Raw genomic sequence first — 250445 nt, 5'->3', positions numbered from 1 at the left:
TGAGTGGGTATGAGATTTAACTCAAAAGGCATCTTACAAAAAAAAAAGAAACATGTTTTCTTATAAAATCCAATTTATGTAAATGTTTTCTCTGTAGTTCATACTACCTACTTTTTATTCATTCTTTCCTTAATACTGTATAACCTTTTAAGTGTTTTGACTTGTCCAGAGGTTTGTTAGTGTTGCTGTGCATGTGTCTTGAGGTCTCATCTCAAGTAAGTTTGTGTATGATCCAAGATTTCAGTGGATATTGCAAGGCAACTAATGAACCGATTTCATAAGTTTTCCTTTTGCCAAACTAACGATTATCAATTAAGAATTTCCTCTGGTTGATGTTATACAGGAAAGCACAATATTTTTTGCCTTTTGGTCTTCTTTGTAAAAGTCTTCAGATACTTGTGGGTTAAAAATTGAATGTAATGTTAAGTGACAGATGCCTGGAATACATTTACAATTTTTATTTTTCCTTCCTAATCATCCATTAACTAGTCCGCCATCAGTGGAGAGTCATGAGGATGCTGAAAAAGTATGACTAGCTTCCTGTTACCTTCTGACGTTTTGAAACTTAAATATGTCTTTTCATTGATACTGTGGGATTTTCTTTATTTACTTGAAAGTCATGGAGGATTTGGTATGACTTGACCACAGGTTTAGACCAAGGCTGAGAAGAACAGAAGGGAGAAATTAATGGCAAAACAAAAAAATACACAAATCTGCAGTTTTGGAATTAATGAAACAAGATTGATCTATTTAAAGAAATGTTGGTGTTCTAATACAAAGCATTATTTTCACTTAGAGAAAATTATTTACAACGTGCTCTCTTCTGTATTGTAATATTTTGTATTAAGACATGATTTAAAATGTCTTTCTACCCTTCTTATCTCCTCTGAACTGCAACTGAAGTTGCAATTCTTCATCATTAGTATTTTAACCTTGGCAAAGGTTATAGAAAGAAAAATGGGAAAATGGTAGGCCTTTGGTATTCTTAAAAGCTAAGTCATTAGAACTATGCAGATCCCCAAGTTTAGAAGTACAAATGTAGCACTAGTAGTTAGCTTTCTAGCTGGGGGAGAAGACAGGAGATTTTCCTTCCACAGATGTTTATTTTGCTTCCTGATACGTACCGCAGCAAAGCCATGTTGATGTGTAGATGCGGGACTTCCTCACTAAGCTGCTGCACACCAGCTTTGCCTGCATGATTCAAATTTGTGCCTCAGTAAAATTATAAATTATTGCATGTCATACTCTGAATAATTGAAAAGGCAAACATTAAACCTGTGATTGCCCACAGTGTACTTTAATAATAAAAAACATGGCAGCCAGGTGTACTCCAGTGCAGTGTAGTCAGGAGGCTGAAGTGGGAAGATTGCTTGAACCTAGGAGTTTGAGTCCTGCCTGGTCAACGGTGAGACCACGTCTCTCTCTCTCTCTCTCTCCCTCTCCCTCCTTTTTTTTTTTTTTTTTAAAGAAAGGACAAAGGCTGACCTGTAAGATTAGCATGATTTTACCTGTGCTTTACTTCTGTTCTTCTCTACTTTTGTCTTTAGTAGGTGTCCAAAAAATGTCTTTTTGTGCTGCTTAATTTTTGGATTCTGGATGCAATTCAGTGCATGTAAAGAAACTACTTGCTTGTCAGTATTTTAATTCTGTAGTACATTTGTGTGAATATCAACCAGCACTTACAGTAGGAGAATGAAAAGAAAAACTGAGAAAGCCTCTCTTTCAAAGGATGGGATAATCCACTTTTTGAGGGAGAAAGTGACAGTTTGGAGTGGGATTTGAAAAGTGTAAATGGTGGAAAAATTTGAGCTGTTGAAGTCCCACATATAACCAGATTTGATAAAGTTTCACATGTGGATTAGCGTCGTGTGTGTAGAAGGTGCTTTTATAGCAGGTCCTTAAATACTGCTTTTGAAATTCCTTTTTTTAAAAAATCATACCATTACTTCTTTGGATATGAATGTCCCAAGTGGTATCTCATACTGTAGTATGAGGAAGAATGGATGTTAATGTATTGTTTTGAATTTTGGTCTTCTCTTGTCCTGGATCATATCCAGTCACCACTATGCAACAAATGATGTGCACTGGGCAAGGATATGATGGGTTATTCAAACTGTATCTTGCTTGTTTTTTCTTTTGCAGTACTCCAAGTGGTCTAAACAGTAATGTCTTGTAAACCTCAAGACTCCCTATTGATTATTCCCTACATATTTATTTACAATTTATCAGGGTAATTGGTGGTGCCTTATGAAAAGCATAACTTGATTTCTTGATCTTTGAGCATGTTTTGTGTTTCTTCTGTTTTCTGAAAGAATATTAGATATGGTTGATTGCATTACATCTAAAAGATTTAAAAATTATGTGTATGCTCAGGTTCCCCACACCCACACCCACCCCTACCCCCTGTCATTTACATTGGTGGCAACTTTAAATGGTAACTAAGTAAAAGTACATTTTGGTAAGGAGTATTGATAATCCTGAGGAAAACTAGTGAGTACATGGGAGCCACCTTTAACCTGTGCCAAAGCAGTTTCTAATTTCATTTGCTCTCTAACTGCAAAATAAAGAACTGAGCTGAAATAATTTGATCAGTGGTGTGATTAGCCTATTATCATTGCTGAGAATAGTGTTTTTGGAGTGTGAAGTGATTCCTGAAGATTTCACCTGCCTTCTGTTTCCAGCAAGAATCCAGTGATGACCAACACATTTCCTCACCTTTGGTTCTTGAGAAGTTTATCCCTTTGCAACAAACCATTAATAGGGAAGACAAGGAAATGCTTTCCTTTTCTCTTTGGCTTCTTAACCAATTCAGACCCCAAGTTACTTCAGAGAAGCAAATGGCACCTTTTCCCCATTGCCAAGGATCCTAGCTTATGCAGATATGAAGGACAGATCATTTCTGAAAATGTTAAGACTCTGCTTGCTGTGAACTTGGCCTCAAAACAGTTTCATGAAATGTGTAACTCTCTATGTGTATGTTAGGAGGAGGGTTGGTGGAAAGAGCAGGGGCGGGGAGGGAAATCTGATTACCTCCTGGGAAATAATTTTCTTGCCAACAAAAAGATACACTTGAAGTTTCTGAAGGTGGCAAATCCATTAAAAAAAAAATTGTGTTGGACTCTCCCAGTTTAGATCAAGTATTTCTTGGGGGTCTTGACATTGTGGTTGATACCAGTAAATGAAAGATCCAGAACATTTTCATTTAAAGCTCTACCATTAATTGGAACATGGTGAAACATTTTACACATTATAAAAGTAGGGAACAGTACAAAAGAATGCAATCAAATACTATATTATGTAAATAAACTAGAGTGATTTTGGAATTTCACTCTTCACTCCTTCTCACTTGTTTGTTCTTTGAAGTGTATTTCTACCTTGGTAGGAAGAAAGACTTGATTTAATCTTTCCTTAAAGATCCATGAAATTTCTTTATTAGGCAGAACTTCTCCCTAGCCTTATCTCTGGAGCTAGGTTGTGTATCTTGTCCGTGGGGGGAAGAAGGCACCACCAGAAGCAGCTTTAGAAATGGCTTGGTGGTCCCACCTTGTGTTAAGGAGCCTTTTTGAAGGTGTCAGGGACATAGGAATTTTCTTTAGTTTCAAAAAAGGTTTTCAGAAGCCCAGATGAGAACCTTAGAATTACAGAATGTAAAGAACACTGGATTTGGGAATAAAATAATCTGGGTTTTAGCTCTATGTTTGGCCCCTTATGTGAGTTGCTTATCTATTGTGGCCCTTGGTTTCCTACCATATGCAAGTTAGTCACAAAGAAACAAGTTATAGCCCCTCCCCTTGACAGGGTAAGACGTAGATGATTTCTAAGGATGTTTCTTCCTTAAAAAGGTTATAGAATTTAAAGATGACAACAGAGGCTGTATAGTCCAAATCCCCATTTAATGAGAGAAAAATTGATTGGGCACTCCTGAGGACAGAACATACAGTGTCTGTCCTATCTTGGAAAAATCTAAGTATTGGTCACTAACATGTATCGGAGCTTGCCTATAGTCTTCCCTCTGCTGGGGTCTGAATTTTGCGGCATTTTCGAGCACTTTCCCTTTTGCCGTGGGACTAGCATATCTGCATCTCTCTATTCCATTCAGTGCTGAACTCCTGGGAGGTAAGGCGAGAGTGTTAGACACATTTTGACAAACCTAGCCTAACCGTTCCATCATCTGTGGGCCCCTTCCCTCTGCAAATTCTGCTGCTCTGTTGAGACCAGCAGCTTTAGTCTTTCTGACCTAGCCCTGCCATGTCTAACTGGGGCTAAACTTCACTGAGACACAAAACAGCATATCATTCGTGTTCTCTTTCGTACCTTGAGTAACAATTCAAACTCATGTCACCTTGGTCACTTCCCAGGACTTGTTTTGTCATAGAAGCATCTCGTTCCAGAGTTCAGTTGAAACACTGAGAGACTGGTTTGATTCCCTTTGCTTCTCATCCGGATAATGCATTGCTGCCATCTGAAATAAGCCCATCCAGTCATCAGGCCTCAAATTGCTACCTGTTTTCCTCAATTCGTTTTACCGTTGCTGCCGTCCTTGCCAGTTCTTTGCATTATAGAGATTTTCATTCCCTATTCCTTTGTAAATATGCTTTTCTGCTTTTTCATTAACTGGAAACGGACTCTCCCTCAGCCGTACTTGCCTTAGGACTCTTTCAAGTGGAGAGTGTTCGTCTTCTCACTTTTCTGCCGGTGAATGGATGGACTACAGGGTCTGCTGCCCCTGTGTTCTTGATTCCACTGCTACACCGTTGTTCTTCTGTCCCGAGGCTTCTGCTGTTCAGCTGCACCGTCTGTCCTCCTCACCGCCATCTCTGGTCACTCCCCTTCATTTATGGAAGGGACTTTGATGATTGATGGGCATCTCTTTCCCCAGTGCTGCCATCATTCTGGGCAGTTTCATTAGTCATGGATGACCTTAATTTCTGGACCTCCATCTCCACTAGTCATTTTCACTCCATTTAGCAAACCAGTTTTAAGTCAACACTTTGGACTCATCAGAAATTTATTTTCTGAAATGTAGAATCGATAATTCTATGATTTTAGTGTCCTTTAATTTCTTCCTCTCAGTATACAGTATACTTATTCTTTGACCTCAAGAAGCCTCCAGTTCCTTAACCAACCTTCCCCACCCCCCCCCCACCCCCGTTTGTCAGTTTACTCTGGCTTTACCGCTTCCCCGTTTAGCATCGACTGTGGCCTGTCGCTCTGGCTCTGCAGAAACTTATCGCTGGATCAGTTTGGCTGTCTGACTTCTTTGCTTTCATGGGCTGCTGCGTACTACTGAGTATGTACCAGTGGTTGGTGGCACCACAGATTCTGACTTCTTTGCTTTCATGGGCGGCTGCGTACTACTGAGTGTGTACCAGTGGTTGGTGGCACCACAGATGGACTCGAGTAGGCAGGTGCTTGAAGCAGTTCAGCAGCCCTGGCCGTCCAGCAACCTCTTCCATTCTTAAAGACTATTTCAGATTTTCACCTCTTGTCAAATAGCCTGTCACCTCTGCTGCCTCTGCAGAGGCCTACCCTCCTAATGGGTAAATTGAAGCTAACAGGAGAGCTGCTAAGCTTCTTCCTCAGTTATCTATATCATCATCCTCATCTGTCCCAGAGGAGGGGTCTGTCCTGTGGTCAACACTATGAAAGTATAGGTGAATGAGCTAATCAGTGAATCCTATCCCATTGTAACTCCTTAGAGACCTTGTTCTGTCAGTCAGCCCTTTATCTTCCGCATCTTTCATTTAGCATATAATTTCAAGCTCTGTATTGAACAGGAGAGCTCAACTCCTATATGTTTTCCCTTGAACCTGTCTCTTTTCCTGTTCTCTTCTTCTTATTGAAATGCTACCTCTTCAGAGGCCCCCATGTTTTCTCTTGCAATGGCCTGTTCTATTCCGTTAGGGGACTTTGCCATATATGGCATATTTGTGTAAAAGTTCCACGAGAGCCTAGGTTTTGTTTCCTTTCTCCATATGCAGCAACTAGAACAATACTATGCATAAACATTCAACAGATAACTTGAAGGAATGCTGTTTCATGCCTTCGTTCCTTCCTGTACATTATTGCTCCCCTGTTGTTCTCTGTTTGGACTGCCATAACCTCATCTGCCTTTTCTCCTTACTACTTTCTCATTCTTCAAAATTCAGCTTATCCCCAAATTCCTCTGAGAAGTTCTTCAGGTTACTCCTCTCCATCTAATCTGACTTAGATGTCCTTTCTTGGAGCTCTAATAGCGTTTAGACTAGACACCGGTCCTCAGAGTGAGGCTTCTGCATGGACAGCATCACCGTCATCTGGGAATTCATTAGAAATGCAAACTATGAGGCCCTACCCTAGACTTTCTAAATCAGAAACTCTGGGAATGGGGCCAGCAACCTGCATTTTAACAAGCCCTGAAGGTGACTGTGATGCATGCAAAGTTTGAGGACCACTAGAACATAGTCCCTGTAGAATATATCTCCAGGATCTGACACAACACACAGAACAGGATTATTGTGAAGATCTTCCTTATAAAGACCTGAAGTCTATCTTCCTGTAGCCTCATCCATCCTAGTTGAGCATATGAAAAACTAGTTCAGTTGCATCTCTGTTCGGCAGCCTTATAGCATTTGAGGATAGCGGTCATCTCTGCTTCTGCACCTCTCGTCCCCAACTCCTCTGGTTTAATATCTTTTTTTTTTCTCATGTGCTCTAACTTTGAATCCCTTCACTTTCCTCATTGGGCTTCTCTGGACAATTCCAACTTACTTCATATCCATCTTAAATACATATTCAAAATACCCTTTTAGCTTTTAACCTACAGCTCTGAAAGGTGGAACTATACATGTCTATAATCACCCCAGCAAGACAGAGTTCACAATGAACATAGAATTCCACTTGTACAGTTGGAGGTGTTCCCAGGTGGGCGGATTGCTTGAGGTCAGGAGTTCAAGACCAGCCTGGCCAACATGGCGAAACCTCGTCTCTACTAAAAATACAAAATTTAGCCGGGCGTGGTAGCGCCTGCCTGTAATCCTAGCTACTCGGGAGGCTGAGGCACAAGAATCAATTGAACCCAATAGAGGCGGAGGTTACAATGAGCCGAGGTCACGCCACTGCACTCCAGCCTAGGTTTCGGAGGGAGACTCTGCCTCAAAAACAAACCGAACCTGTCGCTCCCATCCTAGACCAATCTAATTGCAAGTATCTCACAGGGAGCCCAAGTATCAATGTTTTTTTGTACAGCTTTATGGAGGCATAATCTACATACCATAAAATCCACTTATTTTAATACATGATTTTAGCAAATTTAAAAGAATTGTGCAACCCTTACCACGTCATAGAAACTTCAGAATGTTTCCATCACCCACAAAGAAACTTCATGTCTCTTTGGTCAATCCCTGTTTCTACTCCCAGCCCTAGGTGACCATTAATCTGAGTCTCTCTAGAGTTGCCTTTTCTAGACCTAAACATCAGGATTTTGTTTTCTGCAGCCAGAATTGAGAACCATAGTTCTAAATGCATTATGAGAGACAATGATTTTTAAGGATTATGTATAATAAGTATGTTTTACATATTTTCATATTTATGACTCCCATCCATACAGTGAATGCATCTATCACCAGTAAGACAAAGATCATTAATTTGATAATGGAACTTAATAGACGATTCTATTATTTTCCTTTTCTACATTTTAGTATCATATTCAAAACGGCCTCCCATTCTCTCCCCAGGTTATTTTAAAACATCTCCAGTCTGCTTTTTTCCCCTTTAGCTCATAAATGAATAGTGCTGGATGATATCTTAGGAGCATTTTCCCTGAGATAATGTCTTCGGTAATGATTGCACGTATTGGTGTTGATTCCATCCTTGAAGTTATTTTCCTTTATCTTTCTCATTGGTGTTTCTTCACTAGAGGTTTTGCTGTCTGATTAACTTATCTGCCAAATAAATGGATTTTTGCTTCATAGATACACAAACATTTCTAAAACTTTTTTTGGAAAATATATTTCTTTTTTTAAAAAACAAATAACGCATGCACATTTAAAAAAAAAAAATATCCCAAAATGACCAGTTAAGATTTACTTTCAGACAACTCCGTGCATATTTACATATGCTTCTATACAACCATGTACACCTTTGCGTAAATGAGACCACACTCTACGTACTGCTTTGTAATTTGCTTCTTTCACTTAATACTGAGAACATTTGTACGTGACCATAGATATAGATTTGTATTGTTTTTAATGGCTGTATAGTTTTGCATTATACTGAATCTTAATGATGTTTAAGAGCTATGTATATTGAGGACATTATTTCTTTGTTTTGTGTTGCAAATTTTTGACCATGTTGTTATTAGTCTTTTAACCTTATTTATAGTTTTTTTTTGTTATAAAAGTTAAGTTTTATGATGTAAACTTAATCTTTTTGATTTTATAATTCCTGGTTTTCCTGATGTGCTTAGAATGACCTTCCCTACTACAAGATAATAAAAATACCTCCATGATTTTGCTTAAAACTTTTATTCTTTATATTAAATCTTTGTTACATCTTGAATTGATTGGTGTGAAGAATGCCAAGTTTCTTTATTGCTCTGTTGACTACATTTCTTAAGTTTCTTAAATGGTTTGCGTGTCTATGCATGTGTACATATAGTCATTCCAAAACCTCTAATATGCAAACACACTTTACAAATGTGTATACGTTCAGTATTTTCTCTATTTGTTATCTACTGCTGCATAACAGTATTACCACAGACTTAGCAGCTGAAAGCAACACACATGTATTGCCTCACAATTGCTGTGTCAGAAGTCAGGGCACAACTTTGCTGGTACCCTGCTTCAGGGTCTCACGAGGCTGTCATCACAGTGGTGGTCAAGGCTGTGTCATATCTGAAGTGTGAGGAAGAATCTACTTCTAAGCTCATGTGGTTGTTGGCAGCCTTTAGTTCCTTTTGGGTCATCGGAATAAGGGCCTTAGATTTTGGTTGGCCACTGGCCAGAGGTCAGCTTCAGTCCCTCGGCCTCTGCGCTTTCCCAACATGGCCACTTGCTTTCTCGAAGCTAGCAAGATCAGCTTATAATCTTACGTAACGTAAACGTGTATGTATAATCACATACATCCTGCCACCATTGCCCTATTCCATTGGCGAGAAGCAAGTCCCAGGTCCTTCCCATGCCAAGAGACAATCAGAAGGATGTGAGCACCTGGGGAGGCAGGGATCGCGGAGGCCACCTCTGATTGTGTCTGCTGTCCTCACACAGAATGTGCTGCGTCATACAAAGACTGAAGTGCCTGAGAGCATAAGCGAACTTCCTTAGGCTTAATATAGGCTGGTGCAAAAGTAATCGCAGTCAATCGCAAAGACCACAGTTAGTTTTGCATCAACCTATAAAAGTCGCTCTATCCATACTTTCCTATTCAAGTTAGATCAAAAAAGGTAAGTGTAATGTCTTTCTTTTTTAATGCTCATGAGAAGAAATGCAGTAACTTTTTACACTTGGGCTAACATTTTATAAGACTGCTGCAGTTTGAAGTATTTATAACTGCCCTTTGGCCAATATCCTGCATTCAGTAGAACAAATTTACTTCTTAGGAAAATAGAAATCTCCAAATCTTGTCAACCATGTTCTGGGTTCCTTAACTACTGATTCTCCTCTGAACACCCTCCAAATGGTTCATATCCCTTTTAATATCTATGCAAAGCATTCTCTTAGTCTTCAAATTACAATTCTGTCTGAAAGAATCAGATCTTGAATTTTAAAATTTATAGTATCCACAGTGTTAAGTATCTTTATGAATTTGTTTCCTCTCCATACATTTTTCTTCTACAGCCTGTGCTCTTGGAAGCTGTCAGCAAAAATTGGTGTAATTTCCATCCAGAAATGGAAACGTGAGGATTTCCTCATCATTGAAATTTGTCTTTTCCTGTGCATCACAAGAATCTCCGTTTTGTTCCTAGGGATGGATGCATTGGGGTTTTGTAAATTGGTAGTACGTGTGGTATGACAACATAGGAGCCAAGAGAAGAAACTGAAAGCGGAATTCAGAGTTTTAAAGTATTTCATCCCAAGTTTGTCAACTAGGAAGCAATGATTTCTTTCCAAGGTAATGATATTGCCATCGCTGCTATTGACAGGTGACTCTTCAGACTCGTTTACAACGTGGGAAGGGCGTGGATCCGTGCTGGTTCTGTGTGTTTGTTTCGCAGTTCTTGTTTGGAAGATGTTTAATATTCTAATTGCTGTAGGTTCTGTGGATTAATACATACACATCTTAAGTCATGTCTAGAATTACATAGCCCTAAGATTCTCAGGTATCCTAACGTCAACTTTTCTGTGCTTCTGTTACCACTAGGATAGTGTCTACACATTTCTAAAAGATGGCCTGCACACACACACAAAAATGTATTTTGGAAATATGTATAGATTGCCTAGTTCTATCCTGGTTTTTCTAATATTATGAATTCAGTTACCATTGTATGGCAAATTGTGACTGAGTAAAGATTTTTCTCATTTTTCAGATGGTTATAGCAGGAGGTATTAAAGCTCTAGGAGATGACAAGTGGACAGGACAGAGCGAGAAAGAAATGGTGTGCTGAGTTCACCTGAAAGCCTCAGTTCCCAAGCTATTTCTTTACTAAACTGTGTTTTTCCAAAGTTGTATCTGCACCCTCTCTGGTTTGCAAAGAGGGGACAAAAGAGGGAAATTTTATACATATAAAGTCTAAAGAAGAGAGATCTGATACCTAAGGTCAAGGTATAGGGAAGGAATAGTATATAGTGTTAGAATATTTTGATGGGTAAATATGAGAGGTTATAGAAGTTGGAATGAAATGTGAATGTCAGTGTTAGAGCCTGCCTAACAGAAATTGAAGTAGACAACAATCCCCTTTCTTCCCCCCTTTTCAAGTCACAACAGCCCTGCTTTTTTGGCTACAGAAAGCAGCTGAGGCTCAATCCCAAAGCAGCAGTAGGTTCTGGTCCAAAGTGCAAACCAAAAGAAGCAGCAGGAGGGGTGGAACAGAGTCATTACCAAAGATTGAGTACAGAATAAAGTGATCTACGAAAACGAGCATGGAAGGGCATGCTACAGGCTAAAGCCAGACTCAGGAAGGCCTGCTGTGAGGGAGAGGAAATCTACAGCCCGGCGTGGGAGAAGAGAACCATGGGGGCAGAGTAAGTGGGAAGACGGAACAGTGAGTGACCCCGGCCACATGACTCAAGGCAAAGCCATACTTTACCATTTCTTTAAAGAACCAGCGTAGGTTCCTAGCGCAGAAGCTGGCAAGGATTCCTCTTGAATTCGTGTTTGAAAAATACCCTCAGATTGAAATTACTAAACAAGATGGTAGTGTTTCTGGTTACATGGAAAGCTGAGTTCAGGGACGGATCTAGATTTTTGTAGGTACTGAAGCTTAGACAATTCGCGGAGGGTCCTCTTTATGGAAAATGGCACAAAATTAATAATTCAAAACTAGGTACAGGGGATTGGAAGGCACCCATGCAAGGGAGGGGCCCCAAAGCTTATGTTGTATTAACTGCAAGGTAAATCTGCTTGAGTGGAACAGAAGGAGGCCGGGCAGACAGATGTCCAGATCCTACGTGTGTCACTTCGTAGCTTTGGAATCTTGGGCAATTTAGTTTTCCTGTCTGTGAAACTCAATTTCTTACCTATAAAATAGGGATAATGCCAGTCTTTCTGGCTTGTCAATAAAGACTAAATGAGAGATGTATGTGAAGGTGCCTAGGGTGTGCCATAACTGCTAATATGGATGACTTCATGTGGTGCTAAGTTTTGGAAGGATGATTGTTGATGAAAAGTGAGTATTGGCCGGGCGTGGTGGTTCACACCTGTAATCCCAACACTTTGGGAGGCTGAGGCGGGTGGATCACCAGGTCAGGAGTTCGAGACCAACCTGGCCAACATGGTGAAACCTCGTCTCTACTAAAAATACAAAAATTAGCCGAGTGTGGTGGTAGGCTCCTGTAATGCCAGCTACTTGGGAAGCTGAGGCAGGAGAATCACTTGAACCCGGGAGGCAGACATTGCAGTGAGCCAAGATCGTGCCACTGCACTCCAGCCTGGGCAACAAAGAGCGAAACTTCATCTCAAAAAAAAAAAAAAAAAAGGAAAAAGAAAAGTGAATATCGGTTATTCTGGTCATTATTGTTTGGAACTCTGATTCCTGGAGGTTAAGGAAATGTTTAAAGTATCTGCTGAGAGAGCTAAGCACTCCTAGGCTTTTATCTGTATTCAGGAGATGGCAGATGGCACTCTACTGTCTTCAAGAAGCTTACAGACTAGAGGTGCGAGTCTGGGCTATCCTTATTGGCTGTTGGAATCGGGAATATAAGAACTCTTGGAATAACTGGAGTTGCTGAAGAAAGAGCTGTGGCCAGAGCAGTTAGAAGAGGGGTGATCAGACCAGCAGTCTCTTTCCTTCCAAGCCTGAGATCAGCTGTGGAAGACTCAGAGCTGACGTGAGGCCTGGGGATGGCCCAGTCTTACTCTCTTGTTTTATGCATGAAAAACAGAGTCCTAGAAAGGCAACATGGATTGCCCCAGATTATGTGGCTGATTCAGGTCATATCCAGGACTAGAATTTTGGAGTTCTTCCTACCAGGTGATACATTTTTTTCATCACACTGAACTTGGCTCTAACTCATTCTCCTTTTATGCCCCTTCTTTAGTTTTCCTTCTGCATTGTCCATGTAGCAGAACTCTATGGAAGGCCACCCTGGTCCAACAGTCAGGCTGTGGGACCTTCTTCAGGCTGCTTCTGCCTCTTAGTCTGACATGTAGGTAGAGCTCTCTCTGTTGCTGATTTCTCCATTGGTGGAAACTGCAGAGCTGAAGCGAGCGGTACTAGCAGCCAGCAGGCAGGCAGCAGAAAGGGCCCGCGAGGGAGCTTTGGACACCAGTGCTTGACAGGGATGTTTAGAACCTGGAGAGCTTCCAAAGGAGAGCAATGAAAACAGTGGGTGGGGGTGAGAAGGAAGAACTCTTAGGAAAGATAAAAGGGTTTCAGATTATTTATCTTGGAGAAGAGAAGGCTGAGAGTGGCTTTGAAAAGGAGTTTCAGAGATAAGACCAGCTGTACTACATCTTCCCTGAGGATAGACTAAGAAATTAGCTAACAGCAGCAATTAGGCTACAGAGCTTTTCAAATTTAGCTGCCTCTTAGAGACTTCCAGAGAGCTTTTTAAAAAATCTCGATGTTCCAGCTTCACCTCAGAACAATTAGAATCTTCTCTTCAGGAGTGGGCATTAAACATCGGTAATTTCTTTAATGTTTCCCGGGGTAGCCAACATGTATTTCTGATTCAGAAAATTTTAAATTTTAATCTTATGGAATAATTGGGAGGAAAATTGCCCAATGATGTCAAACTATGCTAGGAAAAAAATGCATTTTTTTTTTTTTAATGGAGGGAATAGGGGTAAGATATAACAAGAGTGGGAAAAGTTGGGATTGGGCTTAGTGTGAAGGAGGAGAATATAGGTGAGAGGTGGTGAAAACCCACGGCCAAGGCCTTGAGAACAGGTACAGGTGCCTTCCGCCCACTACAGTCACCACTTTCTGTTATGTCAGTTCACTTCTCTGAGTGTGTGTGGCTATCATGGCTGAGAAAGAGAAAAGAAGCCCCTGACAGCTGGGAATCGGACTGACATTGTCGATTAGGCTTTGTATTGCTAGGAGCTGCCCTGGTGTTCGTTCTCACATACCAGTGTCAGGCAGGGCCACTCTGTGATCATGGTGGATCCAGACACAAATAAGATCACTCTATGATGATATCTGAACAAAGACAACAACGTGAACATCGTCCAACCCACACAAATGATCAAACATCCGATGCTGGCTAACACAAGTGACTGCTCCTTCCTTAACAATCACAGCTTTTCGCTTCACTTCGTTTTTCCTGCTTTCTAGATAAAATCCATTAAGAAACCCAATTATAAAATTACTCCTACTTCCGCACAGCATCCGATCCAAAGCAAAGCCTGGCTTCCTGAAGCCTCCTCAAAATCACCTAATACGAATTCATCCAATAACAAGTCCTCAGTGACACCCTGTGACTGAGACACCTCACAGTTTACATTGTGTGCACGCTCCCTTGTTGCCATGAGTAACGAACCCAGCTTGTTTAACTGTAGGTGTGTTCCTCATGGTCTTTGGCTCACAGGCATTGACGCCACACAGTTTGAGCAGGCCCTGTCTGTTGTTTGGGGAAACCAGGACGGATGAGAGCTGTCATGTTTCTCACTCATGGGAAACAGTCGCGTTTTCCTTCTGGGTTCCCTCCCTCTCTCTGGGCTGAGACAGAGATGAGATTCCGGCCACACTTTGCATTCCACATCAGTCAGTCGCATGACCAGTGCATCAGTAGATTTTGCTCATCACAAATAACGTCCTGCAGTGGTGTTTAAAAATGTTTAGGATAAAAGACTGTCCAGAGATTGAAGTTGCTTTTTTTAAATGTTGCCACTCTGCCCTCACCCCTCACCACAGCTTGATGGTGTCAGGGCGTCTCCGTTCCCTCAGAACCCCTGCTCAGTAACTGTTCATCAGGAACTTCCCACTGAGACTAGTTACATAAGGGTTGCAAACTCTGTGTACTCTGAGAGTCGGACAAGAAATCAGGGAAACAGGGATTGGAAGAAACTGGATAAAATTGGAAAATAACTGCAACTACTTTTTGTAGAGTTAAAGACAAAAGGTATGATTTTCCTTAATAGGGAGGGCAGACTAGTAGAATTGTGGAACACATTGGGATGGGAAGAGAGCCTTCTGATTAGATTTTTTAAGTATTCTTCAGGTCTGATGAGATTTTCAGTGAAAGCAACCTTTTTCTTGTCATTTTCATTGTTCACCTCTTTCCTGAGAAAGTTATATTTAATCCCACGGGCCAACAATAGCCAAAATAAACAGTACTAGAGTTGTGCTTTTTAGTGTTTCTCTTGTCTTTTTTCCTCTACCTCTAGACTTAAAGTATAGATAGCATGGTAGCTATAAGTAAATAATGGACTTTAGAATTCTACAAACCTGAGTTCAAATCCTGGGTCTACCATTTACTAGTTATGTGGCCTAGCAAGTAATTTAATTATCTTTAAGGCTTTGTTTTCCTATCTTTAAAATGATCTTGTCAGTAATACTTGTATCATAGGTTTGTTCTGAGGATAAAATGAAATGGTGCCTGTATAGCACTTAGCGCCATGCCTGGCACGTTTGAAATGCGCAGCAAACGTTAGTAATGGTAATGGTTGGTGTTATTAATATTCTTTGTCGTAAGTCTTGTTTCTTTCGGACGTTGGGTCTGATGTGGTGGCTCACGCCTCTAATCCCAGTGCTTTGGGAGGCTGAGGCAGGATTGCTTGAGGCTAGGAGTTTAAGACCAGCCTGGGCAACATAGCAAGACCCTATCCCTATAAAAGATTAAAAAATAATTAGCTGGGCATGGTGGTAGTCCACGCTACTGGGGAGACTGAGTTGAGCGGATCCTTTGAGCCTGGGAGGTTGAGGCTGCAGTGACCTATGATTGTGCCGTTGCTCTCCAGCTTGGGCAATAGAGTGAGACCCTCATCTCAAAAACAACGAAAAAAGAAAACAAATTGGAGCTTATAGAATTTAGGTAAATTATCCCATCTGGGATCAAACAGAAAGGTCTTCAGAGTTTTTAGTGACCTCTCTGGTTTCTGCATGTAACATCCGAGAACTTTTCACAGCAGGGTCAAGTACTTGGGCTGTAATAGAGTATAAACAAAACAAAACAAAACAAAAAAAGAAAAAACTTTATTTTAGACTTACAGAAAAATTGCAAAAATAGTACAGAGAGCTTCCATCTTTCACTCAGCTTCCTCTAATGTTAGCATCTTTCACAACCATGGCACAGTTGTTGGAACGAGGGAATTAACGTTGGTAGGGTACTAGTAAACTAAAGACCTTATGCAACTTTCACCAGTTTTTACATTCATGTCCTTTTCTATTCCAGGATCCTATCTAGGATCCCATTCAGGACCCCACATTGCATTTGGTGGTTGTCATTTTCCCTTAGTCTCCTGCAGCCTAAAACACTTCCTCAGTCTTTCTTGTCTGTCTTGTCTTTGGTGACACTTTTGACACTTTTGAAGAGTAGTGATCAGTAATTTTGTCAAATGCCCCTCACTTTGGGTTTGCCTTATGATTCTTGTGATTGAACCACACTTTTGGCAAAAGAATATCACAAAAATGTTGTGTCCCGCTTAGTACATCATATCCATGCTTCATGATACAGATAGATATTGATGTCTTATTACTGGTGGTGTTGACCTTGGTCATTTGGTTAAGGTGGTTTCTGCCTGGCTTCTCTACTTCAAAATTACTATTTTTCCCTTTGTAATTAATGCATATCTTGGGGGAGACACTTTGGAATTGTAAAAATTCTGTTCCTCCTTGAACTTTCACCACCAATGTTAGCGTTCATTGGTAGATCTTGTCTGCAACAATTACTATAGTGGTGTTTGTCTAGTGGTGATTTCCTAGTTTTCTCTTTCCTTCTACATTTATTAAGATTTCTTTTTCTTTTTTTTTTGAGATGGAGTCTTGTTCTGTCGCCCAGGCTGGAGTGCAGTGGCCGGATCTCAGCTCACTGCAAGCTCCGCCTCCCAGGTTTACGCCATTCTCCTGCCTCAGCCTCCCGAGTAGCTGGGACTACAGGCGCCCGACACCTCGCCCGGCTAGTTTTTTTGTATTTTTTAGTAGAGATGGGGTTTCACCGTGTTAGCCAGGATGGTCTCGATCTCCTGACCTTGTGATCCACCCGTCTCGGCCTCCCAAAGTGCTGGGATTACAGGCTTGAGCCACCGCGCCCGGCCAAGATTTTTTCTTTCTTTTTTTTTTTTTTTTTGAGACGGAGTCTCGCTCTGTCGCCCAGGCTGGAGTGCAGTGGCCGGATCTCAGCTCACTGCAAGCTCCGCCTCCCGGGTTCACGCCATTCTCCGGCCTCAGCCTCCCGAGTAGCTGGGACTACAGGCGCCCGACACCTCGCCCGGCTAGTTTTTTTGTATTTTTTAGTAGAGATGGGGTTTCACCGTGTTAGCCAGGATGGTCTCGATCTCCTGACCTCGTGATCCACCCTTCTCGGCCTCCCAAAGTGCTGGGATTACAGGCTTGAGCCACCGCGCCCGGCCTTCTTTTTCTTTGAGTTGGGGTCTTGCTGTGTTGCCTCAAACTCCTGAGCTTAGGTAATCCTCCCACCTCAGCCTCCCTGAGTAGCTGAGATTACAGGTGCACGCCACCATGCTCGGCATCCTTCTATATTTATTTATTGGAATTCAACTGCAAGGAAGAATGATCCTTTCATTCCTACTTACTAACGCATTGGTTATATGTATCAGCATGAACTTCTTAATGAATTTTGTTCTTTGGGCTACAATACCGTACTATCATTATTCATTTTGTTGTTCAAATGATTTCAGTTATAGCAAGCCATAATTTGTTTAGTCTGTTCTACTTGCTGTTTTCTTTTCTTTCAGTGTGATATTCGAAAAGGGATCCAAAAGGTCAGCAGGTTCCTGGCTCCTGCAGTTAAACAGAACTACATCTCTTAATTTCAAAGTCTGCAGAGGAGAACCCACCACTTCCTTTGCCACCTTGATGTTGCTCAGAAATGTTTATTCCACTCCTTGTAGAGTCAAACAATTTTTGGGAGAGCATATCATGGCGTACTGTCATTTAAACATACCTGGGATGAACTTGGTACGAACCAGACCTCCTAGGCCTGCTTTTTGCGTGGCTCACTTCATTTTACACAGTCCTGTTGTGGGAAGTGCAGCCTTCAGTATCCTCACTAACAATCTCTAGTGAGTCTTAAAACTTATGCAGTCTCTTGAGTAAGAACTCTTGAATACTAATTCTGGTGTTACTTGTTTTCAGGTTTCTTGACTTTGCACCCAGCAGACCAAAGGATGATGGCAACGTGAGGTAGATGCAAGGCTAGTCACGCCTGTTTTGTGTGGAACCCCAGCCAGGAAGTTGTGAGGGACTGTCACCAACATTTATCTACCAGTGGTTCTCAAGCTTTTTGTTGTTGTTGTTTAACTTTTGTCAACCTAAGCAGGACAAAAAACCTACCATAGCCATTCCCACTTTATAAGGGAAAAAGAAATTGGGGATAACAAAGATTTGGAGAGGAATAAAATAGGAGTCAATATGTGGTAACATGGCAGCAGTTATGTAAAAACAAAAGAGTTGGTAAGTAAAGCCAACATTCCTTAATACAAGAGCAGCAACTTACAGCCAACTCAGGATAAGCCTGATGATGTCCTTATCACTGACAGTCTTTCCTGGAAACTGGAAATTGCAACCGTTTGCATATATGAGGACACAGAAGGGGCTGTGCAACATGGCCAAAGGCCGAATGGTATCTGAGAAAAACCGAGTTATCTGGTAATTTTAGATTACAGATGCCAAAGTTTATGATGCGTAGTAGGCCATTGGCAAGTACCACTCAAGGATGAGTCAAAATGGAAGTCAAGAGCCCTGCTTTGAAGATGGTCTTTTTTTACGCGAGTTTGTAGGCTGTCTCAGGACCCTTTTGGTTTATGGCTTTAGATGGCTCAATCTAACAGATGAAAGCTTGAAAGGGGAGAGGAACAGGGTAGCTGAAACATAAGAAGAATAATTTCCAAGAAGCTTCTGGGAGGCTCTCCAGGTATTGCCACGCAGTGTTTCCTGCCCCTGCCCCATGCCCTTAAGTCAGATGAGGGATGCAGGAAATGGAAACTACCTTAGACTCTTCGATTCATCTTTCTTTCCACACCTCTCTGTCATCTCAAGATGTCTGTGTCACCTCACTCACCCATTGCCCCATCCCCCCCTAACTCATTCTCACCGTCTGGCCAGAGCCCAGCTTAGCTCAGGGGTTCCCCAGTCCTGTCTCCCTCAAGAAGACTTCCCTGCTCACTGTGAATAATCCCTTAAGGATGAATAACAGCTACCATTTACAGTGAGTCACCGTCTCCTGAAATCTCAAGCTGGACAGTCACCTATGTAGGACTCAGACCCCACACTCTCCGGTGTCAAAGTCTAAGCAGGTTCCCTGCATCATGCACTGTGCTTCAGCACGTGGCTGAGGTGGGACTCTGCCCTGTCCTAGACTCCAGGCTGAAGGAACTGCTCTCACAGCCGCCTCTGTGGGCTGTTCCTGCAGAAGAACGAAGCTCCCTGGATGACCTGTGCCTCGTGCTCACTGCCAGCTCCTTCACTGATGACAGCTTTAGGGCTTTGCTTTATTTTAAACGTTGGCACTTCCTTTTCTCTACTGATTTAAAAAATATTTTAAAATTATAGCATATTATTTAAAAATCCAAACAATATTGATAAAGTGGGGGAAAAAACTCCCTTACTGCCATCTCCTGATGTCAGTTCCACTCTACAAAAGTAACTACTATTAACCATTTAGTGAAAATTTTTTCAGACGACTTCTGTGTGTATAAATGTCTGTGTATGTTTGGGAAGTTTTTCTGACATCTCCAAGTTCTTTATCTATGTATCTTTGTTCTAAATCATCGTCCATTCCACATTGCAAGCTGCAAAACGGTAAGATAAATGTATTTTTAAATTAATCTACACAGCACCTGACCAAAGGAACCCCTATTCTTGATGGATTTATAGGAGCACTTGTGTTGGAGACAGGGGTGGGAGGCAGGATCCCTCCAGAGAGACCCTGAGCTCACCAGGTGGGAAGGCGCACATGAGCTCTGGGGAAGAGACCATGCTTCATAAGCTCACCAGCAACTGGCCCGACCTGCCAGGGTGTGCACACTCCCCAGACTGCGGAATCACTCGTGTGCGGGTTGCCCGGTGGCCGAGGGAGGGGAGGGGAGAAAAGTGGAGGGGGAGGCACAAGGGTGGAATGTGGGCTGGGCCAAGTTTAGAATTACGAGTGCCACAGAGGCTCCTGGAACCACACTTTAAATAGCCGGCACCTTCCCCTTCCCCCTCAGATAATTCTCCTCCCCGACTGGACCTCTGGCGGCAACTTCAGTAAGGTTCGAAATGTTTTCTCTTTTTTTTTTCTGTTTCTGGGTCTGAGTCTGCAGGTTGGTGGGATCCATGGGACTTACAACCAAAGGACTTTTTTCTTACCCTCTCCTAGAAAATATGCTTCTGACATTTATGTGTGCAAATGCCAAGATTATATGCTACTTTCTTGACTTTCTGCAACTTGGGTGGCTGTTGACTTAAGTGACAATGTGATTTGGAAATAGAGCGCCCTAGATTGAGAGGAAAGACAGTTGGATTTAGCTCCAAGAAAAATCAGATTTAACTCTGAGAAAAGAGAACAATGATCAACTCTTTGACAGGACTGAAAGAAGACAAAAATTTGAGTACCTGTTATTCTATTAAGTGCGTATATATATGTATATTTCCTCTTTTAATTCTTATAGCTAAGTATATCCTATCAATCATCCCCAATTTTACAGATGAACAAACTAAGACTCAGAGTCATTCATTAACTTCTCTGAAGTCAGACACTGGTATGAGAAAAAATGAACCTGGTCTCATCTGACTCTACAGCTCATGGCCTTTCAGACACAACACGCTACGTCTGAGAAGCAGCTCTAATGGGGCTAAGGGAGCCAGGAAAGTGCTACTGTTTCCCCCAGAGTCTGGGAGGTGGAGAAGGGAAGGTTTTCCATCACCAGGAGGGATCCATCCGCTGGTAAAGGGAGGGGAGGCCTCCAGCAGAGTCAGTACCTTGACAACCTTCCCAAAAGGACCCGGGAGCCCTCTTGGGACCAGTTACTTGGGTTTCTCCTTTGTAGAAAGGAGCTCATTCCCTAATTTATCAAATAAAAATAGATACCTGCTGTTCCCTGACTTTCTTTTTTCTTTTCTTTTCTTTTCTTTCTTTTCTTTTTTTTTTTTTCGAGACGGAGTCTCGCTTTGTTGCCCAGGCTGGAGTGCAGTGGCGCGATCCCGGCTCACTGCACCTGGTTTCATCCACCTCCTGGTTTCAAGCGATTCTCCTGCCTCAGCCTCCTGAGTAGCTTGGGTTACAGGTGCCAGCCACCACACCTGGCTAATTTTTGTGCTTTTAGTAGAGACGGGGTTTCACCATGTTGGCCAGGCTGGTCTCAAACTCCTGACCTCAGGTGATCCGCCTGCCTCAGCCTCCCAAGTGCTGGGATTACAGGCGTGAGCCACTGTGCCCGACTGTTCCCTCACTTTCTGACTTCCTGGGTCAGAGCCAAAGGAGAGTCTGTGGCCAGAAGAGGTTACTGCTGAGAAAGTTCTGTTAACATGAACTTTGCTTGAGGGTTAGAAAAAAGTCCGTCTGCCTACTTCTCCAGAAAAGAAGCCACTCTGCAAAATCAAGGCAGAGTCACTAGAAGATGCTTTTAGTAGACATGCCAGTGAACCCAGGCAGCCATTGTAATCAAAGGGCTGGGACTGAAAGAGCAGGGGCAGATGGGTTGAAGTCCTGGCTGTGCAGTTTACTAGCTACATGGCAGCAGCAGTCACATCATTGAACCTCTCTGAGCTGCAACTTCCTTATTTATAAAGTGGAGGTAGTAATGCTTACATCTCAGGGTTGCTGTGAGAACTAAATGAAATGAATGCATATGAAGTGCCTAGTCTGTAGTAGTTGCTGACTAAATGGGAGCCACACCCAGTCATCCTCAATCCCAGTAGTCTGGAATGGGCCACTTCTGACAGTGAATGGTTAAAACTGTGGCTTTTTAGTTTATGTCATCTTCTCTACTGTCACAGACTCCACTTGTCACCAGAAAAGAAAAAGCACATAGCTCATCTCTCCCTTCTGCTGATTTCAGAGAGACACACAATTCCTGGTCCCCTCAACTCTCCCCGTCCTTTGACAGGATTTTTTTTTAAACTGGCTTTTATTTTTATATTACAAAAGTAAAACATTTTTTGTTGTAAATGTAGAAAATATAGATAAGGAAATATTCCTATAACCCAGCTGCTGAAAGAAAAACATTTTGGGCCGGGCGCGGTGGCTCATGCCTGTAATCCCAGCACTTTGGGAGGCCGAGGCGGGTGGATCACAAGGTCAGGAGATCGAGACCATCCTGGCTAACACGGTGAAAGCCCGTCTCTACTAAAAATACAAAAAATTAGCCGGGCGCGTGGCGGGCGCCTGTAGTCCCAGCTACTTGGGAGGCTGAGGCAGGAGAATGGCAGGAACCTGGGAGGCGGAGCTTGCAGTGAGCCGAGATAGCACCACTGCACTCCAGCCTGGGGGACAGAGCGAGACTCCGTCTCAAAAAAAAAAAAACAAAAAACATTTTGGTGGCTATCCTAATCTTTCAATGCCTATAAATACTTTCTAAGATATTTGTCAAGCATGATCATATTGTACGTACTGGGTTTTACTATATATCGTGAGCATCCTTTTGTGCCGATACACTTGTTTCTGTAACACAGGTTTTAATGATTATATATAGTAATTCATTATGTGAATGTGCCATAATTTATCAACATATCTAGCATTTTTGACAATTTATGTACTTTCTGATTTTTCGCTGTTATAAACAATAAATATCCTATGCTACACCTTTCACTCACAATCACAATTATTTCCTCAGGGTAAATTCCTGCAAGGGCAATTGGTGGCTTTGAGGACATGTGAAATCCCATCCTTTCCACGTGTCCCAGCATAGAGAGTAAAGAGATGGAAGCACGTGCTAATCCCGGCGAGGCTGACTGTAGGGCGGCAGGGAGAATTTAGACAGCACAGCGGCCCGTGAACTCCTCCATGTCTACAAGCCTCAACCCAAGAGGGCCTTATAGTGGAAGCAAAGGCCGTCCTTCAGCACCAGCACTTTCCTCCTGAAACAGGAAAGGGATATATACGCTCAGTAGCTGTCACCCAGCTTCCACCACTGAGAAGTGCTAAGGAGGACACGGTCTGCAGGGAAGGGCATAGCATTCGCCTCTTCCAGGGCACTCATCCCCTTATGGATTTGTTGGAAAAGGAGGAGGAGGAGGGGTTTCCTTCTGGGGTTCCCAACAGTAACAGGGCATCCCACTTGTTTTCCAGGTGGGATGGATAGCAGGGCCTCAGGCACAGCCAGTAATGGAGAGACAAAGCCAGTGTATCCAGTCATGGAAAAGGAGGAGGAAGAAGGCACCCTGGAGCGGGGGCACTGGAACAACAAGATGGAGTTTGTGCTGTCAGTGGCCGGGGAGATCATCGGGCTGGGCAACGTCTGGAGGTTTCCCTATCTCTGCTACAAAAATGGGGGAGGTGAGAGCCCTTGTGCCGCCCCACCCACTCCTGGAAGGACGATGCTTCCATCTCCTGCGCTTACGGCCCCTCCGGGGAGTCCCATAGATACATAGGATTCTGGAGTTGGAAGGACGCTTAGAGGTCATCCAGGACTCTCTGTAAGAAACTAAGACCTAGAAAGATGCGTGACTATCCCGTGACTATCCCAGGGCTTTTTCTATTGTAATGTGGCATCGTAGAAATGTGAGCACAAGCTGGAACCAGGTGGAGGAGAGTTTGGATCCTGGCCCCGCTGCTCACCCTCTGTGTGATCTTGGACAAGTTACTTAAGCTCTCAGAGCATCAGTTACCGCTCCTGCAAATCGAGATAATAATGCCTGCCTTTCAAGGTCGTTGTAAGGATTAGAGATAATGTGTGTAAAGAACTTAATAAATAGTAGCTTTGTTGATGATGATGGCAATACCAAACTGTTCTGTGGTCTTGAGATTCCCCAGCCTTGGCCTGGTGTCTTTTTCTGACTCTGCTGGCAGGGGGAGGTTCCCTAAGCCATCCCTTACCCAACCCCTTCTAGTATAGGCTCTCTTTTTAAAAATTTCCCAGTACAAATGTGTGTGTGTTGTAGGGAGAGCATTACCTCCAGCTCTTCACTGTGTCATCACTGGCTTCTCATTCACCTCTCTTCCAGCTGCCTGGGGTAATTCTGCTATCCCCGCAGCAGTGACAGAAATTTTGCAACCACTAACCCACATTCAGGGAATTTTGTATTTCTGTGGGAAGCCCCAGAGGGATTTTCCCAAGTACTGGAGCGTTCTGGGTGACCAGTGGGCTAGGAATAGCTCCTTGCTTATGGGTAAAGCTGATAGGGCTGGGGTTCCCAGGTCTGATTTGGTAGTGAGACTGCAGCCAGGCCTGGAGGAACGTGGAATACAGAGGTGGGCCATCAGGGAAAATGATGAGAGGAGTGTCAAGTTCATGGGCCACAGGATTTGAGGTTCTTTAAAGCAATACCTACCCTTTTGCAGGTGAGTAAGAGCTGCCAAAGGCATCCAGCTTGAGTCTCACAAGGATTTTAGAGAAAGAAAGCCTTCAATACAGAGTGGAGGTGTGGGAACTGGAGGAGAACACGAGAGATGCTCTGGGCCCATGGAGTCTGGTTCCCAGGTCTGCGGCAACTGGGGATTGTCCCTGGGTTGGAGGTTAACTTGTGTTTCCAGAGGGATGAAAATGGGCTGGTGTGTCCCTTCTTCCTGGGAATTTCTGGCCAGTGGCCTGAAATCCTAGGAATTTGCTCAGTTTGCGCTGTGAGGGAAGAGGGAAGGTCTACCCACTTTTTACCTGGTGCTGAGTGCTCCACGTGCTTGTCCAGGAATTTAGGCCTGAGTACCCTCCCTCTGGAGAATCAGGGGAGACGGAGCTGGCCCAGGGCGAAAGCTGGAGGCTTGGGGACTAAGCTGGCGTTGGGACTCTGGGTCTGGAACCTGGTAACCAGCTCAGCTCCTCACATGGCAGAGATTAGGAGGTGAGCAGCTTTCCGCAAGCCTCTCTGGAATTGGGTAAAGGTTGGCCTGGGAATTAGCAGGAATGGCACGAAGAGGTAGGAGAGATTGCCTTCCAGGTCTAATGCAAACCACTGGGCTGACAGGGGCAAGTGGAGGGGAGCAGTGACAGGAACGCGGGGGATGAGGGGCTCTCCCTGGTCCTTTCTCTGGCAATGTTTGGGTCCCAGGGCTCTGTGGTGAGTCTGTGTGGGCCTGGGAATGTGTTGACTGTGTCTTGTGTGGGAACAGAGGCCTGAGGCGAAAAGAGCACCCACAGCCCTTGGTTGGTCACGTGGCTCCTGTGTGGGGAGGTGGAGGCAGCAGGGCGGCGGCTGTGGTCTCCTTCTCCCTGGATAGAGCCTGCCTTCCAGCACGCTGATTCCCTGGAGAGTCCTGACATGTGTGGGAATCCTGCCATCCAGTCGAGTTCTCTGTTTAACCCTTACACTGCCTACCCATAACTTCTTCCCTTCCCAAGCGCGGGGCCTGAGCACTCCTCTTCCCCGTTCGCTGGTGGATGGCTTCAGCTGGAGGGGAGTGTTCTGAGGGACTGGGGAGCTGCAGGCAGGGCCCAGGTTTGCTCTGGAGGGCATGAGTCACCCAGGGCCTCGGGCTGGGTTAGTGAAATGGCTCCTTTACCACGGTAAGCGGGCTGATCAAGGATGTGTGTGGTCAGTAGAGGAACCTGGACCTGCCTATTTTTCTGTTGTTTTGGTGTTCTCAGCAGTTTAACCTTTCTGTCATCAGTTAACTCCTCTCGCCTCCCAGGCAAAGCAAACTCCTACAGAGAACGGGCCCTTAAGCTTCATCTCGTCATCTCCCTGTCCCTTTGCCGAAGAAGAGACTGCTGTCGCTTCCCGAAAGGACCCTTTGCTGCTGCTGTGGGCAGGAGGCTGGGAGATGGAGACCCTTAGATTGGTTTGACCCCTTTCCTCCTGGTTTAGTGCTTTTATCAGAGCTCACCATTCTCAGATTGGGGCCTGGGCTCCTGGCATGGGAAGAGTGTTCTGAGCAAGCCCTGGAGAGGATGCTGGGGTACTCCAGGGTGTGCCATCCTCCCGTAATGCACCCTATCAGCCTGCTTCTGGGCCCTTTCTTGAAATTCACAGCTCCAAGTAGCCACTCTTGTGCTTGGCGGGAGGGGAGGGCAATCAAGGAGTTTGATTCGTTGTAGTATTTGTTTAGTGAGAAGCTCAGGGATGAAGACGTCCTCAAAGCATAATTTTACTTCCAAACTAAAAATATAAGTGACATCTTTGGTTTCTTCCAGCGTCAACATTTGGTAGATCTAATTTGAAATGAGTTCCAGAGCAGGGAAAGGTCTGAGGCAAGGCTATGATAGAACACAAGGCAAACAGCTGAAAACTGTAGTCAAAAGGCAGGCAAGCTGAGAAAGTGATACAAAGAAGCCCATCAGAAGTCAGAAGCAACAGGGAGGCTTTTAGGGAGGCGAGTGAGAGGGATGTCCACCTCCACCGTCTCCTAGGTAAATAATCTCCCTGCTGTCCAGGACCTATGGCTGATCCACCCCCAAGCACCTGCTTCATCCTAATGGCTTTAGAATTTCCAGGCTCTGTCCGTTGCCTCGGCGCACACCCAGCTAAGCCCTGAGCCTGACTGTGTCATTCACCAGCAAGTACTTACCGAGCACGTGGCATAAGCCAGGAATTGTTCTAGGTGGTTGGGATACATCTATAAACAAAACGGACCAATTCCCTGTCCTCACAGGGCACACATTCTAGAGGAGGGAGACAGACAATGCACAATAAATGGGATAAATGTGTAAATTAAATAGCATTCCCGAATGAATGAGTGCTATAGGAAAAGAACGAGGGGAGCTGGGTAAAGGGGATCAGGAGTGTGGGTGTGGGTGGTGGCAATTTTTAAAACGGTGGTCATTGAGAGCATTTGAGCAAAGTCTTGCTAGGAGTGACAGAATTGGCCTTGTGGATATTATGGGGTGGGGTGAAAGTGCTTTGCTCCAGGCACAGGAAACAAAGGTTGAAACAAAGCAAGAGCCTGGCTGGCTTGTTTGAGGGGGACTTGAGCCTGGAGCTGGGCAAGTGAATAGAAGGTAAGGTCAGGGAAGAAAATGGGCTGGGACAGGGAGGCGGGCAGATGAGGTATGCCAGGTTGGCCACTCTCAGACTTCAGCGTTTGCTCTAGTGACATTCAGATGCAGGCAGGGTTTTGAGCAGCAGTAATCTTACATTATTTCCCCCCCGCTCCTCGAGATGGAGTCTCGCTCTGTCACCCAGGCTGGAGTGCAGTGGTGTGATCTCAGCTCACTCAGCCCACCTCCTGGGTTCAAGTGATTCTCCTGCCTCAGCCTCCCCAGTAGCTGGGACTACAGGTGCGCACCACCATGCCCGGCCAATTTTTGTATTTTTAGTAGAGACGAGGTTTCTCCATGTTGGCCAGGCTGGTCTCGAACTCCTGACTTCAGGTGATCCACCCACCTTGGCCTCCCAAAGTGCTGGGATTACCGGCGTGAGCCACTGTGTCTGGCCAGTCATCTTACATTTTAAAATAATCTCTAGCTGCTATGTTAGAACTGAGTATAGGGGAGTGAGGGCAGAAGCTGACCAGTTATAAGGCAAAAATCTTGGAGTCATCCTTAATTCTCTCATAACTGTTGACTGTACCCAATCACGCGGGTCCTGGGAGCTTCAGGACCTCTCCGGCTCCCTGGACCCTGGTTGCTGGCAGAATGAGTAACTCAGCATCCAGAATGCCTGGGACTGGATCCCCCCCACCCATGAGATGTGCAGGACCAGACCACTTCTCATCCCCTCCACTGCTAGCACCCATCTAAGCAATCCAAGAGTTTTCACCTGAGTGACTGGAAGGAAGGAGCTGCCGTTCACTGAGATGTGGAAGGCCATGAAGGGAGCAAGGTTTTGTTGTGGGTTTTTGTTTTGTTTTGTTTTTTAATAGAGATGGGGTTTTGCCATGTTGGCCAGGCTGGTCTCAAACTCCTGGCCTCAAGTGATCCGCCTACCTCGGCCTCCCAAAGTGCTGGGATTACAGGCATGAGCCACTGTGCCTCACCCCAGAGGAGCAGGTTTTGAAGGGAAAGTAAGGGGGTGAATTTTGGGAAAGTTGAGTTGAGGTATCTATTGGATGTGCAAGTGGAAATGGCAACTGGGCAATAGAATGTGAGTTTGGAGTTGGTGAGAGAGATCTGGCTGGAGGTGTGTATTTGGGGACCATTAGCATTTTGATGGTATAAGAAAAGAAAGTAAGGACCTTTAGTGGGTCTGGGAGAAGATGAGAAACCAGCAGAGGAGACAGAAAATGAGAAACTGGTAAAGCAGGATGAAAACCGAGAGAATGAAGTGTTTTGGAAAGCCAAGTGAAGGAATCCCATCAGGGAGGAGGGAGAGATTAACTGTAGCAAAGGCTGCGGATAGGTTTAAAAAATGAGGAGAGGAAATTGATTGTTGGTTTTAGCAGCTGGGAAGTTACTGATGACCTTGGTAAGAGCGGTTACAGTGGAGGGCTGGGGGCAATGACTGATTGAAATGGATTTAAGATAATGGGGGAGATGGGGAGAAAATAATTGGAGATAGTAAGTGTGGGTTATTGGGGCAAAATGTGGGAGCAGGTAAAATCCACCCTTCGTTGTATATTTCCCTTCTGGGCAGAAGGAGGCCGTGTGAGTCCTGCGTAGCAGCCACAGTGTGCCAGTGACCAGGCAGCCTTAGTGATGGGGCCCTGAGCTGGCGAGGCGGCTGAGGAAGCTGTACATCTGAACTATTCCTCCAACCCTCCACCCTCAGCTGCCAGGAGGGAAAGCAAATATGATTTTCTACTAGGGCCTGCCCAGCCAAAGTTCCAGTCATGGGACGAGGAGATGCTGGATAACGCAGGAGGCGTGATGCGGGAAGAAGGCAGCGGGAGAGGGTTCTGGTAACAGGACTGTCCATAGCCAGCAGGGAATTTAAACCACCTTCCTGCCTATCTCAGCCCAGATGAAAAAACCGTCTGCCAACATTTTCACTTAATTTCTAAGTCCAGGTTGCTGAAATTTCACTAGGGGCAGAAGTTACCCATGCCAAGAACCTTTAATTTTTCCACTGGTCTCAGGACACCAGCTGGAGACGACCTTTTGTGAGGACTTCCTCCCTGTCCCCTCCAGCTCCTCTTCAGAGCCTCAGTCTTCCAGTACCCAGGTCCTGGGTGCTTCAGAACACGGGCCTTCAGCTGAGACCTCTCCAGCTGCCTGGACCCTGGCCGAGTTGCTCAACACCCAGAATTAACTTGGGACTGGAGTCCCCATGTGAGGCCACGGCAGCAGGACCTCTCGGAAGGGCCTGGAGGGGAAAGACCCCGCAGCTCCAGCCTGTAAAGAAGGTGCACGGGGATGGCCACACACAGAGGATTCCCTTGGCAGGAAGGAAAACCATTAGCCCTTTGCTGTTTCTAGATAGCGGAGAATAAAGAGAAATAAGAAGCGTTTTTCGTATGTTCCTATAAAAGTAATGGTTATCTAGCAGTGCGTGACAGTGTGTTATCAAGTGCAGTTAATGACTCAGGGCCCGCTGTTGGTCAGGCTCAGGCCGAGGACAGCACATAATGCCTCTTGGAAGCTCCTCACTCTTCTGTTGCTCGAGTGGACGATCGTCCGTTTATGCCTTAAGAAATCAGCTGGTGACACCACAGAGCTGCTGCTTTTGAGAAGGGGGGCCAAGAGAGTGATTCCTTTCTGGGATGGTATGTAGCCTCTCCCATCTCACGGAGACAATGCCAGCACGTTTTAGAATTTTTGAGGAGACTAGTACACATGATACGGGGTGCAGGGAACTGTGAACTCCGCCCGCCATCCCCAGGACTAACTTCATCTTGTGACGGTGGTGCCTGCGGAGGGGAAGAGGCGGAATGCCCTTCAGGACTCCTCAGTCTGCACCTGGCCCCCCTTGGCCTCCTCCTGCCCCGACCCCTCTCACACTTCTAGGGCCTGTAGCTCCCCCCTGCAGCTATGGACTTTGTCCCTCTTGGCAGGCTGCCAAGCAGCAGAGGTGGGAGCAGCTGACCACGGGGCCCAGTGCAGTTAAACGTTGGCTTGGTTTGTAGAGAAAGAGCAGGCAACGTGAATATGGGGAGGGGCTTGGGCTGGGCCCATCGCTGTTGCTTTCTGGACTGGGCTCTCCACAGTGACTGTTCCTGTCAGCTGCTGGGTTCTCTCTTTCCTGTTTTCCCTCCTGCTCAGCAAACCTTGGATTGATTTATGGACTTCTCAGGCTGAATTATTTGCTGCCTTTCTTTCTTTGTCCTCATCATCAAGTCTCCCTTAGTGCCTGAATTATGGTTGTGTAGATTACAACCTTGAGAAGTGGAAGGTGAAGACCTGGAGAACTGGGTTCCTCATTAACTTACAATAAACCACACATATTTAAAGTGTACAATCTGATAAATTTTGAGATACGTATATACCCATGAAACCACTGCCACAATTGAGATAATAAACATGTCCATCACCTCCAAAACAGTTTCTTCTGTCTCTAATTCCTTCCTCCCAACTTCACTCCTGCCATCGTATCCCAGTGCAATCAGTAATTATGCTAAATGCAAACTAAACGAGTTTGCTTTTCTTAGAATATTATATAGATGGAATCATACAGTGTGTTGATAATTATGATAATTTGATACCACCATATGTTAGTTTGCATTTCTTAGAACATTATATAAATGGAATCATACATATTTTGATAATTATGATACAACATAATTATTTTGAGATTCATTTACAGTTTTCACATATCAGTAGTTTATCCTTTGTTATTGAGGTGTCTTCATATATTCTAACACACAAGTCCTTTAACAGAAATGCATTTTACGAATACTTTTTTTTTCATTCTGTGTTTTGTAATTTTCCTTTTCTTTTTTTGAGATGGATCTCACTGTCGCCCAGGCTGAAGTTCAGTGGTGCAGTCACAGCTCACTGCATCCTTGACCTTCTGAGCTCAAATGATCTTCCCACCACAGCCTCCCAAGAAGTAGCTGCAACTATAGGCGTGTTTCACCATGCCCAGAAAATTAAAAACTTTTTTTTTTTTTTTTTTTTTTTGTAGAGACGAGGTCTCACTATGTTGCCTAGTCTGATCTCAAACTCCTGGGCTCAAGAGATCCTCCTGCCTTGGCCTCCCAAAGTGCTGGGATTACAGGCATGAGCCACTGCACCTGGACTGTTTTCCTTTTCCTAACAGTGTCTTTTGAAGAGAAGGCATTTTAAATAAATAAATAAATAAAGATGAGGTCTGGTTTATCACTTAGTTATTTTACAAACCATACTTTTGATGTCATATAAAGAGATCTTTGCCTAACCCAAGGCCTCATGTTTTCTTCTAGAAGATTTATAGTTTCAGGTTTTACATTTAGGTCTATGTTTCATTCTGGGTTAATTTTTGTATGCAGTGAAGGGATGGGTTGAAGTTCATTTCTCAGAGGTTGTGTAGGTATTCACTTATGCAACACCATTTGTGGAAAAGACTATCCTATTTCCAGTGAACGGCCTTTATTCCTTCATCAAAAATTAGTTGTTTGTGTGTATGTGGGTCTGTTGATGAATTCTACTCTGTTCCATTGATCTGTTTATTTTGACACCAGTACTGTCTTCATTACTGTGCTTGAGGATAATATAAATACCAGGTGGAATTAAGCCTACAATTTTACTTCAGTTCTTCTTTTTCAAAGGTAGGTTTGTTTGTTTGTTTGTTTGTTTGTTTTGTTCTGTTTTGTTTTTGAGACGGAGTCTTGCTCTGTTGCCCAGGCTGGAGTGCAGTGGCGTGGTCTCGGCTCACTGCAAGCCCCACCTCCCGGGTTTATGCCATTCTCCTGCCTCAGCCTCCCGAGTAGCTGGGTCTACAGGCGTCCGCCACTTCGCCCGGCTAATTTTTTTTTTGTATTTTTAGTAGAGACGGGGTTTTACCGTGTTAGCCAGGATGGTCTCGATCTCCTGACCTTGTGATCCGCTCACTTCGGCCTCCCAAAGTGCTGGGATTACAGGCGTGAGCCACCGCGCCCAGCCCTTTTCTTTGTTTTTTTGTTTTTGTTTTTGTTTTTGTTTTGGCTATTTTGGGTCCTTAGCATTTTCAGATGAATTTTAGAAATAATTTGTGAATTTCTACAAGAAAGTCTGTTGTGCTTTTGATTAGGATTGTATTAAATCTATAGATCAATTTGGAAAGAATTGAGATTTTAATGATATTAAGTCTTCTGATCCTGAATATGGTATGACTCTCCATTTATTTAGCTCTTTGTTAATTTCCCTCAGCAATGTTTTGTAGTTGTGAGTGTATATATATCTTTCACAACTTTTGTCAGATTTATTCCTAAGTATTTCATATTTTTGATGCTATTGTAAATGGTATTATTTCCTACATTTTATTTATGGTTGTTTGTTCCTAATACATATACAATTGATTTGTATATGCCCATCCTGTATCCTGCAAACTTACTAAACTCACTGATTGGTTCTAGTAGGGTTTTTTTGTGTGTGTATTCCAAAGGATTTTCTATGTAGAATATCATGTCTTCTGAGAATAAAACAGTGTTATTATTTTCCTTTTAAATTGGAATAACCTTTAATTCCTTATCTTGCCTTATTGCTTTGGCTAGAATCTCCAGTACAATGTTGAATAGAAGTAGTAAGAATAGACACTTGTTTTATTCTCAGTCTTAGCAGTCTTTCACTATTAAGTATGATGTTAGCTGCAGGGTTTTTTGTAGATGCCCTCTATCAAGTTGAGGAAGTTCTCTTCTCATCATCATTGCTGGCAGTTTTCATTAGGAATGATTGTTGGATTCAGTCAAATACTTTACCTATGAAATGATCATATAGCTTTTCTTTTGTTAACAGGATGAGTCACATTATTTATTTGTTTATCCATTTATTTTAGGAGCTGGAGACTACAGCACTATGTTGATTTTTAAAACTGCTAAACCCACTTTGTATCCCTGGGATAAACATTGCTATATAATATGTTGTCCTATTAACATATTGTTAGGTTTGATTTCCTAAAATTGTTTAGAATTTTGGCATTTATGTTCATGACATATATTGATCTTTAACTTTCTTTTCTTATAATGTATTTGTCTGCTTTTATTATCAGGGTAATGCTCACTTTATAAAATTGGTTGGGTAAGCATTCCATCTTTTCAATTTTTTGGAAGAGTTTGTGTAGAATTGTTGTTATTTCTTCCTTAAATATTTGGAGGATTCACTACTGAAGTCATTTGAGCCTGGAAATTTTTGTGGGATGGGTTTAAACCAAAAACGAATTTTCCTTAGTAGTTATAGGGCTATTCAGACTATTTCTTTTTGAGTGGGCTTTGGTAGTTGTGTTTTTTGAGAAAATTTTTTATTTTACCTATATATATGTTGCACTTACTGGCATAAAGTTCTTCATATATTTTCTTATTATTGTTTTAATATATATATAGAACCTTTACTGATGATACCTCTCATTCGTCATGCTGATAATTTGTATCTTCTAAAATTTTATCAATTTTATTATCTCAAAGAACCAGCTTTTGGTTCATGGATTTTCTCTATTTTCCTGTTTTCCATTTTATTGATTTCCACTTTGATTTTTATTTCCTTTGACTTACTTTGGCTTTCATTTGCTCTTATCCTTCTCCTTCCTTCCTTCCTTCCTTCCTCCCTCCCTCCCTCCCTCCCTCCCTCCTCTCTCCCTCCTCCCTCCCTTCCTTCCTTCCCTCCCTACACCCTCATTTCAGCAATAATTTCTCATTTCTTAAGGTGGAAGCTGAGGTAATTGATTTGAAACTTTTCTTCTTTTATCATTTAGTAAATCTCCTAAGTACTGCTTTAGCAGCATGCCACACATTTTGATACTGGATTTCATTTCATTCCATTCAAGATACTTTCTAGGCCGGGCGCGGTGGCTCAAGCCTATAATCCCAGCACTTTGGGAGGCCGAGGCGGGCGGATCACGAGGTCAGGAGATCGAGACCATCCTGGCGAACACGGTGAAACCCCGTCTCTACTAAAAAAAATAGAAAAAAACTAGCCGGGCGCGGTGGCGGCGCCTGTAGTCCCAGCTACTGGGGAGGCTGAGGCAGGAGAATGGCATGAACCCGGGAGGCGGAGCTTGCAGTGAGCTGAGATCCGGCCACTGCACTCCAGCCTGGGCAACAGAGCGAGACTCCGTCTCAAAAAAAAAAAAAAAAAAAAAAAAGATACTTTATAATTTCTCTTTTGATTACTTCAATAGAGCCATAGGCTATTTAGAAATGTGTTACCTAATTTCCAAATAGGTGGAAATTTTCCAAATGTCTTTCTCTGATAGATTTCTAATTTAGTCAGAGAACCGATTTTATGTTACTTGGATCCTTTTACACTTACTGAGATTTGTTCTCTGGTCTAGGATATGGGCCTATCTTGTTAGAATATTTCGTGCTCACTTGAAACTAATGTATATTCTGCTGTTGGACTGCTGGATAGAATATTCAATAAATGTCAACTAAGTTGAGTTGGTTGACATAATTTTCAAATCTTTTATGTCTGTACTGATTTTCTGTATACTTATTCTATAAATTATTGAGAGAGGGCTATTAAAATTTTTAACATTTATCAGGAATTAGTTTATATATTTCTCTTGGTAGTTCTGTCAGTTTTTGCTTCATGTATTTTAAAGCTCTGTTATTAGGTGAATATGCACTTGAAATACTGATTGGTTAATGGACCCTCGAGTAATTGACCCTTTAGTCATTATGAAATGACCTTCTTCACCCTTGGTCATATTCTTTGCTCTGAAATTTACTTTGTGTAACATTAAGATAAACTTTACAGATTTATTTTGAGTAGTATTAGCATGGTATATCTTTCTATCCTTTTACTTTTCACCTCTTCGTGTCTTTTTTATTCAAAGTCATTTTTTTTAAGGCAGCATATAGTTGAGTCTTGTCAGTTTTTTAAAAGCCAATCTAACAATCTCTGTCTTTTATTTGGGATACCTAGACCATTTGCATTTAATACAATTATCCATATAATTAGGTTTAACTCTATCATCTTATTATTTGTTTTCTATTTGTACTATCAGTTATTTGTTTCCCCTTTCCCTCTCCTCCTGCTTTCTTTTGGAATAATTGAATATTTTTTATTATTCCATTGTTAGCTTTCTTGTTTTTGTTAGCTTATTAGCTGTAACTTTGTTGTGTTATTTTAGTGGTTGTTTTAAACTTTGTGGTATACATCTTTAACTTATCACAGTTTATCTTCAAGTGATAACGTACCACTTTGTATATATAAGAACCTTAAAATGTTACAGTTTCATTTCTTTCCTCCTGATCTTTGTGCTATTGTTATACATTTTTATATGTTACAAAATCCATATTACATTGTTTTTATTTTTGTTTACCAATTATCATTTAAAAATATTTGAATAACAAGAAAAACATTCTATGTGTTTATCTATGTAATTACTATTTCTAAAGTTCTTTATTACTTTGTGTAGATTCATATTTCTATCTGGTGATATCATTTCACTCTCCCTGAAGGAGTTTCTTCAACATTTCTTATAGTTCAGTTCTGCTTGTGATAGATCGTTTCAGGTTCTGCATGTCTTAAGGAACAGTTATTTCACTTTCATTTTTGAACAGTATTATTGCGGGGTATAGAATTCCAGGTTGACAGCTTTTTTTTCCCGCCCCCCTCCTTTATTACTTTAACAAATGTGCCTCGTCATCACTGTCTTCTCTTTTGCATTGTTTTAAATGAGAAATTTGATGTTATCTTTGTCTGTACATATGTGTCCTTTATCTCTGGTGACTTTTAAGGTTTTCCCTTAAAAGCTCCATATTCTGGTTTAAGTAATGTGATTATGATGCACCTTGGACTAGTTTAAAAAAAATTTTTTTTTTGTCTTGGTGTTTGTTGAACTTTTTGGATCTATAGGTTTATAGTTTTCATAAAATTTGTAAAAATTTCAGTTATTATTTCTGTAAGCTTTTTCTCACCCTTTTATTTCTTTCATTGACTCCCATTACATTAAGCTGTTTGAAACTGTCTCAGCACTTAGGCACACCTGTTCTTTTTAAAAATTTTCTTTATTTTTTTTTTCTGAGATGGAGTCTCGCTCTGTCACCCAGGCTGGAGTGCGGTGGCACAATCTCGGCTCACTGCAAGCTCTGCTTCCCAGGTTCAAGAATTATCCTGCCTCAGCCTCCCAAGTAGCCACTATGCCAGGCTAATTTTTGTATTTTTAGTAGACACAGGGTTTCACTGTGTTGGCCAGGCTGGTCTTGAACTCCTGACCTCATGATCTGCCTGCCTTGGCCTCCCAAAGTGCTAGGATTACAGGCGTGAGCCACTGCGCCTGGCCAATTTCGTATTTCTATAAATATTCTTGAGCTCTGTTCTGGGACCAGTGAAGTTACTTGCTCTTTTTACGTCTTGCTTTTAAGATTTGTTAGGTAGGACTAGAAGTGTGCTCAGTCTAGGGATAAATATTCCCCATTACTGAGGAAATGTCCTTGTGCATACTCTGCCTAATGCCTGGTGAATCTTGAGATGATCTACTCTGGCAGCATGTGAGCACCATTACCTTTAATCATTTTGAATGGTTCTTTCCCTCACCTCAGTTTTCTCACACGTATGCACTGACTAGTACTCAGTTGAAAGCTTGAGGGGACCCTCTGCCGATAAGCAGCTTTTCCTCTCTGTGCAGCTGTCTCTTCTCTGGTATTCTGTGTCCCATGAATTCTCCCGTCCACTTTGCCAGCAGATGACAGGTCCACGGTAGAGGAAATATCAGTATATCTGGCACCAGTAGTCTTGTCTCCGCCAATGCTCATAGAAGCAGAAGGAGACAGATTACTAGCTTAGTTCATTTCATGTTGCTACAACAGAACACCTGAGATGGGTCATTTATAAGGAACAGATATTTATTTCTTATCGTTTTGGAGGTTGGGAAGTCCAGGGCAGGAGTCCACCTCTGGTGAGGGCCTTCTTTTTCGTGTCATCCCATGGCAGAAGGCAGAAAGGCAAGAGAATATTCATGCAAAAGACAGAGAGCCAAATAAACCTTTTTTTTTTCTTTGACAGGGTCTTGCTCTGTCACCCAAGCTGGAGGGAGGGCAGTGGCACACTCACAGCTCGCTGCAGCCTCGAACTCCCAGGTTTAATCAGTCCTCCCACCGCAGCCTCCCGAGTAGCTGGGATTGCAGGCACAGACAGCCATGCCCAGATAATTTTTTTGTATTTCTTTTAGAGACAGAGTTTTCCCATGTTGCCCAGGCTGGTCTTGAACTCCTGGGCTCAAGTGATCCTCCTACCTCAGCCCCCCAAAGTGCTGGGATTACAGGTGTGAACCACCATGCCTGGCCCAAACTCACTTTTATAACAAACACATTCTCACAGTAATAACATTAATCCATTCATGAGGGCAGAGCCCTCATGACTTACATCTTACTAGGCTCCACGTCCCAACACTGTTGCAGAGGGAATTAGGTTTCCAACACACACACTTTAGGGGATACATTCAAACCACAACAATGACTGAAAGGGCTTCTGATTTCAACCTACTAAAAGACTACCTGACATTAAGAGCAATGATTTCTTTGAAAAGAATTATAGACTGTGGGCTTTGCCAATGCTCCTAGACATCTGTTTTTTAATAAGCTCCTTGTTATTGCCAAAAGTTATGTGTTAGGCAGTAATTGTTCAGTGGGAAACAAACTTTAATTTTTTTTTTTTTTTTTTTTTTTTGAGACGGAGTCTCGCTCTGTCGCCCAGGCTGAAGTGTAGTGGCCGGATCTCGGCTCACTGCAAGCTCCGCCTCCCGGGTTCACGCCATTCTCCAGCCTCAGCCTCCTGAGTAGCTGGGACCACAGGCGCCCGCCACCTCGCCCGGCTAGTTTTTTGTATTTTTTAGTAGAGACGGGGTTTCACCGTGTTAGCCAGGATGGTCTCGATCTCCTGACCTCGTGATCCGCCCGTCTCGGCCTCCCAAAGTGCTGGGATTACAGGCTTGAGCCACCGCGCCCGGCCTGGGAACAAACTTTAATAGGTATAGACTGAAACTTTGCAGTGAAAAAAGGCAAGAGACCGTGTAGTAACACAGTGACTCTTGATCTCTGCTGTGGTTCCAAACATCTAGGCAGCTGTCTCCTGCGGCTTAGCATGTTCCCTACCTCCGAGATTCTGACTGGCAGTATGGGTTGGTCATGGGAGGAGCTGAGTGCAGACCAGGAGGAGAACAGACCCAGGAAATGAACAGCCTGTTTTCTAACCACAGGTGCCTTCTTCATCCCCTACCTCGTCTTCCTCTTTACCTGTGGCGTTCCTGTCTTCCTTCTGGAGACAGCACTAGGCCAGTACACCAGTCAGGGAGGCGTTACAGCCTGGAGGAAGATCTGCCCCATCTTTGAGGGTGAGTAGCTCTGTACCTGATTCCAAAGCATTTTCATTCATGGTTATGAGCCTTATTTGGAATGACTTGAGTGATTAGTAGCAGTTCTGAGGTTAAGACTGCGAGTCTCTAGGCTAAACCCTTGGTTTGTGGGCTGCATGCTAAGCTAGTCAGCTGATCCATCAGAGAATGGGCGAGAAACAGCAGCGAGGATGGGGCTAAGGTTTTAGGTTAAGTAAGTAGAGTGCAAAGCTACTTTAGCTATATGTTTTAAATACATAGCTATGTTGTTGTATTTTAAGACATATTTAAATCAATTATAAAAATTTTAAAAGAGAACTTTAAATGAGAAAAAATTATTTCATTAATAGTTCTATCTTGGCTGGGCGTGGTGGCTCATGCCTGTAATCCCAGCACTTTGGGAGGCCGAGGCGGGTGGATCACCTGAGGTCAGGAGTTTGAGACCAGCCCGGCCAACATGGTGAAATTAAAATACAAAAATACAAAAAATACAAAAAATTAGCTGGGTGTGGTGGTGGGCACCTGTAATCCTAGCTACTCAGGAGGCTGAGGCAGGAGAATCTCTTGAACCTGGGAGGCGGAGGTTGCAGTGAGCTGAGATTGCACCACTGCACTCCAGCCTGGGTGACAAGAGCGAAACTCTGCCTCTTAAAAAAAAAAAAAATTCTATCTTGACACAAGTATTTAAAATTTACAGTATTTAATTTCATTATTTCTCCATATATAGGATTTTCTTTAAGTTTTTATTTTGAAATAATTATAGATTGACAGAGAGTTACAAAAATAGCAGTTTTGCTCAATGATAAATTGAACTCCCAGCCTCAGATAATCCTCTCACCTCAGCGTCCCGCATAGCTGAGATGACAGGTGCATGCCACCACCGTCCACCTTCCCTAGCCCAATTCTGCAGTTTCCCCGCAGGCATTGGCTACGCCTCCCAGATGATCGTCATCCTCCTCAACGTCTACTACATCATTGTGTTGGCCTGGGCCCTGTTCTACCTCTTCAGCAGCTTCACCATCGACCTGCCCTGGGGCGGCTGCCACCATGAGTGGAACACAGGTACGGTCATCTCCCGAGGTTCTGCTTCCTCCTCCCGTTCTGCCACGTTCACCGGAAGTGGGATTGTCCCTGTATCCCAGCTTAACACGGACACACCAGAAATCACCCAAGCAGATCATGGAGAGCTTATGTCAAGAATAAGATCGACAATTCACCAGCCTCACAGGCAAAATGTCAGGAACTTTTTAAAGAAAAAATTAACATCTTCAATGAGAACTGACCACTTTTATGTTGTTTAGCCATTTACTTAAATCAACTTGGAATATAGTTAGTTTGATATATGGATACGTGTCTTGTTCCTTCATTTGTTTCTCATATCTTCTTTCTGATACATTTTGGGTCTTTCAAACTTGCAATTCATCCGGACTTGCCTGTCGGGGTGGCAGAGGCGGGAGAAAATCCGCATACAAGTGGACCCGCACAGTTCGGATCCATGTTGTTCAAGGGTCCGCCGTGATTTATAATAGCAATTGCAGTCGTGTGTCACTGAATGACAGGGGTACACTCTGAGAAATGCACTGTTGGCATTTTGTCCTGTATGAACATCACAGAGTGCACACACACACCCCTACATGGCACAGCCCATCACACACCTGGGCTGCGTGCTGTAATACTGTACTGAACACTGTAGGCATGTGTAGCACAGTGGTAGGTGTTTGTGTATCTAAACATAGTGAAACCTAGAAAAGGTACAGTGAAGATGCAGTATTTTATAATCACATGGGAACACTGTCATATAGGTGATCCGCTGTTGACTGAAATGTTGCTGTGTGCTGCATATCTGTAATTTCTCCTGTGCTTGTAAGACTACCTGAGCCACCCGTGGTAATAGAACTACTGACTCTAATGTGTAGAAAGTAACGACAACAGGCTGGGCGCGGTGGCTCACGCCTGTAATCCCAGCACTTTGGGAGGCCAAGGCAGGAGGATCACGAGGTCAGGAGATCAAGGCCATCCTGGCTAACACGTGAAACCCCGTCTCTACTAAAAATACAAAAAACTAGCCAGGCGTGGTGGCGGGTGCCTGTGGTCCCAGCTACTCGGGAGGCTGAGGCAGGAGAATGGCGTGAACCCGGGAGGCGGAGCTTGCAGTGAGCTGAGATCCGGCCACTGCACTCCAGCCTGGGCGACAGAGCGAGACTGTGTCTCAAAAAAAAAAAAAAAAAAAGAAAGTAACAACAACAACAAAAATATCTAGAGCAATGCTGTCCAAAAGAACTGTCTGTAATGATGAAAATGTTCTTTGCACTGTCCAATACGGTAGCTATTAATACCAGCTACATGTGGTTATCTATTGATTTACCTTTTCTGGGCAGTCGCAGTGAACCAGTGTAGGTTTGGCGTGACTCCTACATGTGGTTATTGAGCATCTGAAATGTGGCAAGTGGTCGGAGGAACAGAACTTTGACATGTGCATTGAATGTTAACTTAAACAGCCACAGGTGGCTCGTGGCTGCCCCAGTGGACAGCGTGGCTGGAGAGCACAGGGGACACTCTTCAGCTTGGATTCTTGGCACATCCCTCCTTGTCCAAGTATCTTCCAGTGCCAGTCAGCGAGGCCCTACCCCTTTGAAGTGAGCTAGCCGTGATTAACTCTTTCTTTCTTTTTTATCTTTTTGTTTGTTCGAGATGGAGTCTTGCTCTGTCGCCCAGGCTGGAGTGCAGTGGTGTGATCTCGGCTCACTGCAAGCTCCACCTCCCGGGTTTAAGCAGTTCTCTGCTTCAGCCTCCTGAGTAGCTGGGATTACAGGTGCCCACCACCACGCCCAGCTAATTTTTTGTATTTTTAGTAGAGATGGGGTTTCACCATTTTGGTCAGGCTGGTCTTGAACTCCTGACCTTGTGATCCCCCTGCCTAAGCCTCCCAAAGTGCTGGGATTGCAGGTGTGAGCCACCGCACCTGGCCCAATTCTTTCTTGCTCAGATAAGTTACTCAATTCTGAACTGGAGTTTGAATCCTTTACTTACCCAGAAAAGCATTTTGCGTGGTTAGCATGATATTCTTTATCCCTTCATGACCTGACGCCTGTCTATGTCACCACCTCACCGTTACCTCCCTCGCCTTGTACTTGCTGCTCCCCTTCCAGGCACGTCTTTGTGCATCACTACCACCGCCTCCATTCCACCCTGATTTTTCAAAGGGAAAGTAAACCTTGGGGGTACCTCCTCTGATACCCCAAGACCGCATGAGGCTCTTCTTAAATGTGTCTGGTGGCACCTGCACTGGCCCCGGCCCTACTGCTGCACTTCCCTCACTTTTCTTCTGCTTGTTGACTTGATTTTCCCACTAGTCATCAGATCGTGAGAGCAGAAAAGGTGTCTTTATCTCCACAGCTTCTCTGCCTAGCACGGTGCTGGCTCTATCATAAGCACTCAAAACTATTGACTGAATGAATCGAGGTTTGAAGATCTGTTTTGTTATAATTAGTCTGGGGGCAGTGGCTCACGCCTGTAATCCCAGCACTTTGGGAGGCTGAAGCCAGTGGATCCCTTCAGCTCAGGGGTTTGAGACCAGCCTGGGCAAGATGCTGAAACCCCATCTCTACTAAAAATACACAAATTGTGCCGGGGTGGTGGCTCACACCCATGGCCCTCGCTACGTGGGAGGCTGAAACAGGACCGCTTGAGCCTGGGAGGTGGAGGTTGCAGTGAGCCGAGACTGTGCCACTGCGCTCCAGCCTGGGTAGTAGAGAGAGACTTGGTCTCCAAAAAAAATCTGTTTTATTGTAATTCTTTAGCTTTATGTATATATTTCTTTTCTTCGTTTTTATTTTATTTTTAAAAATATCTTTGTGTACTGAAACTAGCCTTGACAACCAGCTCGTCAGAGAGTAAAGATTTTATCCAGATCTCAGTGGAGGCCGTCTTAAAACGATTTTGTCAATTTTTGGTGGCCTAGAGTGTTTGCTTCAGGGCATCGTTAGGCCTATCTTCCTTTGGATCGACTGGCGGTCTCTGGGACAATTCTGAGGCAAATTGAATACCTGAGTGTTATTTTTTGACATTGTTGACATCTCTCCCGGTGAGCCTGGTTTTACTCAGAGCCCAGCATTTGAACAGCACAAGACACGCCGTCCTGCCAAGATGAAATAATGCTTTTCTGGGTGTGCTGCGGTGTCAAGGAAGTGAATGGTTTAGTGGACAGAGCTCCCAGCTAGCCTTGTTGAGCTCCTGCTATATGATACCAGGCTCTGTTCTGAGCACTGGGAACATGGTAATAAACAAAAACAAAGACCTCATCCTCCTGGCCACCCTCATTCTAGCGGCGGGAGGTAGAGACGTAAACAAAACAAGTGGACGAGACGCGTCCGGGAGGTAGAGACGTAAACAAAACAAGTGGACGAGACGCGTCCGGGAGGTAGAGACGTAAACAAAACAAGTGGGTGAGACGCGTCCGGGAGGTAGAGACGTAAACAAAACAAGTGGGTGAGACGCGTCCGGGAGGTAGAGACGTAAACAAAACAAGTGGACGAGACGCGTCCGGGAGGTAGAGACGTAAACAAAACAAGTGGACGAGACGCGTCCGGGAGGTAGAGACGTAAACAAAACAAGTGGACGAGACGCGTCCGGGAGGTAGAGACGTAAACAAAACAAGTGGACGAGACGCGTCCGGGAGGTAGAGACGTAAACAAAACAAGTGGACGAGACGCGTGCGGGAGGTAGAGACGTAAACGAAACAAGTGGACGAGACGTGTCCGGGAGGTAGAGACGTAAACGAAACAAGTGGGCGAGACGCGTGCGGGAGGTAGAGACGTAAACAAAACAAGTGGGTGAGACGCGTCCGGGAGGTAGAGACGTAAACAAAACAAGTGGACGAGCCGCGTCCGGGAGGTAGAGACGTAAACAAAACAAGTGGGTGAGACGTGTCCGGGAGGTAGAGACGTAGACAAAACAAGTGGACGAGACGTGTCCGGGAGGTAGAGACGTAAACAAAACAAGTGGACGAGACGTGTCCGGGAGGTAGAGACGTAAACAAAACAAGTGGACGAGACGCGTCCGGGAGGTAGAGACGTAAACAAAACAAGTGGCTGAGACGCGTCCGGGAGGTAGAGATGTAAACAAAACAAGTGGACGAGACGTGTCCGGGAGGTAGAGACGTAAACAAAACAAGTGGACGAGACGCGTGCGGGAGGTAGAGACGTAAACGAAACAAGTGGACGAGACGTGTCCGGGAGGTAGAGACGTAAACGAAACAAGTGGGCGAGACGCGTGCGGGAGGTAGAGACGTAAACAAAACAAGTGGGTGAGACGCGTCCGGGAGGTAGAGACGTAAACAAAACAAGTGGGTGAGACGTGTCCGGGAGGTAGAGACGTAAACAAAACAAGTGGGTGAGATGTGTCCGGGAGGTAGAGACGTAAACAAAACAAGTGGGTGAGACGTGTCCGGTTAGAAAGCAGCAGGACATGTCATGTTAGAAGACGGGCTATGGAGGAAAATAAGACAGAGACTGTGAGTTTTATGGGTGGGGCTGCAATTTTCAGTGGCATGGTCAGGAATGGCCTTACTGAGATGCCCCTTCAGCACTGGTCTCAAGGAGGAGGGGAACGAGGCATTGAGCTGGGGGACAAGAACTCTAGGAGGAAGGAGCTGGGGCGGCACCTAACACGCCCCGTGTGCGCAGGGAACAGGGTGGATGTGGGAAGGCAGGTGGCTGAGGGAACGGTGCGGGAATGGATCCAGTAGGGCCTTGAAGGCAACTAAAGGGGTTGCGGCTTCTTCCTTTGAGTGGGATGGGAAACCGATTGGAGGCCTTGACCTGGGGTGTGACATAGAGTGATCTAAGGTTTAACAAAATGGAGATTTCACGAGGGGAGCAAGGGTGAAAACTGAAGGCCAAGTAGGAGCCGGGAGCGGATGGTGCCTACCCTCTACCAGGGTGGTGGTAGTAGAGGTGACAAGAAGGATCCGTCTAGGTATTTTGAAGGTGGAACCCAGACAACTTGCTGACCTGGGTTCCGGCCTGCGCTTGCTCATTCATGAGCAGATACAGGCCATTTCTAAGGCGATCCACTGTCTTCATGGGCACAATGGGGAAAACAGTATCTGTTTTAATATTTCCCAGGATTAGGATTATTGTATTTATCAAACATAAAAAAGTCAATACTCTTTGTAAAACTCCAAAGTCACATACAAATAATGAGACCATTTATTGAGCACTCTACATCCATGTTTTCATTTAATTTCTTATCAATCCTACGTAATGGATCTCACTATCTGCATTTTAGAGACGAGGGAAGCCAAACACAGAGAACTGAGTTATAACTTACGCCCAGATGCACAGTTCATACCCGGGGGGTCAGCATTCAGGCCAGAGCCTTCCAGCCTGTGCTCTTGGCCATTCTGACACGTCACTTCCCCAGAAACCGTTCTTATTATTCCTCAAAGGCGGTGACTTTGCACAGCGTGCCTACCTAGAAATGTTAGTGTGCTTTGAAGCAGCTGGTCTGGAGAGCATCTTTCCTGTTGCCATCTGATCATGCTTAAGGAGAATATATACCCAAGCATCTATGTACCCACATGTCCAAGTGTGCAGTAGAGAGTCAGCTGCGTTTGTTGAGGTTACCGTGTGTGGGAGGATGTTTTGTGCAGATAACCTTAGCCTGGCTTCTGCCAAACACCTTCCTTCCCATTCTCCTAGAATTTCACCCCGCTCTCTAGTTGTGTCATATGCTGGCTGGTGATTTTTCTCTTTTTTCCCTCCTCGTGACCCATGGCTAGAACACTGTGTGGAGTTCCAGAAGACCAACGGCTCCCTGAATGGCACCTCTGAGAACGCCACCTCTCCCGTCATCGAGTTCTGGGAGTAAGTGAGACCCTTCCCCACCCAGTGTGGGCCATGTGTTCAGAAGAAGGGTATGGGGAGGAGGTCACACCAAGGTCACTCTCAATAGACAGCAAGGGAAGAATTTCCACTAAGTGGCTTTTTTCTGTGGTGCCCGTGTTTGTGGTTATTGCAGGACTCGTTTCAGAGATAAGACTCTTGCAGTTCTCCTTGGGCTGTGCCTGGCCTTCCTTGCCTGCACCCCTGCCCCTCGTCAGAGTGTGTGTGTACATATGTGCTCTCACTCCGCACTTCCTCCTCCCTGTGGCTGCAAGTGTGTGGACTGTGACCCACCCCTCCCCCCAGTATTGATATTCACCCAGGGCAAGAGTCCTGCTGTCAAAAAGTCCTGAAACCTTGGTTGGGAACATAGGTGCCTGCACCTCCTTCCCCTGGCTGGGGAGAAAGCACTTGGAGCAAACTTACCTGGGACAGTCTCCATTCTCCACCTTTCTGCAGTCTCCGTTCTCCACCTTTATGTCCACCTCCAGCTCTGCAGTCTCCGTTCTCCACCTTTATGTCCACCTCCAGCTCTGCAGTCTCCGTTCTCCACCTTTATGTCCACCTCCAGCTCTGCAGACTCCGTTCTCCACCTTTATGTCCACCTCCAGCTCTGCAGTCTCCGTTCTCCACCTTTATGTCCACCTCCAGCTCTGCAGACTCCGTTCTCCACCTTTACGTCCACCTCCAGCTCTGCAGTCTCCGTTCTCCACCTTTATGTCCACCTCCAGCTCTGCAGTCTCCATTCTCCACTTTTATGTCCACCTCCAGCTCTGGGCTAAGGATGGCCTCATGTAAAGAGAGCAGAGAAGCCTTTGGACAAGAGCCGGGAGGCACAGCTCGGCTCCACTGTCCCAGGAACGGGGCCACAAAACTGAGCAGAAAAAGTAAGCCAGGTTCAACCCTTCTTTCCCCAGGCGGCGGGTCTTGAAGATCTCTGATGGGATCCAGCACCTGGGGGCCCTGCGCTGGGAGCTGGCTCTGTGCCTCCTGCTGGCCTGGGTCATCTGCTACTTCTGCATCTGGAAGGGGGTCAAGTCCACAGGCAAGGTTCGTGTGGGGAGCTCCTGCCCCTCCCATCCCCGGACTCCCTGTCCTCACTAGGGGCTGTCACCCAGGAGTTCTCGAAGCTGTGGCCCCGTCGAGGATGGGAGGTGATGACCCAGCAAGGATTTGATGCAGCTTCCGTCCTTGCTTCTGTGCCTCTCCTGGATTCACGTGCTTCTGGATTTTGGGACTGGAAGAGAGCAAGAAGGACAGGAAGGACACTTCCAGGGTAATCTGATCTTGGAATTGATGATGTGTGGGCACATTGCAAATTGAACACGAGTCATGGTTCCCTAATTCATACAACAGTTCTTTGGAAAAAGAATTCCATGAAGACACTTCATCTCAAAATGACTCTTAACCCACTCAAGAATTCCAGGGGACTCTTTGCCCTGGAGCAAAGAGGGCATTCTGAATTCTTCCGAACTCTTGCCCTGGGGGCCTCTCCTAATCTGGCTGCCTGGTTGTGCTAAGCTATGTGAGGACAGGGGTCATGTGTCACAAATCTTTTCATATCTGACAATCCTTGCCATGAATGCCAAGCACACTTGTTGGGAGAATGCCAAATGTCATTCAGTCACTCAACAAATATTTATTGAATATGTGTCAGGGGAGGCGGGAGCTTTTAGCTGGAGGGAGGAAGGGAAGAGGGGAGGCTGTGGCTCAAGGGATAGGGGAGATGGAACTATATCAGGGAACCGGCCCCTAGTATTTCAATGTAGGTTCTTTCTATTTTTCATAAGTGTCAGCCAACTGAGAAATAAAGAGAGACAGTACAAAGAGAGGAATTTTATAGCTGGGCTGCCGGGGGCGACATCACATATCAGTAGGACCGTGATGCCCACCTGAGCCTCAAAACCAGCAAGTTTTTATTAAGGGTTTCAAAAGGGGAGGGGGTGTAAGAACAGGGAGTAGGTACAAAGATCACATGCTTCAAAGGGCAAAAAGCAGAACCACTAATAAGGGTCTAACAAAGATCACATGCTTCTGAGGGAACAGGACAAGGGGCAAAAGTAGAGCTACTAATAAGGGTCCAACAAAGATCACAGGGCAAAGGGCAGAAGCAGAACTACTGATAAGGGTCTATGTTCAGTGGTGCATGTATTGTCTTGATAAACATCTTAAACAACAGAAAACAGGGTTCGAGAGCAGAGAACCAGTCTGACCACAAATTTACCAGGGCGGAGTTTTCCCCCACCCTAGTAAGCCTGAGTGTACTGCAGGAGACCAGGGCGTATCTCAGTCCTTATCTCAACTGCATAAGGCAGACAATCCCAGAGCAGCCGTTTATAGACCTCCCCCGAGGAACGCATTCCTTTCCCAGGGTATTAATATTATATTCCTTGCTAGAAAAAGAATTTAGTGATATCTCTCCTACTTGCACGTCCACTTACAGGCTCTCTGCAAGAAGAAAACTATGGCTCTTTTTGCCCGACTCCACAGGCAGTCAGACCTTATGGTTGTCTTCCCTTGTTCCTCAAAAATCGCTGTTATTCTGTTCTTTTTCAAGGTGCACTGATTTCATATTGTTCAAACACATGTGTTTTACAATCAATTTGTACAGTTAACACATTTATCACAGTGGTCCTGAGGTGATGTACATCCTCAGCTTACAAAGACCACAGGATTAAGAGATTAAAGTAAAAACAGGCATAAGAAATTATAAAAGTATTATTTGGAAACTGATAAATGTCCATGAAATCTTCACAATTTATGTTCCTCTGCCGTGGCTCCCAGCCGGTCCCTCCATTCGGGGGGTCCCTGACTTCCCGCAACAGAACTAAACAGCTGCGGGCGAGCTGGGAGCAGGAGGAACACTCCCTTGACCTTTTCTGAGGAGCTCCTGCCCCTGCCTCCTGCCCCTGCCACTTCCTCACTCACAAGCTCCTTGTCTCTCATTTGCCCATGACTAGGTGGTGTACTTCACGGCCACATTTCCTTACCTCATGCTGGTGGTCCTGTTAATTCGAGGGGTGACGTTGCCTGGGGCAGCCCAAGGAATTCAGTTTTACCTGTACCCAAACCTCACGCGTCTGTGGGATCCCCAGGTAAGAAACCACAGACAGGAGCCCTCACGTGACTCCCAGGGCACCTGAGCTCCAGGCTTTCCCTGCACTCTGGCAGGGAACCCCTGCACCTAGCACTACCCTAGGATGTCCACAGTGGTAACAGGGGTGCACCCTTCCTTCTCTAGATATCTGTTTGTTGCTGGAAAGGGGTCCCAATCCAGACCCCAAGAGAAGGTTCTTGGACCTTGCACAAGAAAGAATTTGGGGGGAGTAGAATAAAGCAAAAGCAAGCTTATTAGGAAAGTAAAGGAGGCCAGGTGCGCTGGCTCACGCCTGTAATCTCAGCACTTTGGGAGGCCGAGGTGGGTGGATCATTTGATGTTAGGAGTTCAAGACCAGCCTGGCCAACATAGTGAAACCTCCCCCTCTACTAAAAAATACAAAAATTAGCCGGGCGTGGTGGTGGGAGCCTGTAATGCCAGCTACTCGGGAGGCTGAGGCAGGAGAATCACTTGAACCCGGGAGGCGAATGTTGCAGTGAGCTGAGATGGTGCCACTGCACTCCAGCCTGGCCAACAGAGTGAGACTCTCTCTAAAATAAAATAAAATAAAATAAAATAAAATAAAATAAAATAAAATAAAGGAATAAAGAATGGCTGCTCCATAGGTAGGATGCCCCAGGGCTACTGGTTGCCCGTTTTTATGGTTATTTCTTGATTATATGCTAAACAAGGGGTGGGTTATTCATCAGTTTTCCGGAAAGGTGTGGGCAATTCCCAAAACTGAAGGTTCTCCCCCGATTTCAGACCATAGAGGTTAACTCCCTTCGCATTTGTAAACTGTCATGGCACTGGTGGGAGGGTCTTTCAGGCATGCTAACGCATACTAATTTGCATGTAAAGAATGGTGAGGAAGACCAGAGGTCACTTCTGTCGCCATCTTGGTTTTCGCGGGTTTTGGCTGTCTCCTTTACTGAAACCTGTTTTATCAGCAAGGTCTTTATGACCTGTGTCTGGGGACGTGACGACCTACTGTCTCATCCCGTGACTGAGAATGCCTCACCTCCTGGGAACGCAGCCCAGTAGGTCTCAGCTTTATTTCACCCAGCCCCTGTTCAAGCTGGAGTTGCTCTGGTTCAAATGCCTCTGACGTGTTAGCAGCTGTTTGTGGTCAAAAGGTGTCGGACACTGTCCCTTCTTGGGTTCACAGCTGCCGGGGAACCCAGGCAAATATTACTAGGGTAATATTTCTAATAATGTTTCTCAAGGGCCCCAAGTGTCACTCACAGTCCTTACTTGGGTATCCTTCTCCCATCCTCTCCCCACCCACTTCATACATTTATCTCTTAGGGGCTTGTCTCCTACTGAGCTTCCTCTTTAATTCTTACCCCTCAATCTGCCTCCTGGTTCCCTCCCTCTGCCCATGTGACCCACGTCTAGGTCTCAGCTCCCTGGCCCTGCCCTCAGCCAGCTGGGCTAGTGTTAAGTTTCCCTGTCAGATGTCCAGAGACTCCGGGTCTCCTCCCCACCCTGCCTTCATGGTCTGCACTCCCTCTGCTACAGCTTTTTCACCGTCCGGGTAGGGAGAGCTGGTGTTGCCTGCTGCCTGAAGGGGGAATGGGCCGCCCCTGCCTCTGACAGGTCTCTTGCCTTCCCCTCTTTGGCAGCCGGTTGAAAGCTGGCAAAGCTAGGAGGTGTTGAGGGCCGGAGGGGAGCGTGGGTAATCTCTGCCCCAGAGGCCCTGAAATGTTACCCGGTTATGCCTCCTGGGCGCAGAGGCCACCCTGCCGGGGGAGTGAGTGTGCGACCTGGAGACCCTCCTCTTGTTGCTGGAGGATCTCTCTGTGTCTGTGAAAGAAGCCCCAAGGAGACATAAGGGCGAGTGGCTCCCAGCACATAGAAGACACTGGGATGGCTCCAAACGTTTTAAAATAGTCGGGCACCAGCATATTCACGACGTTGCTGACAGGGAGCAAGAGAAAGGGGACAGGCACACCGAGGCTGGGAGCTCCGTGCGCACAGGGGCGACAGCTCCCCCTGGTGCGGAACGTCAGGCGATCCGGAAGCCACGCCGTTCTCCGTCTCCTGGCCGCTGCGGCCCGGTTTTGATTCTTTCATCCTGAGCTCTACTGGGACGCTGTGGCTTCTGGAAGCAGCCAGACCACTGCTCTTCAGAAACCTCCCTGCAGAGTCGAGTAGCCCTGGTCCTGAGTGTTTCTCAATAACCCTCTGGTGGGATAGAGGCTTATCTTTCCCTTCTCCCATTTCTCAGACAGCACAGAGATAAGATTGCTACTGCCGCATGTCCACGCAGGGTACTAGGGCTGCAGTCAGACTTTGGAGCCAAACTGTCGAAGCACAACTGGGATCCTTCTAGGACCCCAGTGCATGTTCCTCATTGTAAGATGAGCCCACCGTGGCCTAAGTTTGTGCAGCCAGTAATTATGGCAATTACCAGGCAAAGGATATCTTTGTTTTGTGAATCATAAGTCCTTTGACTTACCTAGAACCAAAGGGCTGTGGTGGACAGTAGGCGGCGAGCAGGAGTTGTGGGGGAAGCTGAGAGGAGGGGAGGCTTTGAAGGCCGGGTGAAGAGTTTGGCTTGGACTCCCCGCACACGAGAAAGCCACGGGGGTTCTGGAGCGGCAGAGTTGAGAACCAGTGGCTAAGCTACGAAGATCACTGACCACCTTTGTCCGCAGGTAGGCCAGAGAGGATGCAGGCAGGACCAGGAAAGGTGACAGGCAGGGAGGAAGGACAGAGGGGCTCAGTATTTCCACAACAGATTCACGGCTTTGTCCTGATCAGCTATTTACAGCTAACTACTAGGGCGTGCTTCCTCTGTCCCTGACATCGTTCAGAGGCTTACATGCCTTATTTCAGCAAACGCTCACAGCAGGTCAACCAGGCAACCCCATTTTATAGATTAGGACATTAAGGCCTAGAGAGCTTCACGCATATTTTCACCCTCATACCTGCAGCTGGGACTGGGTCCGAAGGGTGACAAATGCCGTGCACTTTATGGTCCACTCTTGGAGACGAGGTCCCTGGCTGCTCACCTTTGTTTCTCTCACAGCTTATCAGAAAAAACCTGAATGAATCTACTACGAGTATCTACTACGTGCCGAACCTGTTCCAGTGCCATGTTTGGTACATAATAGCTTCCAGAAAACATAAAGAAGGTGGACCGGGTGGCTTTCAAGTTCTGAGCATTAATGAGGCCCTAAGTCTGTGTCTGGGTGACTGCAGGGACAAAGACCTCTTTCAGCCTGTGGTCCGGGATACCGTTCTTTCCATTCCAGCCAGCTTTGGGCCGTGCAGGCAGCGTCTGTCTTCCAAGTGCTTTGGGGCGGTGGGGAGGGGGCTGGGCCAAGTGCCAGGACGGGTCCTGAGCGGCCGCCTTCTCTGCCTGGTCCAAGTCTCATGCTGAAGCTGGGCCTTTGTTGTCAGTGAACACAGCAGCACCTGCGGGGCGTGGGGGCTCTGCCAGAGCCCTAATTGAATCTCGTTGGCACTCCCCGGGAAGTGTGATTATTCTCACTGGCATTTGCCTGGCACTCGAGAAAGGTGCAAAATTTCTTCTCCGCGACACAGAGACCAAAGGCGGATCTCTCTGCCAAGCACTGAGGCTGGTGGTTGGGGGCCAGGCAGAGACCACGCTGTGCTCCCCTCTTGTTTGCTCCCCTTTTCCTGCCAGGCTCGCTGTGTGGGGGGCAGGTTGCTGCCTTTCCCGGTGTTCCCAGGCCTTGTCTCGTCCCCCTGGAGAGTGGCCACTGGAGACCCAGGGCTCTGCTGGAGCCCTGCGCTTTGTTCAGGCCACTCGTTTCTTTCCTGGGTCCTGGCCCTGTGCCCGTTCTGCTGCACTTTAGGAGATTGCCAAAGGCGGGGGACGGGAGGAGGGCACCAAAGAGCCCTCCTGGAACCTTTTAAATCCCTACGTGAAGCAAGTCTAAGGAAAGGTTTGTTTAGGGAGGAAGTTGAAATCACCGATTAGAACTAGTCTTTATTTTAGCATTGAAATCCAATCTATGCCACCTCATTACCAATGAAAGATGAGTTGCTTTTTAAAATAATAGCAGTAAACAGTGGCCAAAGCTAACCTTATTGCGTCCTCCTTATTTGCCAGGCCCTTTGCCGAGTGCTTGACACAGTCCAACCCTGTGAGTGTGGGGTCAGCCTCATCTTACAGAGGGAGAAACAGAAGCTTAGGGAACCCAAGAAACTTGCCCAGAATCACAAAACTAGCACGCGGGGGAGCTTGGGTTGATCTCAAGTAGTTTTTCAAAGACTACTGTCTTATTCACCGTGATCGATATTTCCAAAGAATATGAATTATTTGAGAGTTTTAAGAGCTGCTTTTTATCATTCTAGAAGGTGAGATAGGAAACGAATATTTATTTATGTGTTAGGCATTTCACATACATTATTTGTTATTATACCCATTTTCCTCATGAGAAAAGGGAGGTTCAGGGAGGTTAAGTGAGTTGCCTAAGGTCACACAGCCAGCAATTAATAAAGTCAGGAATTGAGCCCAGATTAACGTAACTTCAGAGCCCGTGCTTTTCCGTCACACCACATTGCCTTCCTAAAAACAGTAGAGAGAGATGGATAATTCTGGGGGTTGGACTTGAGGCTGAAAACATTTCTCCCAGATCCCCTCTCTTCCTCTTTCCCCCCAAGACCTCTTTTTACCTGCGTTCCACCGAGCATTTTTCACACTTGTTTTTCCCTCGGTCGGCCTTCTGCCCTAGCCAAAGACATGTCAGAGCTTTCTTCCAGAAACCAGAGCTCCTGGCGTGGGCAGGGGGTGGGCGCCTGTGGTGGGAATGGAACAGCTTGCTCTGCGTGTCCCTCAGCCCTGCTTCTGACCCTGTTCTTTTCCCCATCCCAGCAGGCTTGTCGGGCAGCAGCTGTGTGGGGAGCTGCGGCTTGCCAAGCTCCCAGCGAGGGGGCTGTAGTCAAAGGCTTTGGTCAAAGAGTGCATTGACCCTTGTGCTCTGGGTTTCCAGCCCTCCTGCTGCATTTTCCTTGGTTCTCATTAATGTCTCCCCCAACTCAGTCTCCACATGACCCCACTCTGACCTCCCGCCCCTGCCGAGGCGAGGTGAATGGCCAAGTCACGATTTCTCTTATTATTCCTTCCCAAGCACAAGTTCACAAAGCTGCCCATCTCAGGCTTGTGCTTCTGCCTGTGTGTGGGCAGCTACAGTGTGCTTCCTTGGGAACTCATGGCCCGGTGTGCACCCAGTGCACTGCCAGGCCCGGGAGCAAACGTCCAAGGCGTGAGGCCTCCAGGCTCCTGAGCCACATCCTGAATGACCTTTGTGGGAGGAGGTGCCTGACCTCATGAAGGGGCAGTACCCAGGAGACACGCACTGGTCCTGAGCCCCTCCACCTCTCACCCTGGGGAAACGCTTTCTCTATAAGCTCAGGGCCTTTCGCCAGAAGGTCCTGCTCTTGAAGCTGCCAATAACGTAGCCGGTGAAGCAGGAATAAGATAGAACCAAATGACTTTCATGCCAAAGTCAGTGAGTTTTCCTGAGATGACTATCTGTGCACGATCTGTGTGGTAGAGTTTTAGAAGAGAAAAGGATTTGGAACATCTCAAAGGAGGAAACAGACTGGCCAAGGCATCTCAAAACTGGTGTGGCATCACACTGAAACTTTTTTTTTTTTAACTGGGAGAAGCGAGACGCTGAAATTTGCAAGCACTCCCCTTGCCTGTCCTCAGGGTTTGTTTCCTTCTCTAGCATTCCCACCGTTTCCTTCTCTAGCATTTCATTCCTACCACTTCCTTCTCTGTGTGATTTCCTCACTGGCTCCAGCCCCTCCAAATCCTCCTCTGTGCTTCTTGCTGCTGACCCCTTGTTCCTGGTGGCGCCTCCTGCCTCACAGACCATCTCAGGACGGGATTCCCAGTGAACTCAAGAATGGGAGGCTGGAGACATTCTCCCCTTCCCCCTACCGTCTTCCCTACTCTGTCCCTGGCCCTGCAGAATGGAAACATGATAAGAGGATGGGTGCCCTGGGTGCACCCCGATAGGGGCATCCCATACCTGGTGACCATTAGGATCACCCAGGAAGCTCTGAAAAGGATACGAGTTCTGGGTTCTCCTTCAGGCCTAGGGATTTAGCGTCTCGACTGGGGATGCTGACTGAGGAATCGGCGTGATTCTGAGGCGGTCAGCCTGCTGATGGATCCCTCGGGCCCCTACACTGCTGAGGAATGTGGCCGCTTTGGTAGGGGTGAGCGTGAAAGGAGGGAGCAAGGGGTAGGGGCTGAGGGTGGTGACCATGCCTAGGCAGGCAGGCAAAGACCAGGAAGGGACTGAGGAATTGGAGGCCTGATATTAGCGGAAGGGAGTGATGAAAGCAATAGAGGGTTTTGTGGAAAGTAGGGGCCTGCTTGGGGGTACCGGAATGAGGCTGAGCAAAAGACACAGACAGGTCATCCGGTACCCTTTCCGTTAGGAACACAGACATGTGAGGAACACCTGCTTGGATGTCTGCGTCCATAGCAGGGTGCTCCCTGGCTGTGCGCACGTCGCCGGGGCAGGAGCGCCTGGGGAGGGTCCTGCAGATCTGCGGGGTCACTCGGTCCTGTTGCCTTGATGTTCTTTCTGTCTGGGATGTTATTCTAGCTGTTAGATCTAAATCACAACATGCACAGGCTGGGCGAGCCAGCTGAGATAATAACAATAACAGCCAACTCTATGTTTAGCTGGACTGTGATTTTTCCCCTCCCAAGCACTACAAAGCCCTTTTCAAGGTGTTTCTGTTCGTCCTTTTGCCTTTTTGCGGGCCGCGAATTACTCTCCCTGTCTGCAGACAGAGGTGGCTGAGATGTGAGGGGCAAAGCTATGTACTGGTGGGAGCCCTGATGTTAGGGAGAGTGTTCCGGAGACCCTGTGCCTGGATTCCTCCACACTGGTCACAGGAGAAAGTGGGGGCAGAACCTAGGATCCAAACCTTGACAGGAGACCTAACTTTGTTCTAGAGCCCTGTCCCACCCTCCTACACACTTCCACCACGGGTCTTTTAGTCTTTTTCGTTTTCTTTGAATGCTTAATGCCTGTCCTATCCTAGTAGTGCCCAAGAAACTTCATCCAGGAGCCCAGGGAGTAGAGCCCACTGGGGTGACAGAGGTCGCAGGATGCCAGTGTTGGCTGAGAACAGGTTTCTCACCATCCCTAGCCAGTGTCTGGCTCAGCCACGTGCCTATGTCCTTCCATGGCTTGAATGGCCCGGCTTTCCTAGGAGTTCACCTTTCTTGCCCTTTCCCTTTGTAGGTGTGGATGGATGCGGGCACCCAGATCTTCTTCTCCTTCGCCATCTGTCTTGGGTGCCTGACAGCCCTGGGCAGCTACAACAAGTACCACAACAACTGCTACAGGTGATTGGGGGCGTGGGGCCTGAGCCACACACCTGCATCTCTCTACTGTCCCTCCAGCCACGCTAGACGAGGGTGAGTCGGAGGGTGTATCAGCTCCTGGATCTGCCCCCCTGTCTACACTTCCATATCCAACACCCCAGGGCTACCAGGAGCTGCAAGGAGCCAACTGCAAGGTGGACAGAGAATTGCATCTGAAAGGGTGGGATAGTTGTGATTGGCTGGGGGACCACAGCAGGAGGATCTGGCCTCCTGGCTGATGTAGAGGTTGGTGGGCTCAGGAGTGCTAGGTAAGCAAGCCTGAGAAGCACAACAGGTCTTTGAATAATGTCGTTTCCTTATAACTTTGATGAGGAAAAAAAAACTGGTTTCATTATAGGTTGTTTTGCATAAAGTTGCAATTTGCAAGAATGTATCGATGAGAAGTGAGGTCCTACTGTGATTAGCAATGTCATGCATTGCACCCCAGTCTTGCCTGCTTGGTAACTCTGCCCCCAAAACTTTGAATCCTTACCCATTTTTCACACCATCTCCCTCACTTCACGTCCTGTCCCCATTGTTCTCTCCTTGCCTGCCTGGTTTGTGCTCAGAAAATTTAAGCCAATTTTAATACCAGCTGAAGCATAGCTGAAATGAAATCATTCTTGTTCATCTCAACATTGAATTTAGGTGACTAAGAGTTACTTCTTGTTTGGGATCACCATGTGTCTATCCCTGTGTTGGCATGCCAAATGGGATCATGGCCGAGTGGTAGTGTCCCACGAGGAGTGGACCAGGATGGCAGAGAGGGGCGGCTGTGTGGCAGTTTGACACATCTAGATTCATGTTTTACTTCCCTGGAGCCTCATTCTTTCAGGACTACCTTGATTTATTCCATGCCTGGGCTGGGGGGGCCAGGGAGTGTCGGAGGAGAGCCCATGCTATGCGTGGTCCTCTGAATTCTGCCAGGTAGCCCTGCTCCGGCTTCCGTGAAGGGGCCAGGACAGTGTCCGTCAGGAGGGGCTGTGCTCCCAGACAGGAAGCGGGAGAGGCCGCAGCCCTGTTCTGATCCTGCCATTCCGCCCTCTCCTCACCCCTGCCCCACAGGGACTGCCTCGCCCTCTGCTTCCTCAACAGCGGCACCAGCTTTGTGGCTGGCTTCGCCATCTTCTCCATCCTGGGCTTCATGTCCCAGGAGCAGGGGGTGCCCATTTCTGAGGTGGCCGAGTCAGGTGAGTGTTTCTGGGGCGGCCCGGAGGCGGGGAGCCTGGCTCAGACCTCTGGCAGCGAGGGTCGAGAGACGTTTCTGCATGTCGCCTCCACTCGGGGTGAGCTACGGCCACCATTCAGTGGATGCATTCCGGGATGGCTTGGGGGAGAAGTAATTCCAGCTTCAAAGAGGAGGCATGTACTGAACATTTTTCTTCCCATCCTTGGCTTCCAGTTCATTACCCTGGAGGCAGCCAATGTTGTCTGCTTCGTGTTTATCCTTCCAGAAATAGTTTAGACATATATGAGAAAAAATATATACACAGACATATACATGTGATACATATTACTATTTCTATTTCTTGCCTCCTTCTTAAAAAACCAAATGATAACACACTATATACACTGTTCTGTACCTTGCCTCATTTTGTTCATTTTAAAATGAATCTCAAGGGCAAGTTTCTATCAGCATATAGAGCTTCCCCCGTTTGTGAGTGACTGCCTTTCCGCCATGCAGTGCTGTTGTTGCTGCTTTCAAATAACATCAAGGCCCAGGCTCTGATCTGAATAAGCCGTAAAATGTTGCTCTTGCTCACCTACTTTTGCCCTGTAACAAGATGATTTTTTTTTTTTTGAGACGGAGTCTCGCTCTGTCGCCGAGGCTGGAGTGCAGTGGAGCGATCTCAGTTCACTGCAAGCTCCGCCTCCCGGGTTTACGCCATTCTGCTGCCTCAGCCTCCCGAGTAGCTGGGACTACAGACGCCCGCCACCTCACCTGGCCAGTTTTTTGTGTTTTTTAGTAGAGACGGGGTTTCACCGTGTTCGCCAGGATGGTCTCGATCTCCTGACCTCGTGATCCGCCCGTCTCGGCCTCCCAAAGTGCTGGGATTACAGGCTTGAGCCACTGCGCCTGGCACAAGATGATTTTTTACCATGGCATTCAGAAGCACGCCTGGGCCACACAGGATGCCAAGCCCTGGGCAGGGGAGGTCTGGGATTCTCATTAAGGATAGTCTCTCTCGCTTTTTTTTTTTTTTTTTTAACTTTTTGAGAGGGAGTCTTGCTCTGTCACCCAGGCTGGAATGTGGTGACATGATCTTGGCTCACTGCAACCTCCGCTTCTCAGGCTGAAGTGATTCTCGTGCCTCAGCTTCCTGAGTAGCTGAGATTACAGGCATGTGCCACCATGCCCGGCTAATTTTTGTATTTTTAGTAGAGACGGGTTTTCACCATGTTGGCCAGGCTGGTCTTGACCCCCTGGCCTCAAGTGATTCACCCTCCCCAACCTCCCAAACTGCTGGGATTATAGGCATGAGCCACCGTGCCTGGCCCATGTCTCACTTTCTAAGTGTGGACTGTATGCCAGGTGCTGGGCGAGGCGCTCTGCTTGTACCATGCAACGGAAACCTGTGGGGCAGGCCCTGCACAATCCCCACCTCACCAGTGTGGGAGCTGGGACGGGCAGAAGCAAAAGACCTCCAAGGTCACAGTGATGCCCTTCACTTTTCAGAGGAACTTCCCATGGGGAGACCCAGGCTCTGTTATGTGCATTTTTTCCTGCCACACGAGTCAGTTGAGAGAAGCGTTCACGAACCGTGAGGATGTGGGTCAGCAGCACTCTGCACTCGGTGCCAGCGTCGTCGTAGGGTGACAGAAAGGGCTCCAGGCACAGAGGTGGTAAACTGGAGGCCCCAGGCCAAACCTGGCCTTGGGGCAATTTTCTTTGGTACCATCTACATTCCTTACAAATACAAGAAATCATCGCTAGCAGCTGGGGCCTGATCGCTCCGCTTCTCACCAGGCCCTGCCACCTCCTTGTGTTTTGCACCGGGTCTGCTTCACACATGTCTATGGCCTGCTGGCTTCTGAGCTCATTCTAGGCTTGAAACCTCAGGTCTGTACAATAGATCTGGAGATCTGGAGTCCCTTTAGGCCCACAGCCCTTTACACCTACCATCTCTAAATTTTGTTCTTGCCAATGAGAATGCAGTGAGAGGTACCTTGGAAATCCGAGAAACGGGTGGAGGTTGGGGTGGCTTCTCCTGGGTGAGGATGGTGGTGGCGATAGTAACTTTGGGGTGAAGTCTCCTCTAGCTCCTGGTATTCCATGGTCCCACACTGGGAAGCCATGGGTCACACACGGCCTGGAGCTGGCCCAGGCACTGGCCCGTGTTCCTCTGCTCCTTGTCGTAGGCCCTGGCCTGGCTTTCATCGCTTACCCGCGGGCCGTGGTGATGCTGCCCTTCTCTCCTCTCTGGGCCTGCTGTTTCTTCTTCATGGTCGTTCTCCTGGGACTGGATAGTCAGGTATCAAGAGGCAGCCACTCAGGGGCTGAGAGATGAGTGGGGGTGTGTGTGCTGGGAGGAGGAGCAGCGGGCATGTGGTTGAACTGTATGCCCCGAGGGCCCGTAAACTAGCTGGGGGCTGGGTGAATGTCAGACGAGGATGCCCTTTCGGGGGCGCAGGGGAGCTTGAGGGTGAGTCCTGACCTCACCAGGCAAGGACAATGGCTCTGGGGACCTGAGAGAGTGAGGCTGGCAGGGCTGATCCTGGGAGCGAGAAGCCAGCGCTCAGGGACAGGGCATCTCGGGAGCTCTCCTTGCCTGCAATCCCTTTGCCCTCTCATCCAGTTTGTGTGTGTAGAAAGCCTGGTGACAGCGCTGGTGGACATGTACCCTCGCGTGTTCCGCAAGAAGAACCGGCGGGAAGTCCTTATCCTTGGAGTATCCGTCGTCTCCTTCCTTGTAGGGCTGGTCATGCTCACGGAGGTGAGGGCCGGGGAGGCGGGGGACGACGGGGAGGAGGAGCCGAGTGACAGCTGCTACCTGTCAGTGAGGCAGATGCCCTGGCTTCGGGTCAGGGCAGGTCTTCCGGGCTTCCGGACACTAGGACTCCCTCTTTTCCCCATCCCAGGAAGGACAAAGTAGGCAGGTCCCTCCTCTGGCCTTTGGGCACAGACCACCCACCTCCAGGGATGGGTGAGGAGCCATTTGGCTCCCCAGTAAGTGAAGAGGTATGTGGAGCGCTGGATTGGGAGAAGCTGCATCTCCAGCAAGATCTGGTGATTTCCCAGGCAGCTGAACCGAGTTCTGTGTACAAACTTCAAAGCGAGAAAGGGAGCCCTGGGGCTGGGGAGCGTTCCGTGTGCCGTCTGGAGGGAGAAGGAGGGAGACGCAGCTTGTCAGCTTGACAATATCAATGACAGCCCTTATCCTAATCCTTTCCCCAGAGAGGACACGCTATGTCTTGGGCTTCGGGGCCAGTCCCTAAGTGTTCTCAGACATACTCTAACAATCGCTGTCTTATTTCATCTATCTTCTGTCTCAAAACAATAATAAAAATAATTAGCGTCTCATATCTGCCTCGTGCTTTACGCCTTACAAATGACTTCTCTTTTGTGATCCGTCTCCTGTGATCCTCACCAGCTCTGCTCGGTGCCTCCACCGTGTGACGCTCAAGGGCGTAGGAGGGAATCTGTCTGTTCCCACTGGATGAAGTTCTTTTTACAGCTCTCTCCTCCCGTGCAGGGCGGCATGTACGTGTTCCAGCTCTTCGACTACTACGCCGCCAGTGGCATGTGTCTCCTGTTCGTGGCCATCTTTGAGTCCCTCTGTGTGGCTTGGGTTTACGGTGAGTGACTCCTCCCCTAGGTCCCCGCATCCTCCTCTTGTCTAAGGATCTCGGGGCCCTTAGACACGAAACAGGCATCCACTGCTCACACTTACCTTTTCCTGGGGCGCCTCCCTACCCAACCTCAAAAATCGGGCAAATCCTAAATTGCTGCCTTTGGAAGGCCCCCCGGACGCTGCCTTGCCCACAGTCTTGGTTATAGCTGTACCTAGACCACCTCAGGTGGGCCCGTATCCCGCCCTGTCCAAACATTTTCAGCTTTTGACAACCTCGATAACCAGGAAGTGACTGCCCGTCCCCAGGCCAAGGCCTGCTTGCTGCTGTTTCTGCCTGTGAGAGCCAGGCAAGAGCTTTCTCCCAGCAGCGATTTGAACAGATAGCTGTGATGCCATCTCTTCATGGGTCCCCGCCCGTTCTGGTCTGTTTGTGGCCCCCTCCTGATGTTCTGGGTGCCGAAGAATGACTCTCCCGCTTCCTTCTTCTTTTCTGCATGGTAGGAGCCAGACGTTTCTACGACAACATCGAAGACATGATTGGGTACAGGCCGTGGCCTCTTATCAAATACTGTTGGCTGTTCCTCACGCCAGCTGTGTGCACAGTAAGATCATTTCAGGGATACAGTCAGATGAAGGGAGGGAGAGACGGTGGCTAGCAGGGTAGAGAAGCCGTTAGCCCTGCCATGGACTTCTCCCTAGGAACTGAAAATCATCTTAGGCTTTCACTCATCCTGCTTTTGGATTCTAGAAAACTACAGCAAGATAGATTCTTCCTTTCCATGTCACAGAAGGATAAACTGAGGTCCAGAGCTGTCAGACGGTTTGACCAACACCACAGTGTGAGTCTAACGTCACAGGCCAGGACTGAACCCGGGTGCACTGGACGGCTCATAATATTCTAATCACCACAGCAATGGTAAAAGCGGCCAGTACAGAGCACTGACTGGATGCTGGGCCCGAGGTGCTTGAACACGTATTAACTCATTTCATCTTCACAAGAGCCCCATAAAGGAAGTGCTGCTGTTACACTGGTGTTACAGATGAAGCTGAGGTTGAAGAGGTGGTTAAGCCACTGGCCCGAGCTAGAAAGTTGCAGAGAACTTTGGACATATCTCTTTGTGTCAGCCGTTCCCAGGCCCCCACTGTGTGCAGGATAAAACTGAGGGGCAGCGGGAGAACGAGGCATGGCCTCTACCCTCGATGCACTCATACCCCAAACTCACGATGCAGGAGGGGAGGGAAATACCTCACAGCACGCAGTGGGCACACGATCATGTCCTAACTGGGAGTCAGCTGCACGTAGAGGTGCCCAGGGGCACAGGGGCCCTGGTGTGGCAGAGTCTACTGCTGGGGGGTGTGAGTTTCGGGCAGAGTGTGGATGGAGAAGATTGGAGGCCGATTGGCCCAGAAGAGCCTAAAAGGAATTCAGGCTCGGAGGATGATTTCTTCCAGGCTGCTGGGGGTGGGGGAGCTGAGGGCACAGGCCCCGCCCCCAACCCCTTTCTCTTCCGTTCCCCCCCAGGCCACCTTCCTCTTCTCCCTGATCAAGTACACTCCGCTGACCTACAACAAGAAATACACGTACCCGTGGTGGGGCGATGCCCTGGGCTGGCTCCTGGCTCTCTCCTCCATGGTCTGCATTCCTGCCTGGAGCCTCTACAGACTTGGCACCCTCAAGGGCCCCTTCAGAGAGGTAGAGCCTTTGTGGGCAAGAAAGCAGCCCGGGGGGCTGGGAGGCTTCGCAGGTGCTGGCAGGTGGATGGCCAGCCGGGGTGCACACAGTTGTACGGAGGGGCCCGCGGGCCTAGCCTGGGTGTCAGGGAGCGACAGAGGGGCTGCTGAGAAGTCTCAGGAAGAGACAGGGTGACTCCCAGACAGGAGCTGTGATGACAGGAGGGCAGGTGTGTGTGTGGGGAGGCAGGCAGATGTTGGTGATGAGGGAAGCTGGCAGACCTGCCCCCACTCTGCCCCCTGACAGCCGCCTCCGCGCTCCCTGCAGAGAATCCGTCAGCTCATGTGCCCAGCCGAGGACCTGCCCCAGCGGAACCCAGCAGGATCCTCGGCTCCCGCCACCCCCAGGACCTCCCTGCTCAGACTCACAGAGCTAGAGTCTCACTGTTAGGGGCCGGCCCTGGGATGGTGCCTGTGAGCCTGGCCGTGGGGATGGCTGCAGAGGGGACAGGGCAGAAGCAGCCGCATGTGCTTCCCTGCCCCGCACCTGGAGTGGATAAGACAAAAGGGGTGTTTTGGAATCCACCTGCCGAGCTGGAGGCCTCCCACTCCGACTTTTCAGCTCGGGAGTTGCTGAACAGATGTGCAAGGCCAGTGCCAAGAGTGGCCCTCTGAGACCCTTGGGAAGCTGGGTGGGGGCTGGTGGGTGGGGCGAGACTGTTGCTGGCTTCGGGCCCCCTCACCCTTCATTCCATTAAATCCACATTCTTCCCGCTGACTGCTAGTGGTTCTGTCTGATTTCTGCCCCTCTGCCTGGCTGCCTTGACCCTTCCCCATGCTACAGTTGTGACTTTAGGACCTTGCCCCTCCCCATCATAGCTTCCCCCACTGAGTTCTCCCTGGGGCCCACTCAGCACGGTGATGGGGGGCTGGTGGTGGGGCCAGGCTGAGGGCCTCCATCATCAGGCATCTGGACCAGAGGGGGCTGCCCCGCCTCTCGCCACACGTCCTCAGCTTCCTTCCTCCTCCTTTGCGCTGTGGAATAAGAAAGGAAATTGAGGGACGCGTGAAGGAGACCCGAGTCCTAGCCAAAGGAACGGCGAAGGCTGGTGGCAGCTTCCTCCTCCCCACGTTCCCTGCTGTGTCCTCGCCTACCCCCAGCGGCCAAAACTGTGCCCGTGTGCCCACCGAGGCCGGGCGCGGGGGACGTGGGAGAGGGCTGGCTGTGACCACGCCCAGTGCAGCAGGTTCGGGAGCCTTGGCAGAGGAGGGCACTGCCCGGCCCGTCCAGCAGAGGAATGCCACTTCCTTGGGACCGCCTCGCTCTTCTGAGGATTGGAGACACCGGATGCCGGGGCACCGCCAGATGTGGCCACGAGGGGGTGGTGCTGCCGTGGCCACAGCTCTGCTGTCAGGGCCTGAGCTGCAGGGAGGAGCGAGGAGCTCTTTCGGGTGAGGCTGCAAAGAGGATCCAGGTGGAAGGAAGTCCACCCCCGCTCGGGGACAGTGGGCATGGCGGAGGGGGTGCCCAGAGGGTGCCACAGATGTGTCTCTGCAGCCTTACCTCTGGATATGGGCATGGAGCCAGGGCCCACATATTTCTGGCTGTTGCTTTTTTTTTTTTTTTTTTTGAGACGGAGTCTCGCTCTGTTGCCCAGGCTGGAGTGCAGTGGCGCTATCTCCGCTCACTGCAAGCTCCACCGCCTCCCGGGTTCACGCCATTCTCCTGCCTCAGCCTCCCGAGTAGCTGGGACTACAGGCGCCGCCACCATGCCCAGCTAATTTTTTTTTGTATTTTCAGTAGAGACGGGGTTTCACCGTGTTAGCCAGGATGGTCTCGATCTCCTGACCTCGTGATCTGCCCGCCTCGGCCTCCCAAAGTGCTGGGATTACAGGCGTGAGACACCACGTCCGGCCACGGGCTGTTGCTTTGTGTGTGGTTTTGGAAGTGGTTGCGCACACGGCTACATCTCTCCTGGCCTATGCACGGGCTTGGGGGTCTGCCCTTGTGCCCACCTTTGTTCTGATGGGTCTTCTGATGCTGCCCTTGGTGTGTCCCGTGATTCTTAGATCTGCAGTCTGAGGGTGCACAGGCTTCCCTGGGTGATCTCAGTTCTTCACATGTCCATTAGTGGACAAAAATGCACTGAAATATTTGCTAGTCTTCAATTTTTGACTTTTTGTCGTTGGAAGAGTTGGTGAAGATTAATGACAGCTGTCCTACTGTATGTCAGCCTTGGCTGCCCTTCCCTGGAGAATGACTGCTCGGGCATTCCCCCAGGGTGCTGGGCTCAATCTCAGTCTCACCGGGGGAGAAATACGTTTGCTGGAGAGGCAGGCCGGAACTCGAGACGCTGCAAGACCCGCAGCTCCATCCATCGGACACTATTGACAGAACACCTCCCGTGTGGTGCGGTGCTGGGCTCGCGGTGCCATGCTGGGCTCGTGGTGCGGTGCTGGGCTCGTGGTGCGGTGCTGGGCTCGTGGTGCCGTGCTGGGCTCGTGGTGCGGTGCTGGGCTCGTGGTGCGGTGTTGGGTTCGTGGTGCGGTGCTGGGCTCGCGGTGCCGTGCTGGGCTCGTGGTGCGGTGCTAGGCTCGCGGTGCCCTGCTGGGCTCGTGGTCCGGTGCCGGGCTCGCGGTGCCCTGCTGGGCTCGTGGTGCCGTGCTGGGCTCGTGGTGCGGTGTTGGGTTCGTGGTGTGGTGCTGGGTTCATGGTGCTGTGCTGGGCTCGTGACACACCAGGAGCAAAAACAGACACAATTTCCTAAACAATGAGTGACAGAACCATGACAGAAAAGAGCAAAGAGCTGTGGAAAAGGATAACTGGGGTGGGGCAGGACCTCATGGTGCAGGTTGGGTTCTAAGGGTACCTGTCTGTATCCATCCATCTGACCAAAGTTGCCAGAACTGCCAGCCTCGGCGGAATGTGAGACTCAGATGTGATCTGAGTCGCATCTAGGAGCGTCCTGATGGTGTAACATGGTGTGAGAGTCACCTGTTGGTGTAAGAATCAGGAGATGTGGTTCCAGAACTTGCTGGGTGTCTTTGGGCAGCCGCTTGGAATTCAGGTTCTTTGCTCTGCAGTTGAAGATGATGCCAGGCGCTCCTTCTCCAAGCAGGCTTGTTGTGGGGCTCAAAGGCGGTCATGGGTGTGAGGGTCCTTTCAGTCACTTGGTGACACACGGTGTGAGGTCATCGAACTCGAAGGAGGTGGCCGAGGGGATGAGGCTGTAACCGCAGGCGGGGCTGGCAGGCAGTGTGTGAGAATGCTGCTGGCTTGGGTCAGGGGTCAGGGTTGAGGGAAGGAAGCAGGAGTACCTTGGCCTTAGCCAGTAGGGCTGAAGAGATGGGGGTGGGGTGGGGGTGGGGGTGTAGGGCAGCCGAGTCAGTGACACCTGCTTCCCCAGCCTGGAAGGGTGGGCCCTGTATCGTGGAGTTCCCAGAGAAGACCCAAAAGGAAGGGGCCCTCTCTTGTCTGGAGGCCACACCTGTTAGAGAAGGAAGGCAAGCAGTGAGAGCCCGGGGCACGCTGAACAGGGAGAGCAGAAGCAGAGGTACAGGAGAGTTACAGACTATGCCCAGGGCTGTGGGGAAGCAGCTTGTTAGACACTGAGCCCACCAGGCTGCGTGGGGCCTCAGACCTTGCCCACATGGACACCCGGGTCTCAGATCCATACACAGCCATGCAGGCACCAGCCCCTCCTCATCCTCAGAGACAGGTGCACATGTGCACCAACTCAGAGACGCCACAGCCAGCTGGGCGTACTCCTTTAGAGGGGCTTGCAGGCCTGGCTTGGATCCTGGCCCTTTTACATACTAACTGTGTGACCTTGGGCAAGTGTAACCTCTCTGATCCTTAGTCTTCTCTTCCATAAAACAGGAATACCACTACTCACATCAGTGTTGTTAGAGTCCAACAGATGCTATAGGGACAGCTGCCCTGGGGAGCATTCGGGCAAACCCATCCTATTTCCCATAGCTCCAGCCCCACCACTTCGGGCTGCCAGCATCACAGGAGAGCTCAGGAAGAGTTTAGAGATACCCTTGCTGTCCCCAGTCTCAGACTAGGTTGCACTGGAGGGAGAGGTAGTCCTAAAATAATTCTGCCTCCGGTGGCCTGAGAGTGCTACTCCGCACAGCAGCATCGTCCAAGATAAGCAGGACCTGAGTCATCTAAGCCCTCTGATTCTGGGGAAACAATGTCCTCCCAGAAAAGGGAAAACTGTGATCATTTTTCCCCCTTCAAGTTCCATCCGTCCGTCCATCCATCCGTCCATCCATCCATCCGTCCGTCCATCCGTGCGTCCATCCATGCGTTCGTCCATCCATCCATCCGTCCATCCGTCCGTCCGTCCGTCCATCCATCCGTCCGTCCGTCCGTCCATGCATCCGTCCATGCGTCCGTCCATCCATCCCTCCATCCGTCCGTCCGTCCATCCATCCGTCTGTCCATCCATCCATCCATCCATCCGTCTGTCCGTCCGTCCGTCCATCCATCCATCCATCCATCCATCCATCCATCCATCCATCCATCTGTCCATCTGTGCGTCCATCCATCCTCCATCCAGTAAACACCGAGTGCCTTTTCTGAGGCAGAATTGTATTACCTGTGAGAGGCAGAAATAACGAATTATGAAATGAGACCCCTGCCCTATCGATATCCATGGTCAGGGGGACAGTATGCTACAGTGGAACAAGCATAGATTTTTGGAGCCAAGAGGCCCAGGTTCAAATCCCAGCACCATCACTCACTCGTGTGTGGCCTTCGGACAAACCACGTAGCTTCTATTTACTCACCCCAGTTTCCCATCTGTAAAACGGGGCTGATGATTTTTACATTTCAAAGTTCTTAAGGGGATGAAATGAAGTAACATGTGAAACTCCTCGTCTGAGTTAGATGCTCAGGAGTAAGTCCTATTCCAGGCCCTCCGAAAGTACGCACGGGGTTAGAAGATGAGGGTGGTGAGAACGTTCTGTGGTGGCCAGTGGTTCCTACCTCAGCCAAGGTAATAGATTCATTTAGCTACACGTCATCTTCACTCTGCACACTCCTCAGTGTGGAAACAGCCCAGGCTCAGCTAGGCATCCCAGGATGCCTACCTTTTGCAAAGGTGAGAGTCTCTGGCCTCCAGGAGTTTACTAACTGGTCTGAATACTAAGTGGGTGTTGGAGGCTAGGAGAACTTGAGTAAGGAAGGACTCAACATTAAGATGGTGGGACTAAGGCCAGAGGTAGTCAGATAAAAACAGGGAGGAACTAGGTAGCTGTTTCGGGGGCAAGTCAAACTGCACTCCCCGGGCCAGGTCAACCAGGCAGCTGTTCTCTGACAAGGTGAAGGAGAGGAGACAGGACTGCTGGGCTGTTGCTGTTCGTCCTCGCAGAAAGCATGTCACACCGTAGGCGCTAAATGTAATTTTTGAGGAAAACTCACCCTCGTGGGTTGCCAGATCCTCTCCCCTCTTTCTCATTTTTATGCAGAGGCTCGTGTTTTGTTCTGCAGTAGCTACAGCTAGGTGATCGCACGGACTTTGATGTCCCCTCTGCAATAGCTCTATGGTCAATCCACGGTGGACCTGACACTCAGGGACAGGCCACACCTGAGCACCGGGGTGGCTCAAGTATGGATTCTTGCTGGGCCACGTCCTACTGTGCCACGGCTGACCCCCAGCCCGGCTGCTGGTTTCGTAGAGGCAATGGGTCTGAGAGCTGAGACCTGCTCTGCCTTCCTCATCATGTGAAACCCCACAGGAGATGCTGAGAGGGGACCGAGAGACACACAGTGGGGGTGCTTGATGGAAAACTACAGACTGAGATTCTCACTTCACACCCCACCCCTGCTGAGAAGTTCTAAAGTACAAAGAGGAAGCACATGTAAAAGGAATTTTCCCTTTCTCCCCACAACTTCCTCTCCCTTCATGCCACCTAGAGCTGAAGAAGCATCTCCTTTGCTTGAAGGAGGCACCGGCTATTCTGAATGAAGGGCGGTGGGATGGTGCCGTACCCAGCACCAGGTGGACGTGCTCAGGGACAGTGACGAGGACACTGTTCTGGAGGAACTCACTGGGCGCACGGCATAGGGCACATGTATTCAAAAATACCCTTCCCCACTGATAGCTGCCAGGCCACTCCAGACAACTTCTAGGTAGGTGCCTGGTGCTGTGCAGCGACCAGAGGTGCCTGGGAGCAGATACCCCACTGTCCCAGCCTCTGCTTCCAGAGGACCCACACCCCCCGAAGCACCTATGATATCCCAGCACTTCACAGCAGCCCCGCAAAGTCGATACTGTATTGTTACCTATGTTTGACAGACTGGGAAACCGAGGCTGACCCTTGTCTAGCTGTCGTGACTGATACATGATAGAGGAGAAGAAACTCAGGTCTGTCTGGTCCCAAGCCTGGGTCCTGTCTACGTTGCTTCTTGAGATATGCTCTGGGTGCTTTCTCTAGGAAAATCCCAAGGAGAGGGGTAGTGGTTGTGAGGGTCCAGGGCCTTGCCTGGAAGCCACAGAGGGCAGGTACTTGGTGGAAAACTCCAGGGTGTGATTCACCCTCCTCCCTTGCCCTCATCAGTGAGGTCACCTCCCCTCCCAAGGTTCTCAGTTTCCAGCCTGGAGTCTCTGGTAAGAGAGGGCTGTCCCCTGTGCTGCACATCCCATCTCCTCGTCCCTGGGAAGGAGATGGTTCTGGAGGGGGATAGAGGAAAAGGGGGAAGGGGGAGGGGAAAGGAGGAAGGGCAAGGAGCAGGAGGAGGGGAGATGAGGTCAGGGTGTGAGCCTCTGAGCCCCTTCCCCTGCCCAAGGGAGCAGCTCAGCCCAGCTCTGGAGGGGTCATCATGGGACCATGCCCACTGGGAGGGCACCGGTCTGGAGACAGTGGGTTCACAGTGGGAGTGGGATGGGGGTGGGAACACTGGGGACAGAGGACTTGACTTCCTGAGGTTGGATGTTGTAATCTTGGTTCACAAACTTTTGGCCTCAGTCCCTCCTGTTGCTCCTGGTATTTCTCTGTCCCTTCACTTCCCAACACACACACACACACACACACACACACACACACACACACACACACACACACACACACACACAGCTTCTTTCTGTCTGGGAGTCCCTGGACAAGTCCCATGGGATCTTGCACTGGGAGGAACAGCATAAGGCGTGAACGTGGAGGACAGTTTCCCTTTCAGGTCCCGGCTCTCTTGACTTTCCTGTAAGCGGCCACCCTGGAACTCTCCTGGAGACCTGATGCCCGCAGCTGAGCTGCCCGCAGGAGCCGGTGCTGGGGACTGAGGTGAGCGGGAAGTGGAGGGGCTGGCTCTGGTTTTGCAGTCTCCACCTGCTGCCCAGAGGGGCTGGAGGGATAGAGCCCAGGGAAGTGAGACTGTGGAACTGTGCGTGTCTGTGGTGGAAGGCAGGACCTGCAGTAACCTCGGGCCAGAGGGCAAGTCTGATGCCCACGACCGACTCTCAGGACAAGGGGTGCCCCCTAGCTCCGCCCCGTCCAGCGTGGGAGCGGCTCAGAGATCAGCCTGTGGAGCAGGAAAGTCCACCGATGGGGAGCTGGTCACGGCAGTGGGTGAAAGCAGGGGTGGTCATCCGGCGAGGGGAGGGGAAGCAGATGGTGTCCATCGAGGTGGAAGGAACAGTGGAGAGGAGAAACCTCGGGGCATTCCTGAGGGCCCAGGAACTGCAATAAATGATCACAGGTGAGGGGCTCCTGTCGTCTGCCTCCTGGCTGAGCATAACGAGCTGGGTGCCCGGCGTCTCCCAGGAGGAAGCTGTCTTGGCTTTGGGCGGTGGGTGGCATGGGTGTGCTTGTGCCCGAGGGGAGCACTCAGGGGAGCTGCGGGCAGCCACCGACTGAGACAAGCAGCTCACGGGGTGTGAAGGACTGCAGAGGGAGCCAGGTTTTGGTCATGCACACAGGTATGTGTGTGCAAAGGGACGTGACGGGAAATGGCACCAGTGTGTGTACGCAAATGGGTGTTGGTATGTGGGTGTAGGCTGAAGCAGGGGTGGGTCCCATCCCCCATGTGCAAGCGCTGAGCTGTTCCTGTGCTGGACTGGGGAGCAAAGGGGACAGAGCTGGGACGCCAGCGGTACCTGGGCAGCAGCATTTCTGGTCTTGTCTGCTCCTCTGCGAGCCCCAGCTGGCCTCTGGCTACACGCCCAGCTCCTGAAAACAGAGTTAACTTTGGACTTTCTAGTCTCTTGAAGATTTCCTCTCTGGGCAGCACCAAGCCCGGGGTGGAAATTGTGTTTGCTTCTGAAGGGCACTGAAGTATGATGAGGTCCGTCGGCCGTCCCTCACCCCTGCCGCAGCTTAGCAAAGCAGGTGGGCGGCCTTGGGAGGAGACGCGAGGGGCTGGGGAGGCGGCCAGCTGAAGCTGGAGGTGGAACGCACAGCGGGGGTGGGGTTCACCTTTTAAAAGCAGACAGAAAGGAGAACTCAGTACAGCTTGTTTTGGTGTCCAACATCCTCTGGGCCATTTCTTCCCTGAGTCTGACTTAAATCCGTCTTGCTGCAGTTCAAGCCTATTTCCCCCTAAGTTACCGTGGCTCGGGGCCGGTTTTCCTTTTCACTTGCTCTTGCTTTCATTCTGCCATTCTGGATTTTCATTCTTAACCACAAGTTATGCTTCTCCCAATTACATTTTTATTTTTTAAAAAATCATGTGTCAGTGTCAGTGTCAGTTCATCAGCTCCTGTTCTCTTTTCTCTCTTCCCCTATTTCTGATAAAACTCAAACCCTGGGCCCACACGGGATTCTGTGATTTGCTTCCCTGCCCCTGCTCCCCTCCGGCTTTTCCTTCATTTACTCCTTTTCCCCAACAAGACTCCACTCCCCCAACTCTGGAGACCACCTTGGTCCTGCGATCGCTGCCTCTGGTCTGGGAACAGTCAGGCTCAGTTCTGACCACCGCCCCAGGGGTCCTTGTGTTTGGAGCTCACCCTATGGCGGGCGAGCACAGACCGTCGGTTCTCCTTCTCTTTACTGAGTCTTGTTTTTATCCCTTCGCCCTCCGAAAACCCCTGCTGAGCAGCGGTCGTTCTCTCTTTCAGGGAGACTTAGGGTTCAGAGAGGAGGTGTGATTGGCCTGAGGTCACACAGCAAGTTAGAGACCCAGCTCCACGACTCACTGTCTTGGTAAGTTTCTTCTAGCATTCGAGAATGGTGTCCCCGAGGCCCCCCGAGGCCCCCCGAGGCCCCGCAGGCACCGGGCACTGTTCCTTAATCTCTCGGAGCTTCACTTTCTCACACACGAAGTGGAGCTAATAGTAATGCCTAACTTCAAAGATTCTTACGAGGACGCACTTCAGTCACACAGAGAAAGAGTGCCTGTTGTGAACACGGGGCTCACTCAGGTGTTAGCCTGCTATTGTTATTAACAGCTAGATCTGGATTAGAACTTGGGTTTCCCGTCCGGTGCTTTTTCATGAATGTTTTCAAGCTCGTTCGCTAGTTTGTTCATTTGTTTGGGGATGAGTCCAGGGTCATTTCTCAGGGTGCCTCGGTCCTAATTCTGTAGTAACATCGACATTTGGGTTCAGATGGTACCAACTTCTCCCCCGGGCCTAACTCCCCATTTGTTCTCCCAAGGCTCCAGTGCTCAAAGCCCCCATGGGTCTGATCACATACTCCGGACGGACCCAGAAGCTCTCTTCCCCCACCCTGCCCCGCCTTCTCCCTTATATCAGAGACTCAGGACCTTTGATTTCCACTGGGTGTCTCTCCTCATCCTCCCTCCTGGGCTGCAGGGGAAGCCTCCAAGTAGGTCCCAAACCAGAATTTCACTCTGACACGCTTTCCCGTTCCTGGCACCCTCCAAGTCACCTTCAAAAATTTCCATAGCCTCAAATGGCTCCTGCCCACACCTTTCTAACTGACTTGGGCTTGGGCTGTTGCCTGGGTTAAAAGGACCAACAAATAAACACAGACTCTTCCTTAATAAAAAGAATCCCTGTGTTTCTCTAGAGCCTTGGAGGAACGCAGAGCACTCGGTAGACCTGGTCACTTGATTCCCTCAATACCCCTCTGAGGTGAGGGGCTGTGGGATGGGTGCCCCCCTCTACAGTCTGGGGCACCTCCTCTTGGCAATTCCCTGGGCATAAAGGCAGAGGTGGCCTCAGGGTAATTGTTTGTGTGTATGAGAGGGAGGAGAAGGTAAACACAGACTGGAGATACACCCTGACAGAACTGGATTTATCTCCTGGCAGTTGACAAGCAGGCCAAGGGCCAGAGAGTAGAACTGAGAATGGCCCACGTCATTTTTTCTGGAGGTCTAGGGCGCTTTGGGCTCTCTAGGAGGGCAGGGAGAAGGAAGGGCAGTGACTCGCCGCGATGGCAGCCACTGCTGGGCCTCCCTCTTGAAGAGCCAGTCATTTGGTCACCTTGGGGGTCATGTGGAGATGATTGCCAGCCGAGCGAGAACTGGTCTGCTGATCCCTTCTGGTACCAGGGTCCCCCGGTTTTTCTCAGGACAGAGATGCAACAGAGAGAAGAGGAGCTGGGGCTCCCTCGAAGGCTTACACTTGCCCCTGGTGCCAATCCTTGTTGTCTTCTGGCCTTGTTCAGAGGCCCCACCTTCTCTTTTCCTCCCAATCAGCTGCCCAGAGCTGCTGGCTCCCCTGTTTACTCCACGTTGATCGATCACCTTCGCACACAGCTGGCTAGGAGAGAACCATGCAGTCACTCCGGCCACACCTGCCCTTTGACCCTTGCTACCTCGGCAGCCTTGATCCCTTCTGGCCTGGAGGCCAGAGGCTAGGCTGAGGTCACTCAGCAGACATCAAGGACCTGGGCAGATGGGCCGGCTGGGATGGTGGCGAGCTGTGCCAATAAAAAGGGACATGAAAATGAAAAGCTCAAGCCTGGGTTTTCGTCACAGTTCTACTCCTGAGTGGTCTTGGGCAAATCACTTCGTCTGTCAAGGCCTGGATTTCCGCATCTGCAAACTCAGAAAACTAAGATTTGCTCTTTATTTGCTCTGAGAGTGATGAGAACGAAGCGTAACCTTAGGTGTGAATGCCATGAGCACTTGGGAAGAGCAGCGATACGCTGACAGCAGAGATCAGGATGGCAAAGCAGGGCTGGCGGGAGCATGTCGGGTTTTACAGCTGATTTCTTCTCTTCCCACCAGGCTTTGGCCCTCATCATCCTGCCCACCCAGCAGGGCCTCCCAATCCGCCACACGGCCATGGATGGGAAAGTGGCAGTGCAGGAGCACGGGCCTCCTGCGGTCTCCTGGGTCCCCGAGGAGGGAGAGAAGTTGGATCAGGAAGACGAGGACCAGGTGAAGGATCGGGGCCAATGGAACAGCAAGATGGAGTTTGTGCTGTCAGTGGCCGGGGAGATCATTGGGCTGGGCAATGTCTGGAGGTTTCCCTATCTCTGCTACAAAAACGGAGGTGGTGAGTTCACTTTGAGGTAGGCATGGTGGGGAGAGCTGTGCCCTGGCAGCTGGGCAGTACCTACCTGGGCCCTCCTTCCTGGGCAGTGTGGTTTATAAAAAGAGGGCTATTTTGGAATCGGAGGACTTGAGTTTGAGTTCCAGCTCCACCATTAGCCTCAGCGTCCCCTCCGTGAAATGGGGACAGTACCTCCCAGGGCGATGGTGAAGATGAAATTAGGCCACGGGCAGGACCAAGAAATTCTAGTTTTTAGCAAGCTCCTTCGTAACTATGTAAAGGTCAGTTGTTGATAGAATTCAGCCATTCATTCAGCGAACATGACTGCAGGCCTGTCACGTGCCAGACCTGGCGCTGGGTGCGAAACAACACATTCCATGTGCCACACTCCGTGGAGGGATTCTGGGGGGTGGTGCTGTGTCCGCGGCAGGTTGCGGACAAACAGTGCAGCACGGTCCACGTCAAATGGTGACGCGTGGAGGGGTGAGGCGTGACGCAGGGAAGAGGGATAGGGAATGCTAGGCGTGCAGAGGGGACGGTTCAGCAGACTTGAAGGAAGTGAAGGTGTGAGTGTCGTGGGTGTATCCTGGATGGAGAACACGCCCGACACAGGTCCTGGGACTGGAAGCAGCAGGCCTGTCTGAGGAGCAGTGAGGAGGCAGGTGTGGCTGGGGCGGAATGAGAGAGGGAGAGAAGAATGGGGTGAGGTCTGAGAGGTAACAGGGTCACTCAGGCTCTGTTCTGAGTGAGATAGGAGCCTCCGAAGCAATTTGGTTGGAGAAATACCTTGCCTTTGAGTTTGTTTTTCAAATTAGAGACACATGATTTTATTGTTTTTCAGCCCTGGATGTAAAAATTAGCAGTGGTGGGGAGGGGCCCGATTCCTTTTTCTAAGTGTACAGTTCAGTGGTTTTTAGTCACAGGATTGTGCAACCGTCGCCACAATCACTTTTAGAACATTTTCATCATCCCCAAAAGAAATCCTATATTCATCAGCCGTCGCTCCTCATTCCCTCTCCCGGCCAGCCCTTGGCAACCGCTCGCGTGCTGCCGATCTCTGTGGATCGCTGTTAGGGCTATTTCATAGGAATAGAGTCGTTCAATGGGCAGTCCTTTGTGAGTGGTCAGAGTCGTTTTATTTTTGCCTCTTGAAATCACTTTTATTCTTCTTGTGGAAAAGGTATATGTTTATTGCAAACATTAGAAACATTTCAGGAAGGTAGAAAGAATACTCACATTAGAGATAACCGTTGTTGAGAAAATCCTCCTAACCACTATTTATATTAAATCTGACCAATATTTACGGAGTGTCTACTACGTATCTTGCTATGTATTTTAAAGCTTATATGTATTTTTAAAGCTTATAGTTATGATCACAAGCTGCTTGAATTGACAACTCCTAAGAAAAAGCAGTAGGATTTCTCAGACTGGCTTGGTCTCTAGCGCTGAGGCTGAGAGGGCAGGCTGACCCTGGGCCAGAAAGTCAGGGGAAGGAGGATGAAGGGGCAGGGTGCTGGTTTCCTTCTTCATCCAGGGCCACCATCTCATGGCATATAGGATGTCAGGGTTGGAGGTGGAGGTGGCCCAGGCTAAGCCCTCCTTTGGTGGAGGAGGATTTGCCCAGGACCTCAGAGGGCCCTGGAACCAGGCTGGCTGCTTCCTGCGTCACGGCACACTCCTCACCCAGCTATCCGGGAGGGAGAGAGCACTAGGGCCTGGGAAGCAGGGCCACGGCGTCGGGCGCTCACCCTGCCTCTGTCCTGCCACTGGCTTCTGCTGTGGCTGCAGCCTCTGTCCTGGCCGTGGGGCGGGGTGCATACAGAGAGAGATAAGTACCCCCAGTAACATCACGGAATGTCGGATCCGGGTGACCCTCGTCCCAGCCTAACTCTTGGGAAAGGCACCCTTTCTTTCATCTTTAAGACGAGGGGGCCAGGAATTCATTTTCTCATTTCCAACAACCTAATGATGGATGGATGTGGAAACAGGACGTCTCAGAGTAGTTCAAATGTCCTTTAGTTTTTGCTGTAGACTGAACTGTACTAACTCATAGTGATAATAAACTTTATCTCAAGCTGGCCACAAGGCCTGATTGGCAGTTAAATATGATTTTTACTAATATATGCAGGGAAATTTATTGATTATTAATTAGCAAACATAGTTCTGTAGAGAAAAATCTTTCAAAAGAAACAAAAAGAGTAATAAAACTATCGGTCTAATGAGGTCTTTGGTTATGAAAAAGAGGGGGGCCCCTGAATTAGATCATCCTTAAGAAATCATTCACCTCAAAAGAGGACGTTAGGAAACTCCCATTATCTGGGTTGTGAGTGGTTCGGGAACGAGCACGCAGCGGGGGTGAGGCACACCTTAGAGGTGTTTAAACCAACCACGGGCTTCCGGACACCCTGTCCGTAAAGGTTCCCGTGGGACATCATTGGACTGCCTGTGCCCACAGCCTCGGCTGACACCAAGGAGACACGAACCAGGGTAACCTTCCAAAGCAAGGCACTGATCAGATAATTTGAGGGGAGGGTGTTGGCAGCGTTAGCGTTCTAGAAACCCAAGGGTAGAGGACGCCCTAGACGCGATCCAGAACCAACCTTTCATCTGCCCCCGAAGGTCCAGACTTGGTGCCGCCCTTTCAGGGAGGACCCAGTCTGAGGGGGTCCAGCTCCAGGCCTCCTGAGGTCACCCCGTCTTCTGTGGGGCAGAAGTCCACACTCCCAGGCGAGAACTGAAGCCACCTCTTTTATCAGACAGAAGGAGTCCCATGGGCCACACGCCCTGACAGGCATCCTGTAAAGCGCCTTCTGGGGAGGCCTCAGGCCATGTCCCTCTACTGCACGCTACCCCTCAGCCTAGGTCCTGGGACTTCCCAAGCCACTGAAACCTGGGTCAGTGGTGTTACTGGCACTGTGTTGACCAACACTCTAGTATTCGTAGGGTTGGAAAGGCAAACATGGGGTTCAAAGGGACTTTGGAACTCAGTGGAGAGTTACTGGCTTGTGGCTCTCCAGGATCCAGAAGACACAACCTTTTCCTCCTCTCACATAGTGCTATCCAGAATCTGACAGATCCTCCTCTCACATAGTGCTATCCGGAATCTGACAGATCCTCCTCTCACATAGTGCTATCCGGAATCTGACAGATCCTCCTCTCACATAGTGCTATCCGGAATCTGACAGATCCTCTCACATAGTGCTATCCGGAATCTGACAGATCCTCCTCTCACATAGTGCTACCAGGAATCTGACAGATCCTCCTCTCACATATTGCTATCCAGAATCTGACAGATCCTCCTCTCACATAGTGCTATCCGGAATCTGACAGATCCTCCTCTCACATAGTGCTATCCGGAATCTGACAGATCCTCCTCTCACATAGTGCTATCCGGAATCTGACAGATCCTCCTCTCACATAGTGCTATCCGGAATCTGACAGATCCTCCTCTCACATAGTGCTATCGGGAATCTGACAGATCCTTCTCTCACATAGTGCTATCGGGAATCTGACAGATCCTTCTCTCACATAGTGCTATCCGGAATCTGACAGATCCTCCTCTCACATAGTGCTATCAGGAATCTGACAGATCCTCCTCTCACATAGTGCTACCGGGAATCTGACAGATGGGTGCAAGAGTTTTGGAGAACAATTTGGAAATGCATGTTTAAAAAAACGTGCGTCCCCCAAAGGTGTGGAAACAACCCAAATATCCACGAACAGATGAATGGATAAACAGAATGTGGTAGGTTCCTGCAAGTGAATATTACGTAGCCTTCAAAAAGAGGGGAATTCATGCTATGACCTGGATGAATCTTGGAGGCATGCATGCTGAGTGAAATAAGCCAGGCACGAAGAGATAAGCACTGTATGATTACACGTTCATGAGGTACCTAGAATAGGCAAATGCATAGAAACAGAAAGTAGAATCACGGTTGCCAGGGGCTGGGGAGAGAGGGGAATGGGGAGTTCGGGTTTAATGTGTACAGAGTCTCAGTCCGGGATGATGAAAAAGCTCTGGAGATGGATGGTGGTGATGGTTGCACAACATTGCGAATATACTTAATGCCACTGAACTGTACACTAAAGAACAGTTAAAGTGACTTATATTATGTATATTTTATCATACACACACGCAAAGCAAAAAAAAAAAAAAGTGCATACCTTTTGACTCAGGAGTTCCTCTACTGGTAATTTGTACTAAGGAGTGAATTAGACAAGTACACGAGGATGTGGACAGCAGTCTTCATTATGACAACGTTTCGGATGAAATGACCAAAAGTCCAATGACAACATACTGGCAAAGTGCACTAGGATAGATACACAGAGTGGAACACTATGCAGCAATCAAAATGATGAGATAGATACGTATTTATTGCCATGAAGAGGTTTATGGTAAAAATTTAAAAAGTGGTTATCAAATAATGTATTTGATACATGATTACTTCTCATTTTTGCAAAAAAGAAATACGTGTGTGTGCTTTTAAGAAATCTAAGGATATACAATGCTTTTGCCTTTCTTTCCCTCTGTACTTTCTGTGTTTTCTACATAATAATATGGATATGAAGTATCAGAGGTATATAGTGTAGTGAGTAAGAGCTCAGCCTCAGGACTAGACCGCCTGGGTTTGTGCCTCAGTTTCCTCATTCGTGCTTCGGTTTTTCCATCTTTAAAGTGACCTCAGTTTTATTATCTGCAAAATGGGGATAACAGTAGGGCCTGCCCCATGGGAGGTTGTTTTGCAAGGACTGTGATGTTGATGAAGCACGTACAAGAGTCAACACCAAGTAAGCACTCAGTGTTCTCATGGTGTAACAAACAATAATCCATTCATCCTGAGATGAACTTCTGACGCGAGGTTTATGCCTTAGTGACTCCTACCGAGGTGGGTCTCCTGGGCTTGCTGTTGTCTTCAGATTCCAGTCCTGTGTAACCTGCTGGATGTCTGTTAGGCCTGGCCTCCCTCTGGCACCTGCAGGTTGGCACCTAATCACATCATGGCCTTCTCTGCTGGGAGCCCCGTTCAGATCAGAACTGGGTGGAGGCAACAAACACCCTGAAAATTATCAGTGGGAAAACAATGCTTCCCAGGTGTTTTTCTGTAAAATGTACCAAAAGTTTAATAAGCATAACAAGTTATACAGAAGCCATGTGTTTATTCCAAAAATAATCTATTGACTAGATTTGTAAAGTACACTAAGAAAATAAATAGTATATATATTAGAATTTCCACCTAAGTTTTCGTTAGTTCTCCTTCCAAGGTCTTTCTCATTCTGTGTAGGGTTCAGATCAGAACATTCCCACCTGCACCTGCCTAACACTCAGGACGGCAGGCAGACAGGAGGAAGCCGACTTGGGTCCCTGGGAGGTGTCAGGAGGGAGATTAAGAACAGGATGGTGGAGGGTGGGTTTGTTCGGGGGAGGGGAGGTCTGAAAGGATCCAGGCTGAGGAAGAGCCTGGGTGTGGTTCAGCCCTGCCTCTCTCTTTTCTGCAGGAGCCTTCTTCATCCCCTACTTCATCTTCTTCTTTGTCTGCGGCATCCCCGTGTTCTTTCTGGAGGTAGCGCTGGGCCAGTACACCAGCCAAGGGAGTGTCACAGCCTGGAGGAAGATCTGCCCCCTCTTCCAGGGTATGTATCCTCCCCCACCTTCCTATTCATGGGCCCTCCACCTTGCCTGCATCCCCCCATTGTCTCTCCCTTCCTACCCACCCACTGCCTCACTCATCCGCTCACTCCCATCCTGCGCCAAGTGCAGAAGCAGGATCAGGCTTCACGGGCGGGTTGGAGAGAGGTGAGCCTGGTGGGGAAACACTGGCTCCCCAGCAAGCTGGGACTCTTACCACTGATTAGGGGGAGGTGGGGGAGGCCAGTTTGGTGCTGATGCCTTTCGGGGCAACCATGGGACTCCTGCAGGGGCAGAAGTGAGGGGCTGGAACCGAGTGAAGCTTGGCTTACTGTGGTTCTACTCACAGGTGCTGGGTGCTCCAGGGGTGCTGGGCCTCAGCCAGAACAGGTTCCCCCCTGTTCTCCCTCCATCCCAGCAGCGGTAAATGTCCCGCTCAGCCGGGTCCTGTGCCTAGGTCTAAGCACGCTCAGGGACAGCACACGCAGGGCTGGCCTCTCCGGAACAAACAGAGCTTATGCGGGTGCCATGGTCAGGGTGAGCAAACGGAGCACTGGAATGCGAGAGAAGCAGATATCTTGGCTCTTTCCTTCTTTTCCAAGTCAGAGAGGCGCCAAGGCCGGGATCTCAGCGGGAGGTGTGTGCGCCGCGCTCTGCTGGTGGGAGGTCCGGGCTGCGCCACCCGCCCTCTGCCGGCCGCAGCGCCCGCCGCACTCCCCCTCCCCGGAGACGGCGCGTTCAGGCTCGGGGCTCGCCCTGCGCTCACCCGCCCCGCCACGGGCCGCACGGGGGCCGCTTCTCCCACTCGCCTCTCCCGGGTTCAGGCTCGGGGCTCGCCCTGCGCTCACCCGCCCCTGGGCCGCACGGGGGGCGCTTCTCCCACTCCCCTCTCCCGGGTTCAGGCTCGGGGCTCGCCCTGCGCTCACCCGCCCCGCCACGGGCCGCACGGGGGCCGCTTCTCCCACTCCCCTCTCCCGGGTTCAGGCTCGGGGCTCGCCCTGCGCTCACCCGCCCCGCCCCCGGGCCGCACGGGGGCCGCTTCTCCTCCCAGCGTCACTCCTGCTCTCTCGGAGATGGGGGCCGCCCTGCCCCTCTCCAGCTGGCCCCAGCAGAATCGCCGACCCCCGGGTCCGCTGAGTTCACGGGGCTGACCCAGGGCTGCGGGATGGGCCGGACGGCCGCGAGCACAGCGCGTTCCGCCTCGGCACAGTGGCCGCTTGTTTGTGTGTCTGTGTGTTTGTGTGTTTGGTGTCTGTGTGCGCGCTCTCAACGCCCCGCCCGCTCCCCGGAGACCCTCTGCCATCGGCGGGTCCCCTCCTGCGCAACGCCACGCCCACCCCCGCGGGGCCGCCCGGGCCGCCCCAGAACCCGTCCTTGCCACGGTGGGCTCGCCTGGCCCCAGAGGAGCGGTTTTGTTCATAGTCAGCATTGATTTTTCAGCCAGGCTGTTCTGAAAGGTCCACAGTCCTTCATTAAGTAGTGAGCACTTCGGGAGGCTGAGGCAGGAGGATGGCCTGAGCCCAGGAGTTCGAGACCAGCCTGGGCAGCATAGTGAGACCCACCCCTTCTCTCGTCTCTACACAAAAATTTAAAAATTAGCCGGGTCTGTCTGTGGTCTCAGCTACACCGGAGGCTCAGATGGGAGGATCGCTTGAACCCAGGAGTTGGAGGCTGCAGTGAGCTGAGATCACACCACTGAGCTCTAGCCTGGACCCCCCACCCTCTCTCTCTCTCTCTCTCTCTCCCTCTCTCTCTCTCTCTCTCTCTCTCTCACACACACACACACACACACACACACACACAGAGTTACTGAGCATCGACTAAAGACTAAGAGAGAGCTAACCCAGCAGGAAACAGGCAGGGGTTCTCTCACAGGGGAAACCGGGCTCCAGCCCTTCTCCGCAGGACTCCCGAGCCACCTGGCAACATGTTGCTTTTAAAATGACTGTGGAAAAGATTCCACTTTGCAGACGGGGGTGCTGGGGAGGTGTGTGTAAGCCCTCCCTCTCTGCCCCCTCCCTCCCCAAGTATGCTGCCAGGAGACCAAGTGCATCCAGCTAACCACGAGGCTTCAGGACAAGTGTTAAAATAGCAGCGAGGTCTCCACCGTTGCTGGCGGTCTTGCTGCTGGCTGAGACGGCGCTCGGTGCTGACTCAGGCTCCTAAGTTCCTGACACAGACCATTTCTCCCTTCCTCTCTGGTTTCTTTCTTTTGCTCTTATCCTGAGACCCCTCTGTCACCCAGGCTGGAGTGCAGTGGCATCATCTCGGCTCACTGCAACCTCTGCCTCCCGGGGTCAAGGGATTCTTGTGGCTCAGCTACCCAAGTAGCTGGGATTACAGGCATGTGCCTCCACACCTGGCTAATTTTTGTATTTTTAGCAGAGGTTGGGTTTCACCATGTTGGCCAGGCTGGTCTCAAACTCCTGACCTCAAGTGACTCACCCGCCTTGGCCTCCCAAAGTGCTAGGATTATAGGTGCGAGACACATTCTTACCAAATTTTCCTACTTACTCCTTCCTTCTTCTGGCCCCTTTTCATTTTCCAACCAATACATGGTTGTTGTAGAAAAACTAGAAAATGCAGATAGCCGAAAAAAAAACAAAAACCCAGAAACTTGAAAATGTTATCTGAAATCCTACCACCTAGAGAATCACTTGTTAACTTTTGGGTGAAGATCCTTCCAGAGCTTTTCCCATGAAAAAAAAATATATACGTTCAAATACATATCACAAAAATGGGAAAATGCGTAGGGTAATGTCCTGTAACCTGCATTTCTTCCTTAGAAAAATACGCTGTGGGCCGGGTGCGGTGGCTCACGCCTGTAGTCTGAGGGACCAGGACTCCCAACCATTACCATCTGCTGTCCCTTGCATCACACCCACGGGCTCCTGCCCAAAGTTCCGTCCCCTGCCCAAAGTTCTTACTTCCTCTGCTAGGGCACAGGTTATGCGCCTGTAATCCCAGCACTTTGGGAGGTCAGGAGTTCAAGACCAGCCTGGCCAACATGGTGAAACCCCGTCTCTACTAAAAATACAAAAACTAGTTGGGTGTGGTGGCACATGCCTGTAATCCCAGCTACTCAGGAGGCTGGGGCAGGAGAATTGCTTGAACCCGGGAGGTGGAGGTTCCAGTGAGCTGAGACCATGTCACTGAACTCTAGCCTGGGCAACAGAACAAGACTCCATCTCAAGAAAAAAAAAAAAAAAAGAAAAAAAGAAAAAAGAAAGAAAACTGTGCTGTGAATGGCTTCTCATGCCACTGGATAAACCCAGTGGTTCTCTTTGTGTAGCACCCAATACCCTTGTAACCTCAACTGGCAGCTTCTGTGTGACTTTTTTGCTAACATTGATCTCTCTTGTCCCTCCCCACCTCTCCCCCACTCTGGAAGGCATTGGTCTGGCGTCTGTGGTCATTGAGTCATATTTGAATATCTACTACATCATCATCCTTGCCTGGGCTCTCTTCTACCTGTTCAGCTCCTTCACCTCTGAGCTGCCCTGGACGACCTGCAGCAACGTTTGGAACACAGGTATCCATCATTTCAGCCCCTGGGATGTTGCCTGATAGGGGCTGGGCTGCGGCAGCTGGTGATGTCCAAGCAGCGATGGGGTGTATAGCGGAACTTGCCTCATAGCCAAGCCATGTGGGCTCCGGGGCCAGCTCTGCTCCTTGGCTCTCCTGGAGCCCTCAGGCCAGCCACTAGGACAAGTCAGTGTGGTTGGGAGAACCCAAAGGGAGTGTATTAAACAACTGCAAGGGTTATCACCACTTACTCACTTGTGCACTTAGCAAGCACTTACTGGACACCTACTGTGTGCTAAACATGGTGCCAAGGGCTGGAGATGGGTACAAGGCTGAGCAAAAGCAACAGGGACCCAGCCTTCACTGTGTTTACAGTCTGGTGGTGGAAACAGACAAATAAACACAACCACTACGAATTGTGATAGGTGAACGAAACTGCAGAAACCATAGAACAAGGGGAGGGAGACGTGTCATCTGAGGCCTGAAGTGAGAAAGAGCCCAGCATGTGAACAGCATTCCAAGCAGGGGGAAGAGCAGGCACAGGGCCTCAGTCCCTTGGTCTGTCAAGTGGAGAGACAGGAAGTCGGAACGGGCCAGTGGGGAGAATGCGTTCCATACCAGCTGGCCGTGAGAGGTCTGAGTAGATCTGAAGTCTGGACAGTGTCTGAGGTTGGCAGGGCAGCCAGGTAAGCAGCCAGATTCAGAGGGAACAAGAGCAGGGGGAGGAAGAGCTGGCTCTATGAGACTCCTTATGCTCTGGAGAGGGTGGGCTCCAAAAGAAGCTCTTGGGGCTAGGAGTGGTGAGGACCACTAGGCTGCAAGGCCAGAGGGCCAGGGGGACTAGGGTATGAGGGCCTCTCTCTCCATCTTGTCCCTAACCTTGTCCCCAACAGAGCACTGCGTGGACTTTCTGAACCACTCGGGAGCCGGCACAGTGACCCCATCTGAGAATTTTACCTCACCTGTCATGGAATTCTGGGAGTAGGTGCTGGGCCCATATGCCACATGTGAAGAGGCTCCAAGCAGAAGAAATTTGGATGTCTGAGCTGTGCAAGTCTGAATGTCTGGGGTGCAAGTTTAAGATTCTCTGTGTGCTTTCCAGCGCTTCCTCCCCCGCCCCACTCCAACCCCACACGTCGCTGAGGCAGGGGAGAACGCTCTCACATCTACCCACCTGGGTCCGCGTAGACTCACGTTTCTCCATCGTGTCCACCTTCACCCCCACATCCCTACCTCCACGCATATGTCTGCCCATACATGTCCGGTGGGGTGCTGGACACAGCCTTCACAGCCTTAGGCGAGCTGGGTGTGCATGTCTCTTCCCAGTGCCATGCTTGGTGGCATCATGCTGGTAGCTTGAAATCGCCCAAGGCGGGAGTGAGCACATCAAGACCTGGGCATACCCTCCGCTCACATACTCACCCTCTCACATGACAACTTACACCTTCACATTACCCGTGCCCACACTCGTCCACCTACATTCCCACGCAAGGCTGCCTGTACTCACACTGAGCTCACCCCCACGTGGGCACCACTGCCCTCACACATGAATGCCCTCACAGTGCCGAACCCTCACACCCATGCACACAGTTCCAGCACCCCATCGCATGTTTAGACACTCACACACATTCAGCCCCTCCATGGGATACCCATGCCACTGGCCCATCAACCTGCATGCATAAATATTTACTCGCTAAACGCTCATGTGTACATTCCTCATCTCTCTCTCTCTCTCTCCATCTTTCTGTACAAGAAAAAAAAATCCAGATGAGTTAGAAAGACAAAGATACGTATGGGATGATGGTAGAAGTTTGGTCTACCAAACTTCCCCCAGGGGGTCAGGGAAGCCCTGGAATATGAGATCCATGGGGTCAGCTCTGAGAATCTGAGCATCAGGAGACTTGCTGACAGTTGAAAACTGCCCCCTTTAGCCTTTCCCCTCGTTACTTATTTTTCCCAATCCTCCAGGAGACGAGTTCTGAGCATCACCTCGGGTATCCATGACCTGGGCGCCCTGCGCTGGGAGCTGGCCCTGTGCCTCCTGCTCGCCTGGGTCATCTGCTATTTCTGCATCTGGAAGGGCGTCAAGTCCACAGGCAAGGTGAGGTGGTCTGCCTCCTGGGAAGCTCCCTGTGGCCCCCAGAGCTTTCGGGGACACTTGAGGGGGACCCTCTGGAGAACTGATTTCTTTCTCTTAAGAAACGAAGCTTCCTGCGCAGTGCAGGGGAGATGCGTAGTGAGAACAGGGGAAGTCACAGGAAGGCGGATCTTAGCTCTATGCAAGGAAAATCTTTCTTTTTCAATATGGCTTTAAAAATCCGGTTTCCATAAGAATATTCAGGGCAAATTTGAAACAGAAAAGTCCCGTTGTTTGAGCTAATCACTGCGCTGCCAGGTTGGCACTGAGAACCTCTGTTCACTTCTGCGGTGTTGCCTTCTGGTTTCTCTCATGCGTGTGTGTGTGTGTGTGTGTGTGTGTGTGTATCCATTATGTGTGGCTATGACATCATGAGGGTCACACGCTCTTGTGACTCACTTGTTGTTGTATTTAACACATAGCAAGATAATTTTGAGTTTGAATTAGCAAACAGAACTGTCTTTGAGGTGGGGAGTTTCCAGTCATCGAAGGGGTTCCCACCAAGGATGGGCAACGGTGAGCTTGTCACGTAGAGAGAATTCAGATTTGAGCATTATTTACAACCCAGAGAGCCGGAGACTATGCTTCGTGCCTTTTTAAAGCCAGGAATGGTTGGTAAACAGACTTCTCTGCTTGGCCGTACACTTAGTCTGTTCCCTCAGCAGCCTTTCCCCTCCCTGAATTGTGACAGGTTGGTCATAGTGATGATGAAAGTGGTCATCGAAAGCCGGGCGCGGTGGCTCACGCCTGTAATCCCAGCACTTTGGGAGGCTGAGACGGGCGGATCACGAGGTCAGGAGATCGAGACCATCCTGGCGAACACGGTGAAACCCTGTCTCTACTAAAAATACAAAAAATTAGCCGGGCGCGGTGGCAGCGCCTGTAGTCCCAGCTACTCAGGAGGCTGAGGCAGGAGAATGGCGTGAACCTGGGAGGCGGAGCTTGCCGTGAGCTGAGATCCGGCCACTGCACTCCAGCCTGGGGCACAGAGCGAGACTCTGTCTCAAAAAAAAAAAAGTGGTCACCGTAGTGAGAACAGCGCAGACAGTGCCACTGCTGCCGCCCAGGGAAGGAAGGAGTTGCGTTTGCTGAGTGGCAGCATAGAACGCCCCGGAGCTCCGGCCACCACTGCTCCCCCAACCATTAGCCGGGAAAAGTGCAGTCTAACTTTCCCCACAGATCACTGTACAAATCTGGTCACCGTTCCCCTGGGTCGCCAGGGGGCAAGGAGAGAACAGCCAGGATAAGGGATTAAGAAAGACCCGATTCTGGACTTTAAATTAGTCTTTGCCTTGATTTTATCATTACACATTATATACATGTATGGAACTACCACTCTTTTTCATAAATATGTACAGATTATGTACATACGTACACGTTGACTAAAAATAAGAGGAAAAAAATGGTCTGGGAAGGTTATGGGCTGGAAGCCTGTACCTGCCTCCCTCCCTGTCTTCCTCCTCCCCTCCCCGCCCTTCCCGTTGCCGACGTGCGTCTCACAGGATGTGTATCCCCACATCTGTGGGGAGCACGGACCCGTTGGAATGTGTAAAGGGAGGTGTGGAAAGTTTCCCGTGCTTAGCCCCTCTTAGCGGTCTCTGAGGCTGGGACTGAGCTCCATGTGACTCGCACTGCCTGTGGGGCGTGGCTGGAGGGCCACTGCGTCCCCACCAGGAGTGACCTTGGCCTGCCCCCCACCTCCAGGTGGTTTATTTCACAGCCACGTTTCCCTACCTGATGCTTGTCATTCTGCTGGTCCGAGGTGTTACCCTTCCCGGGGCCTACCAGGGCATCATCTATTACTTGAAGCCAGATTTGTTCCGCCTCAAGGACCCTCAGGTATGTACTGTGCCGGGACCACTTCCCCAGATGCCCTCCCCACCCAACCCGGTCTGTATTTTTGAAAGTCTTGTATTGCTTTTTCATTGGTTTAAAAGCAGTAGATGCCCACTGGAGAAAAATTAGAAAATATGGAAGAAAGCTATAAAAAAGAAACTAACAATCTCTTGTAATTCCACCACTCAAATATAACTTTTTTTCTTAAAAAAATTTTTTTTTCTTTCTTAGAGACAGGGTCTGGCTCTGTCCCCCAGGCTGGAGTGCAGTGGTGCCATCATAGCTCACTGCAGCCTCAACCTCTTGGGTTCAAGGCATCCTCTCGCCTCAGCCTCCCGAGCAGCTGGGACTACAGGCGTGAGCCATAGTTCCTGGGCATTTTATCTTGATATTTTGATGAAGCAGCCGCTTTGTCCCCAGGTCACAGCTGCTTAAGACACTATATATAGAGATCTTAGTTGAATGAGACAAGTGACTCCCAGCTGTGCCCTGCAGAGAGGCCTTGGGTGCAGCCATGGTTTGTAGATTCCCCTGAAGAAATTCAAGCAACACACATGTATTTGGTACTCACTAAGTGCCTACAGAACCAAACCGAAACTGGGCCCCACTGGGGAGGAGATCACCATGGAGACAGGAGGGCGTGCTCATGGAGACTTGGGATGCAGGAGGGAAGCGCTCAGGGAGCCCTGAAGGGCCAGGCTGGTGCTGCAGGGGATGGGTCTGGATCTCGGGTCACCCTGGCTCTGGGCCCTGGGGGCTTCCTCTGCCTCTTTCTTGGGGTTTTGTGTAGGTGTGGATGGATGCGGGCACCCAGATCTTCTTCTCCTTCGCCATCTGCCAGGGGTGCCTGACAGCCCTGGGCAGCTACAACAAGTACCACAACAACTGCTACAAGTGAGAACAGCGTGGGCCGGGGTGGGCGAAGGAGGGCTAGGGGCCTGGGGGTGGGCTCTGGACAAAGACCCATCATCTCTGGGCTCATTGTAAGTTGTGTCAAACTGACCTGGTGGGTTCAGTTCCCAGACTAAGTGTCTTTCTTATTCTTTTTCTCTCTCACTTCTCTCTTTGTTGTCTGCCACCCAATTTTTGTCTTTTTCTTCCACTATCTTCTTCCCATCCTCTCTTCCCTTCCTCCCCTCCTCTGTGCCTCCCTTGCCTTCCCCTTCTCTCTCCTCGGTCCCCTCTCGCTGTCTTTTGCTCTCTCCTCCTCTCTTTTCCTCGTCGTTCCTATCCGCCCTTGCCCCACTCCCACAGGGACTGCGTCGCTCTCTGCTTCCTGAACAGTGCCACCAGCTTTGTGGCTGGGTTTGTTGTCTTCTCCATCCTGGGCTTCATGTCGCAAGAGCAGGGGGTGCCCATTTCTGAAGTGGCCGAGTCAGGTAGGTGCCACTTTGCTGTCTGGGGCCTGAGGGGAAAGAGAGTCAGAGAACACACTTCCCTCCTGTTGAAAGGCGTGAGTCCCAGAAGATGAGCAATATGATTTATTTATGGGTAATAGGATTTAATTTTAGCATCTGGGGCAGTGCTTAGCACAAAGCAGGGCTTCCATTACCATAGGAAAGAGGAGGGGGAGGATGATGGATGCTAGATGGACCAACACTGGATGGATGGAGGGAGGGATGGAGGGATGGATGGATGGATGGATGGATGGATGGATGGATGGATGGATAGATAGATAGAGGGATGGTTGGATGAACGGTGTGCTTCCCAGGCCTGGAAAGAGAAGAATAGTGGATGGAATCACCCTATCCTCTTAAAGTGCGTGCACAGGTACACACAGGTACACACAGGTACACACAGGTACACACAGGTACACACGCACACAGTGCTTAGAGAGGCGCCTCTTTCCCGAGGGCAGCGCATGCCCTGGAGCCCCCCCTGACTGTGCTGTGTGCCTGGCAGGTCCTGGGCTGGCCTTCATCGCCTTCCCCAAGGCTGTGACTATGATGCCCTTATCCCAGCTGTGGTCCTGCCTGTTCTTCATCATGCTCATATTCCTAGGGCTGGACAGCCAGGTACGTCACTGCTGCCCGGCCTGCCCTGCCATGGTCACCCTCTTGCCAGCCTCTGCCTGTCCTGGCACTACTTTCCCCTCACTCCCACTCCCCTGACCATAAACTTGAGGCCCCCTCTGCTGTCCAGGGCTTTTCCTTGGGGCTGGGGGTGTGGCCTCAAGCCTGGAGACCCTCTGGTGTGAAGGGGCCATGGGGCTGGGGGTGTGGCCCCAAGCCTGGAGACCCTCTGGTGTGAAGGGGCCATGGGGCTGGGGGTGTGGCCCCAAGCCTGGAGACCCTCTGGTGTGAAGGGGCCATGGGGCTGGGGGTGTGGCCCCAAGCCTGGAGACCCTCTGGTGTGCAGGGGCCATGGGGCTGGGGGTGTGGCCTCAAGCCTGGAGACCCTCTGGTGTGAAGGGGCCATGGGGCTGGGGGTGTGGCCTCAAGCCTGGAGACCCTCTGGTGTGAAGGGGCCATGGGGCTGGGGGTGTGGCCTCAAGCCTGGAGACCCTCTGGTGTGAAGGGGCCATGGGGCTGGGGGTGTGGCCCCAAGCCTGGAGACCCTCTGGTGTGAAGGGGCCACTGGTTCTGTGCTCCCAGGCATGGGCCTCGGCATGCATGGATGCCTCCTCCCAGATATTCCTTCAGCTTGAGCTGCCCAGCCCCAGCCCCCGAGCCCTGGGGACAGAACATATCCCCCCTCTAACCCTCACTGCTGAGACTCTGTCATGGAGTTGTAGTCAAGGGCAGGGCTGGCTCACCCCCGGGCACCCCCATTTCTTCCCTTTGTGCCGCTCCCTGCACCCCTGTGCATCAATGTGGATGAGCCAGGGGAAGCGGAGGCCAGGGCCGGTGGCCACCAGCTTGCCCCACACCCTCTCATCCAGTTCCCCTGCTGGCCCACAGTTTGTCTGTGTGGAGTGCCTGGTGACAGCCTCCGTAGACATGTTCCCCAGGCAGCTCCGGAAGAGCGGGCGGCGGGAGCTCCTCATCCTCACCATCGCCGTCACGTGCTACCTGATAGGGCTCTTCATGGTCACCGAGGTGAGCTGGGGCCGGTGGCCTGCAGGCCAGGCTCCTGGGGAGGGAGCCATGGGGGACACCGCTGACCCTTCTTAGAGCCTCACTTTTCTTATCTGCTGATGCGGGGTGCGGACGCCTGCCCTGCCTCTCCACAGTGAGGTTGTACGGACCACACGACCTGCATTTGTGAGGTCTTTTGGTTGCAGGTGACAGAAACCAATACAGCTTAAGCAGAAAGGGGAACGTGTTGGGTCAGGTTGCTGAAAACCCTAGAGATATTTGGGTTTCGGCGTGGTCGGATCCAGCTGCTCTTGTGACACTGTCAGGAGTGCTCCTTGCTCTCCTGGGACTTCACTCAGAGGCAGGTTTTCCTCCGGGGGCGTTAGGGACAGATGCTGGGCTTCAGGCTTACCTGTCGGTGTCAGCCAACCCAGGGGGAAGGAGAGGCCCTTTCCTGAGAGTGTGGCAAGTGTCCAGGCTGTGACTCTTATTCAAGCCTGAGTGGGGAGAGAGGGACACCCCACTCTAAAAGGAACACAGAATGAGGGGGTGTCACTTTCCAGAAGCAGAGATGCTGGGCAGACGAAATGATGTGCGTCCACCACAGTCTCCCAGTGCCCTTGCAGATGTCAGAGGTTATTGTCCTGATGTTGATTGGGAGGCCTGAAGGCGGGGCAGGCAGGGCAAACTCCTTTTAGAGGCAAGGAATGGCGTCCCACGGGCCGGGCAGGAGGGCGCCCCACAGGGGCATTTCCCATCTCACCGATGGGCGGCGTGTGTCCCATCCCTGCACTGGCCATGCCCCAGCTCCACGCTCTCCCCACAGGGCGGGATGTACATCTTCCAGCTGTTTGACTACTATGCTTCCAGTGGCATATGCCTGCTGTTCCTCTCAGTGTTTGAAGTGGTCTGCATCAGCTGGGTGTACGGTGAGTGGGGTGGAGTGGGGTGGGCAAGCGGGGCGGGAGAAAGACCACCGAGGCCAGCCAGGGGCAGGCTCTGCCTGGGGGAGGCGGTTCTCTGGCCCTCTGGTTTCTGTCTTTGCGCTGTTGCCCTGCCTCTTGCTGGGACATTTACCTGTGGCTGGGAAGCCTGGCATTTTCATGGCAGCAGGCAGAGCTGTAATGATGACAAAATGGATTTCCTTCAACAGTGAGAGAATGATCAGTAACAGTGCACAGGGCACCGTGTCCTCGATATGGAGGTGGCCAGAGGCCCTTTGCCACTGGAAATCTTAGTCAGAAGGGATGTTTATCGCCACTTAGCCCAATCCTCCACAAACTCCCACACTGCCCTTCCAACAACTAGGGGATCACCCAGACTTTGTCTGAGTGCTTCCACGGACAGGGAGCTCATCCCTGTCTTTTCGAGAGGGTCTTTTCCGTTTACGCATTTCTTTCCTACACTGAGGTGAATTCTGCCTTTCACTGGCCCCCGCCGGCAGCCTGGCCCCTCAGACTGAGATCACTGCAACAGCCAGGTGGTGACTCTGTCCTACAACAGGAAGGGGAGGAAACCCGATTTACTGAGCCAATGCGCGACTGCGTGCCAAGCACTCTGCTGGCTGGTCTCACGCACTTATAATCTGTGCAGGGGGAGAGTGAGGCTCAGAGGGTTCAGCCTCTTGCCTAAGCTCACATAGCAAGCAGAGAAGCCGTCGTCATACCCCAGGTCCCTCTGGCTCCACTGCACCACGCTGGGGGAACACAGTGCCAGTGTCACAAGGCTCAGGGTAGAGGTCAAGTGGGGGCCACACAGTCGGGCCTCAGGAAAAGCCATGAGTAGTAAAGACTTTATTTTGCTACCCTAAGCCTTCCCACTTGGGTCCTTTCCTCCGCGTGGAGATGTTCCTTCCTTCTCACCCCAGGCATCTGATGCCTTCCGATCTTCCCCAACTCCTTTTCAAAACTTCTTCTCCGAGAGGACCTGCTAAACTTGATCACAGCGGCTGTGAACGGCTGATAAGCCTTAACATGGTTCGCTCACCCGGCAATATCTGGCTTTCAACTTTGGCTTTTCACAGTCAAAGGAATGACTCTTTCATGGTGTGATTTCATGCATCAGGGATCAGTGGGAAGGTATTTTGGGTGGGAAGGTAGAGAGGCCCTCCAAGTATCTTTACCAATCAGTGATTCTTTACTTAGAAGATTGGCTCTGCCCAGAACTTACAGCAAATGTGGAAACCTCAGGAATTAAACAGAACAAAATAAGGCCAGTCAATGTTTTCACTAAACACAAATTAACCTTCTTTTTTTTTTTTTTTTTTTTTTTGAGATGGAGTCTCGCTCTGTCGCCCAGCCCAGGCTGGAGTGCAGTGGCTGGATCTCAGCTCACTACAAGCTCCGCCTCCCGGGTTCACGCCATTCTCCTGCCTCAGCCTCCCGAGTAGCTGGGACTACAGGCGCCCGCCGCCTTGCCCGGCTGGTTTTTTTTTTTTTGTACTTTTTAGTAGAGACGGGGTTTCACCGGGTTAGCCAGGATGGTCTCGATCTCCTGACCTCGTGATCCGCCCGTCTCAGCCTCCCAAAGTGCTGGGATTATAGGCTTGAGCCACCGCGCCCGGCCAAATTAACCTTCTTACCATGCGTTTTTGGGAACTCAGAGGTGGTTCCTCCGGAGTCTGGAATCCAGACCACCGCTCTGTTCCCAGCAGCCCTCCAGCCCTCTGTGAGTTTTCTGTGACACGCTTGAACGGGGGAGCCTTGTCGTTTCGCTGTTTTGACTTGAACCAGTTTCATCTCTGCTACCCACGTAAACAGGCGTTTGTGTAAAACACCCCTCTCCTTTGTGGTTAGGGCAGTGGGGTCTCCGTCGTGAGACGGAGGCAAGAGACGGCACTGGCAAGAGACGGCAGCAGCAGTGCTGGGGGCAGCCCCCGTCTGCGCCGCGCTCCCTGCCTCGTGACTGGAGTGCATCTCCGCAGGGATGCAGGGTGTCAGGGAGACGCGTCTCACTCATGTGCCTTGTTCCAGTTTCCCTGCACAGGGCGGGGGTGAGGGAAGAGCACAGAGCCAAGTGGGTCTCTCCCAAACACCGGGCAGCTGTTCTCACCCTCTGGCTCACACTCTCCCACACCACGTCTGCTCAGGGGCGGACCGTTTCTACGACAACATTGAGGACATGATTGGCTACCGGCCATGGCCCCTGGTGAAGATCTCCTGGCTCTTCCTCACCCCTGGACTTTGCCTGGTATGTGCCCACCCAGCTGCCGCTCTATTCCTTCCTGCCCCCGGAAGACTCCAGAGATGATGGAAAGGATGGCTCCTTCCCCACCTGTCCCATCTACCGTGGGGCCTGGTCCATTTCCCGTTCTCTGTTGGCTTCCCTGCTCTTCTTTCCGGGCCATTTCATCCATCCATGAGTAGAACCTTATCCTACTTCCTGCTCCATCCCTTCCTCACAGTGCCTCCCCCTTCTACCTGATTTCTCAGTGGTTGGTCTCCTGTCTGTCTGTGCTTCTCTTCTGAGCCCCTCCCCGCTTTGTATCACCTCCTGTCTCCGTCTGTGACGTGAATGATGGGTTGGTCTGGGATTTGCAGGGGCTTTTGCTCCTCCAGCTTACAGACGTGCTGCGGTGCACTTGACTTGTCCTCTGTCCTCGGCTGTGCGTAGCTGCAGGGGAGGGTTTCAGTCTCTATGTCACCCATGGCTGCGCCTTCCTCCTCCCAGGCCACCTTCTTCTTCTCCTTGAGCAAGTACACCCCCCTCAAGTACAACAACGTCTACGTGTACCCGCCCTGGGGATACTCCATTGGCTGGTTCCTGGCTCTGTCCTCCATGGTCTGTGTCCCACTCTTCACCGTCATCACCCTCCTGAAGACTCAGGGTTCTTTCAAGAAGGTAGGTGGTGCGGGGGAGAGTGACCTCTTAAGGGAGGGCACTGGGAGAGGCTGGACGTGGGGCAGGACACACGGCTGGGGCCAGGGAGCAGACACATACTCTGTGGGGCAGCCCTTCAGTCTCACAGAATCTTAACGAGACAAACTTTGAAGGCCAGTCCGGTGGCTTTTCAGAAATGTTCTGAAAAGTTCTAGAGTCCTAGACCTGCAGAATCTGACCTCCTGTGGATGACCTGGGCAGGCTAACCAAGGGCAAACTGCTGAGAGGTTCAGGAGAAAACTAAGTCACAAACATGAATAGGAAAGTGCCCAGACACAGAAGGTTTACAGACTATAGGTTTCTTGCCCTCGGAAAACTGGTAACCAGCAAGCACAGTTCACTCCACACACAGGCTCCTGGCTGCTTTTCTTCCTGGGGACACACCCAAGAGGCTCCCTGTTTAGAGTTTGGGACATGTCCTCCTGGAAGGAGCTATAGCCAGTGACCCACAAAGGCAGAAATCTATCTTGCCTATAAATAATAGAAAAGCCAATCTACAACAGTTTTAGCAAATAGGCTTATTTGTTTTTTACATTTCAAGAAGGTCAGAGATTAGGGCTGCCAGTATTTGGTTTGGCTGCTTAAAGAAGCCCGTAGGGACCAGACTTTTCCTGTATTTCTACACTTCCATCCTGAGCATGCTGTTTTTTCATCACCATGTTGATCACCTCATGGTCACAAGAAGGTTGTCATGATTCCGTGATCACATCTGCATTCGAGGCAAGAAGAAGGAGGTACCACTGATAAGAAGAAAAATAATAGATACTTATTGAGCACATAACAAAAGTAACAATCGGAAAACAAAAACAGATATTTATCAATCACCTACTCTGTGCCAAGCACTGTTCTGTGAGATGTGTTCTACTATTATTCCCAATTTACAGGTGAGAATATTGAGGGGATTAAATTAACAGAGGGGTTCCGTGAGTGACCTTAGACGGCACAGGTCGGTAGCAGGGCCAGAGCTGGAACCCAGGCAGTGCACACTCGTTTGCAGTCACGGTATTATTGCCTCCCCTCTCACCTCACATGGTTCATTCATTTACTCACGCACACGGTGCGGTGCTGGCCATGTGCTCCGCTCTGGGCTGGGCCCTGGGGATGCTCACACGAGGAACCTTGTGTGCCTCCCTCACCAACGGCTCCAATCCCTGCCTCTTCTCTCCACAGCGCCTATGTCAGCTCATCACCCCTGACTCCAGTCTGCCACAGCCCAAGCAACACCTCTACTTGGATGGCAGCGATGGCCGGGACTTTGGGCCCTCCCCAGCAAAGGAAGGACTGATAGCCGGGGAGAAGGAGACCCATTTGTAGGGTGTAGCCAGAGGTCACGCGGCTCCTAAGCCGGGAACCTAGGTCAGGGCCACCCTCCATTCTCAGCGGACAGTCTCTGCCTCTGTCTCCTGCCACAGTCCTGCTGGGAACCTCTGGAGAGCCACAGGCACCCCCAGCTGGAGGCCAGACTCCTCTCCTGTGCTAGCTGGAGCAGCTCCTTCCCCTGTGCTGACAGCACTACCACTGGGACGTGCCATGTTGGGAGGCCATCCCTGTGGGACGGCACCATCGTTTTTATAAAGGGGGGTCTTTTTGGAGGCCACCATCTGATTGTAACGAGTTCTGAGGAGTCCGCTGTGGGGGTGGCTCTTGTTGGAGCTTACTGCATTTGTACACGGGGAGAGGAGCTCTAACTGGAATGCGCACTGCCGTCCGACGTGGAGAGCCTGATGGGACATACCCTGTTGGAAGTGACACTGAGCAACTGCGCTGGATCGGAGGTTCCCTTAGGGTTCTTCCTTAGGCTTAACCACAGAGGCAAGCCTTCACACCCCGTCAGGCTGGAGCCTCCTCCGAGTCTCTCATGGCATCTCCAGCCCCCGCCCTAGTTCCACACTGTTCTTGCGGTGTTTCATCAGCTCCTGGAGCATTGGAATGGAGGGGGCTTAGGAGAGGATTCCTAGGCTTCACAAACACATGGCACGCCTCCCGTACTGTGCATTCCACTGCCCAAGGCCGACATTGCTAACTGATCACAGACTCTTTCCCACCTCACAATCCTTCCGCATGCGCTCCAGGCAGCACCGTTTGGCATCCTGCTTCTAATGCAAACCGCTGACTTCATGGATGAGGAACCTGGAGACCAAAGCGACAAAGAGACGTTTTCAAGTTCACATGGCTTCTTGGGGGCCAGAGATATGACTAAAACCTTATCTCCTTTGCTCAGGCCAGTGTCTACCCATTAATCCCCCTGCCGTAGTTAACAAGTGTGTATGGATTGCCTGCCATGTGTGCTGGTCTCCTTCGCTCCATTGCTGTTGAGCTTTGCCTCTTGGGGTGGGGGAAGAGAGGCCCCTCTGTTGGAGGTGGTGAGGAGCTCTCCCCAGACTACTGCCCCTCCCCCTTGGTAATCCCGCCATCAGCCCATCATCACCTGGCCCGATGTCCTCCCAGATCCTTTTGTTCTTGTCCTTGCCACCTCTTCTTCCCCCACGGAATGCATGGAGTCTGCGAGAGTCTCCCAGTGAGCGGGTGTGGGGGTGCTCTCCTTAGTTGCCACACGTGGTTCCACCCCTTTCTCACCCACTCTCTTCCCACACCCCTACCAAATCCCATATACCTCTTCTCTGGCTGGAAGGCTGCCTGGAGGAGGAAGGCAGGGTTTGGAGAAGTTCAATGCTCTTGTGTTCGGAAGGGAAGGGAGGAGAGGGACTGGGGCTGGGGAGGGAATTTCGGGGCAGTTTCCGGGGACAAGGGAGCCCTCCAGGGTGAGGGGGATGATTGGTATATAGATGCCACCTGGAGCCCCCGCCCGGTGGCTGCAGGAAAATTCAGGTCTGGCTGGGGTGAGTCCCGTCCTCGACGGCCCTGTGCCATCTCAGGCACTCTTAGCTTCCGACCTGTTTCCCTCTGGACTGCTCTGCGCACCTGTGCTCTCGCTCCCTGGACCGGCTAGCGGGGAGACAACGAGGCCCAGGGCACAGAGGTGGCGGCACCGGCTTCGGCCAGATGCTGTCAGTGATGAGGCCGCGTCTGGCGGAAAACGAGAGGCGAGGCCGGCGCAGCGCTGTCTGCGGCCGCGCGGGGGCAGAGGAGAGCCGCGCCCGTCCCCGCCGCCCGCCCCGCCGCCCGCCCCGCCGCCCGCCCCGGGCCCACAGCGCGCGCTCGCTCGTCCGGTCCTTCCCGCCGCCGCCTCCCCGCCTCCAAACGCCCTGGGGGGCTCGCCTGGGCTCCGGCTCCCGAGCCTCGCTCTCCGCGGACCACGCCGCCCTCTTGCAGATGCCCTCGCCCTGCGCCACTCGCCACCCTCTCGGCTGCCCCAGAACCCTGGCTGCAGCGTCCACCGCGCCTCCCTCCGTCGCTCCCTTCTCTGGATGAGTCCGAAGGGATCTGGACGGGGGTGGACGGAGGGAACAGGGGAGTGCGGGAAGGGACTTCGGGCCGACCTCGCGGTTCACAGGGATCCAGCCTAATGGCTCCACAACCTGGGCAAGGGGCGACTGGTTCGCTCTCCAGCCTGCCCGGAGCACCGGTACAGGTGTGTGTGTGTGTGTGTGTGTGTGCACCTGTGTGTGTGTGTGTGTGTGTGTGTGTGTGCACCTGTGTGTGTGTGTGTGTGTGTGGGTGTGTGTGTGGGGTGTGTGTGTGTGTGTGTGTGTGTGTGCGCGCCTGTGTGGGTGTGTGGGTGTGTGGGGGTGTGTGTGTGTGTGTGTGTGTGGGGGGGTGTGTGTGTGTGTGTGTGCGCGCCTGTGTGTGTGTGTGTGTGTGTGTGTGGGTGTGGGTGTGGGGGTGTGTGTGTGTGCGCGCCTGTGTGTGTGTGGGTGTGTGCGTGCGTGTGGGTGTGTGTGTGTGTGTGGGGGGGGGTGTGTGTGTGTGTGTGCGCCTGTGTGTGTGTGTGTGGTTGTGTGTAAGGGGCAGCTGTGGGGTCGTGATTTGGCTTTGCTTTCATCTCATCCCCTACGGTGTTTGAGTTGCAGACGGGTGGACAGAGGCCAAATCTGGCAGCTACCATTTGCTTGGCCAGTATCTGCAGCATAAGCCCTCAGGCACTCTCTAGTTTGCCACAGGCTCCCCAGTTCCTGTCACACCTGACTTTTTCACATATTCGCTTTTGCAGGCATTTGAATTCATAACCTGTGCCCTCGCGGAGGAAGTGAGAACCTTGGGCAGGGGAGGGAACAGGAGCCCTTGGCTGCGATGCAAGGGACCGCAGAGGGCAGTGGTCGGGAGTCCTGGTGCCTCACAAGGGGTGGTAGCAGGATGGCCACAGGCTCCAGCCTGCTCCTGTGTGGACCTCACACTCTTTGATGCTATTCATTAATCCTGGATCAAGTCCCTCTCCCGCATGGACTCTCCCGAAGAAGGGTAGTGGCTACCTCGAATTTCAGAGCCGCATCTCAAGTGGCAGGCCACGGCAGCGCCCACATGGCAGAGACACACCAAAGCTCAACTGTCTGGGGGCACAGTTGACCCAAATCCCCAGCAGAGAGGCCCATGTGGAACCAAGGCCTCCCACCAACGGTCAACAGCAGCAGCTCGTTGCAAGGCGAAGACGCTGCCTAGAAGTGTATCCTCCCAGCTGGCCAAGGCTTCTAGTGGCAGCAGCCCTGGCTGAGATAGGGACTGCGGCCTCACCGAGGGCCTGAGCCAGAAATGCCCAGCCAAGTGGGTCCCGAATGCCTGACCCCAGTGGGAGGTGAGAAATGCATATGGTTGTTTTAAGTCGTGAGTTTTGGGGTGAGTTTTTTACATAGCAGTAGGTAACTAATACCCATCCTTGGGTCCAGCTGCTCGCAGTTCCTTGGCCTGGCTGACAGCGGCTGGTGGCTGCTGGTGGAAGGTCTCGGCTCCTCCCATGTGGGCTCTGTTGGGTCGAGTGTGCCCCTGGACAGTCGAGCTTCAGCGTGCACTCTAGCCTGTGGGTGCTGTTGCGGCCACTTCCCAGAGCGCAAGAGTCACCCTCTTTGAGGGTCAGGCGTGACCCCTGTTCAGAGGCGTCCCTCAGCCCCCCGGTTCCCTTCTGCCTGAGCCCCTGCCTCTCTCCCACAGCCTCACCTCCTTTGATCCCTCCAGAGCTCTCCCCTGACCCTGGGCTTACCCTCTCCTTGGCATGAGGAGGTGAAGACTGGCTGTCTCTGTCCCTGCCACCTCCGTGCTCGCATGCCCAGCTTCCTGGCAACCCAGCCCACACAGCTTCCCTGCGGGTTCTGCTGCTCAGTGAAGTAACAAGGGCTGATTGGATCTGACAGGGATGAGAAGCTTGTTAACCACCCACTGATGCAGTGGCCATGGGAGGATGTGTTTGCCAGAGAGGATGGGGAGAGATGAGAGCCAAGCCTGGCAGGTGGCACAGGGTTGAGGTGGGTCAGTGCCCTGGGCCTTAGCGACCTGCATTCCAGTGCCCTCTGCTTCCAGTCTGGCCACAGCAGGGCAGATCGCCTGTCAGGTCTGAGGAGCCTGCTGGCCTGTGACTGGGAAGACGAGCACGAGTTGCCAGATGATGCCACAGAGAGGAGAGCTTGCTTCCTGCCAAGGCTGAGCCCTTGCAGGCCCGTGTTCCTCCACAGGGTCAGTGCCCAACCCATGGCTGTAACAAGAGTCTAGCGGAAACTTCTGGTGCAGTCACATTCTGAGGCTTTTTCTGCCCAAGCACATCTCACTCAGACACAGAGGGGGGCTGTCGCATCCACAAGGCCCTGGCCCCGAGGCCAGAACTCTGACGCTGCACCTCAGCATGCGGGACTCGAAGTGGGCAAATCCTCTCCCCAAGCAGGACTCAGTCCCCGTCTCACTAAGACCCCCAGCACAGGGAGCAAGCAAAGGTAGCCAGGGTGGGTCTTCAACAAGTGCAGTTGGAATTTGGGTCTGTCATTGAGAGGGGGGTCCCGGGGGAGCAGGACAGAGAGCAGCCATGACGGCGGGTGGGGCGTGGGGACCCGCCTTAGCCGGCCAGCTGTCCGGAGACCTGGGCTCCCTGTCCAGCCTCAGCCTTTTCCTCTGGGTTAATTGTAATCGTTTTTTTCCTCTTGGTTCTTTAGGGTGTTTTACATAGACAATCAGACTGTCTGGAAATAACGACAGTTTTATTTCTCCTATCATGACTCTTTTTCTTTTTCTTGTCTTCCTTCATTTGGTAACTAGAAGTGGTGGCAGCAGCATCCTTGCTTCCTTTCTGGTTTTGACAGGAACCCTAACATTTCATTAGTGTGACGGCTGCTTTTTTTTTTTTTTTTTTTTTTTGAGAGACAGTTTCATTCTGTCACCCGGGCTGGAGTGCAACTGCGTGATCTCAGCCCACTACAAACTCTGCCTCCCGGGTTCAAGCGATTCTCCTGCCTCAGCCTCCCCAGTAGCAGGATTACAGGCATAAGCCACCATGCCTGGTTAATTTTTGTGTTTTTAGTAGAGACGGGATTTCACCACGTTGGCCAGGCTGGTCTCAGGCTCCTGACCTCAAGTGATCCACTCACCTCAGCCTCCCAAAGTGCTGGGATTACAGGTGTGGGCCACCATGCCTGGCCGGCTGATGACTTTTGATAGATACCATTTACTTAGGCTATGAGGTTTTCCTCTGTTCCAAGTTCTGTAGGTTTTTTTCAAATCAATAGTAAGGGTTGAATTTTATGGATTGCTTTTTCTTCATCTATTGAGATGATCATATTGTTTTTCTCCTTTGTTACTGTAACGCAGTATTATATTTTTCTAGTACTTAATCATCTTTTCATTCCTGGGGCAAACCCTACTTGGTTATGGCATATCTTTTTTTGTCATTCAATACTGGGTTTGGTAGGCTAATATTGTGTTTAGAATTTCTGAATTTATGCCCATAGCAAGATTGGTTGGTAGTCTTGTCTCATGTCGTCCTTGTCTGCTTTAGTTTTTGTTTTTAAGATTACACTAGGCTCATGAAAAGGAGTTTGCAGATGTTCTTTCTCTTTCTCTTTTCTGAAAGAGTTAATAGGCTGTTGGGATTATCTGTTCCTTGAAGTGTACTAGATTTTGTAAATCGTCTGGCCTGGTGTTGTATGATTTTTCTGGGGGGTGGGGGGTGGGCAGTGGTGAATACTTTCCTTCTTTTTTATTTTTTTTTGAGACAGAGTCTCATTCTGTCGCCCAGGCTGGAGTGACGTTAATTTTTTGTATTTTTGGTAGAGACGAGGGTTCACGATGTTGCTCAGGCTGGTCTCGAACCCCTGAACTCAAGTGATCTGCCCACCTCCACCTCCCAAAGTGCTGGGATTACAGGCTTGAACCACCATACCTGGCCCTCTCTTTTTTTTTTTTTTTTTGAAAAAGGGTCTCGCTGTATTGCCCAGGTTGGAGTTCAGTGGTGCAGTCCTGGTTCACTGCAGCCTCAACCTCCTGGGCTCAAGTGATCTTCCCACTTCAGCCTTCCAGTGGCTGGGACTACAGTTGCATACCACCATGCCTGGGTTATTTTTAAAATCTGTGTATAGAGGGGGTCTCACTATGTTGCCCAGGCTGGTCTTGAACTCCTGGCTTCAAGTGATCCTCCTGCCTTGGCCTCCCGAACTGCTGAGATTCCTGGCCCTAAGGCTTGTAATTACCTATTCCACTTTAATTTAATGGTTATACATCCCAAATTTTCTGTTTGTTCTTGAGCAAGATTTGGTAAGATATTTTTCTAGGACAGCGTTCATCTTGTGGAGGGTTTCAAAATTCTTGCCATAGGTTTATAGTTGATTTGAAGTATTTTATTTTGAAAATCTCTGCAGCATTCATAGTTATGTTCTCTTTGTTGGTCCTCAGGTTATTTATTTGTGCCGTCTCTCTTTTTCGTGATCAGTCTTATCAGAGGTTTGTCAACTTTATTAGTCATTTCTCAGAACTAACTTTTGGTTTTGTTCGTATTTTCTATTGTATATCTATTTTCTATTTTGTTACTTCTGCGTTTGCCTTTATTATGTCTTTCCTTTGGGCTTTTTCTGTTCTTCTTTTTGAACCTCTTAAGTGAAGTCGTCCCGTTAGCCATAGAAGCATGACTGGCCTGTGACTCAGCCTGCAGGCCTGGCACTGCAGGCTCCGTGACTCCCTGGCCTTCCATTCCCTCTGAGGACTCAGGGAGGGAGGTTGGTGCCTAGCCCGGATGTCTCAGAAGGAAAGGGGATTCGGGTTTCTTGAGGAAAGGAGGGCAAGGCGGGTCTGTCTAGGCAGTTGGAAACGTGGGAGTCACAGCCCGGTCGTCTTCCCAGCGGCCGGTTCCCACAGTTTTCCCAGAGCCAGGCTTGAGATCACTTAATCCTTAGGGTCATGGGAGCAGGAAGTGCTGAGGTGCTAGGGGCCGGCTGGTGGGTGAGGCGGCCTGGTTCCCCAGGGAGGGAACCCATGCAGACCTGCAGGGGCATGGGAGGGAGGGCGCAGGGGAGGAGAGCGCTCCCATCCACCCACCCGCTGAGCTCCAGCTCCCTCTCCTCCAGCCCCTCCGGAAGGGAATTCTGGCAGAACCACTTCTGGACCTGTCCCCTCTGCACCCCTCATTCCTGTGCCCTCATTTAACCTCCCTGACTCTGACCTGGGCATGGGTCTATCTTGGGGCCTGGCTGCTGTCCTGGGAAGGGAAGGGGAGCAGATCCGAACTCAGCCTGTGGCTCCAGGCCACCTGGCTCTGGCTGGGCCTCATGTTCTCCTGGAAGGAGCGCCTCCCCTGCCTCCACAGGGTCTGCTGTAGCTCCAAAGGCTCTGCCCTGGACGGAGCGTCCTTCTTGCCTGGGCATCTTCAGACCTTCATCTGTGGCCCTGGTGGCCATGTGGCTCACCCTGAGGAAGGTGAGTGAGGGGACCCGGTGCACAGGGTAGTTGACAGGTTGCAGAGTAGTGAGGAGTCCTGGCAGGAAGCAGCCCTGAGTCCCTGAGGGGCAGAGCTCAGGAGCCAAAGCCAGCACCCCAGAGCTGCTGTCCATGAGTGACCTGAGAGCAGTGGCACTAGGAGGGCCACACCTCCAGCCTGCTGCCCCCTGCTCTAAGCCACCTCCCGTCAAAATGCCTTCCTTGCAGGTATCTCCATGAAGACACCATGGGGCGGTTGGCAGGTTCATTTCAGCCTGGAGTCAGCACATGTGATTGACGGTGACTCCCAGAAAGCAATGATCAATTGGCCACATCTATTGGAGCTGGGGTGGGAGGAGGCGTGCCAAGGGCCACAGCCATGTAGCATCAACCCCTTGAAGGAGAAATCAATCTCTCTTCAGTTCTGTGGGGTTCACGGTGAGATGTGAAAGGCTGTTACCCCTGGACTCCCTGGGACTGCTGGGCAATAGGCCATGGAGTCCATTCCATTATTTAAAAATGGCAAGCCTAGGCCGAGGTGGGTGGATACCTTGAGGCCAGGAGTTCGAGACCAGCCTGGGCAACATAGTGAGACTCCGTCTCTACCAAAACATACAAAAATTAGCCAGGCATAGTGGTGCGCGCCTGTAGTCTCAGTTTACTCACGAGACAGAAGTGACAGGATCCCTTGAGCCCAGGAGTTCAAGACTAACCTGGGCAATAGAGATCTCCCATCTTTATTTTTTTATTTTATTATTTTGAGACAGAGTCTCGCTCTGTCGCCCAGGCTGGAGTGCAGTGTCATGATTTCAGTTCACTGCAACCTTCGCCTCCCGGATTCAAGCGATTCTCGTGCCTCAGCCTCCTGAGTAGCTGTGATTATAGGCTCACGCCACCATGCCTGGATAATTTTTGTATTTTTAGTAGAGACGGGGTTTTACTGTGTTGGCTAGGCTGGAGAGAGACCCCCATCTCTACAAAAATAATAATAACAGTAACGTAAAAATCAGCAGGGCATGGTGGCACGCACCTGTAGTCTAGGCTACTTGGGAGGCTGAGGCGGGCAGGGTCCTTTCAGCCCAGGAGTTGCAGGCTGCAGTGAGCTGTGATCGTACCAGTGCACTCCAGCCTGGACGACAGACCAAGGCCCCTTCTTTGAAACATAAATACAGGAAAAATTTAAAAATGGGAAACCTGAGCCCTCTTGGTTTGAGGCGACAGAGGAGGAGGTGGACAGCAGGCTGCCTTGACCTGGAGTGTGCTGCTCCCCATCCATACACAGGGTCGCACAAGCACGTGCTTGCTCTGGGCAGCAGCTGCCTCGGCTCAGGGGAGCTTGACTTCACTGTTGCTGGTGTGTGCTTTCTGTGGTCTACTTTGGTGGCCTGGTCTTCCTGCGGTGACGGCTGCTCACATGGCCTTAGCTCTGTCCCACCCCTGGCCTCATCCTTGCCCGGCTGGAGCGCCTGACGGCCCACTGTCAAGCACTTCTTCTCCTGGTCTGTGACTATGGTGACCGTCTGCCCTGGATTTGCTAGAAGACCAATTTTGCTTTCCTCAGTAAAGATGTTTTGAAATTCGTGTTTACACTTTCATAAGATTTTTTCATGTAAGTAAATGCATATATCAGGAAACCATTTTTTGACAAATTGTGGTCATTTGACCTGAAGTGATGGTCTCTGAACTGTTCACCTGCCCTCAGACCGGACCTTGACCTTGTTGAATTCTCCTCCTTGGAGAGGCCTTCCTTGAATATTTACCCTAAAACAGGCTCTCCCCATCACTCCAGTTGGGTCACCATCCTCTATGTGAAGGCAGCTGCTCCATTTCTTGTTGATGGCACCGCCCAGTGTGAACCTTCCCTGTCCCCTTCACTGCATAGCCCCCAGCACCTAGAACAGTGCTCAGCAGGTGGTCACAAACTTATCGTTCAGTTCATCCCGATTTCCAGCACGAGCTCTGGGCCACTGCTCTCAGCCAGAAACCAGTACGTCCCGGGACCCCTTACTAGGAGCATTCTAAGTCAATGACTGATGAGTCTGACATTCTCCCATCTGCAAAGGGTCATTATGGAGGGAGATGCACGGACCGTAGCTCTCCATCCCTACGGCAGATGGGCACAGAGGGGCCTGGACCACCAGACGGGCCCTGTCAGAACAGGATGGTCTTCCTCTCACCGGAGGGACAAGTATTCATCCTAGATGAGCTGAGGGAACCGAGATTTGGAGAATGGTGCCATAGGCCTGCATCCAGCACAGAGAGCAGCAGGGCCGTCTTGGCCCTTGGCTCTCTCCCAGGCCCGGGCTGAGCTGGTTCCCCGCAGAGTGCTCTCAAGGGGTCAGTCCTCAGCTTCTCAGGTCAGAGATTTCCCAGGATGGGACAGGTCATAGCTGGCTTCCAGCTTACTCTGGAATTTCCCATTTCCTGGGAAGAGGGTGAGGTCAAGCTTCCTTTCCCTTTAGCTGGGAATGACAGGAGCCAGCCTGGGGAAGGTCCTGAAGCTGTTGGGATTTCTAGGTGTTCAGAATTCTGGTCACCAGGAGAGCTGGGTGCCCTCGGGTGTCCTGGGGAAGCCAATTGCTCTCCTCTGATGACTCAGTGTTGCTGGAAGGCGCTCTCCTCTCTCCCCGACCAGGAGAACCACCCATCTCAAGCCCCATGGAGCTGAGCTGAGCATTGCACCTGGCTGTGAGCACCTGGCTGGGCCCCTGCACCTCTCCCAATCCTCATTCCAGCCTTCCCTGCTTCCTCACAGCCACTTGGTTACTGTCACATCCATATCCTTCCCAGAACCTTGGCATCCCTTCTGGCTCCCAGGACCTGGCACACTGTGGGGCTCAGCATATGTTTGCTGAATTGCTCTCTGCGGCTTTGTGCACTGTCCCCGACCGTCTTCCTCCAGTCCTTTCATGGGCCCCATTGCTCCTGTATTTCAGGAAGACTGGACCCCGGGGCTGGACAAACCAGACCCTGCCACTGAAGTCAGGCTTTGGGAGCCGACGTCTGGCATGGCCAGTGGGATGGCCTCCCCCGCACCCTGATAAACCCTCACTCTTCACTGCAGAAAGCCAAGCAGGCCAGAGGTGGTCCTCCTCTGCCCCCCGGAGGTGTACTGACTGCCGTGGGGCCTCCTCCCTCCAAAGCTGCCTTTGGTCTCCACTGTAGCCTGCTTTCTGGACCGGCTGGAAGCTGTGTGTGTGTGTGGTCGGGGAGGTGGAGTGAGGGGTGTATGCATGTGTTAGCGGGGTCAGGCCCACACACACGGTGGTCAGTTTCCTAGCCCTATCCCCAGCTCTGCCAGTGCCCACCCATAGGAAGACTTACCTTATCTTCCCACACCCAAGTCTCCTTTATGGAAGACGGGGGTTCCTAACCATGGGACATGAGTGCATTGCCCTGGGGTAAAGGAATAGTACTGCTGTGGCCAGGGGAGAGCAGCCTGAGAGGCTGAGGGCATCCGTGTCCTTCTCAAATCCTCCCCGAAGAGATGCTCTGATTTAAGGCGGGCCCTCCCTGCTGGGAGAGCAAAAGAAGCTGCACCGACACAGTTTGCTCAAGTGACATCTTTCAATATAATCTCTAAAACTCTATGAATTGAACAGATAAAATACCTCTGGGCTATTTTGTTACAAAATATTTGCCATTTGGATTAGTTGCTGGGTGGAGCCACCCTGCCTTTCCCTAGAGAGGTTTCTCTCTTATGGGCGACGGGTGTGTGGGGAGAGGGTGCAGCAGGAGGGACGTACAGCAGACACAGGGACGGACAGATAGATGGTCATCAGGGAAGCCTAGTGGGTACAGAGACTCCTGGCGGGCCGTGGGGACCGGTGGCGCAGGGGCCCGAAGACGCAGGGCTGATCAGTGTGTGCTGGATCGAGACACCCGTGGAGACAGGCAGGCAGGCTTCCAGGACAAGCTGTCAGCAGGGCTTGCTAGAGACCTAGGAGTGGGATTTCCCCAAAAGTGGGTGGAAAACTAGTTTCATCTCCCATTCCAGGCTCTGGAGTTGGGGCCAAATGGATCAAATCAGGAGAGGGACCCAGATTTCCCAAAGGTCTGGAGTGGATAGAGTGGGGCCATCTTTGGGTGATTGAGTCTGGGGCTCAGTCAGCACTCTACTGTCCCTGCAACCTTGGGAGAGCAGGAAGGCCTAAGAGCACCCCCACTGGTCCTCTGGGGGGCTGGAGGCCCTGCTCTGTCTGCTGCCCTCGGGAGGGAGCAGGAGGCTTTTCCCAGGTCCCCGAGGTCTAGGCTCTGGGGACAGCGACGGGGACGGAGAGGAGGCCCAACCTTGGCCTGGGGACTGAGCAGGGAAGGGTTACAGATGTTGGGCACTTGCTTCCCCTGACAGTGAGGAGGGCAGCTGTGTCCTGCCCCAGGCCCTCAGGGGTTGAATGCCCCTCCCAGCTCTGGACTGGCTCCATGGGAAGCTGACCCCAGGCCGGGCTGCTTCCTGGAGACTCCCTGTGCTGCCAGTGGGGCCCAGGGCAGCCACTGCACCAACCCAAGGGGTGGGCCTCTGCCCTGGGCAGGGGCCCTGAGAGTCCAGTTTCTCAGATGGAGGCCCACATGCGCGCCAGCCCTGACTTTTGCTGGTTCCAATTTGGAAGATCTGGGCTTCAGCTGAGGTGGGAGGGAGGGCCTGGGGTTACTGTGCCCCTCAACAGGGGAGAGGGTACTTTGTAAGCTTGAAGAGCTATGTGAGCAGGGGACAGGGTCCTGCCTGTCGTGCTAGGGCTGTCTGGGACAGTGTCCCCGGCCCCCACCCCCTAAGTATATTTAGCTCATAGTTCCTATTCCCCCATACCTAGCACTCCTGCCTCTTAGTCATCGTTTTCATTTTATTTTCAGCTTCCCTCATTTTAAGATTCCTCCACTCCCATCCCCAGGACTCCTCCCAAGTCCCTGACACCTCCTGTCCAGGCCTTCACTTTAAGGGCGATCCCTGCCTTGGCTAAGGGCATCAGAGGTGTCTGAATTTGTGCACCCCATCTGTTGTCTGCTCCACTCTGAAATGCAATGGCTGGAGCATCTGTTACCGAAAACAGAGGAGGGCCACGGCAGCAAGGACACGGAGGGGCAGACAGGCTGGCAGCCACAGGGGAGAGGGCAAATTGGCTGCAAGTTACGGAAACTGGGCCGACAAAGACAGGGCCAGAAATAGACTCACTGGGTGATATCACAGTGACGTCTGAGTGACCACACACACACATACACACACACACGAAATGAAACTAGGTCATCTGGAACCTCTGAGAGCCGGGAATGATCCTTGCTTCCTACCTGGCCTAGCTACTGCAGGTGGGGCAGGGCAGGGGAAGGGTGGGGAGATTCAAGTCCATGTCACACTTGACTCATGTTCACTTCCTCTCCCAGGAGGCCTTAACCACAGGCTCCAAGTGTGGGGGGACCTGCACACAGGACAGCAATGAGCTGCTGGCACGGAACTGGAGCCTGGCCAGGCTTGGGACAGACATGTCCTGATAGGGCCTGACTGGGCAGGCCATGGTACGGCTCCTATAGTCTCTGGGGTGGCTGCCTTTCATCTTCCCCAGGCTTGAGCTCGTGGGGCCACCTAAGGCTGGCTATCCCATCTTGCTGGGCCCTGGGAGGTCAGTGAGCCACGCTTGGGCCTCCTTTGCAATTTTGAGGGTCCAGGGACTCTTGGGCACCCCTGCTGGAAGGGGAGGTCTAGAACCTTCTAGGAGGGGGAAATATTTAAAGGCTGAGGGGTGCAGGGGAAATGCATATGTCTCTGGAGCCCATTTTTCTTGCTTACCTCTGCACCCAAGTCCCTCCTGGAGGCCACAGACTCACACAAGAGGGAGCCCTGCCTCGCGCCGAGCCCCATCTCTGCTGGGCAGATCACTGCCCCGTCTCCACTTCCGCTTGCACAACGGAAGGAACGGCCTGGTTCTCATGCATGTTTACGTGCACATGCCTGTGCGCACACGGCACTGGCTGGGTATTAGCTGGGGCTGGGGAACTAAGAAACTCTTTAAAAAGGTGCATTTTGCAGATCCATGACCTCACAATCCTATGACCCTGCTGAACTGACCCGCAGAGCGCTAGTGCTCCTCTTCCTGCCTCCCTTTCTCCAAGCTTTTCTGGAGTCTGGGCAGCTCCTGAGGAAGCAGAGGCCCCGGGAGGAGGGGAAGGACATGGTCAGGGCAGCCAACGTCCCTGGGGACCAAGGAGTAGCCTCCTGAGAGCGCCAGGCTTGGGGGTGGGGGCAGCAGAAAAAGCCCCCACCCTCACTTCTCCCACCTGTCCCTCCAGGGAGCGGGACCAACCCTCCTCCCCTCAGCACAGCCACGGAGGCACTAGTTCTGGGCTGCGAGCCAGCCACCTTCAGTCTAGTGCTCCACTGCCGGCCGGCCCAGCCTCATGCTGCTGCCCCATGGCCCGAGGCCCCCAGGCACTAACAGACTCAAAGCCTGCAAGCTAGTTAGAGCCTCAGCTCCAGTTTCTTCAGTCCATGGTCCAGGGGGAACGTGGTGGCCAGGGGAAGAGGAGGCCTCGCCGGGTCTGGCTGCGTAGGGCCCCAGGAGAGCGAGGTGTGTCTTCAGAACTAGAGTCGGGGTGCAGCTGAGAAAGGGAAGGATGTTGGATGAGGCAAACCCAGGTGCCAGGATTGGGATTCTCTTCCCAAAATGATGGTGATCAGTGACCAGGAACGCATCGTGCCAGGGTGTGGGGAGCAGTGGAGGGGCAGCCCAGGCCCCCCAGTGGCCAGCCCTCCCGGGGCAGGAGGGGAGTGGGGCAGAGTCTACACCAGGCTCCTTGAGCCACTGGAGTAGCGGCGCCGGTGCAGCAGGGAGCCTGGTGGACAGAACTGGTGAGGGTGGTTGTAGGGGGGCGGGGGCGGGGGCAGCGGCGGCTGGTGGATGACCTTGACCGGAGAGCCGGGGCCGCCCAGGGGTGTGGAGCCGCAGGAGTCTGAGGAGGACGAGGTGTAGCAGGAGAGAGCCTGGCTCAGCAGGGGCTCCATGCGGGCCAGGCAGGGCTTGTCCAGGACAATGACCTTGACAATTTGCTGGCACTGCACCAGGGTGCCCGGGGGTGTGGGTGGCGGCGGCGGCAGCGGCGGGGGCTGCTGTCTCAGGGGGCTAGGCGGCAGGTCTGGCGGCGGCACCGGCGCTCCCCTCTCGGCCCCCAGCCCGGAGTTGTGCTGGGACGTTTGAAGCCTGTTGTGAATTGACACCTAGTTTAGAAACAGCCAGAGAAGCATGAAATGTTACAAGACTAATTCCCAGCTGTGAGGACAGGCTGCCCTGAGCTTCCCCTGGCCTCCCTCCCACTCTCAGCCCTCACTCTGACCCTCTCTCCATCTCTCTACCCGCAAGAAGACTGGGTTCTGACTCTGGCTTTTGCCCAGGAGGGAGAGAGGAGTCGAGAGGCTGGCATGTCCTGCCACTGACTGTGAGCGGCGTCGCACTGTGGCCTCAGTCTCTCCATCTGTAAGACGGGCTCTGCATTCCTCTGCCGCCTGACTTCACGGAGCTGTTGGGTGTCCCTAGGCCATGGGAAAACTCCTCCTCACCTCCTTTTCCACCACACTCTGAGCTTGAAAGCAGGGGCCATAGTCTTTGCCCCTCCCCACCTCCTAGGAGTGTGTTGAGGCAAAGGAGGGCAGACCCAGGGACAGGGCCAAGCATTTTTGAGCCTTTCGTGTTTCTCTGTTCCCTCCAGCCCTGTTACAGAGAAAGAATCACTGGTACCGTTGACGTCATAGAGGCTTAAACCCCAGAATGCCACAGGGTGATCTGGACCTACCTGTCCTCCCAGACTCCCCAAGGCCGTGACCCTGCATTCGAGAGCAGCCCAAACAGCCGAGGCAGAGTCAGCTCCCCAGCTGTCATTCTGGCCCAAGCCGGGTCCTGGTTAACTTGCCTGGCTGCAGGAGGGGATCCCCAGAGAGGGCTCCAACCTTGATCCCCAAGGCGGGGCATGAGCCTCCGCCCTCAGACATGGAGGTCACTGTGAACTAGCCTGGCCTCCCCTTGCTAGCAGCGGGAGGTGGAGGAGATGGGTGGAAGGGAGGCTAGAGGATTCTGGAAGGAGAAGGATTTAACTCCTCACACCGTTCCACCCCCAAGCTCCCCTGCCCATCGCTATGACACCCCACAATCCCCTCCAAACACCTGGGTCCTCTGGGGGAGGCTGGGACCCTCCTCCTCTCTGAGGATCTTCCTATTGGGCTGAGGATCTTCCTATTGGGCTGCCATCTGTCCTCGGGCAGCACCACCTGGGGCCGCTGCTCAGCGCGCCGAGGGGGAGACGGAAGCTGCAGGGGAGGTACCTCATCCCAGGCCTAGACCCAGCTGGCCCAGCCCAAAACGACCCCGGAACCCTAAACCAGCATTTCCTCACCCTGTGTTTTGGCTGCAGGTGCAGTTCAGGGACACCCGTTCCCGGACCTGTGTACTCCCAGCGGGCAACTTCCCTCCTGAGGCTCCCCAGGCCTTTGTCTGCCCCTCAATATTCACGAGCCCAACTGCCACACTCGGCATGTCGCAGGCTTTATTCTTCCTTCTCAGCCTCCAACCTCAGCACATTTTCCAGGCCTGAGGTCCTCCCCCTAAACAAACCAAGGTTCCCTGAGCCCCTCACTGTCCTTCCAAGACACGGCAGGTACAGAGCATGGCTGGGGCCCACCTGCCTCTGGGGATCCCTCCAGGGTCCTCACTCAGGCAGAAGCCGCTGGGGGGCACGCGCTCCTCCCCCTCCTGCTTGTGTTCTGAATTCCTCCCCAGGAGACACGGGGCCTGAGACAGCCAGGACAGGCTGTGCTCATCTGCCTCCCTCCACCTGGACGTGGCAGCAGCCCTCCCCAGCCGAATGTCTGGCTGTCCCAGTCCAGATCCCCTGAGCAGTCCTTCTTCTCCCTGAGGCTCCCCACGCAGCGCCCGCTCTGGGCCACAGCCTGCGCCTCCCGTTTACCTCCCCTGCTCTGGTCCCTCCACTGCACCCCCGGCCCCATCCCAGTCTGGATCCTTTCTCTTTAGTGGTCAGTGAGTGTAAAGCAGGAAGTGACAGCAAAATGTCCTCTCCTCTGACCCCCTTCTCACCTCCCTGCTCATGAAAGAATGAATGTGGGGAAGGGGGAGACAGAGGATGGAACATGGGCAGCAGGTCAGAACAGCTCAGAGAAGATGGAGAAGCACCTGCCAGAGGGGCTTGGCCAGCAACGGCAGAGAGAGGGCAGAGGAGAGAGAGCTTGGGGTCCAGCTGAGGCCATGGGAGGCGAGGCTGCCCTCTGCGCAGGAGAGCAGAGGCTGGCGGGGCCCTGGAGCTAGCTGAGGGTGGCAGCCTTGCAGATAGCCATATGCCATTAGGCAGGGCAGAAGGGAGGAGAGCGTGGGGTTGGTTGTCCTCCCTGGGTAGCTCAGGCTAGGGCAGGGCAGGGCTGGCAGAACAGAACAGAGGGCTGGGCACGGGTGTGCTTATCTGCAAGGCTCAAGAACGGGCAGCTGCGGAGGATGGGGAGTGGAGGGGGCGGGGAATAGAATACCCACCCTGGGGGCTTGTCAGCTGCTGGGGCAGGAAGCTCCTCCTTGTAAAGGTGCCTCCTCCAGACACGGGTGTGTGGGGGGTGGAGGGCCGTGGGAGAGAGAGAAGACACTGAGCTCCCCTGGGGTGTCCTGCTTCTTCCCAGGGCTTAGTCAGACTGGTGGGTAGGGCACCTTAATAAGACACCTAATGGGGCTCCCTCCGGCTCGAAGTAGGGGCTGGGAAGGGAGGTGACTATATGAGCAGCTGGTGGCTCCGGGAGGCCTGGCAGGAAAGGAGTGGAGCTGGGACTCACTGGGGTGCAGGAGGACCCAGTGGGAGAGGGCTGGGACTCACGAGGCTTGTAGGGGCATCTGCACGCTCCTCCCATAGGTGGCACTGTGGGGGTTTGGCAGGGACCAGCTGCTGCTGGGTCTTCTGCAGTCCCTCGCTATGTGACGTGGAGATGGGCAGCCTCCCCTCCACCACAGACAGTCTTCAGGTTTATCGCTCTTACCCCAGGAAAGCCCCCAAGACAGCCCCACCCTACTCTGTCTCATTTTCTTTTGCACACATCCCCACGCCATGGCCAGCTTTCCAGATGGACCAGCTGTTCCAGGGAGGAGCCCCCCTCCCTCCGGCCCCCAAGTCTCAGTTCTCCAACCTGGCCCCAGGTGTCCAAGAGGGCAGGGTCTGCCCCAGAGGTGATCGTTTGGGGCCTGGCCTGAGGGGTGACTCTCCGGGGGAGCCCAGGCTCCCCGCTATGGAGGGTGGGAGGACTTGGGGAAGGGGATGTGAGGTTCTCTGATACAGCAAGTACTGGGGGAGCAGTGAGCAGTGAGCATTTCCTGGGGAGGTGGATTTGGGGGCACACAGGAAGGATGGCCCTAGGGTGTCATGAGCTCCGTCTCCACTGTGTTAGTCTGGGAGCTCAGCCTCGGAGGGCAGCAGGCTGGGGAAAGGGGAGAAAGAGCTCGAGGCTTAATTAGGTGCTGGAACAGTGGCATTACCCATGCTAGCAGTAACTTTTAATTGTATCTCTTGAAATTGGTAAAATGGTGAGTCGGGCTGGGGAGGCATTGATTAATACCTGAGAAGAGAAACAACAGAGACGGTGAGAAGAAGGACAAGGGGGCAGGGAGTCACTCACCTGGGCAACCAGGGCTCCACTTACCTCCACCGTGCTCTCCGCCGGCTTCTCCCTGAGCGCGGCCTCCCTTTTGGCTTTGAATGCAAAGAGCACAGGGCTCATTCTCTACTGGCTGAGAATGAGCTACCTGCCCCTCCCCTGCGCCCCTCAAGCATCTCTGCAGCTAAGACTTGGGGTCACGCTGCTCCTCACTGGGGCGGAGATTGGGAGTCCCACTCTGCCACTTAGAAGCTGTGTGACCTGGGCGAGATGCTACATCTCTCTGGGCTGCCACAGACTAGAAGATCTCTGGCGCTCTTTCTCATGTTGGCATTGTGGAATCTGATTTACCCACAGTCAAAGCCTCCCCAGTACGAACTGTGAAAGCTGGCTTGGAGGAGGCCTGGGTTGTGGGCGCCACGTTCATCAGCCTCCGTGGATCACAGGCTCCTTGAGTGTGAGCCACACTTCTTTGCTCCCAGCCCTGCAGACTGGCTGAGGGGGGAGGACCAAATGGGCTGAGGCCTGCACAGCACTCACCGCAGTGCCTGGCACAGTAAAAGCCGATAATGGCTCTGTAATTACTCTGAGGGCCTTCTGGCTGGCCTGGCACAGCAGCAGGGACCCTGCGGACCTCCATGGATAGCTCATTGGCTCTTTCTGGCTGAGTCACTCCCAGCTTCCACCCCTACCCCCACAGGAGCCCCTCTCATTTCCCAACCCCTGGGGGTGCCAGCTTCCCCCTGCTCTGCTCAGTCCTCTGCTTCCTGCAGCAGTAGAGGGAGCTGCACCATTGTCTGGGGATGAGACAGACCCAGCTGTGGAAGCGACTAAGGGACACGTCCCTGGGGACAGGCATCTGGCAGGGAATAATAGGCAGCTGAGGGCTAGCTCTGGGGTTTCACAGCTGAGAAAACAAGCAGCGACCCGTGCCCTATGACCTTATAGAAATGAAGAGGCCAACTGAAATCAGGCCGCGTGGAGAATTATGGACGCACGATGGCAGGTCAAACCCATATAGGGAAGATTCCATCCCAGTGAGAACCTCTACAGAGCAAAAACAGCCCCATGTCCTGCTCGGAAAGCGAATCTCATGTCCTCGCTGCCGTAACCAGTCCCCGTGCTGCTGCCTGTTCCAAGTCAGGAGTCAGGGCCAACTGTGGTGGGTCATGGACCGCGTGGAGGCCACTGGAGTTTCTCGCTATGATCCTGGCTTTCCAGTGCTCTGCACAGGGCAGCAGCCATTCGAGAAGTGTTTGTTGAGTGTAAGAGTAAGTGACTGAGTTAACTAATTGGTGGACAGTCGTGGATGGCTTGCTGGGATGTCACTGGAATGAGACTGAATTCTCATGCATCTCTCCTCGTTCTCTTTATTTGGGGCTGGTGGAGGGGAGGTGGTGGAAACTTTTCCTGATCCCCTGCAGGTGGGGGTAAGGTTGGGGTAGGAGGTGGAAGGTAGGGGCCCTTGGGGGCAGAGGACGCAGGTCTAGGGAACCTGGCTGAAGGAGGTGCCACCTCTGGAGCCAACTTGACTTGGCTGGAGTGAGCAATTCAACTGGAGAAACCATTAGAGAAGTGGAGTTTGAGGGTCTCTCTGGATTTGGGGTGGGCTGACCTGAGCCAGGGATTAGGGAGTGCTTTTGCCTCATTAGTGAAGGGACTGTACAGAGAAGAGCAAGATCCAGATCCTCCTGGTCACCCTGCCCTCTTATACTGCCTGGTTGGAGAGTGCTCCTCATGGGGTTTCTCTTGACCTCGTCTCGTCAAGACAGCCTGGCTGCAGGAGGGAAGGCCTCCCTGCTGGGCCCGGGATGCCAGGACTCTTGCCTGACTCCTCCAGGGCAGACAGTGACATCTCACATAGACTCCAGAACTCCGGTGCAGTTTGCAAAATGGACAGACACATTTCTCTCTTGCCTTCCTCCTTACTCCCACCACTAAAGCCCATGAGATTAAAGAAGGCAAGCCTGGCACTCCTCAGCAGAAAGAAACATGCCATGGGAACGGGCAACTCTCCCTGCAGATTGCCCAGGACCCACACCCAGGGTCCCTGAGTGGCCTCCATGGGGGCTGGCGCCCTGGGCAGAGCCGAGGCTCACCTGTCGGCGATCCTTGCTTTGACTGTGGGTCCCCCTGGGCTCCACTGGGCTTGAAGGAGAGTGTCTTTGTTCCCTGCTGCTTCTCCAGCTCCCCTAAGGAATGGAGAGGCCCGTGAGCAAGAGAAATCATAACCTCAAACACACAGAAGTAAGGGAGGAAATGAGGGGCAGGCAGGAAGGGGAGGAAGAAGCCGAGAGGTCCCAGCACATGCTGTGAAACATGGACCTCGGGTCTGGCCCCGCCACTGAATAGCAAGTAAAATACCCCCTCGGAACCACGGTCTCCTCATCTGTACATGGGGATGATCATATCTGCTTGAACATCAGAGAGGCAGAGAAGAGGCTGATGTGAGGGAGGTGAACTGCCTGGGTTTGAATCCTGGTTCTGACACTCCCTGGCTGTGTGGCTTTAGGCAAGTTACCCAACCTCTCCATGCCTCACTTGAGAGGACAGCTGTGCCCGCTTCAAGGTGTCATTAAGAGGACTGCGTGGAGAAATACACATAAAGCACTGAGGACAAGGCCTGGCTAGTGACCCGTACTCCATAAGTATTAAGGTGCGTGTGAAAGTAATGGCAAAAACCGCAATTACTTTTGCTCCAACCTGTATCAGTTTTGTTACATTGTGTGAGAAGCACCTGGCACAGCAGAGTTTGCTGACAGGGGTGACACCTCACCTCTCCGCCCAGCACCTGGGAGGATGGAGCCTGCCTGGCTGGCTGAGCCTCCACAAGGTGTTCAAAGCTCTCCCAAGGAGGAAAGTCCATACCAGGGGTGTGGAGGTTGCAAGCCTGCGGGGCCAGGACATCTGTCTAGGTACTCAACTTTAATTCCTCTCACCGGATTGGAAACCTGTTCCTTCTTGTTCTTCTCTCAGTGGAGCTACAGAACTGCCGGCTGCCATCCTTGGAGATTTGACAGGATTATTAAATCACTCCTCCTGCTTCTCTTTTCCAGGAGACATAACTCAAGTTCCTTTTATTACAGCTACTCTCCTGGGCTCCATTTTCAGTCTCTCTGGTTGTCTAGAAACCAGGGACACTGAACTGTAGGCCCCCAAACCAGAACAATTTGTCCTGATTGCCTAAATCACACCATCGATCAATGCTAAATATTTTTACTGCACTGAGAGTTGTTTCTCTCCCCCAGAGGGGCTCTCTTGGCTTTGGAGAAATTAGCATCATAATTACAAGTGAGGAGTCCTGGGCCACTGGATGCAAACCTTGTTTTGTCACTGACTGCGAACTTGGACAACTTCCCTAAGTGCTTTTAACCTATTTCCTTATTGTAAAATGAGGAAAATAATGCCCACTATGGAAAGCTGTCGTGAGAATTAGTCCAGTGCCTGACATATAATAAGTCCTCAATAAATGGTAGCTGATACTGTTTTCCGTTTTCTTTTCTTTTTTGTAGAGACGAGGACTTGCTGTGTTGCCCAGGCTGTTCTTGAGCTCCTGGGCTCAAGCAATCCTCCCTCCCGAGCTTCCCAGAGTGCTAGGATTACAGGTGTGAGCCACTGAGTCCAGCCCATTTTATTTTATTTTATTTTTCCTGGCTTCCTTTCCTCCCTGTCTCCCTGGCCTGCCCTTCCTCTTCCCTCAGCTGTTCCTTCCCTTTCTCTCCAGTGAAGACTAAGAGCCAGCATGAGCCTTTCTTCCTGCTCTTTTACCCTTGAGGCAGCAGGAGAGGATATTCACCTCCTGACATGACAGATTCTGACACTGTCTGCTCCTCTGTGACTTTGGGAAGTGGGGTAAATGCTGTTCCTGCGCTGACGGAGGAAGGTGCCTCTCTCACCTATGCTGGTGCCACTTGGTGTGCTATGGCCCCCCAGGGCAGTGCGGAGCCATCTGGGACAGTCAGACAATGAGAGAGGTGAAGCCATTTCAAGGTGCTTTCTTGAAAATGCTCCAGAACAACAGCAGGGGTGGCCTCTCTGGGGATCCAGTGCAGCCCTTGAAAAGAATCTGTTTGTTTCAGCACTGAACTCAAATAAGCCAACAGATTGAAGGAAGGGAGTTTATATGCACCCCCCCCCACCAAGCAGTTACCTGAGTTCTAGAGCCCAGTCTGATGGATCTCATTTTACCCCAATTTAGATTGTTTCCTTAGAAAAAATAAACAGAACCTCTTCTCTCACTCCTGAGTGAAAGTATAGAATCAAACGTAAATGAAAATGACAGCTCCTCCACTTCTAACATGCACAACCTGGACACATGGCTGAACTCCTCTGAGCCTCAGCTGTAGAGTGGGGTCAATGCACCTACCTTGCAGTATCACTATGATAATCCACAAAATAGAAATAAACTGCTTAGCGTGTAGTAGGAACCTCAAAAATGATTCAAAAGCACCAGCCTGTCACATTGATCCCCTGCTCAAAATCTCCCCCTGCCTTTCCTAGCGCCTAATGGGCAGATATTAATTTAGAAACACTTTTTAACTAAGTGGCCATACAGGCAGTCCTGAAGCCTATTTTCATTTTCTGTTTTCGTTTCTGAATCTGTTATTTAGTCCTCCCTTAAAGGCTATCTGGAGCCTCTGTGATGCTTAATCAGTACAAGCTTGTCGGTGGGTACAGGCTGCAGGCCCTTGCTGCTCTTCCCTTAACCCCAAAGCGGACAGTAAACCACCTGGACATACAAGGAGACCCACATATTCTCTAAAATGCCTGAATGGAATAATCTAGAATCTAAGCCTTCCTTAGAGGAACAGAGACTACTGTAAGATGAGGGATAGTAAGAAAGCAGCCTAGGCTCTTCAAAAGGACAATGTTTTAAAGAAAATAAAGTGGAGGGATGATTCAAGATTAAAAGAGAGTGAAGAAATGAGGCCAACCAGATGCAATGTACAGACTTGGGCCACAGCGGGGGAGGTAACAGCAGACGGTTTGGTGGGAAGAAAAGCACCAGAGCCCCATGGGCCTGCCTGGCCAGCTCGCTTGGTCATCCTGGTAAAACATAGCAGAGCTCTCTGTTCCAAGAGGCCCACATGCAACCCCACGTGCCGGCTGATCTGTGTACACATGTGTGTGCACTCTAGCAAGCCTCACTTTAATTGTGAAGAAACATGGAAACTGGTGCTCCCACCCGGGCTGTGGGAGTGTGGTGTGGTGGGGCCTGGAGATGGGGAGGGTCCGAAGTGGGGCCAGGGCAGGGCTGCGCTGCTCCCTGGAGTCAGGCATGTCTGTCTCAAGCTACCCCTGTCCCTTGCTGAATGGGAACCCCCACCAGCTGCCTCGGGAAGCCTGTGTCCTTACACTCTATCCGGATCTGCTCCAGCTCTGTCACCTCAGCAATGGACTCCTTCAGGTCCTCCACGAACTTTTGCATCTCGTCCGAGCCCAGGGCACAGAAATGCAGCACCTGCTTCCTCTCGGAGCCCGAGAGCGGTGTCACCAGTGTGATGCCATGAGAGTAATCTGGAAAGCAGACCCCAGGCCCCCAGTGGGCTGTGAGCAGCAGCAGCTGAGGGCTGGAGCCAGCCAGACATGAGGAGGGCACCGGGTCTTGGGGGCACTCATGCCTCTATCCACTCTGCTGTCCAGCACTTCTCCCTCAACTCGCCCCAGCCATTTCATTCATCCATTCTTTCTCAAAGACTTACATTGGCTGTCAAAGACTTACACTCGTTCTCAAAGAGGTGGAACTGCATGCCCAGCAGGCCAACTGACTTGCAGAAGGTGTATGTGGAGGAGCTCTTCTTCTTCGGGCAAAGTTTGAGAATCTGTTCAGGAGAGGGAGATAGACATGTGCTGATGAGCAGACAGTCATGGAAACATGGATGCACAAACACCCAGGGGGATGCATAATCACAGAAGTAAACACATGCAGTGATGAATGTGCACATACAGATACAGATACATACATATATGTACACACACTATACCAAAATGTGCATCTTCACTGCACAAAACCCTACAGTCATTATTCTCTCTGCACTTAGAAGCCAAGCCACGGAGCCTGAGCTGGTCAGTAAAACCCACCTGATGTGATCCTTGCCTTACTCTGGACTTCTCCCCAAGCCACGGTGTCCTCCCTTCTGTAGCTTGAGAAGGGCAAGCTCGGTTCCACTGTGGGCCCCTCGCATACGCTGTTCCCATTTCACAGCTCTCCCGGCAGCTTTTTGCACAGCTGCATTACTCTCATTACTTAAGTCTCAAATGCTACCTCCTTAGAGATGCCTTCCTGGACCCCCTCTAGAAAACAAACCACAGCAAACCCAAATCCGGCCCTTAACCCCAGTCACTCTCCGTACTATCACCTGGTTGCAGCCTTCATAGTGCCTTCCCCCAATCTGATATTATCTTGTTTGTCTGTTTCTTAATTATTTTCTATCTCCCTCCCCTACTGAAATGAAAGCTTATTTTAGTAAAGTCATCTGGTTGCTTAATAAACAAATTTCTATTCGGAGACTTCTGTGAGCTGAGCCCTGGAGATACAGGAGAACTCAGAACAGAGCCCTTGCCCTCAAAGTGCTTATGGAATGTGGAGTGTCACAGTGTCCATCAGGTGATCAAATAATAAAGCATAACAGCAAAAAAAAAAAAAAAACTTGGCCGGGCGCGGTGGCTCAAGCCTGTAATCCCAGCACTTTGGGAGGCCGAGGCGGGTGGATCACGAGGTCAGGAGATCGAGACTATCCTGGCTAACACGGTGAAACCCCGTCTCTACTAAAAATACAAAAAATTAGCCGGGCGTGGTAGCGGGCGCCTGTAGTCCCAGCTACTTGGGAGGCTGAGGCGGGAGAATGGCGTGAACCAAGGGGGCGGAGCTTGCAGTGAGCCGAGATCGCGCCACTGCACTCCAGCCTGGGAGACACAGCGAGACTCCGTCTCAAAAAAAAAAAAAAACAAAAAAAAAACAAAAAAAAACAAAACCAAGGTGCTAAGTGTTTTGAAGAAAATGAAATAGGGTAAGGAATCAAAAGTGATTTGAGACTTGAATGAAAAGAAGGAGGCCAGGAAGGCAAGAGGAGAGTGCAAGGTCTGGAGGAGCTTCGCAAGAAGGAGCAGCAAGTACAAAGGCCTGGCCCACAGAAGGGAGGCGGCTCACAGGGCTGAGGAGAGGGCAGGGAGGCAGATTAGGGGAAGGGACACGTGCCCTAATGTGCACTCCAGAGAGATCACGCTGCTGCTCTCAGGGGGTGAACCCTAGAGGTGGGGAGAGCCGTGTGGAGGCTGATGTGGTTCACTGAATGTACCAGGCGCACGCTAAGACCGTAGTAGTGGAGGTGGTGAGAGGTCGTTCAGGCTTGTGATCATTTTAGAGGCAGGGCCCGTGCATGGGAGAGGCAAGCCCTGTTCCAGTCCTGCTCACCAGTTTTCCAGACCTACAATAATGCCTGGCACAGGGTCAACACTGATTAAATATTTGTTGAATGGATATTTGTTTTCAAAGAGCAAGGAACGAGTGTCTGTGGATACAGATGTACGCATGTGTGCATGCATGTGCACGCACGCGCACACACACACAGATAAACCAGCCTCGCCTAGGCCCAGGGACAGAGCATGCTCCACCTAGGTAGGCCCTGTTCCTCCCAGGCCCTGGGGTGTGAGGCACAGCCCTGTGTGCTCCCTGCCCTGTGCGCTCCCTGCCCTGTGCGCTCCCTGCCCTGGGCTTCCTGTAACGTGGAGAGGCCAATGGTCTGGGATCTTGTTTGTTAACAGTTTGTGCAACCACGAGCAGATCATTTGATGTCTCGGTGTCACGACTTATTAAGTAGGAATTAGCATGTTTGCCTGAGCCCCCTCACGCCCACGGTGTGAGAGCACCATGAAGACAGATCCGTCCCACGGAACACGCATTCCGTCTGAAACCTCTGGGCGTCCTTTCCTGCCCACTTCAGGGACCCTGCCCAGGCTGCTCAGGGCAGCGGGTAGCCCCAGCCCAGCCCAGTCCCGGAGCGGGGGACCACTCACCACCAACAGGTCATTGAAGAGGAACACCTCCCTCTGATGAGCCGCCTGCTTCTGCAGCTTGTTCACATCCGTCACCTCAAAGAGCCGGCTGCAGCACACCAGGCGGCGGTGGGGCACCGACAGCACCTGCACGCGGGCGTGGCGCTCAGCGGGAGAAACCAGAGGCCTCGAGGCCTCCCCAACCACAGCGCCCATTTTCCAGAAGAGGAGACGGGGGCCCAGGGAAAGGGGAGGGGCGCTCCGGTTCTGTGGAGGGAGAGGGGAGGGGTTCCGGCTCTGTGGAGGGAGAGGGGAGGGGTTCCGCTTCTGTGGCGGGAGAAGTGCGGGGCTCTCCGGTTCTGTGGAGGGAGAGGGAAGGGGCTCCGGTTCTGTGGCGGGAGAGGGGAGGGGCTCCGGTTCTGTAGAGACGGGAGGGGACGGGTTCCGGCTCTGTGGAGGGAGAGGGGAGGGGCTCCGCTTCTGTGGCGGGAGAGGGGAGGGGCTCTCCGGTTCTGTGGCGGGAGAGGGGAGGGGGCTCCAGTTCTGTAGAGACGGGAGGGGAGAGGTTCCGGCTCTGTGGAGGGAGAGGGGAGGGGCTCCGCTTCTGTGGCGGGAGAGGGGAGGGGCTCCGCTTCTGTGGCGGGAGAAGTGCGGGGCTCTCCGGTTCTGTGGAGGGAGAGGGGAGGGGCTCCGGCTCTGTGGAGGGAGAGGGGAGGGGTTCCGCTTCTGTGGAGGGAGAGCGGAGGGGCTCCGCTTCTGTGGCGGGAGAAGTGCGGGGCTCTCCGGTTCTGTGGCGGGAGAGGGGAGGGGCTCTCTGGTTCTGTGGAGGGAGAGGGGAGGCTCTCCGGTTCTGTGGCGGGAGAGGGGAGGGGTTCCAGTTCTGTAGAGACGGGAGGGGAGGGGTTCCGGCTCTGTGGAGGGAGAGGGGAGGCTCTCCGGTTCTGTGGCGGGAGAGGGGAGGGGCTCTCCGGTTCTGTGGCGGGAGAGGGGAGGGGCTCTCCGGTTCTGTGGCGGGAGAGGGGAGGCTCTCCGGTTCTGTGGCGGGAGAGGGGAGGGGTTCCAGTTCTGTAGAGACGGGAGGGGAGGGGTTCCGGCTCTGTGGAGGGAGAGGGGAGGGGTTCCGGCTCTGTGGAGGGAGAGGGGAGGGGTTCCGGCTCTGTGGAGGGAGAGGGGAGGGGCTCCGCTTCTGTGGCGGGAGAGGGGAGGGGCTCCGGTTCTGTGGAGGGAGAAGTGCGGGGCTCTCTGGTTCTGTGGAGGGAGAGGGGAGGGGCTCCAGTTCTGTAGAGACGGGAGGGGAGGGGTTCCGGCTCTGTGGAGGGAGAGGGGAGGGGCTCCGCTTCTGTGGCGGGAGAGGGGAGGGGCTCTCCGGTTCTGTGGCGGGAGAGGGGAGGGGCTCCAGTTCTGTAGAGACGGGAGGGGAGAGGTTCCGGCTCTGTGGAGGGAGAGGGGAGGGGCTCCGCTTCTGTGGCGGGAGAGGGGAGGGGCTCCGCTTCTGTGGCGGGAGAAGTGCGGGGCTCTCCGGTTCTGTGGAGGGAGAGGGGAGGGGCTCCGGCTCTGTGGAGGGAGAGGGGAGGGGTTCCGCTTCTGTGGAGGGAGAGCGGAGGGGCTCCGCTTCTGTGGCGGGAGAAGTGCGGGGCTCTCCGGTTCTGTGGCGGGAGAGGGGAGGGGCTCTCTGGTTCTGTGGAGGGAGAGGGGAGGCTCTCCGGTTCTGTGGCGGGAGAGGGGAGGGGTTCCAGTTCTGTAGAGACGGGAGGGGAGGGGTTCCGGCTCTGTGGAGGGAGAGGGGAGGCTCTCCGGTTCTGTGGCGGGAGAGGGGAGGGGCTCTCCGGTTCTGTGGCGGGAGAGGGGAGGCTCTCCGGTTCTGTGGCGGGAGAGGGGAGGGGTTCCAGTTCTGTAGAGACGGGAGGGGAGGGGTTCCGGCTCTGTGGAGGGAGAGGGGAGGGGTTCCGGCTCTGTGGAGGGAGAGGGGAGGGGCTCCGCTTCTGTGGCGGGAGAGGGGAGGGGCTCCGGTTCTGTGGAGGGAGAAGTGCGGGGCTCTCTGGTTCTGTGGAGGGAGAGGGGAGGGGCTCCGGTTCTGTGGAGGGAGAGGGGAGGGGCTCCGGTTCTGTGGAAGGAGAAGTGCGGGGCTCTCTGGTTCTGTGGAGGGAGAGGGGAGGGGCTCCGGCTCTGTGGCAGGAGAGGGGAGGGGCTCCGGCTCTGTGGCGGGAGAAGGGCGGGGCTCTCTGGCTCTGTGGAGGGAGAGGGGAGGGGCTCCGGTTCTGTGGCGGGAGAGGGGAGGGGCTCTCCGGTTCTGTGGCGGGAGAGGGGCGGGGCTCTCCGGTTCTGTGGAGGGAGAGGGGAGGGGTTCCGGCTCTGTGGAGGGAGAGGGGAGGCTCTCCGGTTCTGTGGCGGGAGAGGGGAGGGGCTCTCCGGTTCTGTGGCGGGAGAGGGGAGGCTCTCTGGTTCTGTGGCGGGAGAGGGGAGGGGTTCCAGTTCTGTAGAGACGGGAGGGGAGAGGTTCCGGCTCTGTGGAGGGAGAGGGGAGGGGTTCCGGCTCTGTGGAGGGAGAGGGGAGGGGTTCCGGCTCTGTGGAGGGAGAGGGGAGGGGCTCCGCTTCTGTGGCGGGAGAGGGGAGGGGCTCCGGTTCTGTGGAGGGAGAAGTGCGGGGCTCTCTGGTTCTGTGGCGGGAGAGGGGAGGGGCTCCGGTTCTGTGGAGGGAGAAGTGCGGGGCTCTCTGGTTCTGTGGCGGGAGAGGGGAGGGGCTCCGGTTCTGTGGAGGGAGAAGTGCGGGGCTCTCTGGTTCTGTGGAGGGAGAGGGGAGGGGCTCCGGTTCTGTGGAGGGAGAGGGGAGGGGCTCCGGTTCTGTGGAGGGAGAAGTGCGGGGCTCTCTGGTTCTGTGGAGGGAGAGGGGAGGGGCTCCGGCTCTGTGGCGGGAGAGGGGAGGGGCTCCGGCTCTGTGGCGGGAGAAGGGCGGGGCTCTCCGGCTCTGTGGAGGGAGAGGGGAGGGGCTCCCCGGCTCTGTGGAGGGAGAGGGGAGGGGCTCCCCGGCTCTGTGGAGGGAGAGGGGAGGGGCCCTCCGGTTCTGTGGCGGGAGAGGGGAGGGGCCCTCCGGTTCTGTGGCGGGAGAGGGCGGGGCCCTCCGGTTCTGTGGCGGGAGAGGGGAGGGGCTCTCCGGCTCTGTGGAGGGAGAGGGGAGGGGCTCCGGCTCTGTGGAGGGAGAGGGGCGGGGCTCTCCGGCTCTGTGGCGGGAGAAGGGCGGGGCTCTCCGGTTCTGTGGCGGGAGAGGGGAGGGACTCCGGCTCTGTGGAGGGAGATGGGAGGGGCTCCGGCTCTGTGGAGGGAGAGGGGAGGGGCTCCGGTTCTGTGGTGGGGCCTGGACTTGACTCTCATCCTTCTCTTTCCTCTTCTGAGGCTCTTTCCCTCACATACTCACCCCATGTCCCCAGGGCTCATCCCTGTCATGCCTCTTGGGGAGCACAGCCAAGGAGAAGGGGTCCACTAAGCCACAGTAAATGAGGTGATAGAGGGACAGGAAAAGGACATTGAGAAGAGCTTTCAGGCTGTTCCAATCCAGCCACTGTCAACCTGCTTCCCTCTATAACCTTGAGGGCATCCCCTGTCCCAGGCAGCAGCCTGCAGATATGACACCTCCACTCTTTCTCTATTGCACAGATGCAAGTGTGCAAGCGCGAAGGGATCACAGAGACACCTGGTGTCTACTCCAGCGTGTAAGACAAACCAGTTGCTTGCAACCAGACAGATGCTAAGACCTCAGCAATAAAGGCTCTCAAAGCAGAAAACGCTGTCCCTGCACAGACTGGGTGGAGGGAGCCTAGTGCAGAGCCTCAGAAGAGGTCTCCAAACTCTCCCAAACTGTCCCCTGAGCCAACAATATGAGGAGGAGGAACTGGAACCCCCATGACATCCTTTATAGTATAAAGTGTAGCCTACAGAGAAGGCCCACTTTAAAAATCATTGCAGGCTTGGAACATGCTGCCTGGGACACAGGTCACTACCAGTAAGGCACCTCTATGGTGATGCCACAGCGTAGAGCCTATTGAGTCCATTTCCTGCCTTCTACTCATCAGGACCATCCAGGAATGCCTAGTAGTCATGCTGTCCTAGGACAGGGATACTAAATCTCATCTGACCACCCAGATGCTTCCACCCTAGACCACCAGGCCATGCTTCTTGACATCTCATCTCAGATTGTCCTGCTGCAGTATCGGGTGGCAAGAGGCAATGAGGAAATTAGGCAAGAAAAAAGAGATGCAGTGTCTGGCATACAGTAGCTACTCCATAACTATTATGTGAATGAATACGAAGAAAGAGTTTCGGAAAGGTAAGGAGGAGAATGGGAAGAGATGCCAGGAAGGAAGGAAGGAAAGGAGACAGAAGATAGGTGGCTTGTGGACACTCACTGTCTTCATGCCCACGATGGACTTCTCCACCTTGGTGACGTACGTGACGTGGTCCTCATTGGACTTGAGCTCCTTCTGCTGTATCCTCTCATAGATGCCTACCACCAGCTCCCTGGGGATGTCAGCGCCATCGTCCACACCTAACAATGTGGAGTGGGCAGGGGTGGTGGTGGGGTTGGGAGGGAGGGTGTCAGAGCGCTGGAGCCAGACAGAAGAGACCCCCATCCAGCCTGGAGCTCCCTGCGGGTGGTCTTGATTTTTGCCATGCCTTCAATGCCTGGTGCCTCATACCCATTCAATTAAGAACAAGTTCCTTAGCCAGGCACCAAAACTAATGATATGATATGGCCCCAACACCCATTTCCTGCCTCACCTCCTGATGTTCCTCAAGTGGAGTCTTTGCGCCCCCCTCCCAGGCCTCTTTCCCAATGGCCAAATACCACCTCCATGTTCCTGCCAACCCTCTGTGCCTCCGCAGTTCTATCATCTTCCTTGTGCTTGTCTCACCCCCCAGCTCCGCCCTACCACTCTAGCATCACAAGGAGGTTCTGTTTCATTCTCTTTTTGGATCTTCCTCCTCCTGGGTTCTCCCCTCCCCTCCAGTGGGAAGCATGGAGTTGAGAGCTTAGTCTTTGAAGGGATTCCTCCCTCACTGGGAGCAGTGGGGGAGCAGGCAGACCCAATGGCAATGCAGGCGAGGACACCCCGTTCCACCTCCTGCTTCATAGTAATGATAAAACTCTGGCAACAAAAAAACACTGGCAGGAAATATGCCAAAAAGCAAACACATTTCTTTTGGAGAAACAGGCAATTAAAATATCTTCTTTCTACTATTTCCAAATCTTTCTTTAATGACTATATGCTGCTTTTATGATGGAAAAATTAAAAATAAAGCAACTTTGGCAAGCATCTCTCAAAGGAGTGTTCCCAGCTACTGAAAGGACACCATGCCTTCTCTGAACAGCTCCCTGCCTGTTCTGGCTTCTTCCACATCTGATCTTGGTTCTTAAAGTCAGGCAAATGAGCCATGCAGCAGTCAAGGAGGCTGAAGGAAATCAGGCTGTGGGTAAGAAAAAGCAAGGAGAAAGGCTGAGTATATGGATGCCTCCAGTTCAAGGTGGCAGGCTGCATGCCTCTGCTGCTTCTGAATACTCGGGAGAAAGGAATCTTGTAGAAAAGCATAAACCCACAAAGACAGAACAGGAACAAAGGCACAGGCATCCCAGGACCTGGAAAGTGGATAACTAAGTGGATGGATTTAGCAAACCTGAGAAAGCTGAAACCTATACCAGCAGAGAGGCTAGAAGCCGCTCGAACACCACACAGCCACCAAACGGCTTAGAGCTGGTGTAACAGCAACCCCTAAAAGCGAACGTGAAGGTGGGCTGGAAATAGGAAAACAGGTTGAAAATGGGTTAGAAAGCTGCTGCGCTTCCCTGTTCCCTCCTCACTCCAGCAGAAGACTGGGAGTCCATTCTCTAGAACTCTGGGCTGAGGGACCCTACACACAGCCAAGGGTGGGACTCTGCTGAAAAGTGGGGGATGAAGTTGATATCTATATATTAACCCTCAACCCCACTTCCCACTTAAAGATCTCAGAACTCTGGCAGCCAGAATTATACATTCTGGGCAACAGATTGGACATTTATCTTCTGGGTATCAGGCAGAACAAGAAAAAAAATGTCTTCAGATACTGCAGTGGGGATCTCCCAATGAAATGGCTTAACTAAATCACCCTACAAGAAAGTCCACCAGCCAGCAGCCCCCACCTGTGTTCACAGAGTTATTCACCAGCTTTCTGGTGTCTCACTTTAAATAAGAATGAACAACCAGATTTCATCAACTGCATTTGGAAAGTCTATACCAGGAAAGAGAAAGGAATATGGGGAAAAACAGAAAAAGAACTCCAGAAGAAATAGAGGCAAGCAGGGAGAAACTCAAACAAACAAACCAATATTAATATCTTCACAGAGATGGGAGAAGATATTGGATCTACAAAGTGAGAATAAAATGCTATAAAAGAGGAACATTGAGAGGACAAAAGAGAGCTATTGAGAATGAAAAATATGACAGCAGGAATGAACAACTTGGTAGGAGACATGAAAGATGACACTGAGGGACATTTTCCAGAAAGTCAAGGAAGTAAACAAAGATGGCAGGTATAAAACTATAAAAGTTAGAGGATCAGACTAGGAGATCTACCAACAGAATAACAGGAGTTCAAGAAAGAGAGTCCAGAGAAATTGGAGGGCAGAAATGATCAAATACAACATTTAAGAAAACTTTCCATGACTGGAGGACATGAGTTTCTAGATGGAAAGGACCAATGCAGCCCTGGGCATGAGGGATGAAAGAAGAACTGTAGCAAGGCACATCATCGTGAAAATCCAGAACATGAAGGGCAGACAGAAGAACCTGCAAGCTTTCAGAGACAGAGAAAGAGTAACAGACAAAAGGCCAGCAGCTGGGAGGGCAGAACAGCACTGGCAGCTAAAAGACAATGAAGCAATGCCTTTGAAATCCCGATTGGTGTGTTTTGAGGCTGGAATTCTATCCCCAGCCAAACTCCCAACCAAGGTCAAAGACAGAAAAACATACATTCAGAAATGCAAGTTCTCAAAAATGGCCTTTTCTCTGGAAGTAAAGTAAAAATGAGGAAGCTCTGACATGCAGGAACCAGGCATCTACCATGAGAGCAAGGGAAGGAGGGCCCAGGATGCCGGCTGTGCCCTGGCCCGGCCACTGTCCAGACTGTAGCAGGACCAGAGGCTCCCGAAGATGATGCTCCTGCACCACCTCCCAGGTCTGGATGTATGGAGAGGAGCTTGACACGTAGGGTGGGAAGCTGGGGCTGAATCAGGGGAGGTCCTCAGAGAGTTAAGCAAATGGAAAGAGAAGCATTAACTCCAAGGGAAGTAGAGATAGGAGGGAGTTGCAATCATTCTGCACTTGCAGACTCAGCTTTGGAGTGTGTGTGCAGAACCTTAACAACATGACCGCTGATGTGAGTGGGATGGGTCGGGGAAGGTGGATGAAAGAGGGCTAAATCCTTACATTCTATAATGGAGAATTAATAGATAATGCTTAAAATAAAAATAATTAACAAGGGCCAGGCGTGGTGGCTCATGTCTGTAATCCCAGCACTTTGGGAGGCTGAGGCAGGTGGATCACCTGAGGTAGGGAGTTCAAAAAAAGCCTGGTCAACATGGTGAAACCTCGTCTATTCTAAAAATATAAAAATTAGCTGGGTGTGGTGGTGCATGCCTGTAATCCAAGCTACTTGGGAGGCTGAGGGACAAGAATTGCTTGAACCTGGGAGGTGGAGGTTGCAGTGAGCTGAGATTGCAGTGAGCTGAGATTGCACCACTGCACTCCAGCCTGGGTGACAGAAGTAATAATTAACAAGGAGCAGTGTATAAAAGAGACGAGATACCAAAGTATAAATACTGTATAGCCCTATTTAGATGAAGTTCAAGGACTGGCAAGACTCGTCAATGGTGATAAAAGGCAGAATAGTTGTTACTCTTGGGCAAAGGTATTGACTGGGATGGGACAGGAGAGAACATTCTGGGCAGGTGAAAATGATCCAGATCAGGATCCGGGTGTGATGGCATAAATGCACACGAACATACACATTCATCGAATTTCAGGCACACACACTCACAGTCTGGGCTTTATGCCAGTTAAAAAAAGGGATAGAAAAAAACAGAGAAGCATAAGCATGCGGTTTATCGATACAGAAGAAACACAAATAGCTAAAAATGTCAAAAGTGGTTGCCTCTGGAGAAGGTGAGTGGTGAGAGGGGCAGGGACTAATTTTTTTCTGTGATAAGCCTTTATTATAAGGATTATAATAAGGATTATTTGACTTTATTAAATTATGTGGATGTATAACTTTGATTCTTTTAAAGGCTAAAAAAAAAAAAAAATCAATTGAGCACACATCACAGTCTGCCAGTCCTGGTTTGCTCCCTGCCAGACAGCGCACTGCATCGATGAGAGACTTGAATCAGGGGATTCTTTATGGCTGGTGCCATAAAGTTATCTGCAAGGCTGACTTGAATGGACCCAGGACCTGAAGGCCCTGTTCCTGGCTCCTTCCTCATAAGTTGTGGAGGGGAAGGGCTGGCACCACTTGAGCCAGCAACTCTGGTGTCACGGGCCTAGAGGCCAACCACGTTCCATGGAGGGCAAGAGGCACTGCCCAAGGGTGCTTGCTGCTCTGCAGTGGCGGTGGCTCTTGGAAATGCCCCAGCCACCTGGCACACAACTAATGTTCCCAGCTTGCTGTGGGTGACCAGGCCCAGAGAGCAGGTGATGATCTGTGATAGGGGCTCAGACTCACAGAATGCACGCTGCACAGACTGGGCCTGAGCCATGGTCTTGCCCCTCCTGCCCCAGTGCCCACCTCCTCACCTCGAAGGTTTCGGATAAAGTCCTCCAGCATCATCTTCCGGTCAGGCTTGATGTTGGGGCTATACATGTCGGTGTTGAGGAGGATGATGGCGAAGGCGAGGATGAAGATGGTGTCGGGGTTGTGGAACTGCTGCACCACTTCGGGATTGCACATGCAGTAGCGCTGGCTGTGGGCGGGTCAGATGCAGAGCGGACACTGAGCCCCCGCTCACCCTCCCCCAGGCCCAACAAAGGAGGGTGTATCCAGGGGATATCCCAACTCTCCAAAGGCTTTAGGTCCAGGGAGACCACCATCTGTCCCATACCCTGGTCTTCTTCCCCACACCCCCAAATGCCCCACCTTTCTAGCCTGGGGAGCTCAAGGGGTCAGTCCCTTTTCTTTCCTTCACTTCTTTCTCCCCAGCCTATCCTGCCCACACCAGAAGGGGTGTTTCTGGCCCAATGTCCAACCCTCCTGATAACATCTCCTATCTCCCAGGCTCACAGCGGCTGGGCTTCCCCAACCTGGGGTCTGTTGGGGAGTGGAGCTGGGAAGTGGCCTTACCTGAAGGCCTCAATGAGCCGCTCCACCTTCTGGGCCTCTCCTTGCACACGGATGTGTGCCTGGAACTTGCGCAGGGCCTCGTCCAGCTCCATGCTGGAGAAGTCCATCTCGTCCACCACGCAGCTGAGGGCAGGCAGGGAGGGTGTGAGGTCAGGCAGCCCCCTAAGCACCCTCCAACACCCATTCCCGCTGGCCTCCGTTCCCAGCCAGGACGGGTGCAGGGCCCCTCAGGCTACTCACCCCCAGGGTTCTCCCTTTAATGCCCCAAGAGGACCATCTCCTCCCATCTCCCACAGTAGCCCTTTCAGAGCCCAAACCCTGAGGCCAGGAGAGGCTTTGGTGGCCTAGGACACAGGGGTGGAGGGAGGCTGAACTCGGATCTTCCGACTCCAAATCCCAATTCCTTCCTTCTTAACCTCAGATTATCCCAAGCAAAGCTTTCAATATAAATAATACAGTAAACACATTTATTCTGTTCTTTCAGAGAACTGCTAGGAGCCTGTGTTTCTCCCAGGTTTAAATTTCACTTTCTCATTTGGGTCTTGAGGTGGCTGAGTCCTCCCTTGGGTCCCTTCTGCTGTAGGCTGAGCAGTAAGGAGCAGAGCCCCTCAAGCCCCTGGGGCTTTCTGCAGCCCAGCTCCTTCCAACTGCCCCAGCCCTCAGGGGAGACTGTGGTGGGAGGCATGGCCTCTTAAGAGTAAATGACAAATGCGCTTAACGTGAGGGGACAGCGTGACACGCAGGCCAGATTCTGGTCCTGGCCCTCCTACGAACTTGGTGTGACTCTGGCTCACCCACTCACTCCTGGGGCCTCCGTGTGCCCTTCTGAAAAAGGAGGAAGCTGGAGTCCCTGCTCCCCAAGGGCCTTGCTACCTCTGAAACGCTGCCTCCAGCCCTGGGGGGTTTGCCTCTGAACATCCCGAGCTTCAGAGTGTGTGTGTGGGCGGTCACATGCCAGTTCTCCCAGCTAAGCAGGCGCCTTCCTCTGGTCTAGCCCGATCCAGGGGACTCTGCACTGCAGGGTCTGAGGCCGAACCCTCCCAGCCCCCTCACCCTGCCTCACCCTCCTTTGGGGTGCTCTGTCCCCAGGGCCATGTGCAGCGAGGCAGGAGTCCAGGCCTGGCAAAGCAGGGGACCCAATGTCCCCTGGGCATTGCTTTCCCTTTGGGAGAAGCAGACCAAGCGTGTTAGATTGGGCTCTTGGAGCTGACGTTTGCCCACTCTACACCCACTCACCCCAGTCTCCTCCCACCGGCTATGGCACAGCCCCTGCACACTGCCCCGACACTGCCCACTGCTGGCAAGCAATCCCTCTCTGCTCCCATGGTCCTCTGGCCTGCCTGCCCAGCACATCAGGGCACAGAAAACGCTTGCTGAGTGGCCATGGGATGGTGACATGAGCTCTGAGCAGGACCCACTTCCTCCATGACCTCAGCTTCCATTCTGTGCCCACTGCCCAGAAGACGTGGAGACCCCAACTCTGCTGTCAGTTTTTAGGAGAAAACGAGGGGAGACGCAAGAGTGGTGGTGGTCAGGACCTGGGGGTCCGTGGACTCTGCCTCTCCCACAGTTTTCTGGGGAGAACAAGGAGGAAAGCGCATCACCGAAGGCCCTTAGAAAGGGCGGGGGTGCCAAGAGGGAGCTGGGAGTCTCTCCTCTTTCCTTTCCCCTCCCTCCCACAGGCAGGGCCCATGGCCATCTTCAGGCTGTGAGTTGTCCTTGGCTTGGTCAAAGCCCGCTCCTCTCAGGCTTGCTGGCCAGGACGGTGGGCAGGTGAGGGTGGGGCTAGGGGTGGAGGCCAGCATCTTGCCCAAGGATGAGAATCAGCAGCACCAGGATCAGGGCATCTGAGGTTGAGGTGCCGGCTGGGGAACAGGGGCCTCAGGGCCAGCCAGGTGAGAGGCTGCTCTGATTTCCCAGTGACCCTCCTCACCTCCACCCTGTACCCTCTGCAGCCGTATGTGAGCACCAAAGGCCCTATGTGGCCACATCCGTGTGTTCCCATAGCCCAGCCCATCAGGAGTCAGCAACTGGGCACAACGGAGCCACACAGTGACACTGTCCAGGGCTGGTGACCAAGAGGCTGTGGTCCGATGGGTACAGAGACAGAGCCTGGAGGAGGTGAACCAGTGTGGTCACGCATCAAGGGAGTCAGAGTGTCTGGGCCAGAGAGATGGAGTGGGGCAGCGAAGGTCAAGGAAAGTCTAATTAGACAGACAGAGAGAGAAAGGAGAGAGAGGGACAGGCAAGGAGGAAAAGGCAGGAGAGAGATCCCAGAAAGGGAGCAAGACCGGAGAGCGAGACGAAGAACAAGTGAAAAACAGACAGAGGGAGGAAGGGGGAAAGACAGAGAGACACGAGGAGAGAAAGGGACAGGAGGGGAAGAGGAAAAGACAGAGAAAGACTGGTAGAGATGAAGATGTGAAGTGCGCCACGGACTGGTGGGGGCGGCATGGAGCAACCACATCCCACCCTCTCAGCCCAGGGCGCTGACTCTTGAGGCCAAGGAAGAGGCCCTTGGTCTCTCTGAGTGGCTCCCCAGGACTTGTCCCCATCTGTCATGTGCCCCGCCCCTTCCCTGTTTCTGAACCCTGAGGTCCTGGCACCCGGCCTCCCGCATCCACGTTCCTCCAAGAGCCTCTCTCTGAGTGCCTTCTGCCCCGGAGCTGTGGACCAGGTCTCACCCTGCAACGGCGGGGGTGCCGGGAGGCCCAGGGCACCGTGGGGGCAGGCTTCCGTAGGAGGCGGTGGGAGCAGCTGGTGAGGGTGGGATCTGCCCAGCCAAGCACGATGGCCTAGTTTCCAGGCCTTCGCTCAGGTGACAAGCAGCTGCTCACTCGCTCAGGGCTGCTGCTAAAAGCCCCAGCAGTGAGCCCAGAGCCTGAGCGCCAAAGACTGGGATGGGAGAAGCAGCCAGGTTGAAAGGTCGGCCCACATAATGGGAGTTGAATACACCCCTTGTGGGCCTCAAAGCAGGGAGGGTTGCAGGGGTGGGCACGTGGGCTGTGGAGCCAGAGGGGCCTCCCATCCAACATCTTCCAGTGTGTGTTCTCAGGACCCCACAGCAGAGTCATAAGAGTTAAAATGCAGCTCGCTGGACCCCACCCCAGACCCAGCAAATTAGGATATTTGGGGGCAAGGCCTGGGAATCAGCATTCTCTGCAAGATCTCCAGGTTGTTCCTAAATTGTGACACCAAAGGCTGAGCTGAGTGCAAGGGTAGGCCTCGTTGCGGCTTTTAAAGTGTGAATCCAGCAACTGACAGGCCACCGGGCAGCAGCCCTCAGGGGCATGTGTCCCCACCTGGATATCGGCTGCTTTTGCAGTGCGGGTGGTGAGGGAGGGGTGGATGGAGGCATGAACAGATTTAGTGCTTCCCCGGCTGTGCGCTGGCCATCCTGCCTTCCTCCCTCCCTGCATTTACCACCACAGGGTATCTGTGTTTCATGAACAGGTGCTATTCTGGGTTTCCCAGACCCTGGGGGAAAAAAATGACATTTTCTGGCTGTGAAAGCCCCCGCTGGAAGGGAGGAAGCTCTGCTGAGGGGTGAGACACTCTACCCTCCTGCCTGAGGAGGCCACTTCCTCACTGGAGAGTTGGGGGTTGGACCAGGTGGCCGCTCAGGACAGGGACCCAGAGGCACCGGCCATCTCTGAAGCAGATGCTCCCAAAGGCAGGTGCTCCCAAAAGCATCCCAAAGACGACCACAGCAGCACTTCCGGCGGGCTGGTGGCTTCGTGCCCGCCGTCCTCCGGGGGAATCACTGGTCACTGTTTGCCTTTCTGATAGGGCCTGTGTCATCCTGGGGAAGGTGGCTGGGGGTGGGACTGTGCTGTCTGCCATAAGCCCTGCTCATTCCAGAGTCCCCGGAAGCACCCATCAGCCTTGGCCCTCTCCAGCATGAGCCTCCTCTTCACTCCCTGAGCCTAAGCTTCTGCCCGCACCGTGCCCTCTTTTTCTCCCTCCCCTTCTCTCACTCTCCGCCCTGTTGCTTCTCTTCTTTTGCAGCGTCTACCAGCACCCCTAATCCCCACTTTCCAGCCTTCCGTGCTGCCCTGGAATCCTCATGGAGAGCTGAGTGTGGGCAGTTGACCAAATCCACCCTGCAGCCTCCACCCAGGGCGGCCCGGAGTCCTCTCTCCTCATCGGTCGTCTTTAAGGTAAAGAGCACCTCACATTCCCGGGTGGTCTTTTCTGGTGTATCATCTCCCCATTTTACAGAAGACAAAACTAAGGCCGCGTAGGGCTTGCCCCATGCTCCCACAGCTGGGAAGAGCGGGCTGTCAGCTTCCTAGTCTTGTGAGGCCTCTCCCTGCCCCACTGGGCTCCCTTCTCTTCACTCCTGTGTGTGCACGGCGTGGCAGGGAGGTCCCTTACTCCAGTGCGGGGAGCTCCCTCCGAGCTTTCTGTACTGAATATGGCTCTAAGTGCTTCATTTGTGTACAATGACTCCGTCTTCTCAAGCTTGGGCAATATGAACCATTATTCCATTTTTAAAAATTACATATGAGATTGAAGTACACGGGAGAGCCAGCCCTGCAGGGGGACTGCACACATCTCATTCCTTGCTGACATCTCCTGGGGCAGGTGGCCCCTGTGCCCTCCTCTCCCCCACCCCTCCCTGGCTCTCTGCTGCTCAGTGGCTGGCACTAATGTATGTCTTCCTAGGGGCTGTGATCTTACCCAAATGGCTTGGTGGGGACCTGTGAGAGGCCGAGGGGAAACATGTGGACACAGTTAACCAGGCGTGCCTATTGGCTCTGTGGTCACCCTGCAGGTTCAGAGCTGGCCTGGGCACAGCAGGGGCCCATATCCCTGACCTTCTGCCTTCCCCTTTCTGGTGCCTTTTGCGCCCTGTGGCAGTGGCTGGCTGACTCTTTCAGCAGCACACACTGAAATGGCTCCTGTGCGCAAGCTGTGTGCAAGGTTGTGCTAAGGAGCTGGTGTAAGTGGCAAGCAACACAGCGTCTGTCTTGGTGGGAGAGACAAGCATTAAACACAGAATCAAAAATAATTTTTTTTTTTTTTTGAGGCGGAGTCTCGCTCTGTCGTCCAGGCTGCAGTGCAGTGGCCGGATCTCAGCTCACTGCAAGCTCCGCCTCCCAGATTCACGCCATTCTCCTGCCTCAGCCTCCTGAGTAGCTGAGACTACAGGCGCCCACCACCGCGCCCGGCTAATTTTTTTTGTATTTTTTAATAGAGACGGGGTTTCACCGTGGTCTCAATCTCCTGACCTTGTGATCCGCCCGCCTCGGCCTCCCAAAGTGCTGGGATTACAGGCGTGAGCCACCGCGCCCGGCAAAAATAATTCTTTACTTATAGTCATGACAAGTTCTACGTAGGGAAACGACAGCGTTCCAGGAGAGGACAAAGGAGATACATTTCATATTGTATGTCTGGAAAGGCCTCTTTGGGGACATGGCATTTAGGCTGAGACCTGAAAGATGAGTAGGAGGCGGCCAAAGGAAGCAGAGAGGGGAGAGCTTTCAGGTGGGCTAAGGGAGGAAGCACACGCAAGGCTCGTGGCAGGGAGAAGCTTTCAAGGACCTAGGCAGGGTCCACAAGGTTGCAATGCAGACAGTAATAGGGAGGATGGTGACTGTGGGGCTAGGCAGGCAGGCAAGGGCTCAGTCCGTCAGCTTTGTGGGTCATGAGAAGGATTTGGGGGTTTATCCTGAATGCACTGGGACACAATAGAGGGTGTGATCAGAGGAGTGACAGGGTCCTGTTTGTTCTAAGAAGACTTCTCTGGCTCTTGGGGAGAAAATGAATGGCAGCGGGGCAGGAAACAAGACAGAAGCAGGGGCCCAGGCAGGACGCTACTGCAGAGGCCCAAGCTGGAGAAAATGGGGCTGGGGCTAAGGCAGGAGCAGGGGAAACAAACTGGATGGACGATCTCGCTGCATCTTAGAGGAAGGACGGATGTGACTCGAGATGCAGGGAATGTGGGAAGTGAGGAAAGGGAGGCATCACTGGTGCGTCCTGGAGCTCTGGCCGGAGCACCCGGGGCCTGGAGGTTCCGTTCTCCAGTGTGAGAGTATCTCGGTGCAGACGCGTGAGGGAGGAGAGGCGCGGTGTCCAGCCTGGGGCACATGAAGTTTGAGGTGTTCTTTCAGATGAGCCACCATGCCTCCCCTCCACTGAATCACGCTCAGGAGCTTGTCTTTTTCGTCTTACAAATTAAAACCCTGCCTTGAGCCCTCACTTTTCTCTAGTCACTGCCTCTTTTCTGTCCTCTTTGCTGCCTCCACCTCCTCATCTCCATTCACTCTTCAACCTGCTCCACTCAAGCATCCAATCCCAGGATCCCATGAACACTTCCCTTGTCACGGCCACTGCTGGCTGCTATGTGGCCAAGTCCAACGGCCTCTCTCTGTCCTCATCCCAGCCTCCTGGCAGCATCAACATGGTTAATTGCTCCCTTCTGGAAACACCGTCTTCCTGGCTTCCATCACCGTCCCTCCCCAGGCGGACTCTTCCCTCCAGAGGTGCCTCTCATCCATTGCAGCTGCCCCTCCTCACTGACCTGAAACTGGGCCCCACCCCCCCCTCAACAACCACTGTCCCGGTGGCTGCCCCCATTCTAGTGGCTGCCTCCATTCCAGTGGCTCTAGATAGCTAACAGTTTAACTTGCTTGAGTAAATATTTGACAATATCTAGTTTGATAGATTCTTCAGATGAAATGTCCCTGAATCCAGCATCTCCCTGCCCCTGAAACTGAAAATCTATACATGTTTATTTGGTAGATGGAGCACCAACACAGGGGGCCTGATGCACATGCATATTCTGAATTCTCATCGCCACTGGCTGTGCGCTGGCCGCCTGGCTCCCTCCCACATTGGCCATGGCCTTGCTGCTTCTCCACGGCCCTGGGCTCTGCCAACTTCTCCCCTCCCCATGCCCACAGCCGCAGTTTAGGGTTCATCCTTTGTCACCATGGCTGTTAACAGCAGTAGCCTCCTCACCAGTCTCCCTGCCTCCCAACTGTCTTCAGAGCCATCCTAGGCTGCTCATTGGTACCGTGGCTCATGCCCCTGCTCACATTTCTTCCGGGGCTTCCCACATCCCTAGTGTGAAACCCAAGCTCCTTAGCAAAGCAAAGAAGGCCCTGTCTGCTTCCAGCTTCTCTCGCCCCTTCCCCAGCGTGGTCCCTCCTGCAGCCTGGCTCTCATGCCCACATTTTTGGCGCATGCTGTTTTTTCTTCCTGCCGCCCAGCCCCACCCCTGCAGGCCTCTGTTTAGCTCTCATCCTCCCTAGGAGTCTTTCCTGACCTCTGTTGTCCCCGTTTATCTGTTCACCATTGCGTTTATCTCCCTGTGTCATAACATTTGCCTGCCTGTCTTCCCCACGAGGCTACAGGCTCCTTCAAGACAGGGCAGTTCTTTCAATCTCTGCCTCCCTGGGGTATGGGCACCCAATCACTGTTTTGTGGGATGAATGAATGAGTGAGTGAGAGATGACCAGGAATGACCTCGAGCATGCTGGCAGCTGGAGAAGGAGCCGCAGTGGCCTGTGCCTTTGGAAGTTCTACCCAACAGCCCAGGATTACTCAGCCTGCTTTGCTGCCAAGATTATCCGGAGCTGACACCGAGACCTGTGATGGACTTGCGAATGGCCCCGAGGATTCCAGACCCCAGACAATGAGGCAGTGTGGCGGGCACAGACCCCCTCTTCTTCCCCCTGCACACGCAAGTGAGTGATGAGAACTAGAGCAACTGGCACTGATTAGACTGCTTCCAGCCAAGCATGACTGGACCTGTCTCAGGAGGTGCCGCTGACTGGCGTGTGGATCACGAGTGGTACCGGTTTTGCTCAGGCTTCCCCCTCCTTCCTGTGAGCTTCTGCAGGGTCTGCAGCAAATACCTCACAAGGGCTGGGGAAAAAGGAGGGATGTTCCCTGCATCTGTAGAAACAGGTACAATCTTGCATAAAACTGCTTGTTAACATCGATCTGTGCGTGGAATCAGTTTGTGTTGTCGGAAAATAAAGCGTCCTACACGCCTGTGATCAAAATGAATTTCATCATCTCCACCTTCTTTTTTTTAGTGATAGCAAGACAGTGTCTGGCAGACAAAGGAACTGGTGGGGAGCTGAAAATAGGTAATGGTAGCAGCAGGGGTTTTTAATTGGCTGGAAGAGACGGCAAAGATCTGGCCTGAGAGGAAGTGTGTGAGCTTGTGCTCCTGGCTGAGACCAAGCCCAGGTTTCAGGATTAGGAAGGAAAAGTAAACCACCTATTGCCACGGAATGTAGAAACCCTGGCTTTATTTGGCAGTTCTTGGCTTCCACAATCCAGTGAAAAAGGCCCCTCATCCAGAGAGTTATTTTGTTCGTCAGAACTCATAACATGCTCAACAAAGGCCAAGGCGTTTTGGAAAAGTGCAACGTGGCTAAGAAAATAGAAGAGGAGGAGACGGATGCAGGACCTGCCAGTGTTCCTGGTGATGTCATGGGGACGAAGAAACTCTCTTTTGAGGGGGCTGGCAGGACTGGCTGCCACTCACACCTTGAGACTCAGGTACCAGAAGAACTAAGTTCAAACTACCCTTACAGTTTAGAATCCCCGAGCTGATTTTTCTCTTGCTGGACTCGGCAGCGTCGTTTGCTGGTGGATCTCAAACTGAGGCATGCATTGGAATTGCCTGGTGGGTTTATTAGTGCACGGAGTGCTGGGCCCCAAGCCCCAGAGTCTGATTCAGTGGGCCTGGAGTGGGAACTGAGAGTGTGCATTGCTAACAAGCTTCCAAGTGAAGCTGATGCTGCTGGCCCAGGGACCACCCTTTTAGAAGCACTGCTCTATGCCAATAGCAGTGGGTGGAATAAGAAAAGGCCACGGAGCTGTTACTTCAAGTCCCGTAGCCTCCTGGTGGCTCATCTCCTCACCTCGAGAATGGAGACGACACTGAGAAGATCTACCAGGCAGGGTTGTTACGAGTGTTAAAAGGGGCAGTGGGTGTGAAGTTCCTGGTATACAACAGGGCTTAACTGCACGTGCATTTTCATTAGGTGTGGGCTGACCCGGCTGTCAGTGGACAGGACCCCTCCCTGCCCCACCAAGTAATTCTGCCTGGAATTATATCATTAGACAGCCATCCATCGGCCCTTTAAGACATGCATACACCAGAGAGAGGAAGCTAAATCTGGCTCAGACCTCTTGAGACTTGCAAATCAGCTTCTCAGCTCTGCTTTCTTCCCAAATCGAGAGGATCAGGGCATAGCAAATAAGGGGCAGAGCGAATAATGCCAAGGCAAGAGGTGGGATAGTACCTGATTTTGTTCAGTTTCTCTGCTGCTGGCCAGGAGACTAGTCATGTCTTTTCCCCAGGGCCTCCGTTTCTGCCAGGGTAAAATGAGAGGGCTGGACCACTGACTGTCTAAGGGGTCTTCAGTGTCATGATTCACGACGGGGGACTGACAAGGACTGTAAAAGCAACCGAACCACATGGGTCTCGGAATGACGCACAGAAGCTGGACGGTGCAGGGTTAAGGCCTCAGGCGATGGAGCCATTGTGCCCAGCTTCAGACCACAGCCACTGATTAGCTCTGTGACTGTGGGCAAGCTCCCTAACCTCTCCGTTCCTCAGTGCCTCTGTTTGGTACGGATTAGCCGCACTTCCCTCCCAGCGTCGCTGTGAAGATGGAACGAGGTTTTGCATGTAAGGCTCTCAGAACAGCACCTGTGGCACACAGCACATGTGAGCCACATTATATTTCATGGCCTGCTTGGTCACAAACGGCCCTGCTGGAGATACGACAGCCCTGCCCTGGAGACACTGACACCCCGGAAGCCCTCCTAGAAGGCCCACGTCGGAGCGGCCTGTTTTAGTCACAGCTGACACACAGAGGAGACTAAGTCCTCCAGAGCAAAGGCCTGAGCAGTCAGGGAAGGACTGGGTGGCAGGTAGGTCCATTTCTATATAAAAGTCCAATTTAAATGCCAAAGTGACCAGGCCAAAGGGAGTCTCAATCCTGGACTGAAGGTCCCAAGATCTCCAGCTACAGAAGTAAGTAGGTCTTAAACTCTCACAACTGTTGACTGTTCAGGAGAATCCCTTGTCTATCTGTGGTGGGGAGTGGGGCAGGAAAGAGTGGAGAGGTGAAGGGTCAAGGCCATAACCCCAAAGACACCACTTTTGAAGATGTTCTCTTTCCATCCTTCTGGTGCTGGCAGTGTACCATTTTCAAAGCAGTGGAAATGACCCTGAATCTTCTATTCCTGCCTGCACTGGGTCTCCGTCTCTCTCTCTCTCTCTCTCTCTCTCTCTCTCCCCTTCCTCCCTCCCTCCCTCTCTTCCTTCCTTCCTCCCTCCCTCCCTCCTCTCTCCTCTTCTTCTCTCTCTCTCCTTCCTCCCTCTCTCCCTCCCTGCCTTCCTTCCTCCCTCCCTCCCCTCTCTTCTTCTCTCTCTTTCTCTCTCTCTCTCCCCTTCCTCCCTCCCTCCCTCCCTCTCTTTCTTCCTTCCTCCCTCCCTCCCTCCCTCCTCTCTCCTCTTCTTCTCTTTCTCTCTCTCTCTCTCTCCTTCCTCCCTCCCTTCCTTCCTTCCTTCCTCCCTCCCCTCTCTTCTTCTCTCTCTTTCTCTCTCTCTCTCTCTCCCCTTCCTTCCTCCCTCCCTCCCTCCCTCCCTTCCTCCCTCCCTCCCTTCCTTCCCTCCCTCCTTCCTTCCTCCCTTCCTCCCTCCCTCCCTCCCTCCTCTCTCCTCTTCTTCTCTCTCTCTCTCCTTCCTCCCTCCCTCCCTTCCTTCCTCCCTACCTCCTCTCTCTTCTTCTCTCTCTTTCTCTCTCTCCTTCCTCCCTCCCTCCCTCTCTTCCTTCCTTCCTTCCTCCCTCCCTCCCTCCCTCCTCTCTCCTCTTCTTCTTCTCTCTCTCTCCTTCCTCCCTCCCTCCCTTCCTTCCTTCCTCCCTCCCTCCCTCCTTCCCTCCTTCCCTCCTCTCTCCTCTTCTTCTTCTCTCTCTCTCTCCTTTTTTGAGACAGGCTCCCACTCCGTTGTCCAGGCTTCCAGCCTAGAGTGCAGTGGCACAGTCACAACTCACTGCAGCTTCCATCTCCTGGGCTCAAGCAATTCCCCTGCCTTGGCCTCCCGAGTAGCTGGGACCACAGGTGCCCGCCACCACACCTGGCTATTTAAAAAAAATTTTTTTTGTAGAGATGAGGTCTCTTTTGCCCAGGCTGGAGTGCAGTGGTGCCCTAACAGCTCACAGTAGCCCTAACCTCCTAGGTTCAAGTGATTCTGATGCCTTGACCTCCCAAAGTGCTGGGACTACAGGCGTGAGCCACAATGCTTGCCTGGGCCTCTTTTTCTCTCCTCCAGACACGTAAGGTCCGCCTGGGCCTGCTCTCCCCTTCCTCATAGGAATTCCTCAGGAATAAGGTAACTGAGATTACACACAGCAGTGTGGGCAGGATGTTCTCAAATGATTTCTTTCTAGCAATGAAAGGCCAGAGCCTTCCAGACTGTTGAATGTGACAGACAATCTGTTTTCATTTCTAAATGTCCTCTAAGAAGAACAAATCTGTTATACTCTGGCCAACATATTTCCATGGAAATAAAATAATGAAATCTGACCCAAACGTCAAACCCTGATATGTCTTGGAATTTAACAAAGGATGGAGCAGATGCAGTGGAGGGAAGAACACGCAGGAAGCTTTCTTCCGGCAGCTCACCCCAGAAGCTGCCTTCCCGCATTTCATGGAGATGGTAGACACCAGTGCTCTCCATGTGCACGGGGTTCACACCGGAAAAATCATCCAGGCCAGAAAGAGGCCGCTCACAGCCGGCATGCAACATTCCCCATCCACTGGCCTTCAAACCTGCTGAAGCGGACATTTCAGAAAGGAAATAGAGCAGAGACAAATTCCCCAGCCATGTGAAAACGCAGAGGGAGAGGCTCCAGCCCTAGAGGACCCTAACCCTGGCTGCTGTCTGGCTCCTGCTGCTGGCCTGCCACCGCATGACTCTCAGCTTCTGGACCGGGCTTCCTCAGGCTGCAGGCTGCTCCCCAGACTGGGCTGACCCCCTTCCCAGCAAAGCCCAGGAAGTTCCAGCAAGTTCTCGTTGTCTGCCTAGTAGACCTGAGTTTGAGTCACGTTTGAGGGTTCCTTGTGCGCGGGGAATGGGACGGCGGGGCGGGGGCGTTCTAATGTCTGTGCTTTCAAGTAGGAAAGATAATAATGAAATAGTTAACATTTAGCCTGTAGTCCCAGCTACTCAGGAGGCTGAGGTTTGAGGAGCACTTGGGCCCAGGAGTTCAAGCTGCAGTGAGCTTTGATCATGCCACTGCCCAGTAGCCCTGGTGACAAAGAGAGATCCTGTCTCTAATAAAAAAAAAAAAGAAAAGAAAGAGCTAACATTCACAGATAACTTACTAGGCATCAGGCACTTCATGTACATTGAAAACATTTAATTCACTTGAGACAGGTACTCTTACCAGCATTTTACTAATGAGGAAACTGAGGCTGATTTCTCCTTTAACAACAAACAGGCTGGGTGTAGTGGCTCATGCCCGTAATCCCAGCATTTTGGGAGACTGAGGTGGGAGCACTGTGTGAGGCTGGGAGTTTGAGACCAGCCTGGGCAACATAGTGAGACCCCCATCGCTACAAAAATATTAAAAAATTAGCCAGGTGTGGTGGCACATGCCAGTGGTACCAGCTATTCAGGAGGCCGCGGTGCGAGGTTCTCTTGAGCCTAGGAGTTTAAGGCTGCAGTGAACCATGATTGCACCACCGCACTCCAGCCTGGGCAACAGGGCAAGACTCTGTCTCAAAAAAACCAAAAGCAAAATCTTCGCAGGTAAACACTGGAGTGAGTGTGGCTCTTTGAGCTCGGAATGCCTTCTATTATTATCATCTGGTAAGGCCTGGTAAGAATACATTCCTTCTTGGAATGTGTCTTCTGTGGAAATGAGACACAAAAGGATGGAGATGTCAGCTTCCAAGAGCGCTGAGGGCCGAATTCTGAAAGCAAATGTCACAGCATTCATGATGCTCAGACAGACCAGCAGCCGAGGTGGCAGTGGCTCCCTCCCTCCTCTTCCTTTCCCCGCAGGCCTGAGAGTTGGGATGCGCACCCTCCCCCGAGAGGCTTTCTCAGCGGCTGCAGCCTGGGAGAGTGCTGTGGTTTGGGCTGTTTTAGTCTCCAAGGGGATGGGTGATTTATGTCCTTTTATTCAGCAAACAGCTTTGTACAGAACGAATGCCACTTGCTAAATGTCACCAGGCGGGGACAGGGGAGCCGCACAGAATCCCAATGAAGCCTTCCAGGCCTGGGCAAAATGGCACCTGGTGACTTGGTTAGTGTGTGCGTTTTCTCTGGCGGGAGTGAGGAAGAGACAGTGATTCTGAAATCCAGACTGGCTGGCCAGAGTGGCAGGGAAATGCAGAGACTCCAGCGCCCACCTCCGCTGCCAGTGCCTGCCACTTCCTGCTTCTCCATCTTCTCCCTGCCCTTTGCAGGACAGAAGCGAGGCGGTCGGTGACCTATGGACTTTGGGGAAGGGCTCCTTTCTGTGGCACTGAGTCAGCATGCCAGGGCCTCTGGGCCCAGGCCTGCATGGCTACACAGTCAAGCATGAGGGATTGCGGCTTTCATCAGGGCACATCGGGGCTCAGCTCTGCACTCAACCCGGCCTAAGCCAGGGTTCTGGCTGGAGGCCCCTTGGTCTTCTCACTCTCTTTTCATGCTCCTCCTCCTCACCTCTCCCCATCCACACCTAGGTCTGTAAGTTCCCTGAGACTGTGAGCCATGCTTCTTCACACACACACACACACACACACACACACACACACACACACGGGTGCCCAGTGTGGCCCCATTCTCAACACACAATAAATAAGTGCTTGATGTTTGTTGAATAATAAACGGCCAACTCATTCCCCCATGAGCCCTGGCACCCCAGCACTGCCCTGGGGCCTGCGGGCTGCATTGGCAGGACGACAAAGCATGCCCCGGTGTTTAAGGCAGTGCTACCAAGGCACTGAGAGATGAGAAAGGTGGTAGAGTCTCAGGACTTGGAGAAACCTTTGCAATCACATTGTCCAACCCTCTCATTTTACAGATGAGGACACCGAGGCCCAGAGAGGTGACCTGTCAAAGCCACACAGCACAGAGGAGCAGAGCCTGGGTCCAGCTATTCCTCTGATCTCACCACCCTGCCTCTTCTCACTGGAAGAGTGTACCAAGGCGGGAGTCTGGCCCCTACCCACCCCGAGGCTGATCCCTGCCTAAGGGGGTTAGCCCAGCCCCCAGCCGGGCTCCTCTCCTCAGCACAGGCTGCAGCCACTGCTCCCGGCCTCCAGTCCACAGCCCATACACCCAGCCTTCCAGGCAGGAGGGCAATTAGTTTTCACTGTGCCACTCAGCACCACCTGGGCTGCAGGAAAACACTGCGTTCCCCGCACTGAGGATCAATGTGGGCCTCGCAGGTTAGAATTTAGGGCGCAGACCACATGGAGACTGGGAAAGACAGAAGGAAATGGACAACAGTCAGGGCCTGTGGGTGAAGCAGAGTCACTCCTGCCCCCAGAGCAGAGACACACAGGAGGGGTTCCTGGGGCGACGGGGCCAGCACCTCACCCTGGCTTGGGGAGGAAGGGACTGGGACAACAGCGCATGAAAGCCAGAGAGCTGAGCCGACTAGGGGACACAGAAAAGGAAGGGTGTAGGTGTATCCTGGATCCCAGTATCACCTCCATGGGCCCCCACAGCAGTGCTGGGGAGGGGAAGGGAAGCCTGAGGGAGAAGAGAAAGGAGGTGAGAGGGAGACACTGCCTAGCATTGGCTCTCTCTCCTCTTTGAGGCCTGCAGAGGGTCTCCACCAGCAGCTCCAGGAGGGATGATAAATTGTCAAAAGCCACCAAGAGTCGGGGCAGGAGCTCAGTTCTGCCCAACTGAGGGCCGTGCAGGGATTTCAAGGTCCCTGAGCGGATCCCAGCCCTCACTCATTGAACTCAGTCAGATCACCACCACATCAGTGGATTTAGAAACGTGACAGGGATTTCAGAGGGCAATGGGTCCAGCCCTTACAACCCAGCACCTCTCTGCAGGCAAGGAAACGCAGGCCCAGAGGACAGGGGCTTCTCCACGTGGGCACACGGCACCAAGGCAGCTCCATCAATAGAAGCTAAATCTCCGAACTCCCAATCCAGGGGTGCTGACCGCTGGGTGGGTGACTCCCTCAGCGTCCAAACCCTCTCTGGCAGGCCCTTGCTGCTCCAGGGGCCAGTATGAAAGGGAGAGCTCCTCCCAGGGCCTCCAGGGAGACACTTCTGCTGACCGTCCCCAAGGAGAAAGAGGAGAGATAAATGGGGGAGGGTCCCTGAAGAATGGTGACCTTCAAGAAGGAGGCCAACCTAGGGGACTAGTGGAAGCCAGAAAGAGCAGGGGGCCATGGCAGGGGCTGGAGCCGATGTCCTAGGGAAGGAGTAGCTGCAAGGCCCTGCCCCTCAGCCTCAGAGGAGCGCCAGCCCTGCCCTGCCATTCTGGACAAGGTGTGAGTGTGAAGAGACTCTTGCCTGTCCACACTATCAAGGCTGAGCGGGGGCAAAGGCAGCCCCCTTGGGGTCCCCACCCTGCGACTGGACTTTAAAACCATTTTCTTTGGTTTTAAACAAACAGTTTTTCTTTGGTCATGATTTTGTTGGTTGACTTATCTTTATGGAATTGTAGTATTTTCTTGCTCTAAAACCCTCAGTCTAACCCCTTCTTCTTTCTGCCTCACATTTTTGCCTCCAGCGATATGAAAATGAACCTTGGAGAATGGGTGGGTCCTGCGGGAGGGGGGCCGAGGGGCTCTTCACCAGGCAGAGATGAACCCCGAGGGGCTCTTCACCAGGCAGAGATGAACCCCAGTGCTGACACGGGCCCCTTCCTTTTCCTGGTTTCTCCTGCCCTGGAGGGTGGCACACAGAAAGGGCTCTTTGTCTCTTTGGACCATTTCTGTATCCCTGGTGCCTCGAATGGAGCCGGGCCTGGAGTGAACTCCATCAATGACTCTGACGGCAGACAGGGCTCCGGCCCACTGGGGTGATGGGCTAAAGAGGGGATTCTGGTTCCTGTGGACAATCTGGAAGCTGGAAGCTGTTAGAACTGGAGCGAGGATTTCACCAGGGAGCTCACGGAGAAAGCCCGGGCAGGTGGGGTGTGAGAAGGAGTCGGGGGAGCCCGGAGCGCGGGATACTCACTCCAGCACGTCGCGGTTGAACTGCTTCTTGCTGTTGCCCAGGAACTCTCCAATCATCTGGCGGCTGAGGCCCTTTCGCTGGAGGAGGAAATGGGCCACACCAATGGGGGTATCAGGGATGAAGCCGCGGGAGATCAGGAACTGGATGCCCTTGTCCGGGTTTCTGGAGGTGGGGAGAGCGGGGAGAAGCAGTAGAGAGTGAGTGAAGCCACCCATGACTCTTTCCTCCCTGTCTTCTACCCATGGAAGTGCCCAGAGGTTCCTTGGAAATCCAGTTTCCCATTGGAAGCACCTCTCACCACAGCTTCCACCCACTGAATGTCCTCACACAGAGGATGGTGTGTGACCAGGAGGAAGACAGGGGAGGTCTGCAAACAAAGTGAATTCCAGAGCAGGTGGAGGAGAAGGACCCTGTCCCTGCCTCCTGGGTCTTACCCCAGGCCTGCCCTTCCCCCTACCCATATCCTGTTGTCAATATGCAGGTCCCCACCGCAGATGCCCCAACCTGGAGAGAGGGTGGGAGAAACAGAGGTGGGACCTCCGCCACACCCTCTTTCCTTTGCAAGCTTTGAAGCCATGCTCCTCCCTGAGCTGTTTCTCACAGGTCCAGGAGGAGGTAAGTGCGGAAACACAAGGTAAGCACTCAGAACCTTCCATAGCATTTCAACATTTCCGGGACAAGCAGGCATGTGGCTGTTTTTCTAGCAACTCATTTTTATTGTATTTTACAAAAGTATTAGCCCACAATGTATTTTCAGAAGGGTGTGGGGGAACAAAACTGGTCCTTCGCTATGGATAGTTTAAGAGTTACTGCCTTGGGGGAGACGAGTATCTGTGTGAGTTTTCATGTGCGTGAAGAAGTGACACTGTGGAAGTGGGGGTGGTTTAGCATCAGATCCGCCTTCCCCTAGGTCTGCCGAGTACTAGCTCTTTCATCGTGGGCAACTCGCCGTACTGGTGTGAGCCGGCTTCCTTTTCTGTAAAACAGCATGGTGGCACCTCTGTGTAGATACTGCTGGGAGGATTACAGATACTTTATGTAAGGTGAGCTATGAACAGTGGCTACTTCCTCTAGAATAGAGACCTCTTGAGGCCAGCGGATGTGTCCTATTCCCCTCTGTGGTCACAGTGCCTGGCACCCGATAAATAACAGCCAAATGAATGGATGAACATGCATTAGGGCCAGAGAGAGACGCTCTTGGCTTGGGGTTATGAAGGGGCGAGTGGAGGATGGAGGCGAGTGCCTCATGGACTTGACTTTCCATGGGAGGGGCAGGTGTGCTTCCTTTCCTCTGCTTGGGACTGGCTGTATACATTCCGTGCGGGACCAGTCCGGGTCTCACTGGGGTCTCTGAGCTATGGCAGTCGGTCATTTCTCCCCTGTTCTCTTTCTACTCTGCCTCTGCCTGCTTCACACTCTCTCTTCCTGGTAGCCCTCCCCTCTCCTGCTCTCTGCCGCAATCCTTACACGGCGCCTCCCCCACCCAGCCCCGCATTTCATCAACGCTGGGAGCTAATGCGTTTTCCCTGGCTTCATATTCCACCCGAATGATTGCTGCTTAATCCTCAAGCCGCCTGGACCGTTATTTACTTAATACTGTCTTTTCTTTTACATTCTCTTACTTTTCAAACCCTAGCTTCATCTTAAACTGTAACAGTTGTGAAAGCATGTGTTCGATGTGTTATTTTTTTCCTTTAATCTCTCTTAAAATAAACTCAGAATGATTAAAAACAAAATGCGTACTTCCTAAACATGACCCCAGGGATCAGGCAAGGCACAGATGCGCCTGGAGGGCCCTGGGATGACGTGGGCAGTCACCTGGTGCCCTGCCTGGTGGAGGGGAGGTGTCCCTCCTCCTTCCCTCCCTCCCAGCACTCCGGGCTGCGGGCCAGGGCTGACTTACATGTTGAACAGGTTGAGGCCGATGCGGTAGAGTCGCTTGCGCAGGGTGTCGGTGGAGAGCGTGGGCGACTTGCAGCTGGCGGGGTTCTCGCAGTGGTAGCGCGGCAGGCTCAGGATCATGGCCTGCAGGGCGTCCTTGGAGGCGGAGGCCGACACCTCCGAGCCTGACTTGGCGGACTTGGTGGACGTGCTGCTGCTGCTCAGCTGCTCCAAGTCGCCTGCCTCAGCCTCGGCCCCTTTCCCCACGTCTGCTGCCTCCTCCTCCTCCTCCTCCTCCTCCTCTGCTTTGGCTGCTGTGGCTTCATCCACCGCTCCCCCAGCCCCAGCCTCTGTGCCTGAGTCCTCCGCGGACGCGTCCCCCCGGCCCACTGCGGGGGCTTCCGCGGCCTCCTGCCCGGGGGTCCCGCCCTGCTCGGCCTTGCCCGCCGCGGGCTCCGCTGTGGCCTGGGCCGTCTGAGCGCCCAGGCAGTTGGCTACGGACAGAGCCGTGGCGGAGGACACGGATATGTTCTGGCTGGCGATCTGCACCGTGACGTCCCGGAAAGCCATCATGAGGGTGCCGCTGTGGCCCGGGGGCAGGCCGGGGGTCTCCGCGGCCTCATCCCCCGGCCCGGGGCCTGCGCTCTCCGGCTCCCGCATCTCGCCCTCCAGGCCTGGGGGCCCCGCGGCCGCCTGCAGGGCCCGGTGGAGCTGGTAAGCGCCGGTCTCCTGCAGGGAGCACATGGTCTTGAGGCTCCAAGTGCTGAGCGCGTCGTCGATGGACTTGGCCAGGGACTGCACCTGCTCGGTGAAGGAGTCCTCCAGCTCGGTGAGGGTGCCCGCGAAGGTGGGCGGCAGGGAGGGCGCGCGCACCAGCGGCAGCCCCATGAGGCCGTAGCCCTCCATGAGCGCTTTCTCGGCCGCCAGGCTCTCGGCCGTGGGTGCCCGCACCTTGCGCAGGGAGATCCGCCGTGGCAGGCGGCTCTCCAGAAGCGAGTTGCGGATTTTCTCAAAGTTCTTGCTGAGCTGGTATTGGCGGAAGGCGGTTTGGATGGTGCAAGCGGCGCGCCGGGACACCAGGTGACCCCCGTACTTGTGTTCTAGCATTTCAATCTGCGAGGACAAGACAGAGAGGAGGAAGGACTCAGAGGGGAAAGATGGTCAACCCCTCTGAGGAGTGGTGGAGTCACACGGACAAACTTGGGTGGGGCCCAGGAATGGACAGTGGGGGGCTCCTGGGCAGCTCAAGTCTGAACCGCCTAGCATGTCACGGCCACATGGCAAGACTCCTAGAGGTGTAGGATGGAGGGGTCCGTTCTGGGGACTGGTAATGTCCTAAGGGCCAGGAGGGAGGTGCTGTGTATCGTGGACAGATTTTGATGCTGTGACGGGTATTACAAAATGCTCATGGACGGGCACAGTAGCTCAGGCCTGCAGTCCCAGCATTTTGGGAGGCTAAGGAGAGAAGATTGTTTGAGCTTAGGAGTTTGAGACCAGGCTGGGCAACACAGCTAGACCTTGTCTCTCTCTAAAACAAACAAACAAACATAAAATAAAATTAACTGGGTGTCCTGGTGCATGCCTGTGGTCTTCAGCTACTGGGAAGGCTGAGGTAGGAGGATTGCTTGAGCCCAAGGAGTTGGAGGTTACAGTGAGCTATGACTGTACCACAGCACTCCAGCCTGGGCAAAAAAGTGAGACTTTGTGTCTGTTTTTTTTTTAGTTCATGTTGGAGACGCACACAGAAGTATTTATGGGTAAAATGCGTGACACCTTGAATATGTGTTAAAATATTCTGTCAAAAAATGTGGAAGAGTTAGATGACACAATATTAACATTAATAAATATTAATAAAATGGTTACAGCTGGATGATAGCTGGGGGGAGTTCATAACACTGTTGTTTCTACTTTTGTGCACACTTTAAAAATAATAAACAACGAAAAACAGAAATGCTAAAAACACTCACAGTTCCTCGTGTTTCCCCACTCTTCCCCAGCAGCCACGTCTCTGTGTTGTTTTTTTTTCCCTGGGAACATCAGAAGGGTTGGGATCTGGGTTGGACCATCCGTGTGTTCCCAGGACATAGTCAGCTGCTCAGTAAATGTGGCTTTGCTAAAAAGTTGAGTCGGTGTCTCAAGAAGGGGGGTCCCTCCAGGCCACCATTACCAAGAGTTCCCCAATTTGAGTCACCTCTGTTCTTATGGTGGGAGCTGTCCAACCAGGCAGGGCCGGGTGGGGCGGGCTCGGGGGCATGGCACCTCCCCTGGGCAGATCTGATCCCAGGAAAACTTCTTTTTTTTTTTTTTTTTTTTTTTTTGAGACGGAGTCTTGCTCTGTCGCCCAAGCTGGAGTGCAGTGGCGCCATCCTGGCTCACTGCAAGCTCCGCCTCCTGGGTTCACGCCATTCTCCTGCCCCAGCCTCCTGAGTATCTGGGACTACAGGCACCCGCCACTGCGCCCGGCTCATTTTTTGTATTTTTAGTAGAGACGGGGTTTCACCGTGGTCTCGATCTCCTGACCTTGTGATCCGCCCGCCTCGGCCTCCCAAAGTGCTGGGATTACAGGCGTGAGCCACCGCGCCCGGCTGATCCCAGGAAAACTTCTGTCAGGGCGCCAGTGTGCCTCCTCTCGGCTCTGTCCTCCTGTCCATGGGCTTTCTCCTCTCAGGTTGCTACGCTCTCACTTTTCCTCCCTATTGAAACTTCTCAGGAAAGGACAGGGAAGGTATGACTGAGCCACGCCCCCAGAGGCTTCTGCCTGTCAGTAAGGCACAAGGCCTGTGAGAAGGTGATGGGCTTAAATGGTGGCATCCTAGACTCTGATCAGCCGTCAGAGAAGTTTGGGAAGTGAGCGTGTTCCCGGTCCCTGAAATTATGTCCTATTCACAACCAGACATGCCAGGTACACATGGCGTCCTTCCCGAACGAAGAATCGGGATGGGTGCGCTGAGATGAACGACTGAAGGCAAGAACAACGACGTCACTCCCATGTTCTCCAGGGATCGTGGGTCGGGAGGGGTACAGATAGAAAGCCCGCACTTCATCCCTCAGCACAATACTTCACCTGCTTCCTGCTCCCCTGGAGCCCCCAAAGGCTGCAGCCAGAATGAATGCCTGCCTCCCACAGCCCAGCCGTGCCCTCTGCTCCCTTCCTGCAGGGCGTGATGGGTGCCCCACTACCAGGCTAGCAGCGGTACCCACTTAGCTCAAGAGACCTTGAGGATACAACCCCAATCCACAAAGGCAATCCCAGGTAAAATGGGGCATCCTCAGCATCCTCAGGGCTTGTCTTCAGTGCTTCCAGCCTGGCCATTCAGTGCCTTCCCCATTCCCAAACCTGGGGACATCATTCCGTCTCCCCCAGCATCCAACTCTACCCTCGGAGACAGTTGGAACTCATGCAGATTCAGGTGTAAATTGCGACTAAGGCTTCCTATATGGCTTCTCTCAAAGCTACTTGCATTCCATAAGGGACAAGGCCCTGAGCAGGAGGAAGCTCCCAGTGCTATCACAATCCCCCTATTGGAGGGGTCTTCAAGGTGCTCTAAACCACACCAAGGGTATTCCTCATCTACTGCTGTGCAGCACATTACCACACATCCAGCCACTTGAAGCAGCGCCTGTTTATTTCTCATGTCGCTCTGTGAATCTAGTCTGGGCACGGCTCATCTGGGTTATCTGCTCAGGATCTCACCAGGCTGAAACCAAGATAGCACTCAGGGCTGCAATATCATCTAAGGTGTGGGGTCCTCCTTTGAGCTCACTCTTGTTGGCACAGTTCAGCTCCTGTAATCACAGGACTTAGGCCCTCAGTCACCAGAGGTTGCCTGCTGTCCCCTGGCACGTGGCCTTTTTCATCACCGGATAGCTCAGTCCTGCAAGGCCAACAGGACAGTGTCTGTCTGGGGCCTCAGCTTCATTTATAGGGCGGACCTGACTAGCTCAGACCCACCCTGGATGACGTTTCTTTTTATTAACTCAAAAGCAACCAAATGGCAACCTAATCATCAGAGTGATGTCCCATCACATTCGCTCATCCTGCCCATACTCAACGGAAGGGGATTATAGAGGATGTGTACACTGGTGTGAAGGGGACTTGAGGGCCATCTTAGAATTCTGCCCACGGTATGAACTGGACAGCTGCCCACTTGATCTTTACCAGGTATGACCTCAGGCGCCCATAACAGACACAGACACTTGCCTCTGAGGCATTCTGTTCCTGCCCCTGCAGAAATACTGTAGCCTGGCTCACTCTCCCTGCTGAATTTGGACACATTTCCTGAGGCCTGGAATAGGGACTTGGCTTTGGCTCAGGCAGGAAAGTCCTCCCCCAGGGGAAATGTAGAGAGGAAGGGGACTGAGCACTAAACTGGCTCCTTTTCTCTCAATCTCTGTCAACCTTACTCAAGCACCACGAGAAACCGACAGATTTCCCATTTCTTTTTTTTTTTGAGATGGAGTCCCGCTCTGTCACCCAGGCTAGAGTGCAGTGGCACAATCTCAGCTCACCATAACCTCCGCCTCCTGGGTTCAAGCGATTCTCCTGCCTCAGCCTCCAGAGTAGCTGAGATTACAGGTGTGCGCCACTGTGCCTGGCTAACTTTTGTATTTTTTTTTTTAGTAGACACGGGGTTCTGCCATGCTGGCCAGGCTGGTCTTGAACTCCTGGCGCCTGGGTGATCCGCCCGCCTCGGCCTCCCAAAGTGCTGGGATTACAGGTGTGAGCCGCTGCACCCGGCCAGATTTCACATTTCTTTCTCATCTGGCCTATTTGTACTTCTAGGGAAACCCCAGGCCCAAGAACATTCTTCTGCAGCACGAGATGCTATTGGCAACACAGGGAAGGTATGAAATCCATTGCTCGAGATGCTCCCAAAACGGTGATGGGGTCCGGGCCCTTGGCATGGTGTCATCCTGCTTGAAGGCAGAAGACTAGCTGATATAACCCTAGGAGACTCCGTCTACTACTGGGCGATGTCTATACTTCACCCAAGCAGGAAAGAAAACCAGATTTTACATTCTTGAATCTGTCCCATCACATCCTCCACTAGACATCAAGCCCCACGAGGGCAGATTTTGCCCTCCATGGTCACTGCTGTCTCCTCCAACGCTTGGACAGTGCCCAGCACATAGTAGGTCTTCAATGAGTATGTATTGGACAAATTAATTCCAAAGTTATATTTGTGACTCTCAAAAACCTTCCTAATCTGACCCACAGCAGATGCTCTCCCCCTCCTGCCTCCTTTGTGTGTTCAGCTCACCCCACAGGTGCTCTTTTTACTCCTATTTCCTTCCTTCTATCTGCAGCTTTGCACCTGGCCACAGATCTTTCCAGATCTCCCCAGGCTACAACGTAACTCTGCTGACTCCACTGCCTCTGGGGCACTAGCCTATTCCCTTTATTCCTATTTTCCACTGAACCTCTAGGAACACTAGCCTCTGCCTCACTCCAGGAGCAAATGCCAGATACTGACCCAACCCTGCCCTGAGCCTTGTGCTCTGGCTCCTGCTGCCTCCCGTCTCAGTCAAGGGCGAAAGATGTTAAACTCATCCAAGGCCCATCAGCAGGGAAGAGGCAGATCTGGGGCTTGTCACTCAGCCCAAGGGCCTCCTCAGCCTCCCTCCCCACTCCTTTCTGCAGCTCTCCCCAGTGCTTATTACTCAGTCTATCCTGGTTGTCCTGTCTCCCTACAACCCCTTAATCCTGTATTCTGGCCACAGAACCCCTACGTGCGCTGGTTACGAGTCACATGGGTGCCGCTGCCAGTCTCCACACACGTTTTAACTTTCCTCGTACACTCTGGACATTCTCCACAGCTTCTGTGTTGGACATCATCAGAGGAGCCCGTGACAGGTGATAATTAACAATGAATTAAGAGGAGAGCTGTGTCAGGCAGAGCCTTCCGGGTCACTCTAAACAGGCTCCCCAGGTTGACACCTTCTCAGCCCCGTCTGCCTTCCCTCTGAGGACCCAGTGCATTCTCTTAACTTCACTCTACTTTGACGGGCCGGTGAGCCAAGTGGCAAATAAGGGGAATGGCCAGCCCCAGATCCCTGCTGATTGGCCTTGGATGAATTTAACATCTTTGACTTTCAGTTTTCACATCTATTAAGTAGGGCTTATCTTGCTGACCCTGTATCTTCTCGTGAGGATGAAATTATTTCATGTAGCACCCAGCACAGAGCAGCAGCTTACTAAGTGGTAACTGCTTCATGGTGACAGTGATAATGATGGGAACGACTCTCAAGTCTCCATTCCTAGCCTTGATCCTAGACTCACATTTCCAACAGCTTGTGGATCCTCTGTCCATCTAGACTGTTTTCCCTACCTCACCCAAACCAGCTCTTGTTGACTTCCTTATTGGCCTGACCAGCACCCAGCCTGGGAAACTCGCCTTGTCCTGGGGTTTTTGTTTGTCCTGTCCGCTGTGCCTGTCAGCCGACTGTAGCTCCTGGGCCCCCACCCCTAGACCTTTTGCAATCACCCATCTTCCTTCCAGAATGTCACCACATAGGGCTCTCTGTCTTCCCACCTGGACGACGTCCGCAGCATCCTTACTATCTCTGTGTTCTTCTTACTCCCACCATCACCTCACACCGCAGAACCAGACCCAAGCTCTCAGACAGCAGCAACCTGGCTTCTCTTTGTTTGACAACCATTGCCCCAAACGGATACAAACGCTTCTTCCTGGTTTTCCAGCCCTAACAATCTGGCAGGGCCACAAAGTCCACATTGCTCAGCAGCTCCTGCCTGCTCTCCCCGGCTGCCCCCACGAGTCTTGGGCACTCATCTGCGTTCTCTCCCAGCCTGCAATGCTCTCCCCAACCTCAACTCCCAGCCTCCCCTTTCGTCCAGGTAGAAATGTCCTCTTTTTCGAGACCTATCTCAAATGTGCCTCCTCCGTGCAGCCCTCTCAATGCCCCGAACAGACGGGGTCTCCCTGCCTCGGGCCTCAACTTCTCTTTGGCACTCAGTCTTCGGCACTAATCTTTGTGGCATTTCTCCAACCCATCCTTCCCTCCCTTTCCCTCCCCCAGGTTCCAACAGAGCATAAGTTATTCACGACATCAAATATGTCTTAGTCATCCTGTCCAGCACCCAGCACCTTAACCGGCATGGAGCAACTGCTCCCTGAGTAACACTGGAATTCAGTTCTGGGCTCACCATCATGTGTCCTAACCCATTTAACAACCAACCCCCACTGATCCCAGACTTGGGCCTGCTACACCCACAACCTGCACTGTCCCTACACCTTCCTCCCCACCCTCAATGCTCAGTGCCACCCCCTGCTCAGAGCTCTCACTGTGGACTGTCCATCCCAACCTGCACTGTCCCCTACACCTTCCTCCCCACCCTCAATGCTCAGTGCCACCCCCTGCTCAGAGCTCTCACTGCGGACTGTCCATCCCAACCTGCACTGTCCCCTACACCTTCCTCCCCACCCTCAATGCTCAGTGCCACCCCCTGCTCAGAGCTCTCACCGCGGACTGTCCATCCCAACCTGCACTGTCCCCTACACCTTCCTCCCCACCCTCAATGCTCAGTGCCACCCCCTGCTCAGAGCTCTCACTGCGGACTGTCCATCCCAACCTGCACTGTCCCTACACCTTCCTCCCCACCCTCAATGCTCAGTGCCGCCCCCTGCTCAGAGCTCTCACCGCGGACTGTCCATCACAGGCAAGACAGCTGTCTCTGCATCCCTTGTGCCCAGTGCTGTGCCAGGCCTGTGGTTGAGGCTGTTTGCAGACAAGAACTAAACTGAATTCTCTCCTGTGACCCCAGGGAAATCAAAATCCGGACTCTTGTTCAGGCCTGGGCTTGGAACCCAGGACTCCCTCCTTCCTCCCACCCCCAGCATCCTGGCAGGACCTGGGGACTCATTAATGGCCTAGGTCAGCTCCATTCACGACAGCCAGGCCCTCCCATCTACCCCAGTCCCATTCTGAACCAGGGCCAGGTCAGAGAGCAGAGAGAGGTGTGGCAGGGAGGCAGCCCCAGGGAAGGAGGGGTCTCTGAGCCCGCTGGCCAGGGAGCAGCTCTGCCCACTTCCCTCTAAACCCCAGAAATCAGGAGGAATGATGGCCTCGCCTCCTCCCGAGAGAGCAATTTCTCAGCTTCTGCCAGAAGCAGCAGCGGCAGGGGCCGCGGGGGCCTCCGTCTCTCTAATGAGCCTCTCAGTGTTAATTAGAACATGCTCCCTTTTTTCAGGTTGCTGCGGCAGCTGAGCCTGAAGAGGCCGCTGAAAGATGGCGGCCAAGCCAGAGCGTGGGGAGGAAGAGCCGCTAGCTGGGGGGCACAGTGCTGAGGAGCACGGGCCAGGTGTGGGGGGCTCCAAATGTGGGCGAGGGTTTGCTCCCATCCAAGACTCCCCAGCTGAGACCATGAAAGCACAGCCTGTTGTAAGCCTCCAGAACTTGGCCAGGCGAGCCCGGGTGTGAGGCTGAGGAGCAGAGAGCTTGGGGCGGCCGGCGCTTTGGGGGTGTTCAGAGAGGCCCACAGGAGCCTCGGGTCTGTGCTGGGCAGGGCTGTGGCCTCCTGCAAGGCAGGGGACTCACGCCCGCTCTGTGTGCCCTCCTCCCCGCCTGCTGTCTGGAATACAGCAAGTGCTTGACACGCAGGGCATCGAGGCCTGCCTGGGAGTGGGCAGCCAGGTGGGCATGGGGGACGCGCTATGGCTCAGCTAGCAGTGACGTCACGAGACTCTCCAGTGGAGCTGCCCCAGGAGCTGGCTCTGAACCCAGGCTGGGCTGCCTGCCCTCCTCATGCTCCACAGACCCTGTGTGCCACTTCCACGGGGCCTGTTCCTCACTGTGATGCCAAGAGATGGTGGACAGTACTGGGTCAAAACCATGGGCTGTGGAGTCCGTGTCGTGGCTGCATTACTTCCTAGGGCTGTGTCCTTGGGCAAGTTACTTAACATCACTCAGCCTTAATCTTCCCATTCCAGAAATGGGACAGTAATGGTGCCAACCTCACGGGGACACTGTGCAGACCTGGGGAGGTAACACATGGCAACTGTTAGCCTGGGCCTGACACAGAGCTACAGCTCACCTGACACAGAGCTACAGCTCAGGCAGTACCACTGGTGCTGGGCCTGTATCTGCCCGCCACCAGCCTGTGTCTGCCCGCCACCGGGTCTGCGTCCGCCCTCCACTGGCCTGCGTCCGCCCATCACCGGGCCTGCGTCCGCCCGTCCGCCACCGGGGCTGTATCCACCCACCACCGGCCTGTGTCCGCCCACCACTGGGCTGTGGGCGCCCTGATGACTAGGCCTGTATCTTTTGCATCGTAGTGTCTTCGGGCCTAGCACAGGGCCTGGGACGGAGCGGCTGTGCAGTGCAGTTCCCCAAACTGAATGAACTGGGGAGAGGAACAACCCCTGGAGTGCCCCGTCCTCACCACTGTCCTCTGTAGGCCGGTGCCCCGGTGCCCTCTGTGCCCATGGTAGAAATCTCACCTTCAGCGTGGGAAGGGGCCAGGAGGCACTCTGGTACAACCCGTGGTTCACACATGAGGAAACCAAGGTGCAAAGAGGGAAAGTGACTCAGAAACAGCCACCACATCTTCTGCAGAGGTGCCCCACAGTGAGGCTGGACCCTAAGGCTTGGGGTTTGGGGATCTGTGGGGAGGGGCTGCTCTCCAGCAGAACATAGTTTCCGTCCAGGACCTGGCTCGAGGAGCAGGGTCCAGATGCTACTGACCACAGCTCCACAGCCTCCGGCGTGGACAGCCCAGGGGGCTCCGCCATTCAGACGGCCAAGCAGGGCTCCAGTCACTCCGCAACAGGATACAAACTCCCTCGAGGGCTTGGAGGAACTTCAAAATCACTCCTAGGCCCTCTATGTCCTGGCCGCAGCCACCTTCCTAAAGGGCTCCCCAAAGGAACCTGCATGCTCACCCTTGGCCCGCCCTGGGTTGTATCGCCCAGGACTGCTGGCATGGGGTGAGAGGGTCGAAGGCAGAGGGAGCAGAGGAGAAGAGCTGGCAGGAGGACCGTCTTGCTGTGTGACTTGTGACAGGTGCTGGGGAAGGGGCCAGGAAGCTGGAGCGCAGGCCTCGTTCGGTCATTCACTTGCTTGTGCCTTCATTCCTATGTTCCTTCCCTGGTGAGCATTTCCTAGGTGCCCAAGACTGTGCAAGGTGCAGGGCAGCAAAGGTGGGCAAGGACAGGGCAGTTCCCAGGGCACAGCTCCAGGAGCACCGGCTCTTCCTGTGGGCTATGCAGCACCCTGGAGGTGTCCCGGGCACCACCTGCTCAACTCCACACAGCCCTGAGAACATGGTCCACGCTGTTAAGCAGAACAGCTCCCACTCCCAGACAGCACAGAGGCGGCAACAGGCAATGGGTAAAAGCACCTGCCTCGGCTGCAACCTGAAGTGCGAGCGGAAGTCTCCCAGGTGCAGCAGACGGGGTCAGGGACAGGCGAGGAGTGTCGCCAGGAGAGGAAACAAAAACCACACGAACGCCCAGAGGTGAGGGTGGCTTGAGAATCAGGACAGCAAATAAGAACGGCTGGAGCCCCCGTGGGGCTGGGACTGTGGCAGGGAGCGTGGAGAGACCTCTGTCCTGCACACCAGGAGGCGCCATCAGAGGCTCTCCCAGGGATCACCGCGGTCAGAGGTGCACTTTAGGAAGATGACTCAGCTGCATTGTGGAGGTGAGGCTGGAAGGAGCACAGCTCAAAGAAGGGGAAGCGCAGGAGGTCTCGCCAGGGGTGCAGGCAAGAGGAAGGGTGGCCTGGCCTCCTGAGGCAGGGGCAGTGGGGAAGGCAAGAGACGGTGGGATTCCGGAACTGTTAAGAGGCAGAGTCAGTGGGGCTTGGGGCTAGAGCAGAGGTGAAGGAGGGAGAAGAGCCAAGGAAAACACTCCTGGGGATCTGGACTGGCTGACACAGGAGGCTTGGCGGGTCGGCGGGCTGGGGAGCTAAGAGTGTCCAGCACTCCTCCCAGGCCATGGAACACAGGATTCGGGGTGGCTGGCGGAATCACTGGGTTGGGATACCAAGTCCTAGGTCTCAAAGAGACCTAAGGCAGTCGGTTCCGGGCCCCAGGCTGTATACCCATCCCCCTTTATGTCACTTAGTGACCATTTTCCCTTTCTCATCCTTCCAGCAGCTTCTTCGCCAGGCACTGCATTAAGCACTGAGAATATACTGAGGACCAAGTCATGCACCTGCCTTCAGGAGGGGGTCAAGCAAACAGGAAATGCTGACACAGGGCTGAAGGGCTATGACAGGGGACACCTGGGTACTGTGGGATCACTGAGAGGGGCAGCCAGTGCAGGCTTGGGAGGCAGGGAAAGCTGCCTGAGAGGAGGAAGAGGTACCTAAAGCAAGTCCTAAAGCAAGAGAAGGCTAAGTGCAGGGGTGTGGAAGCTTCAGAGATTGAGGCCAAGGAAAGAGCCTGTGAAGTCCCAGAGATAGGAGGCAGCGGAGGCCAGAGAAGTCAAGCAACTTGCTCAAGGCCATACAGCTCATGGCAGAAGAGAGAGGAGTAGAGTTCAGTCTCCTATAAATGGTGCCATGTTTCCAAGAACCTTGCTCTAGCCTCCTCAAGCCTTACTTGTCCCCTTCCCCCAACCCCCAGCCTACACTTGGTCTAAAGGGATACACAGGTCAGGGGAACCAAGCTATTCTCCCAGGCTGGACTCATTCAGCAGAGGGCCCCGCTGCAGCCACTGCCACTCCTCACCTCACCTGACTCAATCTGGCCAACATACAGAAGCCATCTATTAGAATTATGCCCCCATAGAAAAAGCCCACAGTACCAACCAGAATCCCGCACCAACCCCGATACGGCACCCAGTCAGTCAAAACCAAACTAACTCACCTGCCCAAACCAATACACACGTTTTTTCTGGTGTTATTGACTGGACACTCCTTAAGTGGAACTGTAATCTCTTTTGGGGGCAGGCACAAGCATTATTTTTTGTTTCTTGGTACCCCATTCCCTTGTTGCTTTGCACAGCATCATTATTTTTAAAAAATACTCACCCAGCCCAGGCGCAGTGGCTCACGCCTGTAATCCCAGCACTTTGGGAGGCCGAGGCGGGTGGATCACCTGAGGTCAGGAGTTCGAGACCAGCCTGGCCAACATGGAGAGACTCCGTCTCTACTAAAAATACAAAACTAGCTGGGTGTGGTGGTGGATGCCTGTAATCCCAGCTACTCGGGAGGCTGAGGCAGGAGAACTGCTTAAACGCGGGAGGGGGAGATTGCAGTGAGCCGAGATTGTGCCACTGCACTCCAGCCTGGGCAACAAGAGCAAAACTCCATCTCAAAACAAAACAAACAAACAAACAAAAACCTCACCCAGTGAGCTCTTGCTGTGCCCAGCACACTCTGCTGGATGCTGGGGAGGTGTCAAAATGGATAAGAGATGGTCTCTGACCTCAAGAAGCAGAGGACCCCTCATCTGGCCAAGTGGCCCCCAGATCACACTATACGTCACAGATGGATGGTTACCCAGCCCCGCCTGGGCACTCCCAGAGACAGAGAACTCCCTACCTCACAGGCAGGGCATTCCACATTTTTAACAGTTTATTTGTTAATTAAGTTAAAATCTCCGCCTCCTATAGCCTTCATACACTGGTGCCACTGTTTTTGGCTGGAATGATAGAAAATGCATCAAATCATTTTTCACATGCAGCCCTTCTATATCTAAAACTTGTTTTCCTGTCTGCGATCTCTCCACATAATCCCAGCCCATCCTCCTGCTCATCATGAACCTCAGGGTTCTTGTTTCCTCCCTTAAATGCAGCCTGCAGCACCAAGCGCGGATCTCAAGGGTCCTGACCATCAGCGACGCGGGGCTGCCGCGGGTGCAGCACTCCCTTCTGCCGGGCAGTGTGGGCCTCCCGTGAAGTGTGAAACGGGCCCTCCCTGCTCCGGCAGCTGCTTCCCCTGCTCCTGATTGAGCTTCCAGGCACCTGAAACCCTAAGGTCTGTCTCTCAGGCTGGAGCCTGAATGTCTTATACGTTCTTATATGTGCTATGGGCTTTCCGAAGCTAGGAGCAGAATTTTAGATTTTTCCACATTTCATCTGACTTTTTTTTTTCATTAAAACCATCTTTCTGTCCTGATGAGATGTTTTTCGTTTTGTTTTGTTTTTTTGAGACAGGGTCTCGCTCTGTCACCAGGCTGGAGTGCTGTGGTGCAATCTCAGCTCACTGCAACCTCCTCCTCCCGGATTCAAGCAATTCTCCTGCCTCAGCCTCCCGAGTAACTGGGATTACAGGCGCCCTCCACCATGCCTGGCTAATGTTTGTATTTTTAGTAGAGACGGGGTTTCACCATGTCGGTCAGGCTGGTCTCAAACTCCTGACCTCGTGATCCCCCCGCCTCGGCCTCCCAAAGTGCTGGGATTACAGGTGTGAGCCACTGCGCCCGGCCCCTGATGAGGTTTTTACAAAGTCTGTGATGCTATCGCCAAGGTATCAGCTGTTCTCTTTCAGCCTTATGTCATCAGCAGCCAGGTGAATGTAACTTGTGTGCCTCAATTTGCTGCCCTGTCTAATGGTCGACCTGGACAGCACTTCCACTTAACTCCCTGGGATTTTTTTTGATGGACATTTTTTGGATAATTTGGTTTGAGAACAATCCCGCCTACTACATTGTTAGTAATCCACGCATTCCTAGCATGTGCACATAGATATCTTGTGGGATTTGGTCAAACCCTTACTGATGTGCTGCCTACAGCTGGCCTGAGCCAGGACATGAGCTTGGCATCGATGCTAAGAGAGGAAGCAGGTTAGTTTGGCTTGACTCAGTCTTAGTGGAGACTAAGCTTCCTTTCTGAAGATACCTTGCCTATTGGGTTGAAGCACTGTTCTTTAGAACCTTCACATTTTGGGGCAGAAGGGGCCTTGGAAATGATTCAAAGTTAATTCCAATTTTGCAGATGATGAAATCAATGCCCAGAGGGCTTAACTGGCACTCCCAAAGCCACTGGGTTCATCAGGAGGAAGAGCAAGGATTGGATCCCACGTCTACATCTCCAAGTTCAAAGCCCTTTCTTTAACAGTATCATGCCATCACACCTTTCTCGAAGTGCACGCGTGCGCACACACACACACACACACACACACACACACACACCCCTTCCATCAAGACTCTTGTCTGCCAAGGCAAATTGAGGCATTATCTTTTTTGGGGGTTCAATGGGGGCCCCACAATTGGCCACTTTCTCTTCCTGAATGGAAGATGGAGGCCCAGGCCCCTCCATGGAATTTGTTCTCCAATAGGGGAGCTTTGGACTCCCCCAGTCTGGATGGATCTTGGGAATCCTGTCTGCTTCCAGGAGACCTTTGTCTTTGTGCCTCGTGTGTGCCTGTGGGGGCCTGGCATCGACTCCCTGGGTGGGCATGGAGACTGGACTATGGCCTCTCAGTAGCAGGTGGAGGTGGGGACTTCCCAGAGAACAATGGGCTCCTTGCCTAGTGGTCTGTGGGGCAGGGGAGGCTTGCTGAGCACTGTTCAAGGAGCAGAGTCCCTGGACATGCTGCCCAAGGGCCTGGCATTGCGAGGGTATGAGTCCTGCCATGGTAGAAGGCAGAGGCCTGTGGCTGGTCCAGGGAAGGGCAAACTAGGTCTTTCAATGCAGGAGAACTGTGGCAAAAGAGGTGTGCCTGTAGCAGAGGGGGCCCAGCAGGGACATCCCTGGTACCCTCGACAGCCCCCAAAGACAGGGCCCCTTCACCACCCTCCCCGCCCCCCTGGGAGGCCCTGGGTACCTGTTTATTCTTTAGGTCAAAGGAGAGTTCGTAATCGGAGGCGGCAGGGGTGTGGGAGCACAGCGCGGTCGCCAGGGCAGGCTGCTGCCGGCCGGGAGAGGCCATGTGCTGGGGGCCAGCCCTTGGGGAGGCAGCCCCTGCCCCCGGCCGCTCCTCCTCCTCCTGCAGCTCCTGGGCTTGAGCCTTCGGGGCATGGGCACTGGGTCTGCCGGCTGCCACCGCCGCCGCTGCCACCACGGAGTCCTCCATGCCCCCACTGGCCTGGGCGCAGGAGCCATCACTGTGAACAAAAGGCAACGGTGCTCGGTTGGGGGAGAGGGGGACAGGGTGCATGTGGATGTGGGGGTCGGGGAGAGAAGCTAGGCACTTGGCCTGGCCTTTGCTGTGGCAAGGACTGGAGGGGATGTCTTTCAGTCTCCTCTAGGGAGGGGCTATCACGGCAGGGACGAGCCCTGGGCAAGGAGAAGAACCCGAACCTGGGGAGGCATCTCAGACAGAGGGAGGGGGCAGCTATGGCCAGGGCTCAGGAACCTCTGCTTAGAAGCAGTACAGCAGAGCAGTGCGTCTGGGCTCTGCCTCTTATTAGCTGTGTGACCCTGAGCAGGTCACTCAGCCTCTTTGCACCTGTTCCTCCATCCATAAAATGGGCACAGTAACAGTACCTACCTCACAGGGATACTGGAAGGCTGACGTTACTTACAACTCTTGAAGCTGTGCCTGGCGCATGGTGACTGCTACACGTGTTACCTATTGTAATTATCGGATCAGTGGCCTGGCTCCTTGGGCACAGGCTCAGGTGGCTGTGGAAGCTGATCCACACTAAGCTCATCTTCAGACTGACCAAGCGAGTCTGGAGGAGGGAAGGTGCCCGGCCTGGCTTGGGCATAAGCCTTTCCAGGGGGGTGGGCTCCAGGTGTGGGGACTGGGGCTTCCTGCTCTGCTCCTCCCTGACCCCTCCTCTGTTCCTCTGGAGCCGCAGCAGGCTGAGCCGCGGCTGCAGCCCTCCCGCCTACTCTGAGAAGACACCTTGCTGCCTGGAGCATACACGGTCCAGCCTGCTCTGTGGAGCTGGTTCTCTCAGGCTGCTTCCTTCCCCACTAGCCTCCAAGTTCTGCCCCTCCCCTGAGGCCCAGTGCTCAGCCACCGCCTCCAGGAGGCCTTCCTGGATGACTGCAGCTTTCATTGCTCTGTCCCCTGGAACACTAGGAGCTGTCCTTAGAGAGTCACTGTCTATTTTCCAGAGGAGGAGAGTCATCGTGGTCAACAACATGGGCTCACATCCAAGCTCTACCACCGTGTGGCTTTGGGCAACTGGCTTTTCCTCTGAGTCCTGGCACCCTTGTCTGTACAATGGAGGTCCGTTCCTACCTTAGGGGGCTACGGTGAGGAAGGAAGGAGGCAGCGGAGGTCAGGTGCTTAGCACAGAGTGTGTGCTCAGTAAATAAACTCTTTTTCTTGTTGTTGTTTTTGAGATGGAGTTTTGCTCTTGTTGGCCAAGCTGGAGTGCAATGGTGAGATCTTGGCTCACCGCAACCTCCTCCTCCTCCTGGATTCAAGAGATTCTCCTGCCTCTGCCTCCCGAGTAGCTGGGATTACAGGCATGCACCACCACGCCCAGCTAATTTTTTTGTGTTTTTAGCAGAGACAAGGTTTCACCATGTGGGCCAGGTTGGTCTCGAACTCCTGACCTCAGGTGATCCACCCACCTCGGCCTCCCAAAGTGCTAGGATTACAGGCGTGAGCCACGGTGCCTGGCCCAGTAAATAAACTCTTATTTCCCCACCTATCCCTTCCTAGAAGCCAGGGCCTATGTGTTATTTGATTATGTCCCCCAGCCCCTTCATGCCGGGCAAATGCTGAGTGCTTGGTCAACACTCGTTGTTGATGGTGGATTGAGCAGAAGCCAGGGGCCGCGGGGATGGCCTCTCCAGTGGACAGTGACAGGAAGTCAGGACTGGAAGGGACCTCAAGGTCATCTAATGCAGCCTCCCACCCTCCCCACTTTTACAAATGAGGAACGGGGCTCAGGGTGGTGGGCGGCCCTGGTGCGGGAGAGCTGCAGCCTACGGGGCCCAGGGTGGTGGGCGGCCCTGGTGCAGGAGAGCTGCAGCCTACGGACTTGTCTTCCAAGGCTTTGCCGCCATGAAAGACGGGCCCAGTCACACCAGCGGAGGGACCTCTTCCCGCGGCTTCCACCGGACCTCAGGGTGCAGAGAGGGGCTCCTCTCGGTGCTTCCTCCCGGCCAAGGGTGGGGTGGAGAATCTCCCTTCTCTCAATCTCCATCTGTCCTCCCAGCACTCCCCGCACCTCTGACAGGTAAAGGAGTGCTCGCTGGCTGGCCCTGGCCATGGGAAATCTTCACTGCTGCTGCCTGTTTCTATGTCCACCATTTCTTCTGTGGCCACCAATCAAGCTGCATGGCTCAGTGTAGCTCCAGATAGCTTTTTAAAAAGTATTACTTATTTATTTTTGAGCCAGAGTCTCACTCCGTCACCCAGGCTGGACTGCAGTGGCTCAACCATGGCTCACTGCAGCCTCAACCTCCTGGGCTCAGGCGATCCTCCCACCTCAGCCTACTGAGAACCTGGGACTACAGGCACCACCATACCGGGCTAATTTTTAAAATTTTTTTGTAGAGACAGGGTCCCGTTATGTTACCCAGTCTAGTCTTGAACTCCTGGGCTCAAATGATTGTCCCGTCTCAGCCTCCCAAAGTGCTGGGATTGCAGGCATGAGCCAGCGTGCCCAACCTCTAGACATCTTTGATATGTTTTTCACTAGTGTCACTGGGAAGTTCTTTTTTTTTTTTTTTTGAGACGGAGTCTCGCTCTGTCGCCCAGGCTGGAGTGCAGTGGCCGGATCTCAGCTCACTGCAAGCTCCGCCTCCCGGGTTTACGCCATTCTCCTGCCTCAGCCTCCTGAGTAGCTGGGACTACAGGCGCCCGCCACCTCGCCCGGCTAGTTTTTTTTTTTTTTGTATTTTTTTAGTAGAGACGGGGTTTCACCATGTTAGCCAGGATGGTCTCGATCTCGTGACTTCGTGATCCACCCGTCTCGGTCTCCCCAAGTGCTGGGATTACAGGCTTGAGCCACCGCACCCGGCCGGGAAGTTCTTTTTAAGCTCTAACTTCAATCCCTCTTGCTGTATTACCTGCCATCTCTTCCCCAGAGCACGTGGAAAGAGCCGCTTCCCACCACAGCACAGCCTTGTCCAGGGCCGGCAGGTAGCGTACAGGTGTACTCATCTTTCCTCCAGATTGTCCTTGGCACTGATGCCCAGGATCTCTCTACCCTAAAGGGTTTTCAAGACTCTTTAGGGAACTGGTGGCTACTCAAGGGTCTAGACGCCTTTAATACCAGCCCTTGGCTTTCTTTGATTGCTGGAATGTGCTTGGCAAGAGGTGCTGGGGTGCCGACGTCCCCTGATGGCAGCACTCGGCCAATGACAATGGGGCTGCTGTGTAAATATTCCAGCTTCCCTGTCCCTTGCACGGGACAGCTCTAAGGCACACCCTATACCATCTCCCTGAGTCCCCAGTGGGATCGAGCCCCAGTGGCCCAAAGCAGTAACTTGATCATTAATGAACCCGGCCATGGCTTCATTCGCTGCTGCATTTCATTTCTCCACTCCTCTACAGCCCCTTCCTGGGGTCACCTTGTCCCAAATACACTACTTGTGTTAAAACAAATTTTAAAAAATAGCCTTGTTGTGGGCCTTTGTTCACGGGCCACCCCTCTCATACACACACTCTCTCTCTCTCACATACACTCATGTACACACACACACTCCCACACACAATGCCTCCAACTAGCTCTGTGGCTTTGGGCAATTTATGTCCTCCTGCTGGGCCAGTTTCCTCATCTGTCCCACGGAGGCAGCTTGCTCTTCTCTAGGGGCCTTCCCTGCTTGGACGCTCTAGGAGCTTGAATCCCAGTGCAGACGCCGGCCCACCAAGGCCCTCTGGCCCCAAGGTTCCAGGCTCTCTGGCTGGTGGACCCAGCTCCACCTTGTCCATCTCTGTGCTCGGGGACCTGAGAGACTGGGGCCCTCTCAGGTACATGATGAAAAAGTGTTGGAAAGGGAACCCCTATCCTTGCCTTCCTTCCATAGACTTACCTATAAGACCATGTGGTGGAAGGGGGTCCCAAAACCCCTGGACTGTTCTCAATGCGGCAGTGTTGAAGATTACACAGTGGAGGGCAAAGAACATACATGGCTTTGGTGTCAGGGAGCCCTGGGTTAGAATCCTGGCTCTGCTATTACTGTGTGTCTTGGGCAAGTTACTCAACCTCTTTGTGGCTCTGTCTCCTCATCTGTGAAACGGACACATCCTAATAACAACTTTTCAACGTTGCTGTCAGGAAAAAAATAAAGCATACGCAGCACCTAGGACAGCGCCTGGAACACAGTAGTCCTTAATACAGGGTGACGGCGATGGTGGCTGTTTTCTGAGCCAGAATCACATGGCATGGAGTCCCAAAGGAACCCCCAGAAAAATAACATGAAGAATTCTGTAGGGGGTGGTGTTCTCAACGTTTAGCCCCCTTGTCAACCTTCACGGAACTGAAAATGTAGGGTTTTTCCACTATTCCCCATGGCCTTCCCCAGCCTCCCAGATGGACAGGCCTTCTGGAGGCTTCCTCCCACCCTGTTCCAGCCACTGGAGCAGCAAACAGTGAAAGGGCCATGACCTGGGGTGTCACCAACACATGGGACCCACGGTGTGGGGATTCCTGGGTGGGCATCTGTCAGTCTGGATCTGAGCTTTGGCGCTTTTCCAGGGCACAGCAGAGCCCTGAGTCCTTACACTCTCTCTTCGGTGGCTGAGTATCAAGAGCAGGTCCTCAGCCTCTGTTTTTCTCTTTGCATTTCATCTATAGAAAGGCTGGGATAGAGGTTGGAATCTTCACCTTGGGCTATTTAACTTGAAGGCCATCTACTTCAATCCAGCCTCTTACGGAACTGGAAGCCCATTGCTCTGGCTCCCAGAACACCTCTCCTCTCCTTCCAAGACACAGGCTGTGTCTCTCCGGCTTCCACAGTCTGCAGCTGCCCTCGCTAGTGGGCAGATTTCGGGCAGCCTGGCCCTTCGACAGGAATTACGTGGATGGGATTCTCTCTGGGACCTGAACATCTTCTTCTAAGGCCTTTCCCAGAGCACTGGAGGGGGATCCTGGGGCTCTCCACTCTCTTAGGCTCCTCATCCTGCTGCAGAAACATTCCTTGAGTGGCAGTGCACTAGCCGGGAGAAAATGTGAGGTCACTGCTGGTCTATGAGTGACGCTGGTCACAGGATCACTCCCTGGGTTGGGGCACCCCTTTGAGAAGCCAAAGGTAGAATGTGGGTGGCACCAAGAGGGATCCTGAGAAAGCTTTGATGTGTTCACATGACGTTAGGCTGATACACACAGTGCATCAAGAGTCATTCCATGCATGAGAGCAGGATTTGAGTATGGGAAGTGAACCTCTCTGAAAATTAGGGAAACAGGGCCATCGCTCATTCTCAGAGGAATATCACATGTGCCCAAGAGCAGAATGACCTGTGCATTGGAACAGAACAATGTCACACTCGAGGGCTGCTCAGGTGGGAAGCTGGCTTATGCTTAGGGGATGCCAGACACCTGCTGCACATGCCTGGTCCTGGCACACAGATGATGCCCTGGGGTTCCAGTGGCCACCCCAGTCTGTCTATCCTGAGCTGATTTCTGAAATGACAGATGCTTTAATGCCAACCCTCTGCCCAAACCCACCAGTGACTCCACAATCCTGGCGGGATAAAGTCCATTCACAATCTTACTCCAATCTCCCTTTCTACCCTCATCCCCGCCGAGTGACCTGTCCACTCCGTCCACACTGACACTCTCGCCAGATCTGCCAAACCCCCTCATGCCACCATCCTGCTTTGGTTTCCTTCTGCTGGGAATGCCTTCCATCCACTCCCTTCTCTGCCTCGTCCCCTCTTTCAGGGATTGCTACTTCCCCAGGAGGAGTCAGTCCCACCCTCCTCTATGCGCTAACAATTCTTGGCACTTGCCTCTATTTCAGCAATGACCACTTTGTGCTTTAGTTATTCACTGATGTGTCTCTCTCCTCCACCAGACCGTGCCATGTATACCTTTTTATCACAGGTACTTATCAGAGGCGGTTGGCTCATAAGATGTGTGTAATAAATGTTAAATGGGTGGATGGATGGATGGATGGATGGATGGATGGGTATTATTTATTCTCCACTACTTTTCCAAGGGCAGAAATGCTGCACTGGGCTTGGTGATGCACCACCCAGACCCTCCTCCGAGGGAGGACTTCTCGCTCAGCTGCTGGGAGCACTGTTGGAGAATGCCTTTAGCTGTTAGCCCCATCAGCCCCGTCAAAGACTGGCTCAGCTACTGAGAGCTACCTGGCCCAAAGACACATCCTTCCAAGGGCTGTCCACATCCAGGCACCAATTGCAGTGGGGCTATAAAGGCTCCCTATTCTTACCCAACTTGGGCTGAGGTTGATGGGCCACATAGGATTGGCCGAGGCTGCTGTGGGGCTTTGGCGGTAGACTTTGACCCATGCTGTGTCCCTCCCCTCCCTTCCATGGGTATTGATCCCCCGTGCATCCCCCAGTAAAAAGTCAACATTCCGAACTCGAGTCTGCTTCTCAAGAACTGAATCCCCCTTGGAGCCTCAGCCTTTCTCTCTCCTTCTTTCTCTTGGTGGCCAGGATTACCCTGGTCTCTCTGCTCCCAGACCTATGGAACTTTTTTGGTTTCCAGATACCTTTGCTAAGGGCTCAGGGCTCTCTTCCTAGAAAAATGCACATGATTTCACACATGCCAAATTTTACCTTCATGTCAGAGCCTTTACAGACTCTATAGGCCCCAGGCTAAGTACATTATTATGGAGAGAAAATCATGGAGTATTTTCCATATGCTGAGAAGTGTGCCACGGGACATAGGCAGCTCTCTGGTCATACAGATAAAATATTTCAGGGCTTTTCAGAGCCTGGTCATCTTCATCCTGGGCACTGATGGAATTCCTTATGCAAACGGACGAGAGCCTGAGCAGAGTAAAGCCCCAGGCTCTGCAACTACTAGCTAGGAGATCTTGAGTACCACACCCAACTTTTCTGGACCACGGTTTTCTCATCAGCAAAATGGGGATGCCAATACCTCCTTTCCAGGATGGTGATGAAGATGAAATGAACCCGTATCCACCACCGTGGGAAATACAACTTTCCACCCAGGAATGGTGAGAAGAGAGAACACCTGCAGTGCCCCCAGCGTTTGTGCTCACACAGCTCCTGCCAGGGAGCTGACTCTCCGTAGTGAGTGTCCTCTCTGGGCTCCCAGGCAGGCCCTGGCAGCCACACTGCCCACTGCCAGGAGCTAAGGGGACAGGAGCAACTAAAGGGCTATGTGAGAGCCAGGAGAGGACAGGGGAGGAGCAAGGTGCTGACCGAGGCCCAGCACTCTCCTACCAGAGGGGCTGGACTGAGAAGCTACCCGCAGGCTCGGCCCTGAGGGAGTCTGCTGTCCACGGTGGGGTGGGTTTGCCAGAGCAGGAGCTTGAGGGCTGTTCTCCTATCTCGGCAGCGGCTAGCACAGTAATTACCAGAGACTTTGCGAGGAGCATTCTGAAGGCTGACGGACTCCTCGGGCATGAAGACTCCAGAGGGCCTGGCCAACTGCATTAGATTATCCCAGACTCTGCCAGCCGTTCTTAAAGCTCTTCTGGGACAAAGATATGAAACATTTTCTAGACAAAAGCTAACAACATGCCTCACGTCCTCTCAAGATTTTTAGCCTTTTCTAAAACACTTCTTTTTCCTCCTTTCTTTGAATCAATACAGTGATCTCAGATGGGCAGAATAAAGACACCGAGCACAGAAAGCCAAGTGTCTTCTGGGGTCCCAGATGGTGTGAGGGAGGGGTGGAGGTGAACAGAAGGCCAGTGTTAGTGACAAGACAAGAAATCAATTCACTTCATGCTGATTCAAAGCACGAGCTGGAAGGTCCTGCCCAAGGTGGTGGAGAGGGCACTGGGCCAGGAGTCAGGCGGGAACCCACCCCAGCCTGCAGCGTGCACGGTGTAACCGTGGGCAAATCATTTCCCCTCTCTGGGCTCTGTATCCTCATTGTAAGAGGGCAGCTTGGATAAGATGCTTTGGCATCAGGCAGGAAGGAGAGGCCCAGCTCCCTCCCTCCCCATTTGCTTGGGTCCTGGCCACACCTGCTCCATCCATCCCTGCTCCTGCTAACCTGAAGCCATCAGACAAACGACAGCTCCCAGTGACACGGCATAAGCCTCCCCTGCCATGGCCCCTTGACTGCCATCATCCGGGCCAGAAGCCCCTGCAGGACAGCAGATGTGGCTGTCCCGGCTCTCTTCCGCTTCCAGAGGCTGCCCTGATCTCATTGGCTGTGACAGACACTTCTCCTGCCCGGCTCCCAGGACCCTCGGAGAAGAAGTTCTTTCTCTCCTTGTTGCCTCCAGGCTTTGGTCTCACAACTGCTCCAAAAGGTGTGGGCGGGGGCTGGCTTGTCTCTAGAGTGTTCCTGTCAAAAGGAATCGCAGCCACTTCTCTGGGCTCAGCCCTCCCCTCACCTAGGCCAGAATACCCAGGCCACTCCCTCAAGGTGGGCCACAGGGTGGCTCCTGCAGACAGTCCCCACGGGCGGGCGAATGTGGAGCCCTCCCCTGCTCAGCCCCTCCCACAGGAAGGCCTCTTCTGGAAGCTTCCTCAGGCCTCCTCAGGACACCGCCTCCCTCAGAGCCTCCCAGGCTGGGCCATACTGGCAAGTGCCATCTTACTGCCCCCGGAATCCTACTATCTTTGAGCATTTTACATTCTCATAAATAGGCATGGTTCTGGGGTCAGTGTCAAACTCTAAGGACATCCTCCCTGCCCGCTTCCCAGCACATGACAGTTTCACACACGCATGTCTCTGGCCCAGGCAGACACGCTTGCTGTACACCTTGGTTTTCTCACCTTTCATGTCTGCTCCTGTGATTGCCCCAGGAGAAGACAGCTCCCATCTCTCAACACTCTCACCCAGCCTCAGGATGAGGCTGCAGAACCACGGCCTCTTCATCCTGCCCTGGCCACAATGCAAAGTCTCTCCCAGTGGCTTCAGTACAGCCTAGTGAACTCCGGAGTTTACTTATTTTTTCTTTTATGATGAAGTATTTTATATATGCAAGTATAGGTAACACAGAGGTGAAGCATTCAGAAAAATATCCATATGTACCCAGCTCAAGAAAGCACATTCGAAGCCTTCGATGCCCTGTGTATTCCTCTCTCCTCCTCAGAAGAATCCCTGTCCTGAATTTGTGCTGGCCCTTCCCTGCCTCTTCCCTATGGGCCAACTTCCCCCTTGTCTTTACATAACCAACGCTGCTGCCTCGCGTGAGTGCCAGAATTGCACAGCACGCCTCGGGGGAGCCTCAGGAGCAGTCAGGGTCTTGCAGATCCCAAAGGGTCAGGGAACTGCCTGCAAGGGGACTGGCCCCGCAGCTCCATGCTGGCAAGTCTGGGAAGACGGCAGGAGTCTGACTGCAGCTGGGCTGGGCCTCAGTCCTGGACCCCAATATTACAGCAAGGAAGATGCTGAGAAAACAAAATGGAGTTATTCCTTAAGCCCTCCACACCCTGGGCCTTTGTGGCATGAGTAAGCAACAGGCTCCAAACGGACCACAGGTGACCATTAGGAACCACAAAAGAATGGCCCACGGAAATGCTCGGTGATGCTGCGAGAGGGCACTCCACAGGAGAAGCAGCTGGGGGCCAGGTCCCCGGGGCGAGTGCCTTTGGGGTCCCTGAGAGGAGGGAGCACGTGAGGCTGCAGCCAGGGTCAGCCAACCTGTAATTAGGGGTAGAGTCGCAGCCTCTAACTGTAGTGCAGACTTGGAGCCCGACCACCAGGGTCTGAATGCTCGCCGTACTAGTTACCTGCAGTGTGGCCGTGGGAAAGGCACTTAAACTCCTGTGCCTCAATGTCCTGTGACAGGAGGTGTCCCAAGAACGAACGGCTAATACACGTTCAATGGCTGGCAAGCCCTGTGTAAGTAGCAACTATCTTTTTCTCTTGTGGGACTTCCCATGTTTTATTTTGTCAAATAAGAAAATAAAAAGCAAAAGTATCATTCACTTTTCCTATAATATTATAAAAAAATGAAAAGTAGGAAGAATATAATTTCAGAACAAAGGACAACCCTTTAGCTTGCACTATCAATTTCTTATTGCTCTTGTTGTCTTGTGCTAGAGTTCTCTAAATCGAGACGTGCTGGCCTCTTCTGTATGGGTAATTGGTGACACTGAGTTACAGATGATGCCAAGAGGAGCTTACCAGAGGGTAACAAGGGCTGGAAGGCAGCAGAGCGGGGTAAGTATGAGATTCAGAACCAGACAGACTGACTGTGGTTGAAATCCCACCACTCACTAGCTGTGTGGCACCGGGCTGGTTCCTTAACCTCTCTGAGCCCATCTGCTCACATGTAAAGTAGGGATACCTGCTACATGATTTTGCTGTGAGAGTGAGTGAAATAACGTACACAAAGCCAACGGCATCTACTTGATGCTTGGTAACTGCGGCTTTTGTCCCCTAATCTGGGCCCCTCGTGCCTCCCCAGCTTCCGGTTCATGAGCTAATTGCTCCCTGGAGAGCAGGGACCTTGTCTCGTTCTTTTTGGCTCCCTCGCAGAGCCCGATTGTGGTGACCTCCACACATCATGTGTGCACAAAGCCCACGCCAGAGGCAGGCATGAGGCCACGACTGGGTGTTTCCCATTCTCTTGGCTCTAAAGCCCCTTCATTCCATCTTCCTTCTGTTCCAACCTAGGTCAGCCCCGCTTCACCCCAGCAGAGCACGTGTTTCTTTGGTCCTGAGCTATTTCCAGGGAAGAACAGCTCCTCACAGGCCCAAGTGCACCATACGCCAGAGGAAATCTGATGACCTACGGATGCCTGTGGAGGGCAGGTGCATTCTTGCTGAAAACAGGAGTCTTGTGACCCAAGAAATGGAAATGGCACAATTATCAGTAGGGCAGGACATTGCTCTGGACATTTACCTAGTTACCAGGGAGCAAGATTCCCCACTTGTTTCCCTGCAGTTAACTTCCTTATCTTCAGTGGTCCTATTGGAAGTCCTACCTGGTATCTAGCTTCAGTCTTTCATGCTGCACATATCAGATTGGCCACACTGTTTCCTGCGTGCCTTGTGGCTTCCATGTGTTATCTCTGCAAGTGTTAAGAGGAAGGGACGTGCTAGGCTCCTGCTGTATATGTGACAATGGAATATCTGCTCACGGTCTCTGCAGGACACACTTTGGGAAGAAGCCTTACAGATCCCGGCTTGGGGAATACCCCACGGGGCAGGCCAGGGGACCGTGCCAGGCCATAAGCCTTTCCCTGTTGGGATAAACAATCTTTCTCTCAGGAGAACAGGCAGTCCAACTGTTGGCTGGCAAGAAGAGTTTCCTGACAAAATAAATGCTTCTGCTCTTAATCCGATCCCAGTCTTCACCGTGGCAGCCTGTTGCTGAGCTAAATCATTTCCTCTCCTGCCCTGATGTCTAGAAAATCTCTTCTCTGCGCCTGTTGGTCCTATTTGACTGACATTCATCTGGGTCTTTAGCTTCTTTGATCTCCTCCCCAAATTGGTCCCTCAGTTCTCAGTCTCTCTCTTCCTCTCTTTTTGAATATTGGGCTCTATCCCGCCACCACCCCATGTCAGGAGCTGGGCCGGAACAGAAACATCTGAAAGGCTGCCTCTTCTCCATGCCCAACACCTGCTATCCCATGGGACGGACGAGACCTTGCCAGAGCCCCTGGTATGGCAAACATGTTGTTCAGGTCCCTGAGCTGTATCTGAACAACATGCTGGGACCTGAAGAACATGCTTGCCATATCAGGGGCTCATCACATGAAGCACGTGGCCTGTACTTTCTAAACATTCCCTAGTCATATCTGAACTTCTAGACCTTAAGTCTTGTTTGAGTTCTCCCTCTCTGCCCTCGGAAATCCAGCTCTAACATAACTGGCACGTATGCAGTCCTTACTAGATGCTGGACACCTTTCCAGGCATTATCACATTGAATCCTCCCAAACACCCTAAGAATTAAGTGCTATGCCCATTTTACAGATGAGTAAACTCAAGGTTGGAAAGCTTATGGAATTTCACCAAGGTCATAGAGTTTGTGAGTGGCCAAGCCAGGACCCAAACCTAGATTTGAATTATCTGGTTTATGCTTTCAACTGCTACACATTAAAGTGCTTCCCTGAAGTTCTGGATTTATCTTCTAGTCCAGAGAACTCCTTTACCACTTCCTCACCCTTCTCTCTCTCTTTCCAAACCAGAAAGGAATCCACAAAACCATTTGGTGCTCATTCTTCCGCACCTGGGGAGGGAAGGAGCCTTAACTATTTTTAAGTTCTTCAGTGATCAGTAAACATGAGTATCCTGTTCATCAGGATAGTTTCTCCTTATAAATTAGTAAATTCATACTAATACGATATGTCAGTCTCTTGTGAGTTTGTTTCTGATGAGTCAGTTCCCCTGATTCCTGAGGAATCTGAGGACTCACAGCAGCCTAACTGATTCTCCAAGACTTCAAAGCTTCAGTATAAACATGGAACATGGTGACCACACCAAGATCCCAGCAGGCTGTGCGGCAGTGGCACCTGGGGAGGAGCAAGGTGACACATTCAAACAGGAACAAGGAAGAAGCAGGTTTAAAGCCTCTGCTCCATTGTTGCCCTCTCTTTGTGTGGGCTCCGGTCGTAACCTCTGCCTGCTTCTACCTTTGTGGCCTTGAACAAGTTGCTCATATTCTCTGAGGATTTCCTCAGCTATAAAATGGACACAGTGATTCTTGCCCTTCTGACTGTTTACAAGGTCAGAAGCTGAGGATCCTTGTGGTGAGAATCAAGTAAGCAAAAGGACAGAAGGCGTTCTGTAACTCGGAAAATGCAGTATCGATGCCAATTGTTAAAACCCTCATCATTCCTATCATTTCCGTCCCTGGGGTGCAAGAAACTGCATCCAAGCCCAGGATAAATGCCCAGAGCTGCCAGCATGGAGGAAGGAAGTGGGGGCCAGGCTGTTTCCCGTGGCAATCCAGGGGGCGCGTCCCAGTGTCCAGGCTGCACTGCCCAAGATGAACAGAGAAGAGGGAAAATGAGAGGGGATCCTCTGCAGGATTATGAGTGGGGTGAAATTCTTCTCCTTTTTGAAACTGGCTTGTTTCAAAATAATAATCATATTAATAATAAAATATGATACTATTTTTACAATAAGTAAAATGTAGAAAGAAAAAAAACCATGCACAGGCCTGCAGAGGGCTTCCCTTCCCATGCTCTTTTGCTCCAACACTGCATTTCACCAGAGTCAACATTCGCAGTCCACCACCTGCCATGTGTTTTGCTTTGTAATTGCCCCGGGTCTCTCCATGAGCAGGTCCCATCCCTGGCCATGCAGAATGCCTTCTTACAGAATCCCTGGCAGAAGGCCTTGGGGATGAGACACTGCACCTGCTCATGCTATGGTTCAGGAAGCTGGGGCCCAGAGAACGGGGGGATGCCTTGTCTAAGTCAGTGTGGTGGAAGCACCAGATTCTTCTGGAAGCTCAAGTGCTGCCCTGGTCTGCCCTTCCCCTCGGCTGCCTTCCAAATCCCAAGCCTCTAGGTCATGCAACACTTTGTCTTACTCCCCTGGCTCTTTGAAGGAAATAATGTATACAGTGGTCCATTTCCCGGATGAAGTGCCTTGAATCTGCTTCGATCAGCAAACCACAGAAGAAACAGGATGTACTAGGCCCCTGCTTGGGTATCCGATGCCTGCTTGTCAGCCTCCCCTACTTCCCCACCATCTCCCCTTCCCCCTGGCTTCCCCACTCCTTAGTTGCCCTCACCAGAACCAAAGAAGTTTAGTCTAAGATGAAAGTTTACTAGCCTACAAAATAGTTCATTCTGTTTGTTCTTATCAGTCTGCCCAGCTACTTAGGTCATAAATCAAATACTTTACAAGCCCCTGAGCTAACGAGGATTGCAATGCATTGTGGGCTACAACAAAATGCAGCAAAACAACCCTAAAAAAAACCACCTACAGCCCCTACCCAACAATTGATAGGCATCATCCGGGAAGACGGTGACCCCACGGTACTCAGCCTATGAGGGGCCAGGGAAAGACTTGTGCACTAGGGGGTCAATGGCTTCTTGAAACTGTGCTGGGTGTGCCTGCTCATCAGACACACGATTTTGCAAGACTGTCATTAAAAGTCTCACTTTCGCTGCTCTCCGGGTCTCTGAGTCCATTCTTTGGGTTTGGACAGGTGAGTTTGTTTCTGACAACCTGGTGGCCCATATGGGGATTTCCACGCCTGCACAGAGCGAGACTGCAGCTGAGAGGGGAGCTGTGTCCCACTTGACTGGTGTGGCCCACTCTGTCCGGGTGTCTCGGCTCCCTGAAGAAGCCATACACAAACCCGAAACTGTTATTCAGGAGACAACTAAAGCGACGCAGGCAGAAAAGCAGACACCGCGGCAACCAGGCAACCTCATGCACGAGCCAAGGTAGGAAAATTGGACTGTAAGTACTGCTTGGTGGCTGTGCGTTTTCCAAGGTCTTGGGGCGTGCGAGAAACCTCCAGTAAGGTGGGTTGAGTACACAGGGGTGTGTAAGAAACCTCCAGTAAGGGAGGCTGAGTACACAGGGAAAAGCTCAGACACAGAGACTAACCAAAAATGGGAAACAAGAATTCTAGGCCTAGGAAACAGAGGAAAGAGTTCCCTTTAGTTCTTTAAGAGTTCCCTTGGGCTGGGCGCGGTGGCTCAAGCCTGTAATCCCAGCACTTTGGGAGGCCGAGACGGGCGGATCACGAGGTCAGGAGATCGAGACTATCCTGGCTAACCCGGTGAAACCCCGTCTCTACTAAAAAATACAAAAAACTAGCCGGGTGAGGTGGCGGGCGCCTGTAATCCCAGCTACTCGGGAGGCTGAGGCAGGAGAATGGCGTAAACCCGGGAGGCGGAGCTTGCAGTGAGCTGAGATCCGGCCACTGCATTCCAGCCTGGGCGACAGAGCGAGACTCCGTCTCAAAAAAAAAAAAAAAAAAAAAAAAAAAAAAAGAGTTCCCTTTAGCCGAGGGGAAGGGCAGAGCAGGGCAGCACTTGGGCTTCCAGAAGAATCTGGTGCTTCCACCACACTGACTTAGACAAGGCATCCCCCCGTTCTCTGGGCCCCAGCTTCCTGAACCATAGCATGAGCAGGTGCAGTGTCTCATCCCCAAGGCCCTCTGCCAGGGATTCTGTAAGTAGGCATTCTGCATGGCCAGGGATGGGACCTGCTCACAGGGAGACCCGGGGCAATTACAAAGCAAAACACAAGGCAGGTGGTGGGCTGCGAATGTTGACCCTCTGGTGAAATGCAGTGTTGGAGCAAAAGAGAACCCTCTGACATTCCCCCAAATAGTCTGTTGGGGAGAATGTTGCAGGTTTGAAGGGATAGTCCGCAAACCAGCGACAAGGAAAAGCAAAAGACAATAAAGTATTGTTGTTTAATCTGGCCCCAAAAGCCCATTCGTCAACCTTTGGTCTTTTGGCCTAAGTTTGGCTCAGATGAGGATTGGGTGTGCCAAGCTTTAATTCTCTGTGAATAATAAAACTCCACCCTCACAAGACGATACAGGTTATGCTCTTTGTTGGACTGGTGAATTAACCCCCATGTTCCCCTTAAAAAAGAAGAAAGAGAGCATAGTTAGAAGCCCTCGCCCAATGAAAAGCCCTGGGATCCCCTAACACGCCTTTGCCCCCATACATCTCAGGAAGTACAGAACAGGGGTATCAGGGGGCAACGGGAAGGTCAGAGGAAGAGGAATCTGCGGGTTGTGAAGAAGCTAAACCCAATGCTTCCTTAAATCCTTATCCAAACTTGAGGAAAGAATTAGAACAATGTAAGAAGGACATTGAGAATTTCCCTATTCCTTCAAACAGCAGATGTCTAACAGGTACCCTCTTAGAGAAGTCCCTATGGGACAGAGAGGAGTTGGGTTTGTGAGTGTGCCTCTAACAAGTACTGAGGTTCGGAATTTTAAAAAGAAAATGAGGACACTCTGGGAAGACCCCCTCAGTTGAGCAGAGCAACTAGATCAGTTTTTAGGACCCAATTTTTATACTTGGGCTAAGATAATGTCAATCACAAATATTCTGTTTCCTGGGGAAGAGAGGGGAACGATGATAACGGCAGCCATGACCATTTGGGAGAGACCCATTCTCCGGGTGAAGGAATCCTGCCAGCCGAGCAGAAATTCCCAAATGCAAATCCCAGATGGGGTAACAATAACCTCAGAGATCAGGCCTAAATGCAGGACCCAAGGGGGGGATTAAAAAGTCCACTCTTAGAACACAAAGTGTCTTGAAAGCATTCGAGATCCAACAATAAAAAGAGGAGACTCTGCATTTCTGCAGAGTCTCAGGAATCAAATAAGAAAATACTTAGGATTAGGTCCGGAGGACCCAGTAGGGCAAGGCCTTTCAGAAGTTAATTTTGTGACAAAAGCTGGCCTGATATTACTAAGAAACTGCAAAAGATTGACGGGTGGAATGAAAAATCGATTAAGGAATTACTGAGGGAAGCTCAGAAGGTTTTTGTAAGAAGAAAGAAAAGAGAAACTGGGAAGGGAGAAAGAGAAAACGTGAAAAAGAAAATTGGAAAGAGAAAGGGGAGCAAATGGCAAATGTAGAGGGCCAGAGAGAGAGAGAAAGAGTTAAGCTGCCGACCCTGAAGGCAAGGGAGAGCCGGCCGCACAACTGTGTGTGGAAGCTGGCTGCTGAAAGCTGCTGATCAAAGTTGTTGCTGAATCTTTGTCGTTTCGGCAGAGCCGTCCATCTTTGCAGACTGTCAGGGGGCCAGGGCCGGCACGGTTTAGCTTGTGCCCAGAGAGGGAAAGAGGAAGAAACTAAGTGTGAGGGAAAAAGGAAACGGGATGATAGAGAGAGAAAAAAAGAAAATGAGCGAGAGCGAGAGACCGGAAAAGACAGAGATCAGAGACACACCGAAGTTGAGACTGGGGAGAAAAATAAAGCAAAAGGAAGAAAGAGCACCAGAGGAAGTGAGAGTATGTGGAGAGGTTGGCAGAGCTGGGGGAAGGTTCTAGAGGCTCGAGCAACAAGGAGGTGCAGGGGAAAGGGTGCAGTGCAGCCACTGAGGAAGGACAGGGCCCGGGAACTGGGGATGCAAGTGAGAAAGGGATGGGGAGGGAGTTTAGGATCAGGCTGCTTGAGGAGTAGTGGGTTGCCTATGGCAAAGACTAGATGGCTGTTTGTCGGAGGCAGGAGAAGGGATTCAGGTTATGGAACAGTAAATGGATGAGACGACCATCACAGTTTGTTGCTGTTTTACTGAGAGGCTGTAAGTCCGCCAGGGGCAGCCGTCAGTAAGGCTGCAGAAGGGCTAGGGAGCTACATAAGGAAGATCCGAACTAGGGTTGTAAACTCAAAGGACAACAGGGCCAGCAAATGGTGAGAAGGAGGGCTGCAGGGCTGGACGGGGACTGTGGCTAACTGAAGAGGGCACACCTCTGCAGAGGGGCCGCAGCTGCTCGGCTGTTCTTACAGTGCTGGCCCTGTGTTACCAGGCTGTCTGCTTTGTCAGAGGCCAGAATTCTGACTTTTTATGTGACATAGGATTTTTAAATGCTGGTGATGAGTTAAAAAAAACTTAATAACCCAATACAGGGGAAAGAAAATGCCGGTTTGCAATCCCTGAAGTAGAGAGAGCTCGTGCTGGGGAGAGGTCCCCCAGGAGGCTTTGAGCAGTGGTGTATATAAGTTCTGTTTCCAGCCGGGCGCGGTGGCTCAAGCCTGTAATCCCAGCACTTTGGGAGGCCGAGACGGGCGGATCACAAGGTCAGGAGATCGAGACCAGCCTGGCTAATACGGTGAAACCCCGTTTCTACTAAAAAATACAAAAAACTAGCCAGATGAGGTGGTGGGCGCCTGTAGTCCCAGCTACTCAGGAGGCTGAGGCAGGAGAATGGCGTAGACCCGGGAGGCGGAGCTTGCAGTGAGCTGAGATGCGGCCACTGCACTCCAGCCTGGGCGACAGAGCGAGACTCTGTCTCAAAAAAAAAAAAAAAAAAAAAAAAGTTCTGTTTCCCAGAGCTGGTCTGGGCCAGGGGGCGATCCTTGCAGCTGAGGAGGAGGAAAAGCCACTGGGTCCCCTCCCAGAGCGGGACAAACCCTTTGCAGTTGCTGCGTCACCAGCGGGGGTGGCGCGGAATACAAACAGTGCAGCTCCCGGCCTGCCAGGGAGATGGATGGTGCCTTCAAAGCAAAGAAGGAGCCAGGGATGCCTGTGCTGATGAGAGCTGCCCATCAGGGAAGGCGCCATAGGCTGGCAGCTCTTCAAACCAGCAGCTCTCGGTCCAGAGCCAGACCCAGCAGAGCCCAGTCGAAGGCACCCTGAAAGGCCAGCTGGTCAGTCCCTTGCCTCCTCAAGTTCCTCCTGAGGTCAGTGGGCCCTGGAGAGGTGCCTAAACGAACTCCAGCCAGTTTCTTAGGGAAATGAGAGGAGAATAAGAAGGTATCAGACCATAACTGTTTAGATATTATAGAATATCAAACTAAAGTTAGACCAGAACTTAAATTCCACCGAATTTCTTTACTACTTGATGGAATGAGGCTGTTTGTGGTTGGGCCATCCCGAGTGATAGATGGTAAAAGACACAATGTCTAGGCTGTCATTGATGGAAACAAACAAACCTTATGAGAAAAAGGTAGATTACCCAATAACTGGTCGGCCCAAACCTGTGAATTATATGCTCTTAACCAAGCCCTGAAGCTCATGTATATGCTAATTCCAGATATGCCTATGGAGTAGTATACACCTTTGGAAAGATCTGGACAAAGTAGGGCCTAATGAATAGCAGGTGGAGATAACTGGTATATGGGAAACTGTTCAAACAAGTCTTAAAAAGCCTCCTGCTTCCAGCAGAGGCAGCCATAGTTCCTGTAAACGGCCATCAGAAAGGAAACACTACAGACGCCGCAGGGAACAGGCTTGTGGACAAAGCTGCTAAGCAAGCCTCCCTGGAGGAAGAAGTTAAACTCTTTGGCCTAATCCCAGACATCCCTAAGGTGGTATTAAAACCCCAATTTTCTGAAGAGGAGGAGGAAGAGCTTCGCAAGACAGGGCCACACTGAGAATGGGAGGTGGGTGACAGGACCGAAATGATAAGCGAATTCGTAAGGACAGAACTGATATCCACACCCCGTAAGGGAAGTCACTGGGGTCTCCAGGCCGTGTGTGATGCGATACTCAAGAATTATGGGTGTACTGGGATTTATACGCTTGTTAAACAAGTGTGTGGCTGTTATGTGACCTACCAGAGAATAAACAAAAAGGTGGTTAGAAAACAGACTACCGGAGGGAGACCTCCTGGGTTAAGGCCATTTCAAAGCATTCAAGTAGATTTTACAGAAATGTCCAACACAGGGAGAGTAAAGTATCTGGTGGTAATGGTGGACCACCTCTCCAGGGTGGAGGCCTTCCCCTCCCAGCTGCCACTGCCGGAGATGTGGTCAAAATAATCTTAGAACAAATTATACCCAGATTTGGCCTGGTAGAAAATATTGATTCAGACAACGGGAGCCACTTTAACTGGAGGGCGCTAAGGGGAATCATGGAAAGTCTCCCTGCTGGAGACAGCAACACGCTCCAGTCCTTCTTCACAGGCAGCTGTCCTTCCTGTTTTGCTTTTTCAATCATAACAAAAGAAATCTCTAAAACCTCCTTTCTTAAGCCATTCCATGGTTGCTCGAAGGCAGTAAAAAGTCTTAAGAATGCCATATCTGATCAAATCACTCTTGCTATAGATTATTTCCTCATTTTTGGTTTGATGAAGCAAATTAAAAACTCTTTTTGTCATACATCAAGTACATCAGGTACAAAATCATTTTTATGGTCATATAATTGGGCAAAAGATAAGTGAATAGTAAAGACCCTTCAGAAGAGAAAATAAAACAAAAGCACAGGAAATAGTGGGATTAGAAAAATCTCTATTCCTACAGAGGTTACTCTCCCTGAAAGTGAGAAAAGGAGATCCAAAAAGATTCCAACAAGAAGCTTCCAGTAAATGAAATAAGAACACATTTCCCAGGAAACTGGATAAAACTGCATTACTGAATACCCTGGACTAGAGAAAGCTTAGATGTTCCTCGTGGCATCTTTCACTTGTTCTGGAAGTATCATCTTTAGTTAGGTGTATTTCCTTAACTAATAAAGCCTCGCATTGTTGTTGTTGCTGTTTCTGTCCCTAAAAATGTTCTCTGGGCCACTCCTCTCTTCAGTTTGGTTGCTCTGGTGCATTTACCTGATGGCACCTGGAGTCCACACTCAGCCTCAAGGGTCAGGGCAAAGGGGCAGGGAAGAGAGGGCAGGCCTTTTGAGGCCCTGAACAATAACCTATGCGCTCTCAGTCACCCACTGGCTGTGGCTGGGGACGTGGGAAGCAGCTGTTCACCTCCCTGCCTTACCTTCACTTCCCACAGTTGACAACACCTGCCTCCTGCCCTGGTGGTTACAGGTGCAACTGACAAGCACCTGGTTCAAAACCTAGCTGTGCTCTTCACCAGCTACATGGCCCCTGGTCAAGGCATTTGTTGTCTCTGATCCTCAGTTTCCTTGGCTGTAAAATGGGAATAATATTTCACCAGCTTCTATTAGGGGTTAAACAAGAGAATTCTTGCATAGCACATAGCAAGCACTCAGGACATGGTGGCTAGTATTTGCTTCCTCTCCCTCATGGGTGGGAGACACAAAACAGACACGGAGTTAGCAGGACCTCTCCTGCAATCATCTCTAAACATGCTGCTGACAAAAAGTGGTCTGCCTTAATGAGCAGCTCTTTGAGGGCAGCCCAGCACAGCATCTGCAACAGGTTTCCCAAGCACCCTCTGGTGACAGCCTAGGTCACGTGAAGAGGCCGGTCTCAGAGGATGGCTCAAGGCCTCAAGGCCTGGCAGGGAAAATTACAAAAGGAAATTGGCCTGGGCAAATAGTTGACTCCGAACAGGAGTTTCACATCCCAGCTGAGGAGAGTCCTCTGAACACAAAGTCAAAAGTCAATGACAAGACAAAACCTTCCTAATACTCTCTGGGATATTTTAATACCGCCCCCCCCCGCCCCCCGCCAAAGTCTCAAAGTACTTTCACCTCTATTTTGTTTTTTATGCCTCCTGAATCTGGCGAGGAAGACACAAATGGGACAAAAATGCACAGGGTAGTAAAGTGACAGGTCACACAGTTCCTTAGGGCAGATTCCTGTAGCTCCAGGTCGGAATTCGGCCATCTTCCTGGGCATGGAGCCCAGGCTGGCTGGATTCTGCTCTAACTACACAGCTCCTCAGCCACCCATGAGCACACCTGCTCTCAAAGCCCAAACCACAGGAGCAAGCCCCCCTCCCCAGGATGCTCCTCTGCGCAGGTGCGCTCCATCCCGCCCCAGAGCCCAGTCTTCAGACCCCAGGATTCCCGCCCCCCAGCTTGCCCCGCCAGCAGGCAAGATGCTCCCGCCACTGCAGGGGCCTTGTGGGGATTTTCACCCCATCCCAACCTCTCCAAAGTCCTCTCCCAACCAACCAGTGAACCCTGAAGGAGACAAAGAAAACTTCCCTTAACCTCCCCTGCCGCCATGGCCTTCCCGGGGCGGGAGGCAGAGACCCGGGGCTTGGGGCCAGGCAGGCAGGGTGGGCCTGCCCCACAGGGCCTCTGGGGGAAGCCGAGGGCTTTTCTGCCCTTTTCTAGGGAAAGAGGACGCAGCCGTACCGCCCGACCGACCCACGCTGCCACCCGAAGCCACCAGTGGGTGTTGCCGGTTTCTCAGCAGCCTGGATGCCACTCCTGGAGCAGGCACGTGAGGCCGCGGCGCCCCAGCCCAGCTGTTTGAAGACTAAGCTGTATCGATTGAGAATTTAATTGCTCCGTAATCGCTGGGTAAACACTGGCTGGTCCATTGATCATGCTTCAGGCCCCATCACGGCCGATGAAAAGAGGCAGGAGAGGCGGAGATGCTCCAGCTATGCTAATGCAGGGCTCTCCCGCAGCGTTCTCGGAAGGGGTAACCCACGTGGAGGCCTCGGCAGAGCCCCTGCCGTGCTGCTGCCTAGCGGCGACGAGGCGAGCCACGTGGGCCACCAGGGTGGGTGGCCCGGGAGGGACTGGTTAGGGTAGGAGCCCCTGTAAAGGGGCGCAGTACGCCTCGCCCAAGTGGGAAATGCAGATTACAAAATCTTTTTTCTTTTCTTTTTTTTTTGATTGGCGTGGGGAGGATGTAAAACCCAACGCAGAGAAAAATAAAACATTGGGAGGCTGCACACTAAAATACTAACATCAGTTAATTCTACATGATGAAGTCCCATTTATATTTTCTTCTTTATATTTTGTATTTTCCACATTTCCAACAACTAGCGTGTATGACTTATAATCAGAGAAAATACATGTTATTTAAGATCCAGTGAAATGGCTGGGAGGATTTCTCTTGAGCGCTTAAAAAAAAATTCTAGCAGCAACTCTGTGAAAAGAGGTTGTGTGTTGGAGTTGGACCTGGGTTCACTGTCCAGTTCCAGAAATAATTAGCAGTGGTCTCTCGGTCAAGATACCTAACTTCTCTCCATCCTGGATTCCTTATCTGTAAATGGGAATAACACCTATCTCACAGAATTACGTGAGATAAAAATATCAAGAGTGCCCAGCACCATGTCCCTGGCACGTTCAATAAATGGTATGTTCAATAGGTCTTCCATCTTGGAGTAAGGATGGGGTGGTTGAAAAGGAAGAAGCAAGGACCAGCAGTGAGTCAGTTCAGTTAGCAGAGGCTCAGAGTGCCCCTTAGACCCCTACCCAGATCCCTTCTTGCTCTGGAGGCCTAGGGGTTGTTCTGTTTCCTGCCTACCACCTCCCCGTCCTGAGCCCCGCCTCCCCGTCCTGAGCCCCGCCTCCCCTCCTGAGCCCCGCCTCCCCTCCTGAGCCCCGCCTCCCCCTCCTGAGCCCCACCTCCCCCTCCCGAACTCTACCTCTCCTTCCTGAGCCCCGCCTCCCCTCCTGAGCCCCGCCTCCCCTCCTGAGCCCCGCCTCCCCTCCTGAGCCCCGCCTCCCCTCCTGAGCCCCGCCTCCCCCTCCTGAACTCCACCTCTCCTTCCTGAGCCCCGCCTCCCCTCCTAAGCCCCGCCTCCCCCCGAACCCCGCCTCCCCCCCTGAACCCCACCTCCCCCTCCTGAGCCCCGCCTCCCCTCCTGAGCCCCGCCTCCCCTCCTGAGCCCCGCTTCCCCGTCCTTAACTCCACCTCCCCTCCTGAGCCCCGCCTCCCCTTCCTGAGCCCACCTCTCCTTCTTGAGCCCTTCTCCCCTTCTTGAGCCCTCCTCTCGCTCCTGAAACCAGCCTGCTTCTCCTGAGCCCCACCCTCTCCCACAGCCGCCTCCTCCCATTACTCTAATAGAAGCCCATCTTCCTCATCTTGGCCCCATTATCACCCTTGAGACAAATGGGCTCTATGCTGGGAGGCAGCTGGCCAGCTACTGGGTCATTGTTCTGAATGTCGCTGAGAGCCTGAAAGGGAAGGGAGCCCGCAGGATCGAAAGTAGGGCTGCAATTACTGGCCTATTCAGCGCCCCAGAATAAAGCCCTGTCATTAGCTGGCAGCAGGGAGGCGGTCGGTAGGGGCAAAGACCACGGGGCGAACTTTTCTGGCGAGAAAGAGCCTGGCACGCAGTTGCTGCTCCCTGGCTGGCTGCTGGGAGGAGGCACCACCCCCAGCTCCCACCTGAGGGCCTAATTACCCTGGCAGACATAGATTGCCTTCCTAGCGGGGTGTGGGGAACCAGGGCAGAGCAGAACCCATAATAACTCTATCTGGTCGTCCAGCTTCGCAGGGCTTTGCCAGCCCCATAGCTGCTCCACTGTACCCCAGATCGCTGACGCCCACCCTTCAGCCTCCCTTTGCAGACACCCACACTTCTGGATGTGCTCAATTTCAGGGGTTCCTGCTGCTGGGAGAACCACTCCCTGTCAGGCTCCCAGCCCCAAGACAGTTTCCCTGACCCCAGCCCCCAGCTGCTCCTCTGCAGGTGGCTGGGGAAGGAAGGCTGTGCTGGCCTCAGTAGGGCTGAGGCTTCTCTGCCTCTTCGGGAGCCATGAGGCTCTCTTCTGGCCCTGGGTCTTTCTGGGAGGGAGCCGACTTTCCTCTGGGCTGAGCAGCATCTCTACATCTCTGATCAGCCAGAGGAGCAGCCACTGCAGTGCCCCAGGGAGGGCACCTGCTCAGCCCTGGAGCTGGAGTGGGGGCCGACCTTAGCCAGACTGCAGAGGAGGATGGCAAGGGAGATCCTGTGGCTGGCTGAGTCCGCACACCAAAGGCCCTGACACCTGATTCACTGACTTTGGATTCCTTATTGGGGTCTCCTAGAGACGCCAACGGCTGATCCTAGAAATCCTCAGGAGGCCACGATTCCTACTGGCTGAGCTAGTGGGAAACCAGACTGACAGGGAAGAAGCCAGACTGACAGGGGAGGAGCCAGACTGATGGAGGAGGAGCCTGGCTTGTCTCAGAGCTGGAGCCCATACCAGATCTCCCGAGAGGGCTATGTGACCTACCCGCCTGTGCCAGCCCCACAGGCTGGCCTCTGACTGTGACACATTCCACTAGAGGAGCTTGCTGGGAAGTTGTGGCTGTGCTCTGGAGGTGGGACAGCTGGACTAGGGGAAGGGATGAGGTTTGGTGAAGGAATCGTTGATAGGGTTGGGAGCAGGGATGCTGCGAGTCTGATCAGGGAAAACTTTATCTTAGGATAGAATTCCCCCAAGAAGCCAAGAGCAAACACACACACTGTTGGGCTGTCCAGAAAACATCCAGAGGGACTCCTCTCAGAGAGGCCAAGAAAGCCACATCAGACAGAGACAGACAGACAAAAACAGGCTCTAGGAAACTACAAATCAGACAGACAGGACAACGTGGAGTAACTGGGAACGAGAGACAGACAGCAGCTGAAGCCCTGGACCATCTTGGGGGGCAAGCCTCCTGTCCCCACCCAGGGGGAGGGCCCGCATAGGCAGGGTGTATAAGCCCCTCCATGAACCAACATTCAAGAGAATCTCCCACCTCCCACACTCCCTCCCCAGAGCACCCCCTGTCCCCAACCTCAAAGCCCACACCTCCCAGGGGAAGGTGAACAACAAACCTCTTGGAAACTAAGATCATGGGTTTCCTATCATCCACCTCAAACACTGGAAAATAACCCTAGTCCCTTGGAGCCCCAGCCCCTTGAGAGGGCAGCACCCCTCCCCTGCCCCACATCTACCTACGTTCTGGCGTTCTGGCATGCTGCTGGGGCTGCCTCTCTGCCACTCCTTCCCACCTGGAGCTAGGGCTGCAGGTGGGCACCACACAGGCAGCAGGGGAGTGCTGGTGCGTAAGCGAGCATGCAGGCTGACAGTGGATGGGAGGGGAGACCACAGGAAACCCAAGGGACCATCTCTGTTGCCCGCCCCTGCCAGGTCTGGGCTTCTCAAGGGTGTGTTCTCCATCCTCACTGAGGCCTGGTGCTTGGTTAGTATCAATAAAGTGCTTACTGAACTGAGTTGAACTGATGGAGCTGGAGGCAGGCCAGACAGTTTTTCTCTCTTCTCCCCCACACCAAGGAAGGCAGTTTCTAGGCCGGAGACTCGGGCCATGTGTCTGAACAGTGAGGGCTCATGGGAAGGGGCCAGGGCAGTCAGGGTCCTCCTCTACAGCGTCCTGGTGTCTTCCACATCTCCACGCTCTCCTCTTTCCTTCCCCCTCCACCGTTCCATTCTCCCATTTCTCTTCTTCCTTCTAATTTCCAGGTGAGCAGTTTTCCTTTTGAGGGTATCCTAATGTCCCACTGCATGGGGAACTTCTCAAGGGTCCAAGTTGGCCTTATGTGCCTTTATGTCCCCAGGCCTGGCCCAAAACTTGTCACAGAGGACACCGGGGGCGGGCGGGGAGCACAACATGGGCACAGAAGAGGAGAAACCAGAAACACAAGGGCAGAGAGACAGAAGCAGATGCGGAGGGAGAAGGCTGATCCCAGGACGGAGAGGGAGCACCAGGAAGGAGGACAGGGAGGCAGACGGCAGGAGGAGAACCCAGGAAAAAACAGAGGAGAAAGCTTAGGACTATGGCTCTAAAACCTGACTCCTCAACACTCCCACTCCATCCCAAGGCTGTCAACTAATGTAGCCAGGGCTGAGAGATCCTGAAAATTAAAGACAGGCACCCGGGCTGACTGGAAGAAGAGAAACCAGAAAGAAAAGTATAAATCCTTGATGTAAGACGAAGGCTGGGCACTATGCATGGGCTGAGCGCACACCACTGTGTGCCAGGCACCCTACCGTGTAAGATACGTGAATATCCCCAATCAAACCAATTTTCCTGGCTGCTTACGAAGATTAGATTTTACATGGGCTGTTCAGGAGAAAGGAGCATACGTTTGGGGTGTGATCGCTAGGGCATAATGACCTTAAACGTTGGGAATGGCTCATTTGGGGTCCAGAGGGAGCAGAGAGAAACTGAAGTCTGAGGAAGGAGGTGAAAGCAAACAAATTACCCCACATGAGACTCAAGAGGAGGAGGCCCAGTAGCTAGTGCAGTGGTATGTGCTTTGTTGCAACAGGAAGCAAGGTGGGGGTGCAGAATGGAGGAAGGGCCACAGTTCCCACCTGTGGGAGGCCAGGTCGGAGCAGGCCGGCTTCTGCTCGGCGTCGGCGGCTGGGCAGCAGAACTGGTGCAGCACGGTCTCATTCCTGCGGGCAGAGCAGAGGGAGATCAGAGCGCCTGACACAGGCTGGGTCCCCACCCTGCCTGATACTAAAGCATTTCTGCCCTGAAACCCTGCTGCCCCCATCCCTGCCCTTTCGAGCCCCTGCGTAAAACTCAGGCAGCCAATCACTGCCCCGGGCAAGAGTGCAGCATTGATTCTCTGTCCATCAGAGTCCTCTTCAATCCCCCACTAGGCTCAATTCAAACGCCACCTCCTGTGTGAAGCCTCCTTGGCCTCCCTGGCAACTCACCCTTCCCATTTCCGCAGCCCTCCCTGCAGCAGGCGCTCTCACGTGCACGTACCAAACGTCCTGCTCTGTTATCACAGTTTGCTCTTTATGACCCTGTTCTCCACCATGGTCCTCCAAGGTAGAACTAAGTCTGTTTCTCCAGGATGCACAGAATTGCATGCAGCGAATACTTTTAAGCTGATCATATACAAAGTTACAAAACATTCATACAGGGACTTTAGTGTCACCAGCTAAACATCCAAGGAGTGGTGCTTGATGAGGCACTTGGTGTAGATGAAAAAGTCAACCCAGGAGGCAGGGATCTGGGTTCTAGTCCCAACCCTACAGTTAGCCAGCTGTGTCATACGTGGCTCACCTTTTCTGGGCTTCAGCTGACTTACTAATGAAATAAGGGAGCTGAACTAGCGAAGTGGTTCTCAGCCCTAGCTGTATATTAGAATCACGAGGAGATTTTTAAAACAGTTTATGCCTGGACCCTTCCCTTCCCCCCAGGGACTCTGATTTCCGTGGTCTGGCATGAGTCCAGGGCACCAGGACTTTTTAACAAACTCCCAGGTGATTCTAAAGGCAGCCAGGATTGAGAGGCACTAGACTAGAGGATTTCCGAGGTCCCTTCCACCTCTGAAATGCTGTGATTCCAATATCCACTTTGAGCCAACCTAGAATTCAGTATTGAAATTACTTTTGGATAAAGATACACCGAGCCATTGCCTTCTCTTCCTTAATAAGCAGTTGCTGTCCTGGGCATTATTGAGTCAGAGAATGTCAAACCTGGAAGGGTCCCCAGAGATCATCTGAAAGGGATTTTCAAAATTCCTTCAGCTTCAGAACACTTTGTCCAAACCAAATCTTTACTGGAAGCCTATTGTGTAAAACAACAAAAGTAGAATATCGCCATGGCTGGGGGAGGGGCATCTGTACCACTTCCCAGACCTCCTAGCCCCAAATGTGGTAGCCACCTCCCAGCCACCTGTTGGGGGCCCACTGGGTCTGAGAGTGTAGACAGGAAATGCTGAATTTGGCTATCTGCATGGAAGAAAGAACACTGGAGCCTATCTTAATTTTTGTTTGTTTGTTTGTTTGTTTAGAGACAGGGCTTTGCTTTGTTGCCCAGGCTGGAGTGCAGTGGTGTGATCATAGCTCAGTGTAACCTTGGCCTTCTGGGCTCAAGCAATCCTCCTGTCTCAGCTACAGCCGTGTGCCACCAGGCTCAGCTAATTTTAAAAAATTTCGCAGAGACAGAGGTCTCACTATGTTGCCCAGCCTGGTCTCGAACTCCTGGCCTCAGGCAATCCTCCCGTCTTGGCCTCCTAAAGCACTGGGATTACCGGCATGAGCCATCACACCTGTCTGAGCCAACCTTTAATTTGACAAAAAATAAATTCCAGAAAGGTTATATGTTTAAATGAGAGAAATTAAACAGAAAAAAAATCAGAAGAAAGCTTAGGAATATAGCTGATGTGTTGAGGAGATTTTAAAAACAAAACGGGAAACTGAAAAGCCATTAAAAAAAGATAAACATGTCTGACTACGTAAAATGAAGAAAAAAATCTGTATGAAAACGAATACCCTAATAAGTCAAAACACAAATGATAGACTAGGAAAATATATGTGCAAAATGTTGACAGAAGGCAAGTTAACACTCTGCACTGAGTTCCAGCACGTCCATAGTGCAAAGACAAACCCAGCAGAAAAAACAGCCAGAGAATAGGAACAGCAGTTGACAGAACGGGAAACCCAAACAGCCCACAAATACGGTTTACATCTCTGCTATTCTGCCTCACAAACTCAAATCAAGACCAAATTCATACCAATGGAAAGACGCTTACTGGTAAATAGGAAAATGCAAATTAAAGTCATGCCGTGATGCCATTTCTCATCCAGCAGACTGGCTGGCACACATTAAAAAGACTGCTAACTGTGAGTGCTGGAGAGGATGTGGAGAGAGGGGTGCCCGACCCACTGTCTATGTAGATGTGGATTACGAAATGTTTATGGAAATGTAAACCAAGAACAAAATTCTAAGCCCTCCAGTTGACTTGAGGAAAGAGAGAGACTCTCTCCTATTGTTTTATATTGTTTTATACTCAGTACCTGTTTTAAGAAAAAAACAATGAAGTAAAACCAAAGACAGGCAGCCCGGCACCAGGCCTGGGTCTGCCTGGCCTAAACCCAGTAGTTAAAAATCAACTCATGACTTAGAAACCCACGTTCCTGACATTGTATAGAAGAACACCATGAAACTCCCAGCCCTGTTCTGTTTCTCTCTGACCACCGGTGCATGCAGCCCGTCACATACCCGCTGCTTGCTCAAATCAATCACGACCCTTTCATGTGAAATCTTTAGTGTTGTGAGCCCTTAAAAAGGCCAGAAATTGTGCACTCAGGGAGCTCGGATTTTAAGGCAGTAGCTTGCCGATGCTCCCAGCTGAATGAAGCCCTTCCTTCTACAACTCGGGGTCTGAGAGGTTTTGTCTGCGGCCCGTCCTGCTGCAGACTGAATGGACCCCCTTCTCAGCCAAGGGCATTCCAAAGAAACCTAGTTCAGGCCATGATGGGAAGCAGGCGTAGGACACGCCTCCTTATCCCCTCCTCCCTTAGGAATTCAGGCACAGCTGGCCAGCATTAACATTTAACAAAAAACATTAAAACAGTCTTAACAGAGCTCTTAAGAGTGACAAAACAGACTCTTTGTAGCAATGAGACAAAATCTGTAGCAAATTCCAACCTGACTCTAGTACAGCATCATATGACCGATAGCAGACCCTAAAAGAAACTGAACTATTTTACAGCAAAATACATTTCTTTTATATATTAGCTTTGCAAATACGTCTCAGAAATGGCCTGGGAAGCTCTCTTGTGGGGAAAATCTACATTCTGTAGAGAATCCTCTTCCTATTCCAGGTCTTTTCCCTGATCCAGGAGAAAATCAACTAAGAGTCTAGCACCTTTTTAAGTCTGATAAGAAAAACTTACAATCTCTTCTCTCCGAAGCCCGTACCTGGAGGCTTCACCTGCATAATAAGAATGTTGGTCTTCACACCGTCTCATTTTAACCCAGACACTCCCTTCTACTGATTCCACGTCTTTCGATAGTAACGACTCTTTCAACCAATTGTCAATCAGAAAATCTCTGAATCTGCCTATGGCCTGGAAGCTCCCACCATATTTCAAGTTGTCCCACCTTTCCAGATTGAACCAATGTACACCGTGGTTCACTCTCACTTACTTACATAAGTCACTGATGTCTCATGTCCCCCTAAAACGTATAAAACAAAGCTGCAGCCCAACCGCCTTGGGCACATGTTCTTAGGCCCTCTTGAGACTGTGCCTCAGGCCATGGTCACTCATATTTGGCTCAGAATAAATCTCTTCAAATGTTTTACAGAGTTTGACTCTTTTCTTCAACAGAAGCATTGTTTTTAGTGTGGTGGTGGGGAGGTGGGGGGGAAATGCAAACAGCTAAAGTCCTCATCAATCAGGAAATGGTTGAATAAACTGTAATACCTTCAACCGTACCATGGAATCACGCCACCTATTAAAAAAGAACTGGTTAGCACTCTATCCCGCAGTCTGGAGGGATTTCCACAGCATATTATTATTTTATTTATTTATTTATTTATTTTTTTGAGATGGAGTCTCGCTCTGTCGCCCAGGCTGGAGTGCACTGGCCGGATCTCAGCTCACTGCAAGCTCCGCCTCCCGGGTTTACGCCATTCTCCTGCCTCAGCCTCCCGAGTAGCTGGGACTACAGGCGCCACCACCACGCCCGGCTAGGTTTTTTTTTGTATTTTTTAGTAGAGACGGGGTTTCACTGTGTTAGCCAGGATGGTCTCGATCTCCTGACCTCGTGATCCTCCCGTCTCAGCCTCCCAAAGTGCTGGGATTACAGGCTTGAGCCACCGCACCCAGCCCCACAGCATATTATTAAATGAGAAAAGCAGAGAAATCTATAAAGAGTGATCCCAATTTTATAAAATAAAAAATGACTTCTCTCACCAAATGCAAATTCTTTGAATGTATACTCTACTTATATATGAATGCAAACTAAACTATTAACACTGTACCTCAGCAGATGAGAGCAGGGGAAAAAGACAGAGGTAGGAAAAGGAAAAGTGATGCTTAGGGTAAAATGTTGACGGACAGTGTTAAGTATAAATTCCCATGTGTGATATTACCGTAAATCCATTAAAACTCAATATGAAATTCCCATGTGTGATATTACCGTAAATCCGTTAAAACTGAATGTGAACCTGAATAAGAGCTGGAAAATGTCAGAAACCAACACAAATATTGATGTCATTTCACAGAATAGATCATGGGCAATTTTCATCTTGGACTTCTGTTCATTTAATTTATTTTTTGTTACAGATTATATACAATCAGTAGGTCATAGACTAATAATAGATGCAACAAATATAACTTTTTTAAAGGGCAATAAAGTAAATAATTGAATCTGAGCCCTCATTTCACAAATGAGAAAACTGAGGCTGAGTGGAGAAGGGACTTATCTGCAGTGGTTCCCTGGCCAAAATTCCGGGTCAGTCTTCCAGCCCGAGGTTCACTCCTGGGGCAAGTCAAAGACTAGAGAACTGTCTGAAACCTAAACATCTTTCGATAGCACCCAGGCTTCCTGGCCTGAAGAAAAGGGGAAAACGAATGAGGAGATGGAGCAGGAGCAAGAAGGGCCCAGAGCCCAGACAATGCGGGGCAGGTGGACCCAGGTGCGCAGTACAATGGAGAGCCTACACCCCCAGTTCCAGGCCTCCAGCTGCTCCTGGGTCCAGGGCAGGTTTGGAATTCCTGACGAAAGCCATCAAGAGCATAGGCAAAGAGGCATGGCTTGTTCACTACCCACAGCACTGACATTTCAGGAAGGAAAGCTCACCCACATGGTCATAGGCTGGCACAGTGGTGCCTGGGGGGACTGCTCTGATCCTGCCTCTGTTTCCCAGAGGCTTCCTCCCAAGGTTGGGAGCCACTCCTCTGTCCAGACACTGAGGGCAGGCACCTGCTGGTTCTCCCAAGTCCCCAGACTCAGCTGCAGTGACACATGTGATAGGTAACTGAATATTTTTCAGCAAGAAGGACCATGTCCTTCAGCACCTTGGGCTTGGGCTGGTAGTGTTGGGGCTTCTGCTGTCACTGGGGGACAGTTCAGCCAAGAGGGGAGCTTGTCTTCCAGTTCTACCTCTGAGCTCCTCTGTCCACCTCCTGCTCCTTGGGTCTCCTCAGCCTAGGCCAGAATGCTTCTTGTCTTCTTTCCGGGTTTAGCTCACGCTGAATTGTAAGTCCTGCCCTGCCTGCCTTTGACCAGCCTGGCCACCCACCCTGCCTAAGGTCATGGTCTAAGTTTCCTGACCTGGGCATGTCTTAGCTTAAGCTTCCTAAGGTCACATAGCTAGTTAGTAGCAAGCCTAAGCCCCAGGCAGGCGCCTGTCAAGGATCATACCCACCACTCTTCTTCAAAGGGTTTTTGGCCAGTGGGCATTCATGTGCTCATTTACCAAGGCTGGACAGGGAGTGCCTAGTGCCTAGATCAGGGCCTGGTATAATGATGGCACTCAATGCTTTAGTATGCAAAGAAGCATCACTGCAGTCCCTGCCTCGGGGAGTCCACCAGATAACAGAATGCCCTAGACTGTTTGTGCTGCTCTAAGAGAATACCTGAGGCTGAATGACTCACAAAGAAAAGAGGTTTATTTGGCTCATGGTTCTGCAGGCTGAACAAGAGGCATGGCTCCAGCATCTGCTTCTGGTGAGGCCTCAGGCTGCTTCCATTCATGGCGGAGGGGTAAGGGGAGCCAGTGTGTGCGGAGATGACATAGCAAGAGAGGAAGCAAGAGAGAGAGGGGAGGGAGGTGCCAGCTCTCAGGGGAACTAACAGAGCGAGAATTCACTCACCCCCAACTCCCCAGAGCGGGTGCTAACCTACTCATGAGGAAGCCACTTCCATGACCCAGATACCTCAAGTTAGGCCCCACCTCCAACTCTGGGACTGAATTGCCACATGAGGTTTGGAGGGGACAAACATTCAAACCACAGCGGAGAACATTCACATCAAGAAAGGCCCAAGCTCCTGTTTGGCTGTAGCTGGAAAGGAGCTGCCCTGAGACTGTGGGTAGAGGGATCACGGCCTAGGTCATCCTCCGATGCTGCCCCCAAGCTTCTTCCTGAATCCTTAGTCTTCAGGCCACAGCCTTCCCGTCTTTCTCTGCCTTGCTCTCCTCCCACCCTCCCCGGAACACGCCACCATAGCAGACGGACACGGGATGCCAGGAGCTGGCAAGGTGAGCAGTGGACAGGAGGGAACGGACAGGATCTCTTGGTGGCACCAACCTGAGGTTGTTGCCAGGATGTCCCATCAGAATCTGTCCACCTGGGAGGCAGGGGACTGTGGGCACAACCTGCTTCTGCCCACAGAGTAAGGCTTTCTCACCTCAGGAGGGCTGGCTTGAGGTTCTGCCACCACCCTCACACCCCAGCAAAGCTTTTGGGGGTCCATGCCAGGTGTACCAGTTCTCCACAGGTGGGTCACAGTCCCTGTGTGCATTCATTTAGGTCCCTTATCTCTCAAAGTCTCAGTTTTCTTGCCAGTAAAGCTAGGATAACAGTAGCTCCTGCACCTTGCAGGGCTTTTAGGAGAGCAAATACAACAGTGAATGGCAAGGCACATAATAAAGGCAAAGGCCACACAAAAGCACTTTTTATTCATTCACCTTCCTGACCCAGCCCTTTTATTTCATCTGTGCAAATGACAGAAAGAAAGGAAGTATTTCTTCTTCAGATAATGCTTCTTGCATCCTTGAAATCAACCAGTGCTGCATTTTGTGAGCACCAAGAGGCAGAAAATGTATCCTCAATACAGCGAGAACCAGCTGTTCTCAGAACCTGCTTCCCGGGGCTCCACACTCCACACGCTCAGCTCTCTGTACCTGATTCGTCACCAGGGCAGACGGTGGCATGCAGCGTCTCTGCATCCCTATTTCACTGTGGTGGAAACTGAGGCCTAGTGCAGGGTGAGACAGGGTCCCAGCAGGTTGAGCAAATCCCTGAGATGCGGGGCCTTTAGGGAGAGGGGCCAGGACCCATCGCTGCTGGCGAAGTAAAGAAACGAGAGAGGTCCCCATAGGCCCGAGTGCAATCACCACACTTGGGTGGGGGCAGCAGGGGGAACCATTCAAGTGCCTTAGGCCTTGGAACGATACAGCCCCCAATCTACCTCACAGCATGAGCCTGGGAGGGGCATTCTCAGAGCCCCTGTGGCGCACAGTCTGGGGGTATCAATCACATTGTAGTTGTGGGAACCACAGCCCAAGGCTGTGACCCTGGGAGTTCTGTGGCTGAAGGGGGCCGAAGAAAATTGACAATGGAAGGACCCCTATGAAAAAGGAACATGGCCATTCTCAGTCTTTGGCTTTTTCTCTTCCAAAGGCCAAGAACTGAGACTGGGCCACGTTCCTTGAGGGAAGCTTTCTTGAGGGAAGCTTACAGAATCCGAGCCGAAGGCTTCTTCCAGGGCCAATGGCTTGAAGCAGATTTCAGTCCCCTGTGGCTCTAGCAATCCCAAATCCCCCATATTGACGAGTACTGATGGGGAAGCTGCACTGCTGGATGGATGTGGTAAAACCTAAACATGAGGTAGTCTAGGGGCCCAGAATGAGGTTTTTATGTGTTGGGTATCCCTGGTCGTGCTGTGAGGCTGGGCTGGGCAGGAGCTTGCAGCACTCTGGGAACGAGACTGGAGCAGGGCAGCAGGCTGTGTTCCTTGGCCATCAAGGAGCAGCTGGCTCAGGGAATTCCAAGGCATCTCCCAAGCAAGATGGGAGTCAAAGGTCTGCACAGGAGGCAGCGTAGACCTGAAGGAAGAGGGGAAGCTAGGGGTCAGTCAGGAAAGAACCCTGTTTCTTTCTTTTCTTTTCTTTTTGAAACAGGATCTCACTCCATTGCCCAGTCTGGAGTGCAGTGGCGCGATCTCAGCTCACTGCAACCTCCAACCTCCAACCTCCCAGGCTCAAGCAATCCTCCCAAGTAGCTGGGACCACAGGCATGTGCCACCACACCCAGATAATTTCTTTTTGACTTTTTTGTAGAGACAGGGTTTCATCATGTTGCCCAGGCTGGTCTCGAACTCCTGGGCTCCCGTGATCCATCCGCCTTGACCTCCCAAAGCGCTGTGATTACAGGCATGAGCCACCGCGCTGGGTCTCCTTGTTTCTTAAAGAACCAGGAAGAGGAGCGAGCAGCACTGCCAGAGGAGCAACAGCCAGGGCCAGCTGGCCAGATGGGAAGGAGCATCAAGTGCGGCAAGGGGCTGAGAAAGTCGCAGCCAGAGCCAGGCTCACAGGATTACAGGAGGCTGTGCGCTCTCACTTCCCACATCTATATTTAGTTTGAGACTCAGGATTCCACTGCACGGCCATAAAAATAGTTGAGTGGTTTAGAAGAACTGATGAGGAGTGCAGTACCACAGTGGGAGAAGCAGGCGAGGGCTTGAGCAGGGGGGCTCCCATCAGGAGAATAAAGGAGGCCAAGCCGGAAGCCCCGGGGGGCAACTCTGAAGGAGGATCACCCTCCCTTCACCACGCTGAGGACAGCAGACTGAATCCCCAGCCTTCAGAAGGAAACAGCCAGGGAACCTCTCTGAAGGAGCTGCCTTGAGCTCCAGGAAAAGGGAGAAATCATCAAACTGTTTCTGGTCACCTGCCCCATCCTGGTACCACCGTCACTACTGCTGGTGGGGCCTGAGGACTGGATTTCTTTTTTTCCACTTTCTCTTAATTTTCTCACCTCCTCCAAAGAGCCTTTTCTATTTAAACTTAATAAATAGGAAGAAAAGAAACCCTTATTTTTCAGAAATCTCTAATTCCTGGGGTGGGGAGGAGGAGGGGATAGCCAAGACAACTTTGAAAAACAAGAACAAGTTGTAGGACTTCACTGGGTGGTTTCAAGACTGAAAATAAAGCTACCAAAATTTCTTTTTTTTTTTTTTTTGAGACGGAGTCTCGCTCTGTCGCCCAGGCTGGAGTGCAGTGGCCGGATCTCAGCTCACTGCAAGCTCCGCCTCCCGGGTTCACGCCATTCTCCTGCCTCAGCCTCCCGAGTAGCTGGGACTACAGGCGCCCACCACCTCGCCCGGCTAGTTTTTTGTATTTTTTTAGTAGAGACGGGGTTTCACCGTGTTAGCCAGGATGGTCTCGATCTCCCGACCTCGTGATCCGCCCGTCTCGGCCTCCCAAAGTGCTGGGATTACAGGCTTGAGCCACCGCGCCCGGCCAAAGCTACCAAAATTAAGACAGTGCAGTGGTGGCATAAGAATAGACATACAGATTGACTGAACAAAAAGAGAAGCTAGAAATAGATCCATACATATATCACCAATTGACCCTTGGTAAAATTACAAGGTCATTGAAAAAGGAATGATAAACTTTTTAACAGAGAGTGCTGAAACAACTGGATATCCAGATGCAAAAAAACCAGACTTCAATCCATGCCTTATACCATACATAAAAATTTAAAAAATAGATCATAGACTTAAAATAACAGATAAAATCATAACACATCTCAAAGAAACTATAGAAGATAATATGTGGCTTTAGGATATGCAAAGATTTCTTACATAGGACCCAGAAAGCACAAACCGTGAAATAAAAAAGTTGCTAGGTTAGACTTCATCAAAATGAAAAAAGTACATCAATTTTTCTCTTTGTAAGATACTGTTGATAAAAATGAAGAACCGCTACAAGTCAATAATAAAAAGACAAACAACCTGATAGGAAAATGTACAAGAGATTTGAACAGACACTCCTCCAAAGGAAATATACTAAGGACAAACAAGCACATGAAAAGATGTTCAACATCACTAGTCACTAGGGAACTGCCAATTAAAACCACAAGGAGATACTATTACACACCCACTAGAATGAATAAAATTTGTGTCTGACAAAACCAAGTGTTGACAAGGGTGTGGAGCATCTGGAACTCTCATACGCCTCTGAAAGGAAGGCAAAATAGTGCCACACTTTGGAAACCAGTCTTGCAGTTTATTCTAAAGTTAAACATACATTTATCAGATGCTCTTCCAATTGCATTCCTAGGTATTTACCCAAGATAAACAAGAAGTTAGACTGATACAAAACTATTCATGTATGTAAAAAACCACCCAGAAGCAATGTAAATGTCCACTGACTGGCAAATGGATAAATAAATTGTGATATGTCCATACCATGTAATACTATTCAGCAATAAAAAGGAACAAGCTTAGTGATACATGAACCAACATGGATGAATTTCATAAACGCTGTATTAAATGAAGGAAGGTGGACACAAAAGACTCCATATTTGGCCGGGCGCGGTGGCTCAAGCCTGTAATCCCAGCACTTTGGGAGGCCGAGACGGGCGGATCACTAGGTCAGGAGATCGAGACCATCCTGGCGAACACAGTGAAACCCCGTCTCTACTAAAAAATACAAAAAACTAGCCGGGCGCGGTGGTGGCGCCTGTAGTCCCAGCTACTCGGGAGGCTGAGGCAGGAGAATGGCGTAAACCCAGGGGGCGGAGCTTGCAGTGAGCTGAGATCCGGCCACTGCACTCTAGCCCGGGCGACAGAGCCAGACTCCGTCTCAAAAAAAAAAAAAAAAAAAGACTCCATATTGTATGATTCCACTTATATAATATTCTAGAAAAGGCACAACTATATTGACAGAAAGAGGTAAGTTTCAGCAATGCAGGAAGGAAGGGATTAACTGTAAAAGGGAACAAAGGGTCACTTGGGTGACGAAAATGTTCTGTATCTTGATTGAGATAGTTGTTACACAAGTGTAATGTTTCAAAACTCATCAAGTTATACAGGTAAAATGGCTGAATTTTATTGTATCTAATTTTAGCTTAATCCAACTGATTTTTAAAAAGAAAAAGATCAAAATCTTTTCCTCTCCCTTCTCATTTCTTGCTACTTTATCAGGAGGCTTTAGAATAATTTCCTTTCTAATTTCCCTCCACCCATTGCCCCCAGATCACCTAATGATTAACTTCCTTCCAAGCAGCAGAAAAAGACACTATATTTTTCTTTCCTTTCAACTGCTAGATTGTATTTTCAGAGACTAAATGGTTCATCACTGAGCCAACGAAGTCCAGGGGGCCAGAAACTGCAACAGTGAGAAAATTGGGGGTGGGGATGGTTGAATGGGGGAAATTTGGGACCTAGGCCTAAGGGCTGAGAGTCCTTAGAAAGTGTGATAGAAACAGCTCTGGGCTGGAGATGCAGACCCAGCCCCCACTCTATGCTCGCCTTTGGGAGGGTCAGGTCATGGTAAACAAGGCTCCTACACCTGCCTTATTTATTTTACTGAACTGTGGGGGATTCATATTCAAGTAAGACTTGAATATGAAACTACCTTGAGAGAAACATAATAAACCCTGCACAAATGCAAAATCTTATAATGAATATTACTGATATTATTAGTCTCTGCTACTGAGAAACTCAGCAACCACAATTCTCTTGCAAATAGAGCCCTACCAGGATGCCATCTTGACTTCCTTCTTTCTGGTCCCTGTTTTCTTCTCCAGGCCTGGGGGCTGTGGAGGCAGAGGTAGATTTCCTTTGCTCATGGGTGCAATCTACCACTGCACAGCCTTCCACAGAGAGCTTTTGGAAGATCTTAATAAGGCAAGCAATTACAGCTGTTCCAGAGGCCGGGGCAAAAGGCTATAGAAAACATCGGCCTGTTGGTACCCAGATCCAGGCTGGCCAACCAGGTTCAGCGTTCTGCCCCAAGCCCGCCAGAGGATGTCATCTCCACAGGGAGATTCTCTGCTGTCCCTTTGATTCTCTGCTCACTTTCCTTTGGGGGAGCTTTGAAGGTCTTCTAGTCCATGCCTCTGCCATCAAGGAAAAGAAGGATAACAGAGTCCTAGGGAAACAGTGACCTGCCCCTTTATTATTCAGTGAGGTTTTTCCTGAAAACACACTGTCCGTTTTTCAGATGTTCATACAAAGAGTATGAATTTGGTCTTGCAGTGACTCCAAAGAGCCCAGTACCCCACCAGCTGCTGCAGGGACCAGATTAAGGTTAACAGGAAAATGGAGAAGGCAGAGCGTAGAACCTTCCATTCAACTAACGCAGCTCTGATTTGGTTAGTTTTCTGTCTTAGGGATATCTGTTAGGTTTAATTTTGAAAAAAATAAGTTTCCTTTTTTAAGAAACAGTTGAGAAAAAACATCTTCTAACCCGAAGCCCTCCTGCTGCAACTACTGAAGCCAGCTCTGCCGGTCCAGTGTGCTGGCCTTAGGGAGGCACTGCCTGCCCCTCCCTGCAAGGGCCCCCCGGAGTCCTCCTTTCAGTGAAGCCTGCAGGAATCCCTCCTGAGGAATCCTACCTAACTGCACTTACACAACAGGACTTCTTTAAAGGACTGTATAAGGATGAAACGAGTTAAAACACTTCTAAAGCTCTTACAACAGAACATGGCTTAATACATGGTAGATGTCATGAATGTATCCTACTTCTGATGCCTTTGATCTCAAGGAAGAGGTGTTTACCTTCTCTCCAAGCCCTGTTGATCTTTATCCCCTTTCCTCCCCCACTGGTCTTCAATGTCACTATTTTCATAGGCCCTTTTTCTTCAGCATATAAACGTGCTCAAATCTCTCATCCTAAAACCATGATTATTCCCTACAGCTCTGCTCCCCTGGTTACAACGCTCTTTCTTTCCGCAGTCTTCCAAAAAGAGTTGTCTGCTGTGTGAGCTTCCTTTCACCTTGATCTCCTGCCAACTTGCTGTCATCTGGGTTCTTCCCCCAGAAGCCCAGCAGAATTTAATCTAGGGAGGTCCCTAGTGATCTCTTAGTTGCCCAATCTAAGAACTTCTCAGTGTCTAACTGATTTCACTTTTCTGTAGTATACGTTGGCCCAAATCTCCTATTTGAAACACTCCCCTCCCTTGACTTTCAGAGAAGTGTTCTGCCCTGGTTTTCCTAGTACGTTTTCTGCATGGTGATGAGAGGAAATCAGCCTCCATGCTGGGAGGAAGCCCAAATGACTCCATGGAGAGGGGTGCATGGAAAGGAACCAACAGCCAGCCCCAGCTTGACAGCTGCTTGATGACCAAACTGATAACGAACCTCCAGCCTCCAAGCCCCTCTAGTGGATACGATGCAGAGCAGAAAAAAGCTGTCCCCAGTAAGCTCTGCCAAAACTACAGATTTCTGAGCGAAACAGAGACGTGTCTTGTTCTTTTGAGTTTTGAGGTAGCTCTCACAGCATGTTGTTGGTTATCTGCCTCTGGTCCTAGGAGTACGCCCGCATGTAGCGGAGAGGGAGCCACAGAGTACTTTGGGGAAGGAATTTCATGGAGGCCCTTTCTCGAACCACGAGAGAGAGCACAGTTGCACGAAGAGGCAGTAGGCCTTCCCAGATCTAAGGATCTAGGAAGACCTGCATGGCATCCTTGCCTTTCCAAGAGACGACTGTGGAATCACAGGCAGATTGTCTGATCTTCTTCAGCCTTGGTCTCCTGAACTGTAAAAAGGAGGTCATACAAGAAATGACCTCATCATGTTGTTGTGAATGTCAAACAAGATACCTGTGTTGTGCTTAGCACTATACCTAGCACAGAGCAGGTACACACACAAAAAATGCTTGTACTAGGCCGTGCACTGATATGGGGTAGGCAGGAGCTGTCTGGAGTTCAAAGTCCATCTTTGCTATTTTCCTGTTATATCTTTGCCTGCCTGAGCCTCGGTTTCCTTACCTATAAAATAGAATACTGAGAGCATCTATCTCAAAGGCTTATTATGATGGATAAATGAGCTAATAGATCTAAAATGCTTAGATCTGAGCCTGGTCCAATTCGTATGCCCTCACTGTCCCAGACCCGATGACTGCACACTCCAAAGCCTCACAGTGTTATGGGGACAGCAAAGCCTGTATCCATACCACCATGTTACAATTAGGGAACAGGCTAAAGGTGACGGCCATCTCAGCCTGTGATTCCAGGCTTCTCCGAAATCCAGACATCCAGAACCTGCTCGGCCTTCAGAGTCTGGTGCCAAAGACATTTCTCCCATGAAGCCTTCGCTTGTTTGTTTTGTGCTCACCCCCAACCCTGCTGGCCTCTGCCCCGCGTAGGCGGGAAGTGCCCCCCGAGCTCCTTCAGCAGCTTCCCTGAGACACATTTATTGGATGTGGAATGCAACATCTATTTTTTCCACACTGTACCACTGATGTTTATATACATGTCATATCTCCCTATACTGGAATGAGTTTTCCAGAGCCCTGCCTGTGACCAATTCATCCTACATCCAGTACAGAACATAGCCTGGCACACGGCTTAGAGCAGAAATGGTTTGTTGACTGAATGTGTGAATAAATCCCGATTCCTAAGGGGGCTGGAGAGAAATAGGGAATTAAGCACGCACATATATGAAACATGCACATGCCTGGAAACAAACGCAAAATACATGCTAGAGATACAGACCTACTCATCAGTACCAATGCACGCTCAAGGCAGTATAACATCTCTATAGTTAATCCTCATTTCACAGATGAGGACGCTCAGAGAGTCTAAGATATTTGCTCAATATCACAGCCTCGGCATCTCCCTGACAGTCTTGGGGGAGCTTAACTCACAACAGGAAACCCAGTCTGTAACTTGAGCATGCCAGGGGGCCCTGGCTTCCTTTTTGGCCACGCTCACCCCGCCACTCAGCCCAATCCCAGAACAGTGAGAGCTTCCCGTCAGTCCTCGAGCTCCATGCCACTCTCTATTCCTGCCCAGCAGGGTGGCACTGTCAGAAATGCCAGAGCCATTTAGTTGCCCAGCTCAAGGCCTAGTTCTTTGAACTCCAGCAGACTTTGCAGGGAGCCAAGAGGGCTCCTAGTGCCAGGCGTGGCAGCACAGCACGAATTGCAGAGCTGGGCCCATGGCCGCATCCTGCCAGCTTCCCTCACAAGAGATCTCTGTATTACCTGGCAGACGGGTGCCTGGCAGCTGGGCAAAGCCAGCTTGAGAGGACGGATGAAGGCCACTGGGCCTCTGCCAGGCTCTGAGGCTGCTCCGTACCAAGTCCTGCCTCACAGCGCCAGGGCAGCATGCCTCCACAGCGTTCCTAACCCCCCCTTAGTCAGCTGTGGGCACGCAGTGTTTCTCCAGGAATGGTGAAGGCAAGTCCTGACCAATAGCAACACTGCGTTTATGCACGTTTCTGATTTAAAAAAACAGTTCTGAACATCCTGAGAGTAATCCCATGGAAAAATGTTATACTAATGATAATTAACGTCATTATTATTATTAATGCCATCTGAGGCTAAGGGAGGTTTGACAACCTCCCGAGGACCCACAGCTCTGACGTTTTTTGCTGCACACTGCTTCTGGCATCCATTCTCACGGCACCCCTTGACCCCAGGCATCTGCAGAGGAGGTGGCCTCTGGGCTGTGAGTGGAAAAGCCTTGATCTTGCCCTTCATAGCACAGTCAGACCCTTGAAGTTTGACAGAAACATCAAAACCTACCCAGCCAATCCCCAATCCCAGAGCTTCAACTGACCTTCTAGCACAGACTGCTCAGGTACCCCCATCACATACCCACAAAAACAGCTGTTTGCTTCTGGTGAATCTGCTAAACCCAAATACTCAACATACTCACACACATCTGCTTGGATGCACAAAGATATGTACACACAACATACACCTGTACCGCTTGGTGGACACACGCATACACGCATGCTTCACTTCATGCACTCACTCAGAGCTCTTACAACAATGCACATAGGTCCTAAATAAACTCCCCAAACCTGCGCACCCACCATCCTGGATTTGTAAATGCATACACACATACACACATACACACATACGTATTCTCACACACAACCCTGCCTGTGCACACGTGCGCATGCATACACGCACACATGCAGAGCTGAGAACAAGGATGTTTTGTCCACTATGTGAACCCTCCTGACAATATGGACCAGGCAGGGATGTGATGTCCCATGGGGACCTGTAAACCATTCATCTTGTAGCTACACGTGGGTGATACTCTGCCAGTCATCAAGCCCAGTCCTGCCAGGCTGGCCACTGAGATGAGTGGGCCACGGGCCAAATTCAGAGCTGCAGCAACATGAACAACTGTCATATGGGCATGACGCCACCAGCCTTTCTGTTCCTGAACAATGGTCTCTGTCCCAGATTAGGCTTTGCCTGGGGGAAGCACTTCCCACACCACAGCGGACTCCTCTTAGAGTGAGGACAGCTATGCCAGGGTGTAAGATGCTCACACATGAATCCCGAAGATGCCACTTTAGCTGTGTGACCTCGGGTGGATCACCTTAACCTCTTTGAGCCTCAGTTACTGCCTCTGTGAAGTAGGGATTGTAATCTCTTCCCATCAGCATCATGTGGATAGATGAGATAACAAATACACAGAAATGGGGAGCACACGGCAGAAATCAGGTACATGGATATTGAAAGGAAGGTTGGATAAATGAATGCATACCAAATGAGTGTGCACTGCACTCTAGGGCTCCCAGCTGAACTGCTCTCCCTTCTCTGCCCTCGAATCCCCAGGCTCTGTTTTCTGTTGTGGGTCACATCATTCCACTGCTCAAAGACCCACCCCTCCTTGCCTTCCCATCAGCCTCCCTCCCCACAAACTCCCTCAGAAGGCCGACTGTGACGCCACGCCACGTTCTCTCCCTGTCTCTCCCTCCCTCTTGCTCCCCTCTGGCCCCCGTCCCTTCTTCTGTTCTTTGAACGCAAGCTTTTCTTTCAGCCCCAGGGCCTTCACATAGAATGCTTTCCCCTGAGGTCTTCACATGCTCGGTTTTCTTTCATCTCTCTGCTCAGATGCCACCCCCTAAGTGAGGACTTCTCTTCAGAGCTATCCTCCCCCAAGCCACCCCCGTATTTTTCTTCTAGTCCTTGGGAATTTCTGTTATACGCATGTGAATTTTCTTGTTAAATATCTGCCTTCTCCTCTTGAATGGGAGCTCCACGATGGCAGGGGCATTGTTTGACTTGTTCACTGTGAATCCCTGCGCCTACAGCAGAGCCTGACATGCCGTAGGTGCTCAACAAATACTGGCAAAATGAATGTAAACATATGACTCTTGCCCTTGAGGAACCTAAACAAAATTTCCCCTCCCTAAATGACAATGCCACACTCCACTCCCCTCCTCTCCTTTCTCCTGTACAGCCCAGCTCATCACATTTTAATTTTTTCCCTAGCCTCAGCCAACCTAATTACTCACAGCACCGGTGTGAACGCTGGTGTACGCGATTGTAAGTGAGTGTGCCCAGGCTGACATATCCTAATGGTTTTCCAGCAGGGAGCTGCGTCAGAACCTCCTGAGAGCCTCATTGCAAGCATTTGTGGCTGTCTTCTTTCCCCCAACCCCTGCTGAACAACAGTCTCCAGCGCTGAGGCTGGGCCATGTGGATTTGGAAAAAACTTCTCCTGGAGATTTGGATGCACATTACTGCAGTTGTCTGCGGGGTGGCCATGGAGAGCAGAGGCTAGCAGCACTGCCTGCCAGGGTCACACTGGCTGAGTGTGAATCTGCACAAGCAGCCTCGTGTTGCTTGGAATGCAGAACGGAGCCCAGCTCAGAAAGGTGCTATTAGGACACGTTGAGAGAAAGTTTGTAAAGTGCTTAATATAGTGCCTCGCTCATAGTCAGCGTTAGCTTTCGTTAAATGATGGCTTTCCTCCGGGAGTGATGCAGTCATTCTCAGTTTCCCTACAGGAGTTAGGACAGGGCCTTTGCCATGGTGGACGGTCAGCATGTGTAGTTAGCTGACATGCTGCTGAAACAAACATACTATCACTTCTCCCATCTTAAAGAACAATCCTTTGTCTTGAACTCATTTCGTCCCTCCAGCTGTCACCCCATTTCTTTGCTTCTCTTTATAGCAAAACTCATCAGCGTTTTCTACACTCACTTTCTATAATTCCTCCCATTCTGGCATATTTTACACATTTTATTAGGGAAATTTCAAACATATATCTTGACAGTCTTCTATTTCCCAACTTTTTTGCTACAGTATTATAAAGCAAGCCCCAGAAATATCATTTCACCCACAATGTATCCCTCTAATAGGTAAGAACTTAAAAAAAATGAGTATCTTCATCATTCCTAACTAAATTAACAATTCTCTAACATCACCTAATACTTCATCTATGTTCAAATTCCCCTGACTGTCTTAAAAATGTCTAGTTCCAATTGCTTTGTCTAAATCAAGCCTGATCAAGGGTCCACATGTTCTATTTGGTTGATTTGTCTCTAAAATCTCTTCTCCCTTCTCTCTCAAACCCACTAATCAAGCCTCCAAATCCACTGCACTCCCAAGACCACGCTTTTCAGGGTCACCAATTATCTGAATGTTGCTAAAGCTAATGGACAATTCTCAGTCTGCATCCTCTACGTTTCAGCAGTTGTTGAAATGCTCTTTGCCAGAACACTACGTGCCTCTCCTGGCTGTTCTCCTCCCTCTGGGTGCTCCTTCTCAGCTCCCATGCCCACCTGTTAGCATTGTGTGCACTGCAGATCTGCCCTGGGCCTCTTTCGTCTTCTGTTCTCACTCCTTGGTAGCGTGGCCCAGTCTCAAGGCTTTAAAAGCATCCCAAAGTTATACCTCCAGCCCATTCCAAATGCCTACTGCACATCTCCTCTCAAATAGCTAAGAGCTGTCTCAAACGCCATCGGTGAAATGCTCAAACCCTCCTCATCCCCCATGGACTTCTCCATCCCATCCTTCTAATAACTTTGGCCCCAAACCTTGAACTCATCCTCAGCTCCTCTTTGTCTCACACCCCACACTGATCCCTCAGGAAGCACTGTTGTTTTGGCTACAGATTATACTTTCCTTGCTACTACCCTGGTCCAAGCTACTAGCATCTCTTACCTGGGCTGAGTAACAACCTTCTGCCTGAACTCCCTGCTTCTGTCTGTCTTCCCTCTTCAGTCTATCCTCAAACAAGCATCCAAAGTTCCTTTCAAGCACCCTCTGCTCAAAGGCATCCACTGGTGCCTAGTTTTTCTGAAGGTAAAAGCCAAACACTTCCTAATGGACTCCAATGCCCTCAACAAGAAACAGTGGCATTTTTGGCAGGAAAAGTCTTCACTGTGTGGTGTCCCCTGCACTGAAGGATGTTTGACGTGGCCCTTACCCACTGCATGCCACAGAGCAACCACCTCCCTCACCCAAGCCCCACCAGTTATTGTGGCAACTAAAATGTCCCCACACATTTCCAAATGCTCCCTGGTGGACCTGGAAATCCCAGCTGAGAATCTCTTACAAGATCTGCTATACGCCTGCACCCTCCTACCCTCCCATACCCCACCAGTCTCTCCGACTTTGCCTCAGACGCCTCTCCCTGTGCTCTCTGGGCCCTTGTCTTACTTGAACAACCTGGCAGGGTCCCACCTTGGCCTCTAGCTGTTCGTTCTGCCAGGAACGCCCGTCCCCAGACAGCCACAGAACTCCCTCCCTCCCCTCCTTCAGGACTTTGCTCAGGTGCTCTCTCCCCAGGGCACCCAGTTTGAAAGTGCAGATTGCTTTACTCTGGCTCTCTTCTCTGCTTTTTCTCCGGAGCACTTATCCCATCAGATGCACTGTAAGTTTTCACTAGTGACCTTGTTTGTCTGTAAGCTTCATGAAGGAATTTGGGAGTTTTTTTGTTCACTGCTATACCCCAGGGCCTAGAATAGCAACTGGCACACAGCAGACAATATTTGTTAAGTGAAAGGAAGAATACAGATGCCAGGAAAATATATACTTACAGAGAGAAGAAAACAAGCTTTTCTAAGCCACAAGAATAAAGAATTAATTTTGTTCTTAGCAAGGACTGGTGTGTGCTCAGCCTGGGGTGGAAAGTAAGGAGTGAGGCTGTAAGAACATCTATTTATGTATCAGATCGGTTCGGGAAGGCTTCCTGAAATTGGTGGGGTTGTAGGACTCACCTTCAGCTGGTTTTGAGCCAGATGATAAACCCTGACGGTTCCCCCAAGCTTGATGACTGCTGACAACAAAGGGAGCCCCGGGAAACAAAAGTGAGCCAAGCTGGAGTTTTCAGACTGAGAAGCACACTCACGGAATTGTATTTCGGCTGCACCTGCCATGTCTGTAAGAGGCTGCAGCAGCACGTCAGCTGGAGGGGCAAGTTCAAATGGAGCTGCACAATAATACCTGCTTCCTCCCCTCTCTGGCCCTGAGAAAGCCCACCTTAAATAATTACTTGCCTTCCAAAACTCTCAGCAGACAGCAAAAAGGACCTAGCTTCACAGCCATACAGTGAAATATTTTGCAGCTATTAAAAAAGAATGCGGCAGCTCTTTTTATATTTATTAAGGAAAGATCACTAAGATACATTATTAGGGAGCAAAACTCACGGTGCAGAACAGCGCATAGTGTACTAGTATCTCTGTAAAAAGAAATACACATTTTGCTTGAATGTACATATAATATAGCTCGAAAGACGAGAAATAATAGTGGTTGCTGGAAGGTGTGGGGGCGCGGAGGAATTTGGTTAGGAAACAAGGATGGGGGAGACGCTTTTCACTGTAAACTCTTTTCTTTTAAATCTTGTACTAGGTCAATGTATTATCTATTTGAAAAGAGTGAATCAAACTACTCTGGAGGCTGAATTGGGAAGATTGCCTGAGGCCAGGAGTTCGAGACCAGCCTGGGCAACATAGGGAGACCTCTGTCTCTACAAAAACAAAAAAAATTAGTCAGGTGTCATGATGTATGCCTGTAGTCCTAGCTACTTGGGAGGCGGAGGTGGGAGGATCACTTGAGCTCAGGAGTTTGAGGCTGCAGAGAGCAATGACTGTGCCACTGTACTCCAGCCTGGGTGACAGTCACCATCTCTTAAAAAAAGGAAATGGTGAATTACATTAAAAGCAAATTATATTAGCAATTTTGTGTGTAAGTTAAAAGCCACCTGCACAAGTACAGGTGGCTAGAAGCCAGAGTCCTTCAAGTGAAAGAGCCTGAGGCTTTAGCTGACCTCATGTGTGCTAGGTCCCATCTATGGCTGGGGCGGAGAAAGCCAGTGGGTCCCTAGCCACCATCCAAAGCTAGGCAGCGAGTGAGGGAGGCCCTCCCTGTGCCCACAGCTGGTCTGGCCACAGCCCCTGCGCTGCAGGGCTCACTCCCAGCTCCTGTGTTCTGGGAGAGCAGTGATCCAGGTGAGGCAGAGCCACCCGCAGAGCCATGAGGAGCAGGAAGTGCCAGGATCAGGTATGTGCTCCTGAAAGTAGACGGGGGAGGGGCGTCAGTGGACCGGAAGGCAAGGGAAGGGAAGGATGGCTACCTGCCTTCAAATATTCAGGGAAGTCAAACAGGGAAGGAGTACTGTTCAGAACCCGTTAGAAGACGCCGGGGTCAGGGTGGGGGGTGGTGAGGCCTCTCACCTTCATAAAGCACTTTCTGCCACTAGAAAGGTCCCCAGAATAACAGCAACTACCACGCGTTGAGCCCTCACTGCGTGCCAGGCACTTGGCTTGCCTGACGCTTTACTGGCATTACCCCTGAATTTCCCCAGCAATCCCAGGAGGGTGGTACTATTCGTATTCCTTATTTCACGAACGGGAAACGCGAGGCTGTCACCGCTTGAGATCACACAGCTAGTAAACGACCGAATCGAGATTCAAACCCAGGGCCCTACTCGGAGCTATTATGCTGCACCGTAGGCTGAGAAGACGACCTACACCCCTGGGAATTCTAAGACTGTGATTCGACAAAACACAAATATAAACATGGGAAGGCTAAGATAAGGCTGGGAGTTTTAAATTTATTTTTTTGCCGAGGTGTCTTGGGTACAAGGAAGACCAGGAAAGGTGGATTCTGAGTAGAATTTGAACCTCGGTGTCACCGTCCTCATCCCCGACCCCTCCTAGCCGCCCCCGCCCCAATGTCCCCTTCTTCTCCAAGGGAATCTACTCACACCATCACACTAGCCCGGACGGCGGCCCACGGGGGCCGAGGAGGGGCACATCCCGCGTCCAGCAGCCCGAAGGCCGGGGGGGCCCCGCTGCTCCCCGGGTTGGCGGCGGCACGATCAGCAGCAGCGGCGGAGGGCGGTGCCGCAGCGCTGAAACCCCGAAGCCCCGAAGCCCCGAAGCCCCTTCCGCGCCCCCTCGGGCTGGGAACGCGGGAGGAGGCGGCGCCCCGCGCGGGGAGGCCCCAGACGCCGTGGACGGGCGGCTGTGCGCGCCAGGCTGCGTGGGAGCGGGGGCGGGCGTGGGGGTGGGGGCGCGGGGGCGGGCGGGCGTGGGGGGCGGTGGGGCAGGGGTGAGAGTTGGCGCGGGGGCGGGCGTGGGGGGCAGGCGTGGGGGTGGGGGATGCGGGGGTGGGGGCGCGGGGGCGGGCGTGAGAGTGGGGGGCGCGGGGGCGGGCGTGGGGGGCGGGGGGGCGGGCGTGGGCGTGGGGGGCGCGGGGGCGGGCGTGGGCGTGGGGGGCGCGGGGGCGGGCGTGGGGGTGGGGGCGCGGGGGCGGGCGTGGGGGGCGGGGGGGCAGGCGTGGGGGTGGGGGTGCGGGGGTGGGGGCGCGGGGGCGGGCTTGGGGGTGGGGGCGCGGGGGCGGGCGTGAGAGTGGGGGGCGCGGGGGCGGGCGTGGGGGGCGGGGGGGCAGGCGTGGGCGTGGGGGGCGCGGGGGCGGGCGTGGGGGTGGGGACGCCACGGCGCTGGGAGGCGGGGGGCGCGGGGACGGGCGTGGGGGGCGGGGGGCGCCACAGCGCTGGGAGGCGGGGGGCGCGGGCGTGGGGGTGGGGGGCGCGGGGGCGGGCGTGAGAGTGGGGGGCGCGGGGGCGGGCGTGGGGGGCGGGGGGCGCCACAGCGCTGGGAGGCGGGGGGCGCGGGCGTGGGGGTGGGGGGCGCGGGGGCGGGCGTGAGAGTGGGGGGCGCGGGGGCGGGCGTGGGGGGTGGGGGGCGCGGGGGCGGGCGTGGGGGTGGGGGGCGCGGGCCACTACGGCGCTAGGAGGCGGGGGCACCCGGGCGGCGCTTCTCTCCGCGGGTGACTCAGCAGCCGCCTTCCTCAGCCGGGCGGGCGGCGTGGCGGGGGCGGGGGGCGCGCGGCTTCCCCGCGCCAGGGTGCGGGTCCTCGCCGCCGCCCCCGGGAGGAAGCGCGAGGCTGGACGCTGGGAGGGGGCGCGTGGGCCGGGAGATTCCTTCTCGTCTGCCTGCTGCTAGCCAGCGCGCCCACGCAGCCGAGAGCCCGACTCCATGTTCCCGCCCCACGGAGGCGCCCTGGGCGCGCGCACAGAGGAAAGGCTTTCCCCAGGCTGGGCCGGCCAAGGTCGGGGGCGGAGGGACTGAGGGACACCCCAGGGAGGCCGGCTGCACCCGAGCCCTCCCGTCCTGCTGCTCCCGGGTTTTACGCATTCATGGTCGGAGGAGGCCGACTGGAATTTCTAGGGTCTTAGATGTGGAAGTCCTTGCAGAATTTACCTCATTCTGCCCCAGGGCCCCCGGGCGTCTGCCATCTTTTGTTCTTGAAAGGGAGAGAGCACCCTACCCTGAGCCAGCTGGAGCGCCCTTTCTGTGGCTCTGGTCATTTAGAAGCCGTTTTTCATATCTAAGCTCGGTCCTTCCTGCTGCGGTAACCCCCAGACAGCTCTGCTTTGCCAGACTTGGCGACCTGGTAGAAGGGGGAAGAGGGAGGACCAAGAATGTCCCCATTGAGCAGGAGGGGAAATCGAGGTCCAGAGAAGGGGAGGGGTTTGCCTCAAGCTTATAGTTGGGGGTGTGTGAAAAAGGTGCTGACCTCAGTACTCAGGAGTTGTGGCTTCTAGGTCAGAGTCCAGCTGCTTGAAAAGGTAATATTCCTCCCTGGTGCTGCCCAGCGCAGTGCCTCTACCTGTCACTGGAAATCCCTTTGGCCTTCTCTGATGGGTTCTTATCATGCGTTAAGTAGCATCAAGAATGTCAGAGATGCCAGATGATGCCCATTTGGAAGCATCCAGGGTAAAGACCAGACTATGCACAGGAAGCACAGAGGCCAGACCCAAACAGGAAATTCCCACTCGCTTTGCAGAGTTTTTGTTGCTGCTGTTTTTAAATAATCATTGGTTGATTTGATGCATTGAATGAAAATTGTGGTGACAGGAATCATTCATCAAGGAAGAAATTGTAGAACTCCCTTGTCTCTCTGCCTGGGATGGGGAGTGCATTCCTGATTGGAGACAAGTGGTTGGCTGGTTTGACCTGGTGCATCCAAAGTCCTGAGAGATCATTGGCGCCAGACCCTGGCGGAGATATCCTGCAGGGAAAATCACACGACAGCTTTCTGTGTGTCTCGCCGCCCTGTACCTGAGCTTCCAAACACTATACCACCATAGAATTCCAGTGACACGGCCCCTGTACCTGGCCCTTCCACACAGCCACCTTCCCAGGAGCTCAGTCCTCGGGGACCTGGTCTCCTGCATGCTCCAGACAGAGTGGGTATGGAGATATGGTGGATTTGCCCCATTTTACAGAGGGGAAGACCCAGGAGGACCTGGCTAGCCAATGGAGATGAAACACTCCATGCAGAGAAAGGAAAATGAACCGGGAGTGCTGATGGTGTGACCAGGCCAGGGTTCACTGGGAGATACTGAGATAAAGCTAGGCTGATCTGTGCTGTGAAGCCTATGCATCTGTAGTATAGTGTGGGTTGTCCTCCAACTCCCCCAGCCCAAGTCAGTAACACACAGTTGTCCATGCAGAGTCGTGCCCACTCAGGTCCACAAACACCTCCACGCCACCTGCTCACCCTCTTGTCACAGTATTGACACTTCCCTGAACAGAGCTGACCCTACCTGGTTGAGAAATACGATTAAGGGGCCTGGAACCTGGAAGCTGCTGGTTCCTGATCCCAGAATCCAGCTCTTCCCGCTCTTTTCCCCCAGAGATATGGCCACAATGCAAGCCTCCTTTCCCTCCTGCCTTCGTAGGCCCATTGCCCATTTCTCACTCCACCTGCTGACAAGGCCGTGCTTGTGTCTGTGCACACGCATGTGTGATGAAACTCTCTCTGCAGAGTTATGTTCTTAATGCAGCTTCCTGGGCTGACAGACTGGTCAGAGGCTGGGGGCAGAGGGAGGAGAGGGCTCTCCTTGCTCATAGCTAGGATTGGGGTCGGTTCTGTTCCATTGCCAGGGGCAGTATTGCCCTCACCTCTCATCCCTCTCACACCCCAACCAGCCTGAAGAGCTGAGCCTCCGAGTCCAGCTTTCCACATGGGCTCAGCTGCAGGACAGTGAGCTGTGCTGTTGGACCCAAGCACAGCTGCCGAGGGGTCCTCCCTTCTGCCCAACTCTTCCTCAGCCGTGATACCACAACCCACCTCCACTCAACAATCTATGAGCCTGCCTGGGCCCTACAGATGGAGAGTTTATTTATTCAACCAGTATTTATCATGCACCTTCTAGGTGTTGAGTTTGACTCTCATCTCCTATCCCCTTCATGCTCGTGCGACACCAACCTCTGCTGCCTGCCAGCTCTTCCTGCCCACATCTTCCTGCCCCATAGCAAACCCCAACAGAGTCATGTGACATTTCACCATCCAAAAAATTATTTTAAGATCCTAGAAAGGAGCAAACAAGCTTATCACACATCATCATGCTCTTTAACTTCTTGCTTTATGACTTCCACGCATGAAGTTCATTGGGAAAGTATCCCTTCTACAACCCAAAGACTTACTATTCCATGACAAGTCAGTGGAAGTGCCCTGTGTCCCTCCCCTTTCCTTATCAGGGCCAAACAAGGCAATTCCAATTCTCTGCAAAATTTAGTTGAGCTAAAAATACATTTAGACTGTGAACTGCCTGCCTCATGAGCCCTTCAGCTCCTTAGCAGTCTCCTTCCCTGGCCCGTAGTTAACCAGTGCTACCACAGTACCCTCCTCTCTTACCAATCCCTGCTCTGGGAAATTGCTCAAATAAACTCTTTCCACTCAAGTCTGAAAGACTGATAAGGCTACATGTGTTGATTTTTCCCCCTTCCTAGGAAAATTTGCATTTAAACAAGGAGGATAACCTTGAAGTACCTAAAGTCATCTCCGGCTGTGGAATTATTAGCATAGTTGAGATATTCTGGAAAGCCGAGGGACCTCCCTGAGGTTACGGGACTAGCTGTAAGTTTGGCCTTTCACACCCGTGAAGCAGCCCTGACTGGCTGTTTTGGTCCATCATCACATAATGTTGAGAGCAGTGGATGAAGAGTTAAGAGAATCTGAGCTCTAAACCTAGTTCTGCCACTAACTAGTTTAGAAGCAACAGTCACTTCCTTCTCAGGCCTTAGTTTTCTCATTTGCCAAATGAGAAGTTTGAACAGGTTACCTTGAAGAATCCTTCTAGCTCTGGTATTTGGTTAACTCCCCAAAGGGGCTAGGAGACCCTGTCCCAGCTCCTAAAAGCCTCTAGCCCCTGAAGCTGTGGCTTCGAGGGAATGGTCTGCTGCCAGCACAGAGCATGGGGCCCTTCTCTGGGCAGGGACTTGGACAGGCTGCCCACATGACTTCTGTCCATAGCAGCCCACCTGCCAGGGAGAAAAGGTGCTGCTCACCACACACACGTCTTGAAGAGTTACATAACCCTCCCAGATCCCTTACTCCAACCAAAGAGCAACAACAAAATAGTCTGACCTCCACCCCCACCCCAGCACACACACACATCAGCAGCCTCATAGTCACAAACACCCCGGGAGAGAATTTTAGAAGGCCGCCATCTTTTCTTTTTGATTTGTTTTCATTTTCCTGGAAGATATCTCATGTAAGAAAAGTCTTTACGAGAAGAAAACCCACAACCACCCATCAGGCTTCTTAGTCCCTCCCTGCTGTTCTTTTCAGCTTTCTGACCTCATAGTCCTGAAAAGGTACAGGTCTACCTTCCATCCCTAAGAAGGAGGAACTTGGAGAAATTGATTCAGCCTCCATTCCGAAGAAGTGGGAAGCACTTCCTGGGTTCGGACGCCATTTCCCTCACTCTCCACTTTTGTCGTTGGCAAGTCAGTGTACCTTCTCCTAGATGAGACTGTAATTTTCCTAATTAGGAAATAGGGGTGATTGCTCTCACCATGGGGCATCGGGTGATAACTCAGATCTCTTTGATATACTTAAGAGAAGTGCAAATACTCTTAAAATGCAACAGAAGAGGTTTTAGTTGGGCTTAAAGAAGCCTTTGCCAGCTAGGAAGTTGTGAGGCAGCATTACAAATCACAGAGGGATGATGGGTTTGTGCTGCTGGTTGCTTTTCAAGGTAAGCTCAACATTCCTGTGTCTGGAATGGCTTGAGTGCACATGGGCCAGAGGTAGAGGGTAAATGAGAAAAGAGCACATGTAGAAAGGTGGCCTGGCAGTGTGGAAGAAACCGTGACCCTGCATTCTGGTCTGTCACTGTCATCTGACAATGGGTGAACCTCTTGTCTTTCTGGGGCCCTGGTTTCTTTTTCTTCTTCTTTTTCTTTTTTTGGGAGGATGGAGTCTCGCTCTGTCACCCAGACTGGAGTGCAATGGCACAATCTCAGCTCACTGCCAACCTCAGCCTCCTGGATTCAAGTGATTCTCCTGCCTCAGCCTCCCCAGTAGCTGGGACTGCTATGGGCCACCATCCCTGGCTAATTTTGTATTTTTAGTAGAGACAGGGTTTCACCATGTTGGCCAGGCTGGTCTCAAACTCCTGACCTCAACTGCTCTGCCCATCTTGGTTTCTTTATCTGTAGAAACACTGCAATGTATTGAGCACTTACTATGTGCCCCAAACAGTACTAAATAAATGATATGTAATTTTAAAAACTTTACAACAAGTCTTTAAGGTGGATATTTTCCTCATTTTGTAAGTGGAAAAACAGAGGCTAAAAGAAAGTAAACAGTGAAGGCGAGGTCTCACAGCTGTGGAGGTACCAAGATTTCTCCCCAGTTGTGCTTGACGGAAGCCCATCTTCTCAACCACCTAGATCTTGAACCCATGGGATCCAGTGGTTACCTGAAATTCCTTTCAGCCTGAAAGATTTAGCTTTGCCCTTGCTTTACTCCTGATTCCCTTTCTTCTTTCTTTCTTTCTTTCTTTTTTTTTTTTTTTTTAGACAGAGTTTCGCTCTGTTGCCCAGGCTGGAGTGCAGCAGCATGATCTCAGCTCACTGCAAGCTCTGTCTCCTGGGATCACGCCATTCTCCTGCCTCAGCCTCCTGAGTAGCTGGGACTACAGGTGCCCATCACCATGCACAGCTAACTTTTTTTTTCTTTTTTTAGTTGAGATGGGGTTTCACCGTGTTAGCCAGGATGGTCTCCATCTCCCAACTTCGTGATCCACCTGCCTTGGCCTACCCAAGTGCTGGGATTACAGATGTGAGCCACCACACCCGGCCCTGATTCCCTTTCTTTTTGTTAATGCCCTCATTGACTGAAATAAAGATGACCACCCCTTTCTTCCATGGAAATAAGCAACCCTTTGGAGCCTTTGTGGGAACCTGCGCTTTGTGCTTTTCCAGAAGCAGAGGGGGAAGTTGCTGCAGTGGCCCAGGCCTTGGAAACCCTGCCAGATGGCACACATTTGAGAATCTGCTAGGTGCAGTGAGTGTGTCCCCAGGGCCTCTTACTAAGAACTCCTTACTAAGCTGCTGTTGCCCTGTGCCCAGGGCCACTGAGACATGCTTAGGCTCCAGTGAAAAAAAAATGTTCCGGCTTTCCAACAAGGCAGCTTGTCTAAAAATCTTTACATGGGATGAAAATTCAGGAGTTGAGTCTCTTTCCAGATTGCTAGCCCCGATGTTTGTCCCAGCCCTTCCCTCTTTTTCAGTGTTACCCTCCCATCCATTCCCTCTCCATCCAGCCCTGACCCCAGCTGCCTTTTCTCATAAGTGACCTTTGAAACTCAGGCTGCACAGAGATTTGCTGAATCAGCAGGACCGACTGTTGTTTCTCTTGCCTGGTTTTGGGCCAGCGGGAAAATGTGCCAGGATGCCTTTGTGAGGCCCTATGGCATTTGCTGTGTGGGTCTGGGGAGAGATTGGGAGTGAGGGAAGAGGGAGCTGGTGTGGAACACGGCATGGAGGCTGGTAAGGAGGAGTGAGACAATCAGGGTTTCCCAGAGACCAGGGGATGACTTGATTCTCTTAAATGCATTATTTTTGGATGAAAAGAAGGGAAGAGCAGTGACCTAGGCCCTCAGAAAGGCAAAGGGCAGCAAATCTTTGCAAGTGGCCACTCTATGCCAGCTTCTAGATATAAACAAAAAGATGCACACTCCCTCCTCCCGGTGAGCCTTCATCGTGGCCCCATTTCTTAGACTAGAAACTCTCTCCCTGCTGGGGATAGGGGAATAACAAGAGGACAGGCAGATTGATGAGCATGGGCCATACGATGCCTCCTTAGCAACTAGGCCTTCTGGGCACAAGGTAGACAAGGTCCCTGTGTGTTTAGACCGTCCTCACCTAGTGACAGGGTTTAGCCCTTTGGGGAGGGGCTTAGGATGAGTGGGGAGCTGTATCATTAGAGGCTGGAATGAAATGGACGTGCAAAATAGGTACTTCATGGATTGAATTTTCTGCTTTCTGTTTCCTTTCCAGCTATCCTTGCCTCTTACTATTCTGACATAAACCTTTGACTTCAATGAAGAAAACCTGCTCTTTGGCTCTTAACATGATTTGTATACTCACCTTTTTTACCTTGTGCTGTTCTGATAGAGGATTGCTCTAGGCAGCTGCAATATGCTTACACTTGTTTCAACTTTTCTAGACATGTTCTCATTTATTTTGAGCCAGGACCATTTGCTTCTTTCCAATCTTTCCACAACACCGACTGCAGGGTTTTGAATAGACTGGACACTTGATACATATAGTTGACTGATAGACCTTCACACTTTCTTAATAGCTTCCAGGATGGGTCAGTCATGAGCGATCATCTTCAAGCAACTCTGACTCAGTAGGAGCAGAGACCCCAGTTCCCATCAGCATCTTAGACAAATCAGGCTAAAAACACATCCAGAACTCTTCAAGCCATCCCAGCCTCCAGTCAGTATGAGAACAGGGAGCTCAAAAGGTACTCAAGATTGATTTCATGCTTAAAGGATGAGGGTAGAGAGAAAAGAGATTTCCCTGTGTAGCTTAAGTGGAAGAAGGATAGAAGGAAGAGAAGATGGGAGAGAGAAAGTGTTTGAGGGAGAGGTAGAAGGGGAGAAGAGAAGGAAGGAAAAAGGGAGGAAAGTAGTGAGGAAGAGGAGGGATGTGAAAGGAAGAAGCAATGTAACAGAGAGAAGACAGGAGTTGTGGAGCCCTTCAGACTTCCTAGTCACATTGAGGTGGGGATTTGGAGTAGGAGCTGAATTTGAATTGGGATGCAAGAATTTATCCTCCAGCAATCATCTGCCTGTGGCCTTGGAGACATGGAAAAGCCCTGTGATCCATGGACACTAAACGCATGACTGGTAGGTGGGCAAATGTGCTCAGAAGCCACTGAAGCCAGCAGCTTCAGATAAGTTCATGTGCTTCCATGGCAAGAGGATTTGTCAGGTCAAGTTGAGGTTCTGGCACCAACCAGGAAAGGGATAATAATAAATTCTGTAGATGTCGTCAGCCTTGATTGAAAAAATAAAGAGGAGCAAGCTATATTTGCTGCTTTCATTAAGAGGCAAAAGCAGTGGGGGTCAGAGCTTAGCAAGAATCAAGAAGCATGCAGAGAAAGAATTTTAACCCTTCAAATGTTTTCCTTCCATAGTATCTCTGCATTCACTCACCCACACATTGCTGCCTTCTTGGACTGACCTCCAAGACCACTACCTTTGTGTCTCCCTCGGCTGAAGGAGGGAGAGAGGCCAGATTATGTATTAAATGCAGGTAAGATGGCAATTAAATGATTCATTATTTTCCAATCCCAGTTCTGTATGGCTTCTGCCTCTCCTGGAATTGGGTAGGAAGAGGAGTTCTGGGGATAAAAGTCAAACTGTGTGAGGATATAATGCACCTATCAGAGTGCCTGGCCCTGGAAACCCTCACCCACTCTTCAGCCACCTCACTGGGGCTGCATTCTCACTGAAATGAGGCCAGAGGAGGAATGAGGGAAGATTCACAGGAAACCCATGTTCGGAAGACCCACTGTGCCATCTCTTCCTCCTGCTTCAGCACTCCCAGTAGAGAACCAGTTCTGCAGGGAGCTCCCCAGGAGCAATACCAGGGAGGGGCTGCTGGCTCTGCTCTCCTCCTCCTGACCTCTCCCTATCCATGGAGATCTCTCTCTGCCTGCTGGCTCCATCTTGTCCCTCATCATGGACAACTATGGGCAGAGGAGAACAAACATACAAAACAGGCCGTGGGCAGAGACCAGGGTAGAACAAAACGTGTCATTCGCAATCGTGATTCCTTCCTGAGGCTCTGTGGGAAAATTTGGGTTGAAGTTGGGCCACTGTGGGGAAAGAAATTAGTGGCCCAGAAGATATTCAACCAGCCAAGATTACCATGTTTTCACATTCAAGGAAAGAGAGCTACAGGGAGGAGGGGAGGCAGGCACATCTGTGGTCTCTGTGTTTCTGGGTGTGCAGGCTTGGGGAGCAGGAGAAAAAGCTGGAGGATCTGGAGAAAGTAAGGTGTTACTGTTAAGTGCCTGGGGCAAATTTCTAAGTGAAGGATTCCAATAACTTCCACTCTGCCCCACCATGCTAATTATTTCTTATTTTTGTTCTGCTCCTTTGGGAAGCAAAAGCAGGACAGGTGAGAAGGAAAGATGAGGATGTCACAATTCCTCTCCAGAATTGACATGTGGGGCTGGACAGGAGCCCAGATGATTCCTAAACCCCAGGATTCCTAGCAGGGCCAACTGAATGAAAGGGTTTGGGTTCCATAGGCCACTCTGAAGGCCATGGCAATGTCTTTGTCCAAGAAAAATAATCTTTCCTCAACTCTTCTTGGCCACACAGTACCCTGAAGAGATGCAAAGAAAGTGGAGATGCGGTGGGAGAGAAAGGAGACACCAAAAGTCATGAGGAGAGAAATCATGACCAAGTAGCTGTGGCTGCCCTCAGGGAAGGGGACTGGAAAAATTCATCCCCTCATGTGGGGGAAAAGACCGCTTAGTATCTTGGAACAATGTTGCCTTTTGCTGAGCCTTGGGCATTGAGGGAAAACTGACTTTCTGCTTTTTATGCCAGATAAGGAAAAAATAAAAATAAAAATGTGAAACTGAGGGAAGTACAAAGGGGTTTTGAGGGAGTTGGGGTAGAAAACTATGTCTTCTTGGGACTTGAATCAAATGTTTTAAGTCTACCAAGCCAGATCGTGTTAGACCTTCACCTCCTAGATACCATGGTTTTGATCAACATACTCTGTGAGCTACCTTGGCCTAACCCAACTTCTCTAACTCTACCACAAATGGGAAGAGAAAATGAGTTTTGAAGGATTACAGCAAATATTCACAAGCATCTCCCAGACTTAATGCAACTGGATGAAGATGAGATTCTCAGCTCTACTTTCCCCCTCCGCATTCCCTTTAGCATCACCATCGTCAAGGTCGGGTGCTGACCAGGTATATTTTCCCTTGAACTGTTCTTTATTTAGTTCTCCATCACTTGTCTAATCAGAGAAAAGAAGCTGACACGGCCACAGCCTTTCCAGTACAGAGGAGAAAACATCTCAGACACTTTCATATCTTCTTCCCATATTCCTATTTCACGGACCTCGTGAGTGAAGAAAGAGCTTGAAGTCCTAGGAGCTGAGAGGTTAATATTTCTCTCAGGACCCAAGACAGTATTTCAGTGATCACCAGATAACCAGGGAAAATAAGGTTTGCAGTTGCTGGCCTTAGCAGGGAGATTTAAACGGGCATGACATCTGAATACCAACTCCATCTGCCAACTGTCCCTCATGTCATTGTTCCCTTTCAACAATGTCCAAACACCCCATATGAAAAACCCTCCTTGAGTTGGAGGAAAAAGCTGTAACCAGACTGAGCCCTCAAACCATGCCTGAGTCCTCCACTGGTTTGATGGGATATTCCCTTACACCTCTTCAGCTCTGCGGGAATTCAGAAGAAGGGTGCCCACTCAGGTCAGAGAAGAGAAACCTTCCCCAAATGAGCCACTCCTATCTGTGACTCCCACTTCACCAGCTAAAGAGCCACATTTTCTCTTCCTCTGCCTGCAGCTCCCTGGTTTCCCACATCACTCCTGCTTTTCAGGTTTGTCCCTGGCCTCCTGAGTTCACCTCTACCCCGGTCCTGCTCTTCCTGGGCCCCAGCCTTTTCAAAGCTCTTCACATGCCTCTTTCCAAGCCTTCAGCTTTTCTGGCATCTCAGTCTCCATTCAAATACTTTTACTACCCAAACTTCCTTCCAAATTTTTTCTCACTTAAAAAGATTCCTTCAATGGTTCTCTTTTCTACAGTTTAATCTTCACTCGAACTTCATCCCAGCCTAACCCCCTTTAAATGCTCTCAGTTCCCATTATCACCAATCGCCTAACACCCACTTCCTTCCTCCTTTGCCCCTACTAATTGTCTGGTTACTCCTTTTTGCTCCAACATTCCCCAAAACCTTCTCAAGCACGGATATCGTTCCTTCATTTACCCAAAATCTCCTTTACACACTCCTGGCCCCTTCAGGCCACACCACTCCGGTCCTTTAGACTCCTACGCACCCAACGTCCCCGTCTCTCCCTCACACCCACTTGCTTCCCTTGCTCCCACCACAACAGTGCCCATCTCCTCTCCCCGCTCACTCAGGTCTCCTGCTCAGGACGCCCTTGCCGAGGGCGGAGGGGGATTTGTGCTGAAGGAGGGCTCCGGCAGCAGCGCAGCAACTCGGGGGACGCTCCTTCTCCTTGTCAGTCACGGCCCCCTGTGTCCCCAGATGCTTGTGGGGCGACTGGGGTGTGTGAGCCCTGCTGCCAGGGCCCCGCTGGGGCTGCTCCAGGAGCTGTCCGTGGTGCTGAAGCGGCGGCAGCTCGGGCGCGGGCTGCGGCGCGGCTGCTGAGCGCTGTCCCTGGTCCTGGAGAGGTTCCTGGGCCCTGGCGGCGGCGGCGGGAGAAGCGGCCGGAGCGGCCGGCAGCGGGGCCGATGACGGGGGGACCAGCCCGGGCGGAGGCTGGGCTTGCAGCAGCTGCTGGTGCTCCCACAGGCTGCGGTTCTCAGCGCTCAGCTCGTCCAGCCGCCGCTCCAGCTCGTCGATACGCTCTCGCTGGGTGTGGATGAGGCTCTGCTGGTTCTGCACGATGGCCGTGAGCTCCTTGAGGTAGAGCACTGCGCGCACCGGGTTCTCCAGCAGGCTCTCCATGCCGCCCGCCGCCGCCTGCGCCCTGCCTGCGCCTGGGCTGGCGGCGGGGAGCGCGAGGGCGCGGGAGCCCAACAGCCCAGTGGTCGGCTCGCCTCCCTCTCCCACCGGCCCAGCCTCCCTCCCCCCGCCGGCGCCGCGTCACCGCCACCCCGACCTTCACACACGCATCGCGGGGCGGGGCGGCGGCGCAAGGCCCCACCCCCACCCCACCCCCTACCTCCAGGCCTCTCCAGCTCCTCGCCTCCCCACCTCCCTGCCTCTTGGCGTCATAGGAGGCTCTGCTGCCTGCAGGGCAGAGAGGAGAGGGAGGAGGCCAGCGAGAGGGAGCCTGTGTCGGGGCGTGGGAGGAAAGCAAGATAACGCAGGCGACCCGAAAAGGACGGTGAATCTGACTGGCCAGCCTGGAAAGTAGGCGAAGGGGAAGCAGCGATACTGGGAAGGTGCGGTGGGACCTGTAGGAGAAGAGAAACAGAAAAGAAAGGAAGAGAAGGGGAGAGGCTGTCAGAGAGGAAGCAGAAAAAGGGAAAGTGGAGCAAAGAAGAGAAATGTGCTGGAGGAGAGGAAGGCGTGGGGCCCTGAAGGGACGTGAATTCTTTTTGCCCAGGACCAGGCCTTCCAGAGGCTGGGGTTCATCTAGATACCCGCTGAGGAGAGGCCACCCTCGCCTCTTTTGCTCGCAGCAATCTATTCTGCGGGGGAATTCCTTGGAACCCAAGGATCCTGGGGCTCTGAGGGACCCTAAAGAGCATCTGGTCCTGCTCCTTCCTTCATCCATGACTAAACTTGGGATGGGAAGGCTGTTCATGCTGGATTTTCTCTGGGAGTGAGACTTAAAGACAATTTTGGCAGTTCCTGATAGAAACACTAAATAAAACAGGTCCTCTGTGGCAAGGAGCTAACGCTTCCAGAAGCTTCTGAATAGATCATTCTATTTGACAAACAGATGCACACTATTACCAAACACTGGGCTAGATGGTGGTAAGAGAAGCATGACTAGAATGGAATCTTAGGCTTTTTGAAGCTTATAAATAAGTGGCTGAAATTGGTTATATATATATATTTTATATACATATATAAATTATAAATAATTAACTTTGACGTATGGTGGTGGTGAGTAATCAGGTAGAGGTTTGCTCAGAGTGCTAGAGGAGCCAGCAGCTTGGAGATCCAGGAAGGCTTCTTGGAGGAAGTGACCCTTGATGTGGGAAGGGTTTTCCAGAAAGGGAAGGCAGCATGAGGAAAAGCTCAGAGACATTAATCAGCATTGATTGAATCATTCATTAGTGTCTACAATAATCACACGTAAAACACCCACTAGGTGCAAAGTAATGTACCAGAATCTATGCAAGCCACGTCTAGCATAGATAATAAGTTATCGTTTCTATGATCAGGTTGATTCCAATCTCAATAGAGTAGATATGCCATGCACATGAATAAGTAAAACACAAGTCAAGATTTCTGTAAGACCTCTTCAAGCCAAGGGCCACAGAGTTCAGGGGAGGGAGAGGATTCATTTGCCTGTGTTGATCCGATGAGTTCTGACAGAGGTGTTATTCAAGTTGGGCCATGAAGAAAGGGAAATATTTCAACAGGTAGACAGAACAGGGGTCGGAGATGACAAAGATGCATCAGGCAGCAGGGAAAAAACTAATGAATGCAAATAGAGCACTTGGTTTAAATTAATTCGGCAGGGAAATGACCCTTTCTTTTTCTTTTATTTTCTTTCCCTTTCTTTTCTTTTCTTTTTTTTTTTCTTTTTTTTGGACAGGGTCTTATCTGTCACCCAGGCTGGGGTGCAGTGGCAGGAACATAGCGTACTCCGTCCTTGACCTCCTGGGATCAAGCAATCCTCTAGCCTCAGCCTCCTGAGTAGGTGGGACTACAGATGCATACCAACACGCCCAGTGAAGGAAATGAGTTGTTCTTTCCTCTTTTATAGGAATGGGATGGGAAGGAGGAAGGGCTATGGTTGCTCTTCGCATGTTTGTTGTTGTGCTGTTCCGTTCTTCACACACATGTCCATCAGGCTCCCTGTCAACCTTCCATTCCCCCAGGGTAGGCATATTTATGGGTACCATGTGCCCAGTGAGCTGGGCCACCCCCCCACCACGTGGTGCCAGACTTGAATGACCTTGTGCTCTGCAAATATGTTGGTTTATCTGCATTTGTGATGTGTTTTTATTTTGCTTTTCTCCCATTTATCTGCCTAGCAAACTTCCTTTTGTAAAGAATGAATAAAGGAAGCATATCCACAGCTGAGCTCATGGTTAGGGGAAACAGCACACAGGAGGATGCTTTGGTAGTGACCAGCATTCCAGCTAAAGAATGGAGGTTGGGGGATGAAACAAGGGCACACAAAAGCTAAAACTCTTTTTTTCTGAATTTTCTTTGTTTGCCTAGTTGATTTGCTGTCCAAGAATTGGGTGCTTGGACAGCAAATTAGAGACCAATACGATAAGTGAAACAGCCCGCAGCATAATTATCCATGGGGATTGTTGAAAATGCAGATTTCTGGGCCCCATGTCAATTCTGCTGTATTGGAATCACTAGGAATGGGGACCAATAATTTTTATTTTAAAAACTTTTCTTCATTAGAAAAACAACTTTGTTGACTATCATTTATATCCAATGATATGCTCCCATTTTAAGTGCACAGTTCAATGAATTTTGACAAATATTCATGCCCTATTTTAGTCAGTTCCTCTCATCCTCAGCTCCAGTTAACCACTGACTTGCTGTCTGCCAATATATGTTAGTTTTGTCTGCTGTGGAATTTCACATAAAAATTGTACAGTATACACCACTTCGTGTCTTTTTTTTTCAATTTTTTTTATTATTTTAAAAATTACTATGATTATTTTTATTTTAACTGTTTCTGGGGAACAGGTGGTGTTTGGTTCCATAGATAAATTCTTTTGTGGTGATTTCTGAGATTTTGGTGCACCCATTACCTGAGCAGTGTACACTGTACCTAATGTGTAGTCTATTATCTCTTACCCCACTCCCTTCTCCCAAGTCCCCAAAGTCCATTGCATCATTCTTAAGGCTTTGAGTCCTCATAGCTTAGCTCCCACTTATCCATGAAAACGTATGATATTTGGTTTTCCATTCCTGAATTACTTCACTTAGAATAATGATCTCCAACTCCATCCACATAGCTGCCAATGCCATTTTTTCATTCCTTTTAAAATCCACTCATTGATTGATGGGCGTTTGGGCTGGTTCCATATTTTTGCAATTGTGAATTGTGCTGCTATAAACATATGTGTGCAAGTGTCTTTTTTTTTTTTTTCCATATAATTTCTTTTCCTCTGGATGAGTAGCCAGGAGTGGGATTGCTGGATCAATGGTAGATCTACCTTTAGTTCTTTAAGGAATCTCCACACTGTTTTCCATAGTGGTAGTACTAGCTTACATTCCCACCAGCAGTGTAAAAGTGTTTCCTTTTCACCAAATTCATGCCAATCTCTATTATTTTTTTATTTTTTAGTTATGGCCATTCTTGCAGGAGTTAGGTGGTATTGCATTGTGTGGTGTTTTTTGTTTGTTTGTTTGTTTTTTGTTTATTTATTTTTTTGAGGTGAAGTCTTGTTCTGTCACCCAGGCTGGAGTGCAGTGGCTTGATCTCAGCTCACTGCAACCTCCACCTCCTGGGTTCACCTGCCTCAGCCTCTGGAGTTCAAGTGATTCTCCTGCCACATCCTGCCAAGTAGCTGTGACTACAGGAGTGTGCTACCATGCCTGGCAATTTTTGTGTTTTTAGTAGAGATGGGGATTTCACCATGTGGGTCTGGAACTCCTGACCTCAGATGATCCACCTGCCTAGGACTCCCAAAGTGCTGGGATTACAGGTGTGAGTCACGATGCCTGGCCAGCATTGTGGTTTTGATTTGCATTTCCCTTATCATTAGTGATGTTGAGCATTTTTTTCATATGTTTGTAGGCCATTTGTATATATTCTTTTGAGAATTGTTATTCATGTCCTTAGCCCACTTTTTGATGGGATTATTTGTTTTTCTTGCTGATTTGTTTGAGTTCCATATAGATTCTGGATATTAGACCTGTATTGGATGCATAGTTGTGAAAATTTCCTCCCACTCTGTGGGTTGTCTGTTTATGCTGCTGATTATTTCTTCTTCTTCTTCTTTTCTTTTTTCTTTTTTCTTTTTTTGAGATGGAGTCTCGCTCTCTTGTTCAGGCTGGAATGCAGTGGCGTGATCTTGGCTCAGGGTAAGCTCCGCCTCCCAGGTTCATGCCATTCTCCTGCCTCAGCCTCCCAAGTAGCTGGGACTACAGGCGCCTGCCACCATGCCCGGCTAATTTTTTTGTATTTTCAGCAGACACGGGGTTTCACCGTGTTAGCCAGGATGGTCTCGATCTCCTGACCTCATTATCTGTCCGCCTTGGCCTCCCAAAGTGCTGGGATTACAGGCATGAGTCACCGTGCCCAGCCTGATTATTTATTTTACTGTGCAGAAGCTTTCTAGTTTAGTTAAGTCCTTCTGTTTATCTTTGTTGCATTTGCTTTTCTTGGTCATGAGGTTCTTGGTCATGAACTCTTTGCCTAAGCCAATGTCTAGAAGAGTTTTTCCGATGTTATCTTTTAGAATTTTTATGACTTCAGGTCTTAGATTTAAGTATTTGATTCATCTTGAATTGATTTTTGTATAAGGTGAAAGATGAGGATGCAGATTTATTCTTCTACATGGGGCTAGTCAATTATCCCAGCACCATTTGTTGAATAGGGTGTCCTTTCCCTACTTTATGTTCTTGTTTGCTTTGTCAAAGATCAGTTGGTTGTAAGTATTTGGCTTTATTTCTGGGATTGCTCTTCTGTTCCATTGGTCTATGTGCCTATTTTTATACCAGTACCATGCTGTTTTGGTGACAATAGCCTGGTAGTATAGTCTGAAGTCAGGTAATGTGATGCCTCCAGATTTGTTCTTTTTCTTTAGTCTTGGTTTGGCTATGTGGGCTCTTTTGTTCCATATGAATTTAAGGTTTTTTTTTTTTTTTTTTTTTTTTTTTTTTGTCTAGTTCTGCGAAGAATGATAATGGTATTTTGATGAGAATTGCATTGAATTTATAGATTGCTTTTGGCAGTATGGTCATTTTCACAATATCGATTCTATTCATCCATGAGCATGGGGTGTGTTTGCATTTGTTTGTGTCATCTATGATTTCTTTCAGCAATGTTTTGTGGTTCTCCTTGTGGAGATCTTTCACCTCTTTGGTTAGGTGTATTCCTAAGTATTTTATTTTATTTTATTTTTTGCAGTTATTGTAAAAGGGGTTAAGTTATTGCTTTGTTTCTCAGCTTGCTTGCTGTTGGTGTATAGCAGTGCTACTGATTTGTGTACATTGATTTTGTATCCTGAAACTTTTCTTAATTCATTTATCAGATCCTGGAGCTTTTTGGGTGAGTGTTTAGGGTGTTCTAGGTATACAATCATATCATCAGCAAACAGCAATGGTTTGACTTCATCATTACCAATTTGGATGTGCTTTATTTCTTTCTCTTATCTGATTGCTCTGGCTAGGACTTCCAGCACTATGTTGAATCGAAGTGGTGAAAGTGGGCATCCTTACGTTGTTCCAGTTCTCAGGGGGAATGCTTTCAGCTTTTCTCCCTTCAATATAATGTTGGCTGTGAGTTTGTCATAGGCGACTTTTATTACCTGAACGTATTCTTTTCTCTATGTAGATTTTGCTGAGGTTTTTAATCATAAAGGGATGCTGGATTTTGTCAAATGCTTTTTCTGTGTCTATTGAGATGATCATGTGATTTTTAAAAAAATTCTGTTTACGTGGTGTATCACATTTATTGACTTGTGGATGTTAAACCATCCCTGTATCCCTGGTATGAAACCCACGTGATCATGGTGGATTATCTTTTTGATATGCTGTTGGATTTGGTTGGCTAGTATTTTGTTGAGGATTTTTGTATTTATGTTAATCAGGGACATTGGTCTGTAGTTTTCTTTTTTTGTTATGTTCTTTCCTAGTTTTGATATTAGGCTTCATGGAATGATTTAAGCAAGATTCCCTCTCTCTCTATCTTTTGGAATAATTTCAGTAGAATTGTTGAGAATTCTTCTTTGAATGTCTGATAGAATTCAGTTGTGAATCCATCTGGTCCTGGACTTTTTTTTTGGTTTGGCAATTTTTAAATTACGATTTCAATCTCACTGCTTGTTATTGGTCTGTTCAGAGTTTCTATTTCTTCCTGGTTTAATTTAGGAAGGTTGTATATTTCCAGGAATTTTTCTCTCTCTTCTAGGTTTTCTAGTTTAGCTTGCAAAGGTGTTCATAGTAGCATTGAATGATTCTTTGTATTTCTGTTTTATAGGTTGTGGTATCTCCTGTTTCATTTCTAATTGAGCTTATTAGGATCTTGTCCTTCTTTTCTTGGTTAACCTCACTAATGATCTATCAATTTTGTTTATCTTTTCAAAGAGCCAGCTTTTGGTTTTCCTTATCTTTTTTATTTTTTTGTTTCAATTTCATTTAATTCTCCTCAGATCTTTGTTATTTCTTTTCTTCTGCTAGGGTTTGGTTTGGTTTGTTCTTGTTGCTGTAGTTCCTTGAGGTGTGACCTTAGACTGTGTGTCTGTGCTCTTTCAGACTTTTTTAAATGTAGGACTGTAATGCTGTGAAGTTTCCTCTTTTTAAAAATTTTTTTATTTTTATTGTTTGGAGATGGACTTTCACTCTTGTTGCCCAGGCTGGAGTGTAATGGCAAGAGCTCAGCTCACTGCAACCTCCATCTCTAGGGTTCAAGCAATTCTTCTGCCTTGGCCTCCCAAGTAGCTGGGATTACAGGCATGCACCACCACGCCCAGCTAATTTTGTATTTTTAGTAGAGACGGGGTTTCCCCATGTTGGTCAAGCTGGTCTCAAACTCCCAACCTAAGGTGATCTGCCTGCCTTGGTCGAAGTTTCCTCTTAGCACTGTTTTTGCTGTATCCCAGAGGTTTTGATAGGTTGTGTCACTATTATCATTCAGTTCAAAGAATTTTTTAATTTCCATCTTGATTTCATCATTGACTCAAAGGTCGTTCAGGAACCAATTATTTAATTTCCAAGCATTTGCATGGTTTTGAGAGTTCCTTTGGAGTTCATTTTCAATTTTATTTCACTGTGGTCTGAGAGAGTACTTCATATAATTTTGATTTTCTTAAATTTATTGTGACTTGTTTTGTGGCCTATCATATGATCTGTCTTGGAGAATGTTCCATTTGCTGATGAATGTTTTTAGGGTATAGTTTAAGTCCATTGTTTCTTTGTTGGCTTTCTGTCTTGATGACCTGTCTAGAGCTGTCAGTGGAGTATTGAAGTCCCCCACTATCATTGTGTTGCCTTCTATCTCATTTCTTTGGGCCAGTAGTAATTGTTTTATAAATTTTGAAGCTCCAGTGTTAGGTGCATGTATATTTAGGATTGTAATATTTTCCTGTTGGACTAGTCCTTTTATCATCATATAATGTCCCTCACTGTCTTTTTTAACTGTTGTTACATTAAAATCTGTTTTGTCTGATATAAAATAGCTACTCCTGCTCACTTGTGGTGTCCATTTGCATGGAATATCTTTTTCCATCCTTTTACCTTAAGTTTATCTGAGTCCTTATGTGTTAGGTGAGTCTCTTGAAGACAGCAGAAACTTGGTTGGTGAATTATCATCCATTCTGCCATTCTGTATCTTTTAAGAGGAGCATTTGAGCCATTTACCTTCAATGTTAGTGTTGAGATTTGAGGTACTATTCTGTTCATTGTGCTAGCTGTTGCCTGAATACCTTGTTTTTTCATTGTTTTCTTGTTTTATGGGCCCCATGAGATTTATGCTTTAAGGAGGTTCTATTTTTGTGTATTTCAAGGTTTTGTTTAAAGATTTATAACTACTTTTAGCAGTTCTTGTAGTGCTGGCTTGGTGGTAGTGAATTCTGTCAGTATTTGTTTGTCTAAAAAGACTTTATCTTTCCTTCATTTATGATGCTTAATTTCACTGGATACAAAATTCTTGATGGATAATTATTTTGTTTAAGGAGGCTAAAGATAGGATCTCCATCCCTCCTAGCTTGTAGAGTTTCTGCTGGGAAGTCTGCTATTAATTTGACAGGCTTTCCTTTATTGGTTACCTGATACTTTTGCCTCACATCTCTTAAGATCCCTTTTTTCTTTTTGACTTTAGAAACCTCATGACTATGTGCCTAGGTGATGATCTTTTGGTGATGAACTTCCCAGGTGTTCTTCGAGCTTCTTGTATTTAATGTCTAGATCTCTAGCAAGGCTGAGGAAGTTTCCTCCAATTATTCCCTTAAATAAGTTTTCCAACCTTTCAGATTTCTCTTCTTCCTCAGGAATACCAATTATTCTTATGTTTGGTCATTTAACATAATACCAAACTTCTTGGAGGCTTTGTTCATTTTTAAAATTCTTTTTTCTTTGTCTTTGTCAAATTGGATTAATTCAAAAGCCTTGTCTTTGGGCTCTGAAGTTCTTTCTTCTACTTGTTTGATTCTATTGTTGAAACTTACCAGTGTGTTTTGCATTTCTCTAAGTGTGTCATTCATTTCCAGAAGTTGTGATTGCTTTTTAATTATGAGATCTATTTCTTTGGAGATTTTTTCATCCATATCCTGTATTATTTTTTAAGTTTCTTTAAGCTGATTTTCACCTTTCTCTGATACCTCCTTGAGTAGCTTAATACTTGACCTTCTGAATTCTTTTTCTGACAATTGAGAGATTTTTTTCTTGGTTTGGATCCATTGCTGATGAGCTAGTGTGACCTTTTGAGGGTGTTGTAGAACCTTGTTTAGTTATACTACCAGAATTGTTTTTCTGGTTCTTTCTCATTTGGGTAGACTACGTCAGAGGAAAGATTTGGGGTTCAAGGGCCGCTGTTCAGATTCTTTTGTCCCACGGGTGATCCGTTGTTGTGGTGCTCTCCCCCTTCCTCTAGAGATGCGGCTTCCTGAAAGCTGGACTGCATGATTGTCATTGCTTTTCTCGGTCTAGCCACCCAGTGGGGCTACCAGGCTCTGGGCTGTTACTGGGAGTGTCCACAAAGAGTCCTGTGATGCGATTCATCTTCAGGTCTCTCAGCTGTGGATACCAGCACCTGCTCAGGTGGAGGTAGCAGGGGAGTGAAGTGGACTCTGTCAGAGTCCTTGGTTGTAGTTGTGTTTAGTGCACTGGTTTTCTTGAATGCTGGTTATACTAGCAATGATGTTGTTACATGGACAGACTTAGGGCCTCTGGGGAGCCAAGATGTTACAGGCAGTCGAATTAGCTGTTGTTTTCTCCTTTTTTGGAGCAGTGTTGTTCTGCTATGAGTTGCTGTAATGGCTTGAGTTGGTTGGCCTCCAGCAAGGAGGTGGTGCTTTCAAGAGAGCATTAGCTGTGGTAGTATAGGGGTGGATACAAGCTTGCCCTAAGGTCACCTGGATAAATATTGGGTTTCTCTGGTGGTGGGCAGGGCCATAGAGCTCCCATGAGTTCAAGTCTTTTGTCTTCAGCTACCAGGGCTGGTAAAGAAACACCATCAGGTTGGGGCAGTGTTAGGCATGTCTGAGCTCAGACTCTCCTAGGGCAGGGCTTGCTGCGGCCACTGAGGGGGATGGGGGGTCGTTCTCAGGTCAGTGGAGTTATGCTACAAGAGGGATTATGGCTGCCTCTGCTGCTTCACACAGGTCCCAGGGAAGTGGGGGAAAGCCAGCAGACTCCCAAAGTGCTAAGATTGCAGGTGTGAACCACCATGCCTGGCCGTGTTTTTCTTTTTTGCTCAGCATAATACTTTTGAGGTTCATCCATTCTGTTATAGCTATCATCCATTTGTTCCTTTTATTTTAGAGTTGTATTCACAGTAGATGTACCATAATTCATGTCATCACCTGTTTATGGACATTTTGGTTGTTTCTGGATTCTGGTTATTTTGAATAAAGCTGCTACGATTATTAATGGACAAGTTTTTGTGTGGACATACATTTTAATATGTTTCATTTGTTTTATTAAGAGTAAAAATATAGAATTGAAATTCCTAGATCATATAAAAGTATGTGTTTAATGGAATAAGAAACTGCTACATGGTTTTCCGAAGTGATGGTACTTATTCTTCTTTTCTCAAGCAACGTATGAGAGATTCAGATGTTTCACATCCTTGCAAACACTTGGTGTTTTCATCCCATTTTTATTTAATCCATTTGAGTGGTGAGTAGTTGTATCTCAGCATGGTTTTAGTAAGTGTTTTCCTCCTGACTAATGCTGTTGAGCATCTTCTCATGGGTTTATTGGCCATTTGTGTATCTTCTTTGCCTACAGTTTCTACTGAATTGTTTGTCTTCTTGTTTTTGAGTTGTAAGACTTCTTTATATATTCTGGAAAGCAGTCTTTGTCAGATGTATGTATTGCAAATATTTTCTCCTAGTCAGTGGCTTGCCTTTTCATTTTCTTAATATTATCTGTTGAAAAGCAAAGGTTTTTATTTTGATGGAAAACTTACCAATTTTTCTTCTATGATTCATGTTCTTTGTGTCCTGTCAAAAATCCTTTGCCTATCCCAAGGTCATAAACATGTCCTCCTATATTCCTTCTGGAGATTTTATAGTTTTTGCCTTACGTTTAGGCCTATGATCTATTTTGCATTGATTTGTGTGTTCAGTATGACGAGTTAAGATTCATTTCTTCCTTAAATGTTTGACAGAGTGAAGCCATGTCTGCCTGGAGGTTTCTTTGTGGGAAGATTCTAAACTACACATTGAGGTTCTTTAATAGATATAGGGCTATTCAGGCATTCTATTTCTTTGGCGATCCATTTTAGTGTTTGTGTCTCCGTAGGCAGAATGACCTCCCAAGGATGCCCATGTCTTAATCCCCCGAGCCTATAAATGTGTTATCGTACACGACAAAATGACTTTAAAGATGTGCTTGAAGTAAAGATCCAGAGATGGGAAGTTACTCCCGGATTATGTGGGTGGACCCAATGTAATTACAAGCCTTTGTGAGAGGGAGACAGGGGTGTCAGAGTCAGAAAGGAGATACGACCAGAGAAGCCAGAGGTCGGAGTGATGCGGTTGCTGCTGGGAGCCAGAAGCCAAGGATGTTGGCAGCCTGAGGACGCTGGGAGAGGCAGGACCAAGATTCTCCCTTAGAGCCTGAAGAAGGAACCCAGTGCTGCCAATACCTCGATTTCAGCCAGAACAAACCCAGTTTAGGACTTCCGGCTTCTGGAACTGTAAGACACTAAATCTGTGTGGTTTGGAGTCTCTATGTTTGAGGTCATTTATTACAGCTGCAATTAGAAATCAGCACAGTGTCTTCCAAGAAAGGTATCCATTTCGTCTGCATTTTCAAACTTGTTGGCATGAAGTTGTTTCTAATACTTTCCTACAACATTTTAATGTTTGTAGGCCATGCCATGGTGTCCCCTATTTCATTCTTGAGATTGGTAATTTGTGTATTTTTAGAAAATCAGTCAGGCTAGAAATTTATCCATTTTTATGATATTTTTCAAAGAACCAGTTTTTGGTGTTATTTTTATCTATTGTGTGTCCGTTTTGTTTCATTGATTTCTACTCTTACCTTTACTGTTTCCCTTTTTCTACCTACTTTTGTTTCCATTTGCTCTTCTTTTGCTAACTTCTTAAGGTGGAAACTTAGATTATTGATTTTAGATTTTTTTTCTTTTTTCACTTCACTCAAAGCTGTGAACATCCTACCAACCATTGCTTTACCTGCAGCTCACAAATTTTATTTTCACTTTCATTCAGTGCAAAATATTTTGTAGCATCCCTTGTTATTTAAAAGTGTGTTGTTTACTTCCAAGTATTTCTATGATTGATTTCTAACTTAATTCCTTTGTGGTCAGAGAACATACTCCATATTATTTCAATCTTTTCAAATTGATTGAAACATTTATGTGTTCCAATTTATGTTCTATTGTGATGATTTTTTCACGTGAAATTATCTGATAGTCACTCCAGTTTTCTCACTACATGTTGGTAGGTAGAATAGTGACTCTCCCAAAATGTCCACGTCTTAATCCCGGGAACCTGTGAGCATGTTACCTTCGATGGCAAAAGGGACATTGCAGACACCATTAAAATGAAGGACCTTGAGATGGCAAGATAATCTCTGACTGTGCAGGGGGAGCCAAGCTAATGGCATAATTCCTTAAAGGCAGGTGACCTTTTTTGGCTGTGGTTGTTAAGAAGATGTGAGCCAGCCCAACGATGGTCAGAGCAGTGTGATATGAGAAGGACCCATTGTTGCCTGCTTTGAAGATAGAGGAAGGGGCTGTGAGTCAAGGAATGTGGGTGGCCTCTAGAAACTGGAAGAGACAAGGTCACTAACTTCCAGAAAGGAATGCAGCCCTGCCAATGCCTTGATTTTAGCCTAATGAGACCCACACTGGATTTCTAGCCTACAGAACCGTAAGACTGAACATTTGTATTGGTTAAGTCACACACTTGCATTGTAATAATTTGTTATGGCAGCCATAGAAAACTAACACAGCACATGACATCTTTCTCCATCCTTTCCTTTTAACCTATTTGCATCCTGAAATTTAAAGTGCTTTTGTCACAGATAACATTTAGTTGGATTGGCTTTTAAAAATCCAGCTGGGGCCAGGTGTGGGGCTCACGCCTGTAATCCCAGCACTTTGGGAGGCCAAGGCAAGCGAATCCCTTGAGGTCAGGAGTTGAGACCAGCCTGGCCCACATGGTGAAACCCCATCTCTTCTAAAAATACAAAAATTAGCCAGGCATGGTGGCAGGTACCTGTAATCCCAGCTACCGGGGAGGCTGAGGCAGGAGAATCACTTAAACTGGAGGTTGCAGTGAGCCAAGATCCTGCCACTGCACTCCAGCCTGGGGGACAGAGCGAGACTCCGTCTCAAAAAAAAAAAAAAGAAAGAGAAAGAAAAATTTTTCCCCTGTGGACTTGGAAGTCTCACTTTTTACATGACCGTGTAAGATATTTGGTTGAATTGTGTGTGCGTGTGTTTGTATATATGTCTACATTACATGTACACATAGATTATATATAATATATAATGTACTTTTTTCCACGTGTATGTATAATCAACAATAAAATGTTTTAAAATTGAGATTATAAAATGAGGCCATCTCTAGATTTCCTTTTTTAGCTCTGACATGTACATTTTAAGATCACAATTCCAGGATAACTTGATGGAAGCAGAAGGAACATTGATAGAGGCTTTAATGTCCAAGGACTGCCTGCAAGAACAGCAAGGCATTTGATTTTTCTGACCCTGGGTACTAACTCAGTGCCTCCCTCTCCCTCAACCACCTGACAAGAGTGGAAGGCACGGCCTTCTTGCCAATGAGCCGCATTACCCCAGGGGAACTTTCTCTCACTTCAGCACATAAGTCCGGGTTTCCCACCAGGATCTGGCTGGACAGCTCTCTAGATGGGCAGGGGGATGGGGAAAGGACATCTTCTCCTGCCCAGATGTTCTGATGAATCCTGTGTGACTAGAGAGGGTGTTCAGGGGTCATTTCATCCAGCCCTCTGCCTCTGGGCAGAACAGAAGCTAACCCTGCTGTAACCACACGTGCACACCGGAGTGGCTAGTGCTTCTGGCTCACACACACTTATGTGTTCTGTGGCTGGACTTCAGATAAACCAGGCCATCATCCTTCAGGGAAATAAAGCAAATACAGCCTTTCCTTGTAACCTTTTGGACCTGTTTCCATAGGCGTTTGCCTTATTAGTATATTGAAGTAGTGATGATAATCCGAGCCAGCCAGCATTTGTATTTCACTTTATGGTTTTCAATTTCTCTGGGTCTTGGTTTCCTCAACCACGGAGTGGGGGCAATAACTGAATCCACATCATAGGTTACTGTGAGGATAAACAATGCATGTCAGTGCATACTCATTTTATTTGATTCTAAGTGAGTGATACACAAGATGTGCACAGTTATTATTCCTGTTTCTCAGATACGGCCAATGATGCCCAGATAGAGCGGGCGAGTTGCTTGAAGTGACACAGCTGATGGAGGCACAGCTGGGGCTGAAACCCACATCTCCTACTCCGAGCCCCTGCCCCTGTTTCTCTGCACCACACATTAGGACCTCTGACGTGAAGACAGCACTTGGGCAGGGAGTTAGCAATGATCCTGAAAATGGACTTGATGATATGATGCCAAGTATGCAAAGGGGACAGAGGTGCACAGAAATAAAGTGACTTGCCCAAATCTAGTACATGCCAGAGCCAGAAACCCCACTCAGACCAGGTTGCCCTGAGTTTTCTCAGTCAGGGTTTCTCTTAAATGCAGCCTGAGGTACAACTTTCTTTGCATCTCGCATAGCAACAGTTAATTGAGGGGATGCAGTGTACAGCCTAGAGATGGGAAGGCGTCTCTGGGTCCCTGTTCTAGTCGCATTCTGAGCTAGGAAACCCTACTCTCCCCTGATGTCTGCCTGATGGGTGGAGCCAGTTCTGCCAGGCACTAAGCATCTGGAACGCTCAGGCCCTCACCCCTTCTCCCAGGACACCATTTCCTTGGAGCTTCTCTGGATTTAAAAGTGGAATACGGTCGTGGAAAAGAATATGGATTCTGGAAAAGGCAGGCATGGGTTTGAACTCTCCTTCTGCCCCTTCCCAGCATTGGGGTCTTGGGGAAGTTATTTAACTTCTCTGAGCCTCAGTTTCCTCCCCTGTACTATGGGTATAATGGAGTTGTGGGAGCACCATGTCTTGCATAGAGTAAATGCTTAACAGATTTTGCATTTAGTAGGAGCAGTGAGAGCTTTCCTGGAGCCAGGAGACTGAGTTTGTCCCTCTGGTCAAGGTACCTGGGGTGAGTTTTTCTCCCTCTGAGCTTCCCTATCCTCATCTGTGAACTGGGTCTGTGTTGGTATCCCCGAGCTTACATCTGTACCTTCTATATGCACAGGAAAGTGCTAGACAAATTGTTTGGGGAGTGAGCCCAGGTCTAAGCAGAACTTTTGGGACCAGCTGAACGTGGGAACATCCCTCCCCTATTGCACCCCCACCCCCGGCCCCAGTAAATGACCGGCCTTGATTTGGAGGTTAGAGGCCTCCATGACAGACATGTTAAACAATCCAGCAAGCCCTGCTGTGAGAAGGGCATAGAAAGAATTTTCCTCTTTTTTTTTTTTTTCTGTAGATACAGTCTTGCTCTGTCACCCAGGCTGGAGCGCAGTGGCATGATCACAGCTCACTGCAACCTTGACCTCCTGGGCTCAAGTGATTCTCCCACCTCAGCCTTCCAAGTAGGTGGGACCACAGACGTGTGCCAACATGCCCAGATAATTATTTTATTTTTTACAGAGACAGGGTCTTCCTGTGTTGCCCAGGCTGGTCTCGAACTTCTGGACTCAAGTGACCCTCCTGCCTTGGACTCCCAACGTGCTGGGATTATAGGCATGAGCCACTGAGCCTGGCCTCCTCTTTCTTTAACGCTGGCTTTGAGAAGGGCATGATGGTAGTGAGTTAAGTATTCTTGAGAAAGCTCCAAGCTGGAGCTACACATCAGAGAATCCTGGTTACTAACCTGTCCTCACTGCCCCCATCCCTGTGGGCTGGGACCATACTCTTTCCCTGGGCCTTGAAAGTCCCACAGCGGAACCAGGTGGAAATGGAATCACATGATTTGGGAGGAAGAAGGACTCACCCACTGTAAGACACCCTTCCACCCCATCAGGCACCCACTACCTCATTCCTGATTAGCAGGCTCTGCCCAAATTTTCCCAGGACAACAGATTTCTGCATCACGAGATGATTATTCAATTTTAGGATGACAAGATGGCTAGAAAGATTTTCCTTAGATTGAGTTGGGATCGACCTTCCTTTGTCTTTCATCCACTGGTCTGAGTCTAGCCCTCTGGAGTCTCATTATACAAGTTAATCCTTAATACCCCTTCTAGTTCTGCCTAGAGGAGGAGACAAGAAGGAGGGAAGCAAGGAGGAAGCCACGTTCCAAGCCACCTAAGCTTTCTTACATCACTCTGTCTACACACAAGCTGCAGGTTGTCACCTTTGACAAATTGCTTTAAAATCTTCTCTTCTTCTAATTGCTGCCAACTCTTCCTCACCCCCACCCACAGAAACTTCTCTAAGAATGACCCAGAAAGTGGGGAGAGTCATAGAACCCCACCCCTGGGGACTTTTGCAGTTTAAATAGCAACATTGAGTAGTTTTCAAGTTTTTTATTTTTTATAATTCTTCAGAAGAATTCCTTTATTAAATAAACACTTACATGAAACTCAAGATGGATGCATAGGTGGGTGGGCAGATGGACGGACGCATGGGTGGATGGTTGGATGAATGGGTGGGTGGATGGTTGGATGAATGGGTGGGTGAATGGATGGGTGGGAGGGAGGGAGGTAAAACAATAGGAATAGTGTAGTTAGGTAGACATACCCTAGAGCCAGATTTCAAAGGCTTGAATCCTTGCCTTGTCATTTACTAGCTGTGTGACATTGAGTAGTCACTTAGACATTCAGCACTTCAGTTTCTCATCTGATGATGGGCATAGAAGTTGAAACCCATCTCATAGGAATATTGTGACTACTGCACAAGTGAATGTATGTGAAGCATTTATGATGGCACCTGGGGCAGTGGGTACCCTGTAAGTGTTTCCTATTATTATTATTATTGTTTGAGACAGAGTCTCACTCTGTCGCCAGGCTTGAGTGCGCGATCTTGGCTCACTGCAACCTCAGCCTCCCAGGTTCAGGCAATTCTCCTGCCTCAGCCTCCGGAGTAGTTGGGATTACAGGGCATGCGCCACCACGCCTAGCTAATTTTTGTATTTTTAGTAGAGACAGGGTTTCACCATGTTGGCCAGGCTGGTCTCGATCTCCTGACCTTATGATCCACCACCCTCGGCCTCCCAAAGTGCTGGGATTACAGTCGTGAGCCACCGCTCCTCGCCTCCTATTATTATTACTGCTAACTGAAGCTGGGGAGAATCTCCCCTGTCCTGACCAGTGCAAGTCCTGAGACATCGGAGCTCCTGGGAAGCATTGCTTTTAGACCACTTAACTAGTTCCTTTTCTCATTTAATGGAGCAGATAATGAGGCCCAGAGAGAAGATATCACTTGCCTAGACTCACACAAAGCCAGATTTTGAACACAGGTCTCCTGACTCTTGGGCTTGGTGATTCTCGGAGATCTTTCCGCATGTGATGAACTGTGGGCTGAAAATCAAGGCAGTACATGAGGAATTTGAGAAGGTCCAGCAACCTGTGGCTCTGACCTGGTCTGAGCTGCTCTGTCTGCTCCTGGACCCCTCCAGGAGGGGTCCCAGAGGCCTTCTGCTAATGAAGATTCAACTCGAGCCCTCTTTCAGAGCGGGCATGGAGGTGGATGAAGGCAGTGAGCTATGAAGCTGAGTTCACACTTGAACCATCTCTTAAGAGCATAGGCTACAAGGTGTTACCTGCAGTACATGCAAAGTGCGGTGATTAATTCACAGATAAGCCTTGTCAGCTTCCCCTCATGCCCTCCCTCTCACTCTTGTTCTGACATATTAGGGCAAGTGTCTCTCTCCTCTCCAGAAAGACAGGCGATCACAGGCAGTGGTGCCCCTCTGACATTTTTGTGGAATCTGCAAGGAGATGGAGGAGAGAGGCCTTTAGTTTGTCAAAACCCGAAGAACTGTTTATCTTCTATCAGGTGACAACCCCTCATTCCTTGACTTAATACATTGATTAACATCTACTATGTGGCCGTGTTAGGCAGGGCCACCTTCTGAGTCTGCGAAGTCAATTCCCCAGTGTCCTGCACTCGAAAGTGTCCTGCATCTGGTTTAACACTCTGCTGTCACGTTAATAATGATATCTTTACACTTCCGTTTTCTCAGCGAAGTCCTGTAGGACAAGGGAGCATGCAGAGGAGCAGAGGGGCCACATGTGATGTGTGTGGCCGCCGTTCCCTCTGCCCCATTCGCGTAATCCTCTCCATGCCCCTGGGGAGCCGTGCTGAGGGGTGTGCGGGAAACTCTGTGGCGAGTGGAGGTCAGTGACCGAGTGAGCGGGGCTCTGACAAACTGGAGAAGCCTCACTTTCCCCTGAAACCAGAACGTGCTTGTACACAGAAAGAAGGCAATGACATTTGAGGAGACACAAATGGCGGAGAAGCCCTGTCGTATCCTCTCTTACTGGAGTTACTTCCCTGTGCTGACCGACCCCTGTGTTGAGATGACATGAAAGGAAAGGGAAGGATACTATGGACACAGTGCCCTGAGGGTGCCCAATCACGTCTCAGAAGCTAAGCAGGGCCAGGCCTCCTTAGTACTTGTATGGAACAAGGAAAGGAGAAGACAGAGCAGCCTATAGCTCCTGTCCTTTCAGTCCTTCCTTAGTGTCCATGATCCCAAGGTAGAGAGCGTTGCTGGAGTGTGTGGGTCTCAGGAAGTGAAACAGAAACAGTTGAGCTAGTTTTGTGCAGCATCTCTACTGTTCTGATAAGAATGAAACACATGCACATGTCTGAGCTATGGAATGTGAATTGTGTAACTGTGTGGATTCTACATATGAGGTCAATGCTAATATTTTCATTTGTAACTTGCATCCTACAATACAAAAACAAATTGTAAAAATTAACAATAATTTAAATTTATTTATTTATTTATTTTTGAGACAGAGTCTCGCTCTGTCACCCAGGCTGGAGCGCAATGGAACAATCTTGTCCAGCTGCAACCTCTGCCTCCCAGGTTCAAGCCACAGTCTCCCGAGTAGCTGGGATTACAGGCACCTGCCACCACGCCCAGCTAATTTGTTGTATTTTTACCACGCCCAGCTAATTTTTTGTATTTTTAGTAAAGATGGGGTTTCACTATGCTGTCCAGGTTGGTCTTGAACTCCTGACCTCGTGATCCACTCACCTCAGGCTCCCAAAGTGCTGGGATTACATGTGTGAGCCATCGCAATTGACCTCACGCCTGTAATCCCAGCACTTTGGGAGGCCAAGGCGGGTGGATCACCTGAGGTCAGGAGTTCGAGACCAACCTGGCCAACATGGAGAGGTGGTCTCCATCTCCTGACCTCGTGATCCGCCCGCCTTGGCCTCCCAAAGTGCTGGGATTACAGGCGTGGGCCACTATGCCCGGCCTTTTTCCTGCTCTTTGAACAGAAGTGCTGCATTTTCATTTTGCGCTGGGCCTCATATGTTATGTAGCTGGTCCTGGTGTTAGGTACCCAGGACACATGACAAACGAAACAGATTCGTTCCCCGCAGAGCTTATTAGTCTAGTGAGAGAAACATACTCAGTTGAATTGTCCCAGAAATACATCATTCTAATAAGACAAGTCTATGAAAAAAGCTTAGAGCATTCCTAATCTTGCCTCTGATCAGGGCAGACTTCTTGGAGGAAGTGAAATTTGAACTGAGATGTGAAGAATGAGCAGGCATTAGTGAGGTAAAGAAGAGAGAAGGAGTGTTGCAAACACAGGGCAGTCTGTGCAAAGGCCCTGAGACACAAGGAGCCTTTGGCTCAAAGACAGCCGTCTGGTTGGGGCATGGATCTGTCTTATAGATCACATTAAGGAACAAATAATTACATTAAAAGTTATGGGATGCCATTAAGGATTTGAATAAGAGAGTCTTACAATCACATCTGTGTTTTCTAAGGGCCTGACACTGATTGGTATGTGAAGTACAGCCTGAAGGGAATAAGACTTGTTAGAAAGGAGGCTATTGGCTGGGTGTGGTGGCTCATGCCTATAATCCCAGCACTTTGGGAGGCTAAGGTGGGAGGATTACTTGAGGCCAGGAGTTCGAGATCAGCCTGGCCAACATGGTGAAACCCTGTCTCTACTAAAAATACAAAAATTAGTGGGTTGTGGTGGTGAGCACCTATAATCCCAGCTGCTTGGGAGGCTGAGGCAGGATAATTGCTTGAACCTGGGAGGCGGAGGTTGCAGTGAGCCCAGATTGCGCCACTGCGCTCCAGCCTGGGTGACAGAGGCTTCCTTTCCAAAAAAAAAAAAAAAAGGAAAGAAGGAAGGAAGGAAGGAAGGAAGGAAGGAAGGAAGGAAGGAAGGAAGGAAGGAAGGAGGCTATTGCGGTAATGCAGGTGAGAGCCCATGGTGGCTTAGGCAGTGGTGGAGATGGAGGAATTGATTGGGTTCAATAAATAGGAGGAAATGCGATGGATTGGGTGGGAGTAGGGAAACAGAGGAGAAGGGGTATCAGGAATGCTGCCTAGGTTTCTGGTCTGTGCCACTGTGTGGATGGTGAGGTCATCTACTAGAGAATGTGTCCGTGGTAGAGGCCAAGGTCTGAAAGTGGAAGGGGAAGAGTGAGAGAGAAGATTGTAAGCTTACCTTTATGTTCAGTTGAGGTCCTTTTGCAACATACAAGCAGCAGTATGAAGAATTCCATTGATATATTTGTCTGGAGCCCAGAAGTGAGGTTTAAATAAGAAGAAATAAACTCGCTCGTAAAAATTGTAGACACACAAAAGGCTTGAACAGGAACTTCACAAAATAGATTATCCAAATGACCAATAAGCACATAAGTACTCAACATCATTAGCCATTAGAAAAATGCAAATTAAAACCACAATGAGATACCATTTCACACTAGAATAACTAAAATTTTAAAAGACTGACAATGCTAAATGTTCCCAGGATGCAGAACAACCAAAATCCTCGTATATTATGGGGGACATGGAAAATTGTACAACTGTTTTGGAAAACAGGTCGTTTCTTCAGAAGTTCAATATATACACACCATACAACTCAGCCATTGCATTCCTATTTACCCCATGGAAATAAAATCATTTGTCTACTGAAATATTTGCAAAATAATGTTCATTGCAGCTCTAGAGATTCTAACCCTCAACGGAAACAACCCAATGTGCATGGATTGTGACTAGATGACAAATGGTGGCCCATCTATACAATGGAATATTGCTCTTCAACAGAAACAACTACCGGTCCATGGAACAACATGCTGAGTGAAAAAAGTCAGATATAAAAGATAACATATGTATGATGCAATTTATATGACACTCTAGAATAGGCAAAACTAATCCTTAGTGACGAAATCAGATCTGAGTTTGCCTGGGGCAGAGAGCGGGGTGGCTGACGGCAAGGAGGTGTGGGGAGGGTTGTGAATTCTGGGGAGTGATGGAGCTGCTCCGCATCTCAATTTTGATGTGGTTACACAACTGTATGCATTTGTCAAAACTCACAGAACTACACTCTAAAACGTATAAATTTTACTGCATGTATATTTTACCTTAATTAAAAATTTTAAAAAATGGAAGATATGGATTTAGGTAAGATTCACTAAGTAATGAGAATAGAGTTGGGTTACAAGAGAACTGCTGCCTCCATCTTGCATGGGAGAAAAATGAAGCTCAGAGAACTGAAGTGGCTTCCCCAGGATCACATAGCTACTATGTAGCATAGCCGGGGCTCAAAACCAGAGCCTTCTGATCAGAAGGCCCATATTCTTTGCCTCCCATCGACCAAGCCCAGGCCAATGGCTGAGCATGATGGCCAAGCAGGGAGGAGGGCCAGCTCCTCTTCAAGGAGGAAAACAGTGTGCCGTTCTTTATGTATGTAAATGACGTTCTGTTCCTCACCCATCACCAATCACACAGGTACTTAGGTTGCAAGGTGTGGGGACTGCCATGGTGATGATGGCTCTCCCCACCAGTCCTCAGTGGGAATACCAGCAAGATTCCAGGCCACAGTAAGGGATTCTTTCTGGGCTCTCCAGACACCCAGAGGGTCACGATGAGATCTGTTCCAGAGGAGAAATCATACCCTGCCCCAAGCGACCAGGGATCTTGACACTGATATAGCTCTTTACTCTTTCCAACTCCAGAAGTATTAACTAGAAACAACTACATTTTCCAGCCCTGAGCTCGTGGACCAGCTCTAGATCTTGGGATCTGATCTCTCCCTACGACTGTTACAACTGCCTCAAGATGGCTCACTCTGCCTCCCGTCCCATCCCACTCCTAATCGCTCCCCACACTGCTACAAGAGGGGTTTCCTTATACCTTATACAAAAATTAACTCAGATAGATTAAAGACTTAAATGTAAAACCCCAAACCATAAAAATCCTAGAAGAAAATCTAGGCAATACCATTCAGAACATAGGCATGGGCAAAGATTTTATGATGAAATTGCCAAAAGCAATTGCAACAAAAGCTAAAATTGACAAATGGGACCTAATTAAACTAAAGAGCTTCTGAACAACAAAAGAAACTATCATCAGAGAGCACAGGTAACCTACAGAATGGGAGAAAATTTTCACAATCTATTCATCTGACAAAGGTCTAATATCCAGAATTTATGAGGAACTTAAACAAATTTACAAGAAAAAAACCAACCCCATCAAAAAGTGGGCAAAGACATGAACAGACACTTCTCAAAAGAAGACATTTATGCAGCAAGCAAACATATGAGAAAAAACTTAACATCACTGATCATTAGAGAAATGCAAATCAAAACCATAGTGAGATATCACTTATGCCCGTCAGAATGGCAATTATTAAAAAGTCAAGAAACACAGATGCTGGGGAGGCTGTGGAGAAATCGGAATGCTTTTATACTGCTGGTGGGAATGTAAATTAGTTCAACCATTGTGGAAGACAGTGTGGCGATTCCTCAAGGGTCCAGAACCAGAAATACCATTTGACCCAGGAATCCCATTACTGGATATATACCCAAAGGAATAGAAATCATTCTTTTATAAAGACACATGCACACGTATGTTTATTCACAATAGCAAAGACATGGAACCAACCCAAATGTCCATCAGTGGTAGACTGGATAAAGAAAATGTGGTACATATACACCATGGAATACTATGCAACCACAAAAAGGAATGAGATCATGTCCTTTGCAGGGACATGGATAAAGCTGGAAAGCATCATCCTCAGCAAACTAACTCAGGAACAGAAAACCAAACACTGCATGTTCTCACTCATAAGTGGAAGCTGAACAATGACAGCACATGGACACGGAAGGGGAACAACACACACCAGGGCCTGTTATGGGGGTGAAGGGAGGGAGAGCATCAGGACAAACAGCTAATGCATGCGGGGCTTAATACGTAGGGGACAGGTTGATAGGTGCAGCAAACCACCATGGCACACATTTACCTATGTAACAAGCCTACACGTTCTGCACATGTATCCTAGAACTTAAAATAAAATAAAATAAACCCAGGGAGGTAAAGACAAGAGGGAAAGAAGGGAAACAGAAACAAGAAAGGACAGTGCCAGAAGAGGGAGTCAGGCAGAAGAGGGAAGGGAGGGAGAGGAGGAGTGCACAGGAGAGCTGGACAGAGGAAGGCCTGGCGGGGCCACCATAGTTCTCCGGCTCTTCTTTGCCTGGCCAATGCCCAGAGGACCCTGCTCCCCTGGGAGCCGGGACCACACCTGCCCTTCTGTGTGTCAGCCAAGGGCAACTGGCATCCAGCAAGTGGCAGCTCCCTCATCATCCTGTCTGATCCGAATTCAACCCGCTTTCAGCCACGTGACCATGGTGGCTCCTCCCCAGGGTGGAGGTCTGTCCTGAGGCTGTCTGCACTTCCCAATGGAGCTGGCTTTGAACCCACAGCTCTTGCCTCCCTTTCCATTCCCTAGAAGGCTGGCTGCCCCTAGGGATGCTTTTGCACCAAGCCACTTTCTCCAGCTGGGGACTAGCATCAGGAGAACTCCCTTCTGTCTCGTAGGTCTGGAATGAAATGATGAGAGTGACCTTGGTCAAGTTTGACTGCTCTGTATCCAGCCATCCTCGTGTATAAAGAGGAGGAAAGGAGAGGCACTTCTGTTGCTACTGACCAGTTACTGAGTGTGGCATTGTGCAGATCACTGCACACACCTAAAGCAACCAGATGTATATCCACAGTCATCAGTGTTTTACAGAACATAGGAATAGACTCACTGTTCATTCCCCACCTGCATGACTGCATTTTCTATCATAAAGGATGTGTCAAGGGAAACTGTTAGAGTTCTGACTCTAGAGGTCCACAGCCAGAAAATGGCCTCCAGCCTCCCAGTCTCTTCCTGCTCATCATCATAACCACCCTCCATCCATGAACCCCCATGGCTCACTCGTTTTCTCTGCTAGTACTTAGTGAGCACCTCCTGTGACCTGGGCATGCAGCAGTAAATAAAACAGGCAAACACACTGGAGAGAAAGAAATCCTGGGAGGCTGAGGTGGGAGGATCACTTGAGCCCAGGAGCTCAAGACCAGTCTGGGTAACATGGTGAAACCCTGTATCTACAAAAAAAGAAAAAAAAAATGCAATGTGGTGTGCACCTGTAGTCCCAGCTACCTGGGAGGCTGGGGCAGAAGATTCGCTTGACCTGGGAGGCTGAGGTTGCAGTGAGCCGAGATCATGTCACTGCACTCCAGGCTGGGTGACAGAACCTGTGTCAAAAAAAAAAAAAAAAAGGAAGAAAGAAGAAGAAGAAAGGAAATACGGCATCTTGGGGAGGGGGATGGAAGCGGGCTGCAATTTTTAAAAGGGTAGCCAGGGAAGTCTTTACTGAGATTTTTAAGTAAAAATCTGAAGGAAGCAAGGGAGTGAGTCAAGCATTTACATGCAGGAAGGGCCCTCTAGGAGGAGACAGCAGTGAGAGCAAAGGCTGGGAAGCAGACGCAGGCCTGGTGGCTTTGAAGAACAGCAGAGGGCTGACGTGGCTAAAGCAGAGGGAGTCAGGGCAGTGTGGTAGGAAGTGAAGGCAGGGAGACGGGGGAGGTGCGGATTGCTGGGGCATCACAGGCTGTGTGACTCCCAATTGCCATGTGACAAATTCCCACAAATCCAGCAGCTGCAAACACGATCCACTGTCCCCCGTTTCTGCAGGTCAGGAGTTGGCACAGCCTAACTGGTCCTCTGTAAAGTGCCATCAAGCTGTCAGCCCACACTAGGTTCTCATCTAGGGCTCGGCTGTGTGGATGGCTCTGCTTCCAAGCTCACACGGCAGCTTTCAGTCCATGCAGGCTGCTGGATACAAGACCTCAGCTTCCTGCTGAGCGTCGACTGGAGGCGGCTGTTAGCTCCTTGCAGCTGATCTCCTCCATGAGGCAGCTTGCAACACGGCAGTCTGCTTCTTCAAAGGCGGCGAGAGAGAGAGTCCCCAGAAAGACAGGTTATTATCTTAACATTTTATTTATTTATTTTTTGAGACAGAGTCTCGCTCTGCCACTGAGGTTGGAGTGCAATGGCATGATCTTGGCTCACTGCCACCTCCACCTCCTGAGTTCAAGCGATTCTCCTGCCTCAGGCTCTCGAGTAGCTGTGATTACAGGCATGCACCACTATGCCCAGCTAATTTTTGTATTTTAGTAGAGGTGGGGTTTTGCCATGTTGGCCAGCCTGGTCTCGAACTCCCGAACTCAGGTGATCCACCCGCCTTGGCCTCCCAAAGTGTTGGGATTACAGGCATGAGCCACTGCGCCCGGCCAGTGATCTTATGTAATATGGTCAGTACATGAATCACATATATACTGCCACCTTCATAAGCAAGCCACAGGTTCTGTTTACAACCAGAGAAGGGGATTATTCAAGGGTGTGAATGGCAGAGGTGGGGGTTGTGAGGGTCACCTTAGTATCTGCCACCACAGCCTATCCTCTCACGTCCCTTATGCATGTGAAGTACATTCACCCCTCTCAAGATCCCTCATCTTCCAGTCCAGAATCTCATCTAAATCGGGTTTAGGTGTAGAACAGATTTCTTTGGATGTTCCTCCGATCTGGAAAACTAAAGATACAAGTTATCTGCCTCCTACATATGCAACACACAATGGTGGGTAAAGCTTGAGACATTGCTGTTCCGAAAGAGGTCGCAGGGGAGGGATGAAGGAATGGTGATTCTGAAATCCAGCAGGACAAATGCTGGTGTTCCCTAAATGGGTTTAAGATGTGGGAATATTCCATGTCTCTTGGTTCCGCCTTCTGGGCTTCCGCCTCTGGGTCTTCCTTCTTTTTTCAAGAAAGATCCATGTGTTTGCCGCCAAGTAGTTTTATCAGCCTTCTTCTTGACAGTCGAGTTGGGGGCTCTGACAGTCTTCTTTCATTTTGCACTCTGTCCCTTACAGACCAATCTGCCAGCACTCTGGGTGAAACAGCTTTCTCAAACCCTTTGCCTGTCTTCTGTGGGTTTCAGTGGGGCTCACAGTCGGTTTGTCAAGAGCCATACCCAGGAATCTGTTAGAGATAAGCTCTTCTCTAC

At 50.8% G+C, this 250445-nt stretch overlaps 4 protein-coding genes, 2 long non-coding RNA genes and 1 pseudogene across 23 annotated transcripts; 5 read left to right on the top strand and 2 right to left on the bottom strand.

Annotated features, from left to right (window-relative positions):
* The first annotated feature begins 11052 nt into the window (after positions 1-11052).
* Positions 11053-62744, top strand: SLC6A13 (solute carrier family 6 member 13). 3 transcript variants are annotated; one of them, XM_028829068.2, is made up of 15 exons: positions 11053-11159; positions 23028-23234; positions 38018-38152; positions 39074-39214; positions 44934-45018; positions 45954-46086; positions 47997-48131; positions 55381-55484; positions 56568-56692; positions 58863-58975; positions 59300-59437; positions 60197-60299; positions 60797-60897; positions 61818-61988; positions 62274-62744. In XM_028829068.2, exons 2-15 carry the CDS (start codon positions 23033-23035, stop codon positions 62415-62417), a joined length of 1830 nt encoding a protein of 609 aa, XP_028684901.2. In that variant the 5' UTR covers positions 11053-11159; positions 23028-23032; the 3' UTR covers positions 62418-62744. The 3 variants fall into 3 exon arrangements, with proteins under 3 accessions (XP_028684901.2, XP_028684905.2, XP_028684898.2); XM_028829072.2 differs by lacking the exon at positions 11053-11159 and adding an exon at positions 19964-20010 and having other exon boundaries at positions 62295-62744; XM_028829065.2 differs by lacking the exon at positions 11053-11159 and adding an exon at positions 19964-20010.
* LOC144332727 (uncharacterized) lies at positions 25370-29213 on the top strand. The gene is made up of 3 exons (XR_013400764.1): positions 25370-25398; positions 26026-26204; positions 28931-29213. It is a non-coding gene; the product is annotated as an uncharacterized LOC144332727 (long non-coding RNA).
* A 6289-nt stretch (positions 62745-69033) lies between the features above and the next one.
* SLC6A12 (solute carrier family 6 member 12) lies at positions 69034-95668 on the top strand. 9 transcript variants are annotated; one of them, NM_001266900.1, is given in 16 exon segments: positions 69034-69253; positions 71026-71110; positions 73104-73374; positions 78868-79002; positions 82389-82529; positions 83416-83503; positions 84491-84623; positions 86364-86498; positions 87286-87389; positions 87750-87874; positions 88398-88510; positions 89396-89533; positions 90339-90441; positions 92601-92701; positions 93182-93352; positions 94562-95662. In NM_001266900.1, coding segments are annotated over 14 exon segments (1845 nt in total). In that variant the 5' UTR covers positions 69034-69253; positions 71026-71110; positions 73104-73160; the 3' UTR covers positions 94706-95662.
* Positions 91287-99104, bottom strand: LOC144332725 (uncharacterized). Of its 3 annotated transcripts, XM_077953244.1 has the most exons (6): positions 98484-99104; positions 96611-96775; positions 96314-96418; positions 96006-96028; positions 95820-95893; positions 95263-95521 (listed from the first exon to the last, which is right to left on the bottom strand). In XM_077953244.1, exons 1-6 carry the CDS (start codon positions 98968-98970, stop codon positions 95488-95490), a joined length of 888 nt encoding a protein of 295 aa, XP_077809370.1. In that variant the 5' UTR covers positions 98971-99104; the 3' UTR covers positions 95263-95487. The 3 variants fall into 3 exon arrangements, 2 of the variants coding, with proteins under 2 accessions (XP_077809370.1, XP_077809371.1); XR_013400759.1 differs by lacking the exons at positions 95820-95893; positions 96006-96028; positions 96314-96418; positions 96611-96775 and adding exons at positions 91287-91756; positions 92086-94131 and having other exon boundaries at positions 95127-95307; positions 95437-95521; positions 98484-98559; XM_077953245.1 differs by lacking the exon at positions 95820-95893.
* Positions 96550-98107, top strand: LOC114670756 (uncharacterized). Its single transcript, XR_003720466.2, has 2 exons — positions 96550-96923; positions 97503-98107. It is a non-coding gene; the product is annotated as an uncharacterized LOC114670756 (long non-coding RNA).
* Positions 99105-105725: 6621 nt separating the features above from the next.
* IQSEC3 (IQ motif and Sec7 domain ArfGEF 3) lies at positions 105726-224324 on the bottom strand. Of its 6 annotated transcripts, none has more exons than XM_077953240.1 (15): positions 223690-224324; positions 189661-189744; positions 162942-163221; positions 148231-149321; positions 146328-146489; positions 130149-130271; positions 129605-129771; positions 125189-125328; positions 120810-120935; positions 118516-118615; positions 118149-118310; positions 114893-114985; positions 112839-112888; positions 112675-112754; positions 105726-109376 (listed from the first exon to the last, which is right to left on the bottom strand). In XM_077953240.1, the coding sequence occupies exons 1-14, from the start codon at positions 224241-224243 to the stop codon at positions 112680-112682; spliced, it is 3207 nt and encodes a 1068-aa protein (XP_077809366.1). In that variant the 5' UTR covers positions 224244-224324; the 3' UTR covers positions 105726-109376; positions 112675-112679. The 6 variants fall into 6 exon arrangements, with proteins under 6 accessions (XP_077809366.1, XP_077809367.1, XP_015006186.3 ...); XM_077953241.1 differs by having other exon boundaries at positions 105726-109359; XM_015150700.3 differs by lacking the exon at positions 112675-112754.
* A 19981-nt stretch (positions 224325-244305) lies between these two features.
* The window catches only part of LOC144332998 (uncharacterized), a 10434-nt pseudogene continuing 4294 nt past the window's right edge, over positions 244306-250445 (top strand).

Source organism: Macaca mulatta, chromosome 11 (assembly GCF_049350105.2).
Source record: "Macaca mulatta isolate MMU2019108-1 chromosome 11, T2T-MMU8v2.0, whole genome shotgun sequence".
NCBI classification, from domain to species: domain Eukaryota; kingdom Metazoa; phylum Chordata; class Mammalia; order Primates; family Cercopithecidae; genus Macaca; species Macaca mulatta.
Note: the sequence above shows the minus strand (reverse complement) of the source record. Positions and strands in the feature narration are given on the sequence as shown.

Bases quoted from the DNA above. Each gene is read 5' to 3' on its own strand.
- LOC144332725 (XM_077953244.1), bottom strand. From the start codon at position 98,970: ATGGGTTGGGCACTGACCCTGTGGAGGAACACGGGCCTGCAAGGGCTC. The intron at 96,776-98,483 runs GTAAGCCCAGGG...ACCCCCGTCCAG, and splicing joins CTCCTCATGCCAAGGAGAGG to ATCCCTTCGGACTCATCCAG. The intron at 96,029-96,313 runs GTGCGCAGAGCA...TTCCTCCTCCAG, and splicing joins TCCAGGGAGCGAGAGCACAG to GCAGCCTTCCAGCCAGAGAA.
- IQSEC3 (XM_015150700.3), bottom strand. From the start codon at position 224,243: ATGGAGAGCCTGCTGGAGAACCCGGTGCGCGCAGTGCTCTACCTCAAG. The intron at 125,329-129,604 runs GTGAGGAGGTGG...CCACATTGTTAG, and splicing joins CTTTATCCGAAACCTTCGAG to GTGTGGACGATGGCGCTGAC. The intron at 120,936-125,188 runs GTGAGTGTCCAC...GCCCGCGTGCAG, and splicing joins CCATCGTGGGCATGAAGACA to GTGCTGTCGGTGCCCCACCG.
- SLC6A12 (XM_015150697.3), top strand. From the start codon at position 73,161: ATGGATGGGAAAGTGGCAGTGCAGGAGCACGGGCCTCCTGCGGTCTCC. The intron at 73,375-78,867 runs GTGAGTTCACTT...TCTTTTCTGCAG, and splicing joins CTGCTACAAAAACGGAGGTG to GAGCCTTCTTCATCCCCTAC. The intron at 92,702-93,181 runs GTATGTGCCCAC...TCCTCCTCCCAG, and splicing joins TCACCCCTGGACTTTGCCTG to GCCACCTTCTTCTTCTCCTT.
- SLC6A13 (XM_028829068.2), top strand. From the start codon at position 23,033: ATGGATAGCAGGGCCTCAGGCACAGCCAGTAATGGAGAGACAAAGCCA. The intron at 23,235-38,017 runs GTGAGAGCCCTT...TTCTAACCACAG, and splicing joins CTGCTACAAAAATGGGGGAG to GTGCCTTCTTCATCCCCTAC. The intron at 60,898-61,817 runs GTAAGATCATTT...GTTCCCCCCCAG, and splicing joins TCACGCCAGCTGTGTGCACA to GCCACCTTCCTCTTCTCCCT.